Below are 288,358 nucleotides of genomic sequence, written 5' to 3'. Positions count from 1 at the left end.
ATTATTGCCTTTCTCCCCTCCTCTGTCAACCCTAGCAGATTAGTTCATTTATTATTAAAACCTTCACACACACCAGATCTTAAACATTTAAATACCTCAAAGACCACTCTTCAGAATGCCTTTTGTTTCTTAAGGAAACTATAAGCAGTGAAATAATTTTGCAGTAGCTTAGGCTTGCTTCAAGCACTGAAACAGATCAGAGTTGCTCTAGCATAATTACAAAGCAAATACTCTGTAACAGTATCTTTAAAATGGGATGCAAGAGATTACTTTCACTTAAGTAGCATGACAGCCACAGCACCTCAGCTGATAAAGGCCAAGGCCATATGCCAATACATGGCATATGTATTATACTTAATTTTGCTGTTTCTGAAACCAAGTATAGGGGTCTGCACCATCTACAGAAAAACTCCGTATGAAATGAGATATGGCGTCTACACAAGTAATTAATATTTGCAACCAGCAAAATTTCTTTAGAGTCATGGAAGACTTTTGTGTAGTCACAAAACTGACTTTCTGTCTAAAACCAACTCCCTGGAAATTCAACATCACATATTTCAACTTATATCAAATCAGCTCAAGTCACCTTAGAACATAATAAGGCAGAAAGCAAAATACAAGAGAAAGACAAAGACAATCATAAGTTTTCTACCCTTACGTGGATTTATATAACATGCTCTGAATCTGGTGTCCCACACTGCTAAAGTTAGTGGTGCCACACTCGCTGACCATGCAGAAGCAAGCACAGAGGCATGCAAAGCCGAAAGGACTACACGAGCTTGGGGTTTGGAGAGGCTTAGGACTTCCAAGTTCCCTCTTCTGCAACTCCTACTATGAAAAGCTTTGGGGAATTTGGTGTTTCTCCACCCTGGCAGTGAAGGCACACTCAGAATGTATTAAGTCATGAACTAGCCAGATCTTGGTATTTTTGAAGTTGCAGTTGCACTGTATTGTAACAGCATTCCTGTAATCTTTTTGGAAGAACTTTAACTTCCCCAGGCCTTGAGAGGTTGGAGAAACACTCCAGCTTATGTTCACAGCTTATGTTTTGTTTTCTTGCTTTCTGTATTTTTCAAAAGCTTAAAAAAACCCATATTCAGTTCTCTTTTGTAAGCCACCATAAGGAAATAGTGTTTAAAATTACACTAAACCACGCTTTTATTTCAACTAGCTAGTAAACTGTATCCTCATCTTAAAAAGGCACACCAACTATCTTATATCCTACCCAAACTATATTATTTGCTCATATTTGGAAAATGTTGCTTTTTCTTTAATAAGGTTTTTGCTAATTAACTGCTGTTACTATGTCAGAATGAAAAAAAGAAAGAAAACTAACTTCTGCCTCAGAGGGAGAGAGGGTTGACCTACGCACAATTAGTTATCGATGGCACATGATGTTCTGACATAAGGTCAATTATAAAACCAAGGTAGATCACATCATTTAGTGGCCATTTGATGAAGTAGGAATAATGTTCATATTTCATATTTCATCAGTTAAATTCAGTATTACTCATGAGGAAAATACACACCTCGTAGAACACACATCCTGTTAGAGTGCCAACAGCCAAGGAGTAATAGGCCATTGGACACTGACTTTTACCTTATTTTGATACTTTTTCCAAAGTATTACCCAAGATTCTTAGGGACAACCAAATGAGATCTCCTTCATCCTAAATGAAATGTTTATAACAAAACTACTACCCATTTAGGATCCGTACTAGATATGAAGTCCCCTACTCCATCCCAAAAGGCCTACAAGAAGACCCACCACCCACCCTGGGCAAAGTGTGCCTTCCCTTTCCAGTCATGTTTGTCTTTTCTGTTTAGAACGTAGAACAGCAGAAAACATCTTGGGATGTTTCTTTGTAGGTTATTGCCAAATGATGAATTGTTATACTCAACTGAGTATCTGACATTATAGTGGAAAAAATAATCTTTTTTTCTATATTCTGACATTGAAGGATTCAAACAAAACTCAAACGTGAAATGAGTTATACATAACAGAGTTTCTTTCTTCTGTCCCCACTGGCCTCTAATAACAAAAGAGCATTTGAGGTAAAAATGTAAGTTATAGGGGACTGAAGGACAGCAAATAAGCTGACTATTTACAACATCAGATAGAAAACTCGGTTAATTAACAAAGTTAACTTAGATATCTACTGGAAGCAAAGCAGAATACCTTTTGTAAAGAAACATTCTGCATTCCATCCTTCGTGGTTCCTGAAAAGTTCACCAAAACACCAGAGAAAGGAGAATGGATTGATATTAATTTGAGTTTCCAAACAGCCTTTGATAGAGTTCCCTGCAGAAGACTTAAGGAAACTAAATCATCACTATGTGTAAAAACAAAACCATGTGCCATCATAAAACAGAAAATAGCCAAGGAACTGAAACCCATGAGCTGTTAATTTTCTTTTTCATTATTTTTTCCTTTGTTTTAAACTATCATCTAAATCTGCCACCTGAAATAAAACTTACAAAACAAAAATACTGACAGTGACACGTGCATGAAAGTAGCTTTAAAGCATTTTGCTTGAAGATCTTTACGGAAATAAAGACTTCAAGACACTTTGCTATTAAAAACTGAGCAAAACATTTTTAGTCATAAAAAGAAAAGACTTTTGCCTTCAATAAGCTATGATTATCAGAAAGCAGGTAAAACAAGTATATATTATGAAGTATAAATAGCCACAACACACCAAAAAAATGACATGTTCCTAACCGTCAAAGCCATTCACTGCAAAATGGCAGCTTTCCATGTCTGGTCAGCTCAGGGCACCATCTGTGTAAGCCATTTGTTAAATTTTCAAGCACATACCTTTACGCTCTATCTTGTGATGCCCTCACAGGTGCGAGGACTGCCCAAAAACATCTACAGAGCCAGGGGACTGTCCTCTTTTATTTTCTCTCTTAAAACTGCCCCATGCCTGGCTCCCTGTGGCAGAACCTTGCAGCCCAATAAAAGAACTGAAGATATCCGTACTCGTGTGCCAACATCACAAATCCTTGCGCTACAGGATCGCTCAACAACACACATTTGATCCAGATTAAATATCAGCACACGATCTCCTGTTTCCCACATTAGCAAGATCACACAATATCAAGTTTCTGCTGGCTTTATGTTAGCTCTGGTAGGAAAAATGAGACCTGATCTGGTATAAGACTTGACAATGTAAAGCTAACCTACGAAAGCTTTTTTAAAACCATGTTTAAAACAAATGGTATCATCACCACTGCCTATGATCCTCAGCGGTGTCACCTCATTGCATCCTTACCTTCTCCTACTGTACGAAATAGCTGCCTCCTGTCTTTTAAACCTTTAAGGGGAAGGGTCTTTTTTTCTTCTGATATTGTAAGAAGCTACCCAAATAAAGTCTTATCTAAAAGTTGGGATACTTAGTATTATAGTAATAAAAGAATCCCAAGACAATGCAATACATAAAAACATAAAGAAAATTCTTTTCTCTTGAAAAATAAAACAATTTATAATTTGAAAAAGATGTTGTCCTTCTTAGAGTAATATTAGGCAATGTATTAAATACTCTAATCACATTAATCATCTTTGTACGATTTATCAGAGATCTGAAAATTGATCACCAAAACCAATCAGGAAATCATCCCATGGGCCTAAGCACACAGCCTCCAGAAAAAAGCTTTTTGACCCTCACTTCCTTTACAAAAGCCATGGTTAAGTGTCAAGAAAACAATATCTGCTTTGCTTATGTTCCACTGCCATAATGTCCAGTAAGTTTTAACTGCAACAAAACCCCTCCTGATAATCAGGCAGATGTTGTTTTTCCTCACTGCCCTTAGAGGAGTAGTAGTAGTTCTCTCTTCAAAAGAAGAGATAAATTTTCCTACTGAACTTAAAATATATGGCATTCCTTCAAATTGGAGCATAAATATTTAGAGTCCGGTATACATATTTTTAACTTTGTAAAATAACTTGGTTCTTTTCTCCCCCACCTACATCAAGATAAGGGACAAAACTTCAAAACAAATAGGGATAATATATTGGAGTTTAGGGGCAAGCAGTAACCATACAGCAAAATCTCTTGATAATTATCTAGGTTAGTGAAAGTAGCAGAGGCACTGAAAAGCTGTAGAAGACATTTAAGAAAAAAAGCTAGTTGACTTGACAACAGGACTTGACAAAAGCTGCAGAAAAGAGCATTTCAATCATTGCTGCATGTTGATGGGCTCTTAAATAAACTGCAAAACTATTAAAGGAAAAAAAGAAGTTAGAATTAACAAAAAATGTGTTTGACAACAACAGTCAATAAAAATACTGCCCAGTTTCATTATGATTATGATACATAATTAAAACTATATTGTTATGATGATATCAACACCACAGTACATATTCTTTATGGGTCATTTCTGCTTCTTCTGAGAAGTAAAACATAAGTGGTAGGAAATACAAAAAGTATGAAAAGTCCAAAGAAAAGCAAACATCAATTACTCTGACATTTGAGAACAGTTTAAAAAAATTAATATTTTTCAGGTTATAAATGGAAAAGCAACATGATATGAATAAGTGAATAAAAATGAGAATACCTCCAGTGTCATTAGGCTGTACAGCCCCCAGTACATTGCAACAGTGGGAACAGAGAGTACCATTGCTCACTTCTCCATTATGGAAGTTTGATACCTTCCTCTGAGGGTAAACTTTAACACAGAGAACGAGGACTACAGGTCTAATCCATTCAAGCAATTCCTGTTTCAGTTAATGTTTCAAATAACTTACCAATACACACCTTAAAACATTTATCACATAATAAACTACATCATCTTACAATGGCAACATGGCGAATTATTTAGTGTGCTGAAGAAAGGGAGAGTGAAAAGACAAGTGTACTGATGATGACACGCAAGAATTTGATCACAAATTCAGAAGATACAAGATAGGTAATAGATAGTATTTGTAACCATGCTGCGAAAAGTTAAGAAAAGATACAGATGTATCCGTAAGCCTGTATGTATCCACAAGCCTACCCAGTTTTCATAATACAATATTTCTTTGGTATCAAACAAAAGGTGAAGAAAACTAGTTCACAAAAGCTGACACAAACTCCAGTAAATTGTGGAAGAAGAATTAAAACAACTGCTCATGTTTCTAGTGATGTGCATCATCCAAAACAGAAGAGTATGTCAGGTTTTGTTCTGGAGCAGGCTCTTCTATTTTATCAAAGAATGCGCAAACAACCTCAGTTAGAATAAAGACTCATATGGGTCAGACTGAACGTAAATATATCCTCTTATTCAAGAGGCTCTGTGAATTAAGAGACTGCCAGCAGTTAGTCTGAACATTTTGAAAACCTTCTATGCATTCCACTCCATCTTCTTTAGTCTGGGTAGGAGACACGAGACAGTGACACGGCTTCTCAGACTCTTCCCTGATTTAAGATGATACATGTGGTGTATTTTCAGAACTCTAGATTCCTACAGACTTCTATATTAAAAACAGATTTTTTTTTTTTTTTTTAAAATCAAAGTGATAAGATTTGCTTGTTTATTCAGAAGGTATGTTCCCTGTGAACAAATTAACTGGAGTGGAGGAAAATTGCTTTCCTGCTGACTCACATAGAGAACTCTTCAAAATTTTATTGAACATATAACGCTTTGTATTTATATAAATACCACCATTAAATTACTTTACAATTTATTTTATAGAAAAGCTTGCACCATTTTGCTTATATAAACTGCAAGTGAACTAGTCTTGCCCTCAGCGTTTACCCTCAAACTGTTCCAGCCAATTTGAAAAGGAAACGTGGTGCAGAGAGAAGAAACAATACAAAAGAGCTCTTTTCATGCGAGTAAATCCTACTTTCTTCTCCCATTTAAAAATAATGTCTCTAAAGAGAAGTTCTTCAAAGTACGCATGCAAAACAGGGACACTTAACAGAACTTCCCCAATAAACTGATAAGATATCTGTTGTTAAAGCAGTCAAATGGATTTATAGAGTTTAGGAAAATGCTTAAGCAAGAGGGATTAATTACCGCTAAAGTGACTCCCAAGCCATTAAATTTTATCAAATGCAATTTCTTCGATCAGATAGTTCTTTGACAGCTGACAAAATGTTAAGCTTTAAAAATATAACCAAGCCTAGAACTACCTCATGCCTAGAGGATTTTGATTTTCTTACTGACATGACCGTAAGGATGGCACTAACAGCTCCATACTGTTCATTTTCTTATTTTCAACAAATTATTAGTGAATAAAAGCATAGGATATAATGCGATAATGAAAGAAAACTTGAATTAGTGTGTCAGAGTTAACAAAACGATCTGACAAATATTAAAATGCAATTTATCAGATTACCACAACTCTCACGCAGTCCCCACAGTTTGTTCCCGCTGAGTAATGACGACTGTCTGAAAGGTAACAGGAGTACAACAGCTTGATAATATTACAGCATGATCGCTGTGACAATGCTCCTGCGATTGCATTTTGCTTAGCTATTCAGTCATTCAGGTAGGGTGCTTAAGTAGACTGCTGACATGTAAAAACACTGCTTCTTTGAACATTTTAAGTGAAGCATTCATCCTGCAAATGTCATTGTTATTTTGATCGTAGTGTTCATAAAACGGTGAAGGGCTAATGGAAGCTCCAAGTGAACACTATGTAATCCAAACCAAACAAAAATAAAGTCTCTGAAAGATTATCAGCCTTCTCCTGCACTATATTACAGAGTTGCAGCACAGCACAATATCCTGTGCCTTACCCAAAGCATCATGCTAAAATAACAAATTACTCTGACTTTCCTCCAGTTTTACTCAGCACACAATATACTTCTCCTAAAATACAGAACACTACCTCCTCACAGAATTTTTTAGCAAGAGTCTGTCCCCATTCAAAGGAGAAATCAATTTTAAACCACCTTCCTCAAGTGAGAAGTTTAGGAGGAAAATTTTCTATTAAAAGCTTTACAAACTGTTACATCTAACACGTTGAAGTTTTATTCTGTATAACAGTATTTTTCATTGATGCATATACACACTGATAAATCACATAGATCTAAAATTAATTGTCCTGATGGTGCATCCTTAACTGCCTTATTCATAACTGCCTTACTCATAACTTTGTCTTCCACTTCATTTTTTTTGAGGGTTTACAAGGAAGTTTCTCCTAGCTTAAACCCTGCCAGAGACAGATTGATTTGTATTCCATCATCTTTACAAAATCCCTTTGGCCCAAGATGCAGGACAAGTAATAGCCAGACTTAATATACCAAAGACCACTCTACAACAGAAAGGAAAGCTACATACCAGTGGAAAAGACAAATATCTGCCACTGAAAAGGTAGGAATTAAGGCCCATTGCTGAACTTGCTGACTGTAGCACAAAGAATATTTGAAAATTATGTTCTCTGGCTATGAAGAAAACAGGATTTTTTTTTGTTGTTGTTTACAATGAGAACTATGAATGCCTATCTAGTCCCTAACAGTAAAATCAGTAGATCAAGGTGAAAGAGATAAATTTTAGAAAGCCATTCTCAGGGACCGGGCAAAAATTCAGAATTGTTCAGCTGAAAACTAAGTTACTGCCAGAGTCATTTGCAAGAGCTGTAATAGAGTTGTCTTGTGATCCCATGCTGTAGGATCCTAAGCGGGATCCAGTGTCCCCCTGCCGAGGTACCACGCAACCCTCGCATTGCCCCCACACCCTATCAGCCCCGCAGGCACAAGCTGGGTCAGAGTCCCAGCCCCAGAGGAATGGGAAGTCCGCAAGCGCTGCCTTCCCTGAGGCTGTTCCACAACCAGCAGCTCAGCCCTCATCTGACCTGTTTGGAGACAGCAAAACCACCCGCAGGAAGGGTTGAAAACAACTAATTATCAACCAGCATTGCTCACATTTAATCCAGTGAGCTGTCAGTGATGGGGATTTCATTGATGACTGACTATCAGTTGAAATAAAATGTTGTAACTTTAATTTGGTGAAGTGACCAAAATAAGTGTTACAGACCTTTCTGCTTGCTTTGGCTGAAAGATTTCCACTGAATCCCTGGATGAGGATATTTGTCAGGCAGCACTGACACATCCCTACCGCCCTGCAGCTGCCCCCTGAGAGATGGGGGCAGATATTGCCACAATCAGAAACTTATATCACTTTTAGGGACTGGATCACTAGAACTTGATATAAATGCCCATTAGCTTACTGAAGTTGCATTAGGAGGATAATACTTGTGCTCAACAAAATCTGACTCAATCTCCAATTTCTTTGAAAGTGCAATAGAAAGTATTCATTTTAATACAATGCTTGGAGTCTGGCTTCCTTACTCTCTGATTCCACAAGATCCACAACCAAACAACCCAAGTGATTACCACCTCTCTGGTTTAAGTAGACTGGAAGCAGTGACTGGATGCTTTCCTACAGAAGCCCCACACAACGTACTTGCTTTCCTCTAGAAAAGTAAGACTCCTCTCTGTTCTACAGTTAATAAAGCTTTTTTTTTTTTTTTTTTTTTGAGTTAAAACACACTGCCAACACAAAATTGGTGTTTTGTCAGTCAGAAATCCATTGCAGTCCTGAACAAAAAACCTCAGTACACTTAAGCCAGAGATTCAAAAGGAATGAAACTACCATTTATGAATTCTGGTTCTAAAATAGGACAAGAGTGCTTACGTCGGTAAAAGAGGGGTGGTGGAGACTAGAATTCAGATTAAGATATGACTAGAGGCATATGAAAGCAGGCAGGTTAGGAGGAAAAGTAGACCATGTAGAAAAAAGTAACATACAAATAGATCATAAAAAGTCAATTAGTATTGCAAAAACAGGAAGCCAAGCAGTGCAGTAACACAGTGATAATTATAAACTGCAAAAGAGAACATTAGGATAGCAAGATGATAATGCTGGATAGATAAAAGGAAAAACTGCTAAAAACAGCAAGTCAACAACAAAAGATAGAGAAAAACAAGATAAGCTAAGAAGAAAACATCTGCAATATGTGACAAAAACTTGTCTCCAATTGATTTAGCATTTCTTACTTTCTTTATTTCTAGTTTTACATTTTCTCAAGCTCACGGTACCACATACATATCATCCTTTGCTCCAGTAAAGAAGAAAGATAATGATCACACCTTGCACAATAATCATTACAGCTGAATTTTGCTTTTTATCCTAAGAAACCAGTGGTGTTGATCACATACCTAACAACTCCCTTCACAAAAGGGTACCTATGTGTGCAGTTTGACCATTCAGCCAAGCTAGTCTAATGATCACATGCTGCCATGGCTAACTGTGTATTCAGCACTGGGATTTATCTATTATGGCACGGCAAATTAAGCAGCTTAAAAAAAAAAAAACCTAACACTAATATCACCACTGCCACCCCTCACAATTTTAGCTCCCTCAAACAGCTAACTGTATCAGACAAGTGAAAATCCTCATCCAGAATATGAGACCAGACAACAGGATAGGAACATGACTAGTACCCTGCCTCAGTGGCAGGTAATTAAGTTGGATTAACTTAGCTGAGTCATGAAAGCACGTTTGAAAATCCTGAGCATTTTCCTTGCCAGCTGAAGATCTACCAATGAAATAGTCATAAATAGGAAAACAATTAGAAGTTGAGTAGCTTTCTGTAAGACCTTTGTCAAAACACACCCCTCTGGCAGACTCTGAAACATTATCCATTTATGTGTAAGAATTTGAAAGCCATTGGACTAAGCACTAGATGTATTCCTGGTGCGTTTGTCACAAATTAAGTTAAACTGGGCTGTCTACATCTCATCTCTGGCCTCATTTTCAGTACTACCAGCCTTCCCACACTAAACCTGACCATCACCTGCTACATCCTGGAGCAAGGCCAAGGTCACTAACTCACCTGGAGCTCTCGGCAGCTGGCAACTCTGGAAACACTGGACCCTCAAAGGAGCTGAATCAGTACATCTATTTTTTTAACAGTCTTCCAAGAACTTAGTATCAATATCCAGTAGGTCACACTTGAAATCTGGCCAACCTTGCAGCCTCCGCAGGAAGAAGATGAAGTAATTATATTTGAAGTGTCCAACAGACTTCCCCTTGGCTGCTTTCTCCCCTGCCCAGGAGCAGATGACAACAAAATCTCTTCCAAGCTTCAAAAGCAAGTTTATCCTCAGGCTGCTGTAACATTATCACATACAGTGTCATTGAGGGATCAGGTACCCGACAGACTCTTGCAACAAGCAGTCGTCATTTGCTTCTTTTATAGCTTCCTTTACAGCTTTGGGCTGTAAGTATTCCCCGAGAACTCAGATAACGCCACAATGCTGTCTGCAGTGGGCTACGGGTATCCACAAACAGGATGTGACAAAAATTCGTATTCTCTCGCATAGTAGTCCATCTAATACCAAAACTCTCATGCGCTTCCTATCTGCATCGGGCTGGGCAGGCAGTGAAAATGAAAGAATCCAGGGTCCTAAAGAGGCTTTTGACAGACAGTGTACTTCTGCCAAACGAACATCTGAAGAACAGTACAAACATTGAGCTATTTTGGGGTAGTATCAAAAAGTCTGTCTTCAGAAGTATCAATAATGAAGAGCAAAAGCCTCCAGAACATAAAAGCTGCTGACAAAACCGTCAGTGCTGTGCAGCGTTTGACAAGAGGTACAAGAGCCAACCTGGAGCTCAGGGGAAAGAAAATGAAATCCACTACCCAACCTGCCATCACCCAGAGCTCACCCCTTAACCTGTAACCAAGCCCGATCCTCATCCTCTGGCCTTGCCCATGCACAGGCAGTGAAAACCAGTAGACACATTACACAGACAAAATTGTCCTCACCGCTAGAGTTGGATATAAAACCTTTATAAAAGATTCAGCATTCACTTTATACTAACATTACTAGATGGCAAAAAACAAAAGCCTAGTATCCTTTAAAGACAAAGCACATTTTCTTCTCGAATTTGAGACTGAAAAACACATAGAAACGAATACTATAGCAGAAGTAGCACATTTCTTTGAAAACCATTCCTGGTTTGAATACACATTCATTTCAGAAACATAATGGAAAAGTTTATTTCATCTTCCTGGTCAATGAGAAAAGACAGAACTGTCTAATTGAAACCTTACTTGCATTACAACTGTTAAAAAATGGAAAATATTTCCCCACGCTCCAATGTTAATAAGCAAATAGTGCCAATTCTTTCTTTGTAGGTCATTCTTTTCTCTTCTGTTTTTTATTGGAAAAGTGGAAAGAAATTGGAGTGGAAAACAAAAATAGGAAGAACAAAAGCAAAATGGTAATTTTCAGCTATTATCATAAAAAGATAAAGAAGAGTTTGAAGAAAATCTTTGTTGTTGAAGACCACTAGGAAATGAAAAATTGCAACCAATTGTATAATGATATCAACTAATCTCTTAAGATTCATAAATTAATTCAAAACGTTCATCCTCTCAGTATGAATCTATTCTGTTGCTGTTTCTTAATAACTACCATAATAAACATAATAAATTTAAGTAAATTTCAGCTACAAAGCATGCTTTACTATATCTTCATTTTACATTTTCAGGCTTCTAGAATATTCAAACTATTTCTTAACATTTCCATATGAAGCATTTATTTCCCTTAAAAGTTCAGCAAAAACAGAGATTTAGGGAGAAAACACCTTTTACATTCTTCTTTTAGAATAAAAGCTCTCAGTTGTTCGCTGCTTTTTTTTTTTGCCCCCCCCTCCCCCTCCCCTTTTTTTTTTCTCCAAGGAGGCCTACTAGAGATAAAGCTCCTATTGCTCTGTATGGAAATGGAATATATTAAAAAGCAGATTGAAAATCATTTCTGTGCTATAGGATGTGGGTTATTTCTAATTGTAATATTTTAGCCCAAGTGTTTCATTAACATCAGGTTTTGTCTGCTTGCATTTCTAAAGTTAGGTTTTATTTTGGTTTGTGATTAAAATGAAGCAAAGATCTTGCTTCTGTAGCCTAACTAACATACAGCTGAGATACAAATTGAGCTGCTGTTTGACTTGCTAGTTGTAAGAAGCTTTGGGAGCCAAACATTCACCTGTTTTGGGGGAGGAGAGAAAGCGGAAGAGAAGAGGTTGCTTTTGTTTGTCATCACTCATCAGTCATGACAATGTAGACCTACACTCTCAAATAATTTCAATTTTGTGTGTGCCTCCAATATAAATTTGCAATATTATAGTTTACAACTTTATTGTGTTCATTATCATACTAAAACACCCAAAGTAGCTGTTTCTCTATAGGAAACTAACAAATATAGCTTTTCTAAAAACAAAACCTTTGATTTATCAATGTTCAGCAATGCTGAAATACAAAGGGACATTTAGACTTTACTAAAACATTAATAACATCAACTCTATTAAAAATTAATAATAATCTTGAACAAGAACTAAAATTTAAGCCAAGTCTCTTGCCACAATTCTGAGCAACTGAGAAGAAAGCACCACATGAAAAACTTGCTGTAAACCTTGGAACATCCCTAATTTACAGATAAGGAAATGATGCACAGATGTTATAGCCAGAGAGGAACATGTACTAAACTGAGAATAAACATCCAGAATTAGCATGCTGACCTATGAATAGATATATTGCAGAGCTGCACTCAACCCCCATCTGTTAATTGCATCAAACTGATATCTCAGGTAACGGGGTCGTTGCTAGGATTCCTAGAGATCTCTCTCTCAATCAGCTCCTCACTAATTCAAGCCAATGATTTGACTTACGATGCTCTGAGAGAGAACTTGCTTGTCCTATTTGAGCAGAAGTGTTTTTAGCTCACAGATATGTTTAGAGTGGGCATTTTTGCCTAGGTAGATTCCTTATTTCTGCTTGTTTCTGCTGGACCCAGTTATGACTCCGGTGCATAAATGCCTCCCGTTTGTGTTGTTGCAGCTGATTGAAAGATGATGATGGAGGGCAGCAGAGATGTTTTACAGCATTTAATCCAGGCAGATTATAATCCTCTGGCACTGGCAGTAGTGACATTACAAACATTGACAGGGCAAAGCAAGACACCTACTGCATGATTCAGTCACTCAAGGCTCTTGGTTTTCAAAAACTTGCAAGCCTGGTGCAAGACGACAGCTAGTGCGCTGAATCATATCAATGTTCAGAAACAGCAATAGCATCACATAAGAAAGATTCCCATTCATGGAACTGTGTGAGAAACTTGCCATGACCCATGTTAGTAGAGACATGTAACACAGGTCCAGGGCTAGCCTGTTCACTGTTAATAAATCAAGTGAGGAGATCTGTAGTTTATTCTACAGCTATCCCAAAGATACTGCTTATGCGAATGAAATTATATTGGTTGCCAAATGGCCTTCTGCACCTCTCTGAAGCCATCAGTTGCACATGAATGCCTACTGTTTGCCAAAGACAAAAAATAATAACACCCAAACATTATGCGTGCATTGGTAGATGGGGAAGGAAGGGACACGAACATCAACATGAGCCACACAAAGTCGGCAGTACCAGCTTACAGAGGAAACCTAGTATTCACCTGCCTTGATATTTTTCTTGGATAACACGGTAATTAAAGCAGTGTGTTTGCCCAAACATTATAAGGGACCCTGCCTTGACATATAAACAGGTACTCCAACATGCAGGCACAATTGCTGTTTTCCCTGTCCTTTTCTGTATTAACAATACCGTGCTGGAGATCTGTGAATGGTACTATGCACACTAAATCCCTGTTTATTACTCTTCCAATAATTCCAAGAGGAAAAAAGATATTTCTCTTTACACACCTTACTTCTTGTTGCATGTGAGCTCCTTCGGATTACAGATCATCTAACATTTTAAAATTTAAGCAAGGACTTTCATAATCTCTATGCTCTCACCCTCCACATTATTAAACAAAATCTGCTGTCTTAGATACAGTTTTCTTTCTACATGAGTAATATCCAGAGTCCTCCAGGTACCATGTTAACAATCATTTCTCATATTTCTAGCAATGGAGTTAACTTTGTTACTATTTGCCAGAAGGACCCTGTCATACGTACTCAGAAAACTTCTGCTTAGAAGACATAAGCATGTGCAAAGGACTTAAAAGTGGTGATACTCCAATTAATTATTATTTAATTACAAACTAGTCTTAATCTTTAATTAATGTTTATGTGGAAGATTTAGAAATGTAGGAAACAAATTTATTAGTCAGGTTTCCACCTTGGATTAATAAGAGACTTTCCAGATTCTTCCATTTTTTCTTCTGTCATTTCCTTTCTATCCTATATTACTGTTCCTTCTTTTTCAGGCTGGATCTTTAGAAAATTTCTATTTTAGTATGTTTTTTATCTGCAGTAAGTATCACTCCCCCATTTCCAATCATGACTTTTCCCCTTCTGATCTCTGTGATTTCCTGACTTGCCATGCTAACAACAGTATTTTACAAGTGAAGTCCCTTTTTCCTCCCATTAGCCAGGTACTGCTAAACTCTGTTATTAATCTACCAATGGTGTATATAATAAGTACGTAACAGTTGTGTTACCAGTTTAAAATCCAAACTCTACCTGGAAACTACATTGAAAGGAGATAGTAAGGGCAGTATATAACAACTGAACTTTTTCTCCTTAGCACCATATTCTTTCTGCTACGTGGAAACTAATTAGCACAATATAATCACATATTTCCTGCCTAGTAAACACACAAGTTTTACAGGAGAAAAAAATTTGTATCATGAATCATTAGCCACTGCTTAATCATAGTTTTTATGTAGATGAAGTGCTTTAGGTTGACCTCTGATCCGCTAGTCCTTGTCTGAAGCAGTAAAATCACACAAGTTGCATAAAAGCTTGAGGCAACTGAAATTACTCATCTAAGTAAGTCACTGGAATTTGGGACGTTTTTTGTAGACAGTTTTTAAAGTATAACATTGGTAAATGATCATTTCAAAGAACTTTTTTCTCAGAAAGACATACAAAAGAATAAAACGCAGTTACAAAAATAACTCATGGGTATTGCCTGGTTACTACATTAAAAATTCAATGCACAACATGAACTTCATACTTCAGCAAAAGGTGCTTTACTTCAGGCCAGTCAACACATCTGGATTTTCATGCTGACATTTTGCATACGTATTTATGAAAACATTATGTTTACAAGCAACATTAATTCAGATGGGCCATGAAATATGGTATCTTGACTCCAAAACTAGTTTTTAAACAGAGGCTAATTAATTGGTTATCACTGCATGTTGAGACTCTGTGCCAAAAAGCACTGCAGAAGTTGACAACAAAGCTTACAGCAAAGTACCCTGGGAATAAAAACCGATATTCCTCTTCACAGTTCCCTGCTAATAAAAGCATTAACTTTAGAGCACATCTGAAAAGAAGTGAGGACCTCCTGCTGCCTCTCTGATACAGTATTGGTGGCAAATGGGCAATTTCCATATATGTGGCAATTTACTAGTGTTACAACCATACCCAAATGCCTCGAGGCACTGAAGTGCCAGTCAGGAGAGCAGGATCAGCATTAACATATGATTATGAAAGAAACAGCAAAAGGGAAAAGAAAAAAAAAAAACAACACACCTCTGAATGAATGCTTCAGTGAAAGTTTCTTTGTAGAAGCGTTTTTAGAAGCACAATCTGAAATATCATGTTCTCAGAGGCACAATGAAATTCACTCTTTCATGAAATATTAAGCCAATGCAGTAACCCTCCATTTCCCTATGACCATCCCTCTGAGTTTGCAAATAGCTAGATTCATCAAGAATTAAGTGAGCTGTGGCAAAAGTAAATAATCGTATTATGAAAGGAGATGCATGTTGTAACAGAAACCAAAAAAGTTTGCAAGACAGGGGGTTGGGCTCAGTCACGACCATGTAAGAGTTCATGAATAATTCAAAATATCCTGTGCTTGCCTTACTGAGGAAAATACCACAGGAAGAGAGATCGGCTGTCCCCTCTGTTCATTATTTATCATACTGTAATGTCTGGGAACTGTTTACCTTTCTCTTTAAATGCACAACTCCAACTGATAATAATAAGACACCAAATGATCTATCCCACTTAAATACACACTCTTGAATTTCAAGAAACACTGTCAAGTTCAAGATCCCTTTGTTTAGGAGGCTAGATTTTTTTATATTGCCAACTAGCGGTGTTAAAAGCAGCATCTAATATTACTGTAGGTAAGAGGAGGAACACTGTTAAGACTTTTCAGATGATTATCTAGACTTTTCAGTTTGTTCACTTCATATAATTGGTAACTTGACTATAAATAAGTGGATTTTTTTCATGAAAAAATACCTAATCAAGTTCCAAAGCTGTTCCCCAACTCAGAAAGTAATTGGGGGGAAAAAAACACCCAAACTAAAAATGCAATAAACAATAAAAGGGGCAGTAAAAAATAGATGCAGTAATAAAACTACTTTGAAGTTATTATTTTTAAAAGTTTATAGATTTCAAGTTCATGAAACGTTTCTTCTGTTCAGCAGCCAAGCAGAGTACAAACTGCTTGAAGGAATTTTTTTTGTCCCTTAAATTACATACATTAATTTTATTCTGTGACAAAAAAAAACCCATAGAGTTTTATGGTTTACTGGTCTTTAATGATCAATTACATTCTCCTCTAAAATTGTTCAGTCTAGGCGACATACCTCTCAAACATACTTTTTCTTCATGGGACACGTGTATCTGGAGTTGTGCTATACAACAGCCCAAAACACACTCCTTGGCACTTTCTGAACAGCTAATACGTTTTACTGGTTAACAGGGGTCCATCGCACTTCCCTAGAACAGATACATCCACATACCCAACAGCTGATGAATGATTCAAAAAGTAGATGTCTTTCCTCTGCACTTTCTAAAGCAAATGTCAGGTGGCTTTCACTGTAGTATGAAGCCTACTGCTTCAGTACACAAATCCAGCTTGCACATCTCTTCCACTATTCCTATTCCTTCTTAAATACTGAGCCTTTTGGATGAAGCTGTAACAAACATGGGCACAGGTACACCCCATTAAGAACACTAATAATAACCACCTGTTCGCTCAAGTCTTGGTGCATTTGCAAGGGAGATACGTTTTATGTTCAACATGCGCAGCATCCAGCTCTTGAATGTTCCCAAAATTTCCGCATACATTTTTCATACGCAAGAGAAGTATCTAAAATGTCTTGGCTCCCCGCCAACCCCTACTTCCTACAGTGCAATTTTTGAGAAATCAGTTCTTACCCATTAAGTATTAGGACACAGAAAAAGCAAAAATTTGTGCTCTGAGGAATTTGGCAAATGAGCAGTAAATATTTACCAGCTGCTAAGATCAGCTGGCTGTTTTGAATTTAATCTAAGTATAATCAAACAAACAAACAAAAAGATATCAGGATTGCATTTAACAGTGTGGAACAAGACCATTCAAACATTCTTCTATTTTCAAGTTATGCCAACATTAATGACCATCAACGCAAATTCTTTCTTTCACTGCTAAACAAGTATTAGGTTTTGGTTAACTAACAACTAACACCACAATAGCTTCATAAATCATTGCCAGATATTTGTTAGAATGCCATCTGAGAAGCATTTCATTTTTAAGAAGTTCACTGTCATAACATAAAAATGGTTTGCCAAAGCAAACTTGTCTCCAAAGAAATCATGGTTTTGTTTAAATGAATATCAATTCTTCATCTAGCAAACATTTCCTAAATGAGATTGAGATTTCCTAAATGAGTAGCTTTTTGGCTTGCTTTCTTAAATTGGACTTTTGCCCGAAGCATTTTCTTTAGGAAAAATCATTAAAGTTTTGCTGCTTCTTTTTTTTTAAAGCATTTGAAATCTCAATGTCAAATCTCAATTTTAAGGTTTTCAGACTGCAAGTCATACATTAAGGGAAGGAGCAGGTGGGTCTGAGCTTTTAACAAAGCACAATCTTTTTCACATTCATTCAGGCACTGCAGTTAAATAGATGCTAGTAAAAGCAAAGCAGTATAAGGTGCCCTAATCCTTCCAACTGTCAATTTCTAGGCTTTTGGTGTCTTGTCATGTCACTATTCCCTATCTGTCTTGGGCAGGGGGGGGAAGAGAAAAAAAAGAAGGGGGAAAAAAAAGCATAGCATACCAGGCTTCCTCTGTACATGAACAGCTGGTAAAACAAAAAAAAACAATTCTCACCCACCTTAGGTTAGCTTTATAAGAGATATAATCATTGTCTTTATGGAAATCTGAGTCTGCTGAAATGATAAAGATTAAAATACCTTTTCACAACTATGGAAGATCTGAACTTAACTAGCACATTTGTTAAGTAGAACAGGTACATACGTTACGCCAAGGATTACAAATGTTAAATACTACAATACAGGACATGAAACAGCATTTGAATTCCATGGCAGCTAAATTCCCAGCCTGACACCCCATTACCTCTACAATGTCACAGCACAGAATTATCAGGGTTTCTCCTCCACCAAGTTCAGGAAAACAGCTTTTTAACACGGCAAATTCTGAATCAGCCTGATTTTCTAGCATCTAGCATGCACTTTGTTTCCAGTTTGTTTCTTTAGGACTTCTTTTGGTGACTTATTGCCTTTCCTGATTAAAAGCAAAAAGATAAAAAGAAAACCTAAGTATATTTAAAATCTTCCTGTCAAAAATATATGTATATTCACTTTCTCCTTCTAATTCCTGTTATTGTTATTTTTAAGTCAACGAATTCCATACGTAAGATTGGATGAAGGCTACAAAGGAAGAGAACAAAGAAACATGCCCAAGTCGGTGCCTAGAACCACACTTAGGGGCTTTGTTTTGGTGTTTAATTTTTGTGACTTACTGGATATTCATTTTGTTAAGTCTTCAAGAAAAAGATAATTTGATGATGGAAGTAGACTAAACATCAAGTTTGACAGTGATGTAAAAACCCATTCTATTCAATTAAGAAGGTAAATCTAACACGTCTTCAACCACTCAAAGAAAGCATATGGGTTAGAAGACTGATGTGTGGAATGTAAGAGGGACAGTAAGCAGAAATAAAACTCAGCATGAAGAACAGACTGCACATGGTCAGAAAAACCATGATGCAGATCAAACAGGATCTGTTCCAACAGACAAGTAATCAAATGTTTCTGTTCAGTTTCTAAAGAGCAAAACTGAGAACATCAGAAACATGCAGCTGAATGTGTGGTAACTATTAATAGTCTCCTAAGAATTAAGAAGGTGCTTCTTCAACACATAAGGTTAGTGTCATACTATAAAGTTGACATTTGATATTTTTCTTTATCACATGGGATTCTAAGCTCAGCCAAGAAGAAATGAGATGCACAGATAGCTCATCATCACAGAAAACCTTACATTAGTGGTCCCTAACAGAGGATGGGAGATGGAAGTCAGATATTACCTGTTTGAACCCCAACTCTAAGAGAGAGAGGAAACGAAAAAAAAACAAATTAGGCCGAGAGAGAGAGAAAATACAGTGTTGTCTACTGCACATCTTGCACAGCATTTCCAGCTGTGGTTAGGGGAGGCTGGAGATTATTGGCCGCCACGAATACAGAAAACTACATGGATGCATTCTCTTACAAGCCGTCTGGTAACTGGAAGTGGGATAATTAGCTCTTGGGTGCCAATGATTCAGGATCCAACTCAGCTTTTAATTGCATTGTATCTCCATCCTTGGAGACACTCAAAAGCCGTCTGGACATGGTCTTGGGTAGCCTGCTTTAGGTGGCCCTGCTTGAGCAGGGGGGTTGGACCAGATGACCTCCAGGGGTCCCTTCCAACCTCAGCCTTTCTGTGATCGTGTGAATAGGAAGTCACATTCGTGAGAAGGAATTAAACATGTGCCACTGTCAGGGCCCTGACCACATCCTCCTCTTGGGCTTTAAGCTAGCTAAATACAATTTAGCTGGCTGAGTCCAAGTCCAACTCCATAGCTGACAAGAGTCATTGTGAAGAAAGCTAGAAGGGAGGTCCTGCCCCACCTTTCCCTTGGGAGCCGCTTTTTGGCTGGGGCTGTACCGCTGGCTCCCCTCTCTGCCGCACCATAGCTGGGATGCGGCTACGGCTGCTCTTGCTCTCCCACCACCCTGGTTTTCACCCTGGCCCAGACCTGCTGGCTCGGCTTCAGACATGGCCCGACTCACTGTGGACTTGCTGGGCAATCACTGGACAGCCTCTGACCCTGACCGCTGTCTCCAGACCTAATCCTGACCCTGACTCGCTGCTCAGCACCCTGGCTCCTTGTTGGGGAGGTCATTGCTCCCCCCTGCCTCGTTACCACGCTCAGTTCCCAGCCCACTTTCGCTGGTGGAGCAGCCAGATCTTGCTGCTCCCCAACGGCCCCAGCATAAAGACAAATTAATTTAATCAGTAGGAAAAAATGAAGAAAATTCAGTGGTATATTGGTACTAAATGTCAAAAGGCCAGGAATCAAGGGACAAACAAGCCGGTATTTCTATTATTTATGCTAAAACAATTTGAGATAGGTACAAGGCAACAACCATACCTGCAAATACAGTAGAAATTCCCAGTGTATACTAATATGTAGTAAGGATAATACAACTTTAACTTACAATATAATAAAATCTAAAAGCACAGAGGACAAAAGAATGCTAGATTTATCTGGTAATATTACCAGGAATGCAAGATAATAGTGAATGCTATATTTAAATAAATGTTTTATTTGGAGTCTGAAAATACTCCAACTATAAACACATTACAGCAAAAGTATAAAATGGTCATTTCTTAGCTAGGGGTATGGGTAAGGTGCAGTCAGCCAACGTCATAGTAAGTAGCAGTGGAAGAGAAAAAAAAAAATCTGCTTAAAAACATCAGGACAACCTCCTATTTTAACAAAAGGCTCCCTTTGATCCTTAGTGCCTATGAACAAAAAAAAGCAAGGTTTTTTTTCATTAGAGAGTGAAAAAGGGGAAAAACATGTTCTGAAGTTCCTCCACAGTAAACTCCACAGTTCTCAGTGAATTTAATTCCTTGGGAAAATATATCAAGTTCACTCTGCTGGAACTGGTGGAGAGAAAAGGAAAAGGAGACATCCCACAAGCTTCAAAAAGAAAGTATTTCTTTTTACCTGCATTGTACTGAGATGTGCTCAAAATGAAGCAATCATGAGGAAAATGATGGTACTCCAGGTACTACTCAGTACTACTGAGCTTCAGACCAGCCTTTTTTTAATGTACTGTAAATGAAACAGAAAAGCCAATTAGGAAGAATGATGGGCTCTTGGTTTTATTAGAGATAGCTTTTGTTCCATTTTCTAAGAGCCTAGAAAATTTGGTGGTTGGCAAATTTCTAAGACACAACATCTTTTGTGAGTTTTCTGTCCTCATAACCTGCTGCAGGCATGCCTTCCAGAATTAACACCTAGGAAAGGACTACTGTGGTCATCATTCATGCCTTTCACATGAATTTAATTTTAAATGTCATATTTTAAACTTAGATATTTAAAATCAGGTATTTAAATACATAGTTGAGCATCTGAGCAACAGAGAAGCAGTTTCACAGCTGCTTATCAATGCCAGTGCCCATGCAGAGCCAAGCTGGGAAGGGAAGGGGAGGGCTCCGTTGAGAAGGAGGTCTGACATTTCAGTTAAGAACAAGATGACACATAAAAGGTGACTCTTTCTTGGCCCGCCCCTGTAACCATGAATTTGCCTGATGACCTGGGCTCTGGGCTGACACCGCTGCCACCCCCCAGCTTGCCCATAAGTAGCTGCTTTCAAATTCTTTTCACATCAGGAACGTGTTTCAGTAAAGGGAGGACCGCTAATTTCTGTGCTTTATGTGCCATTTCTGGTTTTTGGCAGAATTTCTCTGAACTCATCAAAGCTTCAAACCAGATTTCTGTGAGTCAAGAAAAACCGTGAGAATGAGACAAAACTGCTTCTTCCCCCCTGCAGCTGCTCCAGGTATTTTTCAATAGACCTTTAGTATAAGATTTCCATCACACATTTTCAGTGATGCATCACCTGCTGACATTTCACTAGAAGCACTGTGAAATCCTTTTCTGGCAAAGAAAGGAGAAATGCATGATGAGGAATGCAGGACAAATTAGGATGCGAAGGTAGAGAAAACAGAAGCATTTAAAAAAAGAGATTTAAATATCTTCAAACTTGAAAAATATCTTCATAATTCAAACACTTTCAAAAACCTGAAATATCCTATGGTTGGTATGCAGGAGGCATATGTAATGCATATGCAATACATTCAACACCTTTATTTTTACTAAATAAACAGACTTGTTCCTCCCTTTGTGGGGGAGCCTCCTTTCTAACTCAATTCAAACAAGACTGAATTGGGGAAAACAACACAGCAGCGCTTCATGTAGTCCCACTCACAAGCTAAATACAACCTGCCTTAGATGACAAAGAAAGAAGCTACTCACAAGACTGGAGGTTCTTGTGCTTGGGCCACCTCAATTGGTATCTCCATCAAGAATCAAACCATTAAAAACAAACAAACAAACAAACATCATCACCAGCAGACAGTTAAAATCCCCCTCTCAGTCTGAATACCAGTTGGGCTTATGCAAGAACTAAAGAAGTCTGGAAATGGAAACTGCTGCCAGGCATGCAGTCTCCCCACCTGCAGACAGTGCTGTAGAAAAAGAAACAGCAAACACCACAGCCAGAGAGGAAATGGAATTGTGTGGGCGGCCACTTTGGAGTCAAAAGAGCTTGACTGGGTTTTGGGTTTGTTTTTCACTGGGGCTTTAGGGGTTTTTTTGTTTGGTTGGGGTTTTTTTTGTTGTTTTTTGGGGGGAGGTTGGTTTTTTAATCACCGAGCATCTAATACAACATCGTATGTGCTGCTCAAAGCTACTGATTCAGTCTTCTTAAGGAATTAGGCAGGTATCATTGCATTTCCCACTCATGGATCCAAATTCATAGACGATTCTGAACTACAAATATCCCAGAGACAACAAGCCTCACTGAAAAAAACCACCCAGGTCCTGTAAGTATAATCTAGAACTGGCAGTGTGCAACCGTGCTGCAATTGACAAATTTTGCTAATCTCAGCTTTTCTAAACACGTATGTACCAGCTGCCACATGCTTTCGTGTCTTCTGATCTTCTGTGTCTGCAAAAGGTATCTTTATATCACTGAAAAATAGATACTTCCATTTCCCAGCTGAATGGACTTGAAGACTTGTAAAGTTTATGGATAGAATAGAGGTAATTTTTAAAAGACCAAACTATTGCACTCTTATGAGACATTTCAAATTTACTATTAAAGCAACTAACACAAGTAAGATCCCAGTGCATCACTTGGGATAACATGGATCGTTCCCACACAACTCCTCTGAGCAACATAACTCCCTCAAATTCATGACAATAGAAAACTCTTAAATGAGAGGTAACCTTGCATGTTCTGTGTAATATACATTATATGAAATTCACTCACTTTAGGTCTGATCCCACTGACATCAATGATGGCCTTTAGCTTTTAAAATAATTATGGCCAGTAAGTGTATTAAAGCAGAAAACTTGCATGGGAAGGTTCTGCAAAGACATCAGCCTGAAAAAGTTATCACAGAAGTACAGAGTAAAGCACTGCTGAACAATGCAAAACTTCAAATACGCATAAGTATTATCCTTAAACACAAATCACACACAGGGGATTAAGAATAATCCCAATAGACTGGTGAAAGTTTTATTCTGAAGTAATCCTAAGTATTTTCTTCTGTTGCTTATATGGACACACTCCTGTAATAGTTTATGTCCATTAAAGAAAAGTTTAGAGGGTTGATTCCAAATAGGAGTATCGAGCTAGAAACCAGATAGCACCTGGCTCGAATATGAAGGCTGCATAAGTGGCAAACAAATTGCTCCATGTACATCTATAGTATAATATAGGTGTGGGATGCACATACTTTAATACTGTGCATACGTACGGGGCTATCTGCCACTTTTCTCTGCCATCTGTGAATTCTAGCTTATGAAAATAAGTACTGCTGTTAATTCTCTCCACCACATTTCTTCTCCCCATCTCACCCATGGGAAAGAAAACAAAAAAAGAGCAATGTAGCCAAGAGAAATAGGCTGTTCTGGAAGAAATATTTTTACTACAAACTACTCTCTGGAGAGAGAGAAATTGAGATCACTATAAAGTGACCTCCCAAAATGTTACCTGTTCAAGAGATATTATTTTTTTTCCTGCACCTCCCTCGGTTAGGCTCCTAAAGAAAAATTACCTCCTATAGACTTACTGTTTCAATTTACACAGTCATCTCCGATTCCCCAAGGTGATGCTGCTAGATGCTGGAGAAGAAAATCTGTGCTGAATTAAAAGTTTTGGCAGGTGAGACTTCTCGGGCTTTTTGGCAAAATGATACTAAAGAGTACAAAGAGCTTAATAAAAAGGAATCTGAAATCTTGTTAGCATTTACCTATGATTCATAAATTAGATGTATAACACACAACACCTCTAAATAATACTTAATATGCTCGCATTTACATTTACTGTTAAATGGTTAATGAAGAATACTGGCTTCATCTTCAGCTTAGTAACTGTATGATATTTTCCAATTGTCACATTCTAGTAGAAAGCATTTATTCAATCCTAAGCAGTGCTAATAAACAATATTTGCTGCCATTTTCTAACAAGAAGTGCTACCAGCTGTCACCTGGATAATGTAAACACATGCATGCAACTTAGAGATACAGGGACAGAAAAGGAATGTAAATTTTTATAATTAATATTGTTGGGTTTTTTAATATTGCTTTTTAAACAAAAAAAACTCAAAATAACTGTTCTTTGCCTTCTACTTCACATGGTTAAATATGTTCTCTGGGCTGGTCTTTAATTTTTAAACACTGACAAAAGTGTTTTGACAAAAGAATTTTGACAAAAAATGCTCAGTTGAAGAATGACTTTTCACTGCCGCCTTCTCGGCTTATAGAACTTCCTGTCTGGAGCCTTTTTCCCCCTCCCATAATGTTACAAAATCCACTTAATTACAAATTCCTTTATGGGATAATTAGACTTTAAAAGCCTAAACTGGATACATCATCTATACTTCATTATTTCACATATACACAGAGATAAGCAGTGACTTCCAGGGTTGAATGCATGAGGAATGTGCAGCCTCTAAAGTATCTTACAAATATACTAGTACTAGTATCTCAGGCATGCATAACGCATGCATATACGGATTGCTCCTAGAAGAAAAATCTACCTTTAAGATTCAGTAGTGAAAAATTTGAAAGTATCTTATATTGTCCGATCCTCTAGCTTACAAGCTGTCAGTAGAAGAACATGTTAAAGAATGCCCATTAGATAAATAGAGCAATAAACCACCAAATGCTTTTATAATCAAAGCTAGTTCATTATTTTATTGTCACTTAGGACTAAAAAGAGAGAAATCTTACATGATCACTTAATACTCCTACAGCTTTGTCTCAGCTTTCCTGGTCCTTCATCATAACAAGACACATACCTGCACGAGATTAAAAAAAACTGTAAAAACATTTGATATCCCACAGTATCATCCAGTGCTTAAATGGGTTTTCCTCCAGAAGTACCTCCTGTGCATATTGAAGTTGCTTGCTATGAAGTATCAACTTTTCCAAAGTTTCCCTCAAATTCTGTCATCACTTTCTTTACCTAAAGTTCTTTAGGCATAAAATAAAATTTAATCCACATTTTAAAAACAGAATTTATAGAATACAAGTATCACATTTTTTCTATAATTATGTGAAAAAATATTCATAATATTTTTTACCACTTTTAACAAAAAACATGTAACAACATTAAAATAAAGTGGTTAAGAATTAAACTGAATATCAACCATGCCGCTGAGGTGTGGTTTGCAAATAATTACTGATTTTTTTAAGATATGATCTATAGCAGCATTTTAAACTCCATTTGAAAATATAAATTCATGCATGTTACTATATTAATAACGATTAGAATATAAAAATAAATAAAGATAACATACGAAAGGCCTCTTGCCTAGAGACTGACCTTTTCAAGCTTATTCCAGTACTTTACTTGCTCCTAATTATTGTTCAATATTCCTTTCCCAAGAGCCCATTAATAATAATAAAAGGAGGCTAACAGCTATGATGGCTGATTTAGAGGTTCAAATTCTTTACTGTAGCAATGAGATGGTTTTTAAAAAGGCAAAATGCCAGTCATGAGATCCTACCAGACTATTGGTAAACTACTGACAGCAGCACTACAGCAAATCAGTCAACAATGCAAAAAGCTGACAAAGAAAGAAGAAAATAAAGGCTTGCACAACTTTGCAGTTTACAGGCTTTTGTTGATAAATTGTGCTGCCTAACGACATTTTATCTTGTATTACAGGAGAATTCCAGATTTTGGTGCTAGGACAGGTCAACAAAATCCAAATAAATTTCAAATTTAGGAATACATACAAAAAATAAAATATTCTCTTCAGACACACAAGAAGGAGGCATAAAGACAGTCACATTTCAAAACAGAAATATCTATTAAAATTGGCTTTGAAAACCAAAGAACTCTGGCAATATTTTTTTTTTTGCCACTTTTCCAGGTTGCTATTTTTAACTAAATTATTTGTACTAAACTTGAAATCTAGTTGGGAGTTAGAAATCTCTCAGTTAGGGCTAATTGACTTTGCATCACATGCATAAAAACTCACTAGATTAAATTACAAGCAATCAGTGGTATTTTTCATTTGAAACAGCCCTCAGTGAGCCTCATTTATAAACAAACAAGACACAGCATTATTAATTTATTAATGGACTCAGTGTAGTATATAATGGCATCATTAATACCAAAGTCACTTCTGTTCATGTAACGAATCAGAGTTCTGGGAAGGGGAAAATTAACATGACAAATGTTTGGGAGAAAATATGGAAACAGTTAAGTATGCAAAACAATTTTTTAAAAGGCCTATGGAGACCGGCGGCTGACGAACTTCGGAAGAGAAAAGGCTGTGCACAGTGGCCGAAAGGGAAAGGCGGAAGCGGCTTGCCCGTCTGAGGTACCCCGATACCACGCGAGTATAAACCGTCTGCCTACAGCACTGACACTAACAAGTTTTAGAAATCAAACGCCAGTACAGACGGTTTTTGCTTATTTTTGCCAGGACCCTGTCGAGCATCAATAGACCGGTCTTGCTGTCCCGGCCAGCCTCCCCCCACCCTGGCCACGGCCCAGGACGCCATTTCACCTCAGCCTGGGGCCGTCAGTCCCTGCCCCGGCAACACCACAGCCGTGCTGGTCTCCAGTCCTCCCTCCTGGATGGACCCTGGTCATCACTTGCCTGGTCTGGGGCTGTTGATGGAGCCTGTTACCAGCACCCAGCTCCGGGTGCAGATCCCTTGGGACTGTGCCCCGTGGGTGAGGGCACAGCCTGCGCCGGGGCCACCCTCGGCTCCCCGTCCCTCAGGGATCGGCCAGCTCTTGCTGCTCCCTGACAATTTTAACTGAAACTGAAGCAGACAAGTACGTTAAAGACAGATGGTGGTGTTCTGAAACAAAGTTTTTATGTTCACAGAATAAATAGAATTTCCAGTTACATCTGCCTATGCACACATTTAAATAGTTTAGCTTAGGATGCAGTTTTTTAAACGATATTGCTAGATTTTGTTGCTTACTTGCAATACAATCATTTTACAAGATTCTACAGAAACTTCACAGACCTTTTAAGTCCGCAGTAAACGCTGGCTTTAGCGCTTCCATTTTAATTCATGCCTTTTTTTTTTTTTTTTAATATTCATGCTGACTATGTTAAAGTTATAACTCATTCCATTACAAGTTGCCTCCTTTTTTTCCTCTCTCAAACTGCATGCCTGGGGAAGGGAACATCCTCGTGTTCTGCTGGCCCTGCCAAACCCACCAGCTCCCCGACTCTCAGCCTTCAGAGACAGCAGGGGACACCACAGCAATGCATCTCCTGCGGGTACCTCTCGCTCTCCATGCGGCTCCTCAACGCACTCTCAGAATTACCTGAATACTTCCTGAGCGACTGCTTGTTTGGGACCAGCCACCCTGCAGAGGCCTCACTTGGCTCTTGGAGAGCCCGGCTGATGGTAATCTATGCACCCAGAAAATACGCTACGGTCGGTAATGAGCCCTGTGTAGCAGGTGTGGAGAACAACCTCCCCCAGACCTCTTCGATGTGCTACTTCTGATTCACCACCAGCATTGGGAGAGCACTCGGCAGCCCGAGCCACGCTTCACGCTTCTCTTGGGCAGACATAAAACAGAAACACGGAGTTTGCTTTAAGAGCTTGCAGCCTTTTTCTGTGGCAAAAAGGAACAAGTGAAAGAAAGAGAGGTGTGCAAATTAAAGCAATAATTTATAAAATGAAAACCTTGTCCACCCAACAGCTTTCCAAGTCACATCTTGTCTCCTGGCTTGACGTGGCCCAGCTGGCAGGTCTTCACAGGCAGAGACGACCAGCAGAGGCGTTCAGGGCAGGGAGAGAGTGGGCAATGCAGGAGTTAGAAGAGATTACAAATTAGACGGTGAGAGAAAACGTAAGAGACACGAGGAGGAGAAGCCGGGCAATGAAGGGCTAACAGCACAAGGAAACAGAAGAAGCTGTCAATACTGCAACAGCTTGATAAATTAGGCATTTTCAGCTGTTAAAAGTCAGTTGACAGCTCAGCCACATCCTCTGTCTCTGGCAAGTTTAGAAAGGAAAATGCTCCCTCCCTCTCTTTCCCAGGTGCGTTCCCACTTTTACGGGCAACTGCAGACTCCAGAAACTGTTAATCTCTCTGTCACAGAACGCGCAGCCCCAGCAGTCCCCACCCACGGGGCTCTGCCCACCCGCCCGCAGGTCGCCCTCACGCCTCGCCTTCGGCACCCTCAACACCCCCGCCCCCTTCAAACGCCTGCTGGTATTTGTGCCTCCGCCGAGGTCGAGGCAGCAGAGATACAGGCTTCTGAGCCCACTGGTCAATTTTTACTGAAAATGCCTGCAGAATGCAGACTTCAAACTCTTCGAAAACAAATTCTGCATTTTATAGCCAATATTTCAAACTCCTGGTGGTTCTATGCAAAGGTATGGATAAGGCAGAAGAAGAAAAGTGGGGACGTGCATAAAGACAGCAAATGTCTGATGCCACATTTTGGATTCTTAATTTTTCCAAGAACTGTGAAGAGTACTGTGTGCATTTACCTGCATTACTGAGGGCACGCATCAGGTCTTTCCCGATAAACACAAGTTGCTTCCCTCCATTAAACCAATTCTGCAAACTTTGTATCACCCACAGACATGCTCAACCACTGCTGTCAGCTTTCCCAGGGAAAAAAAAAAAAAAAGAAAAAAAAAAAGAAAAATAAGGAAAATTAATCAAGACAGCTGGGAATATTTTTCCCTCCCCTGAAAGGACAGGAGTGGAAGAAGGAGAAATACCACTTCAAGAACTTTGTTTACTTTTAAAAAGTCATTCTAAATTGATTTAGCCTAGAAAGTTCAAACCTACTTTGATATGTTGGATTACAGTGAGGACTTGTCTCTCTGATTAGCATTGGGATACTAGAAGAATTGATTAACATTTATTCCTGTATAAATTATGACAGCAATTGATTCTTTATTCCCATCTGCAATTGATCTGAAAGCACATGCAACAGACCCAGTCCAGAGAAGCAGGATAAAGTAGTGTCCCTACCAAGACAGGGAAAGCCTGAACTAAGCTAGAAGGCGACTATCAAGCAATCAACCAATAAATGTTTTCTGTGCATATCCATATATCCTTCTCTTGTCATATTTTGGAAGAAGACAGGTAAAGAAATGCCAAAAAGCAAGAGTGTGAGCTCTTGATGAGCAAATGAAGGGCTTCCCATAGTGAGAAAGAAGCTGAATTCACCCCTACGCCACTGCAAATAGAAAAGCACTTGGCATACAACATTCTATTAATTTTTATAGAAATCATTCCGTTTACAGATTTACCTACCTATGACAAACATTAAGTCTGAAAATTCCACACATTTAATAATGGAGAAAAAACACTGAATCACAAACAAAAAGGTTTTGCTTGTTATTTACTGTAGTGAGAACATGCAGCCCATCTATTGATACCACAGAAGCCACTGACAGGAAAGAGCTTGAGATGTATTCAGGATGTGTGACACACTATCTGGGATAGGGAAATGTTTGCCAGGTAATTCTATAAGAACCATCCCTGCTTTTGGTGGCCTAGGTGATTGATAGAATCGCAGAATAATTTAGGCTAGAAGGTAGCCTCCAGAAGTCATTTGGCCCCAAACCTTCCTTGAAACTTGTTGCCGAATCTAACTTCAAAGTTAGATCAGGTTGTTAGGGATAAGCAATATCCAGTTAAGCTTTGAGCATCTCCACTGATGGATATGCCCTCTCTGGGCACTTTTTCTGGTGCTTAATCATTATTATATGTGAAAAATTGTTTCTTTCTAATATCTAATCAGATTTCTCTTGTAACTTGTGCCCGTTGCTTCCCGCTCTTTGACTGCACAACCCTAAGACAGGTCTTCTTTATAACCTCCCATTAGATATCTGAAGACAGCACTAAGATCACCTCCAACCTTTTCTTCTCCAGACTGAACAAATCCAAACACTTTAGTCCCTCCTCATGTATCGTTTCTCCAGCACTCATCTTGGTGACCCCACAATGGACTCTCTATGGACAACATCTTTCTTGTGCTGGGAGCCCAAAGTTGGACATGGTACTCCAGCTGCGGACTAACAAATGGCAACAGAATATGAAAAAAAAATTACTTCCCTCAACCTGCTGTCTACATTCTTCCTATTACAACCCAACATGCATCTGGTTTTCATGACACACGTGCACTGCTGACTTGTGTTCAGCTTGTCCAACACAATGCCCAGGTCTTCTTCTGCAGAACTGTCTTCCATACTGCCCTTACACAGTCTGTGCTGTTGCAGGGGATAACTGTCAGAACAGTAAAACCACCACAACCCCATCAATTGCTTCACCTATCCCAAAGCCCTGAAAGAGAGAGCCGTCTGCTGCAGGGTAAACTGGCATATGAAGGTTGAGGGGTCTGTCACAGAAAGATGGATGGATGGATGCTCTACCCCAGCAGTTGAAGTCTTTTCTTCCACATGTCTATCCCTGTCCCTAACGAAACAAGCTAAGTCCAGAATCTAACCTGAAGCGCATCTAATCTGCTTGCGATAATGCTGCAGCAAGTTGTTCAACGTGAAACTGAACTGCCAACAGAAGAGGATTTATCAGCTTTTGTCATGAGACAATATTTGAAAGAAATGCTCAGAAGGTGATCAGCATTTCAAATTTTAAAACTTTATAAGGACTGAACACAAACTTTTATCTAACATATAGAGTAAGGAAGTGTAAAAGGCCAAAGCAAAATATTTATAATATGAGTATGCCACAGAACAGGGTATCAGGATGAGAATTTGAGGATGCAAAAACCAGCCATACCATTTTCCTCCTGTAAAAATGAAATAGATGTGTTAATCAGGCTAAGGATAGGAACTTCACAGGCCTTATCCACACCTCCCTTCAACATTCCCCTCCCTTTTATATATGCATTGCAATAGGAATACAAAACAGAAGGTCTATATATTCAGTATGTATATTCAGCGTATATATTCAGCAAATTACATTTATCTCCCTCAACATCTGATAATACACTTGTTACTTTAGTTCTGATTCAGTGAGGTATTTTGCCTAGCAAGCTATTATTGTTTCAAAGTCCTTCCAACTTCTTGAGGCTTTACTATAATCATAATACACTCCATTTCAAATATTTCCAGATGATACAGCATTGCCCAGGGGAAAACACGGACCCTTTACAATAGACACTAATGGATCCTACTATTTAAGCAGCACTTTCTTTTTGCACAATATTTAATATCAATTGCATCAGTTTGTTACAGCTTATTACCCTAATAATAATGAGCCTCTCCTTTCCCATGTCAAAAATTAAACATTCAAATACATGAGGTGCTATCCTTTTTTGATAATGGATTAAACGGTGCAGTTGTACTTTCCTTAAGGATGGCTAAACTAGAGACTATCTGGAAAGGAGTGTAGACCCTGTCAACATGAATGTGTTCTTTAGCTGAGCAAATAGAATAGACTTTTTAAAGTTCTTCAGCTGGCTAATAGATTGAAAACAATCCAGCAAACCCATAAAAAAGAAAAAATATGATATGTACAAAATGTTAACATGAAAGCCTAGCCATGCTTGTAGCATAACATATAAAACAGACAGCTGAATGGTTAGTTATGACTCCCAAGCTTTCAAAAATTATAGTTAAATCCCTATATGTATTTTTCTGCTAACCTATATTTCTCAATGAATGGCAACTTTTAACTACTTTATATGAAAGAAGCAGTGCTAACCCCCTCAGCAGTGCAGCTTCTCAGTATGCATAGAGATTTTTGTCAAGTCTGTCTGAAAAGACAGTGTAGAAACATGGGAATCAGAAAGGAAATGCAGCCAACGTGTCGTTCAAAATGAAATGGAAAAGGAGAATCACACACAGAATAGCTGAGTTTGGAAGGGATGTCGGCAGGTCACCTAGTCCAATGCCCCTGCAGGGCCAACGACAGCAGATTGACCATGGCCGTGTCCAGCTGGGTGTTAAATGTCTCCAAAGATGGAGATGCCATAACATCTCTGGGCAGACTGGTCTAGTCTTTGACCACTCTCCCAGTAATAAAATTTCTTAAGTTTAAATTGAATTTCCTGTATTTGAATTTGTACCCATTGCCTCGTCTCCTGTCACTGGGCACCACAGAGGAGAGCCTGGCTCAGTCTCCTTTTCTCCTTCCCATCAGGTATTTATACACATGTGGGGTTGGAGGGAAGCATAGGGAATCAGAGAATCTGGAAATAATAGTCACTGTGAACTATAACTTACCTATCTGCATTACACTTGTACAAAGTACAGACGACATGCAGACAAATGCCTTCCTCCACATACTTGTGTTTAGATACAATTTCTGGATTGTCAGAAAACTATACTACATGTGTATCTATAAATACAATCTATATTACATACACTATAGAATATAAGCAGAAAGCAAACTCTCATGCTCAACACCCTTTCCCCAGTTCGCAAGCCATAGTAATGTAACATGCTTAGAAGACTTTTCCCAGTTTAAATTCAAAAAGTAACAAGTTGTGATGCCACGTATAGCGGCAGAGCCTGGGGTCTTCTGAGATAATATTAGGTATTCAATATTTATGAAGTACCACTTAAAGGACAATTTGGGGGGAAGTAATAAAGAATTAGTATATGAGGGACAGGACAGAAAATCCTTAAAGAGAGAAAAATCAACCATTCTCAAAATAAAATACATATATTTTTAAAGAGAATGACCTAGAAAAACTTCAAAAAACACAGACTTCGTAAGACTTCTTTTCCAGTTTCATAATATACCTGAAAGTTAATCCTCTGGTATAGGAGATGCAAGTACTCCCTGTGTTCTTCCCTACTAAAGAGGAGTGGCATTAAGCTTCAATGAGTGTATAATTACTTGTGGGCTTCCTAGGTAAGGTAAAAGGTGCCATGTGTTTGACAGAACTATGAAATACTCATTTACAGAATTTCAGTCTTTTCAGTAACTAAAAAGGATGTTTCAATAATTAAAAAGATAGTTTAACTAAAACTAACTTCCATATTTTATTGAAAATCTTCTTTGATTCTACTCTAAAACCCATGTCAGCTTCCTTTTTACTCTTAGTCTTTGTGTCTATCCAGTAACTTGTCATATTTACATTTTCCAGTAAAAAAAAAAAAAATTCTCGAGTATACATAACTACTGATTGCTGTAGTTTTTCACCTGTACAAATACTCCAGATATAATATTGAAATAAGCATTTTTTTAGTGTTTTAGATTTTAGCAGGGGGGGTTTTGTGGTTTGTTTCAGAGGGAGTTGTTTGGTTGGCGGGGGGGATAAAGGAGGAGGTTGTTTTGTTTTTAAGATAGAAACCCTACTCCTAACCTAATGCTATTCCTGTATCCTGTCACGGGAACCTGTATCAACAAGAGAAGCTTGGCAAAAAAAAGAATAATGGTCCACTACCTTCTGCATTAAGGTTTGATATACTGTACACAATTTCCTGTATTCTAAAATACATCAGGATATTACAGAAAAAAGGTTTTTATATAAAATAAGAAAAAACACATTTTGGTTTTCTGCAAGACAAGTGCTCTACACTCCTGACAGATGCATCCTTCCTTGTGCCGCAACATTTGTTTACGAACCTGTAAAGACTGAGGATCCCTGGAACTGTTCAGGTTAATGCATAAGTCATAACTACCACCAAGTAAGAAAGAGAACTGCATCCATAAACCAAAAGAGAGAGCAGTGTGATAATTCATATTGCATTTAGGACAAAGGAAACTGTACTTCGTACTCTTAAATAATACTGCACAGAAACTTAAACTACATTGATTTCTTGAAGAAGTTCCTGAAGTTTTGCAGGAATGTGGTTAGCAATATAATGAGTTGGTTCTATTTCATGAGAGGTTTTTTTTTCAGTTCAGCTGTTAAAAAATAAAATTCCTTTAATAAAATCCTCCAGAGGCCAGCTTTGCTAGAAGTAAAACTATCACGCTTCCCATCCTCGCTTAGTGATTGTGCACTTGATGCAACTGTAAAATATATCCATTGCTGCAAGCTGTTCTTTTCAGTGAAGTAAAAGAGAAAATTTTCCAACTATTTGCAAGCTATAGATCATTAAAAATGATCCCATACACACAGCCACCAGTAGCATCTAGAGTTACAGTGTTTTCCTGATTCCTTTCTGCAAGCTTCAATTGCTCCTTTTAACTTGAGAGTACAAAGACATTCTACAGATAAATTTTAGCTTACATTATAATGCTTTGGAAGAGCCTGCACACATTTCTTTAAAGTTCACTGATCCCTTAAAATGACACTGTCACAACTTTAACCCCAAAAGTACCAAATATTTGTGTGACCCTTTCCTTATAAATTCTGACTTCACACATTACGCTTTCCATAAAGTAACTGCATTTTGTACAGGCTAAAGCATTTTGAAAAAGGGGGAAGGAGAAAAAAAAAAAAATCTGTGAGGGCCACCTGATGTTTTAAAAGATGTAGGGAATCAATAAAAAGTAACTGTCTGGCTTCAGACAGTTTTCAGATGGGAGAAAACGCAAAGCATAAGAACCCGTACGTCATAATAAAATATAACTACAAAGCTCTAACACACAATGAAAAGTAGAAATACCTGTTTCCTTTCAGACAAACCCTGTGTTCACAGACTCTGCGGGCCTCAAATATCAGCCAGAGCCACAAGACTTCTGTAAGAGCTGAAACAGGTAAAAAAGCCCGGCTTCAAAATATTTTACAAAATATTTTGGAGTTGAGCAATGTCATCAAATCCTAAGGGAAGAGTCGCAACAAGTGAACTGAGGTTCCAGCTGGATAAAAGTCTTCCAGACAGTCTTCTTGCCAAGTCTTTCAGGAAAAAAAGGACAAACAACGAACAGCTCAGCAGCAGTCTCTACCCACTGGCACTGCTGCTGCTGGAGCTCAGCAGCATCATCTATTTTTATACCAAAGAGCAAGAGACTTCCAGATCCATGTTTTTAAGAAATGGCCAAAACTCATTTACTTCAACCACCTAAAAATCTCAAAAGCCAACAGTTTGTTTTTCAGAAGTATTCCAGTTTGAAGTCTCCTATCTTCCACCAGCCTTATTTCCCGTCCTGCTCCTCGTTTAAAATAAATCCAGGTGATGTCACTTTACATGCCCAAGGATTTCTCTGCTTTCCCGTCCTCTGCAGGATGCACTTTCTCTCTTCTACCTGAAGACCACTCAGCAACCTTCTCCCTCCCAGCCACACATACCATGGCTTTTCCTTCACCGTACTGAGGAGGGTCCCAAATCCCCATCCTCCATTTCCTCTTCCATCCAGTCCATACTATGATCACCCAGTCTTCCACCCCATCTGTCCTGCCAGAAGCCTGGTCCCCTTTTTCATCCCCTGTGAGGGCTTATGTGTACCTGAATCATCTCCTCACATCATTGCCCAATCATTATTTTCTTGCAGACTGAGAAGCAAATCATTATGTGAGTTAACGTTTTAAAACCAAAAAGGGGATGGTGATGCTTTTAGGCTGGAAGATAACCATTCATTCAAAGTAACCACTGACTGGTTTAGGTTCTACAGACATAAATAGACAGTGAAGTTGATGGTGAAACTATTCATGTACTCTTCCAGTCATCACCAAAATTAATACAATTCTACCCAGAGATGCCTGAAAGAATTCTTAAAATTTTCAGATTGACCAGTACTTCCAGAGTTACCATACCAGGGACTTGCACAGAAACGCCATTCAAAGCAGAACACCATTTCAATCAGCCAACAAAGGAAAAAACAATCAAATGTCAAAATATTTCCAGGTTTATATTGCTGTTAATTCAAGCCTAAATATAAAATAATGATAAAATGCAAAACTTCCACTTTAACAGTCATTGCTCAATAATTCTCTATAATTTTAAACCACATGTTTAATAATCATATGTGAGAATGGATAATATCATACAATAGACATCAAATAAATGTGAGTTAAAATTACACAACTGAACAATCAGTAATAGCATCTTATTTAAATTTAAATAGGCAGTTCTAAAAAAACTAAGGGAGAAAAATATCTAACAATTCAATGGGAAAATTACTAATGAAACATACACCTTTAAAGTTTCTTGCTCTCACCTTTATTGTTACTAATATATTAATCAAATTATGATTGCAAAATGAGATTAAAGTATGAATAAATCTGCCCCAAAGAACTAATGACTCAAGTATCAAGGTAGCATTTAGGGAAGTTAAGTATTAAATAAATAAATAAATAAAACCCTCAACGGCTGTCTTCCTTCTCTTCTTGTGGCAACACTCTTATGAAGCTATCCACCTATCAAATTGCTGGAAGAAGGGAGGGTAAAGAAATGGAAAGCACTGTTAAGTTTGTTCTGTTAATTTTTTCCATCTAAGCGTCTGCTATTGGCCTCTCCTGGAGACAGGATACAGCATAAACCTAACAGCTTTTGTTCTGACCCCCATTACAGACGTTCTTATGTCACATTAGGGTGGAAGAACTTGCTTCCTCTGAGACGATTTCCATTTTGACTAAGAACAGGGAAGAAGAGAAGAGAAAGGTAACCGTACACCAGAAGAAACCTTATTTGTAGCTCCTCTTCTGCGCAGATCACAGCCTACACACAGACACCCTCAGAAGCTTCCAGCAGAAGCTGGCACCTACACTGCCAGGGCTGGCTTACTGTCCGCTCACACCCTGACTTACAGAAAAAAGGGTGGACGCTGCCCTTGGGACCTCAGTCACCCTGCTCTCCTATAGCAACTTCAGCACCGGCAACACCCCTGAGGCTGGGCAGAGCTGCACACCGTGCTGACTACCCAAACGCGGGGGGTAGCACAGCGACAGGATTCCCATCCCCGTCTGGTCCACCTCCCTCCTCCTTCCCCAAGACTCCAACATTTACATTAGTAATAAGCATTACCTTCATGAGTACCATGGGGGATGCTAGGATGGATGTCCCTGAACACGTCTCCTCCTCATAGCCTTACCAAAACAAAGTGTGACCTGCTCTCCTGCAAATCTATACAGTGAGTTAAGCAATAATGAAATTTCTCCTTTGATTATATGATAATATCACTGTGGTTTTATGGTAAAAAATGAAATATGGCAGATTTTTCAAGGATACTACTTTTTAAAAAATCCTGAGAAAGTCAGGAAAATACATGGGATTACAAATTTGTATCAGCGTTTATTTGGGAGAAAAAAAATAGCAATTCTCATAACAATGCCTTAATGCTGCCTATTTAATTGATGAGGCAAATCCATCAACGTTAAGTTTTATATAAAAATCAAGCACTGATTTACAGAATACACCTACTTCTGCGTTTTTCTGTATATACACAACACAAATCTTTCATTTTTAAAACCTGGTAGACCAAGAGATACAAGCCAGAAATCCATCATGAGCTCAGAACAAAATACTATCCTGGATTTGACAACAGGTGGGAGTAACAGTGTATTCATGTTTGTGTGGCTGTGCATGCACAACAGCACAATAAAATACACAGACTAGGAGAAATTCATCCCTGGTTGTTAAAAAAAGGATTATTCATATGACAAGTTAATTTTGATAGAAAAAATAAGATAATTGTTTGGGCTGTTTAGAAATATGTGTCTGAAGTGTTAAAGTCTGTGACAGATTAATGGGCAAAATATAGGCAGGACAGCTGGGAGTTTACAGTAAATGAAGTATATAACACATCTGACAATTTTCTATTGCATGTAGCACACATATACATATACACTCATTTACAAAGCCCTAGTGGTTGAATTAAATTGAACCATTTTCTAACTCGTAAATTGGCCAATTGTAAGAAGCTAGGCTGTCTGATCTATTTTAAAGAAAGACTCATTAAGTAATAACCTCCATTTCTTTCTTTGCAAGACACCATGAGATGCAGTTAATGATTTGAAAAAGAATCTGTAGGCTGCAACTAATGATCCATTTGGGTCAAAGTTTCTACTGAACTTGTTTATTTCCATTTACAAGAGATTTCAACGACTTTTACAAAAGATGGTTACATTGCCTGGTCAATGTCCTTTCGCTGATAGTCAACATATGAAATGAAACTTGCGTGTCATATGAAATTTGCATATTTTGGGGTGTCCTAATCAAAGACCAACATAGTAAAATTGTTTTAACTTGTTGATATACATTAAGGTGTCATCTTACTGCTTGGAAAGGAGTCACCGGGAACAGATCTTTCTAAAGTTACTTTGTCTTCTGCATACACACAGGATAATTGTGGGAAGGGTGTTAGATACTTAATGGTTTTGAATATGTTAACTGCTCCATGGCAGATTTGTATTAATCTGGTTACATAACAACCAATGAAAAGAGTCATGATGAGGAGAAGAGGGGTGATTAAGCTGGCATAAGCAGCCCAACTGTCAAATGCATAACCACAACAGAAACAATTTCCTGCAACGCTAGGTAGAGAACAGACATTAAAGTGATACTGAACTTGCATGGGTTCACATCGTTCATGTATCTAACATCACTTTTTCACCAGACTTCTTTAACTGGGAGCCTAGCTGGCCAGTCAGCATTTAATTGTCCTCCTTTCCAATTTTCTTCGAAGCTACCTGATGAACCAACACCAGAATTCTTTAAAAATCAAGTTTTTACTACTCCTTCATCATTGATGCTGCCATCAGATGTCACGTATATAGACATATATGCACACACACAAAAGTATATATATATGCTGATGATAAACCTCACACCATTTTGATGTCAACATTTCAACCCAAAAGAACTTTGCTGCAAGACTGCTAACCTTTTTTCCTTAATGAAAACCAAAACCAGTCAAAGCAATAAATGTAAAAACAACAGAGATGAGTCTAGAAGCCATTTGTTAAAAGCCAGCATTTGTTTTGATAGGTAGGTTTCCTACCAGACTGCTATGAAAAACTTCCTGCAAAGAGATTTTTTTCAGAGGACAGAGCTCTATTATTTTCATTTGCTCTCTCTTCTCCAAAATCCGTCCTTTCAAATTTTCAAAGCTTCCTTCAACTGGTAACTCCTCAACCCAAAACAGCAGCTTGTTCCGCTCTAGAAAAATATATTATATGACTCTGTGAAGAGTAGTTATTTACTGTATCAGATCAGATGCATATGTGCATACTAAGGAATCTGTTCCAAGGAGGTGGTTTTCTTTCCTGAGGATGAAATAACTGATGCAGAAGAAACACTGGCACTGGTGGAGCCTCTTGCTTACTAAGTAGACAGAGTTGAGTTAAAGGATGGCAACTCTGTGAAACCACAATAGGTCCTAACTAGGAGGCAAAATAAGATGGAGGTTAAATGTTTACTTTCCATTTTTCTTCATTTTGTGATATGCCAGCTGGAAAAGAAATTCTGGATGGAACACATTGCCTCCTTACCAGTTAGAATTACTATCTTTTCTCCAACTCTTTTTCTACGTTATCGCCCTTTCAGTTTCTGATAACTACCAAATATACAGTTCTTCTAGAAAATAGCCAGGTCAGACCACTCGCTATCTTTCAAGAAACTGAAGGATTGCAGGATTGAGCTCCTGCAAAATTGTTGATTGCCTTCCTATTAAGATTCTCATCTGATATAAATGATCCTGAACTCTATATCTCAATTTTCATTGGATTTCAGCATACTTACAAGTCTGCTTCCTCTTGTGGGATGCTATTAACTATCATTACAAACAACTTTTCAAAAGGAACATAACATATCCTAATACTCTGGAGCACTGTATCTGCATGTTGCAGGTACCTCTATTCTAAATTATCCTCCCACTCCACTATTACTTCACCTCCCACTCTTTGCAATAAAAACAAGATTTGCTTGATTTATAAAGGAAGTAAACATACTGTTTCAGTAGTTTATAATAGTATAAAATGGACTGTGTACAGTTCAAGGATACATCCGCACAACTGCTTGATCTATAATGTAACCACATTGTATTATTTCAGCTCTACACTTTCATTGGCTTCGAAAGCAAGCTAGAGAAACTGCATTAATGCAGTTTGTCCAAGATGGAGTCTTGGTGTTTTCTAACACATAAAACAACATTTGACGTAGTGAACAAAAGTAAATCTCAGAGGACACCAAATGACTGAAGACTGCTATTATTCAGGCTCGACAGGAATCCCATTCTTTCTTTTAGATTTGTATGAATAAATAAAGATCTCCAAGACTACCATTGCCTTGTATTACTTGTTTTATTACACATGTAGTAAAAAGTAAAAAATTACAAATTTCCCAGCCCAGTTTGTTCCCAAGACATCCATGCCCTCACACATTTTCACAGTTCAGAGAAGTTTTGTCTCAGAAGTTCAAAAAAAAAAAAAAAACAATCCATCTAAAACTCAGCGCATTAAAAATATGTTTTTCAGCCACATCGGTCCCCTGATCTGTTCACAATGAAGCTGCACAATGGTTGGTGCGCTAACCAGGTAGGGATATGGGATGTCTGCAGAGAAAAGCAGAAGAGCAGGAGAAAGACAAAGTGGAAAAAAAAAAAAAAAACAACAGAGAGGGAGAGAAAAAGGAACAGCACACTGCTGTGCTTTTGGTGGCAGTGCCAGCTCAGGACCATGAGGAGTTCACAGAATCAGTTTCAAGTCACTGCTTATTTGTGGCCCTGCTTCTCCCAGCTGTTTAAAGCAAGTTTTGGTGAAGAATTATGCTTCCAGTAAAACTAGCCACTGGAACTGGATGTCCAGCATCTGCTAGTCCTTCCCTGCTGAGACTCTGAATCATAACATAATTTGGGTTGGAAGAGACCTGTGAAGGTCACCTTGACCAAGTCCTCACTCAATGCCGGGCCAACTTTTATACTGCATCAGGTCACTTAAGGCCATGTTCAGTCAAGTTTTGAATATCTCCAAAGAAGAACCAAAGAGAGATTGAGACTGTGCATCTGTAATTTAAGAGAATACCTGGTGCATGCCAACTGCAGGCTAACTATTTGCACCAATCCTCCGTTTTAATTTTTTTACTTATGTTCACTAATTTGAAGACTTGGTAGAAGCACCAGCTTCTACTTCATGTCACATTGCTGAAGAGCCAAAAATAGAGAGGAAAATTATTAAATCACCACCTCAGCTCTCAATAACATAAGGATTTGGAGTTTCAGGAGGAAAAAAAAAAAAAACCACTTTTGAAGAACTGAAATGGAATCATTTTAAGGGAAGCAGAACATTCTCACAGCCTTTTGCATCACTTCACCTTAGTTAAACAAACAAATAAAAAAAGAAAGCACACATTTTGACTATGGACAATGCCATAGTTTCACTGGAAAAGAAAGCTACAGGAAAAAACAAATTATTATGGCTGCTAAACACCACCCACTTTTGAAGCAAGCTAGACAGATGCTTCTCTGAAAAATGACTCAGCTAGTTAAGCTGGATGCAGACACCTCTCACCAGTCTAAATAAATCTTAAGAGACGGAATTTGAGGAAGCTGACGGAGTAGCTCCAATGACAGTAGAGGAAAGATGAAGAGCAGTGGAACGAGGTTGCTTCTGTCTCATTCACTCCTATTTCCTGCCAGCTCCTGCCTACAAAGGCAAGAAAAAATGGAGCGGTAGCGACAGTGCCAGGACCGGCAGCAAGAAAGAAGAATTTGGCACCTGAGACCAGAAAAGCCTCAGGTGCCCCACTGATACTGATTACCTTTCTCCTACTGCTGCCCCTAAGAGACATAAGAAAAGATTTGGTTTATTTATAATGCTGTGTATGTTGAAAACACCTTTGTTGTCTTGAGCTCAACATATTTATAGCTTATTAAGTAAACGGGATCATTCTAACAAAGAACAAGCCACTGGGACATATTCCAAGGGAGAAAAATACATAAAAACAGATGCTTACAATCAATTTAGTTTGTTTTCAGAACTATATAGTAACTGCACAGTTATGGCAACCTCCTTTTATTGATTTATTTCACCTTTAAGAAACATTTCAGGGAGACTAAAGCATCTCACATGTAGTTAATGGGATAAACAGCCTTTTCACCTGTACTTCAAGGCATCCAATCCCTAGCCTGCATTGCTAGGGACTAAAAGACATTATCATCTGACAGCTTTCCACTGATTTATGTGGCAGAGTACAGCAGAGCGTCTTGAGTAAAATCATACTGAGAACTCTTCCAGATACCTCTCCATCCCAAAGGGTACGTTTCATTACCACACCCTGAGTCTGAAAAAAGTAGAAAACACAAAATAGTTTGAGAGCCTGACTTAGGAAAAAAAATTGGGAAAATAGATGCCCAGAGCCTGGAGAAGGATCACAGGTCAGCAGGAGAGCACCTGAGGAGCAGCACAAAGGAACTCCAGCCAGTAAGACAGCTTCATCGGGGGCCCAACTGAAATGCCTCTATGCAAACGCACGTAGCATGGGGAATAAACAAGGGGAGTTAGAGACGTGCACACGCCTGCAGGGCTACGAGCTTATTGGCATCACGGAGATGTGGTGGGATGGGTCCTATGACTGGAGTGTTGGAATGGAAGGATACAGGCTCTTTAGGAAGGACAGGCAGGAGACACAAGGAGGGGGTGTTGCCCTCTATGTCAATGACCAGCTGGAGTGCATGGAGCTCCACCTGGGGATGGATGAGGAGCCGACCAAGAGCTTACGGGTCAGGATTAAAGGGGGGGCAGGGACAGGTGACATTACAGTGGGGGTCTGTTACATGCCACCCGATGAGGAAGACTGTGCGGATGAGGTCTTCTACAGACAGATAGGAGCAGCCTCACATTCACAAGCCCTGGTCCTCATGGGGGACTTCAACCACCCCAATACCTGTTGGAGGGACAACACGGCAGGGCATAAGCAATCTGAGAAGTTCCTGAAATGCATCGATGATAACTTCCTTCTCCAAGTGACAGAGGAGCCAACGAGGAGAGGTGCTATGCTGGACCTTGTTCTCACCAACAAGGAGGGGTTGGTGGGGAATGTGAAGCTCAAGGGCAGCCTTGGCTGCAGCAACCACGAAATGGTGGAGTTCAAGATCCTTAGGGCACCAAGGAGGGCGCACAGCAAACTCAGTACCCTGGACTTCAGGAAAGCAGACTTTGGCCTCTTCAGGGATCTGCTTGGTAGAGTACATGCGATAAAGTCTTGGAGGCAAGAGGGCCCCAAGAAAGTTGGTTAATATTCAAGGATCACCTCCTCCAAGCTCAGGAGCAATACATCCCAGCAAAGAGGAAGTCAGGCAAAAAGGCCAGGAGGCCTGCATGGGTGAACATGGATGCACTCAAACACAAAAAGAAGCCTACAGAGGGTGGAAGCAAGGAAGCCTGGGAGGAATACAGCGGAATTGTCCGAGCAGCCAGGGATCAGGTTAGGAAAGCTAAAGCCCTGATAGAACTAAATCTGGCCAGGGATGTCAAGGGCAACAAGAAAAGCTTCTATAGGTACGTCAGGGATAAAAGGAAGACTAGGGAAAATGTGGGCCCTCTCCAGAACGAAACGTGAGACCTGGTTACCTGACATATGGAGAAGGTGGAGGTACTCAATGACTTTTTTGCCTCGGTCTTCACCGGCAAGTGCTCAAGCCTCACTGCCCAAGCTGCAGAAGGCAAAGGCAGGGACTGGGAGAATGAAGAACCACCCACTGTAAGAGATGATCAGGTTCGAGACCATCTAAGGAACCTAAAGGTGCATAAGTCCATGGGACCCGATGAGATCCATCCACGGGTCCTGAGGGAACTGGCCGGTGAAGTTGCTAATTCATCATATTTGAGAAGTCATGGCAGTCTGGTGAAGTTCCCACTGACTGGAAAAGGGGAAACATAACCCCCATTTTTAAAAAAGCAAAAAAGGAAGACCTGGGGAACTACAGGCCAGTCAGTCTCACCTCTGTGCCTGGAAAGATCATGGAGCAGATCCTCCTGGAAGCTATGCTAAGGCACATGGAGGACAGGGAGGATTCAAGACAGCCAGCATGGCTTCACCAAGGGCAAGTCCTGCCTGACCAACCTAGTGGCCTTCTATGATGGAGTGACTACGTCAGTGGACATGGGAAGGGCTACAGATGCCGTCTATCTGGACCTCTGTAAGGCCTTTGACACGGTCCCCCACAACATCCTTCTCTCTGAACTGGAGAAGTGTGGATTTGATGGGTGGGCTGTCCAGTGGGTGAGGAATTGATGGGATGGTCGCATCCAGAGGGTAGTGGTCAATGGCTCAATGTCCAGATGGAGATCGGTAACGAGTGGTGTCCTGTAGGGGTCCATACTGGGACCAGTACTGTTTAATATCTTCATCAATGACATAGTGGGATCGAGTGCACCCTCAGCAGGTTTGCAGATGACACCAAGCTGAGTGGTGCAGTTGACATGCCTGAGGGATGTGATGCCATCCAGAGGGACCTGGACAAGCTTGAAAAGTGGACCCGTGTGAACCTCATGAGGTTCAACAAGGCCAAGTGCAAGGTCCTGCACCTGGGTTGGGGCAACCCCCAGTATCAATAAGGCTGGGGGATGAAGGGATTGAGAGCAGCTCTGCCGAGGAGGACTGGTGGATGAAAAACTGGACCTGAGCTGACAATGTGCGCTCGCAGCCCAGAAAGCCAACGGAATCCTGGGCTGCATCAAAAGAAGCGTGGCCAGCAGGTCGAGGGAGGTGGTTCTGCCCCTCTACCCTGCTCTGGTGAGACCCCACCTGGAGTACTGCGTCCAGCTCTGGAGCCCTCAGAACAAGAAAGACATGGACCTGTTGGAGGGGGTCCAGAGGAGGGCCACGAAAATGATCAGGGGAATGGAACGCCTCTCCTATGACGAAAGGCTGAGAGAGTTGGGGTTATTCAGCCTGAAGAAGAGAAGGCTCCAGGAACACCTTATTGCAGCCTTTCAGCTTAAAGGGGGCTTATAAGAAAGATGGGGACAGACTTTTTAGCAGGGCCTGTTGCGACAGGACAAGGGAATGGTTTTAAACTAAAAGAGGGTAGATTCAGACTAGCTATAAGGAAGACATTTTTTACAATGAAGGTGGTGAAACCCTGGAACAGGTTGCCCAGAGAGGTGGTAGATGCCCCATCCCTGGAAACATTCAAGATCAGATTGGACAGGGCTCTGAGCAACCTGATCTAGTTTAGATTTAGCTCTCTTCTTTCCGTTGGGAAGACCCAAAACCAAAAAGGGAAGTCAAAAATTATGAAAAATTAAGAACCCAGCCTGTCACCTACCTCCTTCTAGGGAGTCCTTCTAGGCTCCCTACCTTATGACAAACCAAATTATTTACTTAACATACTCAGTAGCAAATTTGCACTATTTCCTATTTTGGTTATTCATTTTTCAGTATTGTTTGCAAATACTTTTGACTGTGGACTGACAAAATAGTCTCTGTGGCCTCTCTCCTTTCTCATCAGTAAACATCTTTAGACAACATAAATGTTTGTCAGCATCTCTGTTTCACTTTTCTTCCTATAACACATTATGGGAAAGTAGTTGTCCTCTTCCCTTCTTCAGATTTTAGAAAAGCATAAACAGCCTCTCAAGGTACATATAGAAGATATATCCGAAAGTAATTTAAAATCCTTGGTAGGGTTTTCCTGCACAACTTTGAACCAAGATCCTTACCTTTCAGTGCAATCCCAGGAAAGCACCACTCTACTTGTCATTTGTATTGAACCATGAAAGGTTTTAAGATTCGTATGAGAGAAATTGTATTTTACAATATCACAAATATAAAAATATCTCAAGTGTCTGGAGGAAAACTGCAGACTTGACTGTCCCTTTTACATGGGTGTCAGCACAGCAAATGCCTATCAATGCTCGGATGTTGAATAAAGGAAAATGACCTACAATAGAGTCCAGAAATGTGTTCATTTTAATAATAAATAACCAGTATATTAAAATGACCCATTCTTTTATGAAACAGACTCTGCAAATAGTTTTTAAAACAACTTTTTACTGAGATAAACAAGAAAAAGCCTGCACACTAGGGCAGCTGATATACTTGTGGAATTTATTAAGTTCAGCATAAATGCTAAGACTAAATGAGCTTCTTTAATTTCCATAATGAAATTGTTTTCGTAAAGTTAAAAATACTGTAATGAGGCCAAAACGGTGTGCTTTCAGAGACTCCCATGGTGAAACAAATGAGATTTTAGCTTCTCTAATTGGGCTACTGCAAGCTGGGCTTGATGCTGTCCTCAGCACAGGATGTTTGTTATCCCTAACAAAAAAGAGGTCTACAGCTGTCAGCATAATGCCATATAGCTGTTCGGAAGCCGAGCCATCAGGAGGAAGGCTGCTGCTCTCTGACTGGGACCACCCAAAGGGAGAGATCAAGTAGAGAACAGCTCTACTCTTCCCTGATTAAGAAGTTATTCGTAAGGTAATTTGTTTACAGCTATCACAGAGAAGCTTTTGAAGCAAGGATTGAGTATTCCCAGAATCCTCCAAGAGAATTTTATTTGATTAAATAATGAATATGGATATTCCCTTATTCTTTCATTCCCACCCACCCCTTTTCCCCTTGCTTATTAGATCTCATTACCTGTCAGTGCAGGCCTTCGGAGCCTGCCTGTTCCAGCAGGAAAAAGAAAAACGTTAGAGGCATTTTGTTGTATCTGGATTGCCAAAACCTGCTGGTTTGCTGCCATGTACAACAGCACAGCACTGACCCTCCAAGCCTTTAAGAACTTAAGACTCATTTTGAATAAATGATATATTCATTTTTCCCCTACGCTTGTTTTCAGGTGTAAGCAACAGAAAAAAAAACTACCCAACTTAATAATTTTGCAGCAGTAAAAACCAGCCAGTTAGTTCTTTTACAACTAAACCACGATTTCATATGTGAAGCAAGAACAATAATTCTGTACAGGAAGAGAGCTGAGTACTATTCAGAGCTGAAACAGAGGGAATGTGACTATATATACTTTAAGAAGCTAAACACAAGGATATTTAATTCCAATTAGTTACACAAAGAAGAAAGACTTCCCTATAAATGCACACTGATTGCTCTAGACCTAAGCTATCATTGTAAGATCAAACTGTTCAACCCATGCCAGAACATTTTACTGGACTAAAAATGTCAATCCGTAATTTTAAAGTGACTTCCTTACTTACTATTTTAATTTTACTATAATTATTCATTGTTTCATTGTTTCATTGTCACATTCAGGATGTTTACATATTTTTATATCTAGTCATTCACTCCTTTCCTGATTTTCTGCTCTGCTTTCATTCCTCAAGCATTCAATTGTCAACCTGCTACAAAACAAAAAAATGGGGGTTTTTTACAGAAAGGTTTTTGGAAGCTTGATAGTTACCACATGTTCCACAATTCACCCCTCTGCTGACTCATAAAAATACACGGAATATAGTCTTTATCATGAGAGAGCAAAACGTCGTGATGAACAATAAATAAAAGTGGATTAGTAGTTCAAAAGAGGTTAAAAATGTAATACAAAAAATGAAGGCACAGAAAAATAGTAGTATTATAGGCAAAATTTTAAGCCATCAAAATCAATGAATTTTTGCAAATGGATTTTGTCTTTTTGCTTAGGTTTTGGAGAGTGCAAAAGGGTGCAGCAAAACTGCACAGAAGGAATGAGAAATAAGGTTCTCCATCAGCAGTCAGAATGTTGCCAGAATTGTATAAGGCATCCATTTTAAAATGTATCTTAGCAGGTAAATGTTTAGAAACTCTTGTTAAATTATGCTCTTCAACCTATTTCCAATACCCGCGTGTACTGCATTAATATTTTGTAAGGGAATGTAGGGAAATATTATCAGGAGAGAAGTGAATCATTACGTTTTTTCATTTTAATTTGAACTTTATTCATTAAAGCCTCCCAAACAACCTCTACAATACATGAATCAGATTTAAATAATGAGATACTTTAATTAATTTGAACTTAGAACTTCACTTTGGATCACAGAAACCTTCTCAGAGGATGCTCAGAAGACCAGCATGGGGTAGAAGCAAAATACCACATTACTAGAAGTTCAAAGAAAACATAACTTGAGAGCCTCCTACAAAGACAAGGATGATTCCAAGGAAAAATAAAGAATGGGAAATTTATGACAAGCTTTTGTACAACTGATCTTAAAAGTATCCAAGAGTACCTATCTTTGTGTCTACTATGACACAGTAGGCTAGACAAGAATTATATACTTATTGCACACAGTTTATTCTTATGTGTAGTGAATTATTCAAAGTATATCCTTTTAGGTTTTGAAAGAGCATAGAAAGTCTGAGCAACTCCTCCCTGTATACCTACATAATACCGTAAAAGATGTTATTATGCTGTGTATCCACATTAGCTGAAGCAAGGGCCTAGATTATACAGCCTAAGGGACAAACATAAACATTAAAAACCTAACTGCCTCCTGAAATAGGCACAAGATAGATTGTAACTGGCAACTGGCTGTCAGTTTTCAGAAACAACAATACCAAATGATGATGTATTGAAAAAAATTTAAAACATTAACATATAGAAATATGCCTCATCTCAGTGTTAACAATTATTCTAAAACAGTTTGTTACTAGACCATTTATGTCTTAATATTTAATTCGGATCTAACAAATCTACTGATTTATTTCAGTTAGCCCTTAAAACAATAGGATATCTTCTAAAATCTTTCTCTTATGCTTGCATTATAAAAGGGGAAAATGTTTAAGTATAAAATATGTTTGTCCCCCTGTTTTTCTTTTACGTATTGTTACTATGATGAACAAATTACATAGTCCCATCGACGGGCACATCTGAACAAGATCTATTCTGACACAAAGCAAATAATAAATCTCTCCCTGTAATGAGTTCTGCTTTCTAATAAATTCACCCATTATTTTAGTCTAGAAGATTAAATGTTATAAAATCTATAATATGAAGCACGCACAAAACGTACATAAATATATACAAACAAACTTTGGGGTTAACCACATTTTGGTATTCACATTATTTCACAAATAACATGTCACCTTTATTTAAGCCGACCAGACCAGCATTTCTTTTCCATCAACTGAAGCAGCTAATTTACTTTCATTGACCATCCAGCAGTATCATGTACCACCTGCTTATTGTGATTCTCTCTGGCTAGACATTAAAAAAAAACCAACCAAAAAAAAAAATCCTTTTTCTCCTCCATTCTGTAATTTAACTTTGTACAAATGTAATCTTAAATTCTTCAATTCTCTGAGGCATTCCGTGAGTGGAAATGCTAGGATTTTTACAGCACCACATCTGTGCATGCACATTGTGATTAATATAAGACAAATCCTTCAGGCATATTGCAATTGATGCAGCAAAGCTGAACTTATTCGAAGCACAGCAAAATTATCTGTTTTTTCAACTGCTAGCTAATTTATTTGTTCATAGCCAGACAGGTATAGAAGATAAAGCACTTTTTTCATTGCTCTATGGAAGTAGAAGATGCACAGACGGTGGTAAAAGGGCAGAAAACAGTATTATAATAGATTCTAATATTTTGGAAATAATTTGCTTTCCAGTGCAGTTCAATATTTTAAACAACTTAATATCCTTTAGAAAGTCTAAGTGATAATGTGATGAGGAATCCTATCTAGTCAAGCCGTCTTTGCTATTTTTGTCCCCATGTAAGACTATTTCTATTGCTCTGTAAACATTCACAACCCCACCAAATGCTAGCTCATACCTACTGCTGAAAATCAGAAGAAGGAGCCAGAAACATGTTATGTTCAGTCTGCTACTTCATTTTGGGCTAAGAGACTACAGTTTTGACAGTAGGGCCATCTGCTGTTAACTTTCCTTCTCATCATACCACCAGTCCAGTCAAAAGCAATTAAGCGTGTTTTGCCATTATAATATGTAGATAATTATGATAAATTACAGTTTTTAAGTCAGCCTCAAATTATGCATATGGTAGGTATCTTCCTTGCAGTTACTGATGTAAAAAAAATTCCTGCATTTGCAAAATATTTCAGCTACTTTATTAATGATACTAGTTCTGTAATGAGATATCTACAAGGAAATTTCTTAGGCACAGAGCCTGACAGTCATTAGAAATCTATATCTCAGCAAGACATTTTGCCAAGTAGATAGAGTAGTAACATTCCGTACTGCCATTATACAAAATACTCAGAAAATGGTCTATTCTATTGTGTCTCAAAAATCAAAAACATATGCAAACACAGCATTAAGTAGCCAGAATAATATTTTAGTTTTTGTTACAACATGGAATTATTCAAGAGTCTAACATAGGCTAAAACACCTGATAAAAAACATCACTTTAAGAACTACACACTAATGCTGTTTTCTGTCAAGTTCCCTTTGACATTGTGTAAGTGATCCCCAAGATTAGCCAGGCATAAATAAGCATCAATTCAAAGTGGAGTCAATAAAAATTCTTCCTCTACTGTAACACTGGATTTATCTTGAGGGTGCTTTTTTGATGGGGGGTCATACTGTCATACTTTCTCTGAAGTTTAACTGAAAAATCATCAGTGTTAATATTTTAATTTTTTTTATAATGTTTCCTCAGTATTTCCTTGCTAGTGAATGGACTTCCTGAGAAATAATCAGTCCCTACAATGCAACCACATGCTTTTCAGGACCACACCAGCACTGAGTGACAATCCAGGACCCTTCATACATCTCATTCTCGCCAGGAATGTGCTACCCACTATGAAAGCCAGCTCATAAATCCTGAGCACTAACAGCAACCGGCAGCACCTGAGTCATGGCAGGCCGCAGAGGAACGACGAGGAAGAGAGGAAGGCAAAAAAATACGACGCAATAATGCCGGCAGCAGCAGAATCCAATCTCAGCTCTGTTAAACGCACGGAGATGGTGTCTGCCTGGCAGTTGCCTTATCACCTTCTCCTCGCAGTGTACAGATACGAGGCAGAGAGATAAAAGTTAGCAAGAGATAACTATCAATTCAATTGACTTAAAAAACTTGCAGTCAAAGACACTAATGGTATGAACTGATATTTAAATCTTTCTCCTCAGACAACGCAGCAGAGCAATATTCCCGTGAAGCAGGAACACAGAAGGAAAACCAGTGGTCAATATATGCTCTGCTCTGCTCAAACACCAGCTAGCTTGCTCTTCAGCTGTGCTTGCAATAACCACGTAGATTCAGAAACAGAAGATACCAACAAAACAATAGCAGAATATCCCTATCTGTGTCTTCTGATTCTGAGCACTTCAAGACAGGAAAGGATAAGATCTCTAATTAAAAGGAATGGAGCCTTTATATAATTTTGCTCGTAGAATAGATGTGTTTTCTCTCCCTATCTCTCTGCTAGCTGAGTCACTGCCGTGAACAGCTGCCAGTGCGTTCCATACTTTTTTCTCCTTGGCAGGACAGGCAAATTGCTCCCCACAGAGCAGATGCCAGTCAACATGGCAAAAGGAGCTGTGCTGAGCATAATTTCTCTTCCCGTAACACTAAGTTGTTTTCAAAATGTTTGGTTTCCATCAGACCACTGCTTGGGGTAAGCTGTTGCTTCTAGATCTGTTTTCTTCTGAACATAACATTAAGTTGTACTCAATTTCCATAATCAATTAAGAAAATGCAGTGGATATTTTTATTTCAGAACTGCTACAAAATTTAACAAACCATTCAACTGAAAAAAACTCTTGTTGAAAAAGCTGTTGTTAATAAAGCTATTGAGAACTTAATGTTTAGCTAATTTATGTTTACAAGATTAGCTTTGCAAGGTATCACAAAAAATAAATTTTACTATTCAATATAGTTCTGTACCAAGGATTTCAGAAGAGGATATTTGGATTGCAAGGCTTCATGTCTAACACAACAAGACACTGCAATTTTGAGTGGGGAGAGCTGCATGTAGCCTATAAACTGCGGTGTGTAAATGTATACACATAGAAAGTCTATCCACACCTTGACTGCTGCTTCAAAAGAAAATTTTTGCCCTTTGTAAAAAATACCATTTTCTGAATAAAAACAAGAACTGCAGCCTCCACTTGACTAATTAACTTGAATTCATGCATGAGCCAGCCCACCCTCAGTCACCAATGCAGGTGTCTGTTCAGAAGCATGCAGAATGACAAAAATATTCACTGAAACTTTTTGGAAGCAGCAATGATGATTTCTACCTCCTTAAAAATATATGTCAAGACCCAGAACAGCTAAACAGAAATGCAAATAAAATTCAGCAAGAAAAGTCCTCTTTTTAAGCAGAGAAGTTCTCGGCATACATTTACCACAAAACTGCTCTTGAAAACAAAACATGATTAGCACCATAGCTAGGACTAATAATCAGTTAAAAGGAAATTGGCTTAACCAACACAACACACTTCGAACAGAGCTGGGGAGACTATCTCAATGCTGATGGAACGGAGTTTGGAACACAGTCATGCCAATTATTATTCCTGCAACGCTAAAAATGCACATACAATACTGTAACCAGCTAAGAAACGCTAACCCCAAACTAAAGTTCATACAATTTTGGAACCTCCAATTGACAGGAAAAATTTTCATTTTCAAGCACTTGGTATTCCAGTTGTGGGCCAAAAGGATGTCAAGGTGGGAAGCCCATGCACAAGCACTTACAAGAGGGAATACGATTTGAGGGGACCATGGCACTTGAGTAACTCCCCACTACAGCTACGGGTGCCAGCACGTACAAATCTAGGAAGAAAAAAAAAAAAATTCTTTCACTATTGTTCTCTAAAATACTTATATTTAAGAAGTGAGAATGTTTATTATTAAACCAGGAAAGAGACAAAGGACACCACCTGCAAAACATTATTCATCATTAATGCCTAAGTGACCAGTTTTGGCAGCTGAAGTGTGCTCCCTAAAACGCGATGCCTTGGTGCTCTACGTCAGCAGAACAAGAGCCTGTGTCTTTGTGAATGCATCAAGCTTATATCTGGTCTTCAACAACCAATTTGGGAAGTGATTTTTTTGGTAAGATGGAAAGTAGATAGGATGTTTGAGTCAAGCCCTATTTGGCATTAATGTCCTTTTAAATCTAAATAGTGAGATGCAAACAAAGTGGAAAACTTGAATTCTGTGAGACTAAACTTCAAAGATACCAGTCTTCACCACCTTCACTTGCACCAACTGTATTTTAAAATTTTGTCAGAGCGCCTATTAACTTCACTTCCATGGCATTTCAAACATTTTCCTCAAAGCTCTACTGCAAGTTGTAGTGTTTAGTAATGACTGAAACACCCTGATGTTTTTGATTAAAAAAAAAAAAAAAAAAATCGATTTCCCAATTTTATTCATCATTGAGGACTTCTGTCCACAGCAAATAAGCTGTGGTGCAACTCTCCACAAGCACTCAGAAGGAACTATTAGCATTTAATAACCATCTTTAACTCTCTTCTGTAGCTGCTGCCTCTCTTTTGGTCCGTTATCCCTCAAGAGTGGCTTCACCCCTTCACCTGCCTGTAAGCACCCTTCTGCCACCAGCCTGGCAGCCAAAACCCCGCGGCACTGCGAGGGAAGTACAAAGCAGGCTGGAGAAACCTCTGGCACACCCTTTCAAAAAGATTCGGCATCAACCTTCCCAGCACTGTCAAAGACACCAACTAGCACAGGAGAGCGATGCCCAAGCACGGAGAACAATGGCAGCGGGCGGGGGGGGGGAACTAAATTCACCTGTTTGGTGTACAGAAAAAAGGAGATAAACTCAACATCACTTAAATGCCACTGGACTTGTATTGTTATCATCCGTTCTCACGCTCCACTGAACCAGTTATCTGCGCTCCCAGGCAGGCACAAAGACCTTGAAGCCCTCAGTAATATTAACGGTGCAGTAAGCACCTCACAGGCAGCAGGCTCCCCCCTTTACAGATGGGCATCTGTGATCACTAGACTTAAAACACACAAAGCGCGCTTCCTGAGTTGCACGCTTTGGCACAAGACCTGTCATTTTTGCCCTCAGAGCACTGTGTATGCCTGAAGTGCTTTGAGATAGAGCAGGAATCAATGCATCCCCAGGAAAAATACTGTGACTGTGTTATTGCCCCAAATGTATCAACTAACAGCATTTACAAAGAAATCTAGCTAAAAGCACAATTTGTTCAGTATATCTTAGCATAGGCAACAGTGAAAGTAAAGTCTCTACCTTATTCTGTTTTCAAACCTGCCCAAGTAACAAATGAAGGAACAAGATAATCGCACACGAACAATTCTGAGGACTACAGAATTATTTTTTCATACCACAAATATGATGTAGAACAGAAGAGCAGAACTAAAAGATAAGTGGCTTTCTATGCAGGTCCTCACTCGCAGTTAATGCTTATTTAACGATTGTCTTTGGACATACAGGCATACAATACAGCATCTCAAATACCTTCAAAATGCAGACTCAGCCTGCGAACCCTTCTTCTGAAGCAGAATGTCGTCATTACTTTTGGATGCCTATTATCCAATGTCAGAAAATCCTAAGTCTTTAAGCAATGCAGGAATGAGCAATAAATTGGCTGACAATGCTGTCCTTTAACTCAGATTCAACACTAGCCCCGGCTGTGCCCACTTCCAGTACATGTTAATATGCTAGCACAAGAGAAATGGAAATCCTCTGTATTCCTTTTACAATTTTCATAACATTGATTCAGATCCTTGGCAAAAGAAGCAGAAGCAGTAAAAGTAGAAATATTCACCCAGAGTATCTGAAAAGTAAAGATAAATTTCAAAGCGCCTTACTCATGGTTTAAAATAAAAATCTGCTGACATCTGGTATGGATCAGCTGGCTGAATTGCTTTGATTACTCATCCACAGCCAAGTTCTTTTTTATTTATTCATTTACTCATTTATTTCATGGTTATAAAAATGTGTTTCATAATAAATATGGAGAGTGACAACACAATGCTGATTAACAAATATGATGTTCTCAATTTCTTTAACAGATTTCAGTTTTTAAAAGGAATTGTGTGTCTGCAAAAATGTCAGTCCTAAATTTTATCCATGCCTTTGCTGTCACAACTTGTTTTTGCCTTTCTTTGGTTATGCTAAATTTATAGGTGTTGACAAAGTATTAAGAAGTACATGAAGAAAGTGTCTGTGTAGAGCACTTCTATGAAATTGTATTATAAAGACCCACTCTCCTCTAGCACACGACAACCCTGAGCTGCCAATCACAGAGGGCTGAGACTGTCCTGGTGAAATACAAATACAGGCATGTGTACATTCACTCTGCTCTAAGCACCTGCTATAAGCCACCAACAGACTGAGCTTATCACAACTCTGGTCTGACCTAATGTAGTATATTGCATGAACCAATTTCCCAAAAGAAGCAGAAAGGACCAAAAAAACCCAAACCCCAAACAACTAGTTCTTAGACAGAGAAGACTCAATCGATGAACTGAAAAATATTAGAAACGTAGAATAATTTGGATTGAAAGGGACTTCAGGAAGGTACAACTCCTTACTCCAAAAAGGGCCAACTCTGATGCTAGATCAATTTACTGAGTTTTTAGCATCTCCAGAGCAGAGGTACCATAATCTAACAGGCTTTTACAATGTTGACTGCCTTAATTTTTTTTTTTTTTCCGATCAAACTTCCTTTGCTGCAGCTTTTGGCTGTTGGCTCTTCTCCTTTTAATAAGCAGCTCTAAGAAGGGTCTTGCTCTATCTTCTCTATAACCTCCCTTTAGACAGTTGAAGACAGGAACTAGAGTTGCCCCTCAGACTTCCCCTTCGGTCTTCTGTTCTCTAGACCAAGCCAGTCCAGCCCTCAGCTTCTTATGCTTCAGCTCCCTTTTCATCTTGGTGTTCTGCAAAGCTGCTTCCTAGCCAGGCAGTCCTCAGTGTGTAGTGTTGCATGGGGTTGTCCCATCCTAACTGCAGGAATTTGCATTTCCCTTTGCTGAAGGCAAGGTTCCTCTGAGCCCATTTCTTCAGCCTGTTGAGAGCACTCTGAATAGCAGCCCTGTGCTCCAGCGAATTGACCACTTCCCTTCAAAAGGGTAACATAGGCCAAACTTACTGAGATTGCATGCCGTAGAATCATACAGATTATTATGAAGATGTTAAGCAGTACTGGCTCCAGCACTGAGCCCTGTAGAACTACTACTATGTCAGCAGTAACTGGTGACCAGCTGGACTTCAGACCTCAACCCTAAGCCTTTGAGCCCAGCAGTCAAACCAGTTTTCCACCCACCTAATCTGCCTAACCAAAGAGTATCTCATCAGTTCAGCCACCAAGATATTATGGAAGGCCATGTCACCTCTCCTGAAGCCCAGGGTTCTAATATTGCTATTCACCTTCTCACTTCTCTCATGATCTTAAACTCCATCAACACATGGTTACGTAGCCAGGGCTACCACAGACCTTCACACTCTTCACCAGGTCCTCTTTACTCATGAGCAGCAGATCCAGCAGACCACTTCCTTTGATTGATGGGGCCAGCATTTGCATCGAAAAACATCCTCAACACATTCCAGAGACCTCGATTGCTTGTGCCACGCCATGTTATCCTTCCAACAGATGTTGACAGGTCAAAGTCGCTTGCAAGAAACAGTGTTTTCAGTCAAGCTTCCTCCAGTTCGCTAAAGAAGGCTTCATACAGTTCCTTTTTTCGATCAGGTAGTCTACAGTAGATGCTCACTGAGACACATTCATGTTGGACTCTCCTTTGATCTTGACCAGCTTGTTACTCCTTCCAAAGCAAATCTGACTCTGCAAATTCAAGCCACTATTTGGTGTGGAGCACAAGCCTTTCTTCCATCTATCAGCTGGTACTTCCAAAAGAGTCTGTATTCATCCACTGCAGCACACCATTTGTGTGAGCTGTGCCACACCACATTTCTGTGACCCTGAAAAGGTACTGTTATGGTACACAGACTTCTTATTCCTCCTTTTTGCTTCCTATGCACTGTGTGGTTCTGCACAGGTACTCGAGATGGGCCACCAGGGAAAGTGTGAAAGGCTCACTTATAATTCCGCCATTTAAGTACTTCTCTGGCCCTCACTCCTCCACTTCTCTTTGGGCTTCGGTCTCCATTTCTTAATAAACTAAGGTTAAAGCCCTTCTCCCTAGATTAGCAAAAACAGTTCCACGTGCTAGAGAGCAACAACCCTACTATCCTCAAGCCAGGCTGCTCACTTCCCCTCACTCTTACACTCATAAAGGGTACCTTGGACAATGTGAATCTGGCACACGTTGATGCAATGCTTACTTGAATCTGCAAATGACCTGAAAGGACAGTTCTAAAAGATACTAGCACCCATGCACCTTCATCAAAGCTTTTGAGATAGTTGTTCAAACTTAAGATCATACGTGAAGCAGTCTTCCCTGAGGATGATCCTCACATTAGAAGGACATTAATTTATGTCCATATTGTTGAAGAACAGATCAACAACAACCACAGAGCTACAAAGTGTACAAGATGCATGGCTGCTCTTGTGATGAATTACTGAAGTTACAGGAAGACAACAACATAGGTGGTTTGGTTATGCAGTGAGATAAGGATGTACTTTACTCTTTCCCCACATTTCCAACAATGCTTCTTTTTCTATTTCTTCATATCTGCATGAAGCAGAATTTTCTGAAAAAGCTGTTGTTAAAAACAAGTACAGTAACCTGCTGAGTACTGAGAATGAGCTACTTTTATGTCTGAAACTTCCCACTGCTCCTAAACAGATTTGTGACTCCAAGCAGACTCATCTATCTCATTAACAAGAAGTACTATTAGGGGAAAGACAGAAACCTTTGAATTTAATTAAAATTCAAGTACATTTTGTCTGAATGCACATTTTTAGATATTTTGTTACATACAAAAGGAAGAATATTATAAAGTTGTATCTACTCACTTGTTTACAGAGAAAGAATAATCATCTAGTATTTTGAGAGAGTGCCACGAAAACATTCAAACAGGGGGAAAAAAGGTACCAACTACGAAAGTTTGGCAACTCCTGCTTATAGCTTATCTTTGCATGCCACGGCCTACTCCAAAAGCTACCCAGTGGAAACAGATGCATCTTGATACCATAACTTCAAAGTGATCTTCAAATGTGTTAGGCTGGAAATAAAAACAGTTGAGGTACAGTGGAGCATGGAAATCCACTGATCAGTCCTGACTCCTGTTTCCATTATTACTTGTGACTATGAGGCTGCACTGATTTAAAATTCTTAATCATACAAACATATTTTTAAGTAACCTTTTAACACCTTAGAGGAATACTTCACAGTTGCTTTAGCTAACTGGTGATCTTTGTAGACTGCTTGCATAATGTGAAACAGAAAGCCTAGCCGCTGTAGGTTTTTTAATTATGTGCTCAGTCAGTATCGCCAAACCTGTGATCCCATTTCAAAAGTAAGACTAACAAAAACATGTATTACCAAGAAAATACCCAGAGGGAGAGAGGAGGCTCATGAAGGTGTTGAAGAGAGAAGAGCAGTGGAAAAGCTTAAAGATTCCTTTTGCTACAGAAGACAAAGCAGAAAATCAAATAAGCATAGAGCTAAGCCAGAATGAGTTTCAATTGTTCTTCATCTAAATTCTGAAATGTTTCTACTGACATCACTGAAAGCACTTATCCTATTTTTCTTCCCCACAAAGTCAGGAAGGAGAGGGATTATCCAGGGAGGTTCACTGGACTTAAGACAGTTAATGAAAAATTCTGCCCTCACGCTCAGTGTCATACATTCTGTTTTGCACAATAACTGACAAACACAACAAAACAAAACTGATAAAAAACAAGCTGAAGGCCGGTAAAAAAAGCAATCAAACCAAACCCAGCAATAACACCTTCAGTTGCAGAAGCAGAAACAAAACCTCTCTGAAGAAGCCCATGCAAGCGGTGAGTCTCTCCTACAGTCAGTACTACATTTCAAGATGGGAGCTTTGAACCAATGTCCTGAGGTAAAGTCTCACTGGCTTTTACTGCACCCTTGGTGACACAGTATCAAAGGGGAGACATTTGTCTTGCTCCCATTTTGAATTCAATTTCTTCAAATACTTTCTGTACTATCCAATCTCCAATGTGAGAAGTTACTGAGGAGACTCTCTGGTCACTCCTGCACACCTGGTATGGAGCAATTGTGAATTCCAAGAGGCACAGCTACCACGCATGCTCCAAGACCGCTTCTAGAAGCACAGCTTCTGTAGTCTGAGCGCAACCGCCAGTCTGCAACAAAGGCGACCCTACCTGAGGTTGGGAGAACATTTCTCTCTGACTCAGAGCTTCCTCCTTAGCAAGCAGAGTGATAACACTAATTTAATTTGAGCAGGTTTCTACTGTGGCAGAAGGGGAAAGAAAGACAGGGTGATATGACCAGTCCCGTACTTAACAACAGTGCTGCTGGACTGAATAAAGAAGCGCGCAACCCTGAAGCCACGTCATGGACCCACCTGGCCCATCTCTGGAAGCACGCACTGCCCAGTCCAAAGCACTCCATCAGCTTACCTACCCAATCCATGTGAGGTGACTTCAGTGCTAACAACAAGCTCCTGGACTGCAGTCACACTGCACCTTGTAAGTGGTGATATCCTAAAGTTAGACCGACAAGATCCCAATGGCAGTACAGGCCTGAGTGTTACAGAAATCAATATCCAGCTCAGAGGCCATGCTCCTAGAGGCCAAGATGACAAAGGCTGGAAGCCCAACCTCATAACAGGTTACAGCCTGATGAGGAAAAGCAGCAGCAGCGATGTCCCTGTGACCTACCAGGGTCCTACACCCTTGAGATCCAGCACTCCAGATTAGGTCCTGGTCAAGACAGCAAACCCGGGGCACAGGTGATGAACCTCCCAAACATCGTTCCAGCAACATTCATTTTTGGGTCAGATCAAGAGGCCATCAAAACCAGCAGAAAACAGCTCATACTCAGAGAAAAAAAAAAAAGAAAAAAGGCAAATATGGAATGGTCATTCTCAAGTCTTACTTCCTGGCTTCCAGTGAAGACCACTGTTTTCTGTTCACTGTAAGCACTCTTCCCGTGAAATTCTACCCCAACAGAGAGCGCTGGAAGCTGATAAATACCAAACGAAACCCACGTTCTTCTTCTATCAGTTCCATGGCTACGAACACCTCACCTCTATAGAAGTAACAACCTTCTAGTTCCTGAGAGCCTCCCTTGTGCTGACAACACCCGTTCAGTACCACACTTGCACGAGTCATTGATTTGACAACTTAGTGGCATTCATGTATTAGACAGACGCTGACATTAACCTGTGGTACCCAGTATTCCAGACAGAACACCTTATTTCTGGGAAGTCATCACTCTTTTTTCTAATGATGACAATTGGCATGGAAGTTTCTCACACAAACAAAAGCTGTATGGCAAGGAACATACTATCCATTTTCAGAAGAAGCAGGACCCTGGGGAAAACAAACAAACAGCATACTGCACACACAAGAAAAAACCAAACCAAAACAAAAAAACCCACACACAACAACCAGGCTGTTTGTACTCTCTAATTCATACGGGAAGCAGAAGGAAAAAAAATTTGGAAAGGAGCGAACTTCATGGAGGCTTGGTCCCTCAAGTCAGGCTCCCAGAAACTTGCTCAGCTTTTGCTTGCAAACTTCAGAATTCAGAAACCTTGGAAGTTTTCCACTGCAGTGAAAGGCAGAGCTTTAAAAAACTACAAGACTTTAATTAGACATTAAGGAAGATAGCCTTTTCCCAGCTCCATCCCCTAGGATATGTGCAAAGGGAGCTGCATTTCACACACTGAAAACATGAACAATTTTCAGCGCTTGTAAACAGCAGCCAGGGGAAAGATAGGAAAAGAGCATTAAGTTTCACAACTTTGCTTCTACAGTCTGACAGAATCAGGCACGCTGGAAAACTCTACCAACCTATCTCTGAAATACACCAGCACATTTTAATTAAAACAGTTTTGTGCTTGTATCTTTGATCTAGGATCAAAGTGATCACCCCATATAAAGCTGAACAAAGTATTCAGGTATTTCAAATGCTGAATGACAGGCCAACTGAGGATTAAAGGTCAGGCCAATAGCCTGAAATGTAGTAAAAACAGACAATGCTAAGGAATACTTAGATCTTCACAAAACGCAAATAGCCTTCAGGCTTGCTCTAAGTTTACTCAAAGTGAGACAGCATGATCTCTTCAAGCTGCGCTCCAGGCTGGATGCCTAAAGACAGCATTGTGCTCATGACTATGGTATCAATTTGCTACATGATCTATTCTTTTGGATTCACCTATATTTCCCTACTGACAGGGCAGATTTATTCTGCAGTTTTACATGACTATCATGGGTTCAGTTCCCTATGCGATGTATATCATTTTACTTTGGGCTTCTTGTTATCTGTCCAAAATGCTTTTGCCTGCTAGTTTTGCATACAGCTAGAAATGAATCTGAGGCCTCCTCAACAATCATGGTTCCTCAGGGACTATATATGAAATTGTTATTGCTCACATAATAAATTCCCTGAGCATAGCATATCGATGAAGCCAAGAATGCTCTTTCCAATGATTTATTTAGTTGTTGACTTTAAGTTTTCCTTCCATGTAAGAGCTTTTGCGTTTTTTTTTAAATCAGAGATAAGCAAGTCTCTGAAAAGTTCTTATAGTTTAATACTAGATTGTCAGCTAGTCAAAGCACTAACAATAATTCATTAAGGACCACTCATGGTCTTAATTACCAGGTTTTGATTGACATTGCAACAATCACCACAGCATTTATCACAGGTCTGTCAGAGCAACTAAACCCGAGCAGTAGCTTTGCCAACATGTCCTGAATCTCTCTTCTACCAACGCTTTTTGCATTATCTCCTGCCTGCAATTTGCATCATCTGTCTGCAACAAACCTCATTCAGCTACATGTGATAACAAGTATTTCTCAGTATAGTATCATAGGAAATAATTAACAATACTTCTACTCCTTGAATCAAGTTGATACTATAGTACTACTGCACAGATACTACTGCAAAATATGAGGGTATTAAAAACAATCACACACAGACACACAAAAAAAAGCAAAAAAAGTGATTTGTGTAACAAACTCATCTTGGAAAACTTAAAGTTTTGTCTGGTTTCCAGAGAGGGTGGATATTCACACCACTGAAGCTTAGGTGCTTACGTAGGCAGCTAACTTCCTATGGCTCCTCAAAACTCAACAGACAAAAAAAGGCTTCTCCAGGAATAAATTCAGAGCAGAGACCCAGTATAAGCACTTTGTAGAAACAATTTCTTCTAGAACTGATGAAAACATAAAAGGAGCACAAGAGAAATTAGTGGACTGAGGCTAGGTGGTTCACACTGGAACACAGAGAAATAGAAAAAAAAATCCTCATTATATCATACTATCTCTTCAGGCTGGCAGAGTTCAATTAATCGGACTTTTGATATCACTGGATTACTACCTTGTCATATTCTTTGAGGAGTCTTGCTCTCTGCAATTCTGAATGATGGCCAGAGGAAATAGATTTCATGGATATTTTGATAAGAAGGTAAACAGAGGTCATATCCTCCCAGCATAGAAATGATAATATGTATTTAGTATTTGGTTTCTGTGGCTATACAATTTAACTAACCTTATGGTAGTATCGGCATGATCTGCAGTAGAATAAAAGATGAGGCTTCATTTCTCTCACTAATTTCAATTTTACAGTGAAGTTTCAGAGCACTGATTGGGAAAGTTGAACACAAAGAGTCCTATCATATTCTATGAGATTCCTGAATGATACAAAAAATTACTATTAATTACCTTCAGTATGTAAACTACTGATCAACTATATTATTTGTTATTGCTCCAGTGTGAGTGGTATCTATTAATGTTACCAACATATAAAGCTGCATTGTAAAAAGGTGATAATGTGGGTTTATGTTATCCAAGACTCAAGGGTTCATGGGTGCTCATCATCTGGATATCTAATAATCTTATTCATGGTCCTGGATTTGTTTAGAAAGCAGATATCTTTAAGATAGAGGACTTGGGTCCTTGAATTCATTTTATATAACTCATGTGATCATAAGTATGAATTATGCATCTTGCAGGAGAGATGCTTTTATGACAGTTTGCTCTATGAAGAGCAATGGTAACACAGTTCACCTTGTGAACACCTGAAAGTTAGTCACAGCATATGGTGAGTAATTCACACTAAGTGGTGGACAGAATGGAGATCTTCCTGTGGAATGGAGATCAGATCTCCAGTTCCGCAGATCTTCAGAGCCTTCTCAAACAAAAGATTTGATGATTTTCTGCTATTATTCAGAGGGTTCAACACTTTCCAGATGAGTTATGTTATTCAGGAATTTGTCACGGTAGCATTCTGGGATGTTAGTCTTGCTCCTTGTCTTTTATTCTTCTAAAAAAAAAAAAAGGCAAATCTTTTAATTAGAGGAAAAAAAATACAAACTTTGACATTGTTAGATTTCTTCAGTTTCAGACTAAGCCAGTTGATAAGCATTTGCTCAATTCTTGCCCAAAATACTTCTGCGCACAGCTATAAAAAACACTTAGATTCAGATGAGTTGCAGAGCAACATGGTAACAATCCATAATCCTGGCTATAGCAGTTGATGTCCCCGTATCTGTTCCTCCATCTGGTAAATGGGTAGAACCATACCAATCTTGGAGAAAGATGAGGAAACTATTATGATGAAGTTCCGTTAAGTCATATATGAAGTAAAGAAGTTTAAACACTTCACATACTGATGTATAAAGTATCTTAGGTACTCCTTCAAATGCGGATCACTTGTTCCAACTTTTAAAATACCTCAGCTGATACTTAATACACAGAAAGGAAACAATGTGCAAATACGAGACATATCATATCTCGGATCTCTTCTTTCACCCAAGACCTCTTCCCTCCTCCAAGTAATTTTTGTAAGAATAGTTATTTTCACTCAGAATATTCTTAGGAATACAAATTGCTGTAATACAAGGGTTGCTAGCCAGTGAGATCAGATGTGCAATCTGCCTAATAACACATGCTGGATATACATAATAACGTGTTATGCCTTATTTCTAGTTTTAATTTTGTCTGGGGATTTGTACGGCTGGACTCTTCTATGAGTGATGTGATTGCAAACATATGTCTTAGCTTCCTTCCCCCCCCCACCCAGGTGTTCTTCAATGCTTGTTACAGAAGAGTGAGTGATTACTAACATTTTTAAAGGAAAGGTTAGATGAAATGGGAAATGCAACCACAGAAGTGCCATAGTGGCCTGGAACAATTTCAGAAGGGAAATGGAATGCAGGACACAGAATTTTCTATACTGTATCATGAAAGTCTCTTCAGTATAACCAAAGCATCATCAGAGGCTCATAAACATTACTGTAGTCTTTTTGGATTAATTTGCAGTCAATGTCTGGTCGTCCGTGACTGAAATTCAGTCAACAGAAGGAACAATTTCAGGAACAGAAGAACAAGTAAAGGACCTTAAACTTACTGTTCTTTGAGCAGCTAAACTAATTAGCCTGGCATCTCACATGTCCCTCACAATCCCCGTTTTCCTTCATATTCCTAACATCTGCCATTGTAATAGCCCATATCCTCCCAACGTCCCCGGAGCCACGCCACTATATATCCAAGTTTATTCCTAGACTCCTCAATACAGTACTCTTACCTCGTTCCCTTTTCTCCCAAACAGTGATGCATCTAGCTCCTTCTAACAATACATACTGAAAATAAAGGTGATAAGAGCAGAACTCTCCCTTCCTTCTTCACAATGGGGGCATTAACATGGGTCTCTACTCCATGTCAACACCAATTTTCATACAATCTCTCAACAACTTTAAGATCTTGCTTTAAATTGGCCAAAAGATCCGTAAGCTATTAGAGCACAGATAGAGATGGAGTAATGGCATATGCCTCATTTCCTTAAGCAGGCAGGCAACAAATTAGATAAAAGGATGCATTTTACTGAAAAATGCTCATGTCACTGCTGTGTGCCATCTAACATTTTTAAATTTACAACTTTTGTCCCCTAATGCACATCCATTTGAAAAAGGCAGACAAAGGAAGAATGTCAATATAAAAATACCCAAAAAGATTTCTTAAGCATAGTGATACACGTGCCAACAGTATGGGGCTAGTTAAAATAAACAAATAAATAAAATCAGTAATATTTAGCTAGATAACAGCAATACAGTTACCAGTGATATGCTTTGCTGCCTTGACAGTAACTCAACATAAAAGATCTAAAAAAAATGTTCCTTGTCATGTAAATGAGCTGAAGTGCTGCTTCCTGAATAATAAAATATTTGGACCATGCTATGCTACAGCAAGTCCCTATAAACAGAATATACAGTTAACAATAGAGATAATGGAAAACTGACACCTTATACATTTTGTTATTTTGCACTGTTTTCTGAAAGACTAGAGTAAAACACTGCATGACATACTGCAGGGAAGACCAAGAAAAGGACTCGGCAATTAAATTTCCCAAATGAATGACATTTTTGACATTTCCCTTAAGAAACTTCATGACTTAGGGTGGGTTTTTGTTCTGTTTTTCCCTAGGAAAAAACAATCAAGATAATGATAGTAACTGGTAAACAGATGAGTGAGAAATCCCAGAAGCAATCTCATATTAAAAGGCCATACTGGATATTACTGAGGAATACTGCTCTATAACATTTTTGGTTGACTCATAGACGTTTATTTTGCCTTTTTTTTTTTCCTTTAAAGAAAACTTTCCAGAAAACAAGACAACTCATTAAGAAGGTCTCAAAAGGTCATTTAATCCAGCCCCCGCTCCTGGTAGGACCCATCACTTCTGCTACAGACATCCACGTGACTTCTCCAACCAAGACTTCCAGCAGCAGAGACCCCACAGCCCTCCCTAGGCGCTGGATGAGGTTACTTCTCTCACTCACTTTCACAAAAGTCCCTCCCTACCATCTGACCTGAATCTCTCTCATTGCAATTTAACTCACTGCTGCTCCTAGTCTCAGCAGGCCTTGTAACTGCTCATTTTCCCCTCTATTATTCTTACCTTCACGATTCTGCTGTTTATCCCATCCTTCTTGAAGTTCAGTGCCCCAAACTTGATACATCAGTTCAGCCAAGATCCTATTGTACATAGCATAATGTAATGCTGTTTATAATTCTTTTTTTTTTTTTAAACAGAACAGTGTTGATTCACATTTAGTGTAGTATCCAATACAGTTATTATAACCTTTTCTTCAGTTTTGTCTAAGTGGTTTTTCCTCCACCTTGTACTTGTGCAGTTAATTATTCCAAAGTGTAGCACACTGCAATAGTCCTTACTAAATTTCACCTGACTTTTTGTAGACTATTGCTCCAGCATGTTTATCCTAATCCTGTCCTCCAAAGTTCTTGCTCTTTCCTCCTCACGATCACCTGCAAAGTACGCAAGTATTCTGAGCAGACCCAAACTAAACCCTCCAGAAACACATTCAGCCCCCTATTCAATGCTTCACACAATTAGTCTACACAGTTTCCTAACTACTGGATGATTCAGCTTGCAGCTGTTTCATCTACCATGTATTTCTTTTGCTTGCTTATAAGTGCAGCATGCAAAAAAAAGTGTCCAGGTGTTTAAGGCAAGATGCATCTCAGCTACAGCTTCTCTGACATTTACAAGGCCTGCCACTTTTATAAAATTAAATTAGACCGGTTTGACAAGAGCTGCTCTCAATCAAGACACCCTGTATTATTTTTTTTTCCCCAAAGTATTTGCCAAAGATTGTGAGCTCCAGCACTTTTCTTGAATTTAAGTTAGGTAAATTGTCTGCAATTCTCCGATTCTCCTCTTTCACTTCCATTCTCTTACCTTTTTCCATCTTTCTGAAAATTCACCCTCCCTCGATGTTTTCATCGAGGAATATTTCGCCCATTTCCTTAAATGCGTAGGGATGACATTCATCAGGATTAGCCAATACAACAGCAATCTTTCTCTTCCTCTTTCTACCCCTCTGTCATTTACAAGAATCATGCTAGCTACAAGGGAAGATCACCATTAAATCCCATTTTTCCCTTTTAATCATTACCCATAGACTTCCACACTCAAATTCAACTGCAGTCTGGACCTCAGAACAAACATGTACAACCTTGATAAACCAATGTCTCTCCTATTCATCAGGCAACATAAATATTCAAGCCTCTGAATCACTTCACCAAATTTGTTACAGCATATAACTTTGACTACCTAATAAGGATTTCAGTTCTTTATTTCTTGCACATCTTGTATGGCATTTAGAAGTTTAAAATTGGCAGCAGACTGCTGCTTTTTCCTCTCCTCTCCCCCATAAGCCCATCAATCATGAACTAGATATCAAGATATCCTGAGGTTACCAATGATATATACTTCTTTAACATCACTATGCCATTTTTACAACACTTCATTGCCTCTCATATCAAGCTTTCCAGAAGAGATAAAAGCCACATTCCCATCCTAACAACCACTAACTCAAAGTAATCCATAACCAGCGTCAGTCTTCCTTACCTACCAAACCAGATTTTAACAATAGCAACCCCAGAAACAAAAAGCCCAGCTGGACAATGCAAGTGTGAATCTTGGCTATAAAAGCAGGGTCCCCCCCCGCAGCAAGACCTGCCTCTAATAAACCAAAGGAGGTTATCAGCTCCAAGAAAGGACACACACAAACCATATCTGTGACGCTCTCACCCTGCCTCGCCTCCCGGACGTACAAGAACTCCATTTTTCTTTTAAGGCTCCCAGGCAAACAAACTAGATTTGATGCGCTCTCTCAAACGTAAGTGGACAGAAATATTTTCCATTGAAAGTGGAACAGATTAGCAGTAGTCATTTTGCCAAGAGTGTTGAGACCGCCAAAACTCAAAATATAATTCTAAAGTAAATCTCTCTCAAGAATATAATCAATTGTATTTTGATTTTAAGTGCTATGAAAGCATGTTGGAAAAACTAAACCGTCTGTCTTCTATTCTTGCTGTTAGAAAAAGATAAAAGGAAAGAAAAGTAGAGCTTTGTTGTTTTGTTGGGGTTTTTTAAACCTTGACACTTCCAAGGAGCCAGATTCCAAGGAACCTTCCTCGAATTACTTTAAATCTGTCAAAAAAAAAAAAAGTGTCACAGCCCTAGACTTTACTGTTACTATTGACTTTTAGAAACACGTAGAGCTTATTATAGCTATACTTAATTATAACTTAGCGTTATATCCCTACACTACTTCACACACTACATTTGCAGAATAAATTACAGCGAATTCTCCTAAGATCTAAACCAATGTATACACAGACAGTGACAAGAACCTGTAAGCAGCAAGAGCTATCAAAGAAACATCTTTCTAACAGAAAAAGCATATATACATTTTACAAGTACCCAAAAAACCCACACTAACTAGAAAGAGTGAGAACATGCATATGGACATGCACAGATCCCCATCTCGTTTTCTTGGTAATGAACTAAAATGTTTGAAATACATAGCAATAGCCACTGTTCTCACCTGTAGGCCGTTGTATATCTTTAGTGCGTGTCCAAGCTCATCCTTTTGTAAACTTGTACTAGAGCACTGTCCCCGTAGAAACTGTGTTTTTTAAAAAAAAAAAAAAAAAAGTGCAGCTTGGAGTGTAGGAGAGGAGCCTCTGCACTGATTGCAGTCTCCAGTTTCAGAATATCACAAGCCCATAACTCTGCACATTGTCTAAGTTTAGCTATTCTCTTTATCTCAATTTCCAGAGGTGCTGTGATACACAAAAACAACTGGCTTCAGTGGAATTTGGGGTGGCCAGAATAACAAGCACTGTTATAACATGGATCTTCAGGAGCCATATTAACTTTGAACATCCAGTACTGGCAGGACTTAGAAGATTTGTTAGCTGATGGAAACAGAAAATTCAACAGAAAACTGAATTTCTTCTTGTCTTTCCCTTCCTTCCTCTCCTCCCCCAACAGTAGATACTAAATTAAGTTTACATATGAAGATACTGATTTTAACAGTTCTTTGGGAAGGGAGGAAGAGTTCCCCCCCATCTTCATTAAAATTATAATATTGTAATTCAGGAAAAAAGGCACAACAGCTTACATGATGGATGCCAGATAAGGCAATGGCAATAACTTTTAGGAATTACTAATAGCCAGATCCTTCTCCCCTGCAAGAGCAGGGCATATGTGAATTGTCTGTTTAAAGTAGTAGCACCTCAGCCATATTCTTTCCTATGACTGCCTCACCCAGCGAGATGTACCTGTCATCTTAAACATGAGACCAGCGGAACTTTAGCCCCATAGGTAGGAAGCACCCTGACCCGATTCATTTGTTTAGCAAGAAGTGGAAGGCCATCAGATTGCCTCTACCCCGTCAGACATGGAAACAGAAGGGAGCTGCCTGCCTGTGGTGGTAATTAATTATACAAGCATGCCCTGTATAAACCTTCCAGGAGAATTCTAATACACACATCCCCAAAATCCATTCTCACATGCTGTTTTAGGTTAACTCTCCAAAATACGCAAAACTTCCTCGGAACTTAAAATGGAAAACACAATTGCCAGTAAGCAACCTAACTTCACTCTCTTCCTTTCCCTGAATCCCAAAGCCAGGTAAAAGATGAGCTTTTTGCAGATTTCTACCCTTTCAGCTTTTTTCTTTTGTCACTGCCTTAGTATTGCCTCAACGTAGTTATTGTATTTGGGGTTTTGTTTGTTTGCTTTTTTTATAAAAGATGTTTGGCAAAGTCCAATATCATTCACAATACACCAAAACCATAAATATTGAAAATAAAAAACTAAATTATATAGAATATTCTATACTATCAGCAAACTTCTTTCTTCTTGCTATGTAGCCTTTTATTAAAGTCTAATACTAACACCAGATTAATGTGACAGCCACGAGTATACAAACCAAGTTACAAAGGAAATAAGCTTTTATTACTTTTCCAAAGATACAGCTAGCTTAAAAGTAACAGAGGGATAATGAAAATCGCTAAGAGGGGAAAAAAAAAAACACAACAGTGTTTCTGGAAAAAATATTCAAATTGTTAAACAGTTAATTGGATTGCCAGGCTTACAGTTAATACAGCAACCCTCCTTACACAAAGTCTTTACTTCAGCTGTGTAGTTCCCCATGTATAAGCCAAGTACAAGAGAATTTAAATAAACTTTTCTTTAGCATTTGAGATGTTTCAGTTTTTATGATGGAGTTATGCACTAGCACACGGTACCAATATAGACAATAATCAGGACCAATAACAAGAAATAGAACTGGATTAGTCAGATGCCAAAAATATGCATAACAAACGGCCCCAAAATAGGTTTTGTCCTGCTGGAATTCTCCAGGAGCCTTATGACTTCAAATGCAACAGTTGCAGAGCTCCAGCTGGAGGAGTCCTTCTGAAAAAGTCATTAGACGTCAGAGAGTGAGTGAGTCATTCTTTAGTAAACATTAATGATAAAAAGTTTCAGTGCCATTAGTGAAGCCGAACATTAAACTTCTTCTAAACCATTAAACAGATGTTCCAGCCTTTATGCTAGCATGACTTTTTTCCTAATTGCCTCAATTATGTCCTACTAGGAGACTGTGCAGGAGACTGCGCAGGACTCGAACTTCAGCCCAACTTCAGCTGAAATTTTTCTCATCTCCTTCCACCTCTGCAGTTCCTGTTGTCACTTCCCTCGTAGAGGGCAAGAGCCGCTAACAGCTACGCTGCTAACCATCTCAGAAGGAGATGAAGAGACAAGGCTAACGAAGTGACAGCAGCAGAGGAAGGAGGAACGTGCTGCCCAGGTGGGTCTGAGCACCAGGAGAGCACCGTGGTGGGATGGGAGGAAGCGCATTATAGAAAGGGACCAGACAACCCCAGCTGTCCTGTTTACAGTTAGTCCCACAACAAAAATTGCCCTGGGAAGAAACTACTCGTCGGCTTAGATTAATGGCCTGTCAATCACAGAACAGGTCTTTAGCATGAACTGTAATTAAGCCACTCCCTTGCCCTTAAAGACCATTTACTGCACATCTTTCTGCCCCATAAGAGGCCCATGAGGCTGGGGATGAAACCAACAGAGTTCTGTATTTTTAGAAGACATGACTGCGAATGGCTTCCAGCTGAAACGTTAGAAATCTTTCCAAGTAAAGTGACTTGATATGACCCATTTGCTAATGTCATAAGCCTGTGGCACAAAACATCTTAAAAAAGGTAATTTTGTCTAACTGCTTATTAAATAGATTCAATTTTTATATTACTATGTTTTTGTTTTCCTTCTACATCTCAAATAATCTAATTTCTCAACAATTAAGCAGTTTGTTTTAATATACTCCTGCTGATTTAAATAGGAAACAATACAAGCGAAAGGGTCTAATCTTTATTAGGTCAATGATAGTTTCAGTAGGTTGCAGTAAATTAAAAATTTCATTATAAGCAATTAAGCAATTTCATTAATATAATTGCCATTTTCCTCACTCTTTTGGCTCAGTATATTTAGTATATGCAAATAATTATATTGAGATACACACGCATGCATGCACATACATACACTTTCCACCTACTATCCCTACATTACTTGTAGGTAGGAATCAGTAATGGGCTTCTGAAAGCCAGTTAAGAAACTACACCTAAAAACCAGCTTCCCACCAATAAAAGCTGCCCATCATGGGCAACAGTGTAAGAACTATCCTTACAGCTGTGCAAGTAAAACACATGGGAGCATATATGTGCCATACTGGCTCATTACTTATTCATTCCCTTAATAAAGCAGAGCATATTTGTTTTCTGGTTACAGAGCCTGACAATGGTCATAACCTGGACTGAAATCTGAAATGCCACAGTACAACGCCGCCCCAATAGTTGATAGAACATTCATCTGTTCTTGAAAACATAAAGTTTTACTTGGCAAAAGAGGGAGTTATATTATGAAACTAGTAAAAAAAAAAGTCCAAAAATGTTATGATTGTCTATCTTGCAGAAGGGAAGCAATTTTCAGCGAAGTAATTGGTACGTTTTCTTAGTGCATTATGTTTCTCAAAACATGTTACTGTAGGTGGAGATTAGCATCCCTCTTCTTCAAGAGGAAAATTACTTGTCTTCTATAGTGACTGGAGCTGTCATTCCAACAGCTGACAAATGTTAACAATGTCTGGAGGTGTTCCTTACAAACACCTCAAAAATAAATAAATATATTCAGATCAAGGATCCAATGACCAAAGAGAGGTTATAAATAGAAGGAAAATACCACAGTTTGAATATTCATATGCATTGTATATCCATCCATTCCAACATAAGGAAAACTATTTTTAAATGGCTTAATTATCACATTAACAACTAATACTGAACTTTGCCAAAGAAAGGACACAGAAATATTACTTATTAACAAAACAAAGTTTGCTGTACCTTTCATTTTGCAGATAACATCAAAGAAGAAAAGAAGCTAGACAACAGCTCCTTTCCAGCCATGCGATCTATTAATCTGTGCAGACAGATTAACAAAACCCTTACATCTGCATTTAGAAAACCATACAAATCTTTTTCTTTACATTATATTTTTGTTGTTCTTCATCACATTCTCACTGCAGTTTCTTGAAAGTGTTTCCAATGCTTGCTACCACAAAACATGAAGCTGAACTGCATTATCCCATGTGTTGAAAGTAGGTCCATGAAGTCCAAACAAACCAATTTGCTCAAATTAATTTCTTAAACTACAGTAACTACCTTAATTTGTTTAAACTATGATGCCAACACCCCAAGACACTGTCTATACACACTTAACATTTAAAATTTCAACAATAAAACTCAGCTTTGTTTAAAAAATTTATAGCAATACACTAACATACAGAACAAAGAGACATGCGAATACTTTTTATTCTTCTTTGCAAGGAATTGTCAATCACAAAACAAGGTGCTTTACTGAGATTTTGACTAAGAAACTGTCCTTCTCTTACCCTTTCCATAATACTTCAGAAGAGCAGCTATTAAAATCAGAACCAAGTGGTAAAGCTTCTTTTCCCGAGTTGAGACTTTTGCTAGGAGCCAACTACCAACATGTCAGAAAACCTTAGCTAAAATTACAACTATGCATGATGTAGGACCACCTTCAGAGAGCTATAATCAAAATAATAGAAAAAAATTAGCAGACAATACAACTCACTAATGTAAAATCCAAGAAACGTAGGAAAGAAGGAACAGACTGGTAGATTCTCATTATACTTTCAAAACTTTTCATTTCTCAATCTTCCACTGTAGACCAAGGATATAATTTTAATATAAAATTAGTGCCCTATCAGATGAATAACAGAAATGTAAATAAATCAGCCTTGAAACTAGTTCAGCCCAGGACTCTAACTAGCTCTTTCAAATGAACCAAGAAGCACACCACAGAATTCTCAATGCATTTAAAGAATCTCCTTGTTAGAGGACACGGACCTTCTTCGTCCTGCTCAGTTAGAACTGAGCATTACCTTTGAACAAATGATCAGCATGTGATGGGCTCTGCCCAACCCACAACTCCACATAAATCTATAGACTCTAAATGATGGGATTTAGGAACAGCTGACTGAAAAATAGGCTGTGGGAAAGAGGGGATGGAGGACTTAAGATACAATGAGTTCAGTCTTACTACATAGTATCTCAATGATAAACAGGACAAAGTAACATGGACTAAGGGCATGCAAACAGGCAATGTTTTCTAGGGTCAGACTATACCTGCTTTGTGTAGTTAAAAAAGAAAATGACAGCTTCAAATCAAGAACTGCAAAATACTCCATCAGATACAAAGCAGAAAAATCACGTTTCTTTAGACCTTCTTCACCTTCTCCATCAGGAGGCCTGAACTTCCCCACCAGATGCAGTGCTTGACTTCAGCATTTTCTTTGAGTTACTGTGGAGACATATCCAGATTAGATCCCCTCATTCCACAGGTGGAAGGGACTCAAGGCAGATCACTATGAACGTGCTACACCTGCTCCAAGCACGTCTCGTGTCCTCCCACACTTAGCCAATCATCTAAATCCTGCAAAGTTTAAGAAACAGAATTATTCAGCAGGATCAGACTTCTAGCAGGAAGCTAAAGACATCAAAATTTTCTTCTGTTGATTGGATGAAAATGGGAGAACAAGCTAGACCATTTAAGCCTCTGAAAGGCTTAAATGAAAGACTAATTATCATTTACTTCAGTTCATTACATAAAAGTTCATGGAATGGAGAAAGGAAGGAAGCTCAGATACCTTATCAATCAATGAAAAGTCATTATTTTCAAAGTAAAATTAATTCATGAAAGGATAACTATGTCTTGTAGAAACTAATTATGTAATATAATATTCGATATTATATATAGAATACATTCTGACATTATACCGTTTAAGAACCTGAGTAAAATACTGTTTCTCGTAAAGACAGAATGTCATATCCATATAGCCAAAAGTATTTGATAATTTTTACATCTTTCTTTCAGCAGGACTGGGATTATTCATTAGCTGACTGAAGCCAGCACTACACTGCATGCCCTGACTTGGTGCAATGCCTGTTATTAGTGACTTTTTTGATACATACAATTTTTTTTCATACAACTTCCTTGTTTGCAAATAGGAACAGCTTTTTGTCATTAGTCATGGTGAGGTGCCCATTTAACTCATAGTGGAACAAGGAAGATGCAGGAGTAAGCCAAAGTTAAAACTTTCTGATACTAAACAGCACGTTGCCTGACGTCTTCAGCAACAGCATTTAAGTTCACTGCAGCTCAACTCATTTTGTATCAGAGGAGATTTACATCAAGTAGTGGGAAGGCACGTCATCTTCTGGTTCTGTCTTACAGAATTACCATCAAGAACACAGATTATAATAAGCAACAAATAAAAGCATAGTTAGGGGACTATTTCAAGTGCTATCAAAACTTGTAATGGTTACTTTGGTGCTACAAGTATTCTCTAAACATTTCACCCTTTCACACCTTCTTGAAAAGAAACATTTTGTTTTTCTCTTTTCCTCTTACAATTGAAGTGTATAGTATAGCATAATTTCATATTATGTGCAAGCCAATATCAAGCTATATAATTTGCTTTGTCTTACTACGATTCTGAAGACGAATTTATTGTTCAGTTGTCCTTTTGTTACCACCTTAGGCTGAGATCCAAAGAGGTGTAAGACAGTGCCAACTGCAAACAGTCACAAGGCCATTTTGATGATCTCCCATTTAAGCTGAAGTTTAGTACGTACCGTGTCCTCACTTACATTTTATCATAGAACGGTTTGGGTTGGAAGGGACCTTTAAAGGTCATCTAGTCCAAGCACCCTGCCATGGGCAGGGACATCTTCGGGATTATGAAGGCAGCACCATTTTTTCTTCACAATTCTTCCCCCTGAAAATAGGTACTTCTACTTTACAGAAATTGAAATTTATGTTTGAAAGACCAAGTTTGCTTCTTTCTTTTATAAGCAACACAAATAACTACCCTACAACAAACTTTCACCACCATTGGATCAACAACTAGGGTTTCCTACCGGATCTTCTCTTCCATTTCATCTTCATTTTAGGGAGGCTGGAAAGTCTGTCAAATGCTAACTACAAGCAATAAATTCAAGCTCAATTTTACAATGGGCAGTCTATGCCTTTATCCAAGGAACTTGCACCTCATTTTAGGTAACACTACATTCTACAGAAAACATGCTGCCATCTCCTTGATAACCACTTAAGGTATAACTTCTTATGTGACACAATCTGAGCACTAAGCATAGACACGCTGTCTGCCATTTTAGACCAGATGGACTTGCTTTCTGACCTCACATCACAAACGAAACCTTTGTTCTAAGGTATTTTAAAAGTTTTTCAAAGATCTTAAGTATTTAAATCACAGAAGGATGAGATGACAGATGACAACTCTCCAAACAACAACAACAAAATACATTATTATTTTTAAACACAACCAGATTAAAAAGTGCCTCTCTCATCAGCATGACAGAAATAAGGATTTAATCTTTAAAAAATGGCAAAGTTTTATATGGAATATCAATTTAAATAACACTATATCAACACTGCAGCTCTGACAGCTTACACTAATTTAGCAACTCAGAAAATAATCAGGGTTCCTTCACTTAGCCAATTAAAAAAATGCAGGATCTAAAAGACTAGCTACTAAATCAGGAGAGCGAGTTCAGAAACAACTTACTTGTTGCACATAAGACCTGCGTAAAATTTCTTTAGAAACTACCATAGGTCCTAGTCTTGCTTTGCAATTTTTGCATTATGGTATTTACATCTTTTACCTTTTTTTCAAAAATTATTCCTGTTATGAGCATTTTCTGGTTTTGAAAATTGTATTAGACTACTCAAATTGAAGAAAAAACACCTTAAGAGTGAAACCTGGGTAATTTAAATCCTGAAAAAGAAAACCACATTTTCTAACTGGGAAACAACAACAACAACAACAACAACAGCCCCCAAGTAAGTAAAGATATTTCCTCTCAAAATATATACTTGATTAATAGCAACTCTTATGAAACACTGAATCATACGCAAAAATATTTTCAACAGCATTGAAATATTTGACTATGCAATACAGAAACATAAGGAAAAAAAAAACCTCCAAATCTTCTCTTCGTTCAAATATACAGCAGTGAACATACTTTTTCAAACACAGCACGATTACTTAAGAGCAATGAGATTTCACTGTGTTAAGACAGAACTTCTTTATTGGAAAATGTTTGACATCACCAAGTCAAAAAGAGCCCACATCCAAAAAATCCCTCCCTATTGTTCTACTGCATTCCATTCCTGTTACATCAACCCAATATTTGTGACAAATTAACTCTGCCCTGCAGGCCAGTGAATTTCTATTAACGACTTATTATGGAGGAAAGTAAAAACAGCACAGTCAAGAGCTCTACCCATCAGACAAAGCAAGCTGTCATTCTGCTTAACTTCTACAACGAATGTCCTCAGACCCACACGAGAGAAAAGAAACACCATTTGGCATTTAAACTTGAGGTGCCAGGATGCATTAAAGCAGAAAACAAGCCTGGATTGATTACTCTGATTTTAAAAGGTCAAGAATTGCTAAGGTTTTTTTGTTTGTTTTAATGCATATTTAGTTGATTTACAAGGCAATTGTTTTAAATTGTAAATTATAACCCTGTATAATGGGTACTGCCTTAATTAGATTTTAACTATATGCTAATCTGAAAGTGGGGTTTTTTGTTTCATGCTTTCTCAAGGTCTGCTAATAAAGACTGCATATCCCATAAAAATACTAAGTCAGATCAATATAATAACTAACATTTATAATTGAGTATATCCTTGTAACATAAAGTGCAGGGCTTCCACAAACTATGAACATTTTGAAACATTTAAATTTCATTTGAAAATGCCATTTTTGCTCCCTTCGTATGACCAGTGATTTATACCAACCGTTTTCCAAATGGACGTGGAGAGGGGAGCAGTGCAGAGAAGAACACAACTACAGTAAAATAAGCAGACCAACTCATAAAGGCTTCATCTGTGCTGCCTGCTTTCAAGATGTATCACCAAAATCAAAATCTAGCTTGGTCTTAAAATCAAACCAAAGATCTTCTAGAATTAACAGTATAAAACTTATTTGCCTTCAACATTTCACTTGGGCTTTGCTCGTAGACTCAAACAAACCCAGAACTGTCTTTTTTCTTTTACAGATTGTACTGATCATTTCATTTTTAATCTTAACAAATTTACCACAGTGATGACCAAAGAAAAGATAGAAAGCTTATCAGTATAATTAGTGGTAAAATAGCTGCAGTGCTATTTCACTCATGATCTCATCTTTGAAAAACAAACTGGTTTTTTCAAAAGCATTTCTCCTTAAAGAAAATAAACGCTCTTCAGGCAGCAATGTCAAATTTAAGTAAGTCACTGGAAATAAAGAAGGAATCGGACGTCCTGGCCTTATGCATATACACTAACAATCTATTAGACTAGGAGATTAATAGCATCCAAACCCTTACTTGTCTGGATTTGGGGTGGCAGGTCCCAAAACCAGGGGAGCATTCAGTCAGAAGGGAGGAGATGATGGCTGCACAGCTAACGGGACGTGTCGCTCCAGCACCCAGCCCCAGTGCAGGAGTCAGCTGATGTGCAACCACCGCAGAAAAACTGCTTTGATTTGGTGGTTACCACCTATCTCTCTAATGTTTCGGTAACACGAAGAAACATAAATATGTGCTTAAATATGCTGCTGACATCATGCAAAAGTTAAAGGCTAGTCTCACTTCCTTCACATCAATTACGAAAAATAGGTACGGAGGCGGTTCTGTTGAATCTGCCCTTCGCAGCTGCATCGCTGACTGCAACCGCTGACCAAAATTACTGCACACAGACTGTTCCTCCCCTTCCCATATCTCAGTTTTCCACACACAGCCATCAAATTTCACCTTTAGAGTTTTGATTAATGGAAGTATTATCACATGGATTAAAATATATTTAAGTAAACTAGTTTAGACTTACTTAACTGTTTCAGGAAGGCTTTATGTTAGAGCATGATCAGCAACTTCTTTACAGGTAAAGCTGTCGCTACACAGCATATACAAAACCTATGAAAAATTACTAGTACCTCCTCATGCTTCTGAAACAATCACAGAACAAAGATGTAACGAGAAGCAAAAGTAATGCCCATACACTCGTCCCCATTATACATCACTTCAGAAGTTCTCTTCTGGACCAAAGTGCATCTGAAGTTACTTCTAGAGGTTATATGCTCAGAAGTCCAGAAATGGATCCAGCAAAATGCGCAAATAATCACAACGTGCTCTAAAATCTGAGCAATACTGCACAGGAAGCATACTCAGCAATGCAATGAGATGTGGGCAGCAAATTAATCTTGATTTGTCAAAACTGCCCACCTGGAGCCGTTAGTCACTTCTACATTTACACTGGTACTTTAAAGTGTACTGTAGTGAAAATACATGTTCCTCTTAAAGCTGCACACCTAGCTTCCATCTTAGCACAAGATTACTTAATTTCTGTCATAAGCAGCATTCTAGACAGTGTACTTCTGGCTTTTGTTATGACTTGGGGTTTGTTTTGTTGTTTGGGGTTTTTTCTTGTTGGTTTTTTTTTAATTTGAAGACACTTTATTCTACCCTTACACAAGCAAATTTCTCCTTTCCATAGTGCACTGTCAACGACAATCCTGCATAATAAAATGGTGCTAACACTTCATAATGAGATTTTCTGTTGGTGCTCAGAAACACATCTGCAAGAAAGGGTTTATTCAGAACTAGGTTTGTACACTAAAATAATAGTGTTTGTATCCCCTCTCCCTCACAGCTGCTGATGATTACAGGCTGGAGATGAAACATATGCAGAGAGGCTGGTTCTGAAAATACAGCCCTTAAATATTGCCGTTTTATTTCACTGTTTACCTTTTGATCTGACTCTTGACATCCGCAGTTTATAATCTGTTTAAAAGCTTTCACATTTTAATTAAAGACACAGGCAGAAATAGTTCAGCAGAATATGGAAAAGGCGGCCTTCGGACCCATCTTGGGGCTGGCTGTCTCTGAAACCCTGCCTGCCTACTTCACCCAGCAGACAGACAGAGTGCTGTTGGGAGGGAATTTATAATGTCCTCTGGTGATAATAACTAGAATTTCCAAAAGCTGAGGGAGTTAGACATGCACCTGTGCCCAAAGCCGCCACGTGCAGCACTGCCGTGCTTTCTGCACGCTGCGGGTGCACGTGGGGGGGATTCATTTCAGCATGCCGGAGAGAGCCTGATTCCCTAAGCCCTTTCCTAGCGATGAAGCAAGTATACACTCAGCTTTTAGGAGTGAAAGGACCTTGGAGTTTAAGCACATCATCCAAATACATTTTGGAAACAGGCATTTGTTTAATGTACATGCTTGTCTTTAAACATCACTTTTGGACGCCGGTGTTACATTAACAGTGACCACCATCAGTTCATTGACATGAAAGAAAAACTACTTATGCTTCGACAGGAGGAAAGAGTAAACAAAACTGATACAAACAATTACCAATGTCTTTCTGACTAATTTAACAAAATCATTCATGTTGGAAGGGACCTCTGAAGGTCACCTCGTCTAAACCCCCTGCTGAAGGCAGGGTCAACTCCAGCAGGTTGCTCAGGGCTGCGTCCAGTCAGGTTTTGAGTATCTCCAAGGATGGAGATGCCACAAACTCTCTGGGCAGCCTGGTCCAGTCTTCAATCACCCTTAAGGAATAAACTTTTATTACATTCAAACAGAATTTCCTGTATTTCAGTTAGTGTCCATTGCCTCTCATGCTGTCACTGGGCACCACTGAGAAGAGCCTGGCTCCATCTTCTTTACTCCCCCCATCAGGTGCTTACACATGTGGGTAAGATCCCCCTGAGCTTCTCTTCTCCAGGCTGAACGCTCCCAGCTCTCTGAGACTCTCCTTGTATGTATGTCAGATGCTCCAAGCCCTTTCATCACCTTCCTGGCCCTTTGCTGGACTCACTCCAGTAAGTCCGTATCTTGTACTGGGAAAGACAGCACTAGACCCAACCCTCCAGCTCTGTCTCACCAGGACTTAGTAGAGGGGAGTAGGATGAGTAAGGGTGTAATTTTAAGCAGATCTGCTGTTGCACACACCCTTCCCACATGGCTGAGATGGAATAACCAATCTAAAAGCGAGAGCAATGCTTTCTCATACTTCTGAACTACAGGGTTTGAATTTATACTTCAAAGTGTTGTCATGTTATTAAGTTCACGTTGCTGTGAAAGTAAAACCACTTCAATCTGGTTATCCTGAGGCGTAAATCTGAAGGTTAACAAAATCGTTGGGCTTGTTACCACATAACCCATAAAGTACAATACAATCAAAATTGTCCTTTCACTTGTCCAAGCCTATCAAGCTAATGCCAAAAGCAGTACATCTGAACAAGTATATTTCTACAGTATCAGAGAGTTACAAAAGGAAAGAAAAATCACAATTCATATAAAACTTTCATGACCCTCAGCTTTCAGAACTGCCAATACAATAACATTAGATTCACCCTTCGAGACTTGTATTAATAGCTAGCCTTAGCCATGTGAAATCTACAGGACTCCATTTTTATATTTGTGTGTGTATATAAATTACACACATACCCACACAAACAATCCTAAAAAAAGATCCAATTCATCATAGATCGCAGATCTTGTAAAGACTTCTGAGCAAGCACAGGAGTAAATATAGCTAAAGTTTGAAACTCTTCCTGCGATGATTCATTTGCACAAGACACGTGGCAAAAACAATGGCATCTATACATTAGGGCAATGAAACTGTCTTCCTCTGCGTGGGCAGTACGTAGCATGCTGTCAAGGCTACTGAAATATGAACAGAAACAATAAGACTAAAATCAGCTTTTGAACGCAAGATGTTTACACATAATTTCGAAAATAAATTTCCTGCCCTTTTTTTGGAAGCTGAATTCCACCTTACCAGATCCCGCAGTTCAACTCTTTGTACCAGAAATTTATGTAAGACCCTGCATTACAAAACCAAATGATATAATGGGCATTTTTAAAGGAGCACCAGGGTAGTTATTAGTACAAGCCATTTGCACCTCAACATGAATACAGGTTCAGGCTGCCTTTTTAAAAAAAGCTGGTCTTCTAACTCCATATAACTTTTCATTTCCTAATGCTTAATATTTTAGAACAGAACTGAAAGAATAAACAAAGGCATGAACACATCCCATTTTTGTACTACGAGGAGAAATCCTTCCCGTGATACAAAATCTTGCCCAGCCTCCTCTATACCTTCAGAACTGCACGTAATACCATATGAATGGATGTCTAGAATCTCCTCAACTTAGGAAATACTGGACTGTCATTATCATACCCGGTAGACAATCTGTAATTTAAATAAGCATCTGATTAACTTCAAGTAGTTGCCCTTTTCAGCATTATAACTTTTTATTTGTCATCTGTGACTATACATATGTTTGTACATATACACAACTACAGTAGTCAGTAAGCGCAAGCTCACTCTGGCCATGCGTTAGGAAGACGTTTATTTTTTAGTGGCGTACAATCAGTTTGCATACAGCATCATACATACCACAACCCTATAGCTTCTCTGGCTTATTTCTGGCTGCTATTGTGCACCAGGTGCCTCTGCGCCAAAAGACTGTTTAGGTACCTACTCTCACCTGTTTAGGTATTTTACTCGCCTTTTTGCTTTCTGTAGATTTTTCTAGATCTAGTTATGAAATAGCAGTCAGTCAAAAATCCCATTTTTCTAGCATTTATTCATAAAGTTGGAGTTTAAAGAACAAAAAGCTCACACAAGCCTCTATGCCTTCTTTACCACCTCCTAAAGTCACAGTGTTAAGTTCTTGGGATTCAGCAGAAGGTTGTATTTATACCAGGAGAAATTATCTCAAGCTAAGGTAAAGATCTGCCAACGAAGTTCAGCCAAAGCAGAAGATATTTGCAGGGTCAGTCCTACCAGCATTTTATCTTCCCCCCCAGTTTCTGGTTCTCAGGTCAGTACCTGTATGGAACTGACAATTTAGTTCAGTGACAAACAGGAACCGTTTTGAGAAGTGATTAAGTCCTCAACAGTTATTAATTACTCCAAAACATTCACTTAATAGACTGGCACTAGCATTTACACAATACTATTTTAACACACACACTGCTGATATTCTCTCTTTGCGCTATAGCATCTTTAGGTACGACTTTGAATTTGACTTCTCCCTGCTTTACAGAAAGAAGTAACGCAAATGATGCCAAATCTCTTTTTGTTCAGGTATTAAACTTGCTGCTAGAGACTAAACACTGAAGTTAGAAGGCACAGCCTTATTAAATATTAATATTCTGCTAGATTTTTATATTCCATTTCAATATATTTGTGGCCAATAACCATCCATTTTCCCTCACTTGGAGAAGCCGAGCAGGTGTGCAGGTAGCTGGTTACCAAGACAACGTCCTGGCAAGGGATTAGAGCAGACACTTGTATGTGTGTAACTCTGAATAATGCAAACACTGCTAAGTGATACATTTTTCATTATCCGAACATCACATGATGTTTTATGCCATTTAATTTTTTTTTTGCCTGTTGAACATGCTCTTGTTAAGAACCCAATTCAAACCTCACAAGCAAATGTAATGATAGTTTCATTATAACAATGAAAACACCACTTTACGCATTTCTTCCATGAGCTAGATAAGTAGTTATCCAAACATCTGTTGTATTTCCTACATCTCACATTTAGAAGAACTAAGCAGCAAGACACAGACATTTATAAAAACAAAAGTAAGGTGAAGAAATGTATAATTTTATCAAATATATCCACACTTCACCAAGAAGGCTGGGTACATTGAAGAGAGACATCTCTGCAGTAATTATCATATAGTTGCTCTAGAGATAGATACCAGTCCTTTAGCAATACCTTAGATTTTGTTTCGTTAAACTGTGGAAAGCACTGCAGAACATTTGACAGTGTTATATCAATGAACCATGAATTATAACGTTAAGCAACAACCTGTTAATAAAAAAAATAGACACAGGTGAATGGAAGCCACATATTAAAAGCTCTTCTGCTCTTAGAGACAATTTGAAATGCACCTATTCAAAACAAAACCTTTACATAGATTAGAATATATACCACCGCATGCTAATTTTAATGGTTTATTTTTATTTTACACATACTGCCAGCGGACAGAAAACCTATGGCTTTCTCCATATTTCTCATACTAATAGCACATTTCAACTATACCAGAATATGCCATCTAGGAAAGCACAAAATAATGAGAAATGGCCCTTTTTTGATCCACTACAAATCAGATCAAACTCAAACAGCTATGTTTTCTAATTCAGCAAACCTCAACCTCCACTTTACTCATTACTATCACCCATAATATGAGAGAGAGAAATGATGAAGTTGCCTCATGTGGATAGAAAATGTTAAGTGTTACTGTCATTCTGTCCTCAGCAACACGAAGGAGAAATAGGTACAAGTACACGGTCCTTCAAATAAGTATTTCTAGAATTGAAACTAGGAGCAAAAGTTTTAAGTGCCGCTACTTTATATTCGTAGATTTCAAAATGAGGAAGATAAAACCTGATGTATTTTAATGGATACACCTACGCTTTTCAAAGGCAAAGAAGAACAGAAAAGACAAGTTCATATACTTTTCATCCTTCTTCTATGCCATAACTGCTTCCTGCTACAAGCAAACAACCTTCCCTTGCCCAAAACTGAAGCAACGCTTCTTCTGCCTCAACAAACATTTTCAGGGATGTTTCAAAATCTTTATCAAAGTCAAATCTCCCCAAAACGCTGGAAGTTACCTGGGCTTAATCTCATTTCAAACTTTAACTGAGCTCACAAGATGTAGAGGCACCTGGTGGATATGAAAAGCATTTTTAGTAATTGAATTGTCTATCCTCCTTTCAAATACCTGGTGGTTAGACAGCTGACCTGTCCTGGTGTCTCTGAAAATCCTGCTAGAAACAAAAATACTTTTAAAAAACCCACACATTCAGCAATTAAGGGTAGAACCTCAGTAGCTGAACACTTAATAACCCACTGTGGTGCACTGTCCAGATACTAGTACCAAAGTGGGCTTAGGCTGCTGAAGTCTGTGGCGGTGAAGTAAGTGTCTACATATTTCCCAGGACTGTGGCTTTAGGGCCTTTAGTGTCACAGAAAGTCAACAGAAATTAGACTCCCTGAGCTTTGACATGCCTGAGCTTGAAAAACCTTACTCTAAATCTTTACAGATTAAAGATGCAAATCCTGGAAACACTTCAGCACATGTGACTGATCACTGGAGAGAACCCATTCAGTTCAATGAAGCAAACTGCGTGGCCAAAATGATGCTTATAATTAACTATTTCCAGGATTAGGGTTTTAAATTTTGCTGCAGACTGCTCAGAAAAGATGACACAACCTGTCAACTGCTTAATTAGACAGAGTTGCAATTCTCTGACTAGCTTCCTCCAAAGAAATAGCCATCTGTTTCATGTTGCAAACACCCCTAATGTCTCACCCTGCTTTATACCGAACTTATGAGAAATACCTCTTAAAACCAAAGTCCAAATCATGCAAACAGGTACTCGTAGAGTTAATGCCATCCATAAGCTCACTGACATCACTGCAACTTTACAATAGAATTATTGTTTTTAAAATGCTGTAAGTCTTTTGTCACAAACATCAACAAAATATTAGACAGACTTTGTCAGGACCCGAAGGGCAACCCCACCTCTGACTGTCCCTGTCCAGCCCCCTGGAGCTCCCCCCACCCTGCCCAGGTCCCAGGACCCCATGTCAGCCCCCAGGGCCTTGGGTCCCTGCCCCAGCGATGTGGCAGCAGTGCCGGTCTCCAGCTCCCCACAGCCCTGCCCTGCCTGGCCGTGGGCGGAATTCTCAACTACCCACAGCAACGGGGGAAGATGAGAGATAATCCAGATCAAGCAAAATTCCAGATAAAACAAAAATGTATTGACATTAAAAACAGTACAAGACTATTTCATACTATCATTTTTAAAGAATTCAACCAGATCTCTGCTGCTGTTGTTTTTCACAGAATAATTGTTCCTACCATGCGACAAGTGGTATAATATACAGCTAAAGTTTCTTGCCATAAGAAGGCAGACCAGTATCTGCCTCTTCCTCCAGAACTTCATGCTTGTAGTGGGTTAACCCTGGCAAACAGCCAAATGCCCATCCAGCCGCTTGCTTACTCCTACTCCTCCTCAGTGGGGCGGGGGGAGAAAATAGGATGTGGAAGCTTGTGGGTGGAGATAAAGGCAGAGATACTGCTTACCAATTACCTTCACAGGCAAGACAGATTCAACATGGGGAAAATTAATTTAATTTATTGCCAACAGAAACACAGACAAACATTAAAGCAACACCCTTCCTCCCTTCCCTCCCAGACTCGACTCCATTCCTCCAGACTCCTCCACCTCTCCACACCTGAGCGGCACAGGGGGAATAGGGGGACGGGGGCATTACAGTCAGTACACAGCGGTTCCTCTCTGCCGCCCCTTCCCTCTCACTCTTTGCCCCTGCTCTGGCGAGGGCTCTCCCCAAAGGCTGCCGTCCTTCAGGAAAAGTTTCTCTAGCGTGGGCTCCTCCTTGGGCTGCAGTGAGTACCTGCTCAGGTACCATGAAGCATCTCCTCCCCCTCCTTCTTCTCTGACCTCTGTTTCCTTCTGCTGTTTGTTACACTTTTTCCCTCCTCCTCTCTCTGGCTGGCACTTTTTGCCCCTTTTTTAAATAGGTTTTTACAGAGGTGCAACACCTGCGGCTGATGGGCTCAGCTCTTCCTGTGGTGGGTCCACTGGAGCTGGCCGTGTCCAGCACAGGGCAGCCCCTGGCCTCTTCTCACAGAGGCCACCACTGCAGCCCCCCACCCTCAAAACCCTCCAGGGACACCCCGTGCAATGCCAAACAGCATCCAGGTGCAACACCACAAAGTTTTTGGAAAGAAACCGAGACTGAACCATATACCCAGATTCTCAAATCTCAGGCAGAAGTTAAATGTCATGGCATCACCCACAAGGAATTACAGATTAGAGTGGGGCAAGAGAGGAAAACAACCCTCGTGACAGCAATGCAGAGCTCGGGGGATGTTAAGGAGCAGCAGGACAGATTCTGCTCTCTCAAAATAGAACCAGAAAGAAAACCACTTCATTTTAGCTCCTAGGGATGGGGGGATGGCTTGCTGAACTTAAAACCTCGTCACCTTCACAATATACCCACGATTTCTCAATTGCATTTACAGCAGTGAGACTGCAAAAGGCTAAGCAATGCTGACCTCAACGGCAGCACAGAACAGAGTTTGTGCTGGAGAGATCACAGGCGTCTGAATAATTATCCGCTCTGCTCCACACAACCCCTTTCCCTCCAACCAGTTCAGAGCTTTTGGTTGATGAGATTTTGTGATTCTTAACCTTTATTTTATTGTTCTCATGTCATGATCAATTATATAGATTTTAGGTTAGTGCATTTGCCTAAGAAATTGTCATTTCATTTATCATCTCTGCTGTTGTCAAACTTTGGTCTCTGAGCATTCTTCGTGAAAAAACATATTCTTGTATCAATATACACTACATTTGCCTACAGCATTTCCCTTGTTGAAGGGGGCTTTCTTGCATGCTTTCAAAGAGGGGCTTTCAAAGATGTGACATAAACATGCCCCAGTTCAATTTTAATTACAACGGAAAGAGGTATTCCCTGTGGTCTCTGGCAATCCAAACATTACAGAGCAGAGACTTCAACTAAGAGCTAATCAGATTTTAAAAAACTTGTTTGCAAACATACTTTTAGTTTAAACATCCATAAGTTTCTAATATGTTATAAAATATTTTATGTCCTTGAGGTTATGTTTTTTATCTATTTATGCAAGAATCTAATTCTACATTTTTAATAATAAACCTAAAGCATTTAAACTAATAGCTTTAAGAGATTCAATACACGTATACCAACAATGGCCACCCTATTAGTCATTATCACACACACATAGCTGCTTGTATAAACTGTAATGGCCTCCAGTAAACAAAACTGGAAAAGAAATGAAATTCTCGCACTAATATAAATACAATTTGGCAGCTTCTCATTCATAAATGATACCATCTATATATCAAAGTGATATTTTCAGATAAAGGAAATTATAATATCCTACAATACCATCTTTCCATATGTTTTGGGTGGGGGTTTTTGTTTTGTTTTTTAAATCAAAGTACTGCTGTAATTTGATGTTCTAATTTGCTACCATAGCCTGAAACTTCTGAATCGCAAAACACTAAGTTCTGCATCCTGCTCTTGATTCTTCTTTAATGAAAGAGAGCAAACATTGCTGGTCATCCTCTCCAGCCTTTCAAATATCGTTTATGTAATCCACCTCATAGCTCTATTAAACTGCAGGATTTCTGATAAGGTTTTTATTAAATCCAGTGCCACTCCAGAAACTGAGCACAAGTAGTGTTCACAAAACTGCTCCACCATTTCCTCCCACCAACGGGGGGGGTCAGGGGGGAATAAACCCACACCAAACTATACAGGTTATAAAATCTAGTAGTTGTCCTCCATGCTTTAAGTCTCTAAAATTGACAGAATTGCAGTTGCTTCACTTCTCTCTCTTCACAGCAAGAGACAGTTACAGGCGCCTGTAAAGGAAACATTTTCAGCTGAGAGCTCTTACGGGGAGACTTCTTCCCGGACATCCATTTCTGTCCACGCACACGCAAAGGTGGTGTGCACTACAACACCTTCAGTGGCAACTTCTCATCATGCTCTCTCCTACATGACTGACCATCCAGAGGAACAGCTAATTGCTTTTACAGTTTTGGCTAAGCAGAGTAAAATTCAGTCCACATGAAGCTGAGGCAATATGGACAGAAGAGAAGAAAGCAAATGTAAAAATTTAGCAAGGACTTCAACTCATGTTTAAAGGGGTATGCCTCCAGTGTATATTACAGGCTGACTGTGTTTTGATACTCAAATAGAAAACAAGTAACTGCATTCTTTCTGCATCCACAAATCATCTATTCTTCATGCTCACATTTACCACAGATGTAAAACTTCCCGACACCCTACAACAATCTCCAGTTGTAGAGCAGAACAATGGAAGACACAAATCTGGTGTGAAACAGGGAGAGTCAGAGATCAAGGGGACTGTCAATGGGCATGCAATAGTAGGGAGCTAGTTAGATTTGCTTTCTCAGATGATCCTGAAGGTAGAAAGCAGATTGCATCTATAGTGAAAAAAGGAAAAATCCCATTAAGTTCTGCTGGCTCCCAGTAAGCAAGCTGCACAACGCTTGAAGCCTACCTAGCATTTGTATAACATGATCATGGTACATAACATACACATAATCATACATCTATCCTTTCCTGAATACTAAGAAAACAGATCGCTAAAAACATGTATCTGAAAACTCTTGCTATAGGCTCACCTCTACCTATCAGAAGACTTCTTCCGTAAACATATCCAATGTCATCTAAAAAAAACCATCACACAGACATACACAGAAGTCTTGGTAAGACAAAACAGTCATCTACTGCAGATGCAGCTCCAACTTGCCTTTGTTTTACAGTGTGTGCACTTTCCTCTGGGAACACTGCTTTCCCCAGGCAGTTACTTTTGGAACTAATCTCCATTTTCTCCAGTAAAATTGAGGTTAGGGTACCTGAACCTTAATGATTACGGAAGAAGGTGTGGCTTTCTGAGCAAAACCACAATCCACGTGGAGTCAGCTCTGGTTCACGAGGACTCACCTCCTGCCCTGATTTGGCCCTAACAGACCCATAGTGATGTCTGCAAAGACACAGGTGGATCTGCACTGAATCCTTCAGCACTCCAGTCCTGGGAAGAGTGGCTAACTCAGCATTAGCATAGCATGAAAATCTGGACTCATTTCAGGTCTAGTGCTCCAACCTGATAAACTCCCTAGAAACCCAAGCAGCTCTTCATGGACCTGACCTGGCCCTACCAGGGCTCACAAGGTCAGGCGATGTCTAGAAACAGCAGTACTGCTGAGATGACTCGGGAACAGCATAGTTCAGCCTGAATCTCACAGCAATGGAGCTACCAAATCCTGCCAGAACCAAGCAGGTTCTTCGCAAGGCCAGCTCTGCCATCTTCTTTTGTAGTCTGATCACACACTGATAGCTGGAATCCAATTGTATTCCTGTGCCAGGACACAAGATGTGGTCATCCTCCTCCCACCGCTCAGCACTATCTCCTTATTCCTACTTTCCCAACCTCCTCTGACAGTGAGCAGTAACTGCTCACCTCCACTTCTGTATCTTCCTCTGTCCCTCTCCGGAGGAGGAGAAAGCCAATTGGCAAGCACTGCATGATGCTGAAAACTCCAAACCAGGCTGGAGAGCTGACTTATGATCAGGCTCGTATAGTAAAGCCCTCGTCCTCTTCCTCAGGTCACAAACTACTTCAGCTTCCAGAGTGCTGCAGTTTGTCGGGTGGATGGTTCACCATGAATACATCTTACACATGGCAGCAGACATGGACCTTTGAGCAAAGCTAGCAACCGCAGCATCCCACTTGCAATTGTTTCTGTGCCCTTTTAAACGAGGTACCCTTTCTTAATTTCTGCATTTCCACATAAACACCGGATGAAAACTAAAAACACCTCCCTGCTGCTTTGTGGTTTTAATCTGCTTGCAGAAAGTAACAAAGCGTTCATGAATTGTCCTCACAGAATTAGACAGGTGCAGTTTAGATTAATTCAGGACTCACTGTATAGCTAGGTCCTTGGCACGGAGCAATTAGAGCTGGCTAAAATTTTTGAAGAAGCATGCTGCTTCTGCACCCACTTCAAGATCAGATCATCCTTTGTGTGTGAACTTTCTTCAGAAAGAAAAAGCTGACATTGAAAGTCTGCAAAGCCTCTAATTGCTAGACTTCTAAAAAAAACCCAGAAAGATAGATCAATGCATTCAAATTCTTCCACAGAAACACTTTAAAAATCTGGGGTTTATTTTGTGATCTGCTCCACTGGCAATGAAGCTGCCCTGGAGTATTTCAGAAATATTGGGTCTCTTCCACAGTAGGTCACAAAAGGCCTAACGCTAAAAGAAGTATCTAGCTTCAGATTAATGAAAAGATCTATCTGCAGTCCATCGTACTTGTTACAGAGGTGCACGCATTTGCTCTCATTGTCTTCTTTGTTATTTGCAAGACAACCCACATCATCCTTCTGCTCTCCCACAATCATTTTTTTTACTTCCACAAACACAGTAAAAAAGCAGAGACCCTCCATGACACGTGTGCAGTGAAGTTGAATTTCTTGAAGGAAGCGGTGCCAGAGCTATTAAATCAGTCTCTACCCCAAAGGAAGAAAGTCTTGTAAGAGAAGGGTCCAGGCCCAACTGGGTACTTACTTCAAGTGAAGGAGAGACAGTAAAAAGAGATCTCACATGGAAGAGGGTAACTGCTGAATTCCTTCTGCTGTCCTAAAACTCACAAGCACTTATGTCCTCAGAGTTCATGAGATACAGAGATGATGGCACTATGGCTGAAAATGAACCAGACAGACTGTAAAGAGAATATAGAGTATGAGACAGTCCTTTAGCCACATTTTAATTAAAAACAAACAAACACACAAAAAAGAACAAAAACAAAAAAACCCACCCAAAAAACCCACCACCCAGCACATGAAAGAAGCCTGAAGTTCTTAACTGGAGTAGGGTAGACCTCACGTGAAATGTATGCACAGCTCCCAAAACAAACTACTATCTCTACTCATTTCCAAAAAAACAAACTGATGCTGAACAGTGGACCAGACACATGATAGCTAATAAGAATGGGTTCTCAGAGATAGAAATTACTGAGATGGAAGCAAAATCCAAAGAGCTTATTGCTGTCAAGTCTGGGTGGCAGAACAATCTTAATCACAGAACACCGAAAGAACTGGTACATGAAATTGCAAGTCTGATAGCATGGATATTAAATAAATCCATCAAATGAGGGAGTACCACATGACTGAAGAAAACCAAATATGGTGCCTATACTTGAGAGGAAAGACAGAGGGAAAAAAGTAATTTTGGTAGTACAGACAGATCAGTCATCTACAGATAACACACAAATCTTGAGGAAAGAATGGAAAACAAAGGAAATCAAATGAATTACAGAAGAGAGATCCTGTCACACTAATCCAAAATCTTTCTTTTCTATTTTATTCCCACAAAAATGTTGTGAATGTAATCTATCTGGATTTTAATAAATCATTTGCCAAAGCACTACATAGGCTAAACTGGAAAAAGTGGAAAAAGTCAGCAAAAGTTTAAGATGTATAAATCAGATAAACTACTTAAGGAGAAACGAGTAAGTGGAAAGTACCAGGCAGAAAGCTCCTTAGTAAGGAAGCTCCTTCAGACTGATCTGCCAGGACATAGAGTTGAGCATCAGAAAGGAAGGAAAGCATGACAATGAACAAAAGACAAGGTTTAACAGTGCAAGATGCAGTGCCTGTAAGAATTGCTACAGTGCAGGATGATTCCAAACTATCAGCATGGCACCATCATGAGACCAGGAAAGTGCAGCCACAAGAACAGGCAAACGCAACTGATGATGCTTTCAGGACTGTTTTGGAGAAGGGTCCTGAAGTTGGCCAGAGCTCTGAGGTGGATCACATTATACTGAGCCTTCTAAAGAAGACCACAAGTTTTCTGCAGCAGACTTAGGTCTTCGAGCTCAAGAAAGCTAGGTTCTATCAGGAAAAAAAACTAGAATATTCAAATTGAGTAGGACAGACAACAGAAGTAAGAAGGGACTATACCCTGGGTTCTCCTTGCCCACTGAACCCCTCCAAGGGCAGATCTCTGCTTCCTGACTTGATTATTCAGGAGCTTTCTGAATCGCAACAAATTCTACACAGTCCTCTTGGAGACCACTACTCTCCGTGCTCCCCACTACAGTCTTTTTCTGCCTCAGCTTCAGACTCCCCTCCCTGCTCACAGAGAAGCTCCTCTGCCTAGGCATGACCGTAGCTCCCCACAAAGGAGCAGGAGCAGCCCCCCCATCTATTCAGCAGGTTGGGATCCTCTTAAAGCCACTTGACAAATACAAGCAGATGAAAACCAAACACTGTATGTCACAGGCGGCCACAGGATGCCATCGGCAACCATCGTCCAGGCACACGGAGTGCTTTAATTATGGACAGCGTGAATGATTCTGGTCAGCCTACCGTGGAAAAACAAACGCAGGAATATGGATTCTTCAGCCTCCTCAAAATCCTGGCTGCAGCTGGTAGCACAGCACACGGCACAAACAGCAAATTCCACCCAAGAAATTTCTTGAGCATGAGCCTGGTTACCTGGCACTGACCTTTACACCATGGTGACTGCGCTGCTAACAGTCTGTCAACGAGTGAGCCCAAAGGTATTTCAGGTGCATCTACAGAGGCACACTTGCAGCAACAACTCCACTGTAAAGCAGCTCAGGAGGTAAAAGCCTTGCTTTTTCGTGTAGAAAACACCGTGACTTGTCTAAGCCAAGATGAGAAAGAACAGTCCTTCAAACCAGAGGACAAAGAGGACTACATGGACATTTGTTAATACGGGCATGAATAAATTCAAACTCAAAATTACAGGGGTTTAACTGCTAAAGAGTTTGGTTCTAGAGCAGCTTTTCCGTAGAAGGAACCAGGGGAAATTGTTTGACTGATGCTGGGATGGAGCTAAGCTGTTTCTGAGAAGAAGCCTCACCCGTAGAGGAATATACGGTACGCCTGACTGTGTTAGCGGAGACTGAACCCCGTGACAGGGTGGTCCTGCCCACCAATTTCAACACCAAACACCAAGCCACATCTGACCATACCATCCCATTCTCGCCTCTTCTTTTGCCTCTGCTCGTGCGTGTCGCTTACTTGCTGTGTTTTTCTCAATTCAGATGGCAAACCCTCCAGGACAGTGACTATGGCTTGTTAGGTACACATATGGTTCCTGACAGAAGCCCCAGCAAAGCCTCAAGGCTTTACCAAACATACTTAGAAATGATGCAGCCGTGGATAAAGCAGTGGAGCTTAACAGGTCGGCAGGATCCTCGAGCGCAATTGGTGAAACTGGTGTCTAACGCGGCAGTTCTACGGGAATGTAGACTGGCTGAGCTTTTAGATCACGCCATTTGTATTTTCTGCTTCCTGTACGGAACTGGAGGCACACCCACACTACAAACTCAATCACATAAAACATTAATCAAAAGCCTTTGAAGACATAAAAAAAAAACCCCAAACCCCAACCTCAAGACAATTCTTGTTTTGGATAACTTTCATCCTATTTAAATTGTGTCTCAGGTGCATGTCTACTAATAACAACATGTTTTCCCAAAACAATGCAAGAACAGAGTAAAAATATATACATAATCAGAGCGCAAATAAGATACACATTTTACCAGACAAAAAGTATAAACACTCTCTCCATCTCGGTGCCAACAGACACTTATCTCTGCGTGAGGGAACTCAAAGTGCAAATGCAGTGGCAGTGCTCATGTTATGCAGACAGGCAGAAATCGATGTGCAAGACCTGGTACCTAACCCCTGCTCCAAAGACGGAATTTAGGCTCTCACAGGGATCCCTTTCTCACGCTTGTGTAACTCCTTATAGAAACCAGAGGGGGATGAAGGTTGAGGACCTAAAAAAGAGGTTCAGAGACACATCTCTGAGCAGCCACAGCATCTTCCAGTCGAGCTCCTGTCTTCCGAGGCAACCTCCCTCCCTTTCCCACCCTAAGTCACCAGGGCCCATGTTCAAATCCCTACTGCCTCATTCCTTCCCTCTTCCCTCCCTGACACAGCCTGGCTTGTATTTCTCCTGCATTTAAACAACCTGGTGGTCACTTGGTGCTTTGGAAACAGAAGCTCCCTTTTCTGTTTCAGGATGCAATTTAACCTCGGCCTGCAGCAATCAGGAACTGCTCAGGAAGGTCTGTTTGAGCTCCCAACAACCCTGGGATGCAACATTCTTGCTTGCTCAGCGAGGATGGGACATCCGCTGTTTAATTGCACAGAGATGACAGGTAAGCGTTCAGAATTTTATTACTGACACATATTTTTCAGAGGCTTCTAAACTTGGCAAGAATTAAATAGAAGCAGCAAAAGAACCATTTTCCTCTAAAAACGCAGACTTCTGCCAAACCTACCCTGCAAAGCCCATGACACTGTGGTTGAAGGGGCTTTTGCAAGTGACTAAACAATACACTTTTTCCCCACAAATTCATTCTCAAAAAGAACCCTAAACGTTTTGATGAGACAACAAACAAAAAAGGCAGCTGGCATGAAAAACTTCAATCCCAATGCTTAAGAGTTCACTACAGCTTACCAGGAGGGAGCTTGTAGGCCTGATAGAAAAAGAGTATTTCCATCTTACAGTTCAATAAGCCAAATGTTTTTGATGCCTTGAGTCCCATATTAAACTCACTCCAGAAAGTAGACTACATGCAGAGCAAAAGATGTTTACTCTAGCAGAAATATCAGAGACCATTTAGAATTAAGAAAACTTCACAGATACGGCTTTCTTTTTAATTTTGGAAAAGACAAGATAAACTCAAGAAGGGTTATCTGGTACAAATGAAATTTTAGGCCAGAAAAAAACATGATCAGCACCAAGAACTACTTATGGAAACCACAAACGGGAGGCTTACAGAACAGAAATACGAGCTCAATCAGCTCCAGTGGGAGCTGCAGTCAGCAGAAATGCCAACTCCATTGTATTAGGGGGAAAAAAAAGAAAAAAAAAAAAGAGAGACACATTGACTAAGATGTAAACATAAGGCTTAACATATAATTGCGTTCAGAAAACTGACTAACAGTATATGCCAGCCTGGTACCCAGCAGACTGGTTCTCTCTGTATACTCCAAATCCCGGCAGCACGCTGAACACACTGCCTTAATCAAACCGTGGCACTGCAAAGCCAATGCATTTTAGAAGGAGCAATGCAGACAATTCCAGCTTATACTGAAGTTCCATTTATGAAGGGACAAATTTCTCCCATTTGACCAGGGTTAGGCAGTGTAACAGTAAAAGTGATGATAACTAGCCTATGCAAGTGCTTCCATTTTTGATGGCAAGGCTAGAGGTGAAGGAACACTAGAGGAAACTGCTTAAGAAGCCCTAACGATGATAGCAACACCTGCACCTTACAGAAGAGGGAACCCAGACAAGTCTTTATTGCTGATGATGTTTGCACAATATGAAGAGTTTACCCACAACCTACCAAGTTAGCCAAAACTGGCCTTCCTCCTGGACTAACGATGGCTGAAAACATACCATGCAGTCTGACAGTTTGTGCTCCTCTAACAAATTCTGAGCAGCCTGACAGAGTTTCAACCATCTACGGCATAAGGCTCAGAGCATACAGCGGGGAAGAGCCAGAGTACTGCTCACTGGTCTCAGGGATGTGTGGGGACACTGCAAGTAACGGTGGGGAGTTGAAGGAAAATCAGAGGTACTGAAGTATAAGGGCAACTGGGGAGTAGGGGATGATGAATATCAACTTGGGTGGATAGCTCGAGAGAGAGCCGTGCTATAGGAAACCAGACTTTGTTGACTCAGATATTCACAAATTATTGTTTCTTGGTTTGTTGTGGTTATGTCCCATCCAATCCAAACTCGACGTGGTGAGGGAAGGAAGAGATATAACACAACACTCGTTCTGTATCCCACTCTGAAAGCCTCTGCTTCCAGCCCCTGCTTCCCATGCATACAGCCTTTCCCACCGTCACTCCTCTCCATGATGCAGTTTTATACGCGTGTGAGAAAAACAAGGCTGCTGGAGCACACAGGTGGGACTCTCACATCTAATAACTTCTCAAATATTACCGCAAATCCCTCGCCATTCTCTCCAGAGGCATCTTACTCCACTTATTATTTCATTTCCTGTTTGTTCCATCGTAAGTTTCCTTTTATTTAATTTCATGCAGCTTGGCAGAATAGCATCAAGCAATTAAAATGAGGCACATACAGCACTCACAAAAATACTGCAGAAGTCTCCAATGTTCTCTACATCGTTCGAATTAATTTACGTTTCACAGATACAGGCCTATAATGCCCCTTTCACTCTGCACTTCACTCCCATTTGCAGATATTATAGTTAAACTATATAATTGAATCAATATTCATCAGTAAAACATCTAACTACCCACCAGTTTTATACCTGAGATGTGTCTCATGTTAGAGTCGGCCCAGAGATGGCGTGAGTCCTGAGGCAGGAGAGTTTCAGCAGCAGGAATGCAACCATCGATCTTGGCACACAACCACGCGTTAGGCTTTCGCTCACTGTAGAAATTGGTGGAGAAATCGCTCCTGGAGTGTCGGACCTGACCAAAAACGTAACCTTTAATTTGAAAACAAAACACATTCCCCGTTCTCGCAGTCATGAAATCACTGACGTGAACCAAATGAAATCCAGTGCAATATCATCTTCCTTACTCTGGAGACAGTCTGAGCAAATCTGAAAAGTTAAGAACAGAGTAGTTCATCTAATCAAGTTGATTCAGAAAGCTAAACGGGGGGGCAAAGGGGGAAGGGAGGAAAGTCTTAATCAATTTTGTGTCCCTGATGAGCTTCTCAGGAACATCCAGTTAAAATTTTCAATCTAAATTCCAAACTGCTGAAGTGCTTACTGTCCTTTACTAAGCTATAAAAAGTCCAAACTCTTTCCAGCTCCTCTTCCAAAATTCAACAATGTAGTGAAGCAGTGTCAATACAAAAGCATAGCATCTTGGCAACAGAACGTGCAGAAAAACTATGTGAAATGCAACTCAGTTCATAAGTTTCAGACATCTGTTTACATGCTGCACTCTACTTTCTAAGCATCTATCTTGCTTTTCAATTAGAAGTTGCTAATTTTTTTCTAGTTTACTGCAAGATTACACCAGGATATATATTGTACTTTCTATCGCATCTTTGCAACCCAGTCTTAGTGCTCCAAAAACGAGTACAAGAGCCTGCAAGGAAAGCTCCACTGCAAGTCTAAGATGCCCAGAAATCTTGTAACATAGAACAATCTCTCTGAACTCCGTTTCAAAATATGCATTTATTCACGCAGTCCTTACAGAAGCACAGTTAAAACATGCATGAGAAGTTTAATTTCTGAAGCCACTAATAAATATGATCATCTATAACTCCAATCGCAAGGGGACACCACGTGCACCGCACTATTTCAGCGCCAATTAGCACATTGTTTGGGAATGAGCTCTCAAAACAACCAGTGCATTACAGTACGGAAATAAAGAGTTTCCCAAATGTTCCAATGAATACAGAACAGGAAAACTGAAGAACAAATCCTCTGCTGGTATAGATCCATCTACTTCAGTTGAGCTCTGTTACAAATAATTTCAGCTTTATTACTTAGAAAGTATGCAAGTAAAGTAACAATTCATTCGAAATTAAAATTCTCTAGCACTTTGTGTGGATCACCACATGACTATTAAGATAACAAAATTAATCACAGGTTTTCTATCTCAGCCTTGGTGGTTTTCATGGCTTCCACTGTTGTAGCAGTGAGTCTATATTTCTCTTTGAAAACACTGCCTAGAAGTTAATGCAAATATTCAGGAAGCTGCTTTATCACCTTCATTCCCAGACTATGAAACTCTTACGCTTTGTACCAGTAGGTTATGCCTCTCCCCTAATTTCAGAATAACCAACTCTTCACATAATGCAGCTTTACAATCTCAGAGAGCAAAACCCAGCCATCTGTCTTCAGCCAAGCAATCAAGAAATAAAGTGAACATAGTAATTTTCACTTTTAAAAGCTACTGTTCCTTAAAACGGGATAAAATCCTAACTTGTTTCAAATTTATTTACAAGTTGTTTATCTCATGCAGCTTGAGGAAATTAAAGGTCTGTTATTCTGCCTTGCCTCAGCCACATTTTAGGTGCTTTATTTTCAATTGTAACCACAGGTTCATCTCTGCTTGCTTTCATAATACATTTCAAACCAAATAACCATCAACCTTCACATATGGTCTCAAGCATACATTTGACTTTGTTTTTGTTTTCCTCTGCTTCAACACCTCCTCAGATTACTCAGCTTAATTCTCTCATACCAAACACCCATTAGCATTCAATCTTGTTTTATTTACTACCTCCTCCTGGGTTTCACCCACTTAAGATCTCCCTTATGGTTCTTCAAACCCGAAGCTGTCTAGCGCCAAGCGCACGGCGCCTGTTTTCCCCGCACTACAAATTCATGCTACAAGCATCAGTGTGACTCAACCCCAAACAAGCATTAGAACGGTACTTGCATTAATTGTTAGTTATTTCTGACAGCCCTGGAGAGTCTTCGCATTAAGAAATGGTCTCTTGAAACCATTTTAAGCTTGCTGCCACATTACATGGCAACGAGAGGCCAAAACGAAAGGAAGTAAGTAAGTGGGCACACAATAGAAATATACATTAAGAAAAGCTACAGAGAAGGTAAAGAAGATGCCATTCTACTCTGTTTTAAACAGAAAACGCACATAATGAAACTACCATAAACTGAGGTGGTCTTGTTTTGGGGGGGGGGGGGGAGGAGAGGGGAAAAAAAAAAAAAAAATCACTGAACTCCAAATTAATTGTCACAAAACACGATGTTCCTATAGCCCACTGTTAAGAGTAAAAACAGAGTCATTTACATTGAATGTGAAAACTTCCCCATTATATTGTTTTAAAGTAGAAGAAAATTTTTTTAAAAAATATAAAAAGTAAATCTTTGTCCAACAGACCCAAGGAAAACCACCCTTCTGGGCTGGTTATTCAGTAATTACTCACAACACCATGTCTCTCGCCTTCCTGAGGCACCAGATTCTAGCTAACATCAGAAACAGAGTATTAATCCAAACCACAGGGCTTAAGCCAGGACTTAACCCTAACAATTCAGAAGCACGGAGTAAAGCAGCAGTACCTCTTGTCCCAGCTGACAAACCTTGCTTTTATGAACATTTGTGACACTGGCTCTTTATTGCTTTACTTCAGCCTCTTAGTCAGAAATATACTGTTTTTCTCCAAGTAAACAGAAGAGCACTCTACTAGATTTTCTAGAAATAAAAGCAGAAGCTCAACACCAGCACAGTGATAGATGAAGAATAAATAAAAGCCATCGTAAAGTAGCTACGATGAAGAAAAATGTTTTAAAAATAAATATTCACAATAGCTTATAAAGAAATTTGCACATATACTGCTTTAACCAACATTATTAAAATATATGAACCCTGAATCATTGCTTTTGCTTAATGTCATATGAAATGTGGGTGTTTTCTTGTTTCTGTTTTAAATGCCAATGGCCATCACCATTAATAAACAAATGAAAAATAAAAACAGCCCACAGACTGTAGGAAGAATCAGAAAAAGGGAGAAAAAGGTCTTTCAGTCATGTGAAAATGACTCCTCCATGACTTCACAGGCACCCTGCTCTTTCCATCATAGAATCGTGGAATGGTTTGATTGGAAGGGACCTTAAAGATCATCTAGTTCCAATTCCCCTGCCATGGGCATGGACACCTTCCACTAGACCAGGTTGCTCAAAGCCCCGTCCAACCTGGCCTTGTCCTCATCCCTTTAGCCATACTACTAAACAGCAACGTTCAGGGCAGGCAGCAAACCTGAAACGAGCCAGGACGTGACTGGCAGCAAACAGATGAAGGGGAGGATGTATACGTACCACCCAACTTTGAGCTCTTGAATGATCTACCTGGACTTCCAGCCATACCCCCAATGGAGAGAAACATTCCCCCAGGGACTTACGCTCCCATTTGCCCCCACAGAAGCCATGTCTCTTCACTGGCTGGAGAGGGAGCCCAGCAAGGCTAGCCAGCCAAGTTCAGCATCCATCCCCTTCTCCAAATGTCAGCCACACTAGGAAGGTGGTCAAATAAAGTCTCAAATGCTACACTCAGTCGTCAGTGTCCAAGGTCCCCCTCCAGCCAGAGCATGCTAGAAACTATGCATCACCATATCTCTGACCAGTGAACCCTTCTGCACACAGATGGAGGACATACACCCACAAACATTTATCCTCTTCTATAGCATCTAGAAGCACCAACCATCAAATTTCTCCCTGTGTCACACCTATGACGCTACCATGGACACAACATCTCCAACATCTTTTCCTACCCAGAGTGTTGTTATAGGACAGCAACCCAAAGGCTCATCTGTGAAGATCCTCTTGAACATGTTACCCAGGTATGTTGCTCCCTCCTCCACCTCTCGGCTCTTCACTGAACACAAAATTTAGCTCAAAGTCTCTTTCATGATAAAAAAAAAAAGAGGAACAAAGATCTTTGTGATCCCCATACCACCCACTGAGATTTTTTTTACCCTACGACCACAGCTCCCATCCCAGTTGCATGCTCTCAAAACTAAGAGACTAGCCCAGGGGAAGCCAGTTCCCCTTATGGCATCCACAAAGCCATGCAACTCACTCCTGCGAAGGGTGTGAATGACCACCACAGAATCCACTGTCTTCACAATTTTCCTCTCCCTTCCTGCGCTAGAGCCATTTCACACGTAAACACAGTCTCAAAAGAAAACTCTTGTCAAGTTGAAATGGCTACAAAACAAGAAGGTGATTCAGCTCTGAGGGCATGCTCGTTGTGCTCTAATAAGCACTGAAGTCTAAACGAGTGGAAACTAGTGAGACAGAGGCTTTAAAAACTCACTGTTGCCTTCACTTCTATTTCCTCTCCTGCTGACCAGAGGCTGATAGGAAATTTTGTTATTGTAAAAAGATACAAACAAGATAATCCAAATAGCTCAGAATGCTATCGATACCTTCAATTGTGGCCACAAATAATGATTCCAGTCACAATTTCTCACCCTGTATAATTAGCTTTAAGGTCATCTGGCCTTATTCTGGGAATCACCACTGCTGTATATATTTTTTTTTCCTATCACATCAGTAACTCCTTTAAGCCATAAAGAATAGCCTGACCTGAATTTCCAAGTGGAAACAAGTGTACGAATCTATGCTAAAGCTCCAAGACTCTTAGGTACTTAAATGCCCCTTTAAGCATCCAAGTCCAAAAGATAAGTGCTAAAGTTGCCACCCAGACCCCATAAGCACCTGAAGGACCCCTGCTCTCTGCTGCAAGGTACACAAAGAACTCCTAAACCCTGACAACACTGAGCAACCATATGCCGTCGTTTCCATCCATGCTCTGGAAGGCACTAAATAGGACTTTCCCGTGACTGGGCTCATTCACAGGTCCAGAACCAGCATTAAGACAGAGTGTGTGTGAGTATGAGTATTTGCCACACAACGGTGGCCATCGAGAGCACATAGATTCTGGGAGCAAGACTTCTTTTGGAGTTGAGAGATTCTGTCTTCAACTCCCTTCAAAACCCACGTCAGAGGGAATGAGAAGATGAGACTCTACGTTTTCACTCCTTTAAAAGAAAGGACTGAGCCATACAGAGCCTTAATTCCACCAAAGTGTGCACTCCCATGCGTGCTGATGCAGCCCAGCCATCCCAGAGTCATGTCTAGCACTTTCTTTTGGTTATATTGCACAGATGCGGCATTAACAAGGATGGCTGTTCTCTGACAGCTGTCAGACCTTGCGTTAAGCGGGGAATAGTTCTCCCATCCTGGGACTATTTCAAGACTTCCTGGGACTATTTCAAGACTTAAGATAACTTCTCTGACAAATGAATTCGACAATTAGCAAAAGCTTATGACAAAGAAGACATGTTCTTAGGGTACCTCTCATGAATGAGGAGGATTTTACTTCTAGCCCCTGCTCTACCTGAATTGAAACAGAAATACTGACCAATCTTTCTGTCTGACCCACCTGAGCTCCACTACGTAACCATTCACTGCAGCCAAGAGTTGAAGCAGGTACCCCACAAAGTCAAAAATCACCCAGACCTTTGACTATAGGGTCATGTCAGTCTCGCTCTACTATTACAGCTGCATAAATACAACAATAGTGGGTTAGAGAAGGTCTGGTTCTCTACCAGACAGAATAAAAATACTCACTAAAATAGTTTAAACTACTTTTTCCTTGCTCCCTTGCTCTTAGCTTTAGGAAGCTTACTGTTTTCACAGTGGAAGGAAATAAGCCAAGGCAGAAGAGATCACCTGGTAGCATCCCATTTCTTCTTTTACTTCTTCCTTCCATCCCTAGAAAATAACATACGTCCTGGTGAACATGTCATATATTAATTACCAAGAACAACTATCAACAACAAAAAAAGGAATCATTAAAGCTCTTTGAAATGCATTTATTACCGTGATACTGCTTTCATGTAACTCTAAAATGAAATCTAAGTTACTTTGCATCTCTTTAGCACAAAGTGCTGGAATGAAAATTTATTTAAGAGGCTTCTTCAAATAGGACTTAACCTGTTACACAAAACCAGTGCCGTGACTTGTCTGTTTCAGAAGAGAAGAACTAACCGCCCAGCACTTCGGCGGGCGGTGATTAAGGCTCACGCTAATTATCACTTACCGGCAGCGGCGGCCACCGCTCCCCCGCACGGAGCCACCGCGACGCCCTCCCCGCACGTGTCACAGCTTTGGAAACCCGCTCGCCGGCAGCCGCGGCCAGCCTTGAGGCCGGAATTTATGCACCGGCCCCGCCTGAAGCGGGGAGGACGCGCCAAGCGCCGGACCCACCCGTGGGGCGGAAGCCGCCGCCAAGGGAGCTCGGACGCGCGTGGCGGCCGCGGGAGCGCCGAGGCGTGGGGCGGCCCTGCCCTCTGCGGGGGCCGGGAGGTACTGCCTGCCTGCCTGCACTCCTGCCTGCCTGCCTGCCTGCCTGCCCGGGGTGCGGGAAGTGGCAGGACTTGGAAGGACGGCGGTCCCAGCACCCCTGGGTCAGGAGGCCGGTCTGTCACGCCGAGTTTTTGTCAGAGCGGTCTCATACGAAAGTACAATCGTGCGCCAAGAGCACGGCGCTGCAGACCTACGGGCTTCTTGGCAACAGTTACACGTACAGTCCCTACGAAGCCGTCACGGACAGATAGCGCATCTTCGCTGGAGCGGGGAAGCAGAAGCGAAACCAAGTACGGCTTAGCTTCTGCCTGACAGGGGACCGTGCCCCAGTCCTCCGCCCCGCGCCTGTCCCGCAGGCAGCGGCTCGGCGAGGCGGGGGGCGGCTGGAAAGACACCCGTTCCCCGGGCTGCCGCTCGCCCGCCCGCCCTCATGGCCGGCCCCTCGCGGGCGCGGCCCCCGCCATCAGCCCTCCCGCCGCCCCGCTCGGCCCGCCGCCTCACGCGCTTGCCTCCTCCCTCCCCGCCCCGGCACCTCGTCCCGTCCCGCCCCGCGCTCACCGGCGGGAGCGGCTTCCACTGCTCCGCCGGGAGAGCCTCGCTGGGGCGGAGAAAGGCTCTGCCCGTGCGGCCTTGGGAGCTGCGCGGCGGGAAATGGAGGCCTCGCCCGCCTCAGCGTGTGGGCTACGGGCGGAAGATGCTCTGAAACGGGGCCTGAACCTGAGGTGTGGCGGGACCCGAGCCCCGATTCCCAGACCTGCTGCCTCCCCCGTGGCCACGGCCTGGCCGTCTCACGTCGCCCGAGCTGAGCAGAGGTCCCGCGCGAACCTCCCTGGCACGGTTAACTCCATCCTTCCCTCCACCTCTTCCATGTCTCTGTTCATCACACAACCCCACAGGTACCAGTATTTTTTTTTTTTTTTTTGGTAAAAGCCTTCAGACAAGCCCTCTGAAGTTCGATCACTTAAGGTATCGCACTCTCAGGGACGTTAATTTGATCCCTGATGCTGAAATAGTACCAGGAGCAGGTGACCGTACTGCTTTCTCCTCTGGAGCCTGCCATAGCATTATCAGGAAAACCCAATAGGTGGCCGAGATAAGTGTATGGATAGAAAAGTTTGTTTACGCTTAGCCTTGGTGTGATGGAGTGGATGCTCATTGAAAGAAGCATTTCAAGGACCTGGAGGGCTCCTGTTATTGAATCCTCAGTGCTGTGACTCAGTGTGTGGCAAGGGCTGTAAATCCTCTGACAGTTGTTTTCATTCCTAGATGCTCTTAACACACAGCAACAGTGGCAAGAAATGTCTCCATCTCTTCCTCTGCAGCTGGAGCTGGCTTCTGTTAGCCGAGCCCTGCAGTCCCTAGGATAGGTTACTACCTAGCAATTTACTAGGAAGAGCAAAGGCCAGAAAAGCAGCTTCAGTAGAAAAATATGAAACACACGATCTGCTGTGTAAGGGAGACATTAGAGGAATATTTTTTTTAGGCACACCAGTTGAGAGGTGCTGTTGCATCAGTAGTTAGCGCTTTCTCTTTAATTGCAGAGCAGCTTCAAGGTCTTCACCTTCAAAGCAGATTAGCAGGTGAACCAGGTTAATTGCTCAGTCATCATTAGGTCTGTCTCTCCTTCTCCCTCCTTCCTAAGGATGCTATGATCAACAAGTACAGTCAGGTTTCTCGAGCCCAGCATCAATTCCTGGGAAAGGAGGGCAAGATATGCACAGCGCAGTAATCTGAAAGGTGGACTCTCCCCTGTAGTCATACTCTCCGACCAGAAAGGAAGCTGCTAAACTGGTTGACAGCATCGTAATTGACACCAAATCTCTCCGAAAGACAAACTTCCATGGTTCTGTTCAATACGCTTCCTAATAACTCTGGCACTATGTATGCAGAAACTAAACTGATGGAAACAGGCAAAAGTCACAAGCAGAGCAAATCAACAGTGAAACTGAGGACTAGATGTGAAATATTTTGGTTTCTTTGCCTTGCACTGAGTGAGACCTCTTGACAAAGATGATTAGGTGGTGAAGAGACGTTTGTCATTTCTGCAAGTATAAAAGCCTTGGTCATTGTTGATTGAAATACTGACAAGCTACCAATTCCCTCGCTCAGTATGAGGTAACCATTCCCATGAAGTTTGCCACACAACTGCCACTTAAATAAGGCAGAAACACAAGTCGGCTGCTTTAAACAGTGAAATAAATTCATAAACTACATGTCTTGACTTGGCATTAAACACGTGAGAGGTCAGCATCAATAAAGTACTTTCAATTAACTACATGAAATTTAAGTACATTTCAACTTTACAAAGATAAAGGTTTTTGAAAAGGTAGAACAATGCTTATCTTGTTCAGTCCCAGTGGTACTCCCATGTGGGTTTTATACTTAAATTCCTGTATTTCTCAAAAACATAGCATAGCTTTCAAAGCATTGGTACCACTGACCAGATATTGCATTTACAGGTGGAGATACCTAACAGTCACTTCAGTGCTATCGTTTGCCTAATAGCTGGTGTAGAAACAAACCATTAAAAATACCCAAAACTAAACAAAATAAGTAGCAAAATCAACTATGGGATGGGCAATTACAGAAATCATAATATCATCGTTGAAGAACACTTGTCTGTCACAGTTGGTTTTCTGTCACTTCAGAATAGTACAGGGCAACTCAAATACGTGTCACTGAAGTGCTGTTACCTCCCTGCATCATCTCCTGTTGTTTCTGGCTTTTTTGTCTTTTCCTTTCTGAAGCCCCAAAGTTACTATGGAAACAAGCAATGGCATTTATGTAGATATCCGTGAGCCCCACCTATACATGCCATGTGAAGCCAGTCTCCATTAATGGTGTGACCTACATCTGGTGGAGCACACCCGTGTGGAAGGAAGCCCTGCAGCAGGGCACAGGCGCTAGCAGAATGAGACTTTGCTGTGCACCAGCCCGGAGAGGGGGTCTAGGAGCGGGGCCAAATGCCTGAGGGGAAGGAGACTTGTCATTGCTTCTGCCGTTGCTGAGAGGCAGGGAGTCAGCAGCTTTCCCACAGCCTGGGGAGCTGATAAGACATCGGACTCAGGGGATAAATATTTTCGATGCAGCACAGTGACATTCCTTCCCCACGCCATAGGGAAGATCAGGAGCGTGAGCTCCAGCACCACACATGACTCCTTTAAGGCCAGAGTGGCATGGGAAGAATTTTGTGTGTTGTGGCTTGAGGTTGCAAGGTCTATTTAGATAAATTTGCCTTAATTTTTAAGACTTCGCTGACTTTTCTTGTCAAGAGGATAGACTTCAGTAATAAAATAAGACAAATCTGCAGACACTTGTATAATGTTGGAAATTTAAAACCTGAGCGGATGACAGTTAAGTAGCAGACAAAAACTCTCTGACTATTAAAGCATTAGATAGACCTTGCAGCATTTTTTTTTTTGTTCAGGTAGACTTGGATAACAAATTGCATCAGCATTTTGCCCGATAAGGAAGTTCTGTGATGAGAACTTGAACAGCATAAACCCAGAACTGCTTGAGTTTAGAAGCGATGAAATTAGGGGGACAATTCCATCTACTTAGCCCAAAACTTTCAAAAAATGATTAATTTGGTTTGTTTGCCCTAATTTTTGATTGGCCATTCTGAGACCTTAGAAAATATGAAGAACTCGCTATTCAGAAAACACAGCTCACCCTCTGCAACTTCATAATTATAAAAAATATCTCCAGCTGAACACCGCTGGGTATTCAGGCATTCTGGTAAGTAGTGCTATAGTAACACAACTGAGCACTAGTATTTCTTTATAGCACTAATTTTTAAAAATGAATTCTGAAACACTTCTGGCCTGTATTAGCTGATATGTGTTTTTATAACCTGTAAAGGCACTGATATGTAAATAACCTATATAGGAAATTGTGTTCTTTTCTCATGTGTCCTTTTCTCTGTGTAATTTCTTTCCTTCTCCATTACTCAGAGGACAAGTAGGGATGAAAAGAATAAATCAGAATTATCATTCTTGCAAAATAATAGGCTGAAAAAGCATTGTCTCTCAGTAATTTCCATATAGAGACAGAACTTGTAGTGTAAGAAATTGGATGGGAACCATAATAACTTTCAATTACATGAGCCTTGGTATTTTTAGCTAGAATGAAAGGACAAATGATGAACTCGAGAGATGTAGAGCCCAAAGCACGACCGTTTGTGCTGCAACTCGCGCCTGTTAGAACTAAGGGAGAACAATATTCTGCTAATAAGAACAACAGAAGTTTCTACAGCTAGAACAGATTTAGTGTGATCCTCAGAGGTATAATGGCAGTTTTAAACTGCCTCCAAAGGCAGTTGCATCTACAGCTAGGCCAGTGACTACGTGGGACAGCAGGTTATACAAAACTGGGAAGTTGTTTCTGTGTGAGAACTGCTGGTGCTAGTATGTGATGGAGAGCGGGTGGCTTAGGACACTAATCAGCCGATTTTGGAGCCCCAAGCCAGCCACTTACAAAATTCTGACAGGATGGAGCCCCAAAACACTGTGGGCATTACCATTTGTGCTGCACCAGCATTTGGAGACCAGAACTGCTTCAAGATGGGCACAGTCCTAAAAAAAGGGACAGTCGTTGCTCCACCAAACAACTCCAGTCCTGATACAGTTTGTCCAGATGAAGGAATGACACTTTTTACTTGAGTTTAGATCTGAGTATTTTAAGTACCAATAAGGCTAAGGAATAAATATCAGCAGTCTACACTTCTCTTCCCTTTCCTTTAGTCACCATTGTCTAAACTGAACAGAGAATAACCTGGAAGTTTCTGCAGATTTAGTGGAGGTTTCTAAGCTTGCTGTCAAATGTAAGGTGCCTTCTGGATCAAGAACAACTTTTCTTGTGTCATCACCCCCATATCTCATACAGACCTTCTTGAAAATCCAGTTTATTATATGCACTGCCCCAAAAAAGCTTCTGGCAGTTTATTTTGAAAACATTAGGTATGCATTCTAACCATAGGCTAGCTTCCACAGGAAGAAATGAAAACCATCTCATATGAGCCTGTAACTTCAGTAAAAGTGACTATTTAGCAGAAAATGTTATTGGCAACTGATGCAGACACAATACTAGATATGACAGATCATTGTCCACACCTGAATGATTGTTTCTCATGGCTCTTAGTCCCACAAATACATCACTGTTTGGACTGCCAAAATGAACGAAAAAGGATGCGTTTACAAGGACTTTTGAAATCTTCATTGACTATGATTCCACGGTTATGTTTACTTGTACTATAGCTGTGCCAGAGACAAGTATGAAAACATGAAGTGTCAGAACACAGGTACTGTCTGTACTTTCTTGTCTACAGAGAGACATCCAGACTCACAGCTAATTTCACAGTTTATCTTGAAAACACTTCAGACTTTTTTTATTCTTGTCCCTCTAGCCTTGTATCTTATCTTTGCCAGTGCCTGGCACAGGATGCTTAAGGAAGAGTATGAGATTCTTTCCATAGTTTGTTCTTGGAGAATTTGTTAATCATCATCCCCCAGATGCACTGCAAGAGGTAATGCGAAAATGGCCATACTGAGCCAGACGAGAAGGTGCAGCTCTTGACATGCACCAGTAATGATCACACAGGCACAAGTACACTGGTAGGCAAGCATCCAGCAATATCAGATCTGTTATCTTTATATACAAATAATCCATGACCGTTTTTCATCTTAAGTTTTAGTATCAAGGGTATCTGCTAGCAAGGAACTCTACAGTTTGAACTCTACAGTTTGGCGATGCAGTCCACAAAGCATTTTCTTCCTTTTCATATGTCCTCTTCCTTGTATAGAAGGGGCAGTGATCAACTTCCAAATTCATCATTGTTGTGGTGTTCACGAACAGCATAGCGTGTGTATCAGGCACTGCTGGGCTGTTGCCAGGAAGTAAGGATACCGGTATTTTGCATTTTTATGAGAATAAATCAATTAGACAAAGTAAGTTTTCAAAGCCTACATACCTTGAAACTGCAAATAAACTTCCCCATATGTGCATGAGAGAGAAGAGAATTAAAAAAAGAAGCATCCGTAAGTTACGTATTAGGAAGATGCAGGATCTAGAACTCACCAGGAGCTTAGGTGACACGATTCTTTCCCCCACCCAAAACATCTGCTTGAACGTTATTTTTAGCAGTGAACATGATCCTTCTGTCATGACTGTAACAGTTTCCAAGTTGGAAGGGAGAACTTTCCACATTTCTGTGAAAAGGATTTGATGGTCTCCATGAAGCCACAGAGGCAGGAGAGAGATTACTGCAGAATTTTAGGTAGGTATCTACCTATTCTTTGGCTCAGGCTCTTGCCTGCTGAGGTAGAACAATTACAATATAGATTATTCCTTTTACAAAGTAGGTCACCACAGCATTTTTTTTTTCCAAAAAAGTTAAAACAAGCTTTATTTTAACATACAAATCAGATTTCTGTACAAAGCAAAATACATCCCTACAGTGGTAGGTATACTGGGTCTCCACACAGCATGTGTAGCCACTTGCGCTACAGTAATCCTGAGATAGGGAAAAAAGCCCTAACAATCTTAAAAAAACAGGCCAAAATGTCTCCTTTTAATCACTCTTGCTATAATCACCTCCATTTGGGAATTAAGAAAAACATTATACAGTTCTGAGTCAAGAAAATAAATTATCTACAAGGCAAATACCCAAGATACTTGTCTAATTCCCTGCTGTCATCTGGGTATACTAGCAAGAGCACTTGGGGAACAAATCAAGAGATGCAAATATGCAAGGTTACTTCATTAACACTGCAAAGCATGTAGAAGAACTGTAAGATATTTTTGCTACCTTCAACTACTACTGTCTTCACAAACTGTGTGGTCAATGTGTCAAGCTTACACATCCCATGAACTTATAAAAAAGTTCTCCACATTATGTGTTAAGTTACTAAAAAAAAAAAAATCTAACTTACTTTGCTTCCTTTTACCATGAAGTTATATGTGATATAGAAATATTTTTAAAAGCTTATAAAAGCAGTTAAACTGCAGGCATTTAAAGTCCTGTCCCTAATGTTAAAGACTACTTGAACACCCTCATTTTGCTACAAGATTGTATTTGTCATTACCTGACATGGAAAAAAAAGGAACAGTCTCTTTTTTTTAAAAAAAGTTAAAGATAGGGAAAAGGTATAGATCGGGGGTTTTTTAGTTTTACATCATATAAAAATAAGTTATACTATATATTATGGCTTTCTCATTTAGCAGAAGAATGCCATCATGGATTTAAACACTAGATATTGTAACTAATTAACTCACCATGTTCTCAGACTTTCCTTGTTTGAGTTTTAATGATTGTGTGAAAAGAAATGATGAAACATTAGTGGGAAAATTAAGAAGCCTCCAGAACAATTTAAATCGCAAGAAGTACTTGTAGAAGCAGCCTTTCAGAGAAATTTTAAATTTCATTTAAAATTTTAATTTCGTTTATAAATTAATTTAAATTGAAGTTTTAATTTAATCTCTTGGCACAAATAAAGGCCAAGCCAAACCTCCCATGAACTTCCGCAGAGTCAGGACTTCATACTGAGCTTCACTTCAGAAATGTTTACACACAAGTATGATACCATTATGCTACTGAAGTAATGATTTCTCTTTAATGTGTGTTATGTTAATCATACAACAAGATACTATTTAGATTTTGTATGCAGCTATCTCAAAAAGGCTACAATAACGCTAAACCAATAAGATTCAAAACTACAACACAACAGCTCAATGTTAAGTGTTGTCCACTACAAATAAAAAGGAGCGGGGGGTACAAAAGATGCTTGAGTCAAAGACTGAAAGACCACATTTACCCAATGCTATATTATCAATGGCTGAGTATACTTACATTTTGAAGTCTAAAGTTGCATCCAAATTGGACAAGCTATGACAATACCCAAATACATGTAAATAAAAAGAATTCTAGTTTCATAGCTAAAGTTGTAACAAAAATCTCATTGTGCAGTTGAAGTAGCATTTGCAACATCAAAGTTCACAGCAGACATGCACAGATTCCAGACTTACGAATATAATACGAAAGATCATGGCACTGAATTCGGGAATATTTTCAAGCTTTAGTTTTAGTCAGGATAGAAGGGTTGCCAGTTGAATAAAGTTAACTGAATACTGTACTTTCCAGCTCCTTATAAACAAGGCTCCACCATCATGCAGAAGATGAACTTTCTCTCCCCTTCTTCTCCAAGAAAAGTGTCTGAAAGGCAAGCTACAGTGATTGTTTCTGACAGCAGTAAAATACAGAAGCAGATAGAAAAGTAGGTATATCAAAAAGTTCTTACAGAAAAGGCATCCATCCTAGTTTGATTTTGTTTATAAAAAGGCACTTCACATATTGCTGAAACTCTGATAATGTACTTATGCTTTTCGTTTTTCTGTTAGAAGGATGTATTTCAAAGTGGTTAGCATGAGTATGCAAACGTTCTTTATACAGTGTTTATCTGTTACAAATTTTATAATTACATATAGTATCTTACACCATTTATTTAAAAGAAAAGATTCATGTTCAAAATAATAGTAGGTCTTCATACAATACTTCAGTTATGATGGATGATCTGTCATAAGCAATACACCACCTGTAGTGAGTTCATGCTAATAAAATTAGCAGTGTAAATCTTTCAGAAGTGAGTCCTCAGTCTTTTATTTTCCTCTCGTAGTCTCTCAATTTCAGCTACTAAGCTTTCATTTACGGAATATCTTTCAAGTAAAGCGTGCATTTCATTCTAGAGAAAAGAAAAAAGCAGCAGCTATAAAGTTAATTGTTCCAGTTTTAGACTATCCATTTTCATATCCCTTTTGAAAATTAAATAACCTAGATAATACTGTTTTTAAAAACTTTTGTTAAGAAAACTAAGAAGTTTTTTTTATGCTGACATATAGTGTTTTGATTATTAATACATTAGTGAATATTTTATCAAAGGATATTTTGCATTTCTTCGGGATGAGAATCTACTAATGCAGGTTCCATTAAAATGTTCAGTACCGAGACAAGGTCTTTTTAATGCAGATCAAAAGAACAAAGATTCATAAAAAGGTGAAGTTAAAGATAACAGAACACAGTTCAGTATGCATGCGGTACCTATAAGTGAAGCTTTCTATTTGAATTCCGTCTATCTCCTCCTTATCCCAGCTCTTGGTACTTTCTAAAGGACAGTTGAATTTTTTTTCGCTTTTGTCTTTTTATAACTCCTGAAATATGGAATTCATGATACCTACCCAATGCATATCTTCCCTTTATTTATCAAGCATAAACCAGTTTAACAGAACCCAATTCATAGTTTCCCCCTCTTTCACATCCAGTCCTCCCTTTCTTGCTCTTAATAAGCAAAACTGATTTTCCGTTTTGAGAGAAGAAGTTGGCATGCCTTGGTATTACTGAAAATGAAGACTGAATATATTTCTCACCGTGCTCTTTGTACATACCAACTGCATATGGAACTGCTTGATCATCTCCACTTGCAAATTCACAATATCTCGATGACATGCTTCTCTGGGGGAAGAATTTTAAAAGGACAATGCTCAGTTTTATTTAGGAAGCAATAATTCTCTCCAATCCTCAGCACCCAGAACTCCACACTTCCTCACCTTCATGCCACCATGAAACATGAGTCTAAAAACCTTTAAGCCATGGAACGTACTCCTCTACTGCTTATTTTCTGCAATACTTTTGTTATGACATTGACTTTCTTAAGTACTATTTTTTCAGTGTACAAAAAGACTTAGGATCTTCTCTGTTTAGAAATACAAAAATATACATGGCGATACCAAGATATTTTTTTTGCTTGTAAGCTATAAACTTCTCTCATTTTTACCATTCAAAGCTGATTTTCAATCCCTCGATCAAGGTATTGCAGAGAAAGATATTTATTTGTAATTCAAGACACAGCTTTTCAGTACATCACTTTCAGCACTCTTTTGTAAGAGGGCCCAAAACATCAACTGTGATAAATGATACATTATCCTCAAGCCCACAGAATGCTCCAGGTTAATCTACATAAGAAGTAGTGGCAGTGTTGTCCATGAACTGACATGAATTCGTCAATTCATGGACAGCTATTCCACACTACAAGAACCAAGCTTGGAAATACCCTCTGAACACTACACTAATACAACAGTTACAAACGCTGAGGAAGAACAAGGAGAACAGCTCACAAAAAAGCAGGCAAGCTCATATGCTCTTCCTGAACAGCACATCACAGTGCAATCGTCTGAGACCGAATACTGTGCTATGAGTACCAACGGCTTGAGAAAGTAAGGCATTTCTTGAGTAGACGCACACAGATCTTATTTCATTCTCCTTTCCTAAAACATATAGCAAACCCAAAGGGAATATATTCTTTACTTTCTATTTCCACAGGTTATTGTACTTCAGAACTCCTACTGGAGGCAAACAATCTTCTTTGAGTGTATCGAGCTTAGATGCCAGCTGGCAGCTTAGAAACCCAAAGATGTAGGTTATCTCCCAAAGACAGGAAGTTCAGAAACAAGCAGCTTTTTGGAACCAAATGAGTTCTATATTCCTCCTGGTCCTTTTCTAAGGTCCTTGTTTTTTCCCCCATTACTTGAAGGGGAATGGATTTCAGGCAAGAGCGATAAAAATCCTTTCCTCAGATTCCAGAGGGTGAAAGGTACTTACATCAATGACAAGCTTGCAATGGCTCCCTTCCCTCTTACTGACCTCAGTACAAACAATCTTTTACATTCAGCTTGAATGTATCCACAATTTACAACTGGGAAAAGGGCCAGCAGAGCCTTCCAGCCACTCCAGGAAGTGTAGGTCAGAAGAGAAACACAATCTCTGAGGCTCCAGATGTCAGATACCGGAAGTACAAGACTGACCAGCATACCTTCCAACACTGGGATGCCTGAACACAGATTGCAATCCACAGACTGCATTTTAAGTCATGTGAAAGTTACAGTTTTTAATCAGATGTGTGATTATTGCCAAAAAATCCTAGGGGAGTTTTACTGTACTATATTCTTATTTAAAGACATTTAATAACATTCAATGTATTTTTCTATTGGCAGATACAGAACAGCCATAGCACACAGACCTACTAAGCTAGTTTTGCATTGCTTTTTGTCATGAAGACAGCAATACTTCCCCTGCCCGGCAATCCTTTTCCCTTCCACCATGTCAGTCAACCTACTTCATCTTAAACATGGGTTGGGAAATGATCCCCCAAATACAACTCTCTCAACTGCTCCATCTCCTTCAAACTCCACTCTAAATCCATGCTAATTTGACTTCTTTCATGACAAATGGAACGTTGGTTAGGTATCCACAAACATGAAGTAATCTGACACCAACCATCACTTATAGCACAGACATTATTTTATTGTCAAGCTTTACCAGTAGAAATACACAGTATTTTACCTTATACATGCCCAGCTCACAACAATCAAAGCCAATACAAGTCAACTGTCTAGATCAAACTCTCCACAATGTCACCTTTAAGAGAAATTTCCCCTGCTGGGACAAGAGATGAGCAGGGAGGGAAAGAAATCAGCACAAGGCTTCATGAAAGCAGTAAGGACCTCGTTATGCAGATAAATTTACCATCCGAGAAGTATTCACTCATTCTGAAAACATGTTAGCAAAGCCATGCATTAACAACCCTCAGAGACATCAGTCTTAGTCATCAGAGCTATTAAAAATAAAGTTTCGTACCTAGATTTCCAAGATTAGGGGTATTAATGGTGTCATTTTCTAATGCAAGTAGAAAATATGTTAAAGCAGATGCTAAAACATCTTACTAAGAAAACATGTCATTGAAAACAAAAGTGTTCTGCATGAATACCAGTACCTGAAGTCATCCATTGTTTCTTGGATCATATTCTGAATGAAGTTGATTTGGATTGATGTCAGAGGTGCATTTGGTCTGCTACTCCCAATGGTTTCTACTATTTTTTCTGATAATGAACTGGCAACTCCAGCAGTGACAGGTGATGTTGTCTTTGGACCTTTACAATTAAAAATAAAATTAATTAATTAAATAAAGAATAAAAATTTCAAAAATCAGCATAATGGAGTAGAAGAGGTCTTTTTATTTGTCTTGAGGCTTGTCAATACTTTATCTCAAATATTACCTAGTAAAAAAAAAAATCAGATTCAGAAAGAGTCTTTTCAGAGGCAACTAGGGATGTGCTAGGAAAGCTAATTGGATTTACAGAAGAATCAAGATTGGATGTTCGGTTTTAATGCTAAGGCCATTTTATCAGGTTTCGCATCAGTTTGCAATCAACCATGCCTAAAACTGGGCCAAAATGATCAACTTACTTATTGAGGTAGTACCATTTACTGGTAGATCATATGCAGGATGGGCCTGAATATTCTTCATTAGTCTCTCATTTGCATCAGGAGCCTTTACAGCCGTGGATGATGGTGGAGGACTTAAAGTTACAGATTCTGTGCTTGATGAGCTCGATTTTGAAAGCTGACAATAAAAATAATAATTAAAAAAAAAAAGATGACCTGTACTTATTACAATTATCTAACTGAAGACTAAGTTTTCAGGAGTGCACTTTCAAACATTTTTGTTTTTAGGAATCTACTCACAAATATATGCTTTTAATTTTCTAGCAAGACATCTTAAAAATTGATTGCTAAAATATTCAAAATTGCCTCAAGTACGCACACACAGAAAGGAGTGCAAAAGGCAGGAGCCTCTTAATTTTCACATCAAACATTTTGTGGCAACATTATAAACATCATTCCTAGCAACTCAGACTTCTCAAAAGCAAGACAAAAGGAGCCAGGTTTCAGCAGAAGCGTATCAAAGATAGCTCAGGAAGGAAGAAGACCTAATAAACGACAAACAATCATACTGGTGCAACCAACTAATGATCATTCTTGATTTTCTAGAAAAATCAAAATATTCCTCAGGATAGCCCAGTTTTGTTTCACATGAACTTTTGTAACCTCAGCTTATTTAAAGAGAAACATACATTTATCTTGCATTGCTGAAGGCCAATGCACTTAAACTGAACAACATTTTACAGATTTGTGTCAATAGTGAGAACAGAGTTGCAAAATAAGATTAGCTGGGATGCTATTAAGGATCTTTCCTTCAAGTAGTAGTATTCTGTCAAGATTCTAAAAAGACCATGCATAACAATAATTAGTATAGTATACCTGCTGTAAGACTTCTTTAGATTCTTGTTTTCCAAGATTTATTTTCTTAGTGTCAGTCTCTGGATGTTCCTCCTCTTCTTTAATTGGAGATCCCACAAGTGCATGTAACGGGCTAGACCGTATCCCTTGTACACTACTGCCCACTGGGTTTCTTTTTACTGGTAAGGCAGTGGTGAGCTGTGGGAGAAAATCCAAACCCAAAAGGTAGGACTGAAAATCCAGACCTAAAAAGGGTGAAACACACAGGTCAAAAAACAAACACACACACCAAATCAAACCCACAAGTAAAATGCCTGCACACCTACACAAAACAAATAACAAAAAAAACATCCAAAAATGCACCCCACAAAAACCAAATCCTTAAATCTGACTTATACCGTCACTGTCCTTATAAAAGTAATAAAGCATGAAAAACCTCCATATATCACTATAAATTGCATAAAGTAAAAACAAAATCACTTTAGGACTATACTCTTGGATTTCCTGTTACCATGTTGTGTCGTAGTACCTCAATGTGTTAGACAATTTCCAGAAAAGTTCATTCGTTTCACTGTCTCCTTTCATCATTTGTTTATTTTCAATGGTATGACAAAATTAGCATGTAAGAACTAGCATAGACCTCCACAGGCCTACCACTGACAAAGCAAAATATACTGAAAGTATGTTTACCATCTCCTTTTCCTTGAGGTTCTTCATTCGCTTTACTTGCAATAATATCTACAAAGTACCAGAACATAGACAAATTAAGTGTTTATTAAATGAAACCCACATCAATATTCATATCATTGCATCGAGTTCATAATCAAAGACAAATTAAAATATCAAGTAAGTACAGCAGTCAGTAACACACAAATGTCAAAATGTCATGCTATATGCAGATGAATGATGCTTTGCAAATTTCAGTATTAACAACTTACCATCTCTGACTGGAGAAAACACATCTCCTAAACTACTTCGACCCAAATCATCAAAATTATTTAAATCAGCACTTTTCCCGTAATCTGTTTCTTTAGATGGAATCACATCCAGGCTGCAACTATGGGGGAAGCCTTAGAAGGACAATAACATTCAGTTAGTAATTGACGTTTTCCAAAAATAACATATGTTATCCCTAAACAATCTCACAGCAAGCATGATGCCTGGTAAGTCCAGCAAGCACTTTAGAACCTTCTATGGATTCCAGTGAGAGGGTCAACCTCAACTTCCTCATTTGGGCTGTCATTGCAGGTGAATACAACTAAAAGCTAAGATACTTATTAACAAAAACAAGATACAGTTGGACTCCTTTCCTCTTTTTGAAAAGGAGAGTTATCAAACTGGAGAATGCACTCATTTTCAGATAAATCTACGTGATGGATGCAGCAAATTTATGGTGTATCAGGTGAAATGAAAACTAGTGAATGCACCTTCCGCTAAGAAGGTGATCACATTCAAATGATCAAAATTTAAATTTATTCTGCAAGAAGAGAAATCTGCTTCACTGGAGCCATTAAGCATTCTAAGGGAAATTCTATGAAATGTCTCTTTTGAAGCTTACCTGATGTTAGGATATTCTCTGCTTATTTCTAATATTAGGAAATCAGAGTGGGGTTACAGGTGCAGACAAAAGAAACTTGTTCCTAGACCTTTCCCCACTCCACCCTCAAGCCCCATCCCTGACCCAATCCGGGGAAGAAAATTTACCTTTTGTACACATGGTGGCAGGGACAGTTGTCTGAAGAATGGAAGCATATCTTAAATCCAAAAAATGCCCAGTAATTATTCAAACTACAGTTTTTAGATGAGGAATACATGGAGAAGTGAATTGAGCTGCTGAGATAACCACCTGAATAACTTTCACAATTTAGTATGTTTGTAAACCAGATCAGCACTGTAAGCAAGCCGCTATTCTGCCCTCACTGAACTCCTAACTCTAAAAGTGCCTAAATTTTGCTTGTATAAGTTAAGATCTAGGCAAAGAGCGTTAGTGCTGTGCAATCCATAATAAATCTCCTATAAATAAATCACCTGTACATACAAAAGCTTTACTTTGTACCTATTTTAATTAAGAAGTTAAACAAACCACTGTTCATAAAACCTGTAACTACTTCTCTATGTGGGATTACTTGTTCAAGTGATCCAAATGTGACTGGATGACTACAATTAATCATGTCAAAGTATTTACATAAACTGGGACTTGAGTCAGGTTTAAGATTTCACTTTTAAATGTATTAATATAGCACGTTTTCCACTCCTTCAGATGTGTCAGTTGTGACACATACATAGGATTGCACTTGCTGGTTAATTAAGTACTTGGCAAACTGAGTCAAACTGGAAGTCCAGTATCAACCTGTGCCAGAATCTACAGAGGATCTACATGGAAAAAGCATAATATAAAATAGGGCAAAACATCTGTTGTATATTTTTACCCATTCCCAGTAATCTAAATGTAGTAAATACCTAAACCAGAGGACGGCTGTTAAATAGAAGTTTATGGGAAGCCAGCTCAAAGTATATCCAAACTTCTCATCACATTCTGACTTCACTTATACTTTTGTACTTTAAAATACCTGTGACAAAAAGCCCCAGTCCATTTATAAGCTGTATGAACAGATGGTTTTTTGTTTCAAATAAGCTATCAGATCACTTTAGTGAATGCCCCTTATTTCTCCAAAGTTAAACCCCATAATCAGGGTCTAGAAGAATTTCCACAGAACAAATGCAGTTTGTGGTCTCTCATCCATTCCCATTTTTAAGTTTAAAGACCGTATCTTCTGAAGCATACAGAGGTCTTTACTTCTAAAGTGAACATTCAGTTTAATGAAAAATATTTGTTTTACTTGGTAAGCCTTTATTTTCTTAAAACATTTACTTATTATGCATGGTCCTATTTAAGGGGTAACAGCCATTACATCTTCAAATAAAGATAATAAATCATATATTTTAACTGAAATAAAATTTCCACACCATTCAGTAATGTTGATTAGCAACACTTCTTGCATACATAGGAAGCATTCTACTTCACCTCGTACTTCACTGCATACCCAAGGGAAGTCATTAATACACATCTCTATGGACTGTAGTGGCTTATTGCCTAATTACTAGACGTATTTCTCCTTATTTAAAACAGGAGGGAAAAAGTGCTGTTGCATTAAAATGAACTGAGGATTTTTTCAAGAATCAAACTAAGTGTTACTGATTTGACCATATTTTCAGAACTCTTGAATTAAATAAAATTTTAAGAGTACATTTCACACAGTGGCAGAATTTTAGAATAATGCTCAGCATTCTTATAAAGAACTTGTTAATTTCAGAAGCATAAATAGCAAGTACAGTTATACAACTAATCATACTTCAACTATATTTAACATCTTTCCTACCATGTGATATTGGAATCATGCCTCATACAAAAATACAGTTCAGTTCTCACTTGGGTTTTTGGACTAGGTTTGGTTTTTTTCCCCTGTGTTTTGTTTGTTTGGTTGGGTTTTTTAGATGATGTCTGTTACTCCTGTTTATTAATAGAATTACAAACCATTAGCTCTGCATTCTGTACAGACATTGTGTCAGAAAATACATTACGTACATAAGGATAATCTAAAAGTCAGAATGCAAGAGACAGCCCACAATATCACCATGGAGTTTTCTCCTTCAAAGTTTAAATACATACTTTTGCTTCAAGTCCAGAATTTTAGACTTCACATGTCTAAAGCTTGTAATAGGACCCGATTCACTTCCCTCAGTCTCACAGTATGTCTAATACAGTAGGGGAGGGATAAGAAGGTGCAGATGTGCACGCACGTACGCACAGCTCTTTCAAACAAATGCCCTTCCCTCAGTGAAGTTTTTATACTGTAATGGTCAAGGTATGAAATATTTCTTCCATCTTCTATGTTATGCCAAATATGGTTATAAGAGTAGGAAGAAGACACTACCTGTTTTCTCCTGAGGAACCTCTCCTCCCTTATTCTCATTTGGCAATGTCAGATGAGATGAAACTGTTGCTGATGCTTGAGAAGCAACGTTTTTGATGCCAGTATTTTGAATTCCTCCAAGATTACTACCAGCTTTGACTTCTACTCTTTTGCATACAGGTTTATTTGAAGAACCCATAAGGTTAGACTGAAGAAAAAAAAAGATCAAATTAAGAGAAGTTATTATTCCTTCAGCTAAAAGTAAAATATAAGCTAATATTTTTTATTTCAAAATACTAAAAAAGTTCAGTTCAAGTTGCAAAGGTTGCCTAGGAGATATGCCTTTACAAATATAAAAAAAAAGTATCTTAACGTGACTTCAAAGAACGTGGGAAACATCTGTATTATTACATGAATATTGTGTGGACCTGCAAAAAACAGCAACAGAACTTAAGGTAACAATGGAGTGACCTGGTACGAGCCAATTTTGATCCTAGGCTTAGGTATAGGAAAAATAAGAAATTACATTATTAGGGACTCCAAATTGTAAAGGAATAGTCAACCACTAGCAGCAAGTGTGCTGGAAGAAGAAGAAAGTCTCAGAGCAGTAAAGAATCCACTTCAAAGGTTCTCTCCATCTCCATTAAATGCACACATGGGGTTTCTGGATAGAGTAGAGCCTAATTAAGTTTTGGAAGAATCTCTTAAGCCTTCTCTATTATTTAATCAACTTCTTCACTGTTTATATGTGCCTGCAAAAGACCATATATAAGACCATGCAAAATACCTCAAGGCTGGCAGCTGTGTCTCTTCCCCTTAAGTGGAAGGGCCATTACAGGTCTTTCTGCTACTGCCTACAAATGAATCTAAGGTGCCACAAACTGATCTGCAATGGCAGCATATTCACACCAGGAAATTTAAGCCTAAAGTTTCACTCATTTCTACATTGAGGCTAGGGGTGGGGGGAATTCCACATTAAAACCCTCTAAAATGGCACTTAAGACTGAACAGTTTATGATTTCTATGTTGGTATGAACTACTTTTGTTGGCATCTATAATGCTTAGAAATTTAATGCTAATTTTTTTTTTAGAACTTAAACTTATGCTTTGTTTTCACTAATCCGCATATTGAGCAATAAAAAGGAAGGTTTTTTACCTTTGAAAAAGTGCTACTGAACTGAACACGTATGCATTTCACACAGCCTTTGTGAGCAATAACTGTTTTCACTGGTGATGTCAGTTGTCTTAAGTCATACTGGCAGATTTTTCCCCGGGAACATCCTACAGCCAAAGTAGTACCATCAGGCATGAAGTCTACTGTTGTCAGAGGAAAATCAGCTACTATTGTTGTCAGCAATCTTCAATAGGAGAAAGGACAAAGAGGAAAGGATAAAGAAGCTTTTAGAGTTCAAAAGTTAGACTTTTCAAAACAGAGTACCTAAAAAAAATATAAAAGCTTTCATAATTCAGCTACAGGCCAGTAGTTCCACTTCTCCAGTGCCAAGTAAATTCAGTGAAATATCTTATGGAACAGTGGATTACGGTTATATTAAGTGCTCATGCTTAACAAATTAAAGACTGCATATGCCCAAAAGATTTCACCAGGACAAGATCAAATTGCCTTCGTAACAGCAGTTCTGACACCAACATTATTTACTGGTATCACCATTTCCAGCAGCAATCATACCACATACATCCTCTAGCTTCCCAAGCCTATCAACTCCAACCTTCCCACAACTCTGGGAAGAACTTTAGGTCCTAGTTTGCATCCTTCTACTACACCCCCTCCAAACTAGAGCCAGACTCCTTCTTTTATTCAAGTAGAGCACAACCCACATTAGAACCAAAGTCCCACGACACCACTTGCCATCCTACCCTCTTACTACACAGCCCCATCACCTATGCCCCATAATTCCTGCTTTTTCAACCAATACAGTCCCATATTTAAGGCTCACTATCTCAGCCACTCTGCGCACCTTACCACAGCTATGTCTTGTATCTTGAACTAGAAAAGCAGGCTGCAGGTCCTCACAGGCTGTACTGCCCCTCACAGAAGCTAATTGCTCTGTATCAACAAGAAAAGCCCCTACGCAAGCACTTGGGAGAGGTCACTTACATATAGCACCTCAATTAGTTCCCACATGCCTTAGTTTTTTTGATTGTTTGGGGGTTTTTGTTTGTTTGTTTTTTAAATAGAAAAGCAAAAAGGACTACAGGACAGGTTCTCCAATAGTGATACACCAACCACTTCAACCATTCTGAATGTGGTCTGAATTAAATATTTCATGTCATAGTTAAGCGTGCTTTTTCAGTTTATAAAAACCAAGTAAGGATCCTTCTAAAATCAAAAGGTCTTTAATATACTTACTTTTTACTTGAAGTGTCATAGAGAATAATTCTTTTGTCCAAACCTACAGTTACAAGCAGCAGCTTATTGACTGGAGAAAAGCAGATTTCTGAAGCTGGTGCTTTATGAGTATTTTCAAAATTATGATATGGGTTCTGGCTATTTACATCCCACAGAGTTACATTTCCACTGTCAGAAACGCTGCCCAGCAAGGATTTCTTAAAGGATGAATATTTCAAGTGTCGAATAGGCTGTAAAACAGACATAAAAAATGAATCATAATACGACTATTAAACAACATATTAAATTATTTTCTAAGCCCACGAACACATTAGGAATACAGATGTTACATAAAGTTAAAGTAGTTTACAAAGGCTGGCCACTCTAAAAAATTAAAAAACAAAAAAGTTCATTTCACATGACAATGCCATTTTTGCTGTCGGGGGCAGACTTTTTTTTTTTGTACCAGTATGGGGTACCATATGAGCTGATCAGCAAAATGAAGGACAAGAAAAAAAAAAACTTCTAGAAAAGCTTCTTGATTTTTCAGCAAGTATCATGCCATCATACACACTACAAAAAAAACACACCACATCTAAAATTAAAGGAGTGAAGAGCTACATTATTTCACTGATTGGTCTCCTGCCAAGAATGTTAAACTTAATTCCCCTCCACTGATTTTAAGTACTTGGATACAAGCCAATTTGAGAGGACACACAGACTCCAAAGTTACGCAAGTATGTAGGTCCCGCAGAAGAACAGACTTCACCTTGTGAGCTAGGACCACAGAAGAGGATAATATGCCGGGTTTATCACATGCAGTCTTGCTATCACAGAGCCATGGAATACAGGAACGTAAATCGCCTTTCAGAAGCAGGTATTTTGTTTCCACCGTACTCCTTCAGAGGATCTTCCAGAACCTCACTGTTCCAATACTAAATTACAGTATTACTCAATTTCCAGACTGATTTTATTTATGACCCATTTGCATTAATTCACTCCTTTGACAATAATGCCCTTACACTTAAATTGTTTCCCTCCCTCTCCAGTGCTGCTTTTCCCTGTTTTAATAAACAGCCACCTAACCTTCTTTCAGGCTTTATTTTGCTATAAACAATAAGTGAGACTCACATCTCCTAAGACTGGTTTTTCAGTACCATCACAGTCTCTTTGTAACTCTCGCAGTTTGAATCCTTCTTGAATATGGACAACCAAAATCTTATATGATCATCAAAACATTTTGCTACTGCCTTTACAAAGGCAATAACACTTGGTCCATTTCATACTGTAAATACTCGTCCTAACCTATCCTAGACTGCATTTGTCTTTTTGTGATCCAGTGTGTTTTGGTTGCTCATTGCCATTCTACGATCAAGAAGCCCAAGTCCTTCTTTCCCTTGGGAATTTTCAAATCCTAGTCTAATGCGAAAAGCCGCAGTCATGACCTAAGTCTGGTACCTTGATTTCTATACTGTCATAGTTGTTCTCATGTCTATTATTTCAATCATTTTTAGATACAGTCACAATCCTCTCTCTTACAGGCAATACCTTCCAACGATGTCTCATCATAGCTCTACTTCTCGTATCATTAGCATTACTAAAAATATTAAACAAGATTAACTATAGATAACCCAAATACTGTTCTAGCAATATTACCTACTGTCTCCTTTCCTATAGCCAATTTCTTACCCATCCTCAATTCCTTTCTAAACCTCCATCCTCTCTAATATTTTCTCACAAGGCACTGAATCAAGTGCTTTACTCAAGTCCAGACAGATGAGAGCCATTACATTTTATTTATCTGAAAATGCTCTCAAAAAGCTATTACATTATTCTAGTATAATCCACATTGCAATACACCGTACCGGATTTTATCCTATTTCTCTCTTTAACTTCATTTTAATGGAGATACTTGTTGATTCATATGCCTCCAACATAATTTCTAGCACTTGTATTGCATGTCTCACTGGAAACCTAATTGCTCCACAAAGAAGTGGCACCCTCAACTGCATATTCAAATAGGACAGAAGATGACTGTTTATAATTAATATGGTCCTCTACTGGAGATGATGGGAGACATTTTTATCAGCATTTTTCAGTTTATTTACATTTTAAAAAGAAATATTGAGAGACTCAGGAATAACAGTTTCAATTACGTACATGATCTACATGGGAAACATGACTGTCCCTCACAGTTCTCTCACTTCTTCACCTCCAAATACCTTCCTTACTGCCCTGGCATCTGTTCATGTTCCACTTTCTCCCTCCTCTGTTCCTCCTGCCCACCAAAATTACTCTCTCCTAGCTCTCCTCAAACCTCCCTTGCTATCCTACGAAGTCTCCTATTTTCTTTTCTCATTTTTCCTTCTAATCTCACAGGCCCAAGGAAAGTTCTCCAGTTTTTTTCATGTACATACCTTCCCCATATTACTTCTGTTCCCCACTTCTCATTAAAGTCATGGTGTTTCCTCAGAGCAGCTTCACAGTTTAATTTCAGGTTGCCGATGAAGAAGGTGTGAGGTGTGGGGAAGCTCCTATTTACTCCTCACTTTCACTGAATTATGTTAGCAACAAACTTCACTTGTAACAATGCAATTGCTAGGTCAGACTCAAGGAACAGAGGCACTTAAATCTGTGCACACTTTTATGAGACAGTAAAATGCATCATATTGGCATCCCTGACAGTATGCTACATGTTCAAGTTTCAAATTCTTGTCCAGACAGCTGGAGGCATTTCTGGGCCTCATTTCTGAAAAGCTGCTTGACAAGACAAAACCAAGCCATTTCTCCCCCCAGAAGTGAGTCACTTAATTTGAAGTTTTCTAAAAAAAAAAAAAAACCAAACTTTATCTGAGAAACACCTGGGTGAAAAAATACAGCTTGAAGCTTCGCACAGTTAGAAACAGCAGACAACCAAGCCTCATATGGGGAAGCATCAAGTATTAAGATGCAAGTGGTCAAACTACATCACTTAAAGTAAGTCTTAGCTACATTTTCCTCATTTCCCACCCCATCCATAATCAAAGAGCAAATTAGGAACTGTATTTTAGAATGAGAATAGGCTTCATGAACCATTCTGTCTTTATCTTTAAAATACTGACTCAACTCTACATGAATTTTATAACAAAACAAACAAAAAACCAACATGCTATCCAGTGTTCACTGGCGTGAAGTTAAAACACACATACAGCGAAGCTGACAAATATACACAGAAAAATATCTTTTTTGTGACCTAGTGCTGCAAGGGAATGGGACTCCTTGTACAGGAAGAGATGAACTATTATACTTGATCAGACATTTGAGCTATTTAGTCCTACACCATATGTATGAAAGTGTTCTATACTGAAGTTCTGAAAAAGGTAAAAGGGACCCCTCCCCATGCACCACAGGAGACAGATCCAGGATAATCTAATGCTAGGCATAAGTCTCTTTCAATTAGTTAAAACCAAAAAACTTATCTCCTTTATAATATTCCTTTTGTTGTAATTCTCAAGTTACTTTTCCAACCTTCTCCCTCTGATTACATTTATGGCCAAAGAGGATGCTAAAATCAAAAATCATAATGATCAACTGTGTATTCACAGAGAAAATGTTATCTTTTATGTCACTGAATTTAACATTATTGTCTAACTGTGTATCCTTTTATGTTAAGTGTTATTTAAGAAGAGTCTTTCTGTTTTCTTCAGTTCCTTTCTTTTCTCTATACCAGACTTCTTCCCTACTTCTAACCCCTCTGTACTTCTGCCAATCCTAATTCTGTAAACTTTTTTTGAGCTGCCATACATACTACTCTAGATCAGATTATATCATCTATTTTTCATTTCAATACATGTTTCTTTATGTTATTTCTCATACTTTCTAATGTTTTTATCTATCTTATTGACAAGAAACTAACATGTAGTCACAGTCTTCACCAAATAGTCTTTAAAAAAAAATGTTGATTTTTACTTGGCACGATAAAATCACACAGAACTTTAGTACAATCCTAGTCAAGTTTTCGCCGAAAAAGCTGAACTTCATTTGTCATCTCTGTCCCTTTCCTTAAGTTATGGTTTAGAAACAAGACTTCTGTTACTCAGATTTTGAACACTAGGGCCTCCAACTCAGCCTGGCTGAAAACAGCCCCAATATAGTTCCTTGGCCTTTGTACTGCCAGTAATAGGAATCCCAAGCCTAAAAAGGATGCACAACCCATATGGTTTAACTGCAAGGTTTACTAGTTAAAGTAAACCTAATTAGAAAAAAAAATGGCTAAGGATGTGGGAGACAAGTTAAACATTGGTACTTTTCTGAAAAGAAGCCCGAGAATGTCTTCAGATTACAATTTAATCCACAGAATCAAATGGCAAAGGTGTGGGACATGTTTCGTTGGGAAAAATCTGACTAGGCAAGCTTAAGTATCTTATCTGAATTGGTTCTAGGGGGATATTTAAGATACTTGCTTTATTTTAAGTCAGCATAGCCGTTCACTACATGAAACTCAAATAATATGCTTAAGTAAATGTCTGAATAGAAGTGGGAAGAGGTCATCTGTTTTCTAATTATTTTAGTCACTAATACTAAAACCATTTCAAGATTATTGGGAATGACGCAATTATTTGGAAAGAGTCATGTTTTGGAACTAACCTGTCAAGACTGGGGAAAAAAAAAAAAGCAAATATGAAGCAAGTTTCATTACATCTTATTAAGTACAACTCCTGATGATCTCTGGACATTCTGCACACACAGAACTACCAGAAACACGTTTAGCACCAGGTGCTGAGCCCACAAAGAGAAAATTAAGTCCTCTTTGGAACATTTTACCAGTCAATGCAGCACAAAAAGCAATATACATCTTTTTGCCTTAGCTGTGATGGGAGTAGATTTTCTGTAGAAAATGAAAGTACATTTTGTCTTTAAGTTTCACAGTAAGACAGCCAAACAAGGAACAGTGCACTTCAGAAAATGCTGGTCCATTGCTAAGAAGGACTAATTACACTTAGGGTTTTTCACCACTGGAAAACAAGTGAAAAAGCCCAAAACTAAACCAAAAGTAGTCTAGCGTCATTGACTACCTTATTTAAAGATATTTTATTTAAATTTATATTTAAAGTTTCTTAATCTCCTTTAGACCTTAGTGAGCCTTATAAGTGAGAAGGCAGATGTAAACACGACAGTCTTCAGCTTTTAAAGCTATTTCACTATATGGAGTGACCAGAACTCATCACACTTCTTTACAAATCAGCCAGCTGTTCAAACAACTAAACTAAATCCTGTTGCTAGGAGAATAGCACCAGGCAGGGAAGACTTGAACAAACATTATGTTTCGAAACAAACCTTAATTCATCCTCACAACAGCAAGCAGATAAGAATCTGGTAGTCTAAATGAATACCAACAGCAAAGACAAATTATGGGATCTGCAAACAATTCTGTGCAAGAACTCAGCTCTAATAAAGCACAAAGGTGTTTCTAAATCAAAATCAATTAATAGAATATAGGCCAAAACTCATATGAAAAGAAAATTGGTTAAAGTCACAGAAAGCACTGCAACCTTGGGCTATTCTACTACTTGTAGAGCCTATACAATATCAGAAATTAACTGGCAAGGAAACTACATTCCATCATGCTGAATCAAACAAAAGACAAGCTAAATTTTATAAGGTTAGTTTGACCTCACATTCCCCAATCGTAAAAAAAGTTACTAGGGAGTGGTGACCCCTACTAAGCCAGACAGCTAGTGCCAGGATCAAGCAGGACAATACACTCTGTATCTATTCAAGCTTACTCTTAGAAAACTGGGCCCCTAAACTATAAATCAAGTAAAGGCTTTTTAAATTTAACAGAATTACACAAGTCTTCAGATATTTGCTTCACGGCACAATTAATCCTGCAATTCTCTACAAGTACCAATTAAAACCCCAAACAAAGCTATTTTTGCACATAAGAGCAAAGATAATTTTTAGGATATAAGATAAGCTAATAAACTGGGACATCCAAGTAGCCATCCCATTACACAATTATAGCTTGATTCTATTTTAAATTAAGGCTGCAATCAAATAACTGCCCCCCTTCAGAAACCATTGTAGATCCTTTAGAAAGTGAGTAGTAGCTCTGTGCTTGCAATTACTTTGATTTAACACTTTAAATATCTTTATCCATCTTAAACGTCACTCAGCTTCGCAGTAGGCCTCTTGATTTCATCTGCCAAAATAGCTATTCACTGCATCACTTATTCCTAATCACTTTTTGGTAGAAAGAGTTGAATATATCAAACAGGTTGATAGAAATCATCGATATAAGAATTTCTTCATTTTCCAATTAACTAGCAGCATAGTCCCCACTCTGGATATTCACCTTGGCTGTGTAATCCTGCCATTGATTTCCCTGTAGCTCCTGCCTCGCATCCATGTTTTTCATAAGATCATAACAATCAAATCAGAAAAATGAACTGACTATATAGATGGATTTTTAAGATCAAACCAAGTATGAAGTACAATTTTGCTTCAATATAAGTATGAGACTGGTGATGGATCAAAGACACTGCAGCACCTATGAGCAGAGATAGTTTGAATTTAATGGAGATTTTTCCAACAGAAAGTATACCACAATTCCCATGATGCTATAAAGTTGTAAGAGATTGTTCATCAAGTTATATTTTTCATGCTAGACAGGAGAAAAATTTAACTTCACACTCTATCTGCACTCTAGGACTGAAAAAGCTGTTGCAGTAAAATACTAAATCACAACTTCAGTATTCTCTGCGACATTAAAGGTCAGGTTTAGGACCAAAGCAACAGTTCTGCATCCCCTAGGCAGCTCCTACCTCTGTAAAAATGACTCGGTAAAAAATAAAAGAATGCCCAGAAAACAAACACTTAGCTGTGCCTAAGACAACACTCACACTAAGAATGCACGCTGGAACTTCCGATGGGACAACACAGCTCATTTACTACTGCAGATGCCTTTATATCAAGGGAATTCCTCTAATGATACCCACTAATCCTGCAATATCTTTTAAGTCTGCAAAAAGGAATTGCAGTGGAAAACCCCGCTAAGGCCTTAAATAGTACACAGGCTTTGTGTTTGTCTTTCACACAGTCTTCCTTCAAACTAGTTATCCAAAATCTTACCAAACACCTAAGTAGGTAATATAAAATCTCATTGCTTTTCTCTTTGAGGAGCCGTGCAATTTTCATCTCCAGATGAAATAAATTTATTATTTCTAAATGCAGGCTTATATTTACCCTACTGTACAGATGGCTCTATTCAGTTGTAAGTCTGATTACTTTGGATAAGTCAGAACCCAAGCTACATGGTCTCTGTTCTTTGCAACAGCATACATTGAGTCGTGCATTGAAATCCCGCTTTGGTTTGTAAAGGCTGACTGGGTTTTGCTCAGTTTTAAGATGTGTAGAGTTTGTTCTCGAGGAACCAGAGCTCATAAAGTAAAATTTGCTGTAACCTGTATATAAGTAAAGGTACTTGAGAAATTTGTATTTCAGTGTTACCTATTCTTTAAGACTACTATACATACAATGGTCTGTTTTTTCCTTTCCGTAAGTGCACTCTTAAAAATTAAAAGAAAACAGATTAACAAAACTTAAAAGCTCTTGATACGTACTTTCAATTTCTAAACACTGTGAATTAAAGCTTCATACCTGAAAGGAAAGGAACTTAAGACAGATAGCCTACCTGACGGCTGCCATAACCAAAGGGAGTACTTGACAAATTGGTGATAACACTGTGTAGGATAATTTCACCACTCAAAGATCCAGAAGCAATGTAGCAATCATTCCAATTATATGTAATACATGTGACTTCATCTTTATGATCCTGTGGGGGAGGAAGATTAGAGGGAGAGGGTTAAAGACATTCAGGATAACCATATTCCTTCCTAACCTGTGCTTTTGCAGAAAAACGTCAGCTTGGTGGTTTTTTCCTGACCATCTGTAACATTTAAAAACATTATTTAAAAGTTATTATGGAATAACCCAGAAAATAGCAGCAGAACATACCGAAGATCAGCCATTATATTGTAACCACTGTTTGATTGTTTTCAGAAGATTGTTTTAATAAATTAGTAAAGATGATGCTGTAATTATATACAATATTTTAATACGACAACCATAGAGATCTCTACCATAGGTGTCATTAATGTTATTTTAAAAGTAAAGTCTTCCAGAAACCAGTCATATTTGAATACACTTTCTGTTAATCCCCTTCTGTCACTTTAAGTATTAACACATGTATTTACCAAATAGCTTTTCAGTATAGTCATTTGCAATGATGATATTGTGTTTACTGAATACATAGGGGATGAAAATCAAGTACTTCTAGCCCAAAAAGGAGAAAAAGATATTTAAAATATTGTATTAGTTACTTAGTAGTTTTGTTTCAAACCGTAACTTTAAAAGTCCAAGAAAAAAGAATAAATCAAAGCTAAAGTTTTATAGCCTCTTTAACAGTGGTCCTAAATGAGGGCAAATCATCTACTGAAGGCATCATGGAAATATACTAGACCATCCTAAATTTTGTGTATCATAACAAGGTTTTAGAGAATTGATACTGGATCAGTTAGAAGACGACAACCATGTCCTCGTTTTACATAACATTAGTTCTACTACAGTATTCTACAAATACAAAAGTGTTTTCTTGTTTGACATATCAGAAACAGCAATTATCTGAAATGCTGCCCTTGGAAAAAAATCCCATCAGAGAATATCAATACAAATTTGCAAAATAAGAAGCCTATTCTGAAAATTTAAACATACATTATTATAGAATTGTACTCTGAAGACATCAAGTTAAGTATGCTTGTTAAATTTAAATTGCTGTTTACAGCACATAAAGAACACAAACTTGAACAAGACACATATGTGTGCTAGCCCCTATCTGTGAACTTGTTCCTAAAGATCCATGATTTAGAGCAAATATATTTTTTACAGTTGGCAGCAAAATCTGGAAGTCATGAAAGCTACAGTTCTTTCTCAGTCAAACTTACCTTAAGGCTACGGTAAACCCTTCTGGATTTCAGATCCCAGATATTAACTGTGTTATCAAGGCCTCCACTCACAATATATGAGGAGCTAGAATTCAAGCTCACACATGTCTGTTTTGCCTGATGGAGACGGGGAAAAAAAGTATGTTAAAGATAATTAAAGGGATTTATTCAAATCTACTTAAAAGCATATAGATGTGTGTTTTCATCTTCATTAACATAAATGGTCCCACTGACCGACAGAACTATTGGTAAACTACAGTCATTTCCCATCAAAAGGCATTTAAAATCCAGTCCAGTTTGGACATAGGTTTAATATACTTTAAGATTTAAATACATTAATTAATAAACTCTGAAATGCTCACATCTTCCTGTTCCCATTTCAAATTTTTTTAGCACTTTTTTCTTCAATACGCATTTTCCCTTTAAATTATAGCTTTCTAAAGTGCAATCATAGGCTTCTATTCAGATACTGAGTTCTAAAAAAAATAAATGCTAAGTTTAGGAAAAAACTCCTTAAAAGAAAATTTAAAAGTTGTCTAAGTCAGGTACTTCACATTCCCTAAACATTACAAAGAATATTATAGCAGCAAACCTCATAATTCATTAAAGTGATTCTTTTTAAAATAATCACTGAAGTACCAGCTTTTGAAAAAAACGTCAATCTTAATGATAGACCTATATCAAGGACAAATTATTATTCAGTTCTATCATGTTGAAAATTCACTTTTAAGTTCCTGAGATTTGAATTAAGAAAAAACAAGTCCATCTAATTATTGACATGGTAAAATTGGAAATGATTGCATTAGTTATAGATCAGATTCAGTGAAATCTCCAGGACAAACACTCCACCTTTGAAAGTGTTTGCTTCAGCAACCTAAAAGCCCAGTTTGAACACCTTTTCAGAAAATTTCCAGTCCAAATTAGCATTACAATAGCTATCCAAAGAGAATAATTAGAATGGTTTAGAACACTAACACGTTATTCAAGTATCCATGTCAAGAGACTCTTCTAAAACTAAGCCCAGCTTTCTGAAGAGTTTATAGTGCCATGCTTTCATTTAACAGGAAAAAAAACCCTGACCATAACAGAAGTTCTCCTATTTCACTTACTTCCAGAAGCTAGCGCACGTATGCTTCAAGAACAACCTTTATATACACTCCTGGTTTTCAATGTACAGTTCACAGGAATGCATAATACTGACAACTCAAATTGGAAAATGAAGTTCAAACTTGAGCTCTGTTCTGTCACCTACACATTAGATCAAGTTTGAACCCCTGACTGCCTTGGACTATCACACTGAGGCTCAACAAGCACATTCCCCTAGCAGAAAGGCATCAGATGCTAGTACAACCGCATTCATATTTTATTACCAGTAGAACTATTTTAGAAGCACTATTCCCCCCACTCTGTATATGTATTTAACTATACACAAGGAAATGTTTGTACATACATGTCATAACTCTAACAATACTAAAATTAAATTGATCCCAATATGCAGAACAAATGTGATACAAACAGTACACAAGGTGGAAGGGGGGGGGAAACAGGGAACAGCATTAGTAATACTTACTCCTTCAGCTATTTCAAAGAGTGGAACAGGTTTGCTTTTACAGCTTGAAACAACTATTTTATCACCAGCAGCAGAGGCAGTGGCCAGGTATCTATCTTAGTCACAGGTTATGGACCATAATTGTATTATACTGCTGATTAATAAAAGCAACAATAAGTTTCCCTTACTGAACAGAAGACAGATTGGTTAAACAGTCTAAAGTACTGTACCTTGAAGGGACCTAGAAACAGAAACATAAGGCTATTTTCCAAGCTTTCATTAAGAAGCTCTTGCATTGACTACAGCCCTTACTTCCCAATACAAGGCAGAGCAATTTCTTTCAGAGAGAAGAGGAGAAACATCTGGCAGATATTAAGACCTCTCTACCGCTAAGGCAGCTTATCCGAAAACAACAATTTTGTTTCCGCACCACCCCCAAGTAAGAGCCCCCTTTGAACTAGAGTTCAAAGGAATGTCTGTTGCTGTTAGCAGACTATGGATTTAAAGAACAGTCCTGTTCATGACAAATGTTAAACTACTTCATCATATAGGTTCTAGAGTACAATGAATGTTTGCTAATTTGTCTCTGTGTCTACTGAGGGAAGAAAAACAAAAACCCGAAAAGAACCTTTTATGACACCAAGTACCTTAAAGTAGTAAGAAAAGCCTTCAATATAGAACTACAGAGCAGGGAAATTGCCTCTGCACCCCCACAAATCTAATCGAGTAATCATTTAGATCCGTGTTCTGTATGTCTTCAGGCCAATGCCCATTGTGATCTTATATTTGCTTATTTAAGAATACAGGTTAATTGGCTGGATTTAACACCAAAGAACTGGTGGGCAGATTAGCGCTTGCTATTTCTTTCCTTATTTTAGGGCAACATTTTAGCTTACAGAATTATGCAGAACAAAAACCAATGCTTTACCTCTAACAAATTAACAAACATTCAAAAGCATATAGAGTAAGGTACTTCAGTGTTTCAGTTTTGGGGGATGAAGAGAAGACTAGGCGGAAGAAAGCATGACATGACAAGACAGACTGTCTATAGCTAAAGTTTACTAAACAGCACATATATGTATATAATTTATATATATATATATATAAAATTATATCTATACTTCAATTTTTCTGCAAGCTCCAGAGCTAAAACATTCATTTGTGCTCTGATTGTTTTAACTTTTTTCTCATACATCCACTTACTTGCAGACTTAGAGGACAGACACATTCAGAACTTGCAGGACTTCATTGTTGTGTGTCCTTCTTTTACATCAAGATCAGACATTGCCACCTTTTCCCGTGACAGCCATACAAGCTATTCACCTAACAGTGCACTGTTTTCATGCAATTTCTCACCTGGCACCTCATATCATTATCCTATAATAGGCTTCCAAGTCAGAGGTGAAAGGTCTAAATGGGCCAGATGCATTTTCATGAATAAATCACCACCATCCTATGGAAGTTTTCCTAAACATCCAACACATTTGTGCTTCCTCTGTAAATGCTACAAATAGTGCAAGGAAAACCACTGCCTACAGAGTAAGAAGTAGTGTATGCTATCAAAGAGAAGCTGTTCAAGAAAAAAAAACACACAGAAAAACCTTTCATTACAATTTCCCTCTCTACACTATAGAATTTTACTACACTAGCAATTGCTTTGTTCAATCTTGTCAGTAAATTAAGCACTGCCTTGAAAGTGAATATTGTAATCAACTATTGAAGAAACAAATGAGTAAGCTTTACAGTTGGTAGGCAATTCAAGCATATCATAATCATTAAAAAAGTGTTAGCCTCCTAAAGGAAGAGAAACTTTTTCAGAAGCATTTACCAGCGTGAGTTTATTCTGTAAATCACGTCAACACAGAGAACCACAAAGTTTTTTTCACAATATATACAAATCTTTTTATGCAAAACTTCAAAACTGCACCAGGCCTGTGATTTACAGAGACTTTAATAAAAAAAATTCACTGAAATTTTGCAGAACACCCACAAAACTATGGCTGAAACTGTAAAGGATACTATTGCTGGCCCAACATAGTGAGCTGACTGGATGTGGGGGTGTATGTGGGTTGAACTGCTCCACCACAGTTAGAGATGAGGAATCCCATATTTTAACGTCATCTCCTGATGAAGCAAAATGTATGCTTTCTTGCATGGCTGCACCTGCTTTTGCAAAAATAAATTAAAAAATGAAAATACATATATATAACAAGTAAAAATATACAATAGGCAACCTCACAAGTCAACAATAATTTCATCTATACCATTTAATACTGTTTTCCTGATAACCAGGACATTTATTTGGAGAGTTACACAATTAGTACCATTCAGCTGAATATACTACTGAAAGCAGCAGACACTCCACGCTTTTGTTACTTGAATTCTTGCAGGAAATGTATGCTTTCCTTTTCACAAAGGAAAAGCCATCCCCTCTATGGTAGAGACTAAAATGATGGTTATATCTCCACAGAGTTTACAGCTGCCTAACACGAAGCCGTGAGTATTCCAAGGACTCACTTCCCACCAGTAGATGGAGATACATAAGCCAGAATCGAACCGACTGTTGCAGCGGAAGGCTGGAAGTTTGGACCTAAAGGACTCACTTCAGTGTTCATCTCACCACCCTAAAGGAGACATCCAAGAATCCTTCGAACTACACCTTTAACAGTAGAATACGAGCGACAATGAGTCACTTTTCAACGCAGCTTACACAACATTAAAAAAAACAAAAAAGACCCCCACCACCAACAAACTACTATTTGTTTTGACTGACACCGTTTTAAGAGTTAAAGCCAGGCTAACCGATTCCGATTACAACCGGTTTGTAAAGTTTATTCTCAGCTTTTTACTCTGGGCAATTTTAAACTAGCAACAAACAACGACTCAAAAGGTAAGCCTTTCTTTCACCTGAAAGTGTAACCACCCTTTAGCCAAAAGTTTCCGGGGCATTTCTACATAGCTTTAGGCCACTAATTCTCACTGCCTGGCAAAATTACTCAGGAGACTCGGGATCCACAACCGCCTTCGCTCGGCCGTTGCCCAAGGCATCAGCCCGCGGGGCTGCTCCCTGCTCCCTCGCTGCTCCTCACGCCTCGCACGGGGCTTCTCTCCCCGCTCCGCACCTTGAGCCCCGGAGGCCGCGGGAGAAGCCGCCCCGCGCACCCGCGCCCCACGGCATCGGCATCGCCACCGCCCAGCCCTGGCCCCGGCTCCGGCCCCGCTCCCGCCGAGGCGGGGCCCCGCTGCGGGCCGCCATCGCGTTCCACGCTCTCCCCGCGACGCATCGGGACGCTCATCTTCCCCCCGCCGCCACCGCCGCCGCCACCGCCCACCTGGCAGGGCGGGCACCGGGCCGAGCCCCTTTCCTTCCCCTCCCGTCCCGTCCCGTCCCGGCCCAGCGCCTCCTCAGGGATCGGGCCCGGCACCCGGCGCCGGCCGCCCCGATTGGCTCAGGCGCTCCTGCTCCCAGTTCTCTACGGGGTCCGTCCGCACTCCCGGCCAATGAGCGCCGCCCGCCCGCGCTCCCTCCCTCACGGGCCGACTTTCCGCGCCGCATCCAACTTAACAGCCCGTCCCAACAGCCCCCGCGCGCCTTCGCCTTCGCGTCCCCCGGCGACTACGGTGGCCCGGAAGGGGCGAAGCGGAGGTCGGGCGCGCGCGCCGTTCCCGCCACTCGGGCCGTTCCCTGCGGCGAGAGGCACCGCCCGGCGCTGAAACGATCCCCCGGGGCCCGGCCGTTCTGGAGCCGAGCGGGGCCCCTGGGGATGCCGTGCCTTGCCGGGGCATCCAAGCGGGCCCGCCACAGGCCTGGCCCGAGCCTGGGTGTCTGAGGGGGGTCCGTAGTGCCGGGCGGCGGCGGGGCTGGAGGTTTGACAGGTCGCCGTGCCCAGGCGGAGGAGCCGCCCGGTTGGGGCCCTGGGGGAGAGGGGCTCGTTTCGGGGTGGCGAGGGGTCACTGACCAGCACGGAGCCACTCCATGGAAACGGCTGAAGGGAGCTGGAGCCAGCCAGACGTTAAGCGGTAAATCCCGCTCTGCGCAATAGATTGGTTTTGAGTGACACCAGCTCCGGTGTCTGCCGCGTTTTGTGTTGCGGACTTGGAGGAAGGGCTGTATTTTCAGTACTGAGTAAAAAGCACCCAGCACAGCCGGCCCGGTCCTTATTCTTCACTGGGACATCTTGGTGACAGATCATGATAAATTATAGTAATAAATACATTCTGAACAGAGAAGTTCCTGAATCTGTCAACGCAAGTCCTTTTATAATTATATTCACAACATACCTCTTTGTAACCCACACTTCATGCTTACTTCCAGTAATTGATCAAGTAACAGAATCGTTGCATCTGTATCCTGACTTAGAATATAGCTGTTATTCTAGTCGTGATGAATTTTGTAGAAAGAGGGATTTTATGGGGTTTTTTTTTCATCTGGTAAGCACTTCTTCAATAGTATTATGTGTTTTTACTGTCTCTGCTTTCTAAAACTAAGTGGAAAATTATCTAGTAAAAGATTATCTTTAAAGGGATATTAGACAAGAAAACTGTAGCAAAACTAAGTGTTGCTGTAGAAATCTGGTTTCAAATGAGTCTTTACCTTGTGTATGGCCCTCAGAATCGGTAGATCTGAAATGTCCCGTTCCTTTCCTTTGCTGATGGAGTTTTGATTTTCCAAGTTCATTTTATTTCTAGTCTGTATAAGTGAACTCAGAATCAGGAAAGAAACTCATGTCACTGTTATACAAAATGCCATTATTATTTCCCTAGAGCAATGAGGATCATGTCTTCATTGCATCTATTCATCCTCATTAACCAGTCATTAGTTGTATCATCTATCATCTGTCTTCTCAGATATCTGAGTGTTAGGGGACCTACAGCATTCCTACAAGTCTTCCACCCCTACTCCACTTTATTGTCCTAATTTTCTTTTAAACCAACCATGTTTCGCTTCTAAGGCCAATACTCGTTATTCTGTTCTGTGTATCTTCAATACATAGAATCAAAAGCTTTTTTTTTTCCCTAACAATATCCTCTGGCTTTTTTTCTTTATCTCCTCACTGTAAGTATGTTTATAGTCAGGTAGGTGAGTACCTGCCTTCCAAGCCCTGAAGCCTCGAATTTGAGCAATTAGAAATTTTTAGTTTTTTAAGTAAACATGACCAGCATTTTTTGCTTTGTTCCGTGACACCCCCTCAATTAAATCAGTTTTTCCTGCTGCTAGGACCTTTGTTGGCATTTTCTTATGCCAGTGACTGTGCTGTGTTTCTTCTTGGTATTTATAAGAAACCACTGGGACATCTTGGTGCGTCATCTTCGGGGAAAGGACAGCAGCAAGAAGCCCAATTCTTAAAGCAGAGCAGTACTGTCGCTGAAAAGGATGGAGGCCGCTTGCGCAAGGCAGGGCTGTCCAAGCAATTGTGCAAGGCTGTAAAAGAGACACCCCGAGAACGTTCCCTCACACCTGAGACGGGTAGATCTGGTCTGGAGGGAAACTCTGCCTTGCAGCTGGCAGGTGAATCCTCTTCACGGAGCTTTCCAAACGAGGAGAATCAGTCCATCTCTGGGAATCTCAGCCAAATATACAGCATGTGACCAATGATTTCGTACAGCCCTCCACCAGAAAACAAGGAACTTCCATCTTCCAAGTGCAGGATACACTCCTTTCATCAAGCTTCTTGCTGCATGCACATTCAGATTTTAAAACAGATTTTCAAAATTCCAATCAATTTCCTACCACTGAGAAGAAAAAAAGGTGGTAGTGGCATCGCAGCTGACATAATGACGCAGTGTAGAGAAATGCAGCCCGGGCAGGGCAGCAGAGGCCTTGAGAAGCGGAGGCTCAGGAGGCAGCAGAGGAGCACGGGGGTGGGATGAGAAGGGATGGGGCACATCCTGGCTGCTGGAGACCCCATGGCTAGAATCGACTCACCGTCAGTTAAAGACTCGCAGACCTTGTGCTGGACAAAAAACAGTTTTCATGGGTAACAAAGAGAACTAAACCCAAGTACCTAACATATGTAAAACACCGTATATATTGAATTTCGATGTAAGATGGAACTGCAAACCCATGAAGAAAGAGCAAGGTGTAAAAGTGTGTTAAACATATAAAAATTACCCCAAAAGGATTCTATAGTGAGGGAGAAGAAAACATCAACATCATATTCCTCCTGGCCCATGACTCCAGACATGATGACTTTCCCTAACAGCTCCTCACACACACACACTAGCACGAAACCTCTGACCTGCAGACCCAGGGGAGCAGTGGAGGTGTGAGCGTTACACAGGTGAAGAGGGGTAAAAACAGCAACAGTTTATATAATAATTTTAATTGTATTATTGCTATTACTACTATTACTACTATTTAAACTTTTTCTGCATAGAAGTATTCTTTCTTTTCCCATAATAATTAGACCTGGATTAATAATGATTCTTTGATTAGGCTAAGATTTCAATTATACTAACAAATTTTAGCTTTGAACATACATTGGTTTCCTCTTTGCCCATAAACAAGGTTTTCAATGTAGCAGTGGTGACACTAGGTTCTGAATGATGAGCCGCAGCATTCCTGGGGGATAAGACCAGTTGGGAAGCTGGGGAAAAAACACCCTGGATTTCTTCACCATTATAATTGTACTTTAAAGCAGTTTTGAAATAGTTGGTATTATTCCACTTGGTAGTGGACTCATAAGAACGTAACGGAGCTAATTAATATACTACACGTTGTATGATAATGAAACATGCAGTTATTTTATAGGATAAGCAGAATCTTGATTTTTTCCTCTAGCTATGTCTTATTCTAGCGATACGATGCCAGTATCCATGGGGAATAAGGCAAGGTGGGAAGCATGAAGCACAGACCTCATTCTGCTCGCGCGTTGCAGAGCAGCCGTGAGAGCCGTCAGGCACTTGCAGTTCTCACGTTTGGAAGAGCCACAATAGAGGCTCCTATGCCGACCCCCTCTGGGCATCGGTGAGGAGAACACACGACTGCCAAGAAGCAAGGAGTTTTGCCTAGGAGATTGTTATTTTTTGGTGGCTGCTGAAATGTTCTTTTCAATTCTGGATGTCTGGCCAAGGGCTAAACCAGCCCTGAAGGTGCACTGACTCTTTACAGAGATTCACCTTCCACGCAGCTGTCCTGAGAACAGCCCAGATAGAGTATAGAACCGGATCCATCACCTTGTGATCGTTTCTTAGGTATCTTATTCTGGTTTTCCACTGTGTGACACGGAGATTTTTGGTGTAATTCGCTCCAACACATACTTTTTTTTCTTCGCATGTTAAGTAGAATCCTAAATCATGCTGACATGGGAGACAAATGAGAATAATTCTAATTATCTCTGGGGTTTCAAAGTGGAAAATTAAATTGCAGTGGTAAATATTTGCCTTCAGCACTTGCCTCTGGACCCTTTCACCCACTCTATTTTAAAGATTAACCTATGCTTCATATTTTCACTTCTCTCATTTGATGATGTACTCAGTATCTTCAACTCAAAGAAAATCTTTGGCAAACATAAATGGAACTCTTTGCTGGCTTAATTAGTTCAGCATATTAGGCTGTAATTCCAACAATTAATTCTAGTTCCATCATTATTCTTTTTAAAAATCTTTCTTCATGGATTTCACTGAAAATGGATTTGGAAACAAACGACTATCCCTTTTACATTGTGTCTCAATTGAGTAAGAGACTCTTTCATTCAAGGATCTGAAAATATTTTCCAAATGTTGATGCAGAAAACTTCAAATCCCTCACTGATGAGGCGATTACTGTTATCTTCAGATAAAGAAACTGAGGCACAGTGAGCCTAATTACTAGGATTATTTTGTTAGATTGATGTCATCCCAAAACTGGATAAATACTTAGGCCAAACAAAAATTGCACATGAGTTGGAGCTGTAGTGGGATTTAAAAACCAGTCACATACAATTGAATAAATCTGTGTGAAATTACTAATTTCCACATCATAAAATTAATTTAACCAGAAATAATTTCAGGTTGCTATATATGTGTAGTCATGAGACAAATCCTGTGAATGCCTTGAATATACAACTCTCTATCAAGGCAGCAATATAAATTAAAACTATATTGAAACAGTATTTGAAAAATGAAGCATTCTAAAGCCCATTCAGACCTGTCAATGTTAAGCTCCCTATTCCATTTCAGTTTGAGCCCTAGCACATTCTTGATGATGTAGTTATTAATTACAGGACCAGAAGCTGTTTTTTTTCTCAGGACACTTACTTCATTCAGTTCACAGAACAGGCAATACCTATTTACTATTTTTTTACTATTCTTTAGTTCCCTGTAGGATTCTTCTTGTCCCCCATCCAGGGGATGCACTGAAGATAAAATGTCATTCATTTCAGAATCCTTTCAATTTGTCCCCACAGTGCTCGTTCGCTCTCTCTCTCCCCCCTCTTGCCCCATCCCCGAACTTATCAGATAGGGAAACACTATCCATTCCTTTCACAGATGTGGAACGGAGAAATATTTCAGTTAAAATTTGAAAAGAGTTGGTAAACATGCCAGTGGTTCAAAGCTGTCAAGGCGGTAAGTAGCCCTTTGGCGGTGTTGTACGGGGCAGATCAGGGAGCAGGAGGGCCCTCCCTTACACTTCAGACTGTGAAATCAAAGAAGGTGCCTTTCCCCTCTTCCTTTTTAATTTTGGAGACAGTGACACAGACAAGTATTCTATAGAAACTTAATTGAGCATGATGCTGACACAAATTTATTCTAGTCTCACATATTGAAAGCTTTCGTCTGCATTCAATGGTAAGGAAAAACCCACCCAAACTACTATAATACATAACACAAGAAGCAATTTACTTTGCAATTAGCTTTATACTTTTTTTTCTGTGCAATTACTGCAGACGTTTAGATATGAGCTTTCTTCCTTACAAGCAGATTTTAACTAAAGAGTTTAATTATACGCTAAAAGAAAAATGTTTTCTCCAATGTTTTCTTCTGAAGCATGCATTGAATACTTAATCCTCTGTTTATGAGAGTAAAATCTGCTGCTATGGATACAGTGAGGTCAATATTTCGACGTTATTATTTTCCTGTGCTGTGTTAAAGGAGATGGTAGGATAATATTTTTGTTTCAACAAAAATATCTTAGAAAGTGTAATGTATTTTAAATTCATATATAAAGCATTTCATTTAATATTTCTCTTTTAAGTATAGGAATAACAAGGTCCAGACTGGCAGCACTGAAGAAACACCTTATCTGTAATAGAACTTTACTTCCATTTTCACCTGATGCTATAGAGTGTTTTACAAATATTAATTAAGCTGCACAAAAGTCCTATGATAATCCTCAAGGTGACCCCAAAAAGAAAAAGAAAGGTTTTATACTTTTTACAAAGCACAAGGAAAGACTGAATAGCTTTTCCGAAAAAGCTGCAATTTTCTACTTGTTCCTTGTAAAAGAAAAATGAGTAATGTCAGTTTTTATCTTTCCTGCTTTTTGAAGAACTGCAGAACAATAAATTCTTTTAATTGAAAGAATAACGCTAAGGAATATCTCCTCCAAATTGGCTGTTAGGCAGTTGAGTTACATAACCATTCTAACTCAGTTTTGAAATACCTTGCCTATCAATTTCTCAGTTTTTACTTTCTTTTTATCCTTGTATCATAATCCTTCTAATTTTCCTACTACCTACATTAGCATTACAGAAAAGGCTAGACAAAATAAAAAAATAGCACAACTTTTAAAAAGCTACACATAACACAAATATATCCAGTCTTCTTTCTTTTATAGGAATACAGAAATACAGTAGAAAACCTAACCCCATTTCTTCCTGTTACTGATCACATTTAAGATACTCATTATGCTGAATCTTCTACCTCTCTCTCTCTCTCCCTCCATAAAAGAAACTTCACTGGTAAACCAGGTAATATTTCTCTGAAAAGCACAAGCCAAGGTAAATCTGCAATTTTCAAACAGCTCAAAATATTTTATCATTTTATCACTGGGCTACAGCACAGTGAGAGCCTGACTGAAGCGAAAGTGGCTGGCACTTTAACCCAATTATTTATTTTTCACAGAAACTGAACCCAGGAATGGTAACTATTAGTCCTGAATTTTCATGGCTTCAGAGAAGCATAGCGAGTGATAGGGCAAGTCTCACAGGGCTCCTGCCCAAACATCCTGGGTTTTTTGCTGTTTGTTGCAAACAAATTATTGTAACTAAGAAAAAGTGCCTGGCCTTGTGATGTGAGCAAAACCAAAGGGTCATGAACTCTCAGTCCTGAATCTTACTGCACTCTCCTGTGCAGCCTTGTTCAACTAACTCACTTTTTTGCGTCAAATTCCCCATCTCTAACACTAGACAAGCATATTTCCTCAGGTGGCTATTGTTAGGACTCATTCGGGTTTCTTCAGCGCTTTAAAATAATATTTACAACATTTACAACATAAATAGAGGTTTTATTAGCATTTTAGAATGATGTCCAAAAATGTTCTATATAGTACCATTTTATTTTTTAAACTGGCTTTTTTTTCCAGCCAATTACTTTGAAATTATGGAGACATCGGAACGATCATTTTTACCCTCAACAACCTGTGATGTGTTTTTCTTTAACATAAGATAGAAAAGTCTAAAATGCTAGTTTCCAAATAGAAGTGTAAAAGAACAAACTCAGTGATGATTTTAGGCCAAAAGAAAGATTTATCAACCTCAGAAATAAAACCAACTTTTGATAACTGCAAAAGGAATTAAAAATCGATGATGAGACTAAAACTTCAGGGAAAAAGCAGTATCTATTAGCAGATGCTAGAAGGCTACAAGCCCATTCAGCTTTTCTAAACAATAAGAAATTCTTGAAAAGCTAGAAAACCCACAACAAACTCACTTAATTATAGATGATTGAATAAATCAAATTTTTAATCCTCTGATTAAGAAACTACTTTTAATACATTTAATTCCTACAAATGTATTTTAATTTTAAAAACTATTAATTTTTAAATAATTAGAAATAAGCTAAAAATGAAAATTATAAAACACATTAGGAGCAAATCCTGGTGTGATTAACGAGGTTGTTTCATTAACACCAGAACTTAAGTCTAAATCTATAGCACTCAGCGACTGATTAAGTTATTGCAAAAATATAATTTAGTGCAACAGAGAAATGATCCAATTGAAAAGACTTTCTTCAGTTATTACACATCCATTGGCAGGATCAAACATATCTTCCAAACTTGCTATTGACTGCAAAGTAACATCAAATGGGATCTGAAAAAACGGTGGGAAAAAAAAACCCAAATAAATAACTTTATTAAGCTTACAGGTACCAAAAAGTATCTAAATACAAATCAAATTAAATTAAAGCCAGATTTCTGACCTACAACCAATGAGTATGTTAGAAATACTCATTGCCTCGATATAAATTTGTGGTTAATGACGTCTCTTGCAGGAAACTAGTAAAACAGAATTAAGGGGAAGAAATTTCTGTGAACAATCTTGCTAACAAAGTTTATCTTGATCATCTCTAGGTAAAATGAAGATATCAGACAAGAGCAGCAAGAACAATTAGTAATTCAGAAGGCTTTTCCCAAGATGAGAAGTTGAAAGAATTGAGCTAACTGTAAAAGGTGAAACAGGGGGCAGTGATAAACTGGTTTGTATGTCCATTGGTCATGGAGAACTATTTAGCTGATTTAGATATTAAGAAAAGCTAACTAAAGGAAGAGAAGCTAGGAACAGGCTATCTAGGGAGGTTAATTTTTAATGCAACCATTTTATTTATCATTTTACTTTTAAGATTGGAACTCCCAAACACTATGCTTTATTATCTCCCTCAAGAACATAATTACTCATTAAATAGCTTTAAAAACAAGCCGGCTGATCAATTTTTATTCTTAAAACATGAACAGTCAAATAATTTTAAATGAATAATTCAATAAAAATGCACTTTTTCCACTTAGAAATATAATTCAGTGCTGAATCAAAAGCACCATAAGACACGTGAACAGAAAAAAGATAATCAAAGAAGAGAAGCTGGAAACATGATAGGAGTTAAGGTGTGACAGCTCAGAGAATGAGAAAACAAATACCACAAATAGCACTGACTTCGTCCAATTAATTCACAGGAAAACAAGCAACAAAAAGTGTGTGGTGGGGAAAAATGATGTAAAACTACATATAAGCAATGTATCTGCTGCCTTCTCCTGCATGCTTGAAATGAAAGGGAATGTACTACCCTACAGTATACATCATCCCACTATAAGCTTTCCACCTCTAGCCAAGAAGACTGAGTAATGCACACACACAACTTATTTAAAAGTTTGGAAATACTACTTAGAAATATGCTAGACATAATGAAGTGCTGAACACTCTACAACTTCTGTTGGCTTCAGAGAAGAATGAAATACTCAGCATCTTGAAGGATTAGGCTTCACTTGCTCAACGAAATCTGCCATATCTAATATTGGAGCTTAGTTTGAAGTCTCTATCTGAAACTTTGTCATGAAAAGCCCATTGTTCCACGTGTTGAAACATTTTAGCTTGTTGTGGCATTTAGCCATAATAGAACAGAGCAGTTAACATCATATTCTTACTGGAAGGACACCACTAAATCTGCTCCCTCACGTTCACTGTAGACTCACAAATAGAAGCAGGCAATGTGAAGAGAGGTTCATGAGAATTTAAAACAGGTCCAGGAGGTCCACATGATTCTAAGAAAGCTCGACTGTACCTTTCCCTAGGTATCTCTCAAATCTCTCTACCATGGAAGATATTTCAGTGGGACTGGGAGAAGTACAGCTTTGCAGAATGAATGCCTATGTATTTTGATGCATTGATAAAGCCAGACTGAGTGATACGAAGGTCTGGGAGTCATTTGAGAGAGACCTTCAGGATGGATAACAAGGGATGGCAAGGTGCAATATGTATAAAAGGGAAGTAGGTACTCCTAGGTACCAGACTGCAGGATGCACAGGACAGCATTACAGATTCTCTCTTCTATAATAGGCCACTAGCCAAACTGTTCCCAGATAAAACTCGGGATTCTCTTCTGGTAGGAAGAGCTACCTGGCTGGAAAAGAAGACTACAGTGGATGCCTTATCCATTATCGTTCCATTGTGAACAATTACAGGCAAGATATTTGAGGATTAGTAGAGGGGTTGATATGTTACGGTGGATTCCAGAATCTAGTTCCTTGAGCCCTGGCAGCTGTGGTGCTCTCCTGATCCCCCTAGGATGGCTGAGAACACTGAACAGTACTGCTGCCCGCTATGGGCCAGTTCCCATAGTCTCCTCTGGGATACTGACTACAACTGGGTAACAAGATGAATCAACAGCATGGACAAAAAAATGGCATGCTGTCTCTCAGGCCGTGTCATGGGCAAGACAGAGAAAGCTAAAGAAAATAGAAGGAAAGCCTGAATAACTGTAAAAACACAGGGATGGAAGGAAATTGCATTTGGCAATTGCATCGTGGAAATTCACTGGAGTCTGTGTAAACAATGACCAGAGAATGGTGGATAAACCAGATGAACCCATTGTGAGTGAGATTCATTTTTAATACATTTTTGTATGTATAAAACGGTGATTCTAATGAACAATGAAGATATTCACAGTAATTTGTAATCATGCACATTTGTATTTTATTTGTAAAGATGAAAAAACAAAACTCAAACAGGAAGCCCAAGAATGTATGAGAAAAAAAAAGGGAAGATACTTAGTGGTATAATCCATGTTTCAGTTTAAATGAACAATTGTTTTATTTTAGAAAACAGATTTTTACTATTAATGAGAATAGCATACCTCAGTTAATGGCAAGGACAGGGCTGGAACAACAGACAGCAGTGCTTTGACTTCAGATAAACACCTTTTAGCCATTTCCTAATGGTATAAAACAACAAAAAACTAATGCTGTACTATCAGTCTCCTCTGATAAGCTAACAGATGGCTTGGCTTTACAAAATTTTTCAGAACAATCAAGTTTTAGGTTATTCTAGTTGAATTCACAGCAAAATAAACCTTAGCTGATGAATATAAATTTTCTGCAACACAAATAATTGTTTGCTGTACAAACACAAGTGCCCAAACCTTGCAGTTTCTACTGAGGCAAAATTGCCCCTGGCTCAGGTATTAAATCCAGTGAGCAAGCATACTTTTGCTGCGTGTTTACTGAAGACATTCTAAACAAACACTCTGACAAGATGATATTTATACATGTATAATACATGGCATGTTAATCTTAGTATTCTAAACATTGTTTTTCCAATTACTGACCTATATTAATTAAAGTTAGAGCAAAACCCTTCAGGTAATCAGAAACACCCACTAAAGGACAGCTCTGTCTACCCTCCTGAAAGCACTGTGATTGGCCAAAACATTATTTGTTGTCCAAGCTGGTCAAAATACAGCCTCATAATAAAGGCACAGTGCACAATTGTCACTGCTTCACAGCATCCATCAGACAAAATGACAGCCTCTACATCATTAATCATTTCATATAATAGATATAAAGAGAATCCTGTCACATGATAAATGTCTCCCACTTTGAAAATAAACGTCTATTTTGCCTTGGCATTTATCAAGTAGCAGTTATGTTCTGGCAACATTCTATTCCAATGACATTATCTCAAACAGACCACATGGAAAATTCTGAAATTACCTCTTTTGTGTGTGTGTGTGGGGGGGAGTTATTTGGTCGTGGACCATATTCAGCCTTGCTAATAACAAGAAAAGAGGAAGGTGGCATAGAGAAAATGAAAATAAATTCACTGCCAGTTTTAGTCCTCTCTCAATAGCGTTATTAGAAGGTTCTTATTTCAGAAATCATCACTGCCCATTTTGCATTGAAGATACGTAACTGATTTTTAAAAAGCACTTTTGGGTTGGTCACCATGCTAATTTAACACTATGCCAAGCATTTTCAGATCTAGATTACTATAAATTAGGCATCAATTTTCAAATCTATATACCTGAAGATGTAGCCTTTATTTTCAAGTGGAAGGTTGAAGATGCCTGATATTTTTGTAAAGTGACAAGCAATATATAAGGAAAAGTTAAATATTAAATGAAAAGTGAAAATATTTCAATATTTCTTGAAAGGAGTGAGGGAAGTTTTCTCTCTTATGTCTGCCTTCCAAGTTACCTGTCATTTATTTCCCCAAAACAGACATCTTAAATAAAAAGACTGCCAGACATATTTAAGAGCAGAACTGTTCTCACTTACTTCTGTTTTTTCATCAAGATGCACTTTTGCAACATTCATTTTGGATTTTTTTGAAGGAATTATTTTCCAGGTTTCACTTTGTTCAAGAAAACTTATAGGTTCTGAAGCTGAAGACAAGCTTTTAGAACTTGGCATCAACATTTCAACTTGCTGCTTCAGATTAGATAATTTCTCCCGTAAAGAAATCATTCTGAAACAACACAGGATTTTTCATTGTTGATGTTATAAAACGACAATATTTGTTGTTTCCATGTTGTAGTTAAACTGACCTAGCTTTTATTACATATTGATTAGGTTCTACATTTTCTTTCATTTCAAGAGTGATCTCATAATTTTACAAAAAGAAGTTTTCCATTAAAGAAAGTGGAAATATGGAATATATTAGCTTTTTGCATTAAAAATGGTAAGAAGATGTGTTTTAAGTATGCTTCTCTAAGATTTTCTCATCCAACCAGCACAAGGTGGGCTGACAAGCTGGGTGGCAGGGGCTGCAACTCTTGGCCCATTATTCCTTCCCCTCCACCTGCTCAGCAGTTCCAAAAATTCTGGGGCTAGATGAATGACAAGGAAGAAGTAATGCAAAATGCCATAGGATCTAAAATGAAGGGCTGAGGTCTACAACTAAGAAAAATTCTTGCATGCTTAGAGTTGTAATATGGGATGGAGAAAGTAGCTGATCCAGTGAGATAATGGGAATAACTGCTGGGACTGCTTCTTAGATTTGCTAGCGTTTTCTTATGTTGCTATGCCAGTGTAATATAATTAGCATGTGTTACTCAGTTCTTTAAGAATCAAAACTAAAATGCTAATGTACTGAAAAGGCATATGTTTGGATGAGTTTAACGCTGTGTACGTCTTACAGTTTTTATAGTGAAAAATCTCTGAAAAGCGTCTTACAGCTCTTTGATATTTTGTACTTTATTTCCTCTCATCCTAAATGGTTGACTGATCTTTAATATAGCATGAAATAACAGGATAAAGTCAGTGATTATTTACCTAGCCAACGGAATCCACAAGTGGCCTGAAGACATAGACATTGAACTGCAAATCTTGATGTTGCTAATCTTGACAGGCTTTGTATTATAAGCATAAAGCAGCAAAACCTGTAAAAGAGATGGAAAAGGTAAGCTATAATGCAGTATGGTATAGTAGATCTGAGCTATTTCAGTGATACTAGATTATAACAACTATCAAATACATTGTCCTGATGAAGACTTAGATAACTGACTTTCAAAAAAGGAGGAAGTGTGGCGTCATATGGATTTGTACTACACTCAGTTTTTATAGGTGTTAAAGCAATTTAATTATGGATATAATTTATAAGAGTTTGAAAATTAATTATACCCTATAGAGTCACCATCAAAATCCCAGTCTTGTCCTGATCCTGTCCATCAATCCTACTTATGCTCATGTCCGAAGTTCCAACATCAGGTAGGCTGAACAGAGAGCTTTTACTGAATCTCCAAAGGCCCTATGTAATTAGTTACATTTACTATACGGCCTTGTGCATGGCTGTCATCATACTAGTTTTAAATCCATGAAGTGTATATAACTCACCAATCTAACAAAGCTGTGTCAATATAAGAGCACAAGAAAATGAAATAGAATATTCTCATCTTTCACTGAATTAATTTGCTATTATGATTGAAAATATGCTTCCTAGTGGTAGCTGAATATTTTGACTATATGGAGAATGTCAAGAGTATGGCATTCATATATTAGTTGTTTTCAAGAGTTGTCTTTGGATCTCTAATGATCTGTAAGGTCGTGCTAAAGTAACCTGCAAAACTGTATTGAAAAGTACATTATTTGCACTAACTTCACAGGGCTTCTATCAGCTTACTAATAGAGATGAAAAGTGTCTAGTAGAAATTTTGACACTGATCTGTTATGCCAAAAAGTTTGGAGATCATGGATTTCTATTGCAGTAGCAGAAATTTTACTTACATGCTGTTCCCTTGTTTCAAAATAAAACAAATTCCATGTCCTAGTCTCTTGCTTTCCTGTAACCCTCCAATCTCTCTCATCTTTCATGTTTAGTCTGATTTCTTAGGGTTTACAAAATTTACAAAATCCCATTTTCCCTGTATATGTGTATCTTTGCTTTTCTAACAGCCTCCCACCAAACAGTATTGTTTGAATACATTGGTCAGCTCTAACCAAACTTAACAGAGTGGAGGTCTTAAACACATCAAGGACCTGCAAAAGGCATGAATACAAATGGCCTGGAAGCTCTATATGGTCAAGTAAGTCTTTCTTTGGCCTGCCACCAGAAAACTGTCAGGGCATGTTTCTCTGGCATAGCAGGTTTGTGGCAGAGTAAATATATAGCTCCCTGCTGTCCAGCTTGCCAATCGGCATACGTATAATTCAGTTAAAAAGCTGATCAGTCATAACACAAATATTCATTGGAAATGAGACACAATTTGTTCCAATACCTAAGGAACTACTTTGGTGCAGTTATACCTTAGTCTCTTTATAGTTTGATGGCTTTGCCAGAGAAGGAGTATACCACTGAATGTTAATTTCCTTATTTGAAGCATTTGCTGCCCTACTCTCCATCTGACTGTCTGCTTCTGCGATGACAGAAACTGGAGAAGCTATTCTCATACATGACATCTTTGATGTAATTCCAGTAATTTCAAGAGACACCTGAAATATAAAACAAAATTTTAAATTGTATTTTTTCTAGTGTAACATGCAAAATCTGTTATAATCTAGTGTCTACTAGAATCAGTATGACTTTCACTCCTGCACAAATATATGCTTATTTAGATAAATGGGTAATTTTAAAAGGTGTCCAGTTTACCAAGTTAAGGCTTTTCAAAGTTCACAGGATGAGACATTTTGAAAGGTAATGCAAAGGACTTCTGGACTGACTTAGAGACACCCACAGTAACAATGATCGTTACATTTGGCTTATCTTCCTTATGGTGTTACGCTTTTTGCTAAAAGATATTATTTGACATGCTGACCATAGAAAATTTAGTGCTGATGAAGTAATTTGTCTGCTATACATATTGATAATTAAAATAGTAATCTGAATGCTAGACTAATGCTTTATTTATGTTTACCTATTTGTCTTCTCATTAGCTGTGCAACTAAGGGTGATACCTACTGAAAATTCAGTCACTTAATTTGTGAGGATTTGTCATATGTCATATTTACTAAAATATATATGGAACATTAGCAGGCTATTCATCAAATAGTTACAGTTTGACCATCATTTACCATGGAAGCAATGGAGGAATACTGTCAACCAACATTCATTCATGAATAAAAGTCTTCTTTAAAATTGTAAAATATTTTATTTAAAGGCTGAACAGCGCCATACCCTTTCTACTTTTTAAAGTGTTACGCAGATCTGCAAAGAACAGAGGAGGCCAAACAGTGACATTTGGGGGGAATGCTGAAGCTATTTGAAAAGGTTGTTAATGTCTCCATCATTGATTCCAAAACATGGACAATGAAAACAGCTGCCTAGGGAGTTAGTTCGTTTTTAATTTTGAATGTTCATCACTGAAAAAACCTGGAGAATTTTACCCACTTTATTTTCAGAAAGTACCGCTCATGACCGATACAGGGCAGTAAATCCAGGTGAGTAGAAGAGGGATTTTTTGCAGTGACATAATCTTACTTCATAAAGCCAGTTTCCATCCCGCATCAAAATACAGTAGAAGTGAAGATAAAGATGAAGTCATGCATTCGAGCATGTGGATATGCCTTCAGTATGGCATGGGACAGTTACCTGGGGGTGATCCATGCCACATAGACTCTAAACACTGAGGCAGTGATAACAGTGGCCATAACCTATGGTATGCCATGAGGTGTGCATGGATCACTCATCTACTACAAAGATCTCCTACATTCAGGATCTTAGATTTTAGTTTTGGCAATGAATCACTCGCTATCCTGCTAGCATGGAGGGTGAACAAAATTATGAGAAAACACCTATATGAAGGTGAGAAAAAACTAATTTATGCTGTGCCCCTGAACTAGAGCTCTTAAAAGTCCATTTTACGATACATATTTCTTTCTAAAATGTGTGGTATGTTTTCTTTTTCACTGAACTGCATCTTTTGTTATTTACATCATATTGAATCTTTTTGAGGAAGGATCTTGTCAACCGCTCTTGTCAAACTGGAGGGTTGCTGAATTACATACATAAATATTTATCTATTCAACTTTTGTCAAAAGCCTGAAAACAACAAACTCTCTTAGTTAAGTGTTTCCAATCCTACATACTATCATGAAGTGGAATAAAAAACAAGCATGCAAAATGTAACAGGGCACACAATTTTAATTATAGCCTTCTTAATGTAATTTGGATGCTTTGTTCAGCAGAGCTGAAAAAAACTTCAAGAGTCAAAAACAGAAGCGAAACATGTAAGCAAAACAACTTTGTACATAAAAATCATTCCTTCAGAAACACTGTTAAAAATCCCAGTATCAAATTACAGTAACATTTTTTAAAATAACTTCTACAGCCTTCTGAATAGTTAAAGTTTCTAAAAATGTTGTGATAAAAATCAATGAAGCTTAGAATTAAAAAAAGTAAGAGCTTTATGCTTGTTAGCTGTCTACAACAGTGAAGCTAACACATGATTATGCAGCTTGCACCTGTCACGAACATGACAGTGAGCTCTGAAGCTTATTATTCTAGGACAGTGTAATACTAATTATGTCAAAAGAAGAGCAGACAGAGTAAAATAATTTTTGATATACAATGGCTGTTATAAATGTCACATACCATATATTTACAATTTATTCAGTGATACAGTCAGCTCTTTGTTGGGAAAGGAGTAATGATATGCTGTCCAACACTGCAGGAAGTTCACCAACTCTAGAAGAGCTACTTTCACAAAAGTATTTTAATTCTTTTTTATAAGATAACAAGTTCTTACTCCTCAAGACTCCCCTGTCTCCATCTAATACTGAACATAATAGGTAAAAAATAAGCCATAGAGAGTAACCTGTCATTTTAATTTTTTAGTATTAGGATAATTATTAATGTGACAAGTGGGATGGAGAAACTTTGAAGACAATTATTTTTACATTGAATCTTCAAAGACTTTTACTACTCAATATTTAATACATATGCCATGGTCAGCATAGACTCCAGAATACCAATTCAAGATTTCTCTGAGTAATATAGTCTGAGCTGCCTACATTTGAAAGCTCAAATAGGCTGTTCACAAGCCAGAGATCTGAAAAGATTGATTTTCTACCCAGCTGATAATCAGTGAAAAAAATTCGCACACAAGGCCTTCAACAAATTTTGAGAAAATATAAATTATATATTTTTTGAAAATCATGTTTTTATTATAGACTAAATTAACAATATAGGGGCTTGTACCTACAAATTACAAAGCAAACATCAGGACATTTTTGGTATGAAACATGGAGATCTACAAGATTAAAAGCCTCAGTCCTACCAAATAACACAGCCACCTTAATTAACTAATAATGAAATCTTCTTAAATATCATTCTGCTTAATCTTCTAGGGTCTAAATACACTGGGCATGGGATAGAGATCATTTTTGCGGGCATGAATAACAGAAGGATATTTGCATTTGTTAACTATGTCCTTCACTGCTTGCACAGGATTTTGGTTTTGCACTGATCCTCTGCATATGAATTTCATTCTTCTATAGCGCGCTCAGAAATATCACCATTGGAACTAGCAAGCATCTGAGCAAAATGCAAGTGTAATACATATTTTTGAAACATCAGAAAGAAAATAAGTACCTTTGAAGAATCAGCTGGCCTACCAAGTGGCAATTCTACATCATGTAGCTCTTCCGGGAAATTCTCAAGACAACACATTGAATATTCAAACAAATGCTTTTTAAGAAAGGAATGCATTTCTGCTATGCGTAGAACAATCCCTGTGTCAAAAACAGAACTAAAGTGTCCATCTCTTGCAGAGAATGATCCAGGTCCTGAGTTAGGGGCAGCTTTGAAAAGAGATTTTTATTACATCATTATTTGCCCTTAAAAAGTAAAGTTTTTTCAGCTACTCAATATTAATAATTTTTTAAAATATAGTAAAATATGTAAATTGATTCAATATCAAATAAATTAATTTCCAACAATTACACTGATTATCCTTAAATATTACTATTATAGGTTATGCTATTCGTATTGCAATTTTTCACTGGAGATCTGATAATGAAACAAGCTCTCTCTAGACATTATAAAGTAGCATAAAATGGGAGGTGCAGTTTCGAGGTTTAAGTACTTAAATTTAGATGTGTAAGCATCAGTATGTTCACTAGATGTCTAAGCACCCATAAATGCTTATTTATTCAATGCAGTCCAAAGAAGCTCTAAGAGCTCTTAACACTCTAATTTAGACAGCTAGTGGCTGATCAGCTGAGTCACTCCCTAGGCTCCATCATTGCTAACTACAGCCAAGATATAAATGCACATTTTGACACCTCGTGTAGATACCTTATTGTCCTTATAGTTCTGTGGTGAGGTAGAATACTTCCCTTTCATTTGGTGCTGCAAGGAAAAAACCCAACCCTCTCTGAAATTATTATTTTCAGAGTTGCTAGGTTTCTCTCTAGGCAGCACCTATGTTTACAATCTAGTTCTATTCTCACCTATCAGGTTGCACTTGTATATCCAGCAGCTGGCCATCAGATGTAGATGCATGGTATTAGGGCCCTGAAATTAATGGATTCTTACTCTTTTTGAAAGGTCCTATCTATTACCATCTTTTGTTTACAGTGAAATAAACCAAGTATGTACATAACATCTGGGGGTTTAGTCAAAACACATTCAATAATGCTCAGCCTTCCCCATTTATACTACACTCAATTCTCACAAACAGGTCCCCAAACTGAACAGATTTATTTCTGATGTGACTTAAGTCTGACGTATCTAGAACTAAAAATAAATATCGATTACAAATTTTTTAAAAATGCTTCAGATATAGTAATAACAATTAAGTTTTGAGGGATGCTTTTCCTGGTATCATGAAGGCTTATGAATAATTATGAAAAAAGGTAATAATCTCTTCACTTACAACACTTGTAAACTGACCTAAATCTTTATTTCAGTGAAGATTTTTTCACATTTATAGAATTTAAAGGAACTCAAAATGAGACTATCTCAGATGATGGCCTTAGAATCTGACACTGTTGGCCCCCAAGAACAGTATCTCACCTATGGCAGTTTTCTAGAAGGAAGAAAAAATTCATACCAAATAGAAGGTTTGTGTTATAAAGTCTTTTTAAATAACTGTGGTAACGAATTAAATGAACCCATGTTATTGTCTCTTTCTTCCGGCCGGCCTTGGTAACAGTTGCTTCACTTTGGCTCTGCTTGTCTTGTATGATTTGTTTGTTTTCAGTAGAAGAAGCTGTGGGACTTTCAGAGACAACATTGTATCCATCTGCAAATGCAAGAAGAGTTCAACAATCCACATTAAGTGAATGGTTGCAATTCAAAAGCTATTTCTGCATTGTGTTGGAATTGACTAATCTGTAACTAAAAATGTAACTTGTGAACCTGGTTGTGTTTTTCATAAGAGGAAAGTTTTTTCTATTCTGCTTTAATATTAGTTGAGCTAGTAAGGAAACTGTTTCTCGGATCACGGCCAGGAATCTGACTGGTCCTTGCAAGAAGCTGAAAGGGGTAGAGAGCAAGGTGCTCTCTCTCCCTCTGAATTTAAAAATAAAACCATTATTTCTACACATTGTTCAATAGCAGATATTTACTAAATGGAAACAATACTAGGAGTCATCAGTCATAACTACAGCAGTCGAACTTCCCAGTTATATTGACCTGAATTCAGGAGAGTTAGGTACTCTGAAATGTTTACTGTTAGCTTCAATCCAGTCCCTTTTAGATATTAAGCACATCACCAATGAAATGTGTTCTTGACTATGGACTAAAAAAATCTTTTTTTTTCGGTGCTGCCTAAAAGTCATAGTTATGCAAAAAGAGGAAAAAAAATATCAGTACAGTTATCACTATATCACTGCTTATAGTAATTTTTTTTCACTGTATTAGTACATGGCTCTCTTAAAAGCCTACACAATTCTGCTGTTTCTCATTCCAAATTGAACAAACATTATGTTGCAGTAATTCCTAATAGTAAACTTTCAGAAAATAATTATGTGTGCTTCTACAAAACCTGAATGTCTCCATTATTCCTGATATTTCACTGTCAATTGTAAAAACAGAGTTTAGTTAAAATGGCCACATTGTTTATAGATGAAACTTAAACCATGTGTTTCACTAATGGTTTTACAGAAAATATTTAGTATGCTGTGCTGATCATTTCCATTTCAATTTACCTTTATATATTTTGGCCTACTATTGCTTTTCTACATTTTCTGTTCTTTATATTGCCTAACAGAACTATCAGGAGAAACACCTGCTTTTGCTAAAAGAAAAAATGATCTGTAATTATAAGCAAATGGAGCTAGTACAAAACAATCAGATTGATGGAAGGTCTTAGCATACAACAATTGTTTTCATAAACCAATCAAAACACATATGTTTAAACACTGTACAGTAAGTAGACATTGCTCAGCTTTGCCAGCACCTATCAGGCGGAGCAATTCAATCTTTGTCAGTCACTTGGGATGATTGAAATTAAGCCCCTGAACCAAAATTTTATCACTAAATTAATGTTTCCCAGTTTAAAAATAAATATAGATATTTTGCCTTAGTTTTCATATAACATCTGGCAACGATTATCCCAGAATTCCCAATTTCACTGATTTTTTTTTTAAATCAAAAACTTCCATTTCATCAACTCCATTAGCTGTAAAATAAATGCAGAAATTGGAAATAAACCAGGCAAAGGCAAAGTTCTACCAAGCTAATGGAAGCATCTCTAAATGATAATCCATTGGACTGGAAAGACAGTGAAAATTTTTTTATTATACTGACTTTGACTTTTAGAATACAGTATCCAGGCAGATAACTTTGCAAGAGTTTGGGTTTGTTGGTTTTGGTGTTTGGGTCGGGGTTTTTTTTGGGGGGGAGGTGGGCAGGGAGATACAAGCTATTCAACACCAACATATCTTTGCAAAATCAAAAGAAAAACTGAAAATCTCCAAGGAAAAGCTAACATACCTTTGTTTAGAACAGAACAAATCTGTTCTAAATCAGTGTTTAAAAAAAAAGCAGTGATGACTGACAGGGGGGCCAAGACCCACTCTAGAAGTCTGGGGAAGTCCTGTGACAAAGGTCCATCTGTTTTTCTAAAAGTATGGCAGTATGTGCACTCTGTCTTTCTGAGCCACAGTATGCAAACAATGCAATTTTTCTTAACCTATTGAACACATGCACAGGCTGATATTTAAAGACCCATTAGGTCTACTCATACTACTAGCAGTATTTTGTACTGCTATGCAGGACGAGGATTTTGCTTTTACTTTCCAAATGTGACTTATAATTTTTCATAAATGAAAATTAGATATTAAATGTATTACTAGCTTACATGGCATATATAGTTTATTAGTTGTTTAATGTTCTAAAATTGCTAGGTATAAAGGAATACCAGATAAGAAATCTCTGTACGAAGCAAGAAGATCCATGGAAGCAAATTCTGGGATTTTCTGTTGCACTGCATCCTTCATGCTGTGTTCTTTAACACTCTTCATTCCAATTAATAGCTGAGAAGCAAGCACAGCTTCACTGACCTAGAAATAATATTTATTTTATTCAGAACCAGTTCACTACAATATTTATACAGACTTTAAAATCTGAGATTAGCAAGATGATGACAAAAAATTAATTACTCAACATACTATATTTTTAAAAGTTAGGAAAATATTCTATTTCCCTCTGACATATGGTACATACTGTACTTACATAAATCATTACTGCTGACAGCTTAATTACTACATAAGTGTTTTCAAATCAGATATCCTCACCTGGATGCCACTGATGTCTACCCACATGTCAAATACATGTGCATACATATCAGGTAGTGTGCTGTTTTATTTGCACTGAATCAAAGTTGAGGTAAACAGAGTCAGATCTGTCCAAGAGAGATTAAATGCACTACTCAGTCAGCGTCCATTTTAATTTCCTCAAATAAGACCCATGCCAGAAATTTCAGGAAACCTTAATTCTTGTCTTGTTTGCATTGTCTGGTTTGCATTGCCTTGTTTGCTTGTGTAAGTAGCATAAGATGAAATAAAAAAAAAAAAAATTACCTCTTCAGAATATTGCACCAACCTGTGTAGCTGCTCTTATTGCAATCCATGCTTGTACTTTGTAGCCTTCTGATTTCAGAGCCTCCTCAGGAGAAGACGACAGTTCTCCAGAAAAGGTCTAAAATTATACACCAGTTCATAATTAGGATTTTAAATATATTATGGTAAAATATATTTTAAAGATAGAAAAAAGTCCTCCTACTTACAGAATTATTGTTTTATTTGCAAGTTGTAAAAATCAGCATTGATTGTAAATCCACGGATTAATTGCTAAAACTGAAAAAAATTATCCAGAGCATACTAATTGGCTGCTCCTGTAAAAATTTTCTCAGAGCAGCTCATACCATGGTCAGTACTGTATACAGTTTTGCTATAATTTTCCATTTTCTGGAATCTTAATTACCTCTTTTCTCTTAAGTTACACATTACGCTTTGAATCTATGGCTTTTAGCCACTTTAACGTGGTTAAAGCCTTTTATATTTCTCATGCTGTCACTCGTACTGAAAAATTGAAATCTGGTGAAGTATAAATATTACCACTTAAAAACCAGGTTTGAATGTTATGTTTTCTTTGCAAGGTCAAATTAGTACATAATCAGAAATGAAAACACTGTTGGTTCTGTTTCTTCCTATTTTATACAGAAAAATATTTTAAATTTTATCCTTCAATGCAATAAACATGAGAAATAACATCAAACAAGATAAAATTCTACTGCTGGACTATATGATTTCTTTGTGTGATTTTTCTAGTAGGATTTTCAGTACCAGTATGATTTATAAGTCACTGTAAGTAAGAGTCCGGCAAGGTGCACAACATTCTAACAGAAATAGATTTCCTGCTTTGAAGAGGCCACTACCCAAAAGACAGAAAACATACATTTGATTTGGAAGTCACCATCTTATCTGTCTGTGACACATCCTCATTATTTGTGGCAAAATGCAAATATAATAGCGCTATTTCAAGGTATGATCTTCTTATTAACCTGTAAGAAACAACACACAGATCAATCAATGTTACTATCAAAGTAAGCATTACAATGATACAATCTGACTCCTGCATAAGACTAGCCAAACAGCCTCACCAAATAAATCATTCATCCAGCCCTCATCATCTACTTAAAGTGTATCTTCTTTCAGAAAGCCACGTGATCCTGTTTTAAAGTCTTAGTGAGTCTAAAACATCCCTATGATATGCTTAACAAATAACACATTGATTTAAGAGTATGTCAAATACAATTTGCAACAAATATTCCATAAAAAAATTGGAAACACTTAGTAAGAAAACTGTAATTCTGCAAGAGAAGTGATCTTTCTGTACAGAATCTGTATGGGTTCCTCTTCCTTCCTCAAGTTAAGGCATATATCCATTGTCCTGGTTTCTCTGAAATGTTGGAGGCTGGATTTGGATATGGGTCTTCTGTCAAACTCTTACAAGAATCGGCAAAAATACCCGCAGTGACCAAAACAGTCTTTCATTTCTTCATTGGGATCAGCTGAGGAAACTTCTCCGTTCTGAGTTCTGTACCAGAATACTCTATATCTTCAGACAGACTGTGCTCACCTATTCCTGTTTTCCTCCTATACTTCCTTCTCCTTTCAGTTATTTTTACAGTAGTATTATAATCCAGGCAAAAATCACAGACTCATAGAATCATAGAATGGTTTGGGTTGGAAGGGACCTTTAAAGGACATCTAGTCCAACACCCCTGCCATGGGCAGGGACATCTTCAACTAGATCAGGTTGCTCAGAGCCCCGTCCAACCTGACCTTGAATGTTTCCAGGGATGGGGCATCTACAACTTCTCTGGGCAACCTGTTCCAGTGTTTCATCACCCTCATTGTAAAAAATTTCTTCCTTATAGCTAGTCTGAATCTACCCTCTTTTAGTTTAAAACCATTCCCCCTTGTCCTACCGCTACACGCCCTATTAAAAAGTCTGTCCTCATCTTTCTTATAAGCCCCCTTTAAGTACTGAAAGGCTGCAATAAGGTCTTCCTGGAGCCTTCTCTTCTCCAGGCTAAACAACCGCAACTCTCTCAGATTTTCTTTATAGGAGAGGTGTTCCATCCCTCTGATCGTTTTTGTGGCCCTCCTCTGGACCCGCTCCAACAGGTCCATGTCTCTCTTGTGCTGAGGATTCCAGAGCTGGATGCAGTACTCCAGGTGGGGTCTCACCAGAGTGGAGTAGAAGGGCAGAATTACTTCCCCCAACCTGCTGAAAATCACAGTATATCTGGAGAACTTCTCCAACATTTCTATTCCCTATAGGTTTATAACAGTCTTTTTATGCAGGTTCCTCCTGGCTCCGTAGATCTCTCCAGATCTCCCCTATGAATTAGCTTTCCTAACCATAGCAACAAACTCCTGCTCATGCAGTTACTATGCTGGACAGAGTCATACTGCACAGAGTTGGCTGTTTATATAAGTACAATAAATTCCAGCTTTGGTATGATTTGTGTGAACCAAAATACAAAAGTCAAAGAGTGCTGTACAGTTCAAGATAGGGCAAACTACGTGAGAAGATGGCAAGTTCTACACTTAGTTGGTGACAATTTAGTTAACTTTCTAGTCTTGCTAACAAAAAAGGATTTGAGACATCAAGAAACAACTTTAATTAAACGATCCCATAGATATCAGAGGGCTTGTATAAAGGTGATCGGGATGTTTAGTTCTCTAAAATAAGAAAGCCAAGGTCCATCGATGTTGCTGTACATTTTTTTAGAAAGACGGTAGGTAATTAAATAAGTGTGTAGCAAATTAAACTTGCAAAACGTCACCACAGTCCATTTCTGTACTATCTTTCATCATGCTGACTGCTTGTAGAGGTTTATTACTATGCTACTGCTTCTGTGTTCAGAGTTCTGGTTCATTAACTTAAGTAACAGAATACCCAAACAAGCAAGGTAAATTGCTGCCTTTACACTGTAACCAGACATGGCACATTATTCATTAAGACTGGTCAAGAAGCTAAAAAAAACTAAAGTCCAATGTATCAGAGCTGCTTGACAGAATTTATTGGCTTGCTTGGCTCAGCTCTTCAGGCACCTTCTATGCTGATAACTAATGCCAAAGTCAGTGTCCTGATATCTGCTACAAACACATTTCCTATGCTCCTTTTGCCTCTGTTCTTTGACTGTTTCTGCCTGCTAACCTTTTCAAGCTGGATTTCTATTATCTGGAAGGGGGCAGACCACAGCTCATCTTCTGAAATATGAGTAAGACCCCTGTTTAATTGATAGCTCTGTTCCTGGTGTTGACAGAGAGGGTACAAATTTGGAAATAGAACAGAAAGCTGTAACTTTGTATACTCTAAAATATGCTTTTAAATGTTCTCAGCATTTTTTTTAAATAAGAGAATAAATATACAGTAGCTCTTCTATACTGCAATAGAAGAAAACTCTCCAAAACATAAAAGATGCTTCATAATAGAAGTCCCACACCAAATCTCAGAAAACTGTCAAAAAACTATAGTCATGTGTGATTAAAATTATTTTGAAAGTTATATAGCTAGTTTCTTACTCAAATTTTTGGTCATGTTGCTGGCTGAGTTTTATAGCTTCCACCAGGGTTTCAACAGCTTGAGATGACTTGTTATTGCCTGCTTCAGTTATCTGGAGTTCTACCTTACCTAAGAAAGAAATATAGAAAGCAGATTTGCAAGATTTTTTTTTTGTGCTGTAAGACCCAACCTGTTTCTCTGTCCAAGAAAGTTGAACAACATAGTGCATTATCTATTCTCTTCCTGGTAAGCAAAATCTTTTCCAGTTTGTTTAAAATGTAATGCACAATGCTTGTATAGCAAATTACTTCATAGAGTAGCTAAAATAATCAAACTTTGGAATCATAATGACTCCTAACGTGTAGTGATCCTAACTAGAAGACCATTGTACATGGAGGAGTTAATGCACAGGCGCAGGCATTAACTGTGCTGTGCTGTGCTGCACATACAGTGTGGCCTTCAGGCCTGTGTTGTGCTGTGCACATCCCTTAGCCACAGGATGAATATAGCCAGCTAGCTGTTACAGAAGAGCCTGTTGGCAGCATCTTCTCAGTACCAGTGATTACACCACCTGCCCTTTCTGTAAAAATGCAGCAAGAAGTTCCTATGTGAATATGCTTTTTGTTTGACAGTAGAAATGAAGAATAGAATTGTTTTCTTTTAAGAAAATCCTCTAACAGCTCAAAAGACCAAAACGAGGCAACCTTTCCACAGACAGGATCTGCGTGTTGTGCTACACCCTGACTGGAAGCCCATTCAATACTGCACAACTTGGGGTTCTCAGTATCTGAAGGGACGTAAGATTATTTACACTATCCTCTTTTTCTTTATAGAGTTAACTCCAATAAATGGCATTTTAAGATACTTTACAGAGTCTGAGTGCCTTTCTGGCTGGCATCCTAACAAACCAACACCTCCTGGTGCAAAACATAATGCCACTAAAATCCAAATGTATGCAAACACTGCGTAATTCATTAGCTTTGTTAAATCATTTAGAAATATTTTCTGAGCCTCTGATCTTCTTTAGTTCAGACTGATGCAAAGAAGCTAATTAGCTTTCTAAGTGTCCTTAATCTCATTGGCTACACCCTTTGATCCCTGATAACATAGAGGTGGGAGAAGTTCTACTGCAGTTTTGAAATTATTTGTTGCATAATGCATGCTGAACTATGCTGGTGTGATACTAAACATAGGAGAGAGATCTGCAGCTAGACAGGGTGAGAAATATCCAAATCTGTTCTATTTTTACAGTAAAATGTCTCCATTTTAAGAGAGGCCATATGCATAACATATTGCCTAGGAGGGCAATCATGATGTACAAACAGGGTTTTATTTACCTATCTGAAAAAGAAGTTCAGCTTCCATATCTAATTTTTTTGTTGCAGATGATCTGGAAAGCTTCAATGCTGATTCTAAATGTTTGAGAGCACGTAGCCATTGCAGTGGATCTCCTCTTGCAGGTGTACAAGCTACTTTTTCAGCTAATGTATGTCCTAAGGAAAAAAAAAAAAAGACAGTTCTTAGTAAATTATTTAATGGAAAACCAATTTATGCAAAAAGAAGCAACTTCCTTAGAACAAATGCTGTTAGGTATTTACTGTTACAATCCAATTCTCAAAAATCAGAGTGATTAACGGATATAAATACAGAACTATAATGTTGTTTCACTACTTTATGATGCCACTGAGGTTTACTTAGGCCATCCAAAAGAAGCTCAGGCTACACCAATCAACCCTTTCCCAAACTATCTGGAAAGACTAGCAGTAAGCCACTTCATAACTTTATTTCACCTGGCAGTGTTCAGCAAAACCTAAAGCTCTCTGAGCATTTCCAAATTCTCCAATTCCTTTTGTAATAACCAGCTCTAAAGGCTTCTTAGATGTATTGCATACTTCTTATACTGTACTCCCCAATATTCATCTGTATTCATAGGCTCTTCTTAAAAATATGGATTCAGAAACAGGAACTGGTCAAACATGGCCTGACAAGCCGTAAAGCACTGTAAGAGTGGATCTCTAGAGCAAACCAGCTGGTGCTGAAGACCTGACAACCACAGCAGAGTGTTTACTTTGGACAACCTCTCTTCTAGTCCTAAGGGCTGAATGCAAAGTAGTGGTTGGGGTGCACCGACATGCTCCTGGAGCACATCTTCCTGAAAAAGAACCCAGAACACTCTGAGGCTGCTTCACAATGCGAACCAAAGTGCAGTAAGTGATTTCTAGATTTCTAGTCCATTATAAGTCAGATATACACCAAATTAAGTTTAGCAGAAGGAACATGGAGACAATATCCCTTTCCCTCTATTTGCTATACAGCAACAAATCTCAGACAGATCTTAAAGATCATCTTCTGTTACTATTCAGCATATTTCCAAGTTTCTATATAAAGAAAAGTTATCAAGAAAAGTTGTTAAATTAAAGGGTGACAACAATAACAGACACTATTTATTTTATTGGAATCGAGAATTATCACTATTATCCCATATGATTTGATATCATTAGTTAGTTTCCATATAACTGCTTCCAGAGAGATGGAACACATACAGGAAGTTTTCACAGAATGAATGCTTTGTACAGAAGTTGGAAAAGTATTGTTAACTTCCACTTAAAAAAATGGAAGTTCCCATTAGTTTCATCAAGCTATAACAACATTTAAGCCTTTGTTGATTATAGTTCCTGTAAAAATTGTACCTTGCTTATACACATTTGTCGTGGTTTTTGCATGGAGCCAAACAGGCATCTACTGTTGGTTTTCAAAATATTTTATTTGTGTATGAAAACAATTGATTTACTACATTCACTTCTGATCCATCAGTTTATCTGCTGTTGCATAAAATATGAATGAAAATGAATGAAAAATTAAAAATAATAATGACTTGTATTTTTCTTACCGATTCTCATTTTGACTTGGGCTAGCAAGTTGATATGTGGCAAGTAGATATTTTTTGTAGGTAGGACCAGGCAAGTCAATGTACTGTCTTCTATTTGCCGTTCAATGGGTTCTCCACAAACAAAAATCTATGAAAAGAGTATGCTTTGTAAAATCAAGTCGCAGACAGCAAATCAAATAGTAGTTTGAAAAAGTAAGTTAGGTATTGCAAAACCCTGGAACTCTAATGTGTCTTGTAAAAGAGCACTAGGAAAGGGCTTGATACTCCCAAACTCCTTTACTTCAGTTTGTGATTGTCTTGTTTGCAGAGGAGTTTGGTAGCAAATGAACAATTTCGATGAAACTCTTGATCAAATTTATTATCGTTAGGCTTTGGTTTCTAAAAGGAAACTCCCTCAAATCATCTTTAAGAAATCGATCTCCCAAGTAACCTGAGCCCTACAAAGAAACTGTCATTTCTACAAAGAAATGTGACATCCAACAAAGGCCAGAAAAGAAAAAGAAAATAACATTTATGGACCAGTCAAACTTTTCATTCATGGCAATAAGTCAATAGGGACATGCTGTAAACTGTTAAGTCTCTTGAAGGCTAGCAAGTCTCACAAGCGGAAGTCTGAGTCTGAAGTGATTCATATGATTCTTTATTACTTGGGGGAAAAAATACTTCAATGGATTAAACTTCTGTATTAGGAAATATGAGGAAAGAATTTGATCCAAAAGCTTTTCTTTATAAACTGTATCAAGAATGAATAGAGACTGCAGAAGTGCATATCTATTTTTGGATCACCAAATAGGTAAATGGTTTATTATTATACATTCCTCTCACAGATTCCATGTCTTTAGATTTTTTTTTTTTTTTGCCTATTTAAACCATCTGGAAATGATTTCTTCATACTGATTTTAAAAATCTGTCAATCTAAAACACCATAAACAATATGCCACTTTATATAGATTTTCTAATTCAAATTATTCTAAGTTAAGATAAAAAGCTAAATTCTTAAACTTGGATGCTCAAGAGTTATGAATTTCATGAGATGTACATCCTCCCTGAGGTGCTGAGTACAAACATCTCCCTCTGTTCAAATGGGAGAGGTGAGTGTTCCACATCTCTTTGAAAGTCAAACTACCTATTTCAATTTTTACATATGAATGTACATTTTGCAAGTATTCAGTATTTTTAAATTGTATGAAAATACCAGGCTACATACATGAGTATGCATGATGAGTATGCATAAATAAGTTTGGTAAGATGAATTACTTCTTTACACTATGTAATCTAGTGAAAATTGAAGTGATCAGGTAATAGGAATAGCCCTTTTTAATAAATTGTTAAAATAGCTTTCAGAATAGATAATTAAGATTGTTGGAAGGATTTGCAAATGCTGTGTAAATCACTAACATATACTCACGGCTTTAATGGTAAGCTCATGTGCCAAAATTAGTAAATTTAACGGTTCCACTGTAGAAGAGCAATGTTCTGTATCCTCTACTGTTTGCAGTGTTAGTATGTCTGCCAGCAGAAGCATACTCTTCACAAGAGTCAAAGAAGCTGGAGGGGAAATAAATGTATCCTCTTGGAGTAAACTGATGATATTCTGTTTGGACATAGGCAACATAAACCAAAGTAGTTAGTATGTTTGCTGTCTATTTATGAGGACAAATCACACAAAGTGAAAAAAAAATCTATTTTAGCAGCACTATTTCAAGCTTATTTAATGCTGGCATCAGCTGTTCTGACTACATGAAAAATGCATCAAAGAAAAGCGAACAGTTTCTCTTTTATGCTCAAACCTGCAAAAGAAGTTTAATGCCTGCCACGGGACGTTTTTCTTGCAGGTCAAGAATAGCAGCTTGCACCATCATTTCAGCCTGAGTCTCAATATCACCAAAGGCTTCTGCCTCTAGTATTACTTCTTTTATCACACTTCTGCGTTCAGCCATATAATTTTCTAAAAGAAGAAAAATAGTAAAAATACAATAGAAAAGACTTTACGGTATCTTCTACCATTCTTAAGAAGTCACTTCCACACTAAAAAGTTACAGAAAATCTGACATTATAGATTCCACATTTACCATTTCATCGATTCTGTGCCAAATTTACTTTAAAAAGAAAGAAAAACCACTTAGTTTTTAAACTGCATTTGGTTTAAGTTCATCCAAATACACTCTTTATATGTAAGCCACCAGCATAAATAATTAGATGTTGTAGACCAGATGTCATTCTCACCCATAAAACATATTCTACATATTCAAAAATCTAATCTTAGTTATCATTCCAAAATAGTAACCGCCTTCACAGGAATTATCCAGAAGAGATTAAGTAAGAGTTTGGCTACAGACCTAGACTGTGATTTTGATACTTAAATGAGCATCAGAGTTTATACTAAGTTCATAGAACTAAGGAATGAAAAACATTTTATTCATAATCAAACTGCAGTAAATGTATTTTGTAGTATCTCATGTAAATTCTTTTAAAAAAAAAAAAAGAATCTGGAACATTTTTAGGAGATAGATAGGAACATTTTGTTTATTGGAGATATAAAAAGTGAAAAAAAACTTCTGAGACTTTTAAAACTAGAATTTTGTAGCAACAGTGTTTTTTTAAAACAAGCATACTTATTTAACTTAATTACTCTAGAACATTTGAAACTTTTTCACACACAAGTGATTTATCCAGAGAAAATAATCATTACATGAACATTTATATAAATGCTTTGTGTTTACCTGCTCTAGGGAGAGATTATACTCAGAAATATTTTTTCCTTTTTGCATTGGATAAAATTAATACAAATAATTGCTCAGTGATAACACAGCCCCAGAATTAATGTTAATATTTTTTATTTATGAATAAGAATTGTGTCTGAATAGGCTCACTTGCCCATTATACTCCAAAAGTCTAAACCAAAAAAGCGTAATACCTTCCATATCACCAACGCCACATATCTGTGTTACTAGAGCAGTCACTAACATTGTACGACACCTTAGCCACAGTTGTATGCTCATATGATCTTGTGCTGTTATACTGTGAGGCAGTTGAACATCTTCAACATAAGAGTCCTAAGAATTTCCAAAAGCAAGAGAAATGTTACTTCCTGAGTCAACTACTTTACTACAAACAAAGCAACAGGGCAGCATTAGTCTAAAATAAACCAAATTAATACAAATATATTACAAATAATAACATAATTATAACCAGCAGTGTATTTGAAGAGTAGATACATATTTTTTTAATAACAGGAGTCCATTTATTATTTAACTTTTAATCTATAGAAAAAAAAGAATTGTAACAAATGGAAATTAAACTCGCTTTTATGGGAGAGTCCATAAATATATATCCATATACCGTATGTGTCATGGAGAATAATTCTAACACTTTGGACTTTATTCCTCTCAAACAGGAACATTACACAAAACTCTAAGGTCCATAACAGTCTAATTGTAAAGCAGGATCAATATCAAGTTCTGGTACCTCACCAGTGATTAGAAAGAAATTTTTAAATTTTTATTTCTAGTTTTTAGTGTTTCTGGTGATTAGAAACAAATATTAATGTAATATAGTACTGGAAGTGGTTGGGAGAATTCTCAGCTCAACTCCCTGTGCCATCTTCACGTACTATAAACAGTCTTTCTATTACTAAAATTACAGTCCATACATATACAGTCCATATTCTAAAGATTTATTCCAGCAAGCAATAAATGGACACTGCATCACCTGTGTTTTACTTATACAAAAAATCATCATGAATGACTTGGCGTTGATGCAAATGGGGAAAAAGAATAGCTATAACTGAGTTACTGGCTACAGGGCAGTCCTAAGAAAATGTAGAAGCAAGTGCAGAAAGGCAGAAGACCTTGATATGCAACACAGACAGAGAATAATTACACTGCATGCAAGAAAGTCCAGTCTCATTATGCATGTTACAAAATCTGGCCTCACTGCTCAATTGCTCTGTCCATGTGAGTCAGTTTGACTTGCTTGCACTCGAGAGCGACTCTGTGGTATATTACCAATAGGTTTTGTACATTGGCTTTCCAAAGTATAGGTCAGTATCCCTATGTGTTAGACAACAAAAGTCAGCTGAAATCTTGCTAAATTTGGAACACAGCAATGATGTGAACTGCTCTGTTTGGCTCTTTAAAAGAGGATACTCTGCCTAAAATACCTTAGCTGAATAATACAAGATAGTTATTCTTTCCACCTACTGTTTGTTTGGGATTTTTTAACAAAAGGAGATTTTCAATGCTGGCATTTGAGAGTATACAAATAAAAACTGTAATTCCTAACCACATACAAATTAAAATGATGATTATAGACATATTGAATATATTATAGGCAAGCAGGTAACTGAAGCATGTCATACATCATTTCCTCCCCAGGTTAATGGCAACCACATAATACAGATGACTGCTATCTTCTAGTATTCTGAAAAACACTCAACACTTAATACAAGACTTCATATACTAAGAAACAATAGTTTAAAACAAATATCCACACATACCGAACACACCCTTTCATCCTTTTCTTCTTGAAAATGTGTCACTTGCATCCTAAAAATTTTTGCATCTTGGAGAAGTCGAATTGCAGAGAAAGCCAAAGCAACGCTATGATACAAAACACTATTAGTAAAAAATACTAATTATATTAGCCATTTTATGCTTTTATTATAATAGATACTTCATTTCTGGCTACGTCAGAGATGTCTATCAGCAGTTATCAATTTATGCTTCAGTTGAACAAAAAAATTGCACTCGGAGTATATTCTGAATTTGTAGGCACTGCAGTATGGAAGTGAGAAAACAGCAGTAAGAGAAAAAGTTTTGCCAATAACAGACATAACCTGATAATAATGGATAAGCCAAGATATATCATATTCTGTTGGAGCAATCAAAACAGAACTCCACTATAACTTTCAGTTACACATATCTGTCTTCAGGGATGGGCTTTTAGAAATCAGAAGATGTAAAAATACTGAAAATGACAAAATATATTAGGAGAGTTCTGTATCTCATCCACAACTAGAGAGGTAAGAAAACACCTTCCTCCTTAAAGCCTTTCCGGACTATTTGTTAATCCTTCTGTTAAATCCAGATGCTGTCTTTTTAAAGCTTTCAGATACACTGTTCAATTTTCATGACATCTATAGAAATGTATATCTCTAACAGCAGACTTTGTGAATATTATTATTTTCATGATATGAAGACACTTGCAAAACCAACATAGTGAGAAGATCTTTTTCACAACAGGATTTGTTACCCAAAGAACATGCTACTCAAAATATTCTGAACTGCCAAAACCAATGTCTCATGGTATTAGTTTTCCATCTCTAATTGTACATTTTCCCCTACATCTGTAAATCTCTACTTTCCTACCTCTTCTCTAAAACATTTTGGGAGTTGGGTTTTTTTTTTTACAATTCTACTTATTTTTTACCCACTGAAACATATTTTCCTAATGATGCAAAAGTACCTGAGGATATCGCTAGTAGGTTAATTGTTAAAAATGTATAACCAAAATTCTCATCTATGCTGTCTTTTTACATAGAGAGACTCTCTTTACATAGAGATTGGTTGCTATGAAGCAAAAGAAAAAAATAATTTATGAACACCTTAAGTTCTTTTTACACTGCCAGAACACTGTGAAGATCTTTTAAAGCAAGAGAGATTCAGGTTCTGTGAAAATTTACTGCTTTTGAGAAGTTCCAGATTAATTGTTGTGAAGGCAAAGTTCTTGATTCATGCACAAAGAAGTCAGAACAAAAGCAGTGCTCTGAAATTACTCACATTATTCTGCCAACATGTATCTAACCACAGGATGGATAACCTCCAGAGATAAGAGGGTAGTTAAAATCTTCCTGACATTTCTGATTCTATCCTGCTTGCTGTTTTTGTGATGCAGAACTGGATGGATTACACCAATTCATCACAAATAGACCCCAAAGTAACAATGAGAACCCAAACTGTTAATATCTTGCCTTTCAGCTCCCAGAATTCAGTCCTTATGAATCTCCTTCATCATCCCTTTACCTCAGTTTTATTCAACAAAATGAAACCAGAATAAATCAATGTTGAATTTGATGATAACCTTCTCTCTATCAATGGAAAAGAGGAAACAGAATTTACTTATAAAAGCAAAAGAGACAGTAAGGATAATGCAATGAAATATCCTGACTGCTTTTCTTTCTTTTTATTAAGAAGAGTTTTCCCCTGAAACTAGGCATCAAAGTTAAAATTACAGCAAAACCTGACATTTTTCAAAACGTTGTTTGAGATGCTATGGCTAACATTTCTCAAATACGTTGGAGAAGGTGCAGCACCCAAGAGTACATACAGGCTTTTAAGGAATATTAACCGAACTTCCTGAGCACCACTGCCTCCAGTTAATTGCTGTTGTCAACATTTAGCAACTCTGAAAATGAGGCCATTTTTACCTATAAGCTTACACATAAATTTCATGAGTAAAATGTAGACCACAAGCCCAAAGGTTCATATATGTATCGTTTTAAGCAATAATGTATTCACATAAGCATATTCACATAAGACAAGCACATATTTGGGTAAGTAGAAACCTCACATACTTAGGGAGGACACCATGTAAGTACTCTGCTTGAGATCAATGGAATTAGTCCTATACATAAACTTACTCTGAGGCATAAATTTTTTGCAAGACAGAGGCTGTAATGTAGAAGCTTCCCTTGATGAAATTTTTGTGACCCTCTTCTGCTGTCAACAAGAGTGATGTGTCTATATATTTCCCTTGACAAAATACACATCCTTTTATCAGCTGAATCAGAAAGTGACAAGATGATCAAAATAGGAAAGTACAGCTGACTATAACAATTTCACCACTAAGTCATTTTGCCAAAGGAAAAAAATGATGAATTTCTGTAATATCATGCAAAGTTTGAGTTCTAGGCTGGCAGGCAGGAAACATTCAGCTGTCTGAAGGAATGTTTCATTTGTATCTGAAGCAGATATATCAGCCGTTTCCATGGATGGCAGTGCAATAAAATTGTAAAATAGGTTAAAAAAACCCAAACCCTTGCTTTGTTTGTTGGTGGGGTTTTTTTTCCTGCTATCTGACCACTATCAATATATAAGGCCCATTAAACACCCATCAAAAATTTGAGTGTCCCAAAAAATGATCCATAAAATGCTTGACATCCATTGGAACCCTTGATACTCTAAAAAAGTTTCTTCAATCTGAGACAAGTTATAAGCCAAGAGAGAAACTACACTCTAGGATATAACTGCATGTCAAAAAGAAGGGTCTTGCACAGAAAATGGCTTGCATATTGGAACCAGTTTAGCAGGGTGAGAAAGTGTGGGTCAGAACTCTACTAATACAGGTTTTATCAAGCCTAATATCAAGCTAAATGGGTTTTATGCACAGGATATTTCAGAAGTCTGCATGCTGGTCCTTAGTTATTAATACGATAATTTTATAAAATCCACAAGGCACTCAAAATCACGATGACATCACTGTCCAGTGATTTGTTGTTTTCTCTTTCACAAATTTATGGTAAATCAATCTAATTCAAAAGGCACTGAAATAGATTAATATTTCATTATGAGAAATGTCCACAAATAGCCTACAAGTTCTTACTTCACATTTTCACTAATGACATTACTACTAAATTATTACAGTGCTAATAACTGAACTTTTGGGAAACTTCTCTCTTTTAAAATAAAATAAACAAAACCCGGGTTGTCGTGGTTTAACCTGGCAGGCAGCCAAATACCACGCAGCCGCTCACTCACTCCCCCCACCCCCAGCGGGACGGGGAGAGAATCGGAAGGGTAAGAGTGAGAAAAACTCGTGGGTTGAGATAAAGACAGTTTAATAGAACAGGGAAGAAAAAAAAGGGAAAATAATAATGATAATGATAAAATATACAAAATGAGTGATACACAATGCAATTGCTCACCACCCGCGCTGACCGATAACCAAGTAGCGATCGGTACTTCCTGGATCACGCCTACCCTTCATATACTGAGCATGACGTCACATGGTATGGAATACCCCATTGGCCAGCTGGGCTGGCTGTCCTGATTATGTTCCCTCCCATCTCGTGTACCTAGCTCAGTCAGTAGGCACGGGAGCTGTCCTTGGACTAGGAGGGCACTTAGCAACAACTGAAAACATCAGTGTGTTATCAACATTCTCCTCATACTAAATCCAAAACACAGCACTAGGAAGAAATTTAACCCTATCCCAGCCGAAACCAGGACACGGGTGAAAGACCGTGCTGCAGTACTCTTACTGTTTTCAGTTCAGTAGTCTACACAGCACCATGAAGCTCCTGTCCTTGTTAATTTTATTTTTTTATTGCTGTACCATAGAAGGTGCTACTTAAGGAATTTGTGCTACTTAAAGGCTATCTAATTTGCAGGTTTGTTTATTCACCTAAGACAGCTGGGAGAAAGAAGATAGTTTGCTTTTGACATAGAAGAAAACATTTCTTTTTTGTTAATTGGGTAAGAAAGAAAAAAAAACCCATTGAGACTGGTTTATCTGTCGGCCAGCTGAATCACCTATCACTTCATCAGTAAGAGTGTTACAGCAACCTTCACCAGTATTCCAACAATAAAAAAATGTTAATTTTGCTTTTTGCTTGGTGCTTACAGATTTACTGTAATAATTTTAGTGTGTTTAGTCAGATTAGACCTAACAAAAGTTACAAATACTGATTACATTCTACCTAATCTCAATATAGTCTGGCAAGTGACAGTGCTACACCTTTATATGCTGCATCTCTAGTTAACAATTTGTACCCTCAAAGATTTTTCAACCTAATAAAAAATTAGATGAAAAGAGCTTGACACTAATAAAAATGATGTATTGTTAAACTATTATCCTTCTTACACAAATTAATTTAAAATTACAGGTATGCTAAACAGAAGAATCCTCCTAGTTAAAAGATCAAAAAAATGTTCAGAATTTAACATCTACCAAGAGTTAATATATTTCTGCATGCCCCATATATTCAAAGAACAGCACAAATGTAATTTCATGAAGTTCTTCAAAAGAAATCAGAGCCTCAAAAAATCACAGAATTTGGAAATTATAATTTGGAGAAAATATCTGGCAGATCATGTAAATACAATAGTATTTTACACACTATCACTAACAATATAATTAATGCCTGCTAAAAGCTATTCTAATATGTTAAAGGTTACATCAATGCTTTTTAATCAAATTAATTTTTAAAATATAATTTTAACATTTTAATTTGACAGCAATAAGTACATCAAGAGGAAATGTTCTTTTAGGACAGTAACACAGAGCATTCTAGAACAAAGTAGAATTCAGTAGTTCAGAGATAACATCAGTGCTCTGCTGTACACTTTAAAATCATAAAAAACGCATGACCTGACATATCCAGAATTCTACTTTAACAAAAACAGTGAATATTACATCTTTTTCTTTGACTTTGTATAACACTGTATCACAAAAACACCTCACAGAGAAATCATAGGCCAATAACTGATGATCTTTTAAAAAGTAAAATAAAGCAATAATAAAAAATGAAATGCCAGTGTAACTTATATTCATAGATATACTAGTGGGGTTGTTATAGCTTGTTACTAAGATTTAGAATATTAATGTAGACATAAAGGATTCAACGAAAAAATTGCTGGAATTTTTTTTTTTAATCTTCTGTAGTCAAAGCTGTGCAACATCAGGCTGTTCATAATATTACTTACCTGAAAGCTGCTTGATGCCTTTGCTGAGAAATAGCAGCAAGCTGAAGTTTGGCCTCAATAAGAGCCTCTAAGTCTTCAGCAGAACACCAAGATATCTCCCCACCATATTTGTCCTGTATGTTCTGCCCAAGATGGCTAAGACTTTCTTCAGCTTCTGTCAATAAAATCCCCTAGAGGAGAACACAGCATTGTATGATTTCAAAAAATAATGAAAGAAATAAAATATCTTTAAAAGTATGTTATTCGGTTGTAGCCTACTATTACTGCATCCTAAAACAAATCAACTTGAATACAATATGCCTTTTCTATAAATAGCAGGGGGGTTTAATTTTGCTTTTTTCAGGTTTACAGATTCAATGTGTTGAAAGTAGCAACATCTTAAGTGTGCCTGTACTATTGCAATTTATGCTTAACTACATATTTTATGGCTTAGCAATATTACTCAATAATTTTTCATTCTTACCTTTATCTTATAGCTATACTTGATAATTTTATACTATACTTAGAATCATAGAATCATTAAGGTTGGAAAAGACCTCTAAGATCATCGAGTCCAACCGTCAACCCAACACCACCATGCCCACTAAACCATGTACCTAAGGGCCTCATCTACACGTCTTTTAAATACCTCCAGGGATGGTGACTCAAACACTTCCCTGGGCAGCCTGTTCCAAGGCCTGACCACCCTTTCAGTAAAGAAATTTTTCCTAATGTCCAGTCTAAACCTCCCTTGGCGCAACTTGAGGCCGTTTCCTCTCATCCTATCTCTAGTTACTTGGCAGAAGAGACCAACACCCACCTCACTACAACCTCCTTTCAGGTAGTTGTAGAGCACAATGAGGTCTCCCCTCAGCCTCCTCTTCTCCAGACTAAACAACACCAGTTCCCTCAGCCGCTCCTCATAAGGCTTGTGCTCCAGGTCCTTCACCAGCTTTGTTGCCCTTCTCTGGACACGCTCCAGCACCTCAATGTCCTTCTTATAGTGAGGGGCCCAAAACTGAACACAGTATTCAAGGTGCGGCCTCACCAGTGCCCAGTACAGGGGCACGATCGCCTCCCTACTCCTGCTGGCCACACTATTTCTGACAGAGGCCGGGATGCCGTTGGCCTTCTTGGCCACCTGGGCACACTGCTGGCTCATGTTCAGCCGGCTGTCAACCAGCACCCCCAGGGCCTTTTCCTCTGGGCAGCTTTCCAGCCACTCTTCCCCAAGCCTGTAGCGTTGCCTGGGGTTGTTGTGGCCGAAGTGCAGGACCCGGCACTTGGCCTTGTTGAACCTCATACAGTTGGCCTCGGCCCATCGATCCAGCCTGTCCAGGTCCCTCTGCAGAGCCTTCCTACCCTCGAGCAGATCAACACTCTCGCCCAGCTTGGTGTCATCTGCAAACTTACTGAGGGAGCACTCGATCCCCTCATCCAGATCATTGATAAAGATATTGAACAGGACCGGCCCCAGTACTGAGCCCTGGGGAACACCGCTCGTGACCGGCTGCCAACTGGATTTAACTCCCTTCACCACAACTCTCTGGGCTCGGCCGTCCAGCCAGTTTTTTACCCAGCGAAGAGTGCACCTGTCTAGGCCGTGAGCCGCCAGCTTCTCTAGGAGAATGCTGTGGGAGACAGTGTCAAAGGCTTTATTGAAGTCCAGGTGGACCACATCCACTGCCTTTCCCTCATCCACTAGGCGGGGTCATAGAAGGAGATCAGGTTGGTCAAGCAGGACCTGCCTTCCATGAACCCGTGCTGGCTGGGCCTGATCCCCTGGTTGTCCCGGACATGGCTCGTGAGCGCCCTCAAAACCAACCGCTCCATGATCTTCCCCGGCACCGAGGTCAGGCTGACCGGCCTGTAGTTCCCCGGATCCTCCTTCCGGCCCTTTTTGTAGATGGGCATCACATCGGCAAGCCTCCAGTCATCCGGGACCTCCCCAGTTAACCAGGACTGCTGGTAAATGGTGGAGAGCGGCTTGGCAAGCTCCTCCGCCAGCTCCCTCAGTACCTTCGGGTGGATCCCATCCAGCCCCATAGACTTGTGAGCGTCCAGGTGGCATAGCAGGTCATTAACTTCTTCCTCTTGGATTATGGGGGGTTTATCCTGCTCTCCATCCCTGTCTTCCAGCTCAGGGGGCTGAGTACCCTGAGGATAACTGCTCTGACTATTAAAGACTGAGGCAAAGAAGGCGTTAAGTACCTCAGCCTTATCCTCATCCTCGGTGGCAACATTCTCCCCCACATCCAATAAAGGATGGAGATTCTCCTTGGCTCTCTTTTTGTCATTAATATATTTGTAAAAACATTTTTTGTTGTCTCTCATGACAGTGGCCAGGTTGAGTTCTATCTGGGCTTTTGCCTTTCTAATTTCCACTCTGCACGACCTAACAAGATCCCTGTACTCTTCTTGAGTTGCCTGCCCCTTCTTCCACAAGTGATAAACTCTCCTTTTTTCCTGAGTCCCAGCCAAAGCTCCCCATTCAGCCAGGCCGGTCGTCTTCCCCGCCCGTTCTTCTTACGGCACATGGGGACAGCCCGCTCCTGTGCCCTTAAGACTTCCTTCTTGAAGAACGTCCAGCCTTCCTGGACCCCTTTGCCCTTCAGGACTGTCTCCCAAGGGACCCTCTCAACCAGTGTCCTGAGCAGGCCAAAGTCCGCCCTCCAGAAGTCCATCGTAGCGATTTTGCTGACCCCCCTCCTTACTTCACCAAGTATTGAGAATTCTATCATTTCATGGTCGGTAAGCCCAAGCCGGCCTCCGACCACCACATCTCCCACCAGTCCTTCTCTGTTTGTGAATAGCAGGTCAAGCGAGGCACCTCCCCTGATAGGCTTGCTTATCAGGTGCATCAGGAAGTTATCTTCCACACACTCCAGGAACCTCCTCGACTGTTTCCTCTCTGCCATGTTGTGTTTCCAGCAGACATTCAGAAAGTTGAAGTCCCCCACGAGAACAAGGGCTAGCGTCTGTGAGACTTCTGCCAGTCTCTGGTAGAATATTTCGTCTGCCTCCTCATCCTGGTTAGGTGGCCTATAACAGACTCCCAGCAGGATATCTGCCTTGTTGGCCTTCCCCCTCATCCTTACCCACAAGCACTCGACCTCATCATCACTACCATTGAGCTCTCAACAGTCAAAGTACTCCCTAACATACAGGGCTACCCCACCACCTCTCCTTCCTCGCCTGTCCCTTCTGAAGAGTTTATAGCCATCCACTGCAGCACGCCAATCGTGAGACTCATCCCACCATGTTTCCGTGATGACGACTAAGTCATAGCTACCCCGCTGCACAATGGCTTCCAGCTCCTCCTGTTTGCCACCCGTGCTGCGTGCACTGGTGTAGATGCACTTGAGCTGGGCTACCGATTTCTCTCCCGACATTGGCATGCCGCCCCTAGGCTCTTCTCTAGTGAGCCTGGTTTTATCCCCTTCCCCCTTCGAACCTAGTTTAAAGCCCTCTTGATGAGCCCCGCCAACTCATAAGTGAGAATCCTTTTCCCCCTGTGAGACAGCTGAACTCCGTCCGTCGCCAGCAGGCCCGGTGCCGTGTAAACCTCCCCATGGTCAAAGAAGCCAAAATTCTGCCGATGGCACCAGCCCCTAAGCCACGTGTTGATCCGATGAGTTTTCCTGTTCCCTTCAGTATTCCTCCCTGCCACTGAAGGGATCGAGGAAAACACTACCTGTGCTCCCGATCCTTCCACCAATCACCCCAGTGCCCTGAAGTCCCTTTTGATCGCTAATACTTCTTACTATGCTTAGTAATTTTAAACAATAAAATACAATATTAAAATACAACATTAATGATGTTGCAAGAAGTATTACATTCTTTTCTATCTATATTTTGACAGATCCTTGAGTGCAGTATGTATCCTGAAAGTTCAACTGTAATTTACAGTTGTCTTTCTGACAAACAAAGCTGTAAGAAGCTGTAAAAACCAAATCTAAAAGAAAGTTAATTTTAAATAAAATCTCAATCGCAGTGCTTTCAGCAAAATTAAAAAATAATTCAAAGGTTTGTATCAGTCAATATCTTTTTTTGACCAGTTTCCTCAATGAATTCAGAACTCTACTTAAAAAAACAAAACAATAGAATGGTTAAAGAAAAATCAGAAGGGTAAGAAATATATTATGTCACTTAAACAAGCCCCATTCAAATTAATTTCACATTTCTATTTTAGTTATTTTAAAGATGCTGTTTCAAGTTATTTTCAAGCTACACTAAAACTTTCACATTTCTAGTGTATAGCATATACCAATTGCCATACAAAATCATCCTCCATTTCTCCAGATGTATTTTGTACATTACTTTGTTTGTAACAATGGCCAAAAGTAGATACTTCCAAAGTGGAAGACCCCTCTGAAAGAAGAATCTGTCAGGCCTCAATTTTGGTCTTTTTGTGATATGAAACTGCCAAGCATGAAGTTTACAATTAAACAAAACAAAAACTAAACCCCAAAACAAACAAACAAACAAACAAAACCCCTTTAAACAAAGCAGCTAATAAGCTGTGGTATGTTTTCTCCAAACTAAAGTATCAGAAAGAGGAACATGAAAAATTTGGGACATTTCACATACAGTAGAGAATGGTTTTCCATTCATTTGTAGAGCATACTGCCCCATCAAAGAGTCTCTGACACGTTTTATAGGCGCCACCCTCTGACAGGAGATTATTTTATCCTTGAAATCCCATTCAGTCTTTACCCTTGTTGCTGAAACAGTCATACTGGGATCTGATTGTGACAATATTTCCCATGGACATTTATATAGCATAAACTAGACCGTTTGAAAAACTGCAGCAAACCACCAGGCCTTCATGTATGGCTAGTAAGATTACAATCAGATTAGAAACAGAAATTTCTAGTCCCCTTATTCGTGCCATCCTCCCATCATAATTTCTGTTACATTGAAAGCATTAGCAATGTTTTTGGAACAATCTGCAGTTTCTTAAGCCTTTTTTCTAAAAACCAAAATTACCTTCAGCATGGCCATATTTAATTCATCTTTACAGTCAACGAGCTGCACCATTGTGCCTCTTTGTTCCTGTTGTCTTGAATTCTCATCAGCATCAACTGTCAAATACATTTCAGATGAAATTTCAGATAACAGACACAGAACCAAAGCATTTTCAGTAATTTGAAAATATGACCCTTTTTTCTCTATTTATAATTGGGACTTCCAATATCAAAATAAGTGAGGAAGAATGCAATACAGCTCTAATAATATTAGAGATATTAGCTAAAAAAACCTTGAAAAATCTTAATGCTCATTATTTCATTAATGACTGATTTTTCCAGCAACATTTAATATGAATTTTTTTTATAATACTACATGTTAATGCATATGCAGTTAAAAGTGGAAAAACTATGCTTGAAACAAGTTGCAGAATAAATGCACTTTTCTACCGCCCTTATAATTACCTTTTACATTTGATGCTGTAATTCTGCTTAGCTCCTTCAAGCTGTTGTTATCGACAGAATAGATGTGTTTTTCCACTTTTTCAGGTATATTATTTATTGTGGCAGAAAGACAAATGATGAAATGCATTTTGGCTAAGGTTAATTTATTCATAATTTGTTGGTTGCACAGTGGCATCATTGTTAAAGACAGACTCCAATTAAATATGTCTTCCAGTACCTATAAGAAAATTAACAATTGGGACTATTTAAAATGACATATTTTACATTTTTCTTGTTCAAGGTATATTCTGCTTCTATTAATAATGATGTTTATTAACAATTAACATGAATAATATTAGTAATATGCTCTTAGTCATTATGGATGAGTTGCTGTTTTCCTTTTCAAACTTAATTCACCCCTTAGCAGCACTTGCTAGAGCCTCAGTGATCAGTTTTCCAGTAGAAGGTGCATCTATGAAGTTATAGCTATTACTCTGGGTGATATTTAGTTTTCTGCATTGTCCATAGCACTCTTTGAGCTAAGGTGGTCACAAAAAATATGTAGGTAAATCTGTAGTTCAGAAATCTCAACTCAAAGGAAAGTCTGTTGTTACAATTCACCCTAACTAGAAAGATGAAGCAAGGAAAAAAATTCTTGTATCAGACTATTCTAGCGTATTTCATAGAATATTTTTGTTATTCGTTATAGCATCCTTGTTTTATCTTGAGTTTAATATTCTTACTTTAGATTAATAAATTTAGAAGTTGAAAGTTTACACAGCTTTGCAAAATCATAAGGAGACCAATAAGAGCCCCTTATAGACTGTGAAGTGTTCAAATCAAAAGCTCAAGATAAAGCACAACTTCAAAATAAATCTGAAACTAGTGAGATCAAAAGCTGTCAAGATAGACATCTCACTTCTGTCTTCTAATATCAACTGTTGTAGGAGACACACAAGCTTCCTCTAAACAAAAGAGAGAAAAGTGGAGGGAAAAAGTGAGTTTTTTCTACTTTATCAGTTTGTTTTTTCCACATTCTGCTAACATTTACCCCTACTAGCTCAATGGATCTGTGAGAAGGCAAACGAAAGAAAATTATTAAAACTGAAAAACAAAAAAGAAATCATTGATGAACATGTGTTTTTAATTAAAATGAGAAATGACTGTTCCTTAACTGGTTTACAGATTCACCTTCCGCCCCTCCCCCTCCTCCCCCCCCCTCCCCAAATGCACTTCAACCCCAATCTGAATTAGGATAAATCTATGAAGACAGCTCTGACTGCTAGAAATTATAAGGCTAGATAACAGATGTTCTTGGTATTTTAGCAGGATAAACACCAGACCCTGCATATCATGACAAAACCTGAATTCTACTAGTATGCTTTGCATAGACAAGTCCCAGATTTGTACATATTAGGTCTCCCATCTGAAAAATGGTCATAATGGTACTTCCCTCTCCCTTGACAGGTCAGCCATAAAATTCAAAATTTAGGAAACGGTAAACTGTTGAGGAGAATATGTTTTCTATTTACTAGTTTTTACTAATAACAAGTATATTTTCTGAACCAAATAATCTCTAACTGATGTCAGAGAAATAAATATTTCTGTCTAGCATAAAATTTTTAGCTCTTTCAGATTTTTTTTACCTGTAAATTTGTAACAGTCAGGAGAGATTTTGAGGAGTCAAATTTCGGTAAGGCCTGTAAAATGGACAAAACCAAAAATAAGTTATGTGTTACAATATGAGGATAAAATAAGTGAGTTAGCAGAGCAGTGGACAAGTGTAGTGTGTTTCCAACTATACTTTGAGGGCTCTGAAAACAATGACTTGGCTTCTACAGGCTTTATATTTCTGAACCACAACCCGAGACCCAGAACCATCCCTACACCTTCTATGCCATTCACCACGATTCTTCAACTTGAAGCAAGGGGAGAAAAAGGCATAAACCAACAAAAATCCTTTTCCAAATTCTAGGAGTTCTATAGACACCAACCATCAATTGCCTTTATATTCTTTACATTTCTGAATCCCAAACCTAACTCCACACTTAGCACATGCCTCCTCTGCTATTCCCCAGAGCACAGATTTGTGAATGGAACAAAAACAAGAGCTATAGGTCAAGAAGAACTTAAGACCTCAGCCTCCTCAAGGGCTCTAAAACCAACTATTTCTTCACTTATATGTGCTTCAATTTTCTGAACCCTAACCCTAATTCTAGTCCTTGCTCAAAAACCCTTTACCTTTTCACCAGGAGACAAATCAGTCTACTGAGGGGAAGGAAAAGGCAGAGGTAAAGGTCATTTCCAGTCTCCATCATAACTGAGAGCTCTATACACAACTGTCACTTGGGTTCTATGCGGTTTTTATTAAAACTCTTTTATTAACTCTATACTCCAGATAGCCCTCTATCATCTCTGTCATTCCCTGGAACATGGGTCCTTCTTATTCTGAGAGCTGTGCAAAAGTCCAGCAAGCACTTAGCTTCTGCATGCGTCACACCCTAACCAGAGACCTAATGCTGAACCTCCTCTGCCGTTCACCCAAACACTCACCTGTGAACCCAGTTAGAAAAAGACAAGTGACAAATCAACCACACTTCATCCTAACTCTGTGAGCTCTTCAGACGACACACAAATTAAGGAAAGGATTTAAAGATGCATTTTAACCTGACTAGCATCAGTAAGGAGTAAATGCATTCCTTATTGTAGCCATGATCAGGGAAGCTTTGCAGAACCAACTCCAGTGAGGATGCTGATAATCTTTATGGCTCAACCTAGTGAGAATGTAATGTAGCTTATGCTCTGAGGAAAATCACTAGATTTCAGTTTCTTATCTTCCCATGCAGTTAGTATGAAAGTATCACTGGCAAATTAAAAAGGTCACATCTTTTGATAAATATTTTAATTTTACTTTTTATTAAGTTCGTGTTTCATTTAAAACCTAGTACCACAAACCTGCAATGCCACTGCAGGTTATTCTAGGAGGAGTACTTCTCCATATTTCTGTTTTTTTAAATGTAAACGTTTGACATCCTATCATAAATGTAATTGTAATTATTCCCTTATTAATTAGCTTAGACATTGATTTGTTGGCTATTGCCAAAAAAGATACTGCTGCTCTGTGCTGGTTATAGCCATTGTGAGTCTGCAGGGTAAGGACAGTCAGGCCATGGGTCGGCTGGAAACTCCCTCTCAGGATTTGGGGAGGTAGGAGGGGGCAAATTTCCCTTCAAATCAGCTCATTAAACTCAATTTGCTCTGCAGTGCCAGCTTCACTCCTGGCACTTCACTGTCTACAACACAGGGTAAGGGAAGCAAATGTTAAGTTATGGAGGTGGGTTAGGAACTCCCCTTTCAGCACCAGCCTGTAATTATTACCAGATTAGAAATATCATCCTATTGCATGTATAAAATGTGGCTGTACAATCAAGTTAAATCCATGATGCTGTCAAAAGGGGTGTCCCTACCTGTCCCACTAGTCTTCTATCACGTGTTCAGTCCAGCTCCCTAGTGCTGGCACACATACTTTGTCATGGGGTGACACCTACCCAAAAGCACCACTCAGATAAGGGAGACCTTGGCTACATCCGTCCAGCAATAACTCATTAGATTATTTTGGTATGTGCTTGAAGAACAAGGAAAGGCTACATAATCGTTATGGGAGAGGCTTGCCCGATAGCTCTGGACTGTATCTGCCTCCACAGGTATGCTCAGAGCTAAGTCAAAGAAGCCCAGGTCAATTGTTAACAGCTTCATAACCTTGTAGCACATTAGTGATCAAGGCAAGATGACTACTTGGCTTTAGATATGGAGAAAATCAAAGAGATTGACCTGGGGTGACGTCTCAGGTCACTGTCAGGGCTCTGAGGCACCAATAGCTCTTACAGCCCAGCATCTTCTGGGGCTCCCCCCACCCTGCCTACAGCCCAGGACCCCATGTTGGCCCCCCAGGGCCATCAGCCCCTGTCCCAGCGACGCCACAGCAGGGCCAGTCTACAGCTCCCCTCAGCCCTGCCCTGCCACAGGCTCCCCAAGCCGGGCCCACCCATGGGCCCAGATCCCGGCCCAGCCTCAGCCAGACCCCACAGCCCTGTGTGGCCATCCTGGGGCTGTGTCTGAGCCCACGTCCCCTCACCAGGCCTGATCCTGACTCCTACCCGCAGGCTGATGTCCCGGCCCAGCCTCGGCCTGTCCCCGGCCCCACAGAGGTGCCTGATGCCCTGGGCTGGGGGCTGCCCCGGCTGCCCCTCAGCTGCCCTGCTCCTGGCTGGGGCAGTGGGAATTTTGCCCTTAATGGGTCAAGAACTCTATCCATATTTTTTATGTCTACATACGAAATTCACACATTATTTTTTCAACAGTATTATCTGCATTACTTACTGTATAAAACAGACAGCACGTACGTTTCAAAATTTATTTTTGTTCCTGCTGTTCAGTGAGAGAAATTAATGTCATTCAGTGTCTACTATTTGACCTGCATATTGAAAGAAATTCAGGAATTTTTCAGGAATGTGTAATAACTTGCAGACATGGAGGATGTGCAGTTTCATGAAGAGAAGTGAGTGTTATAGTTTGATGTTATACTTTACTGGTGTTTACCTTCATTTGTTCAATTTTTCTGTATCCTGCAGGTATTTTCCATGGAATTCTCTCTCCACAGTTAAGCAAAGACAGTTCATGAAAGGCCTCCGTAAAAAATCCTATATCTGTAAGTACTTTAATCTGTGAAAAAATAACAGAGCCCTTGATTTAAATAATTTTCAATTATTCTTTTTGCTCAAAATAAAATGTATTCAAAGGTAATTTTCAAGTAGATTTGGCTACTGGAATAGTACATTGATGGACAATGTTCTTCAATGGGAAGAAATCTTCTACAATTTATAGTAAATAAGTGAAATCTCAAAGATGGGTCTTTCACTTTTAAAAACAAAAATGAAAAAAAACCCAAAAACATATGCTTCAAAAACTTGCTCCTGACAAAGGAAAAGAACTTAATTCATCTGGCTAGAGCTTTGAGTGTCAGTCCAAGAGCAGTGCCTTATCAAAATCTGTTTCATAGATTTTACTCATCTTAGTCTTGTAGTACTCAGCTACTTTCCCTGAGCTGTATCAGCGTTTCCTGAAAATATCTAAAACCAATAATACTTTGACTCTTACTACAAGTTAGATTCATTAAAAAAAAAATAAAAACAAGGGGGATTATGAAAGGGATTTTAAAAACCCAAAACAAAACCAATAAGCAAACGTTACTGAAATGACAAAAATTTGTTCCCAGAAGTCTGACAACCTGGTTCCACCATGATACTGATAATGAATCCAGAAGTGAACATTGTGAACAAAAAATCATTTATGTTTTACACTTAAGAAAACATTTAAAAGAACAGTGGAACAAGATAAAAAATACCAAGTAAAAAGTTTGGATCTAAGAGGGAAAATCCTATGGTCATATCTTTAAGAATGCTTGTTAAATGGAGAGTAGAAAGAAACGATGGAAGTACTTAACAGTCTCAGTAGGACATTAACAGTAAAACTGTATAAATAACTCTACATCCTACTAAAACTGAGAATATAAATAATAACTGCATTTAGAAAGTAGTCCTATTCTACAATCTGTTGTGCTAAGAAACACTAAGCGACAGCTGAACTTTAAAGCATTGCTTTTTATAGTGGTGATACATGAAGAAATATTAAATCAACATTTGACAAAGAAATGAAAAGTTTATTTGAAATACAATGTGCTGTGATAAAAAGGAAGTTTGTTTGATTACCTTGAAGATTCTTCCTTCAATACATTTAACTGGGTCCTTACAAATCTCAGAAACAATGTATTGGTATAATGTGAACAATGGTAAAATCTGTAGGAAAATATTAGGTCATCTAGTCATAAATGCCATAAAGGGTACAATTATAGAAATGTGCATTGCAATTATATATCACAAATGTATAGATAATATAGGAGTACTGCTTTCACTGCCACATACCACCACTACTCTTACGCTCTATGAAGGATGAATATGTTAAAAAGTTCTTCAGCTGGCTAAAGCTAACCCTTTATACTATCTTATATGTGATTCACAATGTAGAAAGTGAAGTTTCCCCAAATTGTTCTCTGTGTTCAAAGTGGTTTTGTTTACTATACCATTAGTGAGTAAACCTACTGGAAAGATGTTGATATAAGGGATTTCTAAAACTGTCTGCATTTTGATGCCATAGTTTTTTCAGTATTATTTTTTCAGAATAATAGAATTTTGTAAGCTTTATAAAATAAACACAATGAAGTACTGCAACTGTCTAAGTGAAACGATACCAGTTGTAAAATAAACTGGATGGTGATGAGGCTTATTGACAAATTTATTTGCATTCATTTCAAATTGAAAGTTTTTGTAGGGGCAACTAACAAAAAACATTTAAAAACTGAGTTCTAGTAAAGTATACAAACACTGTATTTATTATTATATAATATTTCAGAAAAAGTAGATTCTTTCCTAACAGATGTATTTGTTTATTAAAAATGAAAGAACTTCCAAAATTTAATTACTGTTCAGCTTTTACATTTTTCTTCACTTTAAAATGTCCCCGAGCTTGGAAAATGCTAACAACATTGTTACTTTTTTGTCAAATGCACTTTCAGTTTTTGTAAAGTGGCTTAATTCTTCTGAATTTGGATTACAAATGCTTGAGGCAAATGTTTTAATTGTACCCATACAGTTTCCAACTGATATGTGAAGTAGTTCAACAAAATTAGTCTTTGAAGTCTTATTTTTAATAAAACTTGAATCTTGATGTATTTTGATTTAAGTGTCAAATCAACTTAGTGCCCACCATCCAAAACATTCCCCACACATTAAGCATTCAGTGGAAATGAAGCTGTCATCCTGCTGAAACTGCAATTGCTTTGACCATGATCTATGACCTGGATCTATATTCTGCTAGTACAAGTGCAGAAAGAATCAAAAATGTGCATGGCCACATGAAGCAAGCAGTCAAATTAAGTGTCCCTGCCTCCAGGCAACTGTCTGCTCCTTGATCTCACTTGATCTCCCATAGTGAGGGCAGTTAGACAAAGCTTAATAATAAAGTGAACTCCAGTAAAGCAGGATGGGAAGAAGCAACAACAGGAGGTAAGACAGACACTTAGCCTGAAGTTCCAGAAGAAATCAATGCAACAAGTGGCTTGCTGACAAAAACGGGGTAACATCCTGCTGCCTCTTCCTCTCTAACTCCTCTTCCACCTCTATCCCCTAACCTTTTCTTACTCCCCTGCTGCCAGCCACGTGATCTTTTCCCCTCCCTTGCACCGGCTCTGCCACTTGCAGGACCTTTCCATAAGTGGATTCAACTCATTAAAGCAGGAGAAAACTATCTACTTTTTCTGCTGGGGAGTTTTCTGTCATGCTGACAGTTGATTTATAGAGGCATACAATAATCGCCTGACATGAAAATCTGTTAGATTATACAGGACCAAACAGGAACAGAGGTAGAATTGCACCCTTTTCAGTACTAGTAAGCAATTCAATCTATTTATTCCAATGCACATTTGAAAGAAGTTGGATTAAAGTGGAAGTGGTCAGTCATTATATGGAGGAAATAAGCACATGATCAATATAAGAGGGAAGCTGTAAAAACACTCCATACAGAGGAATAAGAGAACGTGAGGAGAAAGGCAGAAGGGACTTTTATTTACTGAATGTGAAAGTGAAATTATTGAAAGCATTCTGGACATACTGCATTTAAAGTAATTTTCAGTACAGTGTATTTCAAACTATATACAATAGGAAATTTCCTCTAAAATGCCTAAGCTAAGTGGACCATGTATTGTCATCTTCCTGAATAAACAAGTACCCTGTATATTCTAACAATTGTAGGCAGCAAGCTATACCTTTCCTCTATCTCAGTGCCACAGAACCTAACCATACAGGTATTTTGCTAGAGCTTATGAGGTATCCCATAAGTACACCCACACAAAAAAATAAAACTTGATGTCTTAAAATTCATTTCCAGAGTATAAAAATAATACTTACTATTAAATTTTGTTTTGCACAATGTAGTTCAAACATAAGGAAATTCAGACTTGCAACTACAGTAGAGAGATCAGCTCTGTAGCGATCAGAGAACAAGTCGATACCAGGAATAAGCATATTTGTTTCATACTGTGCAAAGTCACAGTCAGATGTCGGATGCGGAAGAGAAGCTCTAAACAGGGTCTGCAAGTAATAATAATGAACAACTTGTGAAAAGATGTTTAGGCATTAGTGAAACACTATAAAACTCCAACCCTTGAGACTCATAAATGACTTCATAAATGAAACTCAGTCAATGTCTTAAGTATCCAGTTATTTCCAGACAAAACCATGAAAAATCTTTTTAGAAAAAATGCTTTATGTGTGAACTTGATGGAGGAAAAAAAACAGGCTGTAAATAGTCTAAGGACATTATTTCACAGAACAAGCAAAAGAGAAAAACTAATCTAGATGTAGAAAAATAATCATGAAAGATTCCTCAGCAAGTACTCCCCAGGTAATGAAAAATCTTCCTAAAGAGCCAATGGCATTTCTCTCAGATTCCAAGTCAAAGCATCCCAAATAAATCTCTGGAAGCACTGGAAACAAACTAATAAATCACTAGGAGGTCTCACTGTCCTGGTTTTGGCTGGGATGGAGTTGATTTTCTTCCTATTAACTGGTATAGTGCTGTGTTTTGGATGTAGTGTGAGAATAATGTTGATGAGACGCTGATGTTTTGGTTGTTGCTAGGTATTGTTTACGCTAGTCAAGGACTTTTCATCTTCCCATGCCCTGCCAGATGTGCAGGGGGCTGGGAGGGAGCGTGGCCAGGGCGGCTGGCCCAGCTGGCCAATAGGCTATTCCATACCATATGACGTCATGCTCAGCATATAAGGGTGGGTGAAGAAGAAGGAGGGGGGGCGTTCGGAGTGATGGCGTGTGTCTTCCCAAGTAACCGTTACGCGTGATGGAGCCCTGCTTTCCTGGCGATGGCTGAACACCTGCCTGCTGATGGGAAGTGGTGAATGAATTCCTTGTTTTGCTTTGCTTGCGTGCGCGGCTTTTGCTTTCCCTATTAAACTGTCTTTATCTCAACCCACGAGTTTTTCTCACTTTTACCCTTCTGATTCTCTCCCCCATCCCACCCGGGGTGGGGGGAGTGAGTGAGCGGCTGCGTGGTATTTGGCTGCTGCCAGGTTAAACCACGACAGTCCTTTTTGGCGCCCAACGTGGGGCTCGAAGGGTTCGAGATAACGACAGGTTTGATTGGAATGTGCTAGATTGAATTTATAGCTGTTACTGCTCTTTAGCTATTAATTCGCAGGCTCTTGTGCTTGCCATGGGGCTTGCTTGCCTTAATGTGTATTAGAGTCTTGTGCTCATTAGTGGCTGCTTTTTTGCTCTCGCTGCTTGCTGTACTGCTGCACTGCTGATCGTCTTACTGTGCTGTGCCTGGGAACGTTCTGATAACAGCAATGGGGATGCGCCTGGGCTGGCAGATGGCCAGGGCATCGCTGCTGCTTCTGTGCTGCTGTGCTGGACAGGCTGGAACTGCAGCGTGAACTCGAATTGAAGGGACTGTGACCTGTGGCTGAGTCCATGCGGGACAGGACACCCCGAGGCGTCTGTGACTGTGGATAAGCCCATGCCCAAGCAGGTACATCTTGAAGCGTCTGTGGCCGTGATTATGTCCGTGCCGCAGCAGGTATACCTCTGAAGGGATTGTGGCCTAAGGATAAGTCCACGCTGGAGAAGGTACACCTCGAAGCATCTGTGGCTGCGGATAAGTCCATGCTGCAGCAGGTACACCTTGAAGTGTCAGTGGCTGTGCATGAGGCCATGCTGGAGCACCTCAAAGCGTGTGGCCGTGGATAAGTGCATGACAGGGGAGGTACACCCCTGGAGAGATTGCAGCCATGGGTAAGGCCATGTTAGAGCAGGTTTACTTCTGAAGGGACTGTGGCCCATGGAGAAGGCCACACTGGAACTGGTGCACCTCGAAGCGACTGTGGCTGTGGACAAGTCTGTGCCGCAGCAGGTACACCCCTGGAGAGACTGTGGCTCATAGGTAAGGCTCCACTTGGAGCAGGTACACCCCTAAGGGACTGCAGTCTGTGGATAAGTCCAAGCCGGAGCAGGGGCAAGGGGAGGAGTTCATTGCAATGTTAAACCCTATGGTCTGGCCCAAAGGGACCAGGGGTGGAGACTGTAATGGATATACCTTTAAATTGTTGTAACCCATGATTTGAGTTGCATGTTATAGGAATTCCTATAGCAGGAACCACCTGAACCAACGGAGGACAAACTTTACAAGAAGCAGCACAGGTGCAGCAGTGACCCGACCTGAGCTGGCTTTGGTGCCCAGTAACTCCATACAACACACCACCTCTGCTGACCTGAGTGACCACCATAACAGATGGAGCCCAAAGTCATGGACTAAATGAACGCAGTGGACATTTTGTGGACATTTATGGATATTTTATGGACATTTTACAGGGGTGGTCCATAGACTAAGGGAATGATATCTGTGTATTATATCAAAAGATGGGAAGGGGGATGGTGGGTAATGAGAATGTATTGGATAGTGTAGGACCTGAGCATGATGTAAATGGTATGGAATAAGGGGTGGATACTGTCCTGGTTTTGGCTGGGATGGAGTTGATTTTCTTCCTATTAACTGGTATAGTGCTGTGTTTTGGATGTAGTGTGAGAATAATGTTGATGAGACGCTGATGTTTTGGTTGTTGCTAGGTATTGTTTACGCTAGTCAAGGACTTTTCATCTTCCCATGCCCTGCCAGATGTGCAGGGGGCTGGGAGGGAGCGTGGCCAGGGCGGCTGGCCCAGCTGGCCAATAGGCTATTCCATACCATATGACGTCATGCTCAGCATATAAGGGTGGGTGAAGAAGAAGGAGGGGGGGCGTTCGGAGTGATGGCGTGTGTCTTCCCAAGTAACCGTTACGCGTGATGGAGCCCTGCTTTCCTGGCGATGGCTGAACACCTGCCTGCTGATGGGAAGTGGTGAATGAATTCCTTGTTTTGCTTTGCTTGCGTGCGCGGCTTTTGCTTTCCCTATTAAACTGTCTTTATCTCAACCCACGAGTTTTTCTCACTTTTACCCTTCTGATTCTCTCCCCCATCCCACCCGGGGTGGGGGGAGTGAGTGAGCGGCTGCGTGGTATTTGGCTGCTGCCAGGTTAAACCACGACACTCACAAAGGCTTCTTAGATAATTCTTAGGATAAGCCTCTGACCAGCAGACAGAAAGAACTTAAAAATGTATTCAAACATCTCCATAATCAAGGAAAATGCATAGGAAAAATTTGTTGAGATGATTCTGGGGATGTGTTCAAACATTTTTCTACCAGACCGAAGATGTTTCATGGAAAATGTCTTCCATCAGAAGAAAAATCTTTTTATTTTCCCCGGAAGCTAAGAAAGCTAGTTTGATTTTACTTAGACTTAAGTCCTTGCCCCACCATCACCTCAGCCGTCATTTCTGGGAGAGTTGCTGACTTCAAGGCCAGTTAAAAGCTAGTTCCACCCTAGTTCTGCCTTTAACTAGGTCAGCTAGTGCAGCTTAAATCATATAACTTAAAACTGATGTGAACTTTAAGGAAATAACTTAAATGTTCCTCCTTTAAAAAGGGAGGAGTGCTAAATGTTGCATATTCCTTCCCAATTGTGTTTATCTTGTAATTAGCAATGATATGCTAGAGAAACATGCATTTACATACTCAGATCTGAGATATTAACAAGCCTAAAGCCTATACCAGAGGTGGAATTTAAATAAGGCTATAAAAGCTTTTCAAATCAAGGAACAAATTATGGGCTTGAACTTCTCAACATACAGTGACAGTAATTGATTATATTTTTGAAAACACTCACCCTGCAAGCTGCTCCTATCCCAATTAATATCAGAACCACTTCAGTCAAGTCACAATTATTTCTACCATTATACAACTGGAACAAATGCTTACTACTATTTCTGTCAAAAGGAGGAATCAAAATTGTTCAGCTTTGTACCACCAACAATTACAGAGCGAGAAGCTAGTCAAAATTCTCCTTTACCTTTGTTTCTTCAACTTGTTCTCCCTTTGCTGAACTGAATGAGGTTTTAAACGTGGCCTAGCACAGCTCCCACAGTCACAACCGTGGCTGGCACAAGATGTTAGAAGGTGCCATTGGTTTGTTTTGGAAGAAGCCAACTAACTTCCTGATGCTGCACTGGGATGAGTAAGCATTGATCCCAGTGGAGTATGACTGGCAGAATACTTACAGTTCTTTTTCCTGTATCACTTTTTTTACTGGTATCTTAAAACTTCCTTTTAAAAGTAAACTGAAAGCCTTTTTTCCTCTGTAGTTGGTTTCTGAAATTTTGCAAACTTAATTTTAATGATCTTATTTTCTTTGTAAATGAAACTGAATCATTTTGACTATGCTCTACTTTTAGAGCAAACTTCTTATAGAGCTGAGATTTTAGTATTACAAACCAACGTCTTTCAGTGCTAAAAAAGATTCAAAAATTTCTTTTTCTAAAAAGAGTCTGTTTCCTGGTTAAAAATTTACAACAATCTGTGAAGACTCTGTACAGATATGACACAGAGCACTCTGCTATTGTTGATGCCATCCAGATCTTCCAGAGCAGAACACTTCAAGAGAAGAAAAATATATTTGACTGCCAAATATTTTAGCCATCTTCACTTTTCAGTATTTCATTATTTCTCTGAGACACTAGCCTCTTATTGAAGTGATAATTTTTAGGCTATAATACAGGAATAATGTTAAAAAACAGAGAATAAAAACATCTAATCTAAGGTGCATAAATTGTCAGCTACCTCTGATATCCAGTTTTCCTTTACAATCAAAATGAGAAGAGAAATATTTTAATAGAGGGTTATTGAGATTTAAATTTTAGAAGCAATTTATCAACTTCAGGAATTCTAACTGAAATCTTATTCTTACCTTAAAAAGTATAGCAGAAAAATAGCAGTATTTAGTTCTTAATCTCATCTTTGATGTTGTTATATACCTAAAGTACAACAAATAATAAGAAATATGAATGTGCCCATCCATATAAATTATTCAAACTCTTTTTTTTATGTAGTATAATGATGATACTAACACAATCTAAATGTTTTCCATATTGGAAACCAGCTGCCTGTTCTGTAGATAGGTGCTCAGCCATGTCATGCAAAGAAAGAAGCATTTGACCAAAGACATACCTAGACAAAGGAAGTTGTCTAGAATATCTTTAAAGTTAAAGGAGAGAAACAGGCAATCTAAGTGCAAAATTCATCTCACACAAAACTAGAAAGATAAAGCAGGTCAAGCAACTCACACCTTAAAGTGTATTTCTTTTCATAAAGGAAGCCTAAGATAACTAGCACATGTGGACTTTCACATGGTAGATGTCTAGCTAGATTAAATGAGTCCCAAACAGTGTACTGATAGCAGGGTACACCTCTGATCTACAATATTAGAAATCTTTAATACAATATTAGAATCCTTGAATCTGCATTTTACAGCCTGAGACTAAGTTGCTTTAGAAAGAGCAACTCAAGCAAAAGATGTTTAACAGCCCAAGTCAAGTCTGAATAGAAAAGATCTGCCTGAGGGAGAAGCCGAGAGGATAGCTCCCTCCAGATCCCTGCCACGATTTGGAATGGACATATTAGCAGTAAAGGGATAGTATACAGTGCAGCAAATATGTGCCACAAGCACCTGTAAAAGCAGCCAGGGATTGGGTCTTGCCTAATCGGACCTGAGACTGCCACAGCTCAGAATTAGAAAAGCTGTGGTTTAGAATCAACTTAAACTCACTCCTTTTCTTCTTGGGTGCTTGTGGCAATCCCATTCCATCCTGAAATACCCATGCTAATACTTTCAAAGCTACCTTGGTTTACAGATATTTTACAGTGCTATTAATATGACCTGCTTCTCAGGTAAGACAATTTACTCAGATGAAGCTCTGCCCGTTCATGGGTATAATGCTTCTAAGGTCATTTAGAGCTGGCTTAGATATTTCTAATTTTTATATTTTGTACATTTTTATATTGTACAATATATTGAGGAACAGCTTAGAATTACATGCATAGTGTTTCACCAGCAGTTAAGGAGTATTGGACAGAAATATTTATTGATGGTAGACTTTAATGCAGTAATTCAAATTTCATCTAGTTGTAATTCGCCAGAAAATGAGTACTTTAAGCAGTAAATGTGCCCTCAAGATACATTAATATTTAATATGTGCAATGACTTGGGAGATGTGATATTTCAATTGAAAATCAATATGACTGTAAAATCCTTGCGCTTATGACTTTTTATCATTTTGTTTTATTTCAATGATCTCTCCATATAATATATAGCTGCAATTACGATCAAAAATGAGCACTCAAGAAAAGGGAATAAACAATATTCTCTAAAAGAGCAACTTCCTTTCTGAAAGGAAAAATTCCTCTGCTTTTGATGAGTCCTTTTTATAGCAACTTGTTAGTGTTTTTAAATTAATTTCAAGTTACCTGCTGTCCTGGATGAGCAATTTGTTTAAAATATGAAAGAAATACATATATAGATAAAATACTTACTGAGCTATCTTAGCCACTAAGACTGCTGCATGTAAACATCCCCAAACTCCAGCCTGAGAAAGAAATTTCTGACTAATATCAGTCGATCTTCCAACTGCAAAGCAGTCTGTAGCATTTTTTGGAAAACCTAACTCTTGCCAGTTGTTAAGAGCATCAGGAATGTTGAGTGTTTCATCAAGGGCTTGACACCAATGTTTAAAAGCAGCTCTGTAACACATGAAAAACGTTCTCATCATATTGCTGACATTTTCCAAAGTGGAAGATAAGACTCACTTCATTTTACCTTTATTGCCTGAGATATAACTAATTCTGATTAGGTCAAAAACTGAAATACAGTTTCTACAACACAAAAAGATACCACTCCTGGTCAACAGACTTACTGGGACTTATACTAAAAGTAAATTATCAAGCAATACATATTACTTCTAAAAAACACATAGAGATGCTTAATTAATTTCTTAATTGCAATTAGCTAGTTAAAAAAAATAAACAATTTCCAGAAAAAAAGCCTCTCAAAATATAGTTAATAGTGAGTTAGATGAAAGAAGTTATATGGACTTGAGGACAGCACAAGAACTTACAAGACATTTGAAGGGTATCTGAATGCCAATTACAAAAAATTAAGCAATGCTCTTTTTTAATCCAATAACTATGTACCTTTTGTTTCCAGCATAAAAGTGAAGATTTCCAAGTTCATGAAGAGCCTGAACCTTGAGGTCTCGCTGGTTGTTTATTTCAAGGATTCCTGTTATTTATTTTTTAATCAATTAGGAAAAAATTTTGTCACATCATTAAATCAGTTACTGAATCTTGAACAAATTTTGCATGAGAAGTCGATGTGCATTCACATGTAATTCAATGCATGAATATTTTTTGAAAGATTTATTAGGCTTGTATATTTTACCTTCAAATGTACAATTTCCTATTTCTACTAACTTTAAAAACAAGAGTAGGATGTATTTATGGACCTGTTTACCTAAGCTTTTGTATTTTTGTTTTTTCAGACCTCTCAAATTTCTTCTTCTTCAAGAGATAAACTGGGAAGGAGGCTATTGGCCCTGCTAAACAACACTGCCTGCAAACAGCACAGTAGTACTGTCCCTGGCTTATTTCTGGATCCCATACTTCAAATAAAACCACTTAAGGCATCTGTTGACCTGCCACACTTCACCTATTTTGTCATACAGCAAAAACAGGTAGTAGTGCTGAGCTGTGACTGTAGGAGTAAAGCCTACAGTCTGTAGAACGTAAGATGGAGGCCAAGCAACTAGGTCTCATTCAAATGTACAGAATCTGAAAGGTCAGTTTGCTAAGGAAAAAACTATTACGGAATTAAAATGAATCTGGTAAACATTGCAGCAGGTTTTTAATTTGGGATTAATCAGTATAACACCACTGAAGTAATGCTTTTTCATAAGATGAAATAACTGTAGAGGTTATGAACCAGCCAGTGGCTTGTTTAGGATCTAATGCAGATTTTCTGAATCAACAGAAAGAAGGTTGTGTATTTCTGGAAACCAGCTTTCAGACAGTTATAGCTGTCTGACAGAGGAAAATAACAGTGGAATAAATGTATATGAACACAGATAGGCAGAATGATATTACATCTTAGCTATAAACAGAAATTTATGGAAAAAAATTACCAATTGTTTGTTCATAAGAAGAGATAATTACTGAAAGCTGTGACTGTGGTATTGGTTTACTCTCAACCATACTGGAGAAATTAAATTTTTCTTGAGAAAGGTCACGTGGTGTTGGTAGAAATATCAGTTCAGCTCCCACATTAAATTCCAGCCTTCTGTTTGAAGAGATATGACTGCTGATTGCTCTTCCAACATTTTCTAGAACAGAAAAGTGATTTATATGATTAGTTTGGAAAAGTATTATACTATTTCCAGCACCACAAATATTTCCACACCACATTACTCGAACAAATATACAATTCCTGTGTACCCTATTTCTATCTGATTTCCTATGCTATGATTCTGTTTGTGTGTCTCCTAATTAAACTGATTGGACATAACTCATTGGTCAGTGCAAGCAAATGAAAATATGTGTTCTGTTAGAGAAAATAAGCTTGGGAAGATCTGCCAGTCAGTCCTCTGACAGAGGTTTGGCTGCAGACAGACAAGTGACACAGCTGCATGAAAAAAAATTTGTCATCCAACTATGAGACACAAATCATAGGAAATCAGGCTTAGAGCTTGTGCTTACAGAACTTCATATACAACTTTATATTCTATGTTTTTTCTAACTGACAACAACTAGAACTTGAATTTAAAAAAACCTATTCTTTTCACTCCTTACTATTTTAACTGCATATACACTTTATTAAGTGAGAAACACTTCAATAAATAACTCACCTTGTGTGTGCGCAAGGAATAATGAAAGTAGTTTTCTGCTGTGTCTCAGTGCTCTGCTGTGATATTTAGATTTTTGTAGAGTTTCTCTAAAACATTTCAGTGTATCGTTCACATCAAGAGGTACATAAACTAGGGCTTTTGCTTGAGTGCGATCTAAAAGAAATTAATAATTATGGAGAACAATTTTGCATTACATAAATATATATTTTTAGTAAATTACCCTGCAAAACATATATTCGAACAATTCCACAACTTCAAAACTAAAATATATTAACGTAATTGTCACCTTTGTTTCCTGTTGGATTATGAAGTAAAGCAAAATTATTAACCACCAGGAACAATTCTGAGCATTTATATCTTTTCCAGTGTTATATTTTAGTTGTCACGTGACATCTATATTCCCTAAATTCCATCTGCCCTGGGCATGCCTCAGCTCAGCTCTCTGCTCTGAATTCTGGTGTCTGAAGTCTGGAAACACATATTTTACTACAACTGTTGATCTTATTTACTACAATTACCATAGTTTCTATGTACCAAACCTGTCAGATGGCATGCTCTCTCCACTGTGTGCATAATATTATCTACTCTTCTTAAATACAGCATTATTTATTGTTTAATGACTTTCTTCAGCTGAACTCAATACAAAGCTTTGTGTGTGCTATGCGTTGACATATCTGTGATATGAGGAACTATGCTTTACAAACTTCCATTAATGACTATAACAATTTAATCCTGACTGAAAAGAACAACTGTGGGTAAAAGAGGTGTTTTGTCACCTTATAGTTCACTTCAGTTTTTCTATTGATTCGATCGATAACAGTGCAGGTTCACATTAACTTCTGGGTATATTGCTGGATATCCAACAATACTGACAGGAAACTGGACCAAGACCACCAAACTCACTCAACATACTGTAGGTCATCTGGCATCTGGATGACCTCTGCTTTTCTCTGCTTTCAGATACAGTCTGAATATATTTGGAAAGGTCTTGACAACATTACTATTCATCCAAAATATCAAGAATAATGATTTGAAGACAAAACTGAGTTTATATTAAAAGAAACAGATTATAGGAGCAGTGGAAGACCTATGATAAGGAGGAAAACAAAAAAAAAAAATCCAGTATGAAAAAAAGGAAAAGGTTTGGGAGAAAAGAGAACTCACGATACTGAAATGTGCTCTGACCTGTGTAATCATTTTTCATCTCAGGATAGAAAAAGCATCCAGGAAAAATCCGTTCACTAGCAGAATGGGCAACAGGCAGCTGTAATTTCTGCCCTATGTAGTTTCTGCAACTCATCTAAAAAGCAAGTTTTGTTTCACAATAATTGAATAATATTCAGAAAAATCAATGTTTGGTGCTTAAAGTTAAGTATCTAAATACTCAGTCATATGACAAAATACAAGAGGACTAATTTACAAAGACACCAATGACCCATAACTAGTACCCTTGTCAGTAAGAGGTGAAACATTCACACCACCTAAATATTGGATATAACATGTAAGTGTTTAGATGTTAATGAATTAAACTTGTATCTTATTTGGTATTTGCCATAATCATGAGCAACTCATTGATGTTCAGCAAATATTCCACCTTTTTTTGTCTGGATAATGCATGCTTGCAAAGAACCTGTCAGTGTAAGTATGCCTAAAGAGCACACAGCCTGGAAAGCACAATGTAATGCTGCATAGGGATGTACAGAATAGCTCTAAGCAAACAACAGAAGCAGTCTAACCCTGTCAGAGAAGCAAACTTCCAGACTTCTTATAAAGGGCTAATCCAGCACAGACATTTTATTTTGCTAATGTAGCTACATCACTTCAGAAGCAAAAGAACCAATTCAGAGCCAGTTCTAGACTCTCTGAATGGCACTGTATTGTGAAATGTAGCCATACCCTCCAAATTTCTAACTTGATGATGTCTTTTTTGAACAATCCTTGTCACTGTTAACTAACATCAGTCTTTATTCTGTAAGTTGTCTTTCAAAACTATGATTACTCTTCCACATTGCTCAGATTACAGCAGTGTGTGGTCGTTTGCCACACTGCCCTTTTTTTAGACAAAGGACTACGTTCTGAACAGCAGGGCCTGAAAGAAGTCAGCAGGAAACAGCGTCACAGAGAGACAAGACAGAGCAACTCAGCTGCCCTTCACAAGCCAGGAATGCCTTCTGAGTTCCTGCAAGCCCTGGGCAGCAGTGTGCTGCCTCTAGGCAAAGCAGTGGCTCCTGAACCCCATCTTCATTTTCAGAACAAACCCATCTGGAATTCCAAACCCCACTTTCCCCCCTCTCCTTCAAGTCCTGTATTTATATTAGTAATAGAAACATTTTAAAAATATCAACCATGCAATTGACTTTAGCAAAACTTCTTAGAAATAAACCTTAGGTTAAAAAAAAGGAAAATCCTTTTTAATAGCTAAATTTTTTAATTTTAACACCTAAAATTTTTAATAGCTAATTCCATGAAAAATTTCCAAGTGGCAATGTCAGTTTACTAACTATATAGACCCATGGTTTTTAATGAGAGGATCTCGCTGAGCAGCTTAGGGTTTTTTTGTTGGTGATCAAGTTTTTCAAGTTTTTTATTGGTATTGTCAGTGTTTGGGTTAACTCAATTTGATTAATTTTAGTCTTTAGGAGCAGTGTTCCAATCTCTTCATATTTAATTTTAATTAATCATAAAGATTGCACAATATCCAAATAAATGTTTTCAGGTTAAAAGAGTGGCATCAAGAACTAACATGAAATTAGATTTAGGCTCATAATATGGAATGGGTACATTATGCATGGAAGAAATGTTCTCTGGGTCATCAAGTCCAGACCTCTGCTGCTGCTGGAATCATGTCATATAAGCCTTTTCATACACTTCAATCAATTATGTTCATTAATTTATTATAATTTACTATTTGTGAAGATTATGAAAAAACATATTAATCTAATCAGTGAAAGTACTTCTCTATATTTAGTTCACATTAAGAGTCAGTGCCCAAAAAAGAAATCTGTGGTTCACCTTATGTGCATTATCAGACAGATATTTTATGAAATGAGATTCATGGCTGTCTGGGCCACTGAATTGCTGTATCCTTTCCAGCAGCTGCCTCTGAGCATACACCAGCAGTGGGCTCACTTGTTCTGTGTATCTCTCACTGAAAAAAAGCAATGTATAGTAATTAAGCAAAATTTTTAGTTTTTTAGGTTTTTGCTTTTTAGTTTTTATTACAGTTGGTGTAACTTACTGTGTAAATATATTAAATTGTACAGCTATGTGTACCAGTGCTTCCCACTTCTTCATTTGATACAACAGTTCCATTGTTTTAAGGATCAGATTACATATCCATTTCAAGTCAACCACATTCACATCATCCAGGGGAGACTGTGGATGGAGATTAGAACCACCATTCTCATCCATAATACCTCCTAAACAATTGGGAATGCAGAAGTCTCCTTCAGGATCCACAATCTACAGTGAAGAAAGATTATTCTACCCTGTTATTTTCAAACTTGGTTTTAGAACAAATCAAATTATAAAGATTAGAAAATACTGTAATCCTCTAAAAACTTGTTACAGAGAATAATTTGGAGATATCAGAATATAATGCAAGAGAAAGAAAACTATCATCTCTACTGAAGATGTGATAATAAAGAGTATACTGTCTTAATAAAAATAATTTTTACCTTAAGAGACCTGCTTGCTTGTAGGTCAGTTATCATATCAATGATCATGTCTGATGCCAAATAAAATGGCAACCAGATGGTGTTCCTAAGAAAACCCCTGGTAACAGGAAATGCATCCGTATGGGAAGGTGAATGGTTAGCAATCAATTGTAATTCCTGAGTATGGTTCCAAAGTTCTCGACAAGCATTTTGAAGCAATGTCCAGTGGCCACCACGGTGAGCAAGAACCTATGCGTATCATTCAAAATATAATTATACTTTGGAAATACAGAAATTAAAAGCTTCATTCTTTTATTGCAAAGCTTAGGTATAAGTAATCTTTCAAAATGACAGTCTATGGATCATCCTTAATAACAGATCATTCAATATTTCAATTTATATAAAGCATTATAGAACCTTAATTTGGAAATTTTCATAGAAGCACTAATTTATAATTGAATTTAATTGTTGCTTTTGGTGTGAGAATAAGAAATAAAAATTAATTCACACCACCTATACATTGGTTTTAGAAGGGTTTATGGGAAGAGTAGTCAGTCTGCATTTCCTTTCAATCACTGGTCCTTCTGTTTATACTACTGAGGCATTCACTAAGACCTGTAGAGGGAAAGGTAAAAGTCTGCAAGTATTTTTAGAAAGATTTAACAAACATGAGAAGGAAAGTTACAAAGACTAAATGAAAAATAAAACATTTATATAAATTATTATATGTTTGATAGAAATATACATTATGATAGATGACATGTCTGACATTTCATACACTGTCCTTGGACATTTTGCAGATGAGAAATCATTGCTTTTTCGCGCTGAAGTTTTTTTGAAGTTTCTGAAGTGTGGGGTTTTTTAATGCAGAAAATAGTATGTATTGTAATGCAATGCGTAGTAATAAATAAAAGTTTAATAAGAAAGCTTATCTTACCACAGCTCTTCTTAAATGCAAAAAGATTTTTGTAAAATGCTCCAATAAAATGGTATTTGACAGAAACTGGTTGTATTCTTTGGGGGAATGAGAGATGGGTATTTCTATATTGTTTCTTGTTTGAGTTCGAGGAGTATCTGTTCCACTCAGTTTAATGCTGTGCTCAGAAGATTTATCTGTACCTGAAGACAAAAAGTTCACTGATTAAAAATGAGTTAAATTCCTCCAAAAAAAAAAAAAAAAGAAAATACTATCAGACAGCTAGGATTTTCCTGTGGCAGCTAGATACTTAAATGTTAGGAAATGCCAATGTTAAGGTTATCATATTTATAAGGTTATGATATTTCAAATATAAAATGCTTTTACTTAAGCATTGGCAGAAGCAGGGATAAAAAAAGTTTGAGCAAAATAATAACGTGTACCAAATAGCTTTCAGCCTCAAAGCCAAAACACAACCCTCATAGAAGTTAAGTTTTAGGAATAAATCACCATGTAGCAAGCTCCCAAGAACCTTTCTGAAACCAAGGCCTCTTAAAAGGAGAAGTTAGGAAGAAGGGAAGATTTCTGACAAATTCTGTGGTATGTGTCAAATTGCTTCATTATTTTATTCAATACTAAATATCCTCCACGGGGAAACGCAATGGTTCATGGTAGTGGGATTGTCCTGGTTTCGGCTGGGATAGAGTTGATTTTCTTCCTATTAACTGGCACAGTGCTGTGTTTTGGATGTAGTATGAGAATAATGTTGATAAGACACTGATGTTTTAGTTGTTGCTAAGTAATGTTTACACTAGTCAAGGACTTTTCATCTACCCGTGCCCTGCCAGGTGCGTGGGGGGCTGGGAGGGAGCGTGGCTGGGACGGCTGGCCCAGCTGGCCAATGGGCTATTCCATACCGTATGACGTCATGCTCAGCGTATAAGGCTGGGCGAAGAAGAAGAAGGGGGGGAAGTTCGGAGTGATGGCGTTTGTCTTCCCAAGTAACCGTTACGTGTGATGAAGCCCTGCTTTCCTGGAGATGCCTGAATAGCTGCCTGCCGATGGGAAGTAGTGAATGAATTCCTTGTTTTGCTTTGCTTGTGCGCGCGGCTTTTGCTTTACCTATTGAACTGTCTTTGTCTCAACCCACGAGTTTTCTCACTTTTTCCCTTCTGATTCTCTCCCCCATCCCGTTGTGGGGGGAGTGAGCGAGTTGCTGCATGGTGCTCGGTGGCCAGCTGGGGTTAAACTATGACAGGGATACAGTAATATCTGAGCTATAGGTTTCAGACAGAAGCTAATTTCAAGCTAAACAGCATTTGAACTCTATGGCAAACTACACTCTTCATTTAATTCTTTCATTCAGAGTTGCTGCAAAGGCTACAAGGTAGTAAACAGGATTTTCATTACTTTTCAGCAACTTTCAGTGACTCAGTTCTCAGTGACCTGTAAACATCAAGACAAAAGAGTATAACTAAAAGTAAGCTGTTGCAAAGAGAACCAGTGAATTCAACTGCTAGTTTTTGTCACACCTCCTTGGAAAAGGTAAAAGGATAGTTGATTCCTACCTAAGGAAGTCCTACATGGAATGATAGATAATTTTGCTCTCTACAGCTGTGGCAAGAATGTGTTCCCTGAAGCAGCATTGAAAAGACCAGGCTTGAGATTTCTTCTTGAACTTATGGTGGCTAGGCAGACTACTTTGTGTTGACTTGCATGTTATCACCAACATCTGAAGTAATCAAAGCCTGTACTTCACAATTCGGCTCCTGTTGAAACCTCAAAGGATGTTATCGAAAATAGCTGGGATAATAGAAGAGTCAAATATGAAAGACAGAGAATTGAAGTAAAAGTGGTAGAAGATAAAAAATTGATCCTGAGGTAGCCTCTGCCACAGGAAAACATTGGGGAGCAAGCAGTAGAGAAGGAAACCTAGATTATTCTACTTAAAATTTGAAAGAAAATAATAAACATTAGTCTATAATTTTAAGAAAAACTTACAGAATGACCCAGGAAATTATTAACCTGTTAGGAAATCTAAAGGAAACTACAAACAAATTAACAACCACAGAAACTGATAAAAGTTATCATTGCATTTAGAATAATCTGGAATATTATCAATTTAATAGGTCTAAGTAGCGTGGCTTCTGCAAACCAAAAGCTAGTATCACTAATTTATTAGAATTTATAAACTTGTTACTAAAGTATAGGATAACGAATAGCCACTTAATAAAAAGTAACATATTTATCAATACAGTAAACAATGCTCAGAGTTATTATAAATGCCCCATTATTGACTACGACTTCTTATATACTAGGTATGCCAAAAAGAGAAAATACAGAGGACACTTCTGAAATCCAGAAACATCTTCTCTTTAAATTGGCATGAGTATTTTTCAAAGGTGATGTGGAGAACTAATGATGGAGGTCAAGATAGAAATTAAGAGAAAGAAAAAGTTAAGTTGAAACTGATTGCAGTGTGCACCCACTAAAAGTTCTTACAAGTTTGTTTTTTGGTCATTCCTGACTTTTTAAGGAGAGGAGGAGTTGGTGTTCTCATGTTATTCTCTACGGCTTCTCTCACCACTACAGTGCCAGAATTATTTAAGGAGAATATTTCAGGATCCAAAATATTGTAACTGCAGAATGGGAGAAAAAGAAAAAAGCACAAAAAAACCCCAGATATAATATTAAAAAGAATTTTGATATACACACACAAAATTCAGTTTCCCAAAAATGAGTTTTGATTAATTTCCAACAGCTTTAGGAATCAGAAATAATGAATGATAGCCAAAAGTTATAAGGAACCAAAAAATAGCACAGTATAGTATATTTCAAAACTTTCACCTGACCAGTCAAGTGAGCAACCAAAAACGTGCATGTCACCTGCCATATGATGGAAAGCAAAACTTGTTACATAGTAAATCAATTTGCATTTGGAAGTTGAACTGTTCATATGACAAACTGACTGATGATACTGTAATTCAGATTTATTTGCATTAATCGCGATAACACAATTACCTATATTAATAGCAATCACTGATAATGCAGTAAGATATACCTGTCCAGATGCTGTGAACCACAAATTCTAATGTTATATTGCTCTTCCAGTTTCTTTTTAAATAAGTTGTAGTGTGCAACTGCCAGATAGATATTCATCTGAGACCTCCAGGGCATCTCTTCAAGACACATTTGATGAAACCTCTTTCGGTTTAAGTAATTGCTCACAATTGGTTTCAGCAGTACCACTAAGGTGTGACGAGCTACTTTTTGCAACTCTTCCTTGAATTTCCTAAACCAAAACATGTGAAGTAGCAAAAAATGAAACTGCGTTTTCTTGAAGCTTTAGATAAGAAAATCATGGTAAAGATACACAGAAGTATCCCATTGCATATCCACTTGCATATCCAGACTTGTATTAACTCAGAAGCATATGACATATTTCTAGCAAAAGGATTTTTGCTGCAGTCAAGAAAAGCAACTGTGCTTTCCTTTTTTAAGTGCACTTAAAACACACTGAATCCTATCTTATATTTTACCAACTTCCATAAGATATTTTTCTTAGTACTTACAAGAAGTTTAGCTCTGTGTTTGAAGTTATTTGTACCTGAATCATCCAAACAAGATTATTATAGCAAATACAACGTGTTTCACACAGTCTGTACAGGAGATGGAGGGTCTACTATTATACTATAAATCTGGATCATTCTTTTTATTGCTGTGTTTTCGTAGATAATTATCTCCAATTTGAAGAAAACATTTTATTTCAAATTTGGATGCCTGGCTTTAATTTCCAGCCATAGAATTTTTTTAAGTTTCTCTCCCAGATCAAACAATTCTGTATTATCTGGCACACATACAATGCTGTAGTCAAATCAAATCTCATTTTTTACTTTTTATAAACTGTAAACTGATCCCTTTATCAATCTAAATTATTTTTCTGCCTGTTTTTCACCTTTAAAATGTGGGCAGAACAGTATACCATATACAATGTTGACTATATTTTACAACAATATTATTATGTAAGATACGAAAGAACAGCTGTAAAAGCAAAAAGCCCAGGATAAGTTAAACATCCCCTCTTCCACTGAAAGCCATGAAAATCATGTTAAGTAAGGTGGGTTTTTTCTGTCAAGGAGGATAGTGTATGGAAGACTTTTTTGAGGTTCTTTGTTTAAAACACTTCCAGAATCAGTTATGTGATTGCTTATATTCAGATATTTCTAGTTTTCTACTTGCTAATTGCTGGAAGCATAAGTGACCAAAGCACCAGGTAATGACTACTACAAATTCTTTTAGGTCAGAAGATACCGTTATTAGCGAGTTAACCAAATATATACAGTTATCTGCCAAAAGAAGAGGTGAATGAATTTTCATTTGTTTCTAGCAAGAAACAGTTTTCCCAAAGCTACAGAACAGATAATCCAAAAAGACTAGCAAAAAGATGACAAAAATAATTCTGAAACTACTTGAACATCAGGAATACATAAACATTCTTTATTAGCTTTCTAACAGGTAAGCTCCCCAACACAGTTTGAAAAGCCTTATAGTACGCAGATTAACATAGCTTTTCCACCATGATGAATCAACATGCTCAAGCTAACACAACTGAAATACAGTCTTTGATTATTAACACAAAGACTTTAAAATCTTCAAAAGTTATTCTCTGAAATATAAATGAGATGATAGATTTTGTTCTCTTGAGTGGAAGCCAATTTTATACCAAACTAAAACAGAAAAGTGAGTGGACTGTGTACAAATCCATCCCTTTCATGAAGAAAGTTTTAAAAATACACACTTAATCGTAAACTAAATTTCAGTAAAAATATTTTGGTTCTGTATACAAACCTGACAATTGTTCATTTACCTTTGTGCTTCTGGACATTTCATTATGTTTGGATGTTTCATGAAATACTGCCTAAGAGTCTGTCTTTTTCGAATAGGACTCAAGGCTTCTTTTCTTGATTTCTTCAAAGTTGATGCCTCTGGTTTCTCTAAAGGTGACGTCTCCATACTCTTTAAAAAAAACTTCCATGAAAATCTTAAATATACTTCAAATGCTTATTTATATCTACATTATCAATTACTTGAGGTATACAGCAGTTTGACTTATGCAGGAATAAAAGAGAACAGAAAATAAATTCTGGAACTGTTTGTCAAAATAAGACAGCAAAAGAAATATTTCCTATTCCAGAAACCTTTAAAATTTTTCTGGAAGGTATATGTCAAATGCCTGACACTAAGAGGCCAGCCAGGTTCCCAAATATTTTCTTTCATATACCAGTGTTTTTAATCTCAAAAATAATGATAGTTCTTTTTCTATTATTATAAATAGTAAAACTTGGCAATGCAAAAAATGAGACAGAAAACCCTTTCCATAGTCTATCTCAGATGCTAGCAGTATTACAGCATTACTAGAGAATTATGAGGCAGAAAACTCTTCCTCCAAAACAATACAAATCCATTAAGATTATTCTTACCTTCCAATGAAAGCAAAAATTTATTTTAAAAGAATTCTGAACAAAAAGCCTTTATTGTGCAATTAGAATATTTGCACAAGGAGTTAATCATGAACAACTACTCATTAAAAAGTGTAAGTACAACATATTGTACAAAAAGGCCTAAACTGATCTCCTTCTCTTAATGTGATGGTACCCAAGGCATTTCCTATTAACATATCGGCTTTTTTAAAGGGAGCTGATGAAAGGCAAGTTTTCATTGATTTTGGAATGCATTACTCTGACTCATCTTAAATTCCTTACAATTGTTGGTCTTTCAGATAAATTCCAAGCCAACTTTTCTTACTGGTTTTAGGAGTGCAGAGGTGAGCTGAGGACTAGAGTTTGTATCCAAATTTTAGTGATTATGCATGTTTCTGCCTGAAGTTTTTATGAGACAGCTCTTAAAAAATTATTTTTATGCTTATGGTATTGCAGCCTAGTAAAGACATGCATGACTCCTTAAAAATAAAACTCACTTTCTGAAACTCTGCAACTCCTGTAGTGTATCTATCTGTGCCTTCTGGCAGAGTGGGAGAACTTGTTGCTTGTGTTGAAAATCCATTGATACAGAGAAGGTGGTCGTTCCTCCTGACAAACAAATAATGTTAAAATCATCATCATCATCATCATCATCATCATGTTAAACTCCTTTCATAGCTAAAGGGTTATCTTTGGGAACAGATAGAGCACATGCAATTCCTATTTCATTGGGAGTTTTAAATTCAGCAGGTTTTCTTTCCTTCTTCCCCTTCAGAAAATAGGAAGTGCTCACTCTCAAGGTTTATTATAGAAATCTGAATTTATAGGTAAAAACTATCTCACCTTCCTAACTCCTAGTAAAACAAAACAGTTTGCTTCATTACCCAAACTCTACTATGGAATTCTGCAAAGAACTTCTTCATGTCCAACTTTATTGGGTCTTTTGCAACAGCAATTCCTGTTCCATATAATATGTCTCCTTTTCATTGATTATTTGACTTTCAAATTTTAGAAATACTGGTGTGTGTTTTTAACAAAGTTATAGTTAAATTTCTTCGGGATCCTTTTAGGTAAGTGTCTACAATTTGGTTCCACTTATCTTTTCAGTATAGAATTTTTTTTAGACACTACAGTAGGCCCTGATCAGTTTGCTTTTAATTTAACCCAACACACTTTTCTAAGTTATCCCACTGCCTCACAATAATATGGCAAATGGCCACATTACCAAGTGGTGTCTGTGAAAAGGAAAATCCTGGAAATTGCTGATGGTAGACAGGAGTTTTGAACAGACACAGCCAAGGGAGAAGTCTCCATGTATAATGAGTTCACAATACAGTATTTTCTGTAGCTATATAATCCTCTGTGTTCATAGAACTTCTGCAGACTAGGAGCCATGGAAATGGCTCCAGATGGATCTTCTACCAGGTACAATTTACAGTTTCTGCTGTAACTGTGACACTGGTGAACCTAAGTTGTAGTTTTTCACTACTACTACTATAATAGAGTACACTTTCAAGTAAATTACTAATTACTACCTTTTCAAGTAAACTTGCACATCGCCTGACCATTCCAGAACGCATTGAAACTTCTCTTCATTCAGGATTTTCTGCAAAACTTGAACAAAGAACTCAAGAAAACGTGATTTCTTTCTGAATTTCATCACTGCAATAAAGTAACAAATAACACAGGTTTTGTATTTATGCTGTAACATGTTTCTGAACTCAGCTATAATTACAGCTGTGTATGTCTCAAAGCACGTATTTATGTCATGTTGCATGCTGATGAAGAAAAGGCATACTGATACTAAAATCAGATAGGTCATGATACACAATAGCAGTTGCTAAATACGTCTTCTTGTGACCGGGCATCCAGAATCACAAGTTCACTCTATTTACACTCCTGGAATGACAAACATTCTAGGGTCTGAGAAAACAGGTTTGGAACTATTTTTGTACAATGCAGTACACCATAGTGCAAAAATATTTTATAACAATATTCAACACGCCTAATGCCTGAAAATCCTGAAAAAACAATAAAGCAAGTATAAACAAAGTAACTGCATCCTATTCACTTAGGTTGCTCTTCTCAGTGACGGTCACATTAGTGTACAAGCATCACACAGTTCTCATTGCAGCAGTGAAGCTGTGTTGTCTAGATTTTAGGCAGCTGTTGCATTGTTTGCAAACTGCTTTTACTGTTTGGCTGTCTTCATAATTTTTTACCATCAAGAGATAAATAAGTATTTATTCTATCTGAAAGCTATACTGATTTTACAAGCTAGGCTCCATTGTTATTTTGAACACCAGTATTAAAAAGAATAAGGCAAAGGCCACATACCAGAATCTTAAATCCTATTTCAAAAACTGTACTCAGACTTCTGTGAATTCCTCTTCCAGTAACATAATTTAATGTGGAAATGGGGTATCTCAATTTAAAAAGAATATTCCACACAAACAGAATCTTTGAAAACTTGACACAACTTTAAAAAATTGAGCTTATTTTTAAGGTTATTAGAAAATAAACATTATTCAAATTATTTAAAATATTAATATTTTATATACTTAACATCAACATCTAAAATAATTTGTTGCAAGTATTTCATGCACTTCTAAATGTGACTATATTAAGCACTTTTTTTAAGCTACGTTTTATTTGATTTTGTATATTTGAGAATAAAATGAAGAGAAAGTTTCCAAGAGCTTATTCCAAGCAAGAAGTAGATAGCTTTACTGGCAACTTTCTGAAGTAAAGAAGCCTTTACAATTAAATTAAACACCAATTATCCTACCTTCTCGATAAGCGCTGTTTGATGTCCAACATGAAATTACAGGGTAGAGGAACAAAGGATCTTCCTGTCCTGTAAGCTCTGACCCACGAGCTACATCAATAACCAAATCAAATCCATTATGACAAGCAGTGATACTGTACAATAGAAACTCTACCTGGAATCATAACTGAAGACTAGACAAATCCTTCTTTAGCACAGAGTTTGCTTTTAAATCTCTCACTGTCATCCAGAGAGAAATTCAAAAGCTTGCTCTTTTCTTCTAACATAAGTAGCTGTGCCACTTAAATAATGAAGAGCTTACAGATGTGACTGATGAACTTCCAGCTACTAGACTAGTGAGCAGGAAGTCTGGAGTTCATCAGAGGTCTAATAAAGGTCCATAAAAATCATCTGTGGAGGAGGATGTGCAGTAAGGACATGTCCAAAAATGTATTTAAAGCTATACAGCATGAACTGAACACATGATGCTACTAGTGACTAGTGCTTACATACATGCTAGGCATATGGATAGCATAAGTAGGTAAAGGAATTTTTTTTTTCTCCACCTAAATATTTACATAAGTGTATGTATACAAATGTATTTCTATTCTATAAATAATATATTAGATAGAGGTATAAATAATATATACAATATATAGATATAAATAGTATAAATAATATATAGGAGAACAATAAATTGGATTCAAGCGTCTGAGAGTTAAACACAACTGCATTAGCAGCTGATGAGCACCGGAACAATGTTACATGTGCTAATTGCTATTTTGCCTTAATAAAGAAACATGACCTACAAATTTTGTGCTTAGGCAAGTTCTGTGGTTGAAAAAGATCAGTGCAGCTGGTCCCTGAAAAAAGCAAGGTTAAAAATGTACTCTGGAACAACCAGTTGTGATAGTGGATCAATAGCTACACCCTCCAGTGGTAGCAGTCAGTTGAAGTCTGTTGAATGTAAATAATGTCCAATTAAATAGGACAGCCAGCCGGACAAGCAGATTTTTTAAAATTTCCTTTTTAGGACAAGTCACACTCTTTAGTAGTGCTCTCTCCTATCTGACAAATTCAAAAATATATTGCTTCAAATGAGCACTTCCACAAAAAATAATACCTCCCAAAAATTTTTAAATGGGAAAACATTTGAAATTTCAGAATTTAAATTGTACTGTGTATGAAATATTTTGTTTTTCTCAGTTTCTTATGAAAGAGGCAGATTCAGCTCTTCTTCATTTTTCTCATAGACTGTCATCAATGGAATGCTAACTGTTGATCCGCTTTTAAGGATTTCCTATAACAAGTTTTTTTCCAAAATATTTTTAACAGCATGCCCTACAGGTGTGCACATTGTCCTAAACCACTTATACATATTTGTAAGGACAGCTGTAAGCTTTGTTATTTGTTTTGCATGGCCTCAACAAAAGAATCCTCTCCAATTTGTATCCTGAAACTTATTGATGAATATGCTCTTTCAGCAACAGAGCAGACTTCAGCCATCAAGTATTTGCCAATTACTGAAAATGTGTTCTTCTCTAACTGATCAACACATTAATTTAACTTTCTATTAAGTAAGAATGGAACATCATTTTATTAAGTAATCAATGTAATTTTCAATTAACTTTCAGAATTCATTCATTCTGTAACTTGTTCTGCAGAAATGCAGCCATCAGTGTCAGCAGCAAAAAATGAAGGATCAGTGCACAGATGAATGGAATTTTTGCATCGCTCTTTTTATCCTACTTATTACAGAAATGCTTTCTCTTCTAAGACAAATGCATATACAGAGATGATGGACAATAACTAGAACATGAGTCAGCAGCGTGCCCTTGCAGCAAAGACCAGTTGCATACCGGGCTGTATTTGAAACAGCATAGCCAGCAAGTCAAGAGAAGTGATTATTCCCCTTTATTCGGCACTTGTGAGACCACACCTAGATTACTGTGTATGGTTTTGGACACTGTAGTACAAGACAGTGGCATACTGGAGTAAGTCCAGTGAAGGACCTCCAGGATCACAAGGAGCTACAGTGCATGACAAAGCAAGAAGAGGCTGAGAGAATTGGGTTTATTCAGTCTTAAGAAGAGAAGGCTAAGAGGAGTCTACACCTACCTAATAGGAGGAATACAGAATGTGGAGACAGACTGTCCTCACTGATAGCACAAGACAATAGCAATAGACAAAAGCGGGAAATCAGAAAATTCCAAACAGATATAAAGAAAACCTTTTTAACCATAAGGGTGGTCAACTATTGGAACAGGTTGCCCATAAAGGTTGCAAAACCTCTTTAGAGAGATTCAAAACTTGACTGGACAAGTCCCAGAGCAACCTGATCTAATTGTACCTGTTTTGAGCAGGGGGTTGGAATAATTGCCTTCCAGAAATGCCTTCCAACATAAATTATTCTATGATTCTATCCAGGATCCAAGGAGTACAAGATGCCATGTAAATATAATGGAAAAAAATCAGTAGTGGTTCTGTGTTTTAAGTTCTAATCAAATTTCCTTTATAAATCCTACTTATTAATTCATCTAACTTTGGCAGAACTATTAGCCTGAAAATTCGTGTGCTTAATCCAGACTCTAAGATATTTTAAAGTTGATATATTCATTCCTGAGTTACAAGGTAGTTAAATGCTAGTATATGTAATTCCTTCACAAACAGACAATTTCTGTTAACTTTCTTCAGGAATCCTTTTCTTCACTAAAATTTCCTGCAGTGGTCGTTACTACTAACACTGGTAGGATAGTAAGACATGCTATAAATGGACAATGGTCTTTGCCATTGCATTTTCTGATTTAGGAAGATAAAGCAAGCCTAAATAACACGGAATCCAATTTACACAGATTGGGAGAACATATATATTTGCAGAATAGAACAAAAATGACTGTTACTTTCTAAGAAGGAATGAGTGTTTTGGTGAAAATGATGAAAAAGATGAATGAAAGTCATTATACATTATCAGGTATAAATAAGATCACTGAAATTATTATTTTGGTATGAAATAAAAGTACTACTTAGGTAAATAATTTTTACAAATAAACCATAGAAAATTCCATAGAAAAAGGTAAGAAGTGTTTTAATAGCACACCCACCTGGTTTTGTCAGTCTGAGGAGATTTGATTCAAGAGCACTTAGATTTTCTGTTGCTTTTTCCATTGCAGCTAAATGGGATGTCTTTGAAGAAGTGGTCTGAAATATCCAATACTTAGTTACGAAAACTTAGCTTTTACCTAACTAAAACAGCAGGCCAATAGTGGAGTTTAGGTTAGATTACAAGTCTTCTAATTCTATATCTGATAATTTCCTCAATATTGTCTTATTTTTCTTTTCAAGTGAAATAAAATTAATGTTCATAAATTTTTCAGGACAGCTTCAAAAACCTGGCCATGATTCATTCTTGATTGATCTCCAAGGGAGTGAGTGGAGTTGCTCTACCACCAAATAGGGAAGTCCCACATGCTACTACAACATATTTGAGCAGATTGTTTGACAAAATATCTTGTTTTCCAGAAAAAAAAATCTTTTGTAGATTATTTACTGCCTACAGAAATTAAAATCTTCGTCTGAAAAGAAAGTTCTTTTTTTTTTCACTTTGGTGAAAATGTAATTTTCAGTCAGTCCTACTTGGCTCAAGATATTATATTGTTTCTATGATCTTAGATTCCTTTCTCTTTTTCGCTACGAACCTGGGAGCAGCTAACTCAGCAATAAACAATGGAGAAAATTTTGTCCTGGATCCTATCAGTGAACTACAAATTTTCTTACAGAAATCCTTCCCTGTAAGCTAATTGACTTTTTGTGCCTCTCTTTAATGTACCTCAGTTTCATGCTCACACTGCTTCCTTTCTTCCTCTCTCATTATTCGTACTTTCTTACCTCTTTTTCAAATCTCCTTTCCAGTAAAATCTCTTCTAAAATTATTTAAAGAAAAAACAGACAGAAAAGTATGGAGAATCAACACTTTACTCTGATTCTAAGTTGCAGGAAAACCTCACAACCTGCTGCATCTCTTTGTAATTTAAGTATTAAGGTCTTTGAGGTTGAAAGTTCTTCCTCCATTGAAAAATATTTTTCAGTCTACACAATTCCTAAGTAACTCTTTTATTATGACTCGGTTTCAAGCAGCTGCTACACAAAATGAGAAGCTAAGTTTCTACATTATTTAGGATATTTTTGCTCTTCTTTACTTATACAACTCTTTAATTATTTTTGCTGTCTAATAAAGCATTCCTGGAAACTATATGTGAAGATCAGTTAGGGATGCTTGTATAAGTATCTGCAGGATCCTCATGGCTCTGAACTGTAATATTGCTAAGCCCTCACCAGTTCAACAAGATGAGAACTTGTACCCACTGCAATCTGCAACTGGTCTTAACAAAGATGGCTACAATTAAATAGAAGCCTCTCTACTGTACTTTGGGAACTCTTATTCTACAAGGAAATTCTTATTCCATACAATCACTTCTAAAACAAAAAGTTAATAAATGTAGTCTTCAAAATAATAGAATACAGTATTTAGGGAAAAGAAAAAGTAAAAATCAGAGCAATTACTTTAACTTCTTTGTTACTGTGTGTTTCTCCAGTTTTCATAGCTCCTGACAGGCAGGGTGAAATTGTTGATGAGGAATCCAACAATTTTTTCCCGTAGTTAACAATAATTACTGCTAATTCATATTCTTTCCATGAACGTAGTACCTATTAAAGAATCATCTGTTATATATTTTTGTTTTGCATAACATGTAATGTTTCATTATTGTCTGCTTATAATACATGAATATTGAAAATAGAAATTAATTACTCAATACTTAAGTTTCCTTTCATAAAAAAACCCAGGCCTATAGACATGTAAAATAATTGGAATTGCAGATATGTTATCTCTGTGTTCTACTTCTGCTTAACCCATCCCTCAGAGAATAGAAAGATTTAACCAGAAGTATTGCTGTGATTGACATTCTCCCTGTTCTCAGGCAATACCGCTATCAAAGAATATAAAGAGTAACTAAATGATCCTCATTTAACTCTCTGGTATCAAGTGCACATTTGAAAATCCCAGCTGTATTAGTGAAAGGAGTGGTGAAATTTATTTTTAAAATTATTAAATTTTAGATGGCTTTATCTTCTTTAGATAGAGCTCTACAGGCCAAAGTGCTTCTACTATATGCAAGGTAACTTCACGTTAGGATGTTTGTCTTTGGGATAAAAAATAAGTGTATAGATTACTTTAGGATAAACACAGTACATGGCCTGACTGTAACTCAACAGAAATCCATATACCATGGATTAATCAAAAGCATTTGCAATTCACTCATTCTGTTTGCTATTCTGTTGAAATGCTATCTCTAAGGAAAAAAAATCAGTACAGTCTCATCAGTACTGTACCAGCAGCACAATCGACAGTCATTTAGCTGGGGAATCCAACAACAAACAGACACTGTATCAAGGTTTTAAGGTTCCTAATAAGCGCAGTGCACTTTTAAGGATATTTGACACTGATCTGGTCTTGTGAGGTGAGCACAGAGATCCAGCTCCTATAAAGACCGGGGTAAGGGACCACCAACGCAGGGGAATCCCTCAAAGCATCAGCCGCAGCTCAGCTTCAGTATAAGCTCTTAGCTGAGGTGTACTCAGAGCTAGAGGAAAGTTGACTTTTTCAGCCTTGTACATTTATCATAGCGGGTACTTTAACTCTAGCATGTTCCTCACCTGAGGAAAAAAATCCTACCGGTACCACGTTTCTCCTTATCTCACTAAATATATTGAGTATCTGCATCATAAATGTGATCTACAGATATGTATTATGGTTAAAAGTCAAGGTGTTTATGTTCCTGCCAGCATGTGGGACTACATAGTATAAAGTCTCTTGTATCTAATTAGTAAATAAGACAGATATGCTAATCTGATTAAAACTACAAATATGGCCTATTTGCAATAAATAAATAAACTTTTAAATTTATATATTATATATAGGCCTTATTGAAAATAGTACTACCTTAAATGTAAAAATACACACAATCATATAAAATACAGATTTCATGTCATGGACTAATAGTTACAGTCCATTTTCTGAACAAATGAAAATTCTCAATTCTATTAAAAAGTCAAAATGTCATTATTATATAAAATGCACTGATGCAAAGATACTAATAAATATTTTTATACCTTTACTATTTAAGAGTGCCGGTTCTCTAAGACATCATTCTGAAGACCAGCTTAGTAAATCTTTTTTTTTTCTCTAAATGACAAGAGCTATATCTTAAACTAAGCTGTAAGCACAATAATACACACCATACCTTTGCTGTATAAAATGAAGTACAAGCTATCATATGTTGAATACTCTCATAACATCCTGCCTGCCTCCTCTGCAAAGTAGCACTTGGAATTTCTTGAAGGACAGCCAAGCACTTAATGAGGATCTGTAAATACAAGGGTTAAAACAAAGTTTTAGTGTACACACTTACAAGCTTGTACCTCTGTACAGCCTATTGTATTTGATGGTGAACTTTAAAAATACTTGGAAATCTAACGGATAGGATGAAATGCTAGCTCTGCAAAAGCCAATAATAAAATTTCCATTGAATTTAATGGTGTCAAGATTTCAACCACAGCCCTTTGGAATAAATGACGTTCACATAAAATCACAGATATTAAATTACAGATACATGATGGATATTTTTGCTGATTTAATTAACATGAAATCAAAGAATGCTTAATTCAGTGAGATTACATATTCCTAGTAGAGGACTACTTAAAAAAATATCAAGCTGGTCAGAATTTTAAATGAAAGAAAAATGCTTCCAGTATGCTCTAAAAAGACTTCTTTCCCCCATTTTTGTCTATCAGACATGAAAAGAACATGCGAATGAATTATTTTTCCCTTTAATTAGGAAATCTGAAACGGGAACCATTTTCAGTGGCTAGCTGTGCCTTTAGGAGGTCATCACAGCCAACAACTTCTTAAGCAAGAGGCTATCCCTTATATAAATAATTTTTTTTTTTTTTCCTAAACACTCCTAAAAATTTCTCAGGACCCTGAGTGCCCCAATAGTCATTCCCTGAGCAGCCTCACTTGGGGCCTCCTCTCACACCTTCTGCCCAGGGACCTAGAAGTCCCAATTAAGTTCAGACACAAACCTTCAGTCCCTGCTTGAGCAGGGTCTGGTTATTGGTGTGCTGGTTTTCAGTTCTGTCTGCTGGATGGACCTTGGACCTATGTTGTAGCCTTGTCTCCAGTCTCTGGCTCCAGCTCCTGCAGCTCCTGACTTTTTCTCCTGGATGGACCCTGGGCCAGCCCAATAACTTCACCTTCTCTGGACTCTCAGTGGATCCTCTTACCAGCACCCTGCTCTGTCTGCCATGTTCAGATGCTGCTAGTCTGTGCCTTGCCTGCACTGCAGTCACCTCATCCTTCCTCATAGAGCAAACATGCTCTTACTGCTGCTCCCTGACAAAAGTACCTAAGTATGGGAAAAAACTTGCATGTTTCTACTGTATCATTGCTGAATCTAAAAACCATGCCTGCTGCTTCAGAAATGGCAGGAAAGGATTCAAGTACCTGTTTTCAAAGAGAAGGTGCTTACTTCTGGAAAAGAGCACATGCCTGAAAACTAAAGACTGCATTATCAAAACATCGAATAGCCTTCTTTTTTTAAGAAGAAAAGAAAACTATATATGAAGGAAACATTCCAAAAAACACCATAGGCAAATGCTACTTTTCTTTCCTCAAAATTGCCATCTGCAAATAGCATTCAAGTGGAAGTTACATCGTGGATTCTACTACAGTTTAAAAATACCAACAAATCATCCTGAAGAAACAATTAAGATTCTGCAGTTACTTTAGCATATTTGAGAGCAGAATCTGTGCAGCTTACACTGAACATATATACACTGGGAACACATAAAACCATAAAAGGCTTTTCTTTCAGCAGCTACTAAGAACTCAAAGGCTAGATATTTAGCTCTCCCACAGAACCCGCCATTGTAAGTTTAATTTCAATCACTATAACAGCAGGACTTGGATGCCAGCTGCTTTGTCTTAAAGTGCTCTCACCTGAACTACTGGCACTGAAGAAATCTTGTGATAAATAATTGGAGCAAGGAGACCATAGCATTGTACAACAGACTGCAGGGTGTAACTTGCATCATTCAACCAATTGCTCAGTTCGATTGCCAGAGTCATTCTTTCACATTCTGCTAATCTAGCAACCTGTAAAAGGAAAACACATTTTGATTCAAATATGAATTCTGTTGTTTTAAATCATTTGAGAGTGAAAGAAGACAGATGTTATTGCAGTTTAAAAAGCAGTGTAAGCAGCAAGTAAGATAAAAGTTTAAAAATGAATTTACATTGACACCTGTTAGAAGTATAAAAACAAATGCAACATTATTCATGATTCTAAAGGAAACAATTGTTCTTGACCTCATTGTGCCCTCTGAATTTACCCATATAATTTACAAAGCCTGGTTAACAACCTCAACCTGTGTGGAGTGGAAATTTCACATGCTAACCTCCCAGAGTAGGTAAGGGGAAGATAACAATTCCTTCCTTTCCCTTCCAGTTATCTGCTGCAGTCCTTGCATGGGTGAGCACATCCGGTAAAGTCACTGAATAATCGACTGCTCACATTTTTACGAGACAAGTACTTCAGCAAAGAAAGAGTGGAATAGGAATGTAATAATATAGGAGGCAAAGCTTGCCTATCCAAATAAAAAAGAAAGTTTTTTGTGTCGTTAACATGCCATTATACTATAAGAAAGTCTGAAATAAGATAAAAGAAGCTTAGTATATTAAAACCATGAAACTCTGTTAGAAGTTCAATATTAATGAAAATATATGTATTAAATAGCAGAAATGTTTAAAATTAAAAATCCAAGATGCATCTTAGTAGGACAAAAATAATGATGATTATACTTCTTTCTTAAATTATAATCTACCACCACTGAAGTCAACGAAAATCCTTCCTCAGATGGAATCAGTGTGCTTTGGATTAGGCAATAACTGATTCAGAAACCATCTTTCTACCAGGATACAAACTAACCAACAGCTATTAAAATACTTCAGAAAGTAAGACCAGATAACTCACAGAAAATGAAGTATTATGTGTAAATAGGATTAGTACGTTGCAAAATTTATCTTGCAATGATGAAATAAAGCTGATCAAAAAATAAAATCAAATCCAATATATTATTTTAAGCCACACATACTTGTTCCTTATAAAGCATCTCATTGGAACAGATGGAATCACAGAACAGTGCTCCTTCCATGACATTAATGTCACAGATAGCAAATATATTCCTCAGAAAGAGGTGCAAGGTAATAGGAGAAGTCTGAGATACAGCTTCAAAACATAACCTACAAAATAAAAAAGCAAAAGAATGGTAAAAGCATGTTAATGATGATTCAGATATCACATGCCTGAAACTGCATTATATTAAAATGCAATCTTCAATTTTAAAATGATGGACAACAAGGATTTCTGTAGCTATTTCTGGAAAGAAGATTTATTCATAAAACTGAAAAAATTGCTTAGCATAAAAAATAAACAAAAGTGGTAAGACTCCTTTTCAAATTGTTGTCTGCCTTCTACTGTCCTAAGACAGCTTTTCCTTAGTTGTTTCATCTAATCTTACTTTGAACTTTCTTTGAAAACGTGGAATGCTACAGCTTATTTATTTTAACTGTCTCCTTTTACACATTATTTTTCTGTATTCTGACAATGACGCATGCAGCTGTGAAGTCCATTACTAAGTATTAGTAACAGACTCCTTTTCATCACTGATGTCCTGTATTACAAGTCTCAAAAGAATCTCTTTTCTTCCGCCTGCTTTTTTGTTGTTTGGTTTTTTTTCTTCCCTGGGGGTAGGGGGCATTTGTCCTTGTTATATTTTTTTTTAATATTTTTGTTACAGGAAAAATCCTATGATTTTGAAGTATAAGAAATAAATTCCTCCTTCTCCTCGACTGTACTTCCTAAAAGAGACTGAAACTCAAGAAGGAAGATCAAATAGACACATTCACATCTTGATATTACCAAGATATCAACAGGGATTCCAGCTGGAAACAAGAGGTTTCCTTTCCTTCCAGCTCCCTCTACTGTCTCTTTAAGTCCTATGTACTTTCAAGCTAGTCCACCTAATTTCTTAGCTACCGATCAGTGAAACTGAAACTGCCTTATTTCAGGTCTGATACTGCAGCTTTGAGAATCTTCTATATTAATTATAAAAAAAAAAAAAAAAAATTTAGGTTTGGACATAACAGTGAGAAAAGCAAAATCCCTGAAGCTGCTTTGCACAGCTACTTAAAATTTTCTGTCTTCATTTGATTTATCTGAAACCAGCTTCATTCAAATGTTCTCTCTAGAGCTGTATGTGTTTTTTTTAAAAAAAAAAAAAGAAGAACTGATTAGGAAAAAAGATTAATGAAAAACAAGTGCAAAAAAAAGCACAATGACCAGACTTGCATTCCTGCTTTGTTGCCTAGGCCAGGGATAGATTTAAAACATCCACATAGTCATGAAATAGGATGTATAGTGATTATCTGCCTGCATCAATGCAGTCCACAGGATGCCTGTAAATCCCAGATGCTCTTATGGCATGTAACATCAAGACCCTCGATCAATTTGTATGCCTAGTATCAGACACGTGGTGGCACTTGAAAGACAGACAGGATACACACCAGCGGTCTGGCTGAGCCCCGAATAACAAAAAGTACACTTAGATGCATTACTTTCTCCTGTAACAGGATTCAAAGTACACACAATCCTCCACTATCTGCTTGCATCCAAATAGCATTACCATGAGAAAACCATGGGCTCTGATGCAAGTATATAAAAAAAAAATAGAGAAAACGCCAGCTACATTTTATGTCTCAGAATAGCTGTTAAGCAGTTATTCTGTCTCTAACGTGGAAATGGAAGTATTCTGACAAAACTTTTAGGAAATCCCCCTAATATCTACTTCTTGAAACACAGATCTTTATTTCTTTATTTCTTCTTTAATTCTTGAAACATTCAAGAACAATTAACACACATGCAATACAGTTGCTTCTTGTCATTATGGTTTCAAGACTAAGCCAGTCTGTCAAACTGAAACAGAGATTCTGCAAAACTTTCCTAATGAAAGAATTAGTCTAAAAAGAATTCCACACAAGTGTAGATGATGATTTGTGCTCAGTTATATTGGATGTTAATTCATTAACAAATTATAAGCAGTTGACTAACATTTAAAACTTTTTTTTTTTTTTTAGTATTTTGCGTCTATTACTTTGTACAAGTCTGTTTCTTTTATCTGGGAATTAATTAAGTTTTGATTTATTTTTGCATTTGGATCTATTGAATTTCAGTGAATGTAACCACAAAATTTCTAGCTGGGCTTTGTCATCGTGAAAAACCTATAATATTATGGTTGAACATTTGAAATTTATTTATAAATAAATTAATTGTAAACATCTCTTCTAAAGCACTTTAGTATATTCAAAGATCATTGGCAGATCTATATAGCCATCCCAAAACAAAATTAGCAAGCATTTACCCATTTTGGCTGGTGTTGTCGACAAAATTTTAACAATTTCTGAACTCTACTGCTCCCTTAATTGGAAAGTCAAGAACCCAGTGCATGTTACATATTTTGCATATGAAAATGCATCACACAGAATTAATAGCCACTTTATAAATGTTTCCCAATTATCTTAAAAAGACAATATTGTAAAGAATTAGATGTGTAAATGCTAGCGTTTCCACAAATAACAAAAATCTTCTGTTAATTATAAAACACTATATTTTTATAACACATTTCACACCTTTTTTTTTCAGAATGTTTTTCATATCGCAAGTCTGAACAAAATTTCACAACCTGGTACTCTTTAAAACAGAATGTGCACATCTATAATTAACTATTTTTTTAATTTTTTTTTTTGCCAGTTACCTGTTTTCAGATAGAATCAAATTACTACTTGCAGAAATAACAGCTGCATTAGCAGGCAATGAAGAAGAATTTGAAACAAAATAATCCCACATTGGTGAAAATGCTTCTCTGGCTAATATATAGTTGCCAGTCTGATAGGCTACCTACAAAAAATCAACAACAACAACAACAACAAAAATTTAGCAAGTTTCCATGTTCATCAAATAACCAAGCCAAATATGATTATAGTATAAAAAAAGATTTTAAAACTCCCCCCGACATGTAAATTTACAATTTCTGTAAAAATATTCTGACATATTTGAATAAAACACATGTAGTAGCAATCTGATTCTACTAATATTAGTTTGCCTTCAGAATTAGCATCAGAGAAGGCAGAAGAGTTTCTTGATTGTTAAGCAAGGATCTAACAGCCCTTTGTGGAATACTTTACAGGTATTGTGCTGCAGTTTTTGAAGGCATATTATTTCATCTAGGTTCATTCTACTTTTGCTAATACTGCAGAATGCCCTGCTGCTCTGGATAATGGGATGTAAACGGAGCCGCGCAAGTAGGCATAAATTCATGTGGATACCTCTTACTCTGGAAGATTTTAGGAAATCTTCTAACTGTTCCCCATGATCTGATCTATAGGGCTAGAAAATTTCACTGTTCTCAATGCTGCAATCTGTTTTAAATTTTCTTTATTAAGAACACAGAAAATTATGATAAAGGTCTGACAGAGCCTTTGTGGTCTTCCACAAGACACTACAAAAATAATTTCAATATGAAAACGGTTGTATTTGATACCTGGTAAGTTCAATCACATTTTTCATCCCATACTGTAATGATTAATAAGATGATTTCTAGCACTTAGTCTCAATCACAAAAATGAAAAAATAAATTATAAAAAAGAAGAAAGAAGTTAAATGCAGACTGAAAAAACAGGAACAGGGATAAGAAAACTAGCTGAGAGACATCTTTCCCCTTAAACTGGAATTTCCAATAATTTTGAATTAAGAATTGACTTACTCAAATATACCATTTGTTATGTTAAAATTGTGATTTGTGCTTATCAAGCTTTTGGCAAGAAAGTCTTGAGTTTTTGCCAGAAGTTTTAGAGCTACCAGTGAAAACAAGTAATTACAACCAAATTAAAGTATGTGGTTTTTATCAAAGACTCTAACCCTACCTGAGTTAGATAGGCTCGAACGGTAGTAGCAGAAATAGGTGGATAAGCAAGGATTGGTTTAGTCGTTTCCCCAATGGCATCACCAATAAGTTTTCCATCAGAAGAATATGCTGCAACTGCAAATATGTATTTCTCATTGGGATCTAAGCCTTGTATTTCCAAGAGGCTTTTCCCATCGGCTGGTATCTATCAATAAAAACATTTTCTAGTTACACCCACTGTAGATATCAAAAACAAATCTCAAATTCTATACTTTTATTGTTAAATAAATTATGTAATGGTCTTGGATACAGTCGAAGTACAACCTAGATTAACAGACATGTCATGTTTCCACATAATATTAGGTTCCTGAAGACAATGAGAAAACAATGAAATGACATGGAAAAAAGTATCCGTTTTCTCTGGAATGCAGTTCAGTATACAGAGCACATAACCTAAGAGAACAGTTAAGTACCAGGACTTGGAGATTCTCTAAGACATTTTTGTCCATTTGCACTCTCACACCATGGGTGTGCATGCTTGCAGTCATTGAGCTGGAAACATTCTAGCTCTGAGCTGTGCTTCCAGAGAAAGAGCATATGGCTCTCCTCCATACATGCCACATGCATGTATTAGATATAAACAGAGGATGTCTCAGGTCCTCTCAGCACCATTAACAGGACTTTGGAGTTTGTGAAACAAGCAACATATTTCAAGATTTTCTCTTCATTTTTCCTTCAAGTAGTTGTCCACCTGCACTTTAACATCATGGCTCACTTCTAACAGGCTTTCCCACCTTCCCCTCCATAACCAGGACAACTTACACAAAGGAAAGTTTTAAGGTCTTGAAACAACAAACAACTGACACAGTGGCTGAAGCACAACATGAGAAACAATTGTAATGTAGCATCAACACAGTGGTCTTATTCAAATACTGTCTGGCCTTCATAAGGAGATCTCTGAACCACAGAAATCCCTTCAAATCCTGAACCAGCAGACCAGAAATTAGTGTAAGACAGTCTGTAGTGACCCTTTAGAGCAAGCTTTTCTCATGCTGATAAGTTGATAGATCATTCCACCACCAAGAATTCTAAACGTTTTCCATGGAGCAGGCAGATAGTGACTTCATCTGCAGATCAGCATTTTGCAAAAGCATATCCTAAAGCAACCAGAAGTTCCATGGCTGAGGCATATGGTTAACCTCAGGTCTGTGCATCTCTAGTGCCTCCCAGAGCTAAGACAGTCAGTGGCTTGGATGGATTGCAGCAAGTTCACAGAAAGAACAGCTAGCAGTGGGGTGAAAGTCTCCAATGAAACACTTAATTCACCTGGAACAGGATAGTATATTGAAACTAGCTCACTGAACACTGCAGGAAGCTTGATTCTCTGGATTTGATAATAAGAATATCAAGAATAATATCAAAGCCTCTATTGCCAGTAGCTACACACACCTCTTTTTATACACCTTCCTTTTTGGGGAGGAGATAGGGGGAACAGGCACAAAGGGAAAGATTTCCTCTCCATCACCAAAGACAAGTCTATCAGTGTTAGTACAGAGCTTGCTCACAAAACCAGGAAAGCTTGAAACATTGGGCAAAAGAGGTTGAGGTCATTCTTCTGTCACAATGCAAAACAGAGACCTGCCCTGTTCCCTGAGGAACAGAACTCTCCATGAAGAAGATTTCCAAATATAAAAATGAACACTCAGGTCTGAGACGACAGTAAAATTTGCTGAAGAGGATGTGTTGAAGCTTTTTTGCCCCTTTTTTAAAACCCAAAATGCAGAGTATTCAGATGGATCATGGTTGTCATTCAGGTGGACAATGCAATAGCATGCATAAGTGAGCAAAAAACAGAACTCTCTCAGTCTGTGCAGGAACATCAGAGTGTGATCCAAAGGAAAAAAAATACACTAACACAAAACAAAAAACCCCAAACAAATTCAGAAAATGAAACATCAAGTTGTAATGAAGAAATAATATAAAAGAATACCGACACATTCACATTATCAGTAATAAGTAATCAAAGATGTGTGGGATGATTTGTCATACCACATGTTCACAGCATGAAAGGGAAAGAGCATGAACCTAGAAGTCAATCATGTATTAACATGAAGGTTATTGAAGGAGTTATATTATCATGTTGCCAGAATTAAGTAAGGTAAGGTCTTGTTAAGAAGAAATAGCTGATAGAAGTTACACAATTAAGAAAAATATTAAATTCTATATCTGTTTAAAATTTCTCTTTTTTGAATCCCTGGAAAGAGTAGTGTCTGGGGCACACTCTATAAATACATCATATACTTTCTTTTCCTTTTGTATTTCTTAGATGTCGCTCAAAAAACAGAGTTATAACACAAGGGACAGAGACTTGTCTAACGTGAAGCTTTTGAATCATTTAATTCATTATTCAAAAAAGGTTCCTAGAACTTTTTTTGGCTTTTGGTATGCCTTCAGCCTAGCAAAATTTCAATTTCTTAAAATAAAGATTAAAAGGTTTGTCAAAGGCTTGGCCAGTTACCTGATTAAAAAAAGATCTCAGATGTATACATTTAGAAAGTTGGGGTTCTTTAAAGGAAGAGAGAATGTCCTAAAGGACTTTTACCTCTGTCTTACCTCTTCTCCTGCATTTGGAAGTTTATTGTTATTTAACCTTACTTTCATATTACTTCCTCCTGCTACAGAGCCCAAAATACTGTACCACGAAACCTTTGAAGAAAAGGAGGACAAAATGAGTTGATATATAATAGTATTTCCAACTTTTGCCTAATGTACTAATGTACTAATTTCGTGAAAACAGTCTCTGAAAAAAAACCTTAGTTATAAAAATGTATAGTCTAACTGCACTAGAAACATTAATTAATGGACTTAGCTGGAGAACTACCTATACTACAATGGCAATAAAAGCAGATGACTCTCCATTATCCTATCTCTTGAGTTACCCTATACCTCAAACCTACCCCAAAGCATAAACTCTATAGGTCATCTTGTAAATTTAAAGTCATCTAGATCCCTTACTTGATTCTTGCAATGGTATTCTTCTAAAGTTGACATCAGGTTCTGATTCAGCAAACTACTTGAGGACAGATCCTTAAAAGCAGGCAATAGCAATGCAAATATGAAGGAATGCAGTAATACTTTCTAAACAAGCTGTGTTCTTAGTTCCTATTGAAATCAATGTTCTTTTAATGCCATTGAGCTGCTGATAATCTCATTGGGCATATCATCTACACTTTTCAATATCTTTAACCAAGGAAGAATGTGAGCATGCATTCCTGGATCAGTGCTCAGTCATGTCCAGTGAGATCAAACATGGAAACTAATTTTGATTTCATCTCTGCAGAACTGGGCAATGGATTTCAGTAAGTTATGCATCTGATTAAGTTCTCTTGCGTTAAACTTCTTCTACTAAAACTTGTACTAAGTCTATTTACTTTCAGTAGACATTTAAACAGACCTGAGGTTTGGCAGATGAGGTAATTTTTCAACATGTAAAAATTCTGTACAGCTAAAATGTTCATTTTTCTTGTAATAACGTGATTTGTCTTGCAATGACAATCTTGACCATTTTTCAGAAGGAGATATTGAAATAGAGGAGATTATTTTCAGCAAATGAGCAACTTTAAGATCAGGAAATTTTAGAGATACTTTGACTTCTAGTACAAGAACTATATATGTCTAATTAAATCCTAAGTATCCACTTCCAGTTAATAAGTTCTTCATAAAAAATACCTTTTGTGTCCAATCAACAGTTAGGCGTATCTTTAGGAAAAAAATTCTTCTAGAATATCTGGGCTCAAACTATAAGAATAATAATCACATTGCACCATCTAGTGGCACAATATGTTACATTCACTCTCCTGTATTGAACAAAATGCAGTATTAAATGAAGTACTAAAACAGGTGAACTACCAGACTTTAAAGAATTTTTTTTTTAATTTTATGTTCATTAGGGATAAAAAAGGAAGAACTTTTCCTGAATTCATTTCTTTGAAATTCACTAATCAAACTGCAATAAAACTGCAAGTTATAAAACAACTCTTCACAGAAACATTCATACCAATAAGATTTGAGTTTCTACTGGTTTTATACACAACGTTTTTTGAAGAAACTTGCAAAATCACTATGAAAATTTATCTCAAGAAAACTTCAGCCTGTTTGAACCCTTTCTGGACATATGAAGGACAGTAAGGTGATTTGGAACAGTCAGCATGGATTTACCAAGGGCAAATCATGGCTGACTGCCATGATTGGCCTCTGTGACAAAATTACTTGATTTGCAGAGGAGGGGAGAGGAGTAGATGCCATTTACCTCGACTTTAGCAAGGCACTTTTTTCAACACTGTCTCCCAGTATTCTTATATCCAAGTCAGGATGATACAGTACGGGAGTGTGAACAGATAAATGGGTAAAACAATGGCTGGAAGGTCAGACTCAGAGAGTCGTTGTTAATGGTTCATACTCTACCTGGAGGGTGGTAACAAGTGGAGCACTGCAGGGGACTATCCTGGGACCTGTCCTGTTTAATATCTTTAGCAATGACCTGAGGAAAAAAGTGAGCACACACTCACCAGGTTTGCAGATGATGCCAAGTTGAGGGAAACAGTTGATATCGTTGAGGGCAGAATTGCTATTCAGAGGGACCTAGAGAGCCCAGAGGAATGGGCCAACCTCATGAAATTTAACAAGGACAAATGCAAAGTCTTGGACCTGGGAAGGAAGAATCCCTTGCAAGGATACAGGCTGGGGACTGATGGGCTGGTGAGCAGCACTACAAGGATCCAGGAGTCGTGTTAGACAGCAAGCTGAACATGAGCCAGCAGTGTGCCATGGCAGCAAAGCAGCCTAAAAGCATCTTGAACTGTATTAACCGATGTACAGTTAGGCAATTGAGGAACATTATTATCCCCCTCTGCTCAGCACTCATTAGACCACATCTAGATACCACGACCAGTTTCCCTTCTGCCCCCATCATTCTAACAAGAAACGTTGAACAACTAGAGTGATTACAGCAGAGGACTACCAAGATGGTCAGGAGCTGGAGCACTAGCCCTGCGAGAAGAGCCTGAGAGAGCTGGGCTTATTCATCGTGGAGAAGAGAGCGCTTCAGGAGATGTACCAGGAGCCCTTAAGTGCCTGCAAGCAAGCGATGAAGAAGATGTAGTAGTGCATCACAGTAGTGATGCACAGTAGTGCATGGTAGGAGGATGAAAAACAATAGACCTAAAGTGAAGCAAGAGAGATTCCAACTGTACATAAGGAAAAAAGTTTTCCCCATGAACAGGTTGCCCTGAGAAGCTGTTCAGTCTCCATCCTTGGAGGTTTTCAGAACTGACTGGATAAAGCCCTGAGTAACCCAGTCTAATCTCACAGCCGACCCTACTTTGAGCAGAAGGTTGGACTGGAGACCCCTCCTAAAATCCCTTATGATCTGAGTAGTTCTGTGATTCTACATGTTCAACAAAAGGTAGATTTTTTCCACCTGAACTATGGCACTTCAACACTTCATTAACAGAGACTTCAGTGTGGTATTTTCTTGCATCACATGATGCAACAGCCTTGCATCTCTTCAGAGGGTAACTAGGAGTATGTCTGCCCCTAAGAGAGAGAATGAGCTTTTGACAAGTAGAATAAATAGGTGTTATACAACAGAAACACCAAGGAACATGATGCATGAGATGAAGAAAGTTTCATGCAAAAAAAAAAAGATCAAAACAGTGAGTCACAATTGACTCAGAGGGGGGAAAAAGCATATTTAATTAAGTCAGAATAACATAATCTTCTCAAGAACAACAGAGAAAACTGTAATGGTATAGCACCGTTGAAATAACTTTTGCTCTCTTGTGTATTGTTTAATTATTTCTTACGCAGTCATCATGAAAAACATTACCTGAACATCTGAAGAGAACGGGGCTGGTTTAAATGTCATGGAGCAATGTGATCTAGAAAGTAATAGAGGAGGAGGAGGTGTCCTGCTTTTTTTCTTGCTGCTCATAGCTTCTTTGAGACTATGATACAATGCACTTTGTTCAGCTTCAACTTGCTCAATTAAAGTTAGTGCTTCCTATGATTTAAATTAAAACAAAAGGGAGAACTATTAAAACATAACAATCAGACAGACTTAACACTTATAAATGGTTTTCAAAATGATCTTATAAAAAATTCACTGCTATGTAGAAAACTTTCTATAGATTTTCATATCATCTTACATCCTAAATTAGGATGAATGGTACTTTGTGTAAGCCTTACAGATTAATTTCACAATGTACAATAAAGGGAATGCAGGGTTGCATATGAAAAAGGCAGGGCTGAGGCACATCCAATTTTGGAAGAACCTATAGGAAAAAAGAGAATGATCACAAATAATGTTGGTTAGCAATTAGTGGCAAGCAGTGATTAGCTCCAATAAGAAACAAAAAAGATATTATCTCTTATTTAGGAGAGAGCTGGAGACCTAATCTGTGGAATTTCTGAAGGAGCTGTGGAAGTGGTCAGTCTGATTTTCTGTACTCCAGAATTAGAGAAAAGAAACAAAGTCCAGAAATAAAGGGAGGAGAATACAGGCCAGGAAAAAACAGGGCTAAGCCGCTTCCCTTGGTTAGCTGGAGAGAGCTGAGAGCTGACTGACAGTCTGTTAGTGTCTTCCAAAAATGTGCGGGCCTCCTGCACATAGTGGTATTGTGGCCATTTGGTTGGTGATCAGGGTACATTTTTTTCTTACTGGACTGAATGGCAAATTGGTAGGTTTCTTCACCTTGTTTGCATTGTCAGGATAAGAAAAACTTGGAAATTTTATATTAAGAACTTAGTGCTTTTATATCTTTACTTGTGGCAGCTGTCCAGTGCAAATCAAAGCCAAAAAGGCGAGCTCCTAGAGATGAAGAGATCAGGGATGTCTTGGACAGATTACATTCTTTTGGGAGAACAGAGAGAAGATATATTCCTACAACTAGGGTTTTTATTTGAAACCTTTTAGTACTATACACTGGACCAAGGATTAGGCTGAACTGAGTCTGAAAGATAAACTGAAAAAGAAAATCCCAAGTTATTGTTTATTCAGTGACAGTCCTATAATCTTGCACTTTAACAGTTCCTTGTTTCTGTCCTCCTACATTTATAAGGCTATAAGAACAACCATACAGGGTCAGATCACAGATTGAATAAGCCTTGTATCTCATGTCCAAAAATGACCAAAATCTAGCCATAGATTTATAGTGAAATGGGGAGCTAAGATTTAATAGACCGTTAATCACATCACATAGCTGATCATTTGCACAGCCCCTCACTTCACCCCACTCCCTCCCCCTTTAGATTAGGGTTGCATCCACCCTAGTGAGAAATGTTTAAGGAAGAATATAAGACAAAGAACAAGATATGGAGTGACTCTTTCCCTCCCACAGCCATTCAACTTTTGCAATCGGTAATTAGAAACTTCATTGCTTCCTTAAAAATTATACTTCTTTACGGTAAGCTGTACTATGATAAAATTTTTAATTAAAAGAATCACAGACTCATTCTTCTCTGAGGACATATTTCTTATTAGTGCAAGGATGGAACTGCTCCCAGGTTGGATAAAGATAGTGTTGTGACTGAGAGTGGAACTGCGTGACCTGTACTTCATTAGTTGTAGAACTTGGAAGATAATAAATGTGGCAGTGTTGCAAGAGGAGAAAGAACAATCTTATGGTTGAGGAAGCCAAATGTCACTATAAACAAAACGTATTTTATCCCTGTTCCTGCCACAGACTTGCCCTATGATAAACCACATTTTATCCCTGCCTCTGCCACTGACTTGCACATTTACATGTGCAAGGGTTTTTTTACAGTTTTTAAATTTTACAGCTGGCCAACAAGAACCACCAGTGTACTCAATTCTGTAAAGACTTGGATGTCCAGCTAGACATATAGGACAAGAAGGAAGAATGAAGTATGAAGAATGAAACAACTGTGAGGAAAGAAAAAAAAGAAGGGTACACAGTAGCTCAAGTAGTTAAGCAGTGTGATGTAGATGAGTATACACATATGACTCAGAAGCTTCCATACCTGCCTCATGGTTACTGCAAAAGAAAATGTTATGTGTATGTTTCTCCAAAAAAATAAACTGCTTTCCTATTTTGCAGTGTAATAAGAACAGACTTATATTGTGCTGAGTACAGGAGAAAAGACCAGAAGATACGAGTAATTCTATATAGACCTCTTGGATGTTCTATGATAAATAAGGCAAAATTCTCTACATAGAAGCATGAAAATAAAGGTATGGATTTGCTGTTCATGAAGTGAGCACCATCTACCTCAAGGGGGAAGATTAATTAGGCATATAATTAAATATTTCATCATAGTACAAATATCAAAGAAGATCATGCTAAGTTTGTCCAGGCAAAGTTAATTCTGACATTTTCTGGCAACTGACTGCAAATATATTATATTCTTTTACCTACATCTTTTTCTGTGAAAAGTGCACAGAAGTAAAATATAGTGAAGGTCAGTATAAGGCCTTTGCAAACATTTGTTTGGGATAATCATACATGTCTTGGGAATTGCTTGTAAGTCTTCATTGATGACTACAGTTACAACTTCCATGCCATATCACTATATCTTATATTCATAAATTTTACAAATATATGAGAGAGATTTTTAGTGTCTTTTCTGATCCAGTTTTTGCATTCTTCTGACATAAAAGATATGTGTGTTAATTATCATGCTTCCAAATTTGTAGCACATAAAAGAAAAACACTTTCTAGTAACTTCTTGTTTAAAATACTTTTCCATATATTGTATAGTGAGAATTGCAGATTCTGTTATCTGTTGCACAGGCTATAAAGAAATTTTATGCCCCACTGATCAGAAGGCAATTTCCATGGACAGATGCTGGCATAAAGCTCAATGGAAAGACTCCCATTGATTTCAAAAGCCTTCTAAACGAGCCCATGAAGAATCTACTTTTAGCCTCAATAAATTCCAAAATCTCCAACTTCTAAACTGTTTATTCAATAAGAATAAAATAAAGTCCATGTCATCATCACCAGCCAAAACAACCTAAGACAACTTACAGATCCTGGAAAAAGAAGGATGTTGAAGGTTGCAATGGGGAGAATTAAACCTGCATAACATTTTGGCAAGGCATAGGTTCATAATTGCAAAGTCTAGGTGATTATTGTAGAAAGAAAGATCATAATCTTCTTTCAGGTTTCCTGTGTGCACAAAATTCGGGGATGTGCTCTTTCCTTGTTTTAAGTCACTTTATTCTTTCATCATAATGGAACTTCTCAGAGAAAATTCGACAACAGAAGTTAAAACCACCCAATGTCCCTCAAGTTCCTTCCATTTTTCCATCTTTTTGTAAGAAGGAGCAATCCAAGCCTAAATTATACAGAACATGAAAAACTGTGATAATGATAAAGAATTTCTACCATAGGATTTTTTTTATTACCTCCAGTAGCTGCCTTTGGGAAGAAGTTGTTAACTCTTTAGGGAACTTCTGTGCAGCCTTTTGCATCAAAAAGATTGCTCTGGATAGCTTATTCTTTTTTATTTTTCTCATTATAAGTGCCTCTGTAAAATAGATATTTTAAGACATTTATAAAACAGCAGCAATAATTTATTATACTTCTAGAATCTTAATTAATAAGCCTTACCTGTTAAATAATGGAAATCTTTAACATTCTTCACATGAGACTTGCTAGACTTAAGACTTCTGTCATCCTTTTGAGCACCTATGTGGGAAGGAAATCCTGAGTTATTCATTCTAATAGTGCTATTGAGAAAATTTCAGTGAGAAGGGTTAATACACAATTTTGTAGGAAAGCTTTGCTCCACCTCATGTTCTTTTCTTTGGTTCAAGGAGAATTTCTTGGACTGATCATGCTACTAAAAATATTCCACCCTCATGCTCTAACATCTTTAGTAGTTATACTAACATCACAGGAAAAGAAGGATCTCATTTGATCATAGGGAGCAGTACACAGGGGAGCTCTGCAGTGTCAAACTAATACTCGCTTTTAATTTTAAAAAAACAACACCAGGAATGGGAGACTAAGTAGAATTTTTTCAGAAGCCATTTGGCAAGAGTGGGACATCTGCTGACTGGGAAGAGATAAGGACAACTTCACCGTAGAAATTCAGATTACAAGAGCATTGAATAAAATATTCAAGTCATTCTCTAGAGAGAAAATTAGCATTACAGAAAAAAATTTCTGCAAAGCATCCCGCAATTCTCCCTTACTGGCACGGTAACAGTTAATATTATAACTGAAATACCACAATAAACTGTTTAGGAGTCAAATCCAGTAGTTGTTAGCAAAGTTTAACTCCCATTGGTTGAGTAGAGGTTAGAGACTAGTATGTGGTAAATCTAAATTCTGCAAATTCATTATTTCTTTCTGTACGTGGCATACAAACTGCCCAATATCAGCTCCTCTTCAGAAAGTAGATACTCCTTTACTTCTTAATGTTACAAAATATATTAACAGAGGACTCTAATCAAGCTATGAAGATCATTTAGCTTTACCGAAACCTACCTTGTGCCATTTTAAGAAGTTTCACAGCTACTCGATGTTGGGCCTGAATGAGCTCCAAGTGTAAATCCATTACAAAACCATTACCTGTTCCTGTCTTATCATCACCACATCCCAAAACAGAATTCAAATTCTGATCATTTGAGTCCACCTAATAAATAGGAAGTGGCAATTAAGCAAACACAAACTTTTATTACTTAGCTTACTGCATTTATCTTGACGTTGATATTATTATTTCAGTAAATTGACAAACACTGAAATTTGTCATATCTGTGCAATATGCAGTCATTCAAGAAAGCATGGAAGGAGGGAGAATGACTAGACAGAGAAGGCATGGATAACGGACAAAGAAAACTAGACAAAACCTGAGAATCAATAGGAAACTGGATTAATAATACATATGAAACTGCAGAAAAATTTGTTTTATTGTGTTACCAGTCCACAAAACAAAGATCATATTGGTGTAGAATGATAATATTTAGAAAATCTGAACTCCACTCAACAGCAAAAATTAATTTTAATAATAAACAATTGCAAGCAATAAATATGAAAAGGATTTCTGCTTTTATTTTATAGGAGAAAGCTACAAATTATAATTATTTCCAAAAGAAAATGGCAAAGAAAACCTAAAAGAGCTTATAGTTTATTACTGAAAGAGAAAAGTGCTATTTCTACTACACAGGGATTTATTTTTTTTATTGTCTTCTTACATGGAGCAGGAAGATGAGGTACATTTGATAATGCTAAGATTTCTACGTACGAAGAAAATATGAGTTTTGTGTCATCAAAATCCAATACATTATTTATAGATTTTGTTGCAGTGTAGCTTTTTGTAGACTTTACCTTTGTACAGCAGTTGTCAAATATCGACTTTCCATCTGGTAGAAGGGTCATTAAGCGAGATGTGTTCATTCCATTAATTGCTTTTTCAAGACTTTCATAAGCAAGTTGTAATTGTTCTGTAGGACTTTTCTGAAGTGAAAACACATAGAAACAGCATTAAAAGCTATAATACAGACTATCAAAAGCAAAGTGCTATTACTTTTAGCTGTCACAGTTTAAACTCTGTCAAGTAATCTTTATATAGGCACTGCTCCCCATGCTTTCATATACTAATATCAATGTTTTAAATTTCAAGTCATTTTAATTAATCTAGGACTGATTTTCCTTCAGCTCTCAGAAAACAAAGAGTTAGCTTATAGCAGAATGAGACTGAACTTAGAGAATTAAGTTGACAAACACAGTACTTTTCACAAGCAGTTTGTCAATGTTCCATTAGATGCTAAGAAAACTGCTTTTTCAGAAACCAACACTTTTAAGTAGACTGTCACTGAATTAAAGCTTCTCTGTGTGTGTAAGCATTAAGACATATCATTGACAAAATTCCTGAATCCTCAGAATAATGTATGTCTTTTCTTCTTAATGTGTTTTAGTAAGTAATTTTGAACTATTTGATTGGACACTTCTGCAAAGTGCTGAGCACAGAACACACTGAACAAAGCAAGGACACTCAGGATGTTCCATCTATTCCACATCACCATTATAAAAACAAACAAACAAAAGCATAACCCAAAAATTTCCCTAAATGAAAGCAAGGACTAAAGTTTGTATCTTTGTATCTTTAAAAAATGTGCTATTAAACCATTTAGAGCTGGTACTATACATTGGCATCAAAAAGAGTGTACAGTGGAAATCAGTATGATCATGCTGTGAAAAAAGTTTCGACTAAAACTTCTTCCATTTCACAGATTACTATAAAAGACTCCAGAAAAATTTTCAGATTTTATTTCATTTGAAAAAATATCTTTACTTTTTTCCTCCGCACTAGCATGATTATGTGAAATATTTCAACTTTACAAAACTAAATACAAAATTGTATAAAAAGCTTCAAGCAGAAATAAGTGTTCTTATGCTATTCAAAAACAATATATTAATGAAAATGAATTAGACATTACCATCAGTATTTCAGGAATATCATAGGTTTCATCTTGTGAGAAAGAGGTACTTCTTCCTTTTTTATAGCAAGAAAATCAGAAAGTGAAAATGAAATATACTCAGAAAATTTTAATACCATTTGATTAGCTCTACTACTAACTTAAGAGTCTGGCAATAATTCAGTTCTTCAGTACTTGATTGTGAGAGGTAATTACATTGTTTCTTGAAAAGCTTTTCAGGGTTTAAACACAATAGCTACATACATACAATTATACTAATTCAGTATATGATTATCCAATAATGTAGTATTTTTAAATGTACACAATATTTCAACGTTATATCCAAGCCAATGAAACTTGGACTCATTTTGCAGTTCCTCACATTGTTGTAGCATTCATATCAATTTTCCATTTTTAAGTCAATTCAAATCTGTTGTTACTCAATTCACAGCGGGTTTAATGTTAATTTAACTTATAGGAGGATTTTTAAATACATGAGGTCATATTTTTATGATATATATTATTTCAATTTAGTATTCCTCAAAGGGGTATTATCACCCTTATAATGTTCATTTGGATTGTTTAAATTATTTTCATTTATAAAGAATGCACCCAGAATTGTGTTTTCCTTTCCAAAACAAGAGGAAGCAGTTTCTTTGTTCTTGTTTACAGCCCTCTAGCCTGTCAAAAATTTATTTCTTAGCTGAAATAAATTCATTTTTTGCCCTTTCAGAGGGACAACCTTCTAGTCATTCCTATACTCCTTGTGCCACTTTTGCCCGTTTATTTCTGCTTGTCCACTGTCTCTTTCTCATAAATATGAAAATCTATATTCACTCGACATTCATTCAGTAAAAAGACTCTGCTCAGCATAAACATGTGCTTGACTGGCTATTTATCAGCTTGTTTTGAGCAATGGCTCCTATTTATTCAGGTTTTTTCCCTCCAAATAGATGTATTTAAACTGAATGAAAAAGAATAGCAGTGATGGATGCTACAATGAGGATTCATCCAATCTCCATCAGAATGGTCTGATTTTCATAACATTCACAGACTATCTTATAATGGAATAGTACTGTTCCAAGATTTTCTTACTTTCAAAAAAAGCAAAAGCTATTGTCATTCTCTTCTGTTCCTAGATATGCTCTAAAAGGGTCCTTAAAATCTACTGTCTAGTTACTGCAAAAAAATTATGAGAAATAATTTCTGAAACAATATGAAATATATTCATATTCCAAGATCCTACATCCACAACAACAGAGAACTTTTAAAAGTATGTCTAAATATGCATATTTTACAGCGTTAGGTTTTGTAAAGAAATTTGTTTAATGTGATTGGATTATACTCCAATGTCAGCCAAGTTAAGTTCAATTTCAAAGACAATTGAATTCCTATACAAAAATCAAGACTTCTGTAGACAAGAGATCCAAATTAATGGCCCAATAAAAGCAAAAGCTTCAATATGACCTCAATATTTTCCTCTTCTGTTTGGCCTGCCACTAGTCAACCAGCACTTGAATGCTCCAAATAAACCGCAGCACACACTGCCTTCTGTCTAGCCAATATTCAGAGAACGTATGAGTGATCTGAGGCTACTCTGAAGGGGCTAAGAGACATGTAGACCTGTGGGAAGGGTGAGTCATGAGAGATGTGATTCAAAATGTATACTTCAGCAGAACTGGAAATGCAAGGAAATAAGGCATAAATCCTTTGAAAACCAGGTTTCATTAGCTCTGGTTATGGATAAAATTGTATGTACAAAAAATGATTATTCTACCCTCAACAATCTCTTTACAACAATTTTTGAATATGTATATTTGTAAAAGTTTTCAACTCAGGAAAGTTCCAATCTTTAAAGTCACTCTTGAAAGACAACTACATTTTTGTTGAAAGCTTTACCTGCTTTTTTCTTAGATTTACTTGTAGAATCAGCTACATTTTCCAATATTGCAGTTAGACGTAAGGTTACGTCTGCAAGCATTACAACATTAGTCTCTCCTATGCTGCTCTTCTGAATTACTTCATTTATTATCCAGAGTACATGAACCCACTAAAAATGGGGGAAAGGGAAAGAAAAAGAACCAGGACAGAGTTAAAACAAATTTTAGAAAGATATTTATGTATTACAGAGGCAGATAAGGTTTTGCACTCAAAATTGTTTAAAAAGATTCATAAACCTGGACACAACTCCTTTCTTGGATTTGACTATTTTTTAATGCCACCAGACTAAGATGCTGAATTTGTGCTGCTCCGAAGCCTCTATTTCTTCAGACAGCAGACTTTTTTATTTTGGAATATTATTATTTTTTATTATTTTAGAAAGGTTTATGAATGTTCTATGGGCACAACTTTCATACCTTGTCATAGTGTGGTAAGCCTTACAGCAGATTTGATCATTTGCCTCTCATTTATTCCCATATTTTCCCACTTAAACAGTATAAAAGAGACCTGAATGCACCTGTTGTACAGTAACTGTACATTACCTTCTGGTGAATCTCTCAACAATTTTATTATAGGGATCAGGGTCACAAAATGAACTCCTCCAGAAACTGTTTGGTCAGCACCAACTGGCAGCCCAGAGAATTATCCTGTAAATTATCCTTCACAAGACTGCATTTCACCAAGAGCCTCTAGGTCTCAGAAAAAGTTCAAGGTAAGGCTGTGACTCTATCCAGTGGGCCAAATCCTGTTGACCCTTATGTCCTTTCTCTTAAGCTGTAAGGTTTTTCCTTCTTTCTTCAATTGATCTAGGGAACTTTCTTGAACTATATTGGTATTTTCCACCACAACACACCAAATGCTGCTTCTTACATCATGCCCGAATGCTTTCACTATTTTAGCTTCTATCATGGCCCACTGGCAGAGAATAGGTTACTTTACTGAGAAAAGTCTAAGAGGTGTTTTGATACTGGCATATGGGAGCACTGTCTGTTCAAAGTGTATATACAATGCACATTTTCAGTGAAGAAGTTTATCTGCATTTTACCATAAGAGAGTGTACTTAGACTGGAGGTCAGTATTTTATCTTGGCTTTACTATAACAGACTGCACTCATATTAAGAGAAATACATTGTAATAAGGAGTACTTGGTAAGCTTTGTATTTGTGGATATATTTTAAGTAGTCACTTCCACTCATTTGGATTCGCTGAAGTCCTGTTTTACACTTCCGCCACAAAAACATTATTACATCAACAAGTATTTCTTTGTCAGGTAGGATATTCTGGAAAGAAAAAAACAACTTAATTGTAGAAACAGGTATGCATATGCAGTATATAAACACTTTCAAAATTTTCCAAAGTAAATAAAACATCATATTTAACTTTCTTATAAGGGATGACAACATTTTGAAAGCTTAAGAAATACTTTTTTAAAAGTAATTTCTGGTAGACCACCCAAGCTTTTCTTCTCCCAACAATACAAGTGGTTTTAGAGTTTGGGGTTTTTGTATTTCCTTTTTTATTGTCGAGCTCTTAAAAGTCACACAGACAAGGAAAGCAGTGAGATGAAAATTACATGGGAGAGACAAGCAAATTAACTATCTGTGAAATGTTATAATAGTCAATACATTCTGGAGAAACTAAGTAATGTAATTTAACAGTTATATTAACTTTGGGATTTTTTTTCGTTACAGTATTTAAATATTTGCAGAAGATCTAAATTAGTAGGTTTCATTTTGCATTGACAGAGTACTTCCACAGGTTGTTGGCGCATCTCAGATGAGGGAGCAGTGAAGAACATCTTAAACAACTAGAGAAAAGGTTGGAGTGGAATATCTAACAACTGAAAGAAATATTAAAACACATCTGCATCTTATGAAGAGAATAATTAACAAATTCAAAACTTTATTCAGCTAACCTCCTAATTAACACATTTTAAAAGGCAATAGAGTCCGACTACACTGTGTTAAACACATTCTGAACAGTGATTAAGGATCAGTACACATCTTTATCGCCATTTATACCAGAGTTGGACTAGTATCTCAGGTGCAATGAAATTCAAGCCTGCTATATCTACGCTATCTGTACACTCGTATGTATATGAGCATAAGATTTCAGGGGTATTGATATTGAGAAGTGAGGGGAGAAAAAGACTGAAAAAGAAGTAAATCAGGATGACTTTTGTCACTCGTTTGGTGGCAGCAAGCTGTTAGATTGGCTCAGCTATACCATGTAATTTCAATATCAGTGAATTCTGCTAATTAGAAGAGAATTTGTCTTTCTTCCCCGGACAGATTAGGTACCGAGGAGATTTGTAGGAAACTGTATAAGAACCAGAAGAGTTTAAATCCAGGTAATCTGCCTCCATAACACAGTGGTCATGTAAAAAAATGACAAATCATGCTATCTAAAGGTGTAAGTACCTCATAGGCAGGATATTTTGACTGAAAATATTACATTAAAGCTAAAAAATGTGTGTGCCCCAGTTATACTCAAACTGGGGCAATATTCAAATTATATCTAAAATTAATTTTGCAGTTAAGACATATGCCATGTTAGCAGAACACATTTTTTCTACGGAAAATTTTTCATTAATCTTTTGGATCACAAACTATTTTAGTGTAAATGCTACTGGAGACATTGCACTGTAATTTTTTTCCCCTCACAGTAGCACATTAAGGGAAATCTCAGTTTAAGCAAGTAAGCTAGAAGTGGTTACTATGGGAATAAACCATCAGATATATAATGGGATTATTCTGTAGTGCAGACTTCAGCACAAGAAGTCCCACTCTCTTTGGTTTTGTTGTTGCTGCTGCTTGCTTGTTTGTTTGCAGTGAGAATTTACCTTAAATTGCAGGCATACCACTGCTATAAAGGCATTATCATTCCTTAGGGTCACTGCTCCCATTTCTATAAATATGGCAGAAATGTTTTCTACAGCTGAGCATATTTGCCCACCTAAATCTAATACCAGAAATTTGATCTCTACTTGATTAGCTGAAACATGCAATTAGCTCCATGATATTCCAAATGGGTCTAATATCTATTAAACATTTTTAAAGTAGCCTGAGTACATAGTACCAATAAAATTAAAAAAAAAAATTGAAACAAATACTATTTTTTTAAATCACATCTTATGGGTATATTTTTTAATTTTTGCTATTTCATTTATGCAGTTTGTTAATCATGCAACTGATTCCTTTGGTCTTAAATTATATGCATTCATTACAGATGATGTGATTCATTCAGAAGAAATGTCTCTAATTTTATTATACCTGTTTAGATGTGGAGACACAGGAAAACACTGTTGTTGCCAAAATCATAAGATCATGAGAAGGCTCTCCGTGCTTTAAGGAACCTTCTATATTAATTGTTTATAAAAAAGGAAGAAAAGGAAAGGCAAGACGTTATTTCTAGTTACAAACATAGTTGAAAGCATCTGAGTGAATTGACTTACCAATTTATGCCAGCAGATAATATACTTTAAGAAATAGTAAATACAAAGGGGACAGATATTCCCAAGTTTATTCACTTTCTGTGAAAAGTGAGCATTGATATTTTTGGAAATGGAAAGTTTTCAATATATATGCAGGTTTTTGGAATGTTATACAATTAAATTACAGTTGCTTTAACAAGTTTTTCTTGCTTCGATGTCAAGAAATTTTACATAAATGGAGTATAAGGACAAAAGAAAGTCAAACATGTCTGTTTCACTTTTTTCTTGAAAACCTGTCTGAAAACATCCATTCATTTTACATCTTTGCATATAATATGATGTGTGTTAAACATACATGCTATTTCACACTCAAGGGAAATGGTAAAAAGTCATGTTTTGGCAAATGAAAACTGGACAAAATTCAGTAGGTTACAATTTTTCAGTTGATAGTTTTTGTCACAGAATACTGCATGCACCATATTAAATAGTTTTGAAATAATAAACAAAATTTCTTGCTGCAAAAATATTTGAAATGCAAACACAGCTATAACTGAACAACACTCACTTCTGAATGTTTGTTTGTTTTCAGAACCATGAGGCATTCTAGCTTCTTTGGTATTATTTTCACTAATAGAAAAACCGTGTTTAAATTTTCTTGGAAATAGTAAAGGTTGCATCAGTGTAAGAAGTCTGAGTTCCATTTCAGCTTTTTTCCATGTTGGGTCATCTTGAGCCTAATTGACAGAAACAACCAATAGAAATTTGTCTTTAAAATATGCACTTAGAATACTCTTTCTTACCCTCGTAGGAAAAGACTACATAAAGAATGTTTAAATAGCATCCGGATTACCTGAAGAAAATTAACAACAAATTCAATAGCAGAATCAAATACGTCCCACTCTTCATAGCTGAAAGCTAATTTTATAAATTTCACAGCAGCATCTCCAGACACCCCCTTTTCTCCTGCAGTGATGACAAAAATATTTTATCTGATTTATATATATATATTCAGAAGTTTAATTTAAGCATTCATTTGGGTATTGATAAATACAAAGATAAAACTCCACATGTGTTTTTGAATAGTCAGCATAACCCTGAAGGATATTTAATAGCTCTACAATATAAATAGCTTTATTATTTTGCTGTAATGTCTATGCTTTTGTACCACTTTAATGATGTATCTGTAATGTCCTGTTAATTTCAAAGAGGCTGTACTATTATTGATATTAATGTACCTGTGCAGAGGATATCAAGACCTAGTCCCTTCTGTTGCAGAAAGACCTGAAATCTCGGTACCACCCCACAACAACCCTTCTTCCCAGAAACTTAGTAAAAAAAAGGCATAGGAAAATGAACAATTTCTTGCAAGATAGGTGAGCATTTCTCATTACTGTATCAGAAAATGTGCATTGTACTATACATAGGGAATCTATTTTCTCACTCTTCAAGTTTATCCAAACCACAGTAAGGCAAAAAAGGGATTTCCTGGTCCTTGGAACTCTAAGCAAGAGTCTTAGCTAATATATTCAGCAGTGTTCTGCAGTCCTGAGAATATGCCACAGTCATTGTCATATCACTTGGGCATGTGGTCACTCGGCTAAAAGATGTTAGCAATATTAACTTAGTAACAGACAGCTGTTATTTTCCAAAGCAGCACAATGATTGGTCCAAGGATCTCAACAAGCTTACGACAGTCCTTCTGTTACTGCATCCCACTTCACTTCCGTAGTTTTTGTCATAGAATACTGCATGCACCATATTAAATAGTTTTGAAATAATAAACAAAATTTCTTGCTGCAAAAATATTTGAAATGCAAACACAGTTATAACTGAACAACACTCACTTCTGAATGTTTGCTTGTTTTCAGAACCATGAGGTATTCTAGCTTCTTTGGTATTATTTTCACTAATAGAAAAACCGTGTTTAAATCAGGACATCATTGCAGAATTTGGCCTTTGAATGATTGTTTAGGGCCATTAACATATCTAGATGAACTGCTATGCTGAACAGTATGTGACTAAAATATGCCATTTAAATAATACTTGTGTTAAGAAAATTGTAATGATATCTGTACATAATCCCTTTTGAATGCCTTAACATTATATGTATAAACAAGCATATCTCACGCAAAGAGGACAGGATTTTGCAGTCCCTTTATGCATAGAACTGCTACTAACATGAAAATGAATTCTGCTCACCAAGCATTTGCATCACTGCGTACAGAATCACTTGAAAATTCGAAGTCAGTTTACCTGTTAGTATCAACTGCAGATGGGTTGATGATGCATTAATTATACCAAAATGATCGGTGCAATGATTTCCTTGAATATCAGTACTGCTCACTCCACCTTTAATATAGACAATTCATTAAATCAGTTTATATTGTATTTGACTTGTTAGATTCCAATTAGCCAGTAATCATATCAAGAAAATACGATTCTGAAGTCTATTTAGTCTCTATAGATTCTTTTATTAACAAAATATGTCTATAACTCGCTTCGGCCACAACAACCCCATGCAACGCTACAAGCTTGGGGAAGAGTGGCTGGAAAGCTGCCCAGAGGAAAAGGACCTGGGGGTGCTGGTTAACAGCCGGCTGAACATGAGCTGGAAGTGTGCCCAGGTGGCCAAGAAGGCCAACGGCATCCTGGCCTGTATCAGAAATAGTGTGGCCAGCAGGACTAGGGAGGTGATCGTGCCCCTGTACTCGGCACTGGTGCGGCCGCACCTCGAATACTGTGTTCAGTTTTGGGCCCCTCACTACAAGAAGGACATGGAGGTGCTGGAGCGTGTCCAAAGAAGGGCAACGAAGCTGGTAAAGGGTCTGGAGAACAAGTCTTATGAGGAGCGGCTGAGGGAACTGGGGTTGTTTAGCCTGAAGAAGAAAAGGCTGAGGGAAGACCTCATCACGCTCTACAACTACCTGAAAGGAGGTTGTAGAGAGGTGGGGGTTGGTCTCTTCTGCCAAGTAACCAGCGATAGGATGAGAGGAAATGGCCTTAAGTTGCGCCAAGGGAGGTTTAGATTGGACATTAGGAAAAATTTCTTTACTGAAAGGGTGGTCAGGCCTTGGAACGGGCTGCCCAGGGAATTGGTTGAGTCACCATCCCTGGAAGTATTTAAAAGACGTGTAGATGAGGCCCTTAGGGACATGGTGTAGTGGGCATGGTGGTGTTGAGTTGATGGTTGGCCTCGATGATCTTAGAGGTCTTTTCCAACCTTAATGATTCTATGATTCTATGATACTATGAACTATGGCTATATACAGTCCAGAGCCCAACAAAAAAGGTTTGGAAGGAATCATCAAGTCCAGTGTTTTTCTCAAGTTTTAAAATCTAACTTTGAGTGATTTTTAAAAAAAAACACAACATGAAACACCATGGTATGTTGACCTTGCCTGGCTTCCAGACCCCCACCCAGCTGCTTTCTCACTCCCCCTTCTCTAAAGGATAGGGGGAGAAAATAAGATGGAAAAGCTCATGGGTTGACATAAAGACAGTTTAATAAGAAAAGCTAAAGCTGTGTGTGCAAGCAAAGCAAAAAAGGGAATTTTTTCACTATTTCCTATAGGCAGGCAGATATCCAGCCACTTCCTGGAAAGCAGGGCCTCAGGATGTATAGCAGTTGCTTGGGAAGACAAACACCATAACCAGTAATGTCCCCCCATCCTCTCCCTTAGCCCCAGGTTTTATTGCTGGGCCTGACGTCATATGGTATGGAATAGCCGTTTGGTGAGTTTGGGTCAGCTGTCCCAGCTATGTCCTCTCCCAAATTCCCGCCCACCCCCAGCCCACTGGCCTTTGAGGGGAGGAGGGTTGGAGAGACAGCCTTGATGCCGTGTAAGCATTGATCAGCAATAGGCAAAACACTGGTGTGTTATCAACACTGTTTTAGCCATAAATGCAATGCGCAGCACTGTACAGGCTGCTATGAAGAAAGTGATCTCCATCCTATTCAGAAAACATATGCGTAAATTATGGTAGATTTTTACTGATATGACAGATAACAGGGATTGGCCCAGATTTTTATCTTAAATTTTATGATTATAAAAAAAGATTGCCTGCTTTTACAGGTGTTACTGTTATAAAATAAATAGGCAAGTTTTTTCTTTTATAGCAGAGAAAAAACCTAATAAAATGGAGGTGGGGGCTTCTCACCAGCACTCTTTTTGCTTCTTTATGCTGTTACCTGAGAGGATTTCCAGGCCTGCAAAAAAAAGCTCTGAAATGACATCACGAATTTCAATTTCATCAGGAACAGGTAGAGCAGGGCACAACACACGCCTGCTACTATCAGACAGAGCTTCCAGGATGGCAAGGAACTGAGCTGCAGCACCGTCAAACATTTCCGTCAGCAGCCGTTCAGTAGTAGTGCGAGGCCACGGCAACTAAGAAAGAAAAAGTAATGTAAGTCTTGTAATATCTAAACCGAGTTACAATAAAGCAAGATTTCTCTCAAAACAGTTGTCCATCAGAAAGTAAGTACACATTTAAAACAGAAAATAATATACTGTAAAATATATTGTTGTTATGAATTTCATGCTTCAAAGGCATAGTAAAGCCTCATGCTAAGCGGGTACAGTACTTAACAAGTGCCATAACTTCATAGCAACCACATGCACTGCTGCATGGTACTTAGAAAACAATGCAATAGAAATTATGACTGAAAGTATTAAGGCCACGTAGTTTAAAGCCACCCAGATCTCTCCTTATAATGATACACATTTGACTATAAGGAGCTAAGTTCTACGCACTTTGCAGAAAATCAGAGCAAGATTAGGATGCTTAGCACTGTAGTGAAAGCAAAACACTATTATATTCTCTCACTTGCACATTTCAAACAGCACAACATAAAAATACAAGGCAGAACACACAAAAATATATTTGCACTACTGGCAGCTAAGAAATCAGAGCTCTATCTAAGAAAATATTTTAAAATTTTATTTCAATGTTCTCTTTATATGGTTACCAAACCACTACCAGACATAAAGTAAACCAGAGATACAGTACTTTAGAATGTTGCTCATAATCCATCAACATTTCAGTCCTATTTATTTGGCACTTTCCCAAATAAAAACACTTTAGATCGGTTTCTAGGCACATTTAGCTAGACAAAAATTTGAGAATTTCCTTCTCGCTTTGCTGGATCCACATCCTTCATTTTAGCTTCCAGATTAATACTTACAGACAAGCTCAGATGTGTACCTGATGAAAAAAAACCTGATCTGTTCAATATCTGGCAGCATTCAGAGTATTAAAGCGAACAGGTTATTTTTGTTTTCAAATAACTTATATAATGAGTGAGCCTCATCAATACTATAACTATCTGTCTTTTCCAAAGAAAGAGGAACTATTTCTGCTGGGAGTATAGTGAAAGTAAAAACAAAAGATAGTTAATATTGGATACTGATGGAGCAGCTAATCCTGGAAACCATTTCCAGGCACTTGAAGGACAACAAAACCGTCAAGAGTGGTCAGCATGGATTCACTAAGGGGAAGTCATGCTTGACCAACTTAATAAACTTCTGTGTTGAAATTACTTGCCTGGTAGATGAGGAGAGAGCAGTGGATATTGTCTACCTAAACTTCAGTAAGGCCTTTGACACTGTCTTCCATAACCCTCAGCAAGTTTGCAAGTGACACAAAACTTGGAGGAGTGGCTGATATGCCGGAGGGTCGTGCTGCTGTCCAGAAGGACCTCGACAGGTTTGTGGGAATATCATGACGTTCAACAAGGACAAGTGTAAAGTCCTGCACCTGGGAAGGAACAAACCCATGCACCAGTACACGCTGGGGGGGCCACCCAGCTGGAAAGCAGCTTGGCAGAAAAGGACTTGGGGGTCCTGGTGGACAGCAAGTTGAACATGAGCCAGCAATGTGCCTTTGCAGCAAAGGCAATTGACAGTACCCTGGGCTGCATTAGGCAAAGTATTGCTAGCAGGTCAACGGAGGGCATCCTTCCCCTCTACTGGTGAGGCCACAGCTGGAGTATTGTCTCCAGTTCTAGGCTCCCCAATACAAGAGAGGCATGCATATACTGGAGAGAGTCCAACAAAGGGTCTTGAAGATGTTTAAGGAACTGGAGCATCTCCCCTATGAGGAAAGGCTGAGAAAGCTGGGACTGTTCAACCTGGAGAAAAGAAGCCTCAGCGGGAATCTCATCAATATATGTAAATACCTGAAGTGCAAAGAAGATGGAGCCAGGCTCTTTTCAGTGGTGCCCAGTGACAGGACCAGAGGCAATGGGCACAAACTGAAATACTTGAGATTCCCTCTAAACATCAGGAAACACTTTTTCACTTCAAGGGTGACGGAGTACTGGCACAGGTTGCCCAGAGAGGTTGTGGAGTCTCCATCCTTGGAGATATTCAAAAGCTGACTGGACATGGTTCTGGACAACCAGCTCTTTGTGGCCCTGCTTGAGCAGGGGGGTCGCACCAGATGACCTCCAGAGGTCCCTTCCAACCTCAACGACTTTGTGATTCTGTGATACACATTCTTCTAGCATAATAACTCCAAAACAATTTTTCAACTTTTTTTTTTTAATAAATCCTCAAAATGGTGTTCACAGACTAAAAAAATTTCAAAGCAAACTATAAATTTTTTAAAATATTTTGTGTCATTGTATTCAATATATCTTTTTCCCCACACTGCGGATTTTATGAGCCCAATCTAGGAATCAGATCTATGCAAGCAGAAACCAATATACATCACATATATTCCAGGACACAAATTGCAGGTTTTCTTTAAATACCTTCATTAAAATGCAGAGCAGAATGGGCATGTAATTTACTGCTACTAATATTTTTGCATAAGCATTGTTTTGTCATGTTTAGAAAACAGACATAGCACTGGTGCAGAAGAACCAGTGAAAAGTGAAACCTAACTTAAACTGAATAGATCATACTAGCTTGTTTCCATTTTTCAAGGTGATTTAAGTACAAAAACAAATTCCACGGCATACGTACTAGAAGAGAAGGAAAAGCTTTAATTCTTTGCTAGTACAAGGATAATGTGCTCTGTAACATGCTGGACTGAGCTCTAAATATAACTGTTCTACCTGTTATACTACATTGTACATTTTCTATAACTAAAAAAGGAAATTGTTTTGAAAGTCAAAACATTACGCAAAAATAAATGTCCCATATTTTCACATTACTTGACACTTAATAAACCTACAAAATATTCTGAAATAATTATTAAAACAGTTCAGATTTTGCATCATTCAGCAAATCTTGTAAAACTACAAAAGGCATGCAGAAACAAATATGAAAATGCAATACTATTCCTTCCTAAATAAGGTAATGAGAACTGTTGTAGCACATTTTAGAAGCAAAAGTCTTTTGGTGGGGAAGTTATGAACAGTGTAATTTCTAACAATTTGTTGTTAACTTCAGGCATTCAGTTTTGTCAGAAAGTCAGACACTGAAGAATAAAATCAGTTACTGAAGATTTTTCAAGCTTCTGGAGATCAGATATATTGACAGACATAGATTCCTGGTAACATGATGGGTGCCTGATGAGCAAACACCCTATTTGAAAGCATGCTGAGTTCCTAATATCCTAATTGTTCAGCAAGACTTTTAGATGATCATCATTCAGAAGTGCTTAAGTCTTTCTTAAGCTGAAGATGACTCTGAAAGCATCAGGGATGACTTGCAGATTGGACATTAGGAAAAATATGTTAATTAGGAGGGTAATGCAGTATTGGAAGAGGTTATCTAGATTGACGAGGGAATCTCCTTCACTGAAGGTTTTGAAGACAAAGCCACAGCTGATTTGATTTATCATCGGCAAAAATCATGCTTCAAGTCAGAGGCTGGACTAAATGACTTCCAGAAGTCCCATGCAACCATCTTTACTCCTACGATACTGTAATAACAGTAATTCTTCATAATGCAGTATTTGCGAAAGAAAATAATTTACTCCATAAAACCAAACTATCTATATTTATATCACCATCAGCTAACCACATTCCACAGAATAATGCTTTTTATCACAAAAGGGTGTCACAGTGCAAGGAAAGTTCAATCTTTTGCTTACATGGGTGCAAAGCATCCCAATGAGCAGGCAGTATTACTCAGTAAGAGAGAGTGGTTTTGGGAGCTTGCCGATTAGTACTTTCAGTTGCTCCTCTCTGCCAGCTTCCTGCGGAATACTGCAGGAATTAAATTTATTTAAATCACAATTGCAAACAGTAGGAAAACAGAACAACCATCTGTCCATCACAAAGGGAATAAACACTCAGATAGAAGCATCCTCTTTAGCACAGTGAAATCAAAACGAGAACTTTCTATTCTATCTGTGCAGTCCTACATCTAGGAAAGGTCTTGAATTCAAAAGACCTGTCAACCTATGACCAAAAAAGGATGATAATTGCATCTTAAGTAAGATGCATAACCGTTACGAACCCACATAGTAGCGTAATGGCATAAAGATAAACTTAACTATTAAAGTCTGATATATTAGAAGTCTGCATGCTAACCAAAAAAGGGACAATGCACTCACACAAAAAAGCATTTTCTTTGATTATTTATAATTCTTATCCCAATGGATCATTCATTTTTGACACTGGCTGTAAAGAACACAAGGAAAGAGTGAAATTTGAGGAAATTCATTATTTCCTTAAAAGTCTACTTTGTATCCTTCATGCCTTTCTCTCTAATTCATAGTATCTTGAAGAAAAGGAAACAGCTTTCAGAAACAATCTCTCAAGACTTAAAAGAGTTCTCCAATGTAAGTACAAAAAATTTAAAAACACAGTAGCTTTTTTTCAAAGTACCCCTTTATCTTCACAGTAATTTAACACAGCAGGGCAAACTCAGGACTCCCATACACTTGGTATGAATTTGAACAAGATTTCCCTTATTTTTATTGCTAACATAATTGCTAAAGGAAAAAAATGCTAGAAAAAACAGTATTTTCTAAAGTAGTAATTACTACATCTTCCCTCCTTTCAAGTTTGTTCTGAGTTTTAATAATAAATTATGTTAACTATGAAACTGAACAACTAAAACTTTCTCGTTGTGAATAGCACCATGTGTATTAAGCAGAATTATATCACATATTCACCACATGCAAACAAAGTAAACAAAGAGAAGCATTATACAAAATGTTAGACTTACATTTTGTGCTTCTTTCAGGCTAACTCTTAACTTAGGTCGAAAGTAGCTTTTTGGCTTTCTTCTGGATTCATATACTGCTCTCTTGAAAATCATTACTGACATCTGACATAAAGAAAAAAGTAAGTAAATAACTGTTACGTGTTCTGTTCATAGAGTTCTGTAACTACTCTACCATTTATGATGAATTGCGAAATGATACCTTTAGAGTGGCCTCTCTAAAAATCTTTTTTGTCTCTGAATTTTCCAGCGAAGAACTGGTATTTTCTAACTGCTTCAGTTCATCAATTTTAATCAGACCACGGCGAGCAAATATCTGTCCAAAGTATTAAAAAAAAAAATTTATACTGTTCTCATATTCTGTATGTTGGTATTTAATTTTAGAATCATATCGTTCTTGAATTCAGACAACTGCAAAGACCTGCAATGAAAGCCAGGTCATGAACAACAATTGAAAAGGAAAAGAAAACCTTTGCAAAATACCTTTTGTATATATGCACGGGGGTTGGCCACTACTTAATGCTAGAAGTCTATGACTATGATTATGTTATAAAGTACTATTGCATTTAACTTTGAATTGATTACTCATTTACATGTGGAAACACACCTCCACTTTGCAGTTAAATTTTGGAATATGGGCAGAACTCTAAATATATACGATCTGATAATAAGCAGGAATATTTAAATAAATATTTATTTCTCATTTGATTGCATCTGAAATGCTACGTATCAGGATACCTCTCCATGAATGCCGGCTTGACAATCAAAATAACACTGAGAAACTGCAGTATATAGGGTGGCTCTCCATGTCAAATAATGTACAGATAAGAGCGGAATGGATGATTCCATACATATACTGGCCCACAGTAAGTATTCCAGGACCTGCATTGAAGAAATACGGTTTTAAACTGAATTCATTTTAAACAATATAAATATACTAAAGGACACATACAAAGATTTATCCTCATCTGGTAGGACAAATTAAAAGAGGGGAAAAAAAAATCACAGAAATTGTATTGGTTTTCAACATATTTTATTGACTACAAAGCATTCCTCCTGCATATTATTGTTTTTTTCCCATTTGAAACTGTGGTTAAGCATTATATTTTAGTCTCCAAGCTATCTTAACCACTCCAGTTCACTATAGCCTTGCCACCAGACTGAGGTCCTGCCCTTCTCTCTCATCTGCTCTTATCTTGAGAGTTCTCCCTCTCCTTTGTGTCAGCTCTAGTGATCATTTTATTCTAAGTTAGTTTTCAATTAGATCAGCAAGCTTATTTGGGATGCAATGGAGTCTGCCTTCTTTGGTGACAGCCTGCACTTAGATTAATTTATAACTATGGAACTACACTATCAGCTCTTAACTTTAGGGCCAACACAGTCATTGCAGCAGTCTAATTTTAAGAACTAGTCCTACTAAATTGATTGAACAATATCTTCCCCTTGTATTTTCTTTGGGTCAGCTCTTCCCTGAGGTATACAAAATATGCACAACCTTAGTCCTAAATTAAGTCAATATACAGATTTTTTTTTTGTCTGAATTAAAAGAATCTGAAATGTCTACGATCAATTTCTCTGTTTCCTGTAGAGTAAAAGCCTGAATACGTTAAAGAAGGTGCTAAATCATGCCTGATTTCAATAAAAGGTGTTCAAAGAGAAAAAACCTTCCCTGCTCAATAAAAGATTAATATAACCAACAGATAAGAAAATATGCTCGATCTAGGCTGAGCCAGACTCTGTTCAAGTTTTAGGAGAAAAAAGTAAAGCTAGGACAAACAAAAATTACATTCATAATTAAAAAGAAACGGGCAGTGGGGAAAGGCCAGGTTATTTTTATCAAGTATTTACAACTAAAAATCTAGCCACCAGGTGTCAGTACCTTTCCACATTTCATGGGACAAAAGACCAATTCTTGGGATTTGACACAGTTGCCCAAAAAAAAGCACCTAGAGCCCTCTGAAACAGGGTAACATATCCCATCTCAAAGACCAGCATGACATTACACTGGGCTCCATTCCACTGAGAAAGGAGCAGAGTCATAAAGGCACGAGGGCTTAGAAATTGGCCATTTTGCTATCTAGACTTTTTATTCCCTTGTGACAAAGTGCTACTATTGGCAATGACAATGAAATAGATATGTCAGGGTACAGTGTTATGCAAAATACAGGTGCATTTTCCAATCTTCTGTAAATTTTTCAAATGTTTCTATTTTTTTGCCATACCTTAGCAGACTGACCTCTCATCATCAAATGTCTGCATATGGTGTAAATATGAATAGTACCTGCAAAAAGAAAATAAAATAAGTAAAAAGCAGGTAAGTTCTATAATCCCACATGAAATTTGTTATGCTAACCAACTGAAACTTTTTCTTAATATCTGGGTTGTTATTTTCAGAGGCTGAAAACTAAACTAGTCATTTTTCTATAACTACTTTTAAATTAGAGAAGATGAAGCCATTAAATTCTTGGGCGATATTATCTTCAAAAATACCTACACAATGAAGTAGTATCATAAAAGAATGAAATCTTAAAAATGCACTGTATCAAATTTGTATTAAATAACTGATAGAGAGTAAAATCTTATTTTTATCTCCAAATGCCAGCCTCTTTAAAAAAAATATTACCTCTCCTCACAGATCTTACCTTATGTGATTCTTTTAGTCTGTCATGGCACTGTTCTAGAAGACAACACCACTACTATGTGATATTAAGTATGATAAGTGAAATGAAGAAAATTGATTGTGAATAGAATTTTCAAAAGCATCAAAGTGACTTACAAATAAAATCCTTAAAAAAAATGTCAAAAATTTACTTAATTTAGGCTATGTCACAAAATCACTTTTCAAAAATCAGACCTAGAAGTATAAAAGACATTGCAATTCGGGGGGGGGGGGGAGGAAGTCTATTCTTCTGTCTGTACGAATGTTCAGAAAGGGACGCCTGTGGCAGCGGGAGGCATCACAATGTCAACTGTCATAGCTCAAAGGGTGTTATTATTCCAGTACGCAAGAATTGAACAAGCCTTAGGAAGATTTTTTTTTAATCAGTCAAATGTGTAATGAGGCACAAAATCTATTGCCAGAAATTGCAGAAAAATGCTCAGGAACTGGGAAAAATCTGAGTTATCGCCCAACGTTTACTTCCAATCAGATTATTGGCTAGGCTTTCTAGAGAGATCTGTCCCACACACAGGTAGTGGGACTTAAGAATGGCAGATGAGTATATTTTAATTTTAATTCTTCTCCCATAGAAACAGACAAACAAAAACCACACCTCAAAAGTAGGGACTGAGGGCAACGGCAGTCCCAGCAAAACAAAAAAAAGTAAGAATTTTGACCAATTATAGCTCAAAGAAAGTAAATTTTCCAAAACTAAATTAAAACCACATTATCTCCTCAATTTATATTGCAACAATTGACCATAGTACAACAAATTAATAACAGTCTTTTGACTTTTGACTAAATAACTTTGCCTTTCAAAGCAAAAATATACTGTTGTTTTTCTTGAAATAAAATCTTGATACACCATCCTTTGTGTATCTAGTTCATGCAGTTCCATTTTTTCCTCATCTATTTTCCTAATTCAAGCATTTATAAGCAGCACACTAAAATCATATACAGAGAGATTCAAATTCTTAAATGTCATATGGTATTTTTTAGAATATATTTATTATTAAATCCAGCCTTAAGGATCATTAAAAAAAAATACAAAGATGTAATGTCATGGATAGACAATAATTTTCTACTCTTAGATCTGCAATTCCCTTTAACAAAAAAAATTAACACATACATTTGATTGATAAAAAATCTTATGAGGTTTTTTTTTTACTCAGGGTTCACTTAAAAAATGCCCATATCATGCTGTTAGATTTCATTTTATTAGTACACTCTAACCACAGCTATGATGAAAAAGCTATTACTTTTACAACAGTCCATCTGGAAAAGGCACACTATGTAGAAACTTAAATTTAAAAAACTCTTATTTTAGGAAAAAAAAATTTTAAAAAACCTATTGCGATTGAAGACTACCTACAGATTTATTCATGTCTCTTAGGTTGACCATAAAGAATATGTATAAAGTTTCCCTCCACAGGTTTGCTTAGCAAAGAAATGTAAATGGAAAGCCTGAGGTACCATTGTAGATAAGCCAACACAAATTCTCCTGAGGTAGAGCCACTTGCATAGTGAGTCGTAATGAGGACAAGACATTGAAACAAGTCTGCAGGGACTCTTGATTCTGGAGATTTCTGTCACTGCTGCAAACCATCTGATAAATGCAAACATTCCTCTCTTGCAAAGCATGGAACTAAAACATATGGAAAGGTGTAAAATTAATATATATAGATGAAATAGATGCATATTACAGTTTTTACATCAGCAAAGTACAACAAAATTGCAAGTATTAAAAGATCAAGCATACCAGAAAAAAAATCAGCGTGACATTGAAATAAGAATTAGAATATGCAGAAAGTGCTAAAGCTTTAAGGTTGCTGTACCATTAGCCTGAGTCATTTTTCACTGCGTCACAAGATGAAAATGCAACTAGTGCACTAGGGCTGCTGAAAGGGGCGTAGGGAGAAAGGATAAATGAGGCATTAAACTGATATTCAAAGAATCTGGCTTTAATTCTTGGCTTCTCTGTAGATGTCCTCTGTAAATTAAAGCAAGTCTTAGCTTTTCTGCACTTTACTTCTCCATCTGTATCACAGATATCTTATTTCTCACTCTCATCCATTACTTTTCTCTTCTACAGATGCATTGTTCCTTCTCTTCCGTGTAATACCTAACATAATGTGATCTCAGTCTTGTCTGGAGTACAGTATCATCTGAACAAACCAACATGTGAGAAAATGAGCTAAGTGGGACATGGGCGGTCAGTAACTATCAACCTCTCAAAAGCCTACTAACCTGATAATATTTGAAATTATATTAATTTTTGTAGCTAATTCACTGAAACTGGAAGTTTCAAGCCCTGGAACTCCATTTCTGTGATTTCCTTAGTGTTACATTAAAAAACAAAAGCTAGTTGCAGAAACCTGGCAAAAAAATTACATACAAAGCCTTTAGATGTAATCATTTGACACGTTATCATTATCCATTTCCAATTGTAGAGATCATTGTCAAACTAGATTCCATACCTGAAAATTTAGTGATATCTCAGTGTCTAAAGGCCAAGTTATAGAACGGGTGTTTTAGTATAGACTCATGATAACATCTGGCACTGTGATTGGTTCAAGGTCTAGGCAGACATATAGAAAACAGGAGAAACCATCTCTGGAACTTCAAATTTATTTACAAAGCATTTTTAAAAACCAAAATAAAATGGATTAACATAGTCTTTGATGATATTCTCGCTAGGAAGCTGAACTATTTTTGAAAAACAAAAAAAATAATATAAGCAGAGTATCTCTTCTATCATGACATCTGCTTCTAGCTTTTAAGCAGTCTGCTTTTTTCTCCTTACTAAACACCTATTTACAATCTAACTCTGTCTAGAGGAATATGAATTTGATTAGCTCAATACACAGGAGACACCTATGATTTCCTTTTGTTGTTCTTGATCACAGAATAACTTGCATTACTTTATTTTGAAATATCCACCGTGTATTGAAAATAGAGCTTCGCAGCAAAGAACTGATTAAGATAAAATCTAACATGTTTTTTGCATTCCCCCTATACCTACTGAAACACTTTCTTCCACAGATAACAAATGATAAATTGCAAGCCTGCACCTTGATAAGCAATTAACACAAAAGGATGCCAACATACCCTAGAGGTCACTTCCCAGAGCTTATAGCACTTACAAAACTATTCAGCATTCTGCCTCTTTTTTTCATAGTGAGCAAGAAAGCTATTGATAGTAATGCAATCCTGCTTTCTTACTATGTCATGAGCTTTTTTTACATGTAGAATTTTTGCACATTTATGATACAAATTACAATGTTTTAATTCACTTGCACTCTCCCCAGTTCTTAGATCACATCGCACAGAAATTTCTACAACAATTGCAGGGCAGTTATAAAATTTTGCCCATATCCTGATTCTGACAGTGGTTAATAGCAACTATTTCAGAGCAAAAACTGCTGTAGACAGTTTCAGAATAACCTGTTTAGAAAAAATTGCCTTTTTAACATTAAGTTGATAGTGGTTGGCTCATGCCACAAAAGCATAAGCACTTATACCCTCTTAAAAATGTACACCAACTCTGGATCATATCATACATATGACTGTTAAATCTCAATACAAGCTATATAGACAAACTATTAAAGATCAGTTAATATCAATATTTAAATAATACAAATTACATTTGTGGAGGATAAAACAGGCTACTTATTTTGAATCTGTGAATGTCTTTGACAAAAAAAAAAACACAAACCTACCGTAAGTGCTGTATTTTTGTCTCTGAAACCATTTGGGAAAAAGGTAGATTTAAATCGATGCACATCATCTATGATATCATCAAGGTTTACAGAAACAAACTGCTGTAGGTATCTTCCATAGCACTGCAGAAGTGCCAACTTATATTCCTGAAGAACAAATAATATGTTATTTTTATAGTTTGTATATTAAGTTTCTATTTCTATAAAACGTGTTATTTTTTATTATCTTTATGTAAAAAGGTATCAATGTGAAAGAGCAGCTAGAAGTAAAACACTGACATTTCACACAAACATTCAGCAATGTAATTTGTAATGTGAACACTCAGTATATGAAAGGTTGAAGTACTTAAAAGAAGAGCTTGTGGTTTGGGAGTTTCTGTTTATTTTAATCATCAATATGACATATCAGAGAACAATTGTAAAGTATGATCCTGGGCTAATGTAATAAACTCAAAGGGTTCCTGGAATGTCCTGCAGCTTTGCAACAGTAATGATAATAATACTACACTTCTGAGAAAAGTACTTCATAATGTAGAACTTTATAAACAATATACAGACATAATCACTTCCCTCTCCCGTTTCCTTGATGTCAAAGCCCTTTTTTTATAAAAGCAGAGAGGAAGAGAAGGGGAAGAATAAGATGCACTAAAAAAGAATGAAGCAAGTGACAAACCGAATTTACATATGGCCAAGAAGTCAGCATTAATAGACCAGAAATTGCCACTGGGTCTTTAAGAACTGTTAACAAACAGGATGTTGAGCTTTATGTCTCATTCAAACTAGAGTTCCCCAGCAGCATGTTGAACCACTCTAACATCATGCTGAGACTATGGTTCAGCTCTGACTCAGATGTGGAAGAGCCATTTACTGAATCACCTCCACCACTTCCTGCAGCAAAGATTATTTAGAGGTTTCTTTACCAACTTCACTAATTCTAGCACACACACACACCAGTCATGATAAATTCTGGGGAAAAAAGTAACTAATTTGTATTCGTAAGAATGATCCTTTAATTCAAAAGTATTCCCTTGTACCCACATTTTTCAATATAAATTCCTACCACCACGGTAACACTTACCCTGAATTTTTAATCATCTGAGGAGTCTAACTCACATGGCCCTACTGTCCTCTTTGCTGTGTGAAAGCAGCAGCCGTACACAGAAACTTTTACTTTCCATGGACAGCTATGGGCAGTCAGTCACTTGCGTAATCTAATACATAGATTCAGGCTGTGATAACTCTTAGAATCTGAAGTCATGGATCAGAATCCTATTAAGTTAGTTACTAATATATAGCAAAAAGGTAATTTCTCTCCCAAACAGTTTAAAATATATGTATAAGATCACAGATTACAGGCGGATACAGGCAGAAAGGGAGGGGAAAAAATGAGTCAGTACTGATCAGTATGATGACTAATGGGCTAACTAATTTCCAGATATATTACATAATGAATTTAGGTGTGTCCTAAAAGATACATAGCAGATGTATAATAGAAAGGACTCTAAAGTGAAAAGGCACTAAAAAAACCAGCAGGACGACAGAAAGTTGAGTTGGTGCTTACCCACTGACTAATCATATTCCATAATTAATTTTAAAAACTATGCATCTTTAAGTATTATATAACATAAAGGTGGCTTAAAATTCAGCTAGGAGTTGATTTTTTCAACTAGGAGTCAACAGTTTCAACTAGGAGTCAAGAGGGGTACTTATGGAATAGGGTTTACCCCACCTATCACAGAGCTTGGTGTTACACCACATTCATCTTTCCAGTAAGGCAATAAATTTGTAACTAACATCTATCACATATTTTTTCTTCCTATTTTCTCCAGGGAAAAAAATGGATACAATGAAAACTAAATTTGTAAAGTTAAAGAAATGCACTTAAAAATGGGACTTCCAAAAACAGCTCATTTCAAAGTTTTAGGCTGGCCAGCAAAACAACTTTTTCTACGACATTGCTAACTTTACCTTTACTGTAGAAATCCACATTACACCAGAGGACTGAAGTTGCAAGCAGAAGTCTTTACTCAGAATTCTAGATTATTTTTAGGAATCTAGGGCCTGGTCTTTAAGCACCTTGAACATAAGGACCAAATTACCACATTTGAGCTGTGCTATGGGAAGCCGATGTAAAGTACACAGAGCAGGGTTTGATGTTTTTGAAATAACTTCTTACTGAGTACACTGTGAGAGCAGCAGTTCCCAAGTACTTAAAGCTCCATGCAATATTCCAAGCAATTCCTAGGGCCCAGAAGCTATGAAAACTTGAGGAAAACATCAACATGGAAAAACAGTGAATGGAATTGACTGGGCAATGAAGGGGCTATAAACAAATGCAGTTATTCAAGTTTCCTGAAGATTTTCTGCGAGTATTCCTAAACCTATAGGTTAGGAATATGAGCCTATACCTTCAATAATAATGGTCCCACAGCTATGGACTCTTCTATATGCCTTCTTCAACCTACCAGTGAGTGTTGAGTGCTGCTGAAGTTCAGCTTCAGCTTGTCGCTCTTTATTCAGGAGGCAGGACCCTTTCGTGGAATTCTTCAGGGCAGATGCAGTGAAGGATATATAAGACTTTGTAACATCTGCGTGATACTCATACCTTCACCCAGTTCTGTGGAAAAGCTCACTTAGTAGCCACATATATATGCTTTCCATAAACAGCATAAATAGCATTTATCCTTGCTGGATTCCATAAGCAAAGGATATAATAATGGAAGAACAGTTTCTCTGGACGTGTTCCTCCAAAAGATGGCCCCTCAAACTGTCTTGATAGATTATATCTTGATACATTCCTCCTGCAAACTATGCTAAGGCACATGGAAAATAAGGAGGTGATTGGTGACAGCCAACATGGCTTCACTAAGGGCAAATCGTGCCTGACAAATTTGGTGGCCTCCTACGACGGGGTTACAGTGTTGGTGGATAAGGGAAGAGCGACTGACGTCATCTACCTGGACTTGTGCAAAGCGTTTGACACTGTCCTGCACAACATCCTTGTCTCTAAATTGGAGAGACATGGATTTGATGGATGGACCACTTGCTGGATAAGGAATTGGCTGGATAGTCACACTCAGAGAGTTGCAGTCAACAGCTCAATGTCCAAGCGGAGACAAGTGACGAGTGGTGTTCCCCAGGGGTCGGTATCGGGACCTGTGCTGTTTAACATCTTTGTCGGCGACATGGACAGTGGGATCGAGTGCACCCTCAGCAAATTTGTCAACGACACCAAGCTGTGTGGTGCAGTCGACACGCTGGAGGGAAGGGATGCCATCCAGAGGGACCTTGACAGGCTTGAGAGGTGCTCCCGTGCAAACCTCATGAGGTTCAACAAGGCCAAGTGCAAGGTCCTGCACCTGGGTCGGGGCAATCCCAAGCACAAATACAGGCTGGGCAGAGAATGGATTAACAGCAGCCCTGAGGAGAAGGACTTGGGGTGTTGGTTGATGAGAAGCTCAACGTGACCACAATGTGTGCTTGCAGCCAACTGTATCCTGGGCTGCATCAAAAGAAGCGTGACCAGCAGGTCGAGGCAGGTGATTCTCCCCCTCTACTCTGCTCTCTGAGACCCCACCTGGAGTACTGTGTTCAGCTCTGGGGCCCCCAAAATAAGAAGGACATGGACCGTTGGAGTGAGTCCAGAGGAGGGCCACAAAGATGATCAGAGGGCTGGAGCACCTCTCCTATGAAGATAGGCTGAGAGACATGCAGTTGTTCAGCCTGGAAAAGAGAAGGCTCCAGGGAGACCTTACAGCAGCCTTCCAGTACCTGAAGGGGGCCTACAAGAAAGCTGGAGAGGGACTTTTTACAAGGGCATGTAATGATAGGACAAGGGGTAATGGCTTTAAACTGAAAGAGGGTAGATATAAGGCAGAAATTCTTCACTATGAGGGTGGTGAGGCACTGGAACAGGTTGCCCAGAGATGCCCCATCCCTGGAAGTGTTCAAGGCCAGGTTGGATGGGGCTTTGAGCAACTTGGTCTAGTGGAAGGTGTCCATGCCCATGGCAAGGTGGTTGGAACTAGATGATCTTTAAAGTCCCTTCCAACCCAAACCATTCTATGATTCTATGATTTCCCATTATGCCCTCTTCTTTTCTAGGTGAGAAGAGGGAATCTAATAGTGTCATATGCTGCAGAGAATGAAAAAGGGTGCATACAGGTAACAATTGGCATTTAACTGCTTCCCTAATGCAAAAGTCAATAGAGTGTTCTTAACAATTATTTTCAGTCTAAATACAATGTCAGTTATCTGTTTTTCTTTCCAGTTGGGGGAGGAGAATTAAAACTTAATACTCCCATTCTGAAAAAAATACAAACTTGGCTTAATCTAATTTTTTATTCCCATTATGTTCAAAAATTAAGTAGAAGTTACAGAAATCTTTCGAAAAGCATAGAAGAATTCTACTAATAAATTATAGACTTTCACTAACTTTTGTGCTCTAATTTTTCTATTACAATCAACTTTTTAGAAGACTAATATAAAAAATCTGTGTCTGAAATAGGCCTGAAAGTCTGAAGGGCACAGTTAAAATATATACTCGACTGTCTCATAATACAGACACACTAAATAGCCAGAGTTTTAAACTAGGAAAGTATTATTGACCAAATAAATATCTTCTAATTTGTTCCTGACAAAAAGCAGAAGAATCCACGGACGGATCATTACAAACACAAAATCACACTAAGCAGATAGCACCTATTTAGAAGTGGTCCCTTATTCTACATTATGCTAATTCGCTACAATCTTTAAGTGTATTCTCTCAAGTAACTTTTCAAGTACTTAACCTTTATAATAAATTAACCTATAACTCTGTAATCCTTCAGTATTTCTGCTTCATAACTGTATCACTCAGGACCACACATCCTTCTTCAATCCTAAAAGGAATGACTTGTAACTAGCTTTCAACTGTACATCTTTGAGATGCTTCCGAGTGTTGTTTAGTAATCACCCTTGAAAGCCCCAGACTTTACAACATGATCTTCTGACACAAGTATCATTGAGGTAATGAGTGGCATGCCTTTGACGGTTTTTTCTCAGCAGACACAAAAGACAAATATTACATAAGAATATAACATAAAACCAGCCTTACTGAGTCAGACCAATAGTTACTAGCCCAGTATCCCATCTCCAACTGTAGCCAGTAACAGATGACTAGGTAAGAGTATAAAAATAGAGTTATCATGTAATGAAAAACCCCCAAATACTCTCAAAGTCTTCAACAATCTATCTCCTGAATCTTTTTTAGTTGTGATTTACCTTTTTTGAGCAGACCAGAAGTGCACACAGAATGCAAGATGCAGGAGCACTATCGATACATATAGTTGTATAATGTGTAATTGCACTCTGGTTTTTATTCTCTGTTCCCCTCCTGACAATTCTTTACATTCATTTTTGGCTAACTGAGCACTGAGTTGACATTTCAGTGGAACAAACCACCACTGCTCCATCATCGTCAATTTGTACTGAAGCAGTGTCTACAGGCACGGTCAGGTATTGTACTCTACTGTGTTGAAACTTCAAACAAATATCGAAAAAAGATTTTGGGGTGTTTAAAAAGGCAACAGATGCATAGGAAATACATATATAGAAAATACATCAAAAAATCAGGGCAATATTACAATAAAAAGTAAGGGATACAAATCGCCAACTCTCATTGGAATTATTTCGTAAAAGATTTTGCTGCTTTCTAAATAGCTTCCAGTAAAATCTGATTAAAAATTAAAGTAGCACAGAAACATAATGAAACATAGACTGGGACTGAGCTTTCTCTGTTTTCATATGACTTACTTTGATCTGAGCGAGGGAATCACCAACTTTCAGAAGTTTTTCATTGTAATACCACTCTGGCAGTCGAGGCTTATATTTGATCCAAATATTAAACAAAGTATTTGCTCTAAAAAAAATACAGGAGAAAAGGTTTCAGATTAAACTGGCAGTAGACCCATCACAACAAGTAAACAAATCAGGAAAACTTCAAATTGTGAAAATCCCTTTCTTCCAAATCTGTTTGAACCTGTTCGTATTTCAAAACAAGTGCTGATTAAAACTGATTTAACAAGCAGCTAAGGACGTTTCTGGGTTTCATTTCTGTCACCAGTTTTTATCACACATTTTAAATAGGATGAATTTTCTCCTGTGTAAATTCTTATTTACATGTATTAGTATCAATCCCTTTTGCATTGTTCAAACATGGTTACAAGTGGAAAATGTGTCCCACCTTCCAGCTAGCATTTGAGAGGTTCTGTTTGAAAAAACAATTTCATATTTTAAAGAAACTCAATGGATTACAGCCCACAGCAATTATTGGACTGGAAACTACAAATGCTAAGAGCAGGAAAAAAGATCCCAAAATAACAATGCATGTCAAGTAGCAGCAAACTTGGGAACTGGTAGCCATGGAATAAACCATAGAGTTATAGAGTATACAGAGCTATGGTATATAGAGCTATAGAGCTCATGGTACATAGAGCTATACCACGAATCACAAAAGAAGAAAGTCATTAGAAAGCCTCTAGGATGAACTGCATTTGGCATGAAATGTTCAGGAATTTTAAGTCATAAAGTGTAGGATTCAGAGACAAGCAAACAACACATTTGTTAAAATAGAAAGGATTTTATGGCAATAGTTGCAATGCTATTCTGTTGCCTCTGCCTGTTATTCTAGCCACAGCTGTCATCAAGGATGACTTTGTGTAACAAATTACTTATTTGGCTGAACCAGCAAGCCTCCCATGAATGGTAACTGGCTCTAAGCAGTTTGCCTCCTCTACAGAGGAATGGACTACATCACACCAGTATTATAGTCCCTACTGATTGCTGTTTGATGGGTTAGTGCCTTCGTGTACAACTTTCCCACCCTAGCCTTCTTTAAGAAACTATATTCAAACTGGAAAACAATAATTGATCAGACAGACTGATAATAAGCACAGGGATTTTTCAGAAAAGAATCCTGTTACCGAATTATTAATAGTATTGACAGTGTTCACAGTGCCAGGCCTCTCTCACATTTGTTCTCTTAACAAATCACTTGTACAGAAACCTCAGCAAAGAGTGCCTTGTGAAACCACAACAGCTAAATTATTCATAGGTAGCAATTTATGAGGAAGGAAAACAACTGAAGAGAGAGGAATTAATGTTTGAAAACAGCCTTCTCACTGAATTCTTACATGTAAACCTTGTGCTAACTGGTGTGAGGTAGCTGCAACTTTTCAATCTCTTAAGACAGTGATGGCAGACTAGAATGCAAGACATTTTCTTAAGCTGTTTTCTGACATTCAGGAACTTGGAATCCATTCTCACAGTCTCCCAGACAGCTCTTCATTTCATCTTATGAGAAGATTCCCAATTAAAAAAGCACAATAAGTAACATTATTTTTTTCAAGAGAAAGCTGTGAGCCACCTTCACATTTCAAGGTGAAACAGATGGCTGTATAAGAAACCTGTCAAAATGATCTTTACACCAAAGAATTACAACAATCATAATCCTTTTTTTCTAAAAGTATCGTCTCAGCACAATTCTCAGTTCTTGAAAGTAAACAGCAAAGAAGTAAGTAGGACATTCTAGAGGTGTATCCTAAAGGAAAAATGCAGTAACAGCATAATCAAGGCCAAAAGCAACAATCTGAATAAAATATTCTAAGGCATTATGTTTTTAAAGGAAACCATAGCCCAGTCTAATGGAGAGCACCTTCTAAATGGGGAACGAGTCCCTCCTGGTCCATCCATAAGCCATTAACAGTCTGGCTTATTGACTTCTTATACTGAGAGGAGTATCCCACTCCAGTTAGTAGGGATAAATCTGCAAAGAGGCTCCAAAGCAAAGGAATCTGTCAGGCATCGGACCAGAGTTCCCTTGGACTATCAAGGGAAGAAGCTTAGGAAAAGAATTCCAGAGTCCAAGAGGCTTGATGGATACTACTGGGGGGGGGGAGAAAGAAGGAAAAAAAAAAAGTAATTATCAGGTTGTAAGGCTGTAAAGTGACGGATAGTAAGAATGACTGTGGATAAAGCTCTGGAAGGTGACAGTAATAAACTTCTTTAAGACTGATCAGCTGCAAAGTCCCCAGCAAAGGTCATCTTCATTTTTTCTTTTGAAAAGCTCATATTAACACATGAGATTCTTAGATGTAATAAACGAGTAACAAATCTGTAATAAACTAGTTTAGTAAAGTAGTGACAAATCTGACTCGACTTTCAACTTCAACGGGAAGATTAAGGTAAACTATCTGCTACAATGCCATGACTAACTACAAGTGAGTTCATGACACAGGAATGTTTCCTTGACACAGACAAAGGAGAAGGGTGAGACACTTCCAAAGCAGCTCATCAGCCTTTCCTTTAAACAGGCTGTAGGACACCAGAATAACAAGTTAAGCAACTGAATTCTTAAAAAAATACTGGGCTGTCGGATCTCAAAGGTGAAGTTTCTTCATTTCCAACCACTCTTTGGATAATAAAAAAAATTTCCCTAAGGTCAACCCGTAATAGTGTGCAAAGGGTAAGGGCCACATGGCTATACTTCTGGGCCAAAAGTCTTTACTACAGGTAGTAAAGGATTCTCTGATACTGATCAAAAGATGTCTAATTAAATAAGGGTGGCTAAGCCACACAACATGAGTTAAAATCAATAGTTCAAGGTAATCCTCTTATGGCCCCGTTGCCAAGAGATATGGGATAAAACAACTTCTCGTTTAGTTGAGAAAAAAATACTTTTGATTGCTACTTCTTCTGATTGAATACATTCATGATTCCAGCACAGGAACTTCTCGTTTAGTTGAGAAAAAAATACTTTTGATTGCTACTTCTTCTGATTGAAAACATTCATGATTCCAGCACAGGGCAGGTCCTCAGTAATTGTTATTTCTTACATTAGAACATTTTAAGTGCCTAAATTACAGCCTTACTGTTGGCTTATCAATACCAAAGGCTGACAGCATTGGAAGAATAAGCTGACAATTTTATTTCTCTAAACTGAACATACTTGCCATGTGGAAGCTAGTTTTCTTGCTCCTCTAATAACAAGAACACTTTGATCTCAACCCATGCCAGGAAAAGTAGCTTGACAAATGACACAGCAAGAAGTTTTTAGAGCATTCAGGAAAGCATCTGTAATAGCCATTACCTTCAGAAATTCTTAGGAATAACTAGACTAAGGCTGGTTCTGCAAGAAGCACACACACCAATTTTGAGTTATCAAACAATGAGAGGCAAGGGAGAAACAACCCTGAAATTTCATAATCACAAATAAATACCCATGACTTTGCTAGCTGCCTGAACGTATGCTAACAATCAGAAACTCAGTCTTCTACCTCTGTACTGCCCCTATACAAATGAAGAATGCCGGAGGATGCAGAGCTACTGGAAGGTTCATGTTACACAACTTTCTCAGTGCCCTGGAGTTTTGGTATGGATCATCACTACCAGTGACTTCTGGGATCAAGAAGCAGGTAGCATTAGTTCTCATCTCCATGATGAACGCTGCAGAATTCTTTGGATGAGAAAATGATCTCATGCCAATTGAGTTATGTGTGGACATGGGTCACATCAACAAAATACTAGTTTGAAAAAGACAGAGCCTACTCAGGTCAAAATATTCCAGAGGGTAAAGAAAGGCTTGGAGGCACTATTCATAAAAACTGATAACCTGGCATGACATTTGCAAACAGATTCAGCATGCCCAACTCCCAATCGGAAGATACAATGAATGTGTAGAAGATACAATGAATGTGTTCATTATCAGCAATTTTGGTGGTGTCTGAAGCAGCTGAGTGGTGTTCCTTCCTCTAAGAGGTCTAGAGAGGATAACTTTCAAAGTAAAAATACAGATCAGCTAAAGCAAAAAAAGGTCTGAAGCTATAAATGAAAGGCTTAAAAATAGCAAAGCACTGAAATCCGCTGCTGAAGCAATACAAAAAGCCAACATACTGAGATTCAAAACACTTGAGGCAAAAGCCTGGAGACTGATATCTGCATGGTATATCTAGGCCTAGACCTAGACAAATTAGAAATCCAGGTGGCTTAGAAAAGGAAAGATCTCCAGTGCAGACAAATGCCAGACTGCAGCATCTGAGTACCTCCTGAAAATGTATACAGCTCCTTTAGAGAAGGGTCGTTGTGGACTACATCTAGGAAAGTACCGAGTGAAATATGTAGGGGTAGAAGCTGCAGGTAAGTGACAAGCTAACCACGCTGTAATCTAACTCCTGTGCTGTTCTTGAATGAAATTTTGATAACCTGGGAAACTTTCATTTTTTATGTTAAAGACCCGTAAATTTAGAATAGAACACTGCTCAGATAATAATGATAGAAAATCAACCATTTACCTTAAAAGAAGCAGTTGAACTATCCCATAACGTACCTAAATGCAGTAGGGAGAGCTACATGAGAAATGCACAGTCTATAAAAGACATATGCATGCACTATGAATCATACACTGATTCCAGTTGCTCTATCTTAACTGCATTACAAAATCTAGATTTATGCATACCCACAGATATGCATGTACGCGAGCAAACAAATATGCACAATTATACTTGCCATATGCTCTGCCTGCATCTACGTGTATAAAAATAGACCAATGTAGACATAGACATAAGCACAAAAAGAGCTATGTGGTGTTATCCTCATGTAGCCCCACTGCGAGCGCATCTTTTAGAGGCACCCTAATGCCCACACACATTCACTCTCGCACGCAGTAGCACATGCTGGTGGGCTGCCCGTTGCTCCAGCACTGTGAAGGGATTTTCCTACCAGAAAGCTCAGGCAACTCTGATACAGCCAAAAGTGGTGCTGCCAACTTCCACAACACCTTGTGCTTTTTTCCTAAAGCATTAACTTCTAGGAAGTGCTGAAAAAGGTGGTGTTCCGATTTTAGAGGGGTTTTAATTTAAAAAAAAAAAAAAAAAAGGAAAACGGATTGCGGGTGTTTTGGCACACTGCTGGACACGCTGTCCCAGGAGAACAACCTCCTGGCTAGCTCCCAGGCCACGGGCAGCGGGAGGGAGCGGGCTCCCTGGCCTGTGCGATGCGGAGTGCGGAGGGAGCCGGGGAGGAGGGACGGGGCCAGGAGAGCGCCGCGGCGGTGCCCGGCGGGCCGGGCCGGGCAGGCCGAGAGGCGCGGGGTGGCGGCGCGGAAAGCCCCCGTGAGGCGGCCGAGGGAAAGGGGCTGGAAGGGGGGGGTTGAGGCAGGGGCAGGCGGGAACGGCAAGTGGCTCCCCGAGCGGGTGGCGACGCAGCTCCTACCCGCGGCGGTGCAGGTCGTGCTGCTGCGGCTTGGCCTCCCCCGCGCCTCCCAGCCGCCGCAGGAAGCCCAGGACGTCCCGCAGCTCGGCCTCGAAGCTGTCTACCACCGGGTTGCCCGGCGCCACGGCCCCGAAGAAAGCGGCCGGCGGGGGCTGCGGGACCGAGGCGGGGAGCGGCGGCCCGGCAGGCTCCGCCATGCTCCGGCCCGGCCGCGGCGGGAACGCGCCGGCGTCGCCAAGCAACGGCCTGGGGCAACGGCCCCGCGGGGCGCGCGGGGACGGCGGCGGCCATGGAGGTCCCGGGGCCCGGCTGCGGTGCTGACAGCTCCCCGCCGCCTCCCCATCCCACGCTCCAGGAGGGGCGGCGGAGGGGTGAAATCTGCCTTCGTCCCCTGGGGCGGGGCTCTGCGGCTCGGGGGTCGGGTTGTAGCCCCCGGGGGGCGAGCGAGGGGTCTCGCACAGCCGGAGGAGTACGAGCCGCGGGGCCTCGCACCTCCCTCCAGCCTCCCTCTGAGGCTGCACGCTGCCGAGAAGCAGTTGAAGAAGCTTCACGGCCACCGTGGGCCATGGCGGCGGCTAGGACCGTTGCTAGCAAAAGGCGTTGCAGTATTGAGGTTGTTTGCGGTGCGAAGGCTGCTGGGGGAAGCTTGGACAAGGCCAGGAGGTACCTTATGGGATGGTTTTTCAATAACGTCTGTCACCAGGGATGTCGTTTTGAATTTACTGATTGCATCTCTGAGCCTGCCTACTGCACGAATACAGATAAAAGAAGAAAATGTGCTAACCCTCTAAACGGTTTTCTATTAAAAAAAGGGTGGCAAACTAGGAAACAGTCAGGCCAATGTTATAGGAAGCAGCCATAGCAAACTATGTGTTTTCAAGTTCTTTATAGGCATTATGGTAAAGGGGTTTGGGAGGGATCTGAAGGAAACCGGCCATGTTGCCATGTTCATCGTCATGATGAGCATAAGGGACAGCTTAGTTGAAAACATGAAAGTGAAAGCTTAGAAATGTGCTGAGTGAGCAAGGAATCCCGGCAGCCAGGGCCAGTTGGAGGCAGTTTCTTGACATTGAATGGAAAAGGATCAATAGGGAGGGGTAAAGCGAAGAAGTGCCTGAAAAGTGCACCCAGGTAATTCTTAGATGATAGTAAAGGAACTACCCTTGGAACGACTGGAGACATGCAGCTGAATGGTGGGAACCAGAAAATACTACATTAGCCAGGCCAGAAAAATGATGTGGGAATCATTTAGATACTAGGAGGAATATGCAAAAATGTCATTCATTTATGACTAAGGTCTGACTTATTTTACACACTGATTTTGTATTGTTACCTGCTGGGAGTTGTGTGGATCCATCGCCCAAAAGGTATTGTGTGACTACAGGAACGTGTTAGGAGGAATCATTACAGGCGATTCATATGCCTGGAGTTAATTCCAACACTTAATTCCCTGCACTTTAGGGGGAGCAAATGACCCCCTTGCTGAGTGCAAGAGGGTGTGGGTTCCTCAGATTTCAGTGGAGGCAGTAGAAAACAAAGCCTGCAATGAAAAGACATGGCACAGAGGTGCTGATGCTGGGATTTAGAAATCACTGGGTACAGAGACACATTTTACAAGACAGCTGAAATATGAGAACTTGGCTTGGAGAGCAATTACTGCTACATTTAAAGATTTTGTCTGTGCTTTGCCACGCTAACCAAAGAGCTTCCTGTGATGGATTCCAGATGACTAATAAACACTGGCCCCTTGTGAAAGGCGGCTGCTGCCACTGTGAGTCTGCCGGTGACATCCGCTTCCAGTCCCTGTGAAGATCTGAGCTAGTTCGCTTCGCTAGATGGTGCTGTGTCCTCAAGGGCTGATCTTCACATTCACGAGGGCACAGAGACGTCCACCTGACGAAGCAGCGGTGCCTAGAAGCTTCAAGGGGAACTTGAGAGACTGGAAACGACACTGCTGAGTAAAGCTTTGCATATCTCTAATATTTGGCTAGCAGATGGTGGACTGAATGTAACATTAGCAATTTGAATTAGTGTTTCAGCCATAGAAACAGGCAGAGTCAAAGAAAATAGTAAGAGAAAGGGAGTATAGCCATTTCCCAAAGGGGAAGATTACAGAACTATGTAAGGATAAAGCTTTAACCACTGGCAAGTTAACCAGGGCATAGCTGATCAGCCAGCTCATGAAGAGTGTTCAGTCTAAAATTCCTGGGTCAGAGCTCGACAGGGTCCAAGTATACACTCCTGCTAGGTGGAGGTTTAGTATAAGGAGGGCAGTTGTGACCCTCTCAGCACCCAGGGTGGAAAGCCATGGAGAACTATAGCAAGGAACTACACTGCAGCAAGCACGATGGCGTGTATGTTATTTCAATTTTGAATGCTTACAATGTTGCTTCCTGTTTTACTGTTCTGGAGAAGACTCAAATTTACCCTTCAGATAGCCTCCATCTAATAATTAATGGGTCGAACACTTAATGCATCCAAAAGTCAAAAAGGCTTATAGTTAAATGAATAGATTTTTTTAACTTCAGAAAGATTATAGATTCTTCAGAAGCTACAGCATGGATAATCTGATGTTTACAGAGAAAAGCTTGGTGTATACGAAACAGTAAGAGAGTGATGGGTATTGAAGTTGCAACCATGATTGGAGAATTTCCTTGAAAAATGGAGGAATGACTTGGAAAATATGTATAGTGATTCTTTGAATTACCTATGTCCCTACGCCCTAAAAAAATGTGATTTGATTGGAAGACTAATGATTTATTCATCATTGGTAGGTGAACATTTAGATAGTAATCTGAATTATGGTAAAATTAAAGAGAAGCTAGGTGAGATGATGGTCTCATAGGAGAGTTGGCACAGACAGGATCCCAAGAAATGGAATTTAGGTAAATACATTGGCAGAGCTCTCATAACAACCTGTGATTTAATATCGCCAGGTCAGATATGAGGAAGCTGCCTCAGAAATAGAAGGCCCACAAAGAGTTAACTTAGTAAAAACCCATATAGGAAGTGTCTGCTCTCATGGCTATAGGGCCAAGAGTAGGCCTGAGTCAGAAAGGGGAAAAACTTTGTTGCTAACTCATCAAGCTGCCTGCTTACTTCTCATGTGTCAGTTCCACTTGTGTGAACAGCAGTGGAGTTACTAAGAGCAAACAAAGAGGGGAAACACTGTATGATCACAGCAGAGTTGGGCAGGAAGAGTGTCCAGTGGTATCAGGGTACAGGGCTGAGGTAACGTCTGCTAAGCCCTATTTAGTCCTTCAATCAAAGTTTGTTTCCTATGAGTAATTCTGAGATGCATATTCAGACCCCTTCCTAAGATGCTTGTAGCAGATGTACACCTGAATTTTGGTGCCTGTAGATTTTGCTGCTTGATATTCAGAGACAAGAGGCAGTGATGGATGCTGTATTACCAGACTTCTGCAGGGTAGCTTGACAGTCCTCAGAGATGAAAAAGCTAAATTTATGTCGTCTCTTCCTTGATGCTTTTAGAAAAAAAAGTCTGAGTTGAGGTTATTCTGGGCCATCGCTTAGCATTTTCAGGCTGATAGGCTAATGAAGACATGGGACTTTAAAATAATGTTTAACATATTTATGGACTAGCATATTCAGAATTGGGATCTGCATTTACTCTATTTGCGGTATGCCTGCCTAGTCGTAAGTGCCAGTGAGAATCCGGTTCTCCCCTTTTGAGTGGCAGTGCATTGTTGGATTTAAAAACAGAAGTAACTCTAGAGAAAGAAGTAGTGGCAGGTATGTGCTGATTTCTGTGGAGGAATTTAGTTTGTGAGTTAGACAAGGAAAACATGGTCAAGGACCAATAGAAACAAAATGTGTTATATGACAGTACAGCATTTGCTACTCACATGGTATAGGAGAATCGGATATGATGCAAAAAAATAGCTCTAAGCTGCCTGATAAAGGTCCTTAAAAAGCCATCAGACAGCTGGAAGAGGTGAACTAAGTTGCCGAATGCCAGGAGTATACTTTATACATGTGATGAAAGCTGTCCAATGGGAGGAGAAAAAGGAAGAACTTGTACTACACTTACAAGAGGCAAACCACTTGCTGGAATCAATGTACCTTTCAAATAACTGACTGTACAGAAAGCAGAGAGGTGCAGCAGACGTGCAAGTTTATTGCTGTCAAAATCTGTGGCACTTGTCTATACCTACAACTGATGAGATAGATGTGGGAATACAGGGCTTTTATGGGCAGCTATAAGGGATTATACTGTCATCATTTCCTTCCCATCCTTCTGCCTTTCGTGTTTTAGGGCTGTTTGGTAGAGCTGCTTGTGGCTCACTAATAGTGAATGTCTTTAGACTCAGATGCCTTACTTAAATCTGCCTTTACATTTCAAACAGAATTTGTGGATTCCTAACCTTATCCGAGGGCTACCTGCTGCCTTTCAATGGAAAAGTTAGTAAGGAGATGAGAGATACACTGTCATGTTTTGATAGTATTTGTATTTTTTGCTGTACCATGAAGAAACATGTCCTGAATTAGGAAGGCACATGCCTGACTGCAAAGCTAGGGAAATGTGAAAAGATGGTTTATTTAGGACACAATATAGATAGCAACATTATAAAAAACCAGCACCTACAGAGCTAGAGGCACCTAAAGAGGAAGGATTGCACTGCTTTTCAAACAAAGCAGCGGATCAAGTCCTTTACTGAGATGGTGACATATTTCTAAAGTATGCCAGCGCTGTTCCTGTCACTGAGCAGTACACACAATTTGCCAAACAATTGAATGGTCTCTGAACTCTGGAACATACACGAACAAGGTAGCTGAACTTTGTGAATCTTTTGACAAGCAATTGATTGTCTTTTAAGATACACCAAAAGCAGATCCGGGACAGTTTTAATGCAAGTAAATGCTAAGAGAAGGAAAATCTTAAGTTTTCACTTGAAAATGATTCTTGGCTTCTTTTCTGATGTAGTGCGTCAGTGTAGTAAGAGGAAGGGAAAAAAGTGATCAGCATGAGAAAGAATTGCAATGACTGAGAACTGTGCAACTGCCAGGTTCTTACAGAGCTGCGTTCCGAGTTTGGGGTGACAGTTGTCACTGTGTTTTGGTTGTATCATATGAAAGGTTTCAGTGCCAAATTCTAAAGAGGAAGCGTAAGCTTTCAATGTTATAATATAGAAGTAATTTTTTTTTAATGTGAGTGTGAATGCCTACAAAAAGGTTTTCTCAGTTTCTTTTTATCATTAGGGAAATATTCTTAGGCATATAGATGAATTTCAGTTGATTTGCAGAAAATGTGTTATATGGGAGAAGTGATCTTGTTCAGTTGATTTTTTTTTACCCCAAAGAAAGTGTAGGAATGTGTAATATTTGTGTGAACAATCTGTGAGATTTGACTCACCCACTCAGGCTGTTGTTATGCATTGAGTGGGTTAACTGGTCTTTGGGGAGGGAGATGCAGCATTTTTTTTACATAGCTGCCTGAGTTTGTAAGAGGTTTAAGTTGAAACACAACAGATTCTGAGATCTGCTTTACAGACTTAAATACCTAAGGTAGCAGCTGGACACATCAAAGTCCATTAGTGACTTTCCAAAAGATGGAAATATTGCTTCAATGAGATAGTTCACCTAAAATTCCTGTTATTTTCTTTATTTGATTAAGATATGCTTTATTCCAGTTTACAAGTACATTCTACTCAAGTAGACATCAATTTGATATAGCTTATTTTGGAAAGACTTCCAAGGACCTGCAAATATTTCTTTTGAGGATGTACTAATTTTGGTTCACTAGACAGACCGTGGAGGTAAACTTCTTGGCTCACTCAAAGATCTTGTCCCAAATCTCAGGAAGCTGTAGGGGTTCTTCTAATGAAGAAGCTATGCCTAAGGCTAGTTTAGAGCGATAGTAAAGAAGTCTTGCGCAAAAGCCCTGTAAACCCCTTCCAATCATGAAAAGGTGAAAGTCTGAACAAGATTTTTAGTCATATGCATGAAAGCTGCATCTTAGAAACACACTAAAAATGCAGAACACTTAGCTGTATGTATAAAAACCTAGAAAGCACTGAAGACAACAGCCAAATTATTGAGCAGAGAGACAGGCAAGATGGTTATATCTTCTATGGAATGTGAGAAAAGAAGTAGCAGAGATGGAGCAAGGAAATCAATTCTATTTTAGCTGCATTCAGCTTAAGCTGATTGCTGGGCATCTAGTAGTTAAAATTTGATTTTGGAAAAAAAGTAGTGACGTGTTTTGTTTAAAACCATCATGCATTTTCTTCATTTCATGAAGATTCTCAAGACAAACTTTAACTGAGAGGAAGTATAGCCTATTCCAAGAAATAAATTAGTTCTGAAAACCTTCCCAAATCTCTCTTGAAGCCAAATACGACAGTGCATTTTTATTCATAGCCTCCTGATGCACATTTGCTGTTACAATTCTGAGCTGCTACAAATGCTGTACATAGAAATCATCTTGGGGAAATTACACTATTGTTTGTATACCTAACTCCTGAGTAGCCAAATGCATCCTTATCATGACACTTTCTCTGTTGTGCATTTGGTCCAAGAGTACTCACAGGATCAAAATAGACTCTTCTAGGAATTAACCAGTGGCAACCAACAAAGGGAGACCTAAAATAACCTGGTGATGACCTCCAATATTTTTAGACCAATGCATTTCTGTTCAGGCCATTCCTTATTGCATTACAGTATGGATTTTGAAACTTTTTGGCATCATTGTTTCAATTTGCCATTCTTCTTAGTTTCTCACGCACTTGCCAGAATATTTCGCTCCAAGGTCAAAGTATCTGCTGATTGAGATTTGTTCAAGCAGAACAGAAATTGTTTTGGGCAATAGCCTGACCTTGGACTAGGAGATTTAGCAGCTTGGAAGTCAGCAGTAGAAAGTTATGCAATATGTGGAAGAGTAGGTTTTTGTTGGTTATTAAGCCTTGCTTATTCAAGGAAGTAGAAAAAATATCTTTGTCTTCATGTAGTTATTTGGATATCTCATATTTTTCAACAATACTTTTTTTATTTTTCTATGTAATTATAGTTTCTAGGTTATTCTTTCTAATAATATATACCATTCTGAGCTTTTGGTATATATTATTATATTATCTTGGTATATATTATTTCTAATAATATTATTTCTAATAATGATATATGTAATAATGTATGTCATTGTGAGCTTTTATCAGCACCTTAGAATTTTAAAAAATTAATGTTTAAGAACAAGTAATTGTTTTGCATTCTACATACATGTGGAAAGGTTATTTGTCTAGTTTCTAGAATAGTGGAACATGGGCATGTTGGCTTTATTTCAGTTTAAGTAAAAATTAGAACAATTTCCTTTTAGAGCAATTGGTGCTGTTGCCTGATTATATTTTATGAAATAAAAACTGTCCAGAAACAGGATTATATGTTTATCAGTATATCTATAGAAATGCAGATACTGGATCATTAAATCCCTAGTTGGGCTGTAGGAAAATCTACAATATCAAAAAGTATAATGGCACTAAAGAAGAGTAAATAGTTGCTAGAAGGAAGATTAAAATCCCAGACTTGCAACCAGCTGCTAACAAGAACGGGTAGAAGTGCAGGTGTTTCCTGCAGGGATTCAGACTTCTTTTGGTGGTAAACCACTGATTGCCACTGATGCATAAGCCCGCAGAAATTAAGCTGGAGAGCAGAAGTAGATCTGTTAGAGCTAATATGGTTGAAGTAAGCCTTCCTTTAGCCTTTTTTTCCTTAACACTTTAAAGGGCAGACCATTAGTTTCAGTATTAGTTTCAAAAGGAATAGTAGTATGCAAATACTTAATGGGAGTAGAGCGCCTTTATTAAATTAAACAAAATTACTCTTTCTGGTGTTTGGCCCTGCATCTCATAATCGGTGTGGCAAGTGATTTCTAGTTTTGACTGCAATAAGTTTGAAATAGCTGATACTTTTATATCTCTCTTGTTTTTCTGAGCCACCCTTGTTTGCTGTGCATTTTTATTATTATTTCTATTTAATGCCTAGGATTTTTTTCTGTTTTCATTTTATTCAGATTCTTTTTTTACTAGAAGTTTTGGCTGGAGCTTATATTTAACAACATTTAGTCTACTTTAAAAATACTTCGGAATTTTTTAACACTTTATTAAAATGGTATTAAATGTCAATAGATAACTTGGAAACTGTTTTATCAATCACAATGAGATAATTTAATCCTTCTTCTTCAGACTGAAGGGCCCTCCCCAAAATTGTAAACATACCTCTCTTAATAGGCAGACTAAGTGAAGTTTATTAGCTGTACATTTGAACTTCTCTCTGATGCAGAGAGAACTCGGATGGAGTAGGATTCCAGGACTGATCTGGACTCATGTGAATCTTTAGGCTGAGTGCTCTCTCTTTTGAGATGAACAAAAAGGAATGCAGAGAAAGGGAAGCAGTAAAAGATACATACCTATATAAAATACCAAAACAGTAACAGAATAAAGATCTTGGTTATTTGTAATTCAGTAAAGTTTAGCTTGTGTGACTTAACATACACTTTCATCTAGCATCAAAGTGTAACAAAGAAAAAAATTGATAAAACAGTATCAGCGAATAATCTGTAATATATATTATCTGTTGGGAATCCCTGTTTAGGAAACAGTGGCGTAATTTTTGGAAAGTTATGTGAGTGAAGAATCCTTCAATCATCTTATTAATTTGAGATCTTACACATGACATTTTTCAGGTCTGTTTTCAATATCCTTATTATAGGTTTTTAGAGAAAAAAGGCAATAGATCTTAATTCTTGCAGTTTTATCATTCTGTTAGTCTTAAACCACCAAGCTGACAACTCTTACAGTATCCATTTTCTAATGAACAAGAGACTTTTACATCCCATTCTCCAAAGATTACTCTGAACCCATGCAATTAGCCCCTTACAAATATATCAATAGTACCATCCATTCCTTTAGCATAGCAATTTGTATTGCCATTTTATAGAACACAAAAGGCAATTATATACATTAGATATACAACTACATATATTTCTGCTAGCATACTATGTTCTTTACATTTTTTATTTTCATCCAAGAGATGCTCTAAATAAAATTGTGATCTTTACCCTTTTCTCCCTCAGAATTTCAAACTAAAAAGATCGAACTATTGTCTTCTCTCTACATGATGGCACTTTAGGAAGAAAAGAAATTGCTATCAGCACTTTACCATGTTTAATTGATGCAATAATAAAAAGCATGTAGGCCATGGCCATGTGGCCATACATGGCCACACGAATGTCGATGAAACTTTGGTAGCAAGTTTTGAAAATTTTGCTAAAATGCTTTCAAGTGGACGTATGGCTCTTCATCTATTAGGTACGGATATATTAAAATAGCTATTTTTTACTCAATGGATTGCTTTGTATTCTCTGGCATATCTATTACATTTAGAGACAAAAACATGGTATTTATCTTTGTAGAACCAAAGTAAGTGAGCTACATTTTATTCCTTCTTCTGTATTGTTAGCAATAGACTTGCTTAAATTATCCTTAAAGGAGCAAATTTTGTTATGTTGTATTTGTATAATCCCATTATAAGACTGACAGAATGATTCCTTAGAGAAGATAGACACAACTTCACTGAAATAAAGCATTATACATCCATCTGAGTTAGCACAAAGGTAACTTAAATATAATTTAGTCATCAGAAACATAATCACTAGGTATCAGACATGAATAAAAAAGCCCCAAGCTAATTTGTAGATCTGAGATTATGGGTGCATCTACATTAGCAGTTTGGTTCCGATCAAGAGTGCACTTTTGAAGCGTCCCCAGCTCCTGCACTTGTTTCATGTTACGGAGTGATCTTGAGTGCATGGGTTGAACTCCTTCTGAATGGAACTAAGCTGAAATGTGCACTCCACGGGCACACTTGACATCCTCCAGCTGGTACTGGAGATTCAGTCTGTAGGAACAGACTAGAATGAGTTCAAAGTAAAACCCCTGAAAAGTGCATTATGTGAACATTTTGTCCTTGGGACTAATTGTGTCACAGTACATATCTGCTCCGATTGCACTGCCTTCCTTGTTAATATAGCCATAGCCTACTTTGCTAATTAGGAAACAGAATTTTTTGAAGCAATATGAAAAACAATTATGCCATTTCTGGAGAGTTGCTTTTTAAAATATCCGTACTTGAAGAAAAAAGCCTTCTAAGATACTACCGCTACCTACACTTTTCTTCGCAGAGAGGAGAGAGAAACTGCTTACAAACTTTATGCCACAAGTTAAACAGGATTTCTTAGTTGTCACAGAACTACATCTTCTGTCCATCTCAAAGAGCTAAAGAGAAGACTTTCAGTGTCTCCTCAGTGCCATTAACATAGATGACAAAACTGCAGTGATTATAAATACCTAACAAAGCATGGTAGCGCATTGCATATGGTATCTGCTTCAAGGTTAAAATTTACAAATAGGGCCTATGCTCCTGGTTTGTAGTTTGTCCCATGATTTAGTGAAGAAAAAAGGACCACATCATTAAGCTCTGCTACAAAAAGGGTTCTCCAGCTCTGGAATTACAACGTCCTTTTCTTTAGATCTTTGGTTTATTTCCTTAAAATAACAAACTTAATGCATCAGGTACTTCCAGGCTGCTCTCCATAGGCCATCTACATGTAAATATTGTCCCTAACCCAGAGACCAGTTGTCTGTGCAGCTCAGTCGGTAGGCAGCAGATCAGTCAGAGACCGGAAGATTGAGTGCGATGGCTCTGTTCACACAGGTTTACTACAATCATTTGCAGGGAATGAGAGAATAGAGAGCCTGCCCTTATCCGTGCTGCAGATGTGCATGGTTCCTCCAGAGAACCCATAATAATTTCCTTAAAACACATACTAAGAAGCATGTCTGAGAATAATATCTATCGTACTATAATACTGCTCCTGCTGTTCTTTCAGATAGCCCAGCAATACCCACCTAGCCCTCACCCAGCAACATGCACAGTCCAAAGAATGTGCTTCCCCTCTGTGACTTTTCAGCACCTATATGATCTACAGTTCACAAGAGCCTGATAGTTCAGGCAGAGTGAAAATTGGTGTGTTTTCAGGGAAGTGTAAGAAGAAAAAGAAATAAGTTGACCAGTGCCAATAATGCCAAATCCCAATTTCAGTTAGGGGTCAGATGACTATGTTGCCAGTCCTGATCTGACGTCAGATGCAACATCTGAGCCAGCTCTAAACAGGCTTAGCGACTTGGCATAGTGCTGTGCTGTGTGGAAATACCAAAACAATGTAATTACAGCAGAAGGATGTACCAGAACAGTCTGTCTCTGAAGTTAGTGTATCTCGGATCATGTTGTGTATTTCTGATAGGGTGCTACTTTGCATAGTGTGGGTGCACACATTTAATGGCTAGTATTCATAGTACCACAGGTGCACAAACTGAAGGATCTGGGAACATAAAAATATGGAGATGATAAGATGGGAGACACTGTTGCTAGTGGGATACAGTAAGAGACTGCGATTTGTCTTGGAAAGCTCAAGGGCTGTAAGATGCGGCATCTGGCATATAGGGAGAAGGAACTGTAGTAGATGCTAGTACAACTTCTGTTGTAGTTGTATAGGATGGAAAAGAGCATGCGAGTTGTATTCTGTTTTGGGGGAAGAAGAGGAGGGAGCCCAGAGAGAATATGGGAATCCACAGTAAGCACTGGGCAAGGAGGCAAAGACAGAACAAAGGGATGAAGAGGAGAAGTCACAAGGAACAGCAGAGGAAAAGAAAGGAAAATGTGCTGCAGCATCCTATGTGCCTATGGTGCCAAAGAGTAGGATCTCAGGAGGGGAGTCTTCTCTTAAGAGAAAAGACATCACGCCTTGAACAGTGATGGAAGTAGGTGTCTCAAGTACAGCCCCAGAGGCTGCTCAGGAGAACAGTGAGAGGCGGTCTGGACAGCAGAGGGAAATAAATGAAAAAGAAAAAATAATATCTTCTTCAGAATTCTTCCTAAAAGAGACACTTTCACTTTCATATGTATGTTTGTTGTGGTTTGGGTTTTTGCGCAAGGAATAAGATTAGTTTAACTGTGGCAGACCCTGGGCCTCAGTTTCTTAGATCTAAAATTGGGCAAACTTCCCTTTGATAACAGCAACCCTGACTAGTATCTAGCTCCAGCTCCCTGGATGATAGTGATGCTGGCTGCCTTCACACATTAAAAAGGAGATTCCACGCTCATTTTCTAGGGAAAAGGGCCTTAATTTGTTATTGCGAAGAATAGTATCAGTAGCATACTGAAGTGTTTCTTTTTTTGTCTTTGGAAAAGCTTTTGCACCATTTAAAAATAAAAATGAAGATTTTCAGCAGAGGCAATGGTGGGGGCTCATGTTACTGCTCCTACAATCTCCATTATCTAAGATGTTTTTCGGAGAAGCAGTTGGAGTAGAAGGCAGAGAGTGGGAGCGCTGAATGGGAAGGTGAGGGAGTCAGGCAGACCTCCACAGAGCGGGTGGAGCTCCCTCAAGCCTCTGACTTATATTTTCTGAGTCAGAGAATTCAGGGTTGATGGTGGCAATTATGTATGCTGGGTACAGCAGAGATCTGAGATTATGAGATAGTGGTCTTCCTTAAGAGAAGAGAAAGGCAATAGCTGAGAGCAATAGAAGAAGAAAGTAAGAAGAAAGGAAAAACATGAAGTGGGAGTAGGTCAAGGCATATATTTTAGCAATGGTGCTGGAATTTCAGGTCTTTAAACCTCTTCAAAAGGTGATACTTCCTCTCTGGTGCTCTGTAGCTATTAATATGGAAGAGAGACATTAAAATGCAGAGAGACAGTCTGGCGCTTAGTCCCTAAGAAGTTTGCAGACAGGGACGTGTGGGAAACTTCCTCAAGGAAAGTGTTTTGCCCTGAGGTTATAAATGGTGGAGTGTTTCCTCAGGGTTGTTCCTAAGCAAAGGGAGCTAGGGAGGTTCAGGCCAAGATGATCTTCTCTTCATTAGCGAGCTGTGAGAGGTCCCAGTGTGTTTTGGAAGGCTTGAAGAGATTGCTGTTCATAAGTGTCATGGGATGACTTTTCAGGTTCACCCTGTTGTAGCCTGAATGATTTGATAATGCCTTGTCTACATTACACTTCTCTTACAGCCTAGGGATGTCTCTGTACTTATTAATTTTCTTGGTAATATGTTTGTTACCCAGCTTTGGTCTGGTTACTTTATTTTGTGTCCTTTTTTAATTTAATTTAATTTTATTTCACTTTTTTAATTTTGCCATTTAGTGTAAGGTGATAACAGCATTTTAATAACTGAAATTACTGCAGCATTTTGGAAGTAAACAGTTGATCACTAGTCAGGCTGAATCCAGTTGCCTTTAAAAAGCCAGTTACTCAATGATAGGTCACATGTGGAGTTAAAGAATATCAACAGTAGCCTGAAACTATTCTACACTGTACTATTCAGTGAATAGATAAATTTGTTAGATTTCAATACTAATGGTTTCTCAGGCATCTTTATTATATATGAATTTATTAATCTTTTTTTTCTGTTCTATGCATTTCTGTAGCACCTCTATTATTATCATAATTTAGTACATCTCCATCATTTCCTTTGACTACTATTTTCAATAGAGAATACCTGAAAAGTGGACACAATTAGATTACTGAATAATGCAAACCACAAGAGAGATTTACAGAGAGGAAAAAGGAAATACAAGCTAATGGCTAGTTCAACCCTCATTAAATACAAAATATAACATTTATGATAAGGTTCCCGAGTTCCTTAAGCATCCTGTATAGCCTATGGCCTTTGTTTCAACCCTAGAGCTGTGCAGCTCCTCATTTAAAGTGCACAATAACTGTTCAGAGGAAGGGAGATTTTTGCATTTGCAGATGCATATGCATTGAGTAAAATAGTTCCCAGCAATTGCTGAGTAAAATTCCAGTTCTCCAGATCATTTCTACCTCGGTGGGACCTGTGGAGCTTAGAAACACACTGATTTCTGAATCCCCTTCTAAAACTCACTCTGGTGTCAGAGACATTTTTTCTTTATCTCAACTCTATTTATCCTGGTCAGCACCTCAGTCATCTTCTCTTTACTAGTTATTTGACATCCATCATTACTGTACATTACCAGGATGTTGTAGCGCAAAGCACTAAAAATCATCATGGTAAATGCTTGTATCACTCCAGAACACGTTACGATTTTAAAGACTGGACCTATTACAAAATAAGAACGCTGCTTCACTGTATGCAGAAAGAGAGTTATATTAGTATGTGGAGAATCAAGCTCTGCAATCATGCTATTTCCTGATATGCATCTCTTCATAGCGCATGTCACATGAGTAAGTTTTAATAGGATAAATTGAAGCAAAACAAATATCTTAATTTTACTTCTCTTGGTTTTGGAAGAAACAGGAAATACAAAAGGAAATTCAGCACTCTTGGGTAATAATTATCATAGGAGTTTGAAAAACAGTCACACAGAGAGGAATATATGCAAAGTCAGAGGCTACAGTGACCTCCCACACTGTGAAGTTCTTTAGAATTACTGAAATTATAAACAAAGTGAAAGTTCTTCTTTCCCAAACAGCCGCCTCGATGTCACTTGTTTCCACATTCCGGCTTCTGTCGCTGCATCCCACACTCTCTCTGTTGCTAAGTGCTTTAGGCTTCTGCAATATGTTCCAGCAGCTCCCTGTTTCTCTCAGATCTCCAAACGCGCTATCATCTGAGAGCAGAATGTCTAGGTTTATCTGACATGGTAAGAAAAAAAGATGAAACTGTACAAATTACAGCTTCCTAAAGAACACGAGAATTTTCCATACCAAAAAATGTCTTTGTAATCTTGCATGCCCTTTCATAGCATTTTGTTAGAACATGTTTTCAATTCATAGGAAGATATGTGAGGGATGGGGGCACGTTATGGCTCCTAGGAGCAGCTATAACTAACCCTTGACTGTAAGTAACAATAGCAGCACAGAGCACAGAGTACTTACAGAAGCTTAGATCAGTGCTGTCACTGAGCTATGCAAATAAAGAAGCTCATAAATAAATGGAAATCATAGGAAAAGAGAGAAGACAATACAACAGTTAAGAATTTGTATCATTTTGTAATTATATTAGTAAGTATTGACTGCTACATCTATTCATCATTCTGGCTTAAACAGTTTGGTTTCTTCTACTCTTGTAGCAGGCACGTAGTAGCTTCCATTTAGGAGAGAATGATAATTGTCACAGTTATTCACCCAGCTATGCCTGTCTTTTTTTTTTTCCCTTAGTGGGTAGGCATCTTGCTGAGTTTTCAGCCCATGTGCCTTTACCCGTCCTGGGGGTACAATTCCACAGCTCTCACTGTATCCTTGGCTACAGTTCCAGCATACCTACTACTGCGGTTGCTGGCAGGTTTTGCTGTTATCTCTTCCATTCAAGTTAAGATGAGCAAAATTAATAGTGATTAAAGAGCTGTCTTAAAAGCTAACATATATAATTAAACTGAGTGCACATCCCTCCTGTCAGATACAAGAAACATCTAGGTACATATTTATGTTTGATTTGCCATATTCCAAAGCCAGCTCAAGGTACAGGAAAGTAGGCAGTATTTTAATGAGAAAGTAATTCAGCACATTAGGAGTGGATCAGTAGAACGAAACAGTTGATACTGAGGCACCTCATTTTTCCATGATATGTGTTTTGGGGGTTTATTCTGGATTATATTTAGCCTGGTCCCCGGAGCCAAACACCTCCGCTACACATGTGTTTCAAAGCTTTCTGAGGAGAAGTGTTAGGTATGTGCTAGAGGACCTTGTGACGATGCAGCTCACATGCTATTTTGGAACCTACTGTCCCCATTAGCACTAGGGTGCATGTGGAGCAGATTTGAAGCAGAGCTTCTGTTTTCATTTCCTTCTTAAGGAATTTATTTTGTATGCACCAAAACCACTCTGAGAACTGAAACACCACATGGTAAATGGAGACAATGATAGGATTTTCCTCCAAACTCCACTATTGCTTTGAAACAGATTGCTAATGTAGACCCAGCCTTTGACAGCTGCTGAGGGCAGCAATCTGCCAATTCCGCTAGGGCCTGGGAGAGGAGATCAGCTGCTTTAGGATGAATCTCTTCCCTCCATACAGATCACCTTTCAATATCCCTGCAGGCCTTCCTGCTCTCCTACCAGTGCTCTGCCTTCTTCCTTTTTCCACATCCATTCTCACTACCAGGAAAAGGTCCCTGATCTGCCCCTCTACCATTCGCGTGGAAGGCAAAGGAAGCGAATTGTGGCTGCTGAAAGGTGATGCAGGCTGTAGAGCGAGGACTGACAACCGCACGAGACCTGAGCACGGAGATGCCATAGCCACGGAGAACTGGGGGAAAAGTGTCTCTAGGGTGGGGTGGGCATACACAGGTTGTGAGAGAGGGGTGTTAAAGCCCCCATGACTTCTAAAACTCTGCTGCTTTTTTGCACACTGCAGCCTCCTCTTTCATCCTCACTCAGCCTCCTAAAACATCATTGGCAGTTCACAGTACCCTAACATTCCCATGGAACAAAAAAAAGACCCCTCCCAGTGTCCCCATTTCTTATTCTGAAATAGTTCACCTGCTAGTGCTGCAAATTTTGATTAACTACACAAATATAGAATTTTTAAAACCATGTTTCAGCAGATGCCTTCGCTCTGCCTCATTCTCCCCACACAGAGGGAAAGAGAGTTTCTTTTTAAATCTGCCTGGTTTCTCCTGGTTCCTAGGCCTCCTCTTTGCCTCCAGACATGTTCTTTTAATAACTGCATGCTGAGACAAGCGATATCTTGACTCTGTCTTCATTCCCTCTGTCAGTCTGGGCCTGAAACCAAAGCTGATAACCACTCTTTCCCTTAATCAAAACCCGGGGTAGGATGTTCTGTTGCTTGACATCTTAAAAGCCTCTGTGGAGGGCCGGGGTTAGCACTCCCTCTACTCTACAGTAGTGTTAAATGGCCTGGGTTATTTTGAATTGGAGAAGAATACCAGCTAAGGCACATTGGCTGGTATAGAAGAATACCAGCACATTACTCACAGCAATTAGTAACTAAAAAGAGGTCTAAGAATCAGCTGAAAGCATGCCTTGTCCCTTTCTCACTGGACAAAATCATAGCACGGTCCCCACCCAATCTGGGGCTGAGACCCAGGCCAAACATGCAAGGTACACATAGCCCCCGCACCGTTCTTTACTTCCTGCTTCTTTTCCCCTGAAGCACTAGTTAAACCAAGTAGGTTTTACAGCGTAGTCATATGCCTAACTTGCTAATAATCAGCTCAGTGTAAATATCGACACAGTGCTGCAGAGAAGCTCAAATGTCATCGTAATCGTTCCCCTGGATCACTTCGGAGAGAGTGCTGCGCGTGGGAGAACAGAGAGAACAAGGTTAGGTGCCAGAGGACAAACAGGTGCCCTACAGCAACCATGGGGGAGCAAAAAAGGAAAGAGGAAAAACAGTAAGAGAGCTGGTAAAGCTAGGGACATCTGGAGTCGTCCAGCTGGACTCTGACATGGTGGAAAAGGAGTGCCCAACACAGCAAGTACAGATTCACATGAGGTGACACCAGTGATAAGATTTTCAAGATTTTTCTATGTAGAAAGACTAGGAAAAAGATCAGGAGCAGTGGTCAAAACAGTTTGGAATTCAGTTGACAATGGCCAAATGCAAAACACGTTCATGTAGTTCATTGGCTAGTATCCAATTAAAGCAAAACCAAAAAATAAAACCCCAGCTGTAATGGGCATCAGTTTGACATCTTTGCTGATGTGCTCCTACTGGTAGAAGTGACCAGTACAATCTAGGAAGCACTGAGACATGTTGCAGTGCTGTGCCCACTATAATTGCAGAAGGACAACTCTCATATTCCCTTTAACAACTACAAATGGCTCTTTAAGGGTAGTATACACAGACGCAGTGTATTCTCTAAACTCCATTCTTGGTATGTTACTAAGATACGACTGTTTCTATGGAGAGCTTATTGGTGGGCAAAATAAACTGTTTTGATGAATTATAAAAAAGGTAAATTAATTTTTAAAACAAAATATTGCATGAGAATGCTAATATGAAATCACGCTAATATTGAATTTCAAGTACATACTTCTCTTTTTTATTAGTTTTCTTTTTAATTTCTAGTAGACATTTATCCTAAATTCTGTATGGTCTACAAACTGATATAAATTAGTATCTGGCCTGCAAAATACTTAAATAACTGTAACGGCCACCTATGTAGTGGCTACAAAAGCTCCAGCTGAACATCTGTTTGTTTTTAAAAGTCAAGTATAGTTGTACAGCAATTTATTGTGGATTATAAGTATCTACATGACCATGAATATGCCATGTTGTGAAGTGAACAAAAGAGCTTTGAAATAAGAACGGTAAAGGCAAAGAAGGAGAGAACAAATAAGTACGTTAAATAAAGCTCAGCATTTAATTTTAACATGCTTCTGTGGTAACAGCTAGACTCTACAGATGACAAGTAATAGATATGTGGGGGTTTGTGGCATTCCTGCTTCTTTCTTGTTTATAGCTCTAATTATTTTATACTGTGCTGAAACAGACCTTGAAAAATTCTGTGCTTGACTTAGAGAACAGTTTAGTTGATCAATCAACAACTTGGCAAAGTAAATAACAAGAAGCTACACAAAAAGAAATCAGGGAGGAATTCCACAATTAAACCAATTGGAATGAATGAGTGACCTCTTCCTTTTTTATCTTTAGATCTGTAGAAATTATTCATCTCATTTGAAGATGCGCTTTGATATTTTCAGTGTCAGAAATATTCCATATGTTACATATTAGTTTAATCAATTGTCTTTTTTTGGTTCTTCATAAGAAAGCCAGTCCAGGATCAAAATTCAACCTTAAATGCACATGCAGAAATGTAAAGTTTCTCACTGACACCTAAGAGGAAGCTTTTCTTTCCATGAGCACATAGAAGCTGCCATCTATACCCTTCCGGTTTTAGGCCAGCCTTTTTTCTCTCCTACTTGCAGTCTTCCAAATCTAGCACCAACATTAGAATATACACACGGCTGCCTAAAGCAGGAGGATTCATAGGACAGCAAAAATTAGTTAAGAGAAGCCTGACTGATCTGGCTGTGCGGATTTAAAAAATATTACAGAGCACACTGCTTTGTCCCTCCCATCAGCCAGAGGGTACTGTCCTTGTAGGAGGCGTGGCAGAAGAAGCTACAGGCATCTGACTCACCTGCCTCAATGTCCTCACTGGTGGTTAAAGCTAATTGCCACACTATACAGGGAAACAGGTACGGTTCCCGTCTCCTCTCCCTCAGGGTGTAACAACTTCAGCAGAAGGGTAGGGCAACTAGCTGGGGCAGTAATGCATTAAAAAGTAACATCTTAATTCTTCCTATCTACCCAGCATAGTTAGTGTTGCTGAGATTATAAGACAGTAAAGGCCTTTGGCCTAGACTGCCAGGTAAAGCCCTACATCTGCTTACCTCCTAATTTCCTGCATTCTTTTTCCATACCTTCTCTCTTGCATTCTCTTTCATCCATCCCAGCTCTCCTCCTGTCCCTCTTCTCTCACCTTAGTGCTTGCTTTGCATAGACTATCTCCCACTGACATCTCAAAAGCTACCATTATAAATTTGAAAGCAGTCCTCACAGCCAGCTGCCAGTGCACAAAAAACTCCAAAATGTAGATGATCTGAGCATGCACAGGGATCTCTAGAATATATAAGGAATTCTCTGTGCATCAACAATACACTGTATACCCTTGACTTGCAGTGCACAGAACAATGTGTGCAGTACTCAGTCCTCCCTACAGTAGCCTATGTTTCCCTCAACCCACTTCATTCTGTCCCCAGATTTCCTGTACTTCATTTTATCTCCAACATCCACTACATATACTGATTCCATTTTCATGTGTCCTTTCTCATATTCTCTACATCAGATTTTAGCTCCAGTCGTACTTCTTTTATTCCCATGTCTCTCCACACCGTCCAGTCCAGCCTTAAAAACATAAATTTGAGAATGATCTGGTTTCATCTTCGCTGGAACAGATACCATCTTTTCTAGAACAAACTTCCTTTTTATATAACAGGATTACAGGAAAGTAACCAGCTGTCATGACTGAAAGCAATTTCACTTAAGTCCTAAAACTCTCTGGAGAGAGCAACCATCACAATAAGGAAAAAATCAGAAGTTTGACACCTATAATCATGTAACTGCAGGAGTCTCTGTGTATTTTGTGCTTTATTTTCAAATCCACTAGGTACTTTGAATTGGCAACAATACAAATGTTCTGAGACTCACTGATGGCATTTCTAATCAATTCAGTGAGTAATGACTGCAAATTTCTATGACGCAATTTACTTGCAATGAAGAAGAGAAGGAGACACTGTCCGAGACGGTGAACCTGCATGAAAGAAACAGAGAAGAATAGGAGCCTTTTCCCCTGCCATTTCAGATTTCTGTTTCATAAAGGGAGAAGATGGAGTACCATCCCTGAATGGTACTTGAAAAGGAGAAGCAACAGTGGTATGCATACACAAGGGACCAGCTTTCATTACCTGCAGACCTTCATCATTTCACTCAAATTCTTTTCACCAGTTTTAGTCTCCAACATAAAATGTAAACAAAATATGAAAAAAAAATCTTTCTTTCACTGGGCTAGAGTTTCATAGTGACCTATCTTCTATTGCAGAAACCTCATTTTTAGGCAAACTACAGAAAACACCTCACCATTTCCCATCTGAGTATGATAATTGTAGCGGGTTGGGGTAGGCCTAATATCTTTGCTTTAGAAAAGCCGGATGTCCTGCCTTTCACAGCAGTAGCAGAGAAATAAAGGAGGGTCTAGCCATTTGTTTGCAAACCGGGGCAGAAATGTACAGAAGTCGTCTCTCTCCATGCTATTAA

At 38.2% G+C, this 288,358-nt stretch overlaps 2 protein-coding genes across 3 annotated transcripts; both read right to left on the bottom strand.

The window, feature by feature from the left end:
• Positions 1 to 109,714: 109,714 nt before the first annotated feature.
• NEDD1 (NEDD1 gamma-tubulin ring complex targeting factor) lies at positions 109,715 to 136,839 on the bottom strand. 2 transcript variants are annotated; one of them, XM_075151665.1, is made up of 15 exons: positions 136,593 to 136,839; positions 135,280 to 135,423; positions 133,282 to 133,376; positions 131,712 to 131,828; positions 130,403 to 130,543; positions 122,752 to 122,981; positions 121,540 to 121,741; positions 120,405 to 120,591; positions 117,408 to 117,539; positions 117,160 to 117,207; positions 116,491 to 116,714; positions 115,636 to 115,792; positions 115,163 to 115,319; positions 112,779 to 112,845; positions 109,715 to 112,078 (listed from the first exon to the last, which is right to left on the bottom strand). In XM_075151665.1, the coding sequence occupies exons 2-15, from the start codon at positions 135,413 to 135,415 to the stop codon at positions 111,974 to 111,976; spliced, it is 1,998 nt and encodes a 665-aa protein (XP_075007766.1). In that variant the 5' UTR covers positions 135,416 to 135,423; positions 136,593 to 136,839; the 3' UTR covers positions 109,715 to 111,973. The 2 variants fall into 2 exon arrangements, with proteins under 2 accessions (XP_075007766.1, XP_075007757.1); XM_075151656.1 differs by having other exon boundaries at positions 135,280 to 135,426; positions 136,593 to 136,687.
• Positions 136,840 to 144,125: 7,286 nt separating this feature from the next.
• On the bottom strand, positions 144,126 to 267,724 carry CFAP54 (cilia and flagella associated protein 54). The gene is made up of 69 exons (XM_075151641.1): positions 267,528 to 267,724; positions 262,074 to 262,179; positions 256,281 to 256,427; positions 254,035 to 254,206; positions 252,125 to 252,183; positions 250,641 to 250,784; positions 250,105 to 250,218; positions 249,906 to 250,007; positions 244,970 to 245,168; positions 243,034 to 243,129; positions 241,631 to 241,743; positions 241,346 to 241,514; positions 240,620 to 240,702; positions 238,493 to 238,627; positions 237,306 to 237,456; positions 235,428 to 235,483; positions 234,316 to 234,444; positions 233,476 to 233,623; positions 232,594 to 232,671; positions 232,389 to 232,510; positions 228,849 to 229,022; positions 225,575 to 225,667; positions 222,981 to 223,166; positions 221,813 to 221,955; positions 219,095 to 219,242; positions 217,941 to 218,096; positions 216,184 to 216,306; positions 214,445 to 214,588; positions 212,986 to 213,082; positions 209,906 to 209,995; positions 208,653 to 208,779; positions 207,615 to 207,726; positions 206,505 to 206,653; positions 204,699 to 204,929; positions 204,140 to 204,276; positions 201,659 to 201,840; positions 200,743 to 200,970; positions 200,304 to 200,527; positions 200,078 to 200,213; positions 198,251 to 198,365; positions 197,066 to 197,218; positions 196,346 to 196,543; positions 195,360 to 195,447; positions 194,703 to 194,909; positions 193,081 to 193,147; positions 188,134 to 188,316; positions 185,881 to 185,967; positions 184,712 to 184,834; positions 181,759 to 181,812; positions 180,134 to 180,350; positions 179,691 to 179,785; positions 174,723 to 174,892; positions 169,517 to 169,619; positions 167,936 to 168,074; positions 166,809 to 166,966; positions 166,427 to 166,612; positions 165,019 to 165,145; positions 163,466 to 163,621; positions 162,149 to 162,257; positions 159,507 to 159,612; positions 158,652 to 158,747; positions 157,969 to 158,110; positions 155,656 to 155,847; positions 154,194 to 154,402; positions 150,911 to 151,096; positions 149,441 to 149,547; positions 148,445 to 148,634; positions 147,025 to 147,102; positions 144,126 to 144,491 (listed from the first exon to the last, which is right to left on the bottom strand). Exons 1-69 carry the CDS (start codon positions 267,722 to 267,724, stop codon positions 144,372 to 144,374), a joined length of 9,561 nt encoding a protein of 3,186 aa, XP_075007742.1. The 3' UTR covers positions 144,126 to 144,371.
• Between the last annotated feature and the right edge of the window lie 20,634 nt (positions 267,725 to 288,358).

The sequence above is a fragment of the Calonectris borealis genome, chromosome 1 (genome assembly GCF_964195595.1).
Source record: "Calonectris borealis chromosome 1, bCalBor7.hap1.2, whole genome shotgun sequence".
Taxonomy (NCBI): Eukaryota; Metazoa; Chordata; class Aves; order Procellariiformes; family Procellariidae; genus Calonectris; species Calonectris borealis.
The sequence above is the reverse complement of the archived record's forward strand: the minus strand, read 5'-3'. Positions and strand labels throughout refer to the sequence as shown.

What these genes read in the sequence shown, in the direction of transcription:
- NEDD1 (XM_075151665.1), bottom strand. Translation starts at nt 135,415, where the DNA reads ATGCAAGAAAGCATACATTTTGCTTCATCAGGAGATGACGTTAAAATA. An exon ending in TCTTTGAAATAGCTGAAGGA is followed by an intron (nt 131,829 to 133,281) that starts GTAAGTATTACT and finishes CGTCTCCATCAG; the next exon opens with GCAAAACAGACATGTGTGAG. An exon ending in TCAGTAGCACTTTTTCAAAG is followed by an intron (nt 120,592 to 121,539) that starts GTAAAAAACCTT and finishes TTTTTTCTTCAG; the next exon opens with TCTAACCTTATGGGTTCTTC.
- CFAP54 (XM_075151641.1), bottom strand. Translation starts at nt 267,724, where the DNA reads ATGGCGGAGCCTGCCGGGCCGCCGCTCCCCGCCTCGGTCCCGCAGCCC. An exon ending in ACAAAAATACAGCACTTACG is followed by an intron (nt 254,207 to 256,280) that starts GTAGGTTTGTGT and finishes CATATGTTTTAG; the next exon opens with TTCCATGCTTTGCAAGAGAG. An exon ending in AATGACCAAAAAACAAACTT is followed by an intron (nt 201,841 to 204,139) that starts GTAAGAACTTTT and finishes TTTTGTCTTCAG; the next exon opens with GTACAGATAAATCTTCTGAG.